This window comes from Bubalus bubalis, chromosome 7 (genome assembly GCF_019923935.1).
Source record: "Bubalus bubalis isolate 160015118507 breed Murrah chromosome 7, NDDB_SH_1, whole genome shotgun sequence".
In the NCBI taxonomy this organism is placed as follows: Eukaryota; Metazoa; Chordata; class Mammalia; order Artiodactyla; family Bovidae; genus Bubalus; species Bubalus bubalis.
Window position 1 is genome coordinate 20,526,785 of NC_059163.1, and position 288,358 is coordinate 20,815,142.

The following is a 288,358-nucleotide window of genomic DNA, read 5'->3' on the forward strand; positions in this document are numbered from 1 at the left end:
ATCATACGCTATGGTAAAGGATTTGGTTAATGTATGGTTAATACATTAATAAACAAGCTTAAAGCAGTATTAACTGCTCTAAGGAAATTATATTGGGTGAGGCAAGGGTGAAAACAGGATGACATCAGATTTTGGCTGGGATGACAAGATAAATGGTCATCCTATTAATTTAGGGGGAAAAAAAAAAAACAGAAAACAGAAGGAATAGCATGCTGGAGGTGGGGGAACTTGAGATTAGTTTTGGCTTTGTGCATTCCAGAGGACATCAATTTCACACTGTAAACTGACCTAAGCCAATTCGTTTTTGCATTAACTCTTAGGTTCTTTTTGGTTGATGATAGTAGGAACTCAAAAACTACCGTGACTGAGGGTCAGCTATTTTTCTATAGAGTGATATCAGGTTATGTTGGCGGCAAGTCTTAGATCAATTTCTGCCATACACTTGGATTTTTAAAGAATGTGTCAGCAAGCAAGCACAAAATAAGTCATATAAATTGTTGTGTAAGGTTGATGGTGTCTTAGGGCGCTGTCCTATTAACTGTCACAATGATATTTTTATAAAAGGTTCACCTGGACTTCCCTGTTGTTCCAGTGGTTTGGAGTCCATCTGCCAATGCAAGGGACACAGATTCAATCCCTGGCCTGGGAAGATTCCACATGCTGAGCCCCAAGCCCGAGAGCTGCCACTACTGGGCCTGAGTGCCTAAGAGCCTGTGCTCCCTAACAAGAGAAAGCCCGATTGCAGCAACAAAGACTCAGCACTGCCGGAAGTAAATAAATTAAAAAAAACAAATGGTTCACCTGTAGCAGGTGTATGGGGCCAGTGGAGTCCTCAGTCCCAGTGGTGGACTAAATAGAGGACTTATTTAAGTATCAAAATCTCAAGCAGTGGCCATAAAGATTCAGACTACGGGCTCTATTGTCTTCTCATTCTCTATTCTTATGAGGTAGGAGAATGTCTCAAAAGTATTTTATTCAGTAAATATCAATGAATACCATTAATTTTTCCACTGAGAGCTCATTTTTAATATCCTCTGGGCTATTCATTTACCAGTGAAAACTTGTTTTTAAACATTTATTATGCTAATTAGCAGATCTCCAGTGTTGATCAAAGATAAAGATGATAGAAGCACAGTAACAGTGGCAGCTGGAGCTGGAATTCCTGATTGGAGCACATACTGACCAACCCCTGACTTCCCTGGTAGCTCAGATGATAAAGAATATACCTGCAATGTATGAGACCCAGGTTCAATCCCTGGGTTGGGAAGATCCCCTGAAGAAGGAAATGGCTACCCATTTGAGTATTCTTGCCTGGAGAGTCCCATGAACAGAGGAGCCTGGTGGGCTACAGCCCATCGGGTCACAAAGAGTCGGACACAACTGAGCAACTGACACTTTCACTTTGACCACCCCTGGGATATAGATTCCTGGTTAGATTAACTGGTAACCCCTAAGATGCAGCTTAAACTTACTAATACAAATATACATAGAACACTGTCTATGTTGGAGCACTTTAAAGACCAATATATCACAGTCAAGTCCAACAGAAAATAGGATTATGTAAGGCCGGGGCTCAGGGAAACATCTAAATTGGAAACATTTTTGGCAATCTTATGGTATGTCATATTTATTTCTACTTTAAAAATAATACTGCTTTCCTTTTTTTATGAGCTTTTTCTTATGAACATTTATTCTTTCCCACCCAGTTTAAATAATTTTTAACTTTGGAGGTATAAATCTCAATAAATAAGACTTTCCCCCTACCAAATCACTTGCTTTAAATTTCTGCTAAGAACTGTTTCTTCTGCAACCAGCTTTTTGTTTTTTTTGAGCATATTGTGTTGCATTACTGTTTATTGGTTTTATTATTAATGTGATTTCAGACAAAATCATATTAAGGAACTCTTTTAGAATAAATATAACTTTTTTGCATTTCTTTTTAAAAAAGTATAATTGATCTACAATGTTGTATTAATTTCTGCTGAATAGCAGAGTGATTCAGTTATATGCACATTTTAAAAAACTTTTTATTTTATATTGGAGAATATAAACAATTATATTAACGATTAACAATGTCATGATAGTTTCAGGTGACCATCAAGGGGACCCAGCCATACATGTACATGTATCCATTCTCCCCCGAACTCCTCTCCCATCCAGGCTGCCGCATCACGTTGAGCAGAGTGCCCTATGCTGGACAGTGGGACCTTGTTGATTATCCATTTTAAATATATTCTGCAACTAACTTTTAAAACTATGTACAAGATATTTATTGTCTCTGCATTTTTTATCACTTTACTTAAAGTAAAATTTTAGGTCAACCTCAGATTTGGATACACACACACACTTTGGTTGTTGTTGCAAACCATGTTTATTCTGCTCCTGTTCGAAATACCTCACAATAATGAGACTGATGTACTTTGCAAAGCAGCTGAGAAAAACAAGGTTTTAATTTTTCATATTTTCAGGCAAGGACATAAACTTAATTTTTTTTTTTTTTTTTACTGATTCCTTTACATAAATTACTCTGTCCTCAACTGCTAGCCCTCAATTTAAATGTCACCACTAGCTCCGTGGTGATGATATTTTTGTATTATATACTGAAAGGAGCAATAAATATTTTGATTTAGTGATATTTTAGGGATATTTTCTTTTGTAGACTTGAAAAAAAATTGTTATTTAAAATAACAAGCATATAGAAAAGTGAACAGATTTTAAGCGTAGAGCCCAAGGAATTATCACAAAGTGAGCACACCCATATTCCCCACCCAGGTCAAAAAATAGACTATAACCAGCACTTCCAAGGCTCATCTTAGCTCCCCATCTTGCTGCAAGGATTTGTGTATGAGTTTTTTTTGTGTGAACATATGCTTTCCTTTCCCTCTGGTAAATGCCTAGGAGTAGAATGGCTGAGTTATATCTTAGGTACATGTTTAAACTTCAAGAAAATGAGAAAATGTTTTCCAAAGTGCTTGTACCATTTTACATTCTCAGCAGCAATGGGTGAGAGTTCCAGGTGCTCTACGTTTTCTCCAACACTTCTATTGGGTTCTTGGATCCAGTTTCAATGTAGGGTGAGGCATTTCCCCCACACCACCAAGAAATTGCCAGACTCCAGCTGGATGTCCTACACTTCAACTTAATTCTGATACTATTTTCCTATATATATATATAGAAATATATATATATATAGAAATAGCATAGATTTCACAGGTTTAAGGCTCAGTCTTACTGCCCCCCCACCCCCACTTCAGATGCCAGTGGAAAGCCCAGTTTGTTACTTGTGCTTCTGAGCTACCAGCTATAGATTAGGAGTTCCAATGACTCTCTCCTTGGGTTCCATTAACTTGTTAGCTTTTACATGGAACATTTAGATACTTACGTTTAATGTATTACTAATTACTGAAATGTTGTTTTAATCGCTAAGTTGTGTCCGACTCTTTTGCAACCCCACGGACTGTAGCCTGCCAGGCTCCTCTGTCCAGGTAAGAATACTGGAATGGGTTGCCATTTCCTTCTCCAGGGAATCTTCCCGACCCAGGGATTGAACTTGTGTCTCCTGCTTGGCAGGCGAATTCTTTACCACTGAGCCCCTTGGGAAGCCCAATTACCGAAATAGTTGGTGATAAACCTATGATCTTCCTACTTGTTTTCAACTTCTTATTGCCTTCTTTTGAGTTAAAATCTTTTGATTATTCATTTTTCTCTATTAGTAAGTTGATTATCAAATACTTTACTACGCTTCTAATGTTTACTCTTGATCACAGATAACAGTCTGTCCTTGACTTATTAAACTTTAATATAAAGAAGTACTTTCACCTTTTCCATGAAAATTCAAGAACCTTTCAAGAAAATTCAAGAATACTTTAGCTTCGTTTATACTCATCCTGACCTATTATTGCTGTGTATTTTATTTAATTCTACCTGTATTTTAAGTCCTGCAAGATATTAGTGTTATTGTTTTGTATAAACAGTATTTGTTTATTTTCTACTTTTTTCTCTGTTCATTCCTTTATTTCTTTTTTTTTAATTTTATTTTATTTTTTAACTTTACAAAATTGTATTAGTTTTGCCAAATATCAAAATGAATCTGCCACAGGTTCATTCCTTTATTTCTTAAATTTTTTATATTCTACCTGGGATGATTATTATTATTTTTTTTGCCTATAGGATACCTTTCTTAAAAAATTATTTTTATTTGGAGGATAATTGCTTTACAACGTTGCATTGGTTTCTGCCATACAGCAAATGAATCAGCCATAGGTATACGTATGTCCCCTCCCTCTTGAACCTCCCTCCCACCTCCCACCCCATCCCACCACTCTAGGTTGTCGCAGAGTGCTAGGTTTGAGCTCCTGCATGTAGGACACATTTTGATATTTCCTTTTGTATGGGTCTAGAAGTGGCTTTCTTGTTTGCCTGAAAATATTCTTATTTTACTAGCATTCTTTTTTTTTTTCCCGCACATAGTGTGGCTTGCAAGATCTTGTTTCCCTAACCAGAGATTGAACCTTGGCCCTTGGCAGTGAAAGCCTGCCAAGGGTCTTATAAGCATTCTTAGAAGACATTTTCACTGGGCATAGTTTGGCAGATTTTTTTTTTCCCCTTTCAAAGCACTTATGCATTTCCTCTTGGAGACATTATGCATTATTTTTTGGCCTCCGTTGTTTCTGTTGAAAAGTGATATTTTCTTTCTTGAAGGCAATATTTATTTTGGAAGAGCTGCTTTCAACATTTTTCTCTTTCTCTTTCAGCAGTTTTACTATGGTTTGCTTAAGTGTATTTTACTTTGCATTAATCTTACTTGAGGTTTATAGGGCATTTCAGAGCTTTGGCTTGATATCTTGCACCAGCTTGGGAAACCTTCTCAGCCATTAACTCTCCATTTCTTCTGTCTTTTTCCTTTTATGTTTCAATTGCCCTTTTGCTATATCCACTCTATGTCTTACTCATTTTTATACTGTCAGTCCTCCTGTTTCTTTTTCGTTCAGTTTGGACAGTTTTTAACTTACCTTGCAATTCACTAATTCTCCTTTTGACTGTGTTTTGAGTGCTGTTTGACATATATAGGAAATCTTTAATTTCAATTATTTTATTTAAAAAATTTATAATTCTCCTTTGGTTCACATTTATAATTTCTGGTTCCAAGTTGAAAATCTTGCCTTTATTATCCTTGAGCATACTAAGCATAGTTATATCAAATTTTGTGTCTGTTAACTTCATTTAAAAAAAAATCTCCAGTAAGTCTGTATTTGACTGTTACTGTTTATTTTTGTCTTCATATTGTCTTATCTCATGTTCCTTACTATTTTGATCAAATGCCAATGATTTTGAGGAACTAGAGAATATTTGTAGCTTTAGATGTTATCTTCTTCCCAGGGAAATTTTATAATTGTGTGCAGAGTACATCATGTGAAATGCCGGCCTGGGTGAAGCACAAGCTGGAATCAAGATTGCCGGGAGAAATATCAATAACCTCAGATATACAGTTGAAACCACCCTTATGGCAGAAAGCAAAGAGGAACTAAAGAGCCTCTTGATAAAAGTGAAAGGAGAGTGAAAAGCTAAAACTCAGTGTTCAGAAAATGAAGATCATGGCATCTGGTCCCATCACTTCATGACAAATAAATGGGAAACAATGGAAACAGTGACAGATGTTATTTTCTTGGGCTCCAAAACCACTGCAGATGGTGACTGCAGCCATGAGAATTAAAAGATGCTTGCTCCTTGGAAGAAAAGCTATGACCAACCTAGACAGCATATTAAATATCAGAGACATTACTTTGCTGACAAAGGTCTGTATAGTCTAAGCTATGGTTTTTCCACTAGTCATGTATGGATGTGAGAGTTGAACCATAAGGAAAGCTAAACATGGAAGAATTGATGCTTTTGAACTATGGTGTTAGAGAAGACTCTTGAGAGTGCCTTGGACTGCCAGGAGATCAAACCAGTCAATCCTAAAGGAAATCAATCCTGACTATTCACTGGAAGGACTGATGCTTAAGCTCCAATCCTTTGGCCACCTGATGTGAATAACTGACTCATTGGAGAAGACCCTGATCCTGGGAAAGATTGAAGGCCGGAGAAGGGGATGATGGAGAATGAGATGGTTGCATAGCATCACTGACTCAATGGACATGAATTTGAGTAAATTCCTGGAGATAGTAGAGGAAAGAGGAGTCTGGTATGCTGCAGTCCATGGGGCTGCAAAAATTTGGTCACAACTAGTGACTAAATAACAACAGGCCAGATACACTAGTAATCCCAGACCTTCACAATCTCATCAGTATTTGAAAGGACAGAAAGTTGAGTTTCAACTTCTTTGGGCGCTAATCTGTGTTAATTTTACCCTTAGGTCCTCAAGGATCTCAACCCTATGCCTTGGGAGATGGTGGCAGAGGGGGGGTTCTGGATTTATCAGCTGCTAACTGCTTCCCAGTAAGCCCTGAATTCCAGGTTTTGTCTCCTAGCCCTGTGAGTCTGTTAAAAACTCATCACTTTCTCAGCTTCTCAGCCACTTCTGCTGGAACATTGGCACAGTTTTGTGGTATAAAAATGGTTTCAAACTTCAGACTCACTTTTTGAATGTCCTTATTCTTCTGGACCTTGGCTATGACATTTGTCACAGCTTTATTGTCTCTCTGTGCCTTCAAATGTTTAAAAAGTGTTTGTTCAACTTTTCAAGTCATTCTCAGCAATAGGTTTGGTCTAAATCACCTACTCTTCATTAATGAAACCAAAACCTTCATTCAGTTCAGTTCAGTCGCTCAGTTGTGTCCGACTCTTTGGGACCCCATGAATTGCAGCACACCAGGCCTCCCTGTCCATTACCAACTCCCAGAGTTCACTCAAACTCACGTCCATCAAGTCGGTAATGCCATCCAGCCATCTCATCCTCTGTCGTCCCCTTCTCCTCCTGTCCCCAATCCCTCCCAGCATCAGAGTCTTTTCCAATGAGTCAACTCTTTGCATGAGGTGGCCAAAGTACTGGAGTTTCAGCTTTAGCATCATTCCTTCCAAAGAACACCCAGGGCTGATCTCCTTTAGAATGGACAGGTTGGATCTCCTTGGAGTCCAAGGGACTCTCAAGAGTCTTCTCCAACACCACAGTTCAAAAGCATCAATTCTTCAGCACTCAGCTTTCTTCACAGTCCAACTCTCACATCCATACATGACTACTGGGAAAACCATAGCCTTGACTAGACGGACCTTTATGAAACCAAAATAGGCTTTTAATACCCAAAGGACTGTATTTTTGCTACTTTAGAATTTCTGGAGGAAACTCAAGTAAATGTTTTAAATTGATGATATTATTAATTTAAATTTGCTTGAATCTGAATAAAAAGATGTACCTGTCTATAAAATAATACATTTTCATGGATTGAACTATATATGTCATCTTTTTTTTGGAACCATGTAACATGGAGAGAGGAGCCTGGCAGGCTACAGTCCATGGGGTCACAAAGAGTTGGACAGGACTGAGTGACTAACACTTTCACTCTCAATCCTTTTAAAAAGCATCTTTCCCAAAAGTGTGTCTTTATTTATAATTAGTATGTGTGTGTGCTCAGCTGTGTCCTACTCTTTGCTACCCCATGGACTGTAGCCCGCCAGGGATTTTCCTGGCAAGAATACTGGAGCAAGTTGCCATTTCCTACTCCAGGGGCTCTTCCCAACCCAGAGATGGAACCTGTGTCTCTTGTGTCTCCTGCATTGGCAGGTGGCTTCTTCACCACTGCGCCACTGGAAAAGCCCATTATTAGTAACAATATATTAAAAAAATTTTTTTTTAATTGGATACTTGCTTTACAATGTTGTGTGTGTTTCTGCTATAACAATGTGACTCAGTCGTAAGTATACCTACATCCCCTCACTCTTAGCCGTCCCTCCCACCTGCCAGCACATCTCCTCTAGTGTTACAGAGCACCAGGTGGAGCTCCCCGTGTTATACAGCAAGCCCACTAGCCTTCTGTTTTACCTGTGGTGATGTGTATGTTTCAGCACTACTCTCTCAGTTTGTCCCACCCTCTTCTCTCTCTGTGTCCACAAGTCTGTTCTTCATGTCTGCGTCTCTATTCCTGCCCTGAACATAGGTTCATCAGTACCATTTTTCTAGATTCCATACATATGCATTACTATACACATACAATCTCTTAATGTTCTAGTTCTCTTTCAAATTCATCCTAAACATAGGGAAAATAACCTGGACTACCTTTCTTTAGTTCCTTTAACACATATGAAATAGGATGTTAAACGAAACAGGGCTTATGAACTGAGTGAGCTGTGATCTGGGAACTATGTTTTGTAAATTTAAATCTTAAATTCTCTGGGTATTTTCATCTCATTTGGAAATTAACTCTAGCTCCTCTTACATGGGGACAGATGAATTGGAGTTTGGTTTGTATACACATTCGAGTCAGAATATTAGAGAGGGAAAAGCATTCCCCTCAAAGTGGGAGTGTTGGTAACAAGATGGAATTGGAGAAACTCTTTTGCAAGAGACAGATGAAACTAAAGAGGAAATAAACATGTTTCTTACATATCTACCACTCCTCACTCAGAATTTTCCTTCAAAGATGCTTTATGCTCCAACATTATAAAGGTTTGCCATTTCATGCAATTTCTCTCATTTAATAGGCAGAGCTCACTGTGGATCATAAGATCACTACTTACCATTATCTATATCATTTTATGATATCATCATCCTTATTAGTCATATTATCCTAGCTACACATTGTACTACGTGTACCACCAGATCAAGGGAAATTGAGCTGATTAATATTCTTCTTGCTTCTATGACCCTAGAACACTCAGGGTTTGATTCTTTTTTCAACTGGGGAAACAGTGAAATTTATGTAGAATGCATCAATTCTCCAGAGATGTATGAGCAAGCAGAAGTTAATTCTTTTTTTTCACATAACTAGACTGACAAATGACTGGGTAAAAGACAGGGAAATAAAATGAAATTTTCCAAGTGGACTCCAGTGGAAGAATTTTAATGCCACAGTGTATCACAGTACGGATAGATCAACTGTAATATTTGGACAAACATTGTTAGAAAGCAAACAAAATGATTTCTTATTTTATGGGGCAGGAAATGCTCTCAGTACTTTTTTATTTAGTCATATCTGTGGTCTCTTTTGTAGGAAGTGTTTCTCTATTTAGTGATATGTGTATATGCATGCAGACTTACATATTATTTCTGATTACACTGGTTACTTATGGCTTTTCATATGTGGGTGTTTACTATTTTGTAGCTTATATATGCACATTATATTGAATATTCCTTTAGTGTTGATGAGAAAATAAATCATTGGTGTGAGAAAACGCTAGCATTACAAGGTATTCATCTGGAATTATTCAACCTTTCACAAGCAAATGAGAAAGATTATAGGATTAGAGCAAATCCCGGATTCCCTTTCCTCTGTGCCCATCTGTATTCATTACAGTTGAAAGACAGACAAATGAAACTATTGGTAGCTCAGTCTTTAAAGCTTTATTACAATTTAAAAGCATTAAAATAGAGAGAAAATGGAAAAATCTTATCAAAGGCTGGAAATGATCATCATGCTGAATAGTTGAATTTTCCGGCTTAATGACAATGAAAAATGAAGAGAGGTGTTGTAAAGATATGACTTCATTATTGGTATCACTCAGTATTCTCAATTCCAAAGAATTGGGCATAGAGCTTTTAAAAGCCTCTGTCAGAATATAGAACTGACAATTGGGCACATCACTGGAGGAAATGAAGTGGGTCAGTGATTTTCAGGGCTATGTAAACTGCCTAGGACAAGCCCACAGTCTTCGCTAAAACTCATACCCGAATCCAAGACTCCTGTGGACTGTTGCTCTGGTTATTTTTTCCCTTCTTGGACCCCAGGAATGCGGACTGAGAAAAGGGAAGGGCTGGAGAGCACAAAGCTGCCACGTGAAATGCAGAGGATGTTGTTTGTTTTCTCCCAGTTCTTCTCCCCCTTTCCAAAGCACCCCTCTGTTTTAAAACTTTATTTTTAGTTGGAGGATAATTGCTTTACAATGTTGTGTTAGTTTCTGCTATACAACGCCATGAAACAGCCATAAGTTTCATGGGTTGCCGTGCCATGAAACAGATCTCCCTTATCTCTTGAAGCCTCTCTTCCCCACCATCCCACCCTCTAGGTTGTCAGAGCACTGGTTTGAGCTCCTTGTTTACATAGCAATTTCCCACTGGCTATCTCTTTTATCCATGGTACTTTTCACTTTCATGCATTGGAGAAGGAAATGGCAACCCACTCCAGTGTTCTTGCCTGGAGAATCACAGGGGTGGCAGAGCCTGGTGGGCTGCCGTCTATGGGGTTACACAGAGTTGGACACGGCTGAAACGACTTAGCAGCAGCAGCATGTATATGTTTCAATGCTACTCTCTCAATTTGTCTCACCTTCTCCTTCCCTGGTTGTGTCCACAAATCCGTTCTCTATGTCTGCACCTCTATCCCTGCCCTGCACACAGTTTCAGCAGTACCATTTTTCTAGATTCCATATATATATATGTGGGGCTTCCCAGGTGCTGCTAGGGGTAAAGAAACTGCCTGCCAATGCAGGATACATCAGAAATGTGGGTCCAATCCCTGGAGGAGGGCACGGCAACCCATTCCTGTCTTCTTGCCTAGAGAATCCCATGGACAGAGGAGCCTGATGGGCTACAGTCCATAGGGTTGCAGAGAGTCAGACACAACTGAAGTGACTTAGCATGAGCACACACACACACATGTGTATTAATATACAATGTTTTTTTCTTTTTGACTTCAACTTCACTCTGTAGAATAGCCTTTAGTTTCATCCACCTCACTAGAATGGACTCAGATTTATTCCTTTCTATGACTGAGTAATATTCCATTGTATATATGTACCACAACTTCTCTATTATTCATCTGTTGATGGATGTCTAGGTCGCTTCCCTGTCCTGGCTACTGTAAATAGTGCTGCAGTGATCGTGGAGGTACACACGTCTTTTTCAGTTACGGTTTTCTCAGGCTGTATGCCTAGTAGCAAAGCACCCCTCTTTAAATCCAGGAATCTAACCTTCACCAACACATCTTAAGGACTGCAAGGGAAACTGAGCCCATCCTCAGTTCCAGGGGCTTTCTGATTGGTTGAAGTGTAGTTCTCAGTGTCACCCCTATTGATTCTGGAATAAATGTGTCACAATAAGGTCCCCAGATACCTGCTGGGGACCTCTGGTAGAGTGTTCTTTTTGGCTTTGAGGGAGAGCCACCAGGCACCAGGATGCCTTCTCTTCCTCCGGACATATTTATGATGTTAGTCTTAAAACTACTTCAGCCAATGTGAAGCAGACACGTGGAGAGAGGAGAAAGAGAATCGAAGATAAGTGAGCCACAGCTCTGATCAAATCATATCTGATCACTGCTTTTAAGAACTGTGGATCAGTCATTTCCTTAATTAATCATACAAATTTAAGTGGGCTGTTCTTTGCAGCCGAGATAATCTCTACTGATAGAGAAAGGAGGTCTACTTCAGACCCGAATGGTTCCTAATCTAGAAGACCACCCTGAGGATGTATTTTGGGGATCTCAAGGCCAATTAGATCTTGTGGGAGAGTCACAGAGACATCCCTGCTCTGTATCTGCTTTTCAGTTTTTTGGACCTTTTATGATCATGCTCTTCAAAGTTCTCTGGTTTGTAAGCCTGGAGCATTCCTTCAAAGACTATCCCTGCTGGAATGAATCCTCTAGATGCAGTTTGGTCCAGATCCCCACTCTTGAGTCCAGAAGTGCCTGCCACGGTCACCTTCAGTCTGCAGAAAACAAATCACAGGATTCTTCCCTCTGGTCATCCATCATCTCCAACTCGATGTCTAATGAGAAGACCTTTCCGTGGGAGGAGATGCATTCTCATTCAGACTCACTGCTGACTTTTCTAATTTCCCACGCAGTTTTGCTTTTTACAATCATTTTGGTCTAAGTGCACCATCATTTTTGGGAAAGCCTATTGTATTGAGCTCTTACTAGCTTAAAGTGGAAGCCATTGTGATAGAGACAATTTGGCAATGCAAAGGCTTTGGTCAGGTGTGATAATAAAACTGCACCCTAGATGATCTCTAACTAAGCCCAGTAAGAATAGATTGGTTTCATTCCAAGGGTAAGATGCCTATTGGGAGCTAGCATATAGAAATAAACGTCTATAGTGAGAAATCTGTGGTGTGCATGGTGTATAATATTATGAGCTTGCAATCATATGGGCAAGTTTTGTACTTCTGTTTAAATAGAACTAAGTCAAGACCAGTGATTTTCATACTTGGTTAGGAGTTGAGGTGGGGTGAGGGGTAGAACATTTAGAAGTCATGGTACTTAAGATATAACACCATGAAGCAACACTTTATTTAATAGCATACTAAGTATTAGGCAGATTTTGGAGGTAGAAAATTGGATTATTTCGTTCTTACCATAGAACCTATCTGTTCATTATTCCAGGCACAGAAACACTAGTCTAACATGTAAAAATAATTGCAAAGCAATGTAAGGTTTTACTGTAATCTTTTGGACAATGTGAAGTGGAGATGACATTCATAAAACTGCAAAACTTTTTAAAAAAGTTTTTTACCCATTCATCTTCTTGAAGTCTCCCTTACTGCGATGTGGTAAGTGCCTCTAAACTCTCTTATTCTCCTCTAAATTTTCAGAAATTCAAAAACACCCTGTGCTGGCTTTTATCCTTTTGTCTCTACTCTCTTATATTCTGGTATGTTTTCTTCTCTTCTAGAGTAAATTTTGCCCTTTCCTATAAAAATCAACCAAGTCAATCTTAGATAGAGTTCTCTTATAGCTCCCTATTACACAATACTTAGATTGGCCCAGGAATTGTGCATGTAAGAAAAGAAGTCTCCCTACTATTACTTTAGAAGCTCTATTTATTATTCTTACCTTTTAGCATCGGTTTTGATCTGACCAACATCTACCAGTTCAACGTCATTTCCCATGACAGCCCCCGAGATATGGCACACTTCAGCACAAAAGGATTTTAAGCAGAGAAGTTGTGTGATCATATTTGCATTTTAGAAGGATTATTCTGAGTGCTGTTTGGAGAATGGATTGAGGTTTTGCTGAGACAGGGGGGCGGGGAGAGGTGGTAGGGCAATAAAATTAAGAATAGGATTTTCTTTCTTTTTTTTTTTATATTTTCTTTTTTTTTTTTAATTTTATTTTATTTTTAAACTTTAAACACATGTATACCTGTGGCGGATTCATTTTGATATTTGGCAAAACTAATACAGTTATGTAAAGTTTAAAAGAATAGGATTTTCTAGGAAAGAGATGTTGGCAGTTTGGACTGGGATGGTGGTAAAAGGAAATAGAAATGAGTTGAAAGGTTTGAGATGTATTTTACTAATTTCTGGCTGGAGAAGAAATGAGGTTGTTATCCAGAGTAGGGAATACAGACAGATCTATTAGTTTAGACTGGGCTGGAAGACTCACAAGCTGGAATCAAGATCGCTGGGAGAAATATCAGCAAACTCAGATATGCAGATGATACCACTCCAATGGTGAAATGCAGAAAGGAACATTGTCTCTTGATGCGGGTGAAAGAGGAGAGTGAAAAAGCTGGCTTAAAACTCAACATTCATAAAACAAAGATCATGGTATATGATCCAATCACTTCATGGCAAGTGGATGGGGAAAAAGTGGAAACAATGACAGATTTTAATTTCTTGGGCTCTGAAATCACTGTGAACAGTGACTGTAGCCGCAAAATTAAAAGATGCTTATTCCGTGGAAGGAAAGCTATGACAAACCTAGACAGAGACATCGTTTTGCCAACAAAGGTCCATATAGTCAAAGCTATGGTTTTTCCAGTAGTCATGTACATAGTAAGAGTTGGAGCGTAAAGAAGGCTGAGTCCTAAAGAGTTGATGCTTTCAAATTGTGGTGCTGGAGAAGACTATGGAGAGTCTCTTGGACAGCAAGGAGATCAAACTAGTCACTCCTAAAGGCAGTCAACCCTGAATATTCATTGGAAGGACTGATGTTGAAGCTGAAGCTCCAGTACTTTGGCCACCTGATGTGAAGGAACTGATGTTTCATTGCAAAAGACCCTGAAGCTGGGAAAGGTTGAGGGCAGAAGGAGAAGGGGGTGACAGAGGATGAGATGGTTGGATAGCATCACCAACTCAATGAGCATGAGTTGGAACAAACTCCGGGAGACAGTGAAGGACAGAGAAGCCTGGTTTGCATGGGGTCCATGTGCTACAGTCCATGGGGTCACAGAGTTGGACACGACTTAGTGACTGTACAACAATGAGTTTAGAAAGTATTAAGATTGGTTTTGGATATGTTGAGTTTGAGGACCTATGGGGTATCTACTTGAAGTGTCATTTGGCATTTGATTTGGGTAAGTCTGGGGGTCAGAACTAGAGATATGGATTTGAGAGTTGTCAGCTATAGATGGCTGTGGAACCCATGAGTTTTTCTGAGCATATTCCAGGAATTCATTTATGGGGAACATATTTGCCAAGTGGAAGGGGAATTTAGTTTTGTTTTTATGTTTCTGGAAAGAATACTGAGGAAGTTTAAAGAAACACCAGTCAATATGAAGAATTCTTTTACAAGCTGGTGAAAAATGAAATGGGCTTCCCCGGTGGCTCAGTGGTAAGGAATCCACCTACCAATGCAGGAAAGGCAGGTTCAGTCCCTGGGTTGGGAAGATCCCCTGGAGGAGGACATGGCAACCCACTCCAGTTTTCTTGCCTATGAAATCCCATGGACAGGGGGGCTTGGTGTATAGTCCATGGGGTCCCAAAAGAGTTGGACATGACTTAGCGACCAAACCACAACAACAAAAAATGAAATAGGTTGGCTCCTTTGGAGTAAGGACCCCTAGATTAGAGGTGTTTGAGCAGGAACTGGTGATCTCCCAATCAAATGGTGGAGCCAGGGATTCCTGTCTTGAGTAAGAGATTTACCTATTGAGGTCGCTTCTAATTTTAGGAGCCAGTGACTCTATGAAGTTGTCTTTCTCTCTTTCCATATTTGAGGCTTATATTGCAGATCACGGCACACATCGGGCCAGCGTGTCATGCAGTAAGCGTAGGGTGACTGTAAGGAGTGACATTTTATTCTTTGGAGGCTAAGTGAAAGCGACATGAATCCTCCCCACGTTCACATCAGTACTCAAGAAATTTTGTTGAGAATTCCTCTGAGAGAGAATGTCTTAGTATTGAGCCATTTTGTGGCCTTGAGCTGAGACAGTTGACGAGATATCTTATAATAAGAATAAGAGGGCAAGATGCCCTAAGGGTTTCACATGCATTTATATCAAAACGCTGTGAGGGAAAATCAATATTTTGCTTCTGGCAGTGAAAATCCAAACCTCACCAAATTACTAGGGACAGACACTTTATTTTCAAATGCCAGAGAGAAGAAAACACCCCAAGTTCAACAAATGCTACTTTGGCCACGTGATGTGAACAAATTGGAAAAGGCCTTGATGCTGGGAAAGATTGAGGGCAGGAGCAGAAGGGGGCAACAGAAGATCGGTGGTTAGGTGGCATCACTGACTCAATGGACATGAGTTTGAGCAAACTCCAGGAGATAGTGAAGGACAGGGAAGCCTGGAATGCTGTGGTTCATGGGGTTGCAAAGAGTCAGACACAACTTAGTGACTAAATAACGGCAGCATGGCTCGGGATATAAGATGGTGTCCTAGGCTTGGCAGTGTCCCTATTTTGGAGCTTCAGTGATGTCAATCCTTCTTCCATTTAGTCTTTCATCAAAATCACCTCAGTGAAGCCTTTATCATGCAATCTGAGATTGTACCCCACTCAATACTTCAACTCCTGTTTCTCTGCCTCATGTTTTCCTTGACACTTGTCTTGCCCAGAAGAAAGATCTTGGACACGGGTTTGAATGCAGTGGTTTATATGGGAGGTGATCCCAGGAACGCAAGTCAGGTTAGGATTAGGGTTAGTGGGAGAGAGTGGGAGGGGAAGGAAGCCAGTTCAGGGTATGGCAATCAGAGGTTACTGTTGTGGGCAACTGGGACTCAGTCCTGCTGGGGAACTCAGGGACACTGCATAGACACGCCTTAAAGTATGTCTGAGGCGTAAGGAAATGAGGGTGTTTATCCACCAATTCTCTTCAGTTCATGGTTGAGAACTGCCCTGGGGATGGGGGTGGGGTGGAGTTGGGACTTAAACTTTGCAGCATCTCCCATCACTGTGCTTGGACAAGTGTCCTTCAGCTGCTAGGGGAAAGCCTTCTGAGGTTTGCAAGGGGGAGCCCTGGGGTCAGGACAGGTGGGAACAGAGTCCAGGGAATCTGAGAAGAGCACTGATAATATCTGCGAGAGAACGTGTTCCTCGCTACAGAACTGTGTATTTTACTTACCATTTTTTTTTCCTGTCATTATCATTCTTTTTTTTTTTTTTTTTTTGTGCTCAGTTGCTCAGTCATGTCCAACTCTTTGTGACGCTATGGACTGTAGCCTACCAGTCTCCTCTGTCCATGGGATTTTTCCAGCAAGAATACTGAGGTGGGTTGCCATTTCCTCCTCCAGGGGGTGTTCCCGACTCAGGGACTGAAACCATGTCTCTTGTGTCTCCTGCATTGCAGGCCCATTCTTGACCTTCTGAGCCATCTGGGAAGCCCAAAAGGAATGTATATATGTGTATAACTGAATCACTTTGCTGTACAGCAGAAATTAACACAGTGTTATAAATCAACTACGTGTTGGTGGTTTAGTCGGTAAGTCGTGTCTGACTCTTGCAACCCCATGGACTGTAGCCTGCCAGGCTCCTCTGACCATGGGATTTTGCAGGCAAGAATACTGGAGTGGGTAGCCATTCCGTTCTCCAGGGGATCCTCCCGACCTAGGGATTGGTGTCGGGTCTCCTGCATTGCAGGTGGATTCTTTACCGTCTGAGCCACCAGGGAAGCCCCAAGAGTGAGATTGTCCCTTATTGGAAGATAATTGCTTTACAATGTTGTGTTGGTTTCTGCCATACAACAACATGACTCTGTCGTAAGTATACATATGTCCCTTCCCTGTTGAACCTCCCTCCCACCCCCACCCTATCTCATTACTTGTTTATCTTTATTGTCTGCCTCCCACTGTAAGGTAAGGTTCATGAAGACAGGGAATTTTCTCTGTTTTGTTCACCAAGTGGCATTGAAAACATGGTTTCTGAGTTATTCAATTTTTAACAGCACTAAATTAGTGCTTACCTCAACCAGGTATTGCCCTCACATTATTGGACACTATGCTCTTCAAGTTGACCTCCACCATCCTTATAGCTAGTCCTCAGCTTATATTGAGTCAAAATGAAGAATTACAAGGGAGAGGGAAGGAGCATGTTATAACCAAGGAAGATGCCAGGGACTGGGGTGGGGGAAGGTTATTCCCAGGAAAATGTAAGATAATACACTGAGTGTCTGACCCAGTGAGGCCGTCATAAGCAGGGAGAGGTGCTGGAAGATGAAAGAAGGAAGTGGTAGATGAAGAGGAGGAAGAAGACACACAGGGAAGCTGGGATCCTGGGTTCATGAGCACCAGAGAAATCTTATAAAAAAAGGTAAAGGGAGAAATATAAGGACGTCCCTGCCAGTTCAGTGGTTATGACTTCGCCTTGCAGTGCAGGGGGTGCGGGTTAGATCCCTGCTTGGGAAGCTAAGATCCCACATTTCTTTTAGTGCAGTCAAAAACCCAGAACGTAAACAACAGGAGCACTATTATAACAAATTTAATAGAGACTTTTAAAATGTTGTGCTGTGCTTAGTCGCTCAGACGTATGAGCAACTCTTTGCGACCCCATGGACTGTAGCCCACCAGGCTGCTCTGTCCATGGGGATTCTCCAGGCAAGAATACTGGAGTGGGTTGCTATGCCCTGATTCAGGGGATCTTCCCAACCCAGGGATCAAACCCAAGTCTTCCACCTTGCAGGCGGATTCTTTACGGCCTGAGCAATCAGGGAAGTCCAAGAATACTGGAGTGGGTAGCCTATCCCTTCCCCAGGGGATCTTCCCAACCCAGGAATTGAACCAGGGTCTCCTGTATTGCAGGTGAATTCTTTACCAACTGAGCTACCAGGGAAGCCCAACTTTTAAAATGGTCCACATCAAAAAAAAAAAAATCTTAAAAAAAAAAGAATTACAAGTAAAGATGATAATTGGTTATGTTAGCTGCTCTGTCAAGTCTGACTCTTTGTGATTGCAAGACTGTAGCCCACCAGGCTCCTCTGTCCTTGGAATTCTCCAGGCAAAAATACTGGAGTGGGTAGCCATTCCCTTCTTCAGGGGATCTTGCTGACCCAGGGGCTGAACCCAGGTCTTCTGCATTGTAGGCAGATTCTTTACCATTAAAGATGATAATTAGACAAAGGCTTTTGTTTTAACCAGAGCATGAATTGCTAAATCAGAGAAGGGTCAACAGGGGGTGGAAGAAAAAATGCAAATGAGAGATTAGAGTGCTTACTCTAACCCCAGCTTCCCCAGAGACTCTCCTTGCTCACTGAGTCTGCACACGGGAAACCCCAGTCAAAAGCCTACCTCTTCCTGGCAGTTGGGTTTAGGAAGAAGATGCAACCTTAGGACCATAATTGAGGAAGATACTTTTCATTTGGGCTCTATGCTTCAGTTGATGCAGACTTAGATCTGCCAAATGTCAGGGATGATTCATTGAGTAATTAACAACTGTTCCATGTATGACTGTTGAATTACTTCCCACCTGCTCTGAACTGTTTTCCTACACCTCTAAACCTAAGTTTAGCATATTTTTAGCACATGCAAATTAATGTTTAGCTCTCACTTATCTGCTCTTTTGACTCTCCATCTCATCTCCTGCCCTTTCCAACACAGCAGATACGTTTATTATTTTTGAAAACTCTGAGTCCTAGTGTTTTTAAAGAATTTTTTATCGAGAAAAATCTAAGTGAATTTGATTATACAATTATTTGTACATAGCCATACTTCTTTCTCTTATATTAATGGTGTTTATCAAGGACTGACCAGACTGAAAATTCTTTCAAGTTACATTTCTGCAATTTCTAATTTTGAATTTTTCCTCTGGGATCAAATCTACAGGCAGCCAAATGTATCAATACACAGCCCATAGATCTAGTTATTCTTGTTAAAATTTTTTAGTGTGGTTTCTAATTGGAGACTGTTTTGTACCTAACATGGGAGTATGTGCTATTTTAAAATCATTCATGAGAACCTCTAGAGTATCTCCTCAAAGTTGGGGAGGAAATTTATTTCTAAATGCAAACCCAAATATAAACGTATTTAATGATTTATTTGGTTGCAGCACACGAGATCTTTGTTGCCATGTGCAGGATTTTAGTTGCTGCATGTGGGTTCTTTAGTTGTGGCATGCAGACTCTTAGGTGCTGCGTGTTGGACCTAGTTCCCTGACCAGGGATTGAATCCAGGTCCCCTGCATTGGGAGAGCAAAGTCTTAACTACTGGACCACAAGGCAAGTCCTGCAAATCCAAATATTTTTAAAGCATAACTGCAAGGAGAGAAATTTGGACATTTGTTTTATGCAGGCACATCTGACTTATAAGTAACAACTCAGGAAGAGGTGACTTAGGGCCTTTTGGTAAATTAGGTCATCATCATCAAAGTAATATTTTTTAATATTATTTATCACTGCTATTAAATGGACATTACACAAAGTGTGCATACTGAGTTGCTGGTTGTATCTGATTCTTTGCAACCCCACAGACTGTAGCCCTCCAGGCTCCTCTGTCCGTGAAATTTTCCAGGGAAGAATATTGGAGTGGGTTGCCATTTCTTTCTCCAGGGGATCTTCCCAAACCCAGGTCTCCTGCATTGGCAGGAGGATTCTTTACCACTGCACCACCGGGGAATCAGCGTGGTCATGTGGAAGTGCCTGTAGGAGAATTAAACGTGGTTGGGAGGTCATGTAGCTCAGTGCATCAAGGTTTGCTAAGAGTGCCTGTGAGAAGAAGAATTTAGTGTTTCTAGAATCTTTCTGTCCCAAAGATGGTATTTAGACCTCAGAAAGTCAGCCAAATCATGAGGTTATGTGTGGACCCACCAAAGCCATTAATTAAGTCTTGTCTGAGACTTTGGCCTTTCCATTCCTGTAAGTTACAACAGTGGCACGAACATGCACATGGACAAACCACGTGGGTGTGCAAACAGCGAATAATAAATTGGACAAATAGAGAAAAAGCTTTTACATTATGTTAAAAAATTAAGGACAGCAAAACGTACATCTGTGAGCTGCGTGCTACCTTGGTATTCCATAAAGGTTTTCTCTCAAGTAAAACAATGAGCTTACTGGTGTGATAAATTAGCAGACACCTCCTTTGGCGTGAAGTATTCCTGTGTTGCAAATCACCAGTTTTATTAGATGGCAGCTTTAGCAGCAATCTAATGGTGCCTCATGAAAAATCTATAACAATTCAATCTAATTTTAATGGTTCTGGAAACTAATAGTACATATTTGAGAACAGCCCACTTGCTCATATTCCCACTTTCTAGTCAAGACTTTTAACGTGAATGTGATTCATGGGCTTTTGTGGCTATTTTTTTTTAAAGCAATGTGCAAACCCCATTTGGTTTATCTTTACCTGTGTGATTCACGCCTCATCTCTCCTCTCAGCATATTTTTTGCATCTTGCATATGTTTCTGGCTTATTGACTTATTCATTTGGTTTCTAAGCTCATTGGAGGAAGATCAAAACTAATTCAGTTGAACATCTGAACCTGTTCTGATCCTTGTTCATGGAAAAGATGCCCATAAAAATGGCTTACATTTTTGTTTTAGAGAATAACCCAAAATAACTGTACTGATGATTCTCTTCAGGCATAGAAGAGAACAGGAGGATTCTCTAAAATACACACAAAATTGGTGAAAGCCAGTCTAGAAGTAGACTGTGACTCTGACTTATATGCCTCCTAAACATTTTACTTATTTATTTATTTAGGCTGAGCTGGTCTTACTTGATCTTCACTGGGGCATGCTGACTCTTAGTTGCAGCGTGCAGGCTAGTTCCCTGACCAAGGATCGAACCTGAGTCTCCAGCATTGGGAGCACAGAGTCTTAACCACTGGACCACCAGTGAAGTACAAATTATATGCCTTCCAATTTCATTTGTTTACTTATGTGTAGATCTTTATTCATGTGACACCTTCATTGTGTGATAGTCATGCCATTTTCCTGTGAAAACCCTCTGGGAATACACAAGAGCCTGATGTTTATTCTCAACTAGATCACTAATTTTTTCTTTGGCTATAGTTGGAATAAGTTGTCATTTTCAGGCCCAATATTGGAAAAGAACAGGACATTACTGTATTTTTGTATGTTCTGATTCTGGTGTTAGCACTACTGTCTATCCATTGATTAAACCATACACTTCCTTCAAATATCTCAAGATGAGACCATGTTCCCTCTCAAATTCCACAGTTTTTAAAATTCATTTTCTGGATATACATAGTTATCAGAATATGTTCTTTGCATGATTTATTCTGTTAGGAGCATCATTTATCAACAGCAAATATTTAGTCTGTTAATAAAATACTAGTCTGTATCTATGTTTCTCTTACAGTTTTCTTTTCTTTATTTACATATACTTTTACTGTGATGTATTTTTATTGGCTTACAATTTCAAGATGAAGATTGTTGATGTTATTCATTGTTTTGCTACATTTTAATGGTTTTTTTTGTCTGCTGCTATCAAGAAATCTATCCTTTAATAGATATTCAGTAGTTTAAATGGCCTTTCCTGCTGGCTCAGACAGTAAAGAATCTGCCTGCCATGCTGGAGACCCAGGTTCTATCCCTGGGTTGGGAAGATCCCTTGGAGAAGGGAATAGCTACCCACTCCAGTATCCTTGCCTGGAGAATTCCATGGGCAGAGGAGCCCAGTGGGCTGCAGTCCATGGGGTCACAGAATTGGACATGACTGAGTGACTAACACTTTCACTTCACTTCACTTTGAATAAAGATTCAGATGTAGAGAGTAGACCTGTAGACATGGAAGCGAGGGAGTGAGGTGATGACTTGGGAGCTTGGGATTGACATATATACACTACCTTGTGTAAAATAGATGGCTAGTGTATAGCACCAGAGAAAGCAATGGCAACCCACTCCAGTACTCTTGCCTGGAAAATCCCATGGATGGAGGAGCCTGGTAGGCTGCAGTCCATGGGGATGCGAAGAGTCGGACATGACTGAGCGACTTCACTTTCACTTTTCACTTTCATGCATTGGAGAAGGAAATGGCAACCCACTCCAGTGTTCTTGCCTGGAGAATCCCAGGGATGGGGGAGCCTGGTGGGCTGCAGTCTATGGGGTCACACAGAGTTGGACACAACTAAAGTGACTTAGCAGCAGCAGCAGCAGCAGCAGCGTATAGCACAGGGAGCTCAGCTCAGTGCTCTGTGATGACCTAGAGTGTTGGGATTGGGGCTGGGGTGGGAGGGAGTTTCAAGAGGGAGGGGATATTTGTATACATATATCTGATTCACTTCATTGTACAGCAGAGACTAACTCAACATTGTATAGCAACTATACCCTGATTAAAAAAATTGATTGGACTGCGGGGGAAAAAAGATAAGATATTCAGTAGTTTGAACAATAGGTGGTAATAAGAATTTTGTAAAAGAAAATCAGAGTACTGAAATAACATTATTGGTCTATTTGGTTGCCTCAGCTTTGCCAGTGAGACTTAGAAGAGCTTAGTCTGGAGAGATACAAATGGAAACAAATGCCAAGTTAATCTGTGGACTTTGCTCTGCAGGTGTGCCGGCCTGTGTAAGACCATTTGCCCAACTCACTGTTCTTGGAGATTAGAGAGGTCACAGTCTTAAAATTAAATACATAATTAGTGCTTTTGAAAACATTGGTGATCATCCCTAGAGGTGCTTGCTCTTTCAGAAGTCAGATTCCATCTATTTTTCTAGTCTTGTATTCCTGAGCTTTTTTTTTTTTTAATTTTATTTTATTTTTAAACTTAACATAACTGTATTAGATTTGCCAAATATCAAAATGAATCTGCCACAGGTATACATGTGTTCCCCATCCTGAACCCTCCTCCCTCCTCCCTCCCCATTCCATCCCTCTGGGTCGTCCCAGTGCACCAGCCCCAAGCATCCAGTATCGTGCATCGAACCTGGACTGGCAACTCGTTTCATACATGATATTTTACATGTTTAAATGCCATTCTCTCAAATCTTCCCACCCTCTCCCTCTCCCACAGAGTCCATAAGACTGTTCTATACATCAGTGTCTCTTTTGCTGTCTCGTACACAGGGTTATTGTTACCATCTTTCTAAATTCCATATATATGCGTTAGTATACTGTATTGGTGTTTTTCTTTCTGGCTTACTTCACTCTGTATAATAGGCTCCAGTTTCATCCACCTCATTAGAACTGATTCAAATGTATTCTTTTTAATGGCTGAATAATACTCCATTGTGTATATGTACCACAGCTTTCTTATCCATTCATCTGCTGATGGACATCTAGGTTGCTTCCATGTCCTGGCTATTATAAACAGTGCTGCGATGAACATTGGGGTACTCGTGTCTCTTTCCCTTCTGGTTTTCTCAGTGTGTATGCCCAGCAGTGGGATTGCTGGATCATAAGGCATGTCTATTTCCAGTTTTTTAAGGAATCTCCAAACTGTTCTCCATAGTGGCTGTACTAGTTTGCATTCCCACCAACAGTGGAAGAGGGTTCCCTTTTCTCCACACCCTCTCCAGCATTTATTACTTGTAGACTTTTGGATCGCAGCCATTCTGACTGGTGTGAAATGGTACCTCATAGTGGTTTTGATTTGCATTTCTCTGATAATGAGTGATGTTGAGCATCTTTTCATGTGTTTGTTAGCCATCTGTATGTCTTCTTTGGAGAAATGTCTATTTAGTTCTTTGGCCCATTTTTTGATTGGGTCATTTATTTTTCTGGAGTTGAGCTGTAGGAGTTGCTTGTATATCCTCGAGATTAGTTGTTTGTCAGTTGCTTCATTTGCTATTATCTTCTCCCATTCTGAAGGCTGTCTTTTCACCTTGCTAATAGTTTCCTTTGATGTGCAGAAGCTTTTAAGGTTAATTAGGTCCCATTTGTTTATTTTTGCTTTTATTTCCAATATTCTGGGAGGTGGGTCATAGAGGATCCTGCTGTGATGTATGTCAGAGAGTGTTTTGCCTATGTTCTCCTCTAGGAGTTTTAGAGTTTCTGGTCTTACGTTTAGATCTTTAATCCATTTTGAGTTTATTTTTGTGTATGGTGTTAGAAAGTGTTCTAGTTTCATTCTTTTACAAGTGGTTGACCAGAGTTCCCAGCACCACTTGTTAAAGAGATTGTCTTTAATCCATTGTATATTCTTGCCTCCTTTGTCGAAGATAAGGTGTCCATATGTGCGTGGATTTATCTCTGGGCCTTCTATTTTGTTCCATTGATCTATATTTCTGTCTTTGTGCCAGTACCATACTGTCTTGATAACTGTGGCTTTGTAGTAGAGCCTGAAGTCAGGTAGGTTGATTCCTCCAGTTCCATTTTTCTTTCTCAAGATCGCTTTGGCTATTCGAGGTTTTTTGTTTTTCCATACAAATTGTGAAATTATTTGTTCTAGCTCTGTGAAGAATGCTGTTGGTAGCTTGATAGGGATTGCATTGAATCTATAGATTGCTTTGGGTAGTATACTCATTTTCACTACATTGATTCTTCCAATCCATGAACATGGTATATTTCTCCATCTGTTAGTGTCCTCTTTGATTTCTTTCACCAGTGTTTTATAGTTTTCTATATATAGGTCTTTAGATTCTTTAGGTAGATATATTCCTAAGTATTTTATTCTTTCCGTTGCAATGGTGAATGGAATTGTTTCCTTAATTTCTCTTTCTGTTTTCTCATTATTAGTGTATAGGAATGCAAGTGATTTCTGTGTGTTGATTTTATATCCTGCAACTTTACTATAGTCATTGATTAGTTCTAGTAATTTTCTGGTGGAGTCTTTAGGGTTTTCTATGTAGAGGATCATGTCATCTGCAAATAGTGAGAGCTTTACTTCTTCTTTTCCAATTTGGATTCCTTTTATTTCTTTTTCTGTTCTGATTGCTGTGGCCAAAACTTCCAAAACTATGTTGAATAGTAATGGTGAAAGTGGGCACCCTTGTCTTGTTCCTGACTTTAGAGGAAATGCTTTCAATTTTTCACCATTGAGGATAATGTTTGCTGTGGGTTTGTCATATATAGCTTTGATTATGTTGAGGTATGTTCCTTCTATTCCTGCTTTCTGGAGAGTTTTGATCATAAATGGATGTTGAATTTTGTCAAAGGCTTTCTCTGCATCTATTGAGATAATCATATGGTTTTTATTTTTCAATTTGTTAATGTGGTGTATTACATTGATTGATTTGCGGATATTGAAGAATCCTTGCATCCCTGGGATAAAGCCCACTTGGTCATGGTGTATGATCTTTTTAATGTGTTGTTGGATTCTGATTGCTAGAATTTTGTTAAGGATTTTTGCGTCTATGTTCATCAGTGATATTGGCCTGTAGTTTTCTTTTTTTGTGGGATCTTTGTCAGGTTTTGGGATTAGGGTGATGGTGGCCTCATAGAATGAGTTTGGAAGTTTACCATCCTCTGCAATTTTCTGGAAGAGTTTGAGCAGGATAGGTGTTAGCTCTTCTCTAAATTTTTGGTAGAATTCAGCTGTGAAGCCGTCTGGACCTGGGCTTTTGTTTGCTGGAAGATTTTTTATTACAGTTTCAATTTCCGTGCTTGTGATGGGTCTGTTAAGATTTTCTATTTCTTCTTGATCGAGTTTTGGAAAGTTGTACTTTTCTAAGAATTTGTCCATTTCTTCCTCGTTGTCCATTTTATTGGCATATAATTGTTGATAGTAGTCTCTTATGATCCTTTATATTTCTGTGTTGTCTGTTGTGATCTCTCCATTTTCGTTTCTGATTTTATTGATTTGATTTTTCTCCCTTTGTTTCTTGATGAGTCTGGCTAATGGTTTGTCAATTTTATTTATCCTTTCAAAGAACCAGCTTTTGGTTTTGTTGATTTTTGCTATGGTCTCTTTTGTTTCTTTTGCATTTATTTCTGCTCTAATTTTTAAGATTTCTTTCCTTCTACTAACCCTGGGGTTCTTCATTTCTTCCTTTTCTAGTTGCTTTAGGTGTAGAGTTAGGTTATTTATTTGACTTTTTTCTTGTTTCTTGAGGTGTGCCTGTATTGCTATGAACTTTCCCCTTAGGACTGCTTTTACCGTGTCCCACAGGTTTTGGGTTGTTGTGTTTTCATTTTCATTCGTTTCTATGCAAATTTTGATTTCTTTTTTGATTTCTTCTGTGATTTGTTGGTTATTCAGCAGCGTGTTGTTCAGCCTCCATATGTTGGATTTTTTAATAGTTTTTCTCCTGTAATTGAGATCTAATCTTACTGCATTGTGGTCAGAAAAGATGCTTGGAATGATTTCTATTTTTTTGAATTTACCAAGGCTAGCTTTATGGCCCAGGATGTGATCTATCCTGGAGAAGGTTCCATGTGCGCTTGAGAAGAAGGTGAAATTTATTGTTTTGGGATGAAATGTCCTATAGATATCAATTAGGTCTAACTGGTCTATTGTATCATTTAAAGTTTGTGTTTCCTTGTTAATTTTCTGTTTAGTTGATCTATCCATAGGTGTGAGTGGGGTATTAAAGTCTCCCACTATTATTGTGTTATTGTTAATTTCTTCTTTCATACTTGTTAGCATTTGTCTTACATACTGCGGTGCTCCCGTGTTGGGTGCATATATATTTATAATTGTTATATCTTCTTCTTGGATTGATCCTTTGATCATTATGTAATGACCATCTTTGTCTCTTTTCACAGCCTTTGTTTTAAAGTCTATTTTATCTGATATGAGTATTGCTACTCCTGCTTTCTTTTGGTCCCTATTCACATGGAAAATCTTTTTCCAGCCCTTCACTTTCAGTCTGTATGTGTCCCCTGTTTTGAGGTGGGTCTCTTGTAGACAACATATGCAGGGGTCTTGTTTTTGTATCCATTCAGCCAGTCTTTGTCTTTTGGTTGGGGCATTCAACCCATTTACGTTTAAGGTAATTACTGATAAGTATGACCCCGTTGCCATTTACTTTATTGTTTTGGGTTCGAATTTATACACAATTTTTGTGTTTCCTGTCTAGAGAATATCCTTTAGTATTTGTTGGAGAGTTGGTTTGGTGGTGCAGAATTCTCTCAGCTTTTGCTTGTCTGAAAAGCTTTTGATTTCTCCTTCATACTTGAATGAGATCCTTGCTGGGTACAATAATCTGGGCTGTAGGTTATTTTCTTTCATCATTTTAAGTATGTCTTGCCATTCCCTCCTGGCTTGAAGAGTTTCTATTGAAAGGTCAGCTGTTATCCTTATGGGAATTCCCTTGTGTGTTATTTGTTGTTTTTCCCTTGCTGCTTTTAATATTTGTTCTTTGTGTTTGATCTTTGTTAATTTGATTACTATGTGTCTTGGGGTGTTTCGCCTTGGGTTTATCCTGTTTGGGACTCTCTGGGTTTCTTGGACTTGGGTGATTATTTCCTTCCCCATTTTAGGGAAGTTTTCAACTATTATCTCCTCAAGTATTTTCTCATGTTCTTTCTTTTTGTCTTCTTCTTCTGGGATCCCTATGATTCGAATGTTGTAGCGTTTAATATTGTCCTGGAGGTCTCTGAGATTGTCCTCATTTCTTTTAATTCGTTTTTCTTTTGTCCTGATTCATTTATTTCTACCATTCTATCTTCTAATTCACTAATCCTATCTTCTGCCTCTGTTATTCTACTATTTGTTGCCTCCAGAGTGTTTTTAATTTCACCTATTGCATTATTCATTATATATTGACTCTTTTTTATTTCTTCTAAGTCCTTGTTAAACCTTTCTTGCATCTTCTCAATCCTTGCCTCCAGGCTATTTATCTGTGATTCCATTTTAATTTCAAGATTTTGGATCAATTTCACTATCATTATTCGGAATTCTTTATCAGGTAGATTCCCTATCTCTTCCTCTTTTGTTTGGTTTGGTGGGCATTTATCCTGTTCCTTTATCTGCTGGGTATTCCTCTGTCTCTTCATCTTGTTTAAATTGCTGAGTTTGGGGTGTCCTTTCTGTATTCTGGCAGTTTGTGGAGTTCTCTTTATTGTGGCGTTTCCTCGCTGTGTGTGGGTTTGTACAGGTGGCTTGTCAAGGTTTCCTGGTTAGGGAAGCTTGTGTCGATGTTCTGGTGGATGGAGCTGTATTTCTTCTCTCTGGAGTGTAATGAAATGTCCAGTAATGAGTTATGAGATGTCTATGGTTTTGGGGTGACTTTGGGCAGCCTGTATCTTGAAGCTCAGGGCTGTGTTCCTTTGTTGCTGGAGAATTTGCTTGTTATGTCTTTCCCTGGAACTTGTTGGCCCTTGTGTGGTGCTTGGTTTCAGTGTCGGTATGGAGGCGTTTGATGAGCTCCTGTCAATTAATGTTCCTTGGAGTCAGGAGTTCCCTGGAGTCAGGGTTTGGACTTAAGCCTCCTACTTCCAGTTATCAGTCTTAATTTTACAGTAGTTTCAAAACTTCTCCTTCTATACAGCACCACTGATAAAACATCTACGTTAAAGATGAAAAGTTTCTCTACTGTGAGGGTCACTCAGAGAGGTTCACAGCGTTACATGGAGAAGAGAAGAGGGAGGAGGGAGTTAGAGGTGACCCAAATGAGATGAGGTGGAATCAATAGTGGAGAGAGTGGGCTAGCCAGTAGTCACTTCCTTATGTGCACTCCACAACTGGACCGCTCAGAGATGTTCACGGAGTTATACAGGGAAGAGAAGAAGGAGGCAGGAGACAGAGGTGACCAGAAGGGTAAAAGGGGGAAATGAAAAGGAGGGAGACAGATCCAGCCAGTAATCAGTTCCTTAAGTGTTCTCCACCGTGTGGAACACACAGAAATTCACAGAGTTGGGTAGAGTAGAGAGGGGTTAGGGAGGAGATACAGGTGACCTGGTGGAGAAAATGGAGAGTCCAAAGGGAGAGAGAGCAGTCAAGCCAGTAATCTCGTACACTAGTGAAAAATGGGTCCTGAAGATTGGGTTCTTAAAGGTATAAAATTGGTAACAAATACATAAAAACAAAAATTAGAAATCTAGAGTGGAGTTTGGAATTTCTAAAATGCGATGTTAATGAAAAGAAGAAGGAAAAGAAAGAGAGAAAAAACGAACAAAGAAAAACAAACAAGGTCATGAAAGTAATAAAGAAACTACAGGTACAAAATTGATAACTAATACCAAAAAGCAAAAATTAAAAATCTAGAGTAGAGTTTGGAATTTCAAAAATACAACGTTAAAAAAAAAAAAAAAAAAAAAAGAAGAAGAAAAATAAAGAGAGAAAACAAACAAACCAACAAAAACAATGTCGCAAAAATTATAAAGAAAATACAGGTACAAAATTGATATCAAATACCAAAAAGCATAAATTAAAAATCTTGAGTACAGTTTGGAATTGCAGATATACCATGTTATATAAAAGAAGAAGAGAAAGAAACAGAGGGAAAAAAAAGTCACAGAAATTATGAAAAAAACTATAGGTACAAAATTGATAACATATATCAAAAGGCTAAAATTAAAAATCTAGAGTAGAGTTTGGATTTTCAAAAATACAATGTTAAAGAAAAGAAGAAAAAGAAAAAAGAAACAAACAAACAAACAAAAAAAAAACCACGGTCAAAAAATTATAAAATATATATATGAAGTTTGCTGAAGAAGAAAAAAAAAATAGGGTCTTTTTTTTTTTTTTTTTGCAAAGTAATAGTTATAAAAGTGAAAATTAAAGGACAATAGAGGACTTAAAAAATTTTTTTTTTAATTAAAAAAAAAAAAAGAAAGAAAGATTGATCGTAAAAATATATCTAGGTCTTTCTCTGGTTTTGTTGTGAGTATTGTGGGTTCAGTTCATTTTTGGCAGTTCCTTAGTCCGACTTATATTTCTCAAGATCTATAGGCCCCTTCCTATGTAATCCGTAGTAACCACAGGGTTTTAATCTATGGCCTGTAGCTTCCAAGGCGTTTCCCTCTGTTATAGCTTCTTCTGTTTGCTGGTCTCTTCAGTGTCTGGTTCCCGCCCTGACACAAAGGGGATGGTTGAGGACACTATTTTTTTTTTTTTTTAAATTTAGGCTCACTTGTTCAGCCGCGCTGTGGGGAGGGAGGGAGGGATGCTGCAAACAGATAACACTGGCGTGCGCTCGCAGTGCCTCAGCCACACTGGGTCTGCCCCTGCTCACGGCGCGTGTAGCCTTCCTGCCCACACTGCTTGGGCTCTAGGTTGTTCCGCCGGGAACAATCAGAGGCCGGCCCTGGGCTGAGCTCCCAGGTCCAAGCCGCTCAGGTTCAGGCACTCGGGTAGTCCTCAGAGGCGCAGACTCGGTTGGGCCTGCGTTTTGTGTTCTTCCCAGATCCGAGCAGCTCAGGTGATGAGGTGTTTGGCGGGCGCCAATGCTGCGACTTATCGCCTCCCCGCCACTCGGTTATCTGGGTGTAAAACCGGTGCACCTTCTCAGGCAGATGTTGACCGTCCAGACCCCCAAGAAGTTTTAGTTAGCAAAGAAGCCTGCTTACAGTTTTATAAATAGTGTCTCTCTGGGGCTGCGATTGCCCCCTTCTGGCTCTGGCTGCCTGTCACCGGAGGGGGAAGGTCTGCAGACGGCTATCTCTGTTCAGTCCTTTGTTCTGTGCGCGGGCCTGGCGGTGTCTTAGGTTAGGGCTGGCTTTTCGCGTGGTAGATATCCCACAGTCTGGTTTGCTAGCCCAAATTATTTCGCTCACATAGTGCTCAGGACATTCGGCCCGATTCTTACTCTAAGGGACACAGCCCGCGCCGCACCTCCCTGCCCAGCCCCCGCTTGCTAATGCCGTGTGCAGGCGTCTGCGCTGCTTCTCCGCTGGGGGAGTTACCGTAGGGCTCACAATCCTCGATTTTTAATTGTTTATTTTTTTTCCCCTCCCTTTTATGTTGCCCTCTGTGCTTCCAAAGCTCGGCACAGATTCGGCAGTGAGAGGGTTTCCTGGTGTTTGGAAACTTCTCTCTTTTTAAGACTCCCTTCCCGGGATGGAACTCCGTCCCTCCCTCTTTTGTCTCTTTTTTTGTCTTTTATATTTTTTCCTACCTCCTTTCGAAGAGTTGGGCTGCTTTTCTGGGTGCCTGATGTCCTCTGCCGGCATTCAGAAGTTGTTTTGTGGAATTTACTAGACGTTTAAATGCTCTTTTGATGAATTTGTGGGGGAGAAAGTGTTCTCCCCGTCCTACTCCTCCGCCATCTTGGCTCCTCCCCCCGTATTCCTGAGCTTTAAAGCCAAATATACTTGCCTTATACTGTTGCCTCTCAGGTGAGTAAAAGATTTATTACCATGCAAAAAGATAGAAAGCCTAGTCCAAATAGCCTGTATATTTGGAAAACTACTGGACCATACCATATAAAAATCTACTGTCAAAAGCCTAAAGGAGAAATAAGTAACTTAACATAAATTTTGGCTGATATTTCTTGTATCAGACAAAAATGTCAATTAACCATTCATGAATTCTGCAAAAGAATTACAGACTATTTTGTTTTTAAATAGATTTCTTAAAGTCTGAAAATATCTTATTGCAGTATTTTTTTTCTCTCCAGAAATACCTGCTACAGAGTAGGCTGTGGGATAATTGGACTTTTATCTTCTCCAGCCTGTTTCAGTATTGGTACTAATGTTCCTGTTAGAAAGAAAAGCTATGGCAAACCTCAACAGCATATTATAAAGCGAGCCATTACTTTGCTGACAAAGGTCTGTATAGTCAAAGCTCTGGTTTTCCAGCAACAATTCCCAACTGATGTCTTCAGCTTGTAGGTTCAGTGTCTCCAGTTCCTAAATCAATCCTTGATAAATCCAGAACAAGGCTCTATAAAGGTATAATGCTATTGTTGTTCAGTCCCTAAGTTGTGTCCAACTCTTTGAGATCTCATGGACTGCAGCACTCCGGGCTTCCCTGTCTTTCACCATCTCCTGGAGTTTGCTCAAATTCATGTCCCTTGAGCCGGTGATGCCATCCAATCATCTCATCCTCTGCCGCCCCCTCCTCCTTTTGCCTTCAGTCTTTTCTGGCGTCAGGATCTTTTCCAATGAGTCAGCTCTTTGCGTGAGGTGGCCAAAGTATTAGAGCTTCAGCAACAGTCCTTCCAATGAGTATGCAGGGTTGATTGCCTTTAGGATTGACTGGTTTGATCTCCTTGCTGTCCAAGGGACTCTCAAGAGTCTTCTCCAGCACCGCAATTCAAAAGCACCCTTTCTTCAGTGCTCAGCCTTCTTTATGGTCCACCTCTCACATCTGTACATGACTACTGGAAATATCATGGCTTTGACTATACAGACCTTTGTCAGCAAAGTGATGTTTCTGCTTTTGAATATGCTGTAGGTTTGTCATAGCTTTCCTTCCAAGGAGCAAGTGTCTTAATTTCAGGGCTCCAGTCACCATCCACAGTGACTTTGGAGCCCAAGAAAATAAAATCTGTCACTGTTTCCCCTTCTATTTGCATGAAGTCATGGGACCGGATGCCATGATCTTAGTTTTTTGAATGTTGAGTTTCAAGCCAGTTTTTTCACTCTCCTCTTTCACTTTTATCAAGAAACTCTAGTTCCTCTTTGCTTTCTGCCATAGGGTGGTATCATCTGCGTATCTGAGGTTATTGATATTTCTCCCGGCAATCTTGATTCCAGCTGTGCTTCATCCAGTCTGGCATTTCACATGATATACTCTGCATATCAGGGGATTTGTAGTAATAAACTTAGGCTCATGAGTTTTTTAGAGATTTTAAAGATAGGTGATTTCAAGTTAACTGCTTTTATGGTGGGCCAGGACTCATCAACTGTGGATAATTAATTTATTTTTTTCTGCTGCTGAGAACTGACCCAAACCACTTTGCTGTGCACAAGTATTAGGTTCTTTTTGGTATATCTTGGGAGTTTTAATGGTTGTCAGTAATGAGGGTTAATTACTCTCTCATAACCTTGTATCAGATTATTAGGAAAACAAATCTCAGACCAAATTCTGCTACTCATATAGACATTTCTGCAAGCAGGCACAAAACAATCATAAACCCCTTCTGCAAACATCATTTAGGGATATCACCTAGGACTCCATTCCTAAGGATAAGGATGCCAGGGCTCACTGGAGTCTTACTTCTTGTTCTTGCAAGCACAGAGTCATCTATAAAAATGTTATAGGCAATTCACATTTCTCCACTGTCACTAATTTCCCAAATGAAAGCCTCATTTTTATTAATTAATGAGCCACTAATTCCACCAATGAAAACTCACTTCTGACATTATGCTGATTAGGATGCTCTTGCGTTGAAGGCAGAACATAATGACAGAAGACCTTTTAGTCCTTACCTCTAGTGTATGACTTTTCTAATAACGCTCAGCAAATCATTCGCAGAATGTGAATTTCTGATTAGGGCAACATCGTGCCCAAAGAGTGTAATTGTAACTGACATACACTGTCTGTACTAAAAAATATGAAAATAAAGTATAGATACCATAGCATGTGCTTTAAGGAGAGCTTTGGTGGAAGAGTTCGAGACACTTTCACCAGAGTATAAGAAATTAGGACCTTGGGATTAAGCTTTGTGGATTCATTGCTTTTGGAAGCAGCAACATCTCAGTTCTCAGGTAACTTTTTCCAGAACTAAGTTTCGAGTACATAAGTTAAAATTTTATTAAAATATTTATTTGTTTTTAGTGTCTGTTTTTGAGCATACACGAAAGTAGAAGCTGCTCTTATCGCCCAGCTTCAGTGATTATCACTTGTGACCAACTGTCTCTACACCGCTCCTTAACTTCCCTCCCAGATGATTTAAACTCCAGAATTATTACTTTGGTATTTATTTCTAATACCCGGTAAGTATTTTCCTATTATCATAAGCTTAATACTATTAATATATCTAAAAAAATGAATAGTTCCTCAGTATCCAGTCAGTATTCAAATTCTTTGAATCATAAATATATAGTTGCCTTGATTCTGGGTTCAAACAAGATTCTTAGATTGCGTTTGGTTGATATGCACCTTGGGTCCTGTATTTCTTGAAGTTGGCTCAAATCTGTGTTTCCTAATCTCAGCACTATTAATAATTCGGAGAGTCATTTGCCATAGGCGGTTGTCCTGTCGTTGTAGGATGCTTGACTTCCCTGGTCTCTACTAGATGCTGATATAGCACCGGTTCCCCTTGTGAAAACCTAAAATGCCTGTGAACGTTGCCTGCTGTCCCCTAGGGACAAAATTTCCCTAGTTGAGAATAACGGATCTAGCATTCATGTTTAATATTTAGCAACATTCACAGTTGATAATTGTATTTTTTTTTTTTACTGTATCACATCCATAAGCACAAAACAATTGGTTTTTGATTAGTGAGTCTAAATATCATTTACCTGATTCATCCATGCTACAGTTTCTCATTTATCTTTTATCCAAGCATTTTAATAGCCATTGATGAAGATCACCTATATCCATTGTTTTATTAGGGATTACAGAATGGGAATTTTGTCATTTTAGCATTATTTCAACATTTATTAGCTGTAACTCTTCCATAAAGGAGAACATTTCCTCATCGACAATTTGGTTACACTGTAAATGAGGAAATACTGTGTTCCTCTCCTCGTAACACTCTAGGGCTCAGTCTCATAAGACTGGCCCCCCACCACCCCCCCACTTCAGATGCTAATTTTAAGTCCCAGGTTGTCACTTGTACTTCTGGTCAGTTCAGTTCAGTTCAGTTTAGTTGCTCAGTCGTGTCTGATTCTTTGTGACCCCATGAATTGCAGCATGCCAGGCCTCCCTGTCCATCACCAACTCCTGGAGTTCACCCAGACTCACGTGCATCGAGTCGATAATGCCATCCAGCCATCTCATCCTCTGTCGTCCCCTTCTCCTCCTGCCCCCAATCCCTCCCAATTTTGACCCATTTTCCAATGAGTCAACTCTTCGCATCAGGTGGCCAAAGTACTGGAGTTTCAGCTTTAGCATCATTCCTTCCAAAGAACACCCAGGACTGATATCCTTTAGGATGGACCAGTTGGACCTCCTTGCAGTCCAAGGGACTCTCAAGAGTCTTCTCCAACACCACAGTTCAAAAGCATCAATTCTTCAGTGCTTAGCTTTCTTCACAGTCCAACTCTCACATCCATACATGACCACTGGAAAAACCATAGCCTTGAGTAGACGGACCTTTGTTGGCAAAGTAATGTCTCTGCGTTTTAATATGCTGTCTAGGTTGGTCATAACTTTCCTTCCAAGGAGTAAGTGTCTTTTAATTTCACGGCTGCAATCACTGGCTGTAAATCGGGGTTCCCAAGATCTACTCCATGGGTTCATTCTTGAGCCTAGAATGGCTGACAGAATTCAGGGAAACACTTGACTTACTAGAGCACCATTTTTTACAAGGTGTACAACTCATGAACAGCCAAATAAGATACATAATGCAAGGCATGGGGAGGTGCTCTGAGATTGTATATACTTTCCATGTGGTCACCCTTGTCTATTTGTCATCTGCCTGGGAGCTCTCAAACTCTGTTGCTTAGGGTATTTCATAGACATGATTGGAGGTTGGGGGTTGGTGATGAAGTTCCAGTTCTTTAATCAGGTGGTTGGTTCCTCTGGCCACCAACCTTGATCCTCCAAAAGTTACCTCATGAGTATAAACTCAGATGTGGTGGAAAGGGGCTTATTAGGAATAACAAAATACTCTCCTCTCACTCCATCATTCGGGAAATTACAAGGATTTTAGGAACTCTGTGACAGGAACTGGATATGTAGACCAAATATACATTTCTTATTATATCACAACATCACACTTCACCCCCTGGTCTTTGAACACAAATGTCTTACAGTAAAATCTTGACAGAAGTCAAAAGATACTGGCACATTAGTAGAGTCAATTCTATTATTAATGATTATCCAGCCCATCATCCTATTGTATGAAGATGTCTCCCAGAGAGAGGCTACTCAGATTTGCAGGCTTTCATTCAACCTTGTCAGCTTCCAAATAAGGAATGGTCTCAGAAATATATGTTCTTCATTGCTCTTTTCACTTAATACATCTAAGAGAATACTCTATAGTAGGGATTGTCCACTGCAGCACTATGGACCACACAAATTTTGTTTTGAGCGACTGTCCTGTGTTTTGTAGGATATTTAGCCGTATCCTTGCCTCCAACCACTAGATGCCAGTGGCTCTTCTCTCTGCCATTAGGCAATAAAAAAATATCTCCAGACAGTGCCAGAAGTCATGCCTAGCTGAATTCCAGTCCCTTAACACTGAGAGCTTTCTCATCTCTTTTTATGATAGCATTGTACTCCGTTTTGTGAACGTAGTATAGTTCATTCAAGCAGTTCCCTACGGCCAAGTATACAGTCTTTCACTATTAAAAAGAGTGCTACAGAGAATGGGGTCATGCCCACACCATTTTGTATTTTTGTTAGTGTATTTTTGGCAGAATTCCTGAAGTGGGATCGCTTGGTCAATGGGTAAATGTGTATATCATCTATCTAGATATTGCCTCAAATTCTCCTCAAGGATTGTTCAGTTTTTAATTTCCTGCAGCAAGGTATGACAGTGCATGCTTTTCTTCATAGAACATGTTTTTAAATACTTGGAGTTTTGTTTGTTTTTCTTTTTCTATGAATTATATCATTTACTCATTTTTCTATAGAAATTTCCATCCTCTAGAATCGTTAAGACCTCTTTGTATATTAGAGGTATTAACACTTTATGAGTAAGTTAAGCTACATTCCCTCTGCCCCAGTTTGTGTTTATCCTTTGATTTTGTTTGTTGTTTTTTTTTATGCAAAAGTTGCTGTTTTTTGTGGTCAAATTTATTGCTTTTCCTTTATTGCTTCTGGTTTTTACATCAAAGAAAAGTTTTCCCTATTCCCAGGTTATAAAAGAATGACCCATGTTTTCTAATATGAGTGTGTGTGTGTGTGTGTGTATGTATTTTTATTTATTTATTTGCATCGGGTCAGGTCTTAGTTGCAGCACACGGGATCCTCACTGCATCATGTGGGACCTTTCACCGTGGACTCTAGTTGTGGTGTGTGAGTTCAGACACTGTGTGGTGTGTGGGATCCTGGTTTCTTAACCAGGGATGACAACTGTGTCCCCTGCATTGCAAAGCAGATTCTTGACCACTGGACCACCAGGGAAGTCCCTTTATGTGTGTATTTAACATTTAGTTCCATTGCAGAAGGAAATGGCAACCCACTCCAGTGTTCTTGCCTGGAGAATCCCAGGGACGGCGGAGCCTGGTGGGCTGCCGTCTATGGGGTCGCACAGAGTCGGACACGATTGAAGCGACTTAGCAGCAGCAGCAGCAGAATTTATTCTGCCGTACACTGTGAGAAATAGTTTCTTTGCACATTTTTCTATACAACTAAACAGCTTTCATTAGTTCCTTTTTTTCATACTGATTTGAGATTCTGCTTTTGTAATATCCTAAAACTTCCATATTTGACTTGATGTGTTTTGGATTTCCATTTCTTTTTCTATGGCTCAGTCAGTTCATGTGCCTACACCGACTGTTTTATAATAGGTTTTAATATCTAGTAAGGCCGTCCTCCCTGCTCCATTGTTTTGTTTTGTTTTTAGTGTTTCCCTGGATATTCCAGGTTGTTTGTTTTTTTTCAAATAACATTTGTGATCAACTTATCTAGCTCTGGGGAAAACACCATATATATTTTTATTGAGATTATGTTAAATTCATACAATCACTTAGGGAGAACTGACATTTTCATGATGCTGAGTTTTTTGATCTGAAAATGTGAAATGTCTTTCCATTTGTCCAAGCCCACTTCCGTGTCTTTCAGGAGTATTGTATAGTCTGTAAACACTTTAGCTGTCATACAGTGTGAAGAGTAAGGCTGTTCTCCCATTTCACAGACAACTTCCGAGCACATACATGTTTTGAGACTTATCCTCTCCCTTTTGTAGCCGTGATCATGGAAACCTGATTCTTTCTCAAAATTTGGGAGGTGGGGAGAAGAATGGCAGGTCGAATGGTCACGTACGGGCTTAGGAGTTAGATCGCTTTTGGTTTGAGTTTGGTGCTGTCATTTATCAGCTCTGTGACCACAGGCAAGTCCTTATTGGTAAAATAGAGATTTCTCACCCTTTATAGGAATAAGGACTGAAGGAGATGATATGTGGAAGGCAGCTAGCCCAGTGCCTGGCATGAGTAAGAGCTCACTTTCAGCGGTAGCTGATACTTGTGGGCACTTAGTCATCTCAGTCTGTCCTGGTCATGAACAATTTCGGGTATGGATTGAAAACCATATCACTGGCCTTCTGCATGTGTTTGAAACCTAGCTGTCTCGTACACTACACATATATTTAAAAAAATAAACCCATCCATCTTCTGTCTATGTTAATTTCATTGGTGCCTGGCAATACCATGTTCTTCTGAGCTTTTCCTTTTCCCCCATGAGTTGGCATTTTTTTTTTTCAACTTTGTGTTTTGTCTCAGTTTTACAAAATGCTGGAATAACCTGCAAGTTATGGCAGAAGCTTAGCTCGTCTGAGGAAGCCATCAATCAAGAGCCGCTAACAAGAATCTCGAGTGGGGTAGGAGTGGGAGAGGGTCTGAAGGTCACTTTACTTGGTTCACTGACTACTTGCTGTGAACGCTTGTGATTGATGTTGTGGAAATTTCTGCTGATTTTGTCCCTATGTCAGGACAGGGTTGACTTGCTTTCCCCAAGCAGATTTCTGATGTTAGTTGAGAATCAGCATTCTAAAGTTCAGAAATTTCAGGTACACAGCAACAATAATTGAGCACTCACTGTCTACTGAGCACTATGCAACAGAGTTAAAAGTAAGTAAAAGAGTGACAAAAACTGTATGGGACTAAAAATAACCACTTGCATGGGCAGATGGGCAAAATTATGGGCAAAATATACAAAGAGACCGAAAAACACAACTGCCACTTTTGAAGAGCCTGGAGCAAAAACAGAATGTTGGGAGCAAAAACAGGGTACTGTGCATGCCCCCTTCACTCAGCACCACCAGTGAAAGTGAAAGTCGCTCAGTTGTGTCCAACTCTTTGGGACCCCAGGGACTTAGTTCATGGAATTCTCCAGGCCAGAATACTGGAGTGGGTAGCCTTTCCCTTCTCCAGGGGATCTTCCGAACCCAGGGATTGAACCCAGGTTTTCCACATTGCAGGCTGATTCTTTACCAGCTGAGCCACAAGGGAAGCCCAAGAATACTGGAGTGGGGAGCCTATCCCTTCTCCAGTGGATCTCCCAACCCAGGAATCGAACCAGGGTCTCCTGCATTGCAGGCGGATTCTTTACCAACTGAGCTATGAGGGAAGCCCAAGCACCACCAGAGGGTGAGCAAAGTGCTTAAGCTACTACTCCAGCCTGACCTGGACACACGCTCACCCCGAATGAGGAACAAGCTTGTCTCCCTGAGGTGAGTGAGCGAGCAAGGGAATCTGTTGTTTGTTCTTGTTTGCCCTCTGTTGTAACAGGGGCCCCAATAAAGCCTTGGCTGGAAAAAATAAGTAGAGAGCCAGTGATGGGCTGTACCAGACTGGAGGCATGTGGGTTAGGCTTGGCCCCATTCTGGAAAGGTGGGTCTGGCTGAGTGATCAATGTGGGCTTCACAGCCCACTTTCTCCTGATTCGAGGAAGGTGGGCTAGTGAGTGCTCAGCTCCCATGACGGGTGCAGGGCTTGAAGTGCTGGTTTACCTGAAAGCTGAGGTAGGAAGCAGGAATGAAGTTAAGATCCTTTCCTGGAGAACAGGCGAAGTTTGGTGCTGTGGCCAACAGCGAGAAGAGGCAGTCTGTGGTCTGAAAGCCTTGGTTGAAAGCCATGGAAACCGAGCAGATGGTGGGGCCAGAGTCAGGCTAAGATCAGAGGCGAGTAGACAGAGTTTCTCTCGGGAGTGGGTTGTGATGACAGGGTGTGAGGGGCAGGGCCATCTTTTTCAAAGGGCAGCACAGGACATCCCTGGAGTCAAGCCAGTAAGGTGCCATCCTTCATCTTAAAGGGACCCTGTCATCAGGGTCAAGAGACTTGGGTGAACAGTCTGCATAGTCTATAAGCCAAAGTGGTACCCAGCCAGGACAGAGTCTTGTTAGTAATAATAGCATCTTCATTTATTTCATGATTTAATACTTTAATGTTTTCTCCTCTTTTAATGCACATGTATACAATGATGTCCCTTCCCTAGGAAGATGATGCCAAAGGCTTCCCACTAACCCTGTCCTTGGTTTTGTTTTGCCAGAAGTGTTTATGGACTTGAATTGATTAAACCACACTTTTCGGTCTCCTAGTGACCTCCAGGAATTAGAAGCATCAGAGTGAAACTGTGTATTGTCTATATATTCACATTGCTGTGAAATATGCATATGCACATGTATTTATTCAGCTCCAGATTCTCAGTGTGCACCTACTAGGTAGCAGGCACTGGTTTGGTGCTGTAGATGTATAAATATCTCTCTATAAAACTTGTGTCTCTGTGTTTATTATCCTGTAATATCACCTCTTATCCAGAGGTCAGACTAATGGCGGCCTCAAGCACCAAGAACATAAATTGGAAAAAAGCAGTGAGAGAGGCTTGAAGCTGCAGAATGCTGAAAACTTTATTCTGCAGGAAAGACAGAATTGCCCTCAGGCAGTTGCTCAGAACAACTGTGTGTATGAGGCAGCAGATGATTGCAGCAGGACTCACTGACCGCACAAGAAATGATAGCTGACAGCAGAAGAAAGAGAAAAACTCGTGAGACCAGCATGATTTCTTTTGAATGCTTCCTAGTTGTTCAGCACAATGATCTGAGCCATTTACTGTAGCAGAAAACAACCACAAGGGCCCCAGTAACCTTTGAGAGCAAGACTGCATTAAACAGGACCATAATTGATGATCATAATGCTACTAGCTGGAATTTCCATAGCTTTTCTTTTTTTAAAAAAATACAGTTCTTTGTATTACGTGTAACATCGCATTAAGTCAACACAAAATCCTTTTGGCAGCACACATCAGAACACATCAGAATCTTTGCATGTATAACTGAATCACTTTGCTCTACACCTGAAACTAACACAATATTGTAAATCAACTACAGTGGTCATGGTTTAGTTGCAAAGTCATATCTGACTCTTGTGACCCCATGGGCTGTAGCCCACGTGGTTCCTCTGTGCATGGGATTTCCCAGGCAAGAATACTGGAGTGGGTTGCCATTTCCTTCTCTAGGGGATCTTCCTGACCCAGGGATTGAACCTGTGTCTTCTGCGGCTCCTACATTGGCAGGCGGACTCTTTACCACTGAGCCACCTGGGAAGCCTCTATCTCTATCTCTATCATCTATATATCTCCATTTATTTCCTTTATACATATAAAGGAAATATTTAGTCATGAGAAGGACATACTGCCTTTTGTGACAACATGAAATTTTGAGGGCATTATGCTGAAGTGAAATAAATTAGAGAAAAACAAGCACTATGTGATCTTACGTATATGCGGAACTGATAGAGTAGACCTGTGGTTGTCAAGGGCTTGGAGGTTGGAGAAATAGGGAGGTCAGAGGGTACAAACTTCCAGTTATAAGCTAAATAACTTCTGGAGTTCTAATATAGAGAATAGTGACTGTAGTTAATGCTACTGTATTATATACTTTAAACTTGCTAACAGAAGAGATCTTAAATGTTCTCATCATAAACACACACACACACATATATACACAAAGATAGCTATGAGGTGATGGATGTGTTCACTAACCTTACTGTGATAATCATTTCAAATTTATACTTATATCAAATTATCACATGTATACCTTAAACCTACATGTTTATTATATCTCAATAAACCTGGAAAAATTGCCACCCTAGTTTATTAGAACATTATGTGTATGGCATATGTTCTTTTTTCACAGTGCTGGATGGGGTTTTTGGTATGTGCATTTTTAAAAGATTTTTAAAGCTTCTGGAAAGATTAGGACACTTTAAATCTCTTACCACTTATAAATAAGAATTCCCAGTTCCCTGAACTCTCACCAACACTGGTCTTACCATATTTAAAAAAGCTTTGCTAATTTAATAATTAAACATGGTATTTGTCTTAATTTGATTTTCCTTGATTGTTAGAGAGGTTAAACATTTGTTTGTATGTTATTGCCTATTTATATTTATTTTCCTAATGAAATTATATTTTTAGCTTATTTTTTTCTATTGGCTTGTTAGACCTCTTTAAAAATTGACTGAAGTAGCTTTTCATGTATTGAGAATAAAATCACGTACCTCTTGTACATGTTGGAAATATTTTTCTCAAATTGCTGTTTGCCTTTTTGCATTTCACATTATACTTTCTAAAGAGTTTACAATTTTTATTTAATCAAAATTTCAATCCTTTTAGAAATGGTATCTGCTCTTGAGGCCATGCTTTGAAAGTCTTTCATTCAATATTATGTAAATATTCAAGTATATATTTCCATGCTTTTAGAGTTTGATTTAAAATTTTTACACTTTAATTCCATTAGGAATTTCTTTCATTATCATAGAGAGATGAAGCCAGGGATGATGTTCAAAATATTTAACAACCAGTATGCCCTGAGTGCTGACCAGTCAGAATGAATGTCAGTCATGGAAACTGGTCAGACTGGTAGTTTTTTTGCTGAATATCAGCCCTGGATAAAATTGATTCTTTTCCCCAAATGATCAGCTGTTAGCCCAACACATATTACATCTTTTCCTCATTGATTTAAAATGCCTTATTTATCCTATGTTAAATATTTAAAAAATTAGAATCCCTTTCTGAAGTTTACTATTGACTTTCCATTACATGGCTGCCTGCTCGATCTGTTCATAGTAAGGCAGTCAATTCAACACTGTTTTTGGTTAGTGTAGCTTCAGAAAACATTTGACTATCTGGTAGAACAATTTATTAACCTCTTTTCAAATCACTGTGGCGAGCAGGTAAGAAAGGGTGTCACCACCTTGACATCTGATCTTCAGGAGATAATACAGTTGCTCTTACACAATGGGAGCAAGAAAGAATATTTTGCTCTTAAGTGTTCCATTGGGACATCTTCTGAGGCTCCCATCCCAGTTTCAAAGGTATATGGACAACACCTATAGCAGTTATATATATATTAATACACACACACATATATATACATTCTTTTTCATATTTTTTTCCATTATGGTTTATCACAGGGTATTGAATATAGCTCCCTGTACTCTATAGGAGGACCTTGTTTATCCATTCTATGTTTAGAATAGTTTGCATCTATTAACCCCAAAGTCTGAATCCTTCCCACCCCCATGATGTTTTCCATAGTGGCTACACCAGTTTACCTTCCCATCAACAGCTTAAGAGGAGGGTTCCCTTCTCTCCACATCCTCTCAAGCATTTATTATTTGTTGACTTATTAGTAATGGCTATTCTGATTAATGTGAGGTGGTATCTCACTATAGTTTTGATTTGCATTTCTTTAATAATTAGTGATGTTGAACATCTTTTCATGTGCCTGTTGGCCATCTGTATGTCTTCTTTGGAGAAATATGTATTTAGGTCTTCTGCCCATTTTTTAATTGGGCTATTTGTTTTTCTTTGTTGTTGAGTTGTATGGACTCTGTATATTTTGGAAATTAAGCCCTTGAATCATTTGCAAATATTTTCTCCCTGTCTGATGATTGTCTTTTCTTTTTGTTTATGATTCCCTTTGCTGTGCAAATGCTTATAAGTTTGATTAGGTTCCAGATGTTTATTTTTGCTTTTATTTCTATTGCTTTGGGAAATTGACCTACAGAAACATTGGTATAATTTATGTTAGATAATGTTTTGGCTATTCTCTCTTCTAGGAGTTTTATGGTGTAATGTCTTATAATTTATAATTAAGTCCATAGAGCTTTTATGGACTTAATTATAAATTAGCTTTGATTATATGAAGTCTCCCTGTGTATTAGAGATATAGATTAACTACAAAAAAGGATTTTCTTGAATTTTGAGTTAAATGAAAATGAGTTATTTAAAACTGTCCCACCCCCATCATTTCCTGAAGTTTTCCCGCATATACAATGTAGCCTGTGTAGATAACACACTTTTACAATAGGAACCTTCAATTTCATGAAACTCATAGTTTTCTATGAAGGCTCTGCCCAAGTAATGACAAAATTAGGGATGGAGCTACAGGCAAAGGCAAGTTTGGCAACTGGAGTCTATGATAGGCCACATGTGAAGCATTTGGAAATAACTGATCAAATGCCAGGAAATGTTCCTTACCTTTGGGACGTTAATAAGATTAACTTGATGTAGATTTTTTACTTATAAAAATTATGCTTGTTTTTGGTAAAAAATTAAAACTACAGAGAAAACCTTCCCACACTGCAATCTCACTTCCAGAGTTTTCTACTCTTAACAAATGTCTTGTGTATCCTTCAGAAAGTTTCTGTATATACAGAAAAATATAGAATATCCCTTAAAATACCTTCCCAATACCACCTTTCACATGGGATTATCCTGAATGTGATGGTCTCCATCTTGCTCTGTCAATTAAGAAATTGACAAATCAAACCTTAGACCTCTTTTTACATAGCTGTGTACATACCTGTTACTCTATTGTACCCAGTAGTATGGTATGTACCTATGCCATCATTTATTTACTAATTGCTTTTGATGCTCATTTGGTTGTTTCCAAGGTTTTGTTCTAAGAAAAAATACTGCAGTCTGCATTCTTGTATTTATGTTTATGTGGATTGTTCAAGATATTTGTGGATAAAATCTCAGAATAAATTCTTGCAGTGGAAGGTATGTGCATTTAAAATTTTGGTAGATATTTCCAGGAACCAATTTATTTCCTTATGAATAGAGTATAAAAATGTATGGGCCGAGTAGAGTGTAAAAATGTATGGGCCCAGATGCGTGACCTGAATCTAATCATGAGGAAACATTGGGCAAAGCAAATTAAGGCACATTCTTAAGACGAAACAAAACAAACATTTATCTTTAAAAGTGTCAAGTTCTTGTTAAAATAAAAATGGAAAAAAGGAAATACAAAAGCAACATTTTAATAATAAATGAGGTCGGTTGGCATGGACAAAAACAGGAAAAGAAAGTCTTTCAGCCTTTCACTGTGGACTGTGGATGTTGGTTGTGGACTTGTCATGTGGGGCCTTTGTTGTGTTGAGGTATGTTCACTCAATGCCCTTTGTTGAGCATTTTTGTCGTGAATGGATGTTGAATTTTGCCAAGTGCTTTTTGGGCATCTATTTAGATGATCATATTTCTATCTTTCATTTTGTTCATGTGGCATGTTGCATTGATTGATTTGTGGATGTTGATCCATTCTTGAGTCTCTGGAATAAATCCTACTCACTCATACCAAAAAATAAAATGAAAAAAGTGTCAAGGTCTTGAAAATGACAGAAAGACGGCATCATTTCAGATTGCTAGAAACTAAAGAGGCATGGCAAATTAAATGCAGCATATGGTTCCAGACTGGATCCTCTTGCTATAAATGACTTATTGGGAGAATTGGTTAAACTTGAAAGGGATTTGTGGATTAGATAATTGTGATGTATTAATGTTAATTTCCTGATTTTGATAGGCATTTTGGGGCTGCATAGGCTAATTATCTTGTTTGGTGGCTCAGACAGTTCAGAATCCACCTGCAATGCCAGAGACCTGGGCTCGATCCCTGGGTTGGGAACATTCCCTGGAGGAGGGCATGGCAGCCGATTCCAGTATTTTGGCCTGGAGAATCCCCATGGACAGAGGGGCCTGGCGGGCTACAGTCTATGGGGTTGCAAAGAGTTGGACATGACTGAGAGACTAAACACAATGCAGCACATCTTATTTGTAGGAAATATACACTAAGGTATTCAGAGGTGATGGGTATAATTTTGGCAGTTTCTAAAACAGTTCAGAAAAAAGTTCTTTTACTGTATTTGCAACTTTTCTATAGATGTGAAATGGTTCAAAATAAAAATCTGAAAAATATACAAAAGAAAAAATTTATAGGGTAATTTAAAATGCATATTTCATTAAAAATTTGCTTACCAAAGAGATCAGATTGATGCAATTTCAAACTAGAGTGCTATACTAAGCTTTTAGAAGCAGAATTATATGAGGGAATAATTTTAAAATGACTGAAAAAATAGAATTATTTCACAAATTGCATTAGTAGACAATAATTCTATATGATTTCCATTTTTGAGTTGTAGCTCTTTCATAGTTTTCCTTAGGAAATTGTTTCTAATATTTCAATCAGTATTAATATTGGGACATTTTGTTAGTTATTCATTTCTCTTGCTCTAATTTACCTGTTTTTCCTGATTTAATTTCATTTAATCATATTAAATAATATTTCCCATTTCCTTTTAAAAGTTGTTTTGTTTTGTCCATTTCTTACATACTCCTTAATTATTCCTTGCATGAATGTCCCTTCATGCCTATATTTTTTCATATGTGCCCACATTAGTAAAATGATAGTGTTATTTGGTATTGAAAAGCTTCAGTATTCTTGTTGGTTAGTAAAGCTTTATGCATGTATGAGTTATTGAAATAATTATTTACAAGACCTAATGTGATTTTGTTATTTTTATCATGAATGTAAATGGTAATATATTTCAATTTAGATATGATTTAATGTAACTCTTTTGTTTGATAAAATATAATCTCTGTAAATAATTATTGCTTACATTCTTCACTGATGACCATTCATCAGTAATTTTTCAAAATAATTCTGACAGTTTTACATGTCACATATTATTGAGTAATCTGTAAAATGAACTTGTTTATTTGGAGAAGACAACATGATTTCATAGTTGCATGGAAACTATTATGATGAGATCTAGCAGCAATAAAAATATTAACAGTTGTTATGTCTGGGTTGTAGGAAGTTCTATTTTTCTCCTTTTGCTTACCTCTATTTACAAATTTACTTATAATAACCACATATTGATTTGTTTAAAAAATAAATAACATTTCAAACACAGTGTGTTTATCAACAGGGGCTTCCTTGGTGGCTCAGTGATAAAGAATCCGTCTGCCCATGTAGGAGATGCAGGAGATGTGGGTTCAACCCCTGGGCTGGGAAGATCCCTTGGAAAAGGAAACGGCAACCCTCTCCAGTATTCTTGCCTGGGAAATCCCATGGACAGAGAAACCTGGTGGGCTACAGCCCAAGGGGTCACAAAAAGTTGGACAGGACTGAGCATGCGTGTACACATGCATGTGTTTCTCAATAGAATTCAGAGGAGACCCCTGAAAAGAGAGGTGAAGGGAGTGTGGGAGTGTGGCCAACAGTTCGCAGTTCTGTTCCTTCCCTGGTTCTTAAGGATGCTGAGCAAAAATAATTCTTATGTTCTTCACTCTTTCCAAGAATGCATTATTTAAGTAGATGAACACATTTAATTTTTCTATATGAAAAAGAAACACAAACTCTGGAAACTTTCTGCTTGCAAATAGTCTTTTGGTTTTTTTTCCTGACCATAAGAATATGCACTCTGAAGTGAATACACTAAGCATCTGTATTAGTTTGCTAGGGCTACCGTAAGTATACACAGACTGGGGGGTTTAAACAACAAATTTGGTTTCTCACAATTCTGGAGGCTAGAACTCTGAGATCATGCTGTTGGCATAGTTGTTTCCCTCTAATAGCTCTCTTTGCCATGTGTGTTCACACAGTCTTTCCTCTGTTGGTGTCCACATCCAAATTTCTGCTTCTTATAAGGATTAAGGATGCTAGTCATGTTGTATTAGGGCCCATCCTAATGATCTTATTTTACCTTAATTGTCTCTGTAAAGATCCTATCTCAATGTGCAATCACATTTTGAGATACTGGGGTTTAAGACTTCAGCATACGAATATTTGTTGTTGTTGTTCAGTTGCTAAGTTCTGTCTGACTCTTTGTGACCCCATGGACTGCAGCACGCCAGGCTTCCCTGTCCTTCACCATCTCCTGGAGTTTGCTCAAACTCATGCCCATTGAGTTGATGATGCCATCCAACCATCTCATCCTCTGTTGCTCCCTTCTCCTTCTGCCTTCAGTCTTTCCCAGTGTCAGGGTCTTTGCTAGCGACTCAGCTCTTTGCATCAGGTGGCCAAAGTATTAGAGCAATAGCTTCAGCATTAGTCCTCCTAATGAATATTCGAGGTTGATTTCCTTTAGGATTGACTGCTTTGATCTCCTTTCTTTCCACGGGACTCCCAAGAGTTTTCTCCAGCACCAAAGTTTGAAAGCATCAATTCTTTGGCACTCAGACTTCTTTATATATTTAAATATTTATGAATATTTGGAGGGGCATAATTCAGTGAGATGGTTAGATAGCATCACTGACTCAATGGACATGAATTTGAGGAAACTTGGCAAGACAGTGGAGGACAGAGGAAAGCCTGGTGTGCTGTAGTCCATTGGGTTGCAAAGATTCAGATATGACTTACTGATTGCACAACAACCATTCAGTCTATAAAAGCATCTGAAAAACATGCCTATCAATTCAGATACTCTTTGGTTCCATAACCATACATGGCTCATATAGAGTGAGTTAGGGACTCTTCAGAATGAAAAGTTGGGAACTTCTACCCAGAGAAATGCACATACACAGTGAATTTCACATCAGGGAGTTTACAGACGTGCCCTGGCCCCTGCCACCTCACCCTGTCTATGCATCTCTAGGGTCCGGATCACTTGGTGCCTGCGTGCTAAGTTGCTTCAGTCACGTGTGACTCCTTCCAACTCTATGGACTGTAGCCCAGCAGATTACTCTGTCCATGGGATTCTCCAGGCAAGAATATTGGAGTGGGTAGCCCTGCCCTCCTCCAGGGGATCTTCCTGACCCAAGAATTGAACCTGCATCTGTTATGTCTCCTGCCTTGGCAGGTGGGTCCTTCACTACCAGCACCACCTGGGAAGCCTCAGGTACTGATGCTATTAAAACCACAAAGTCAGGGAATTCACTGATCAAATCCATCAGGCTGGTTGTTTGGTTAAGTCACAAAACTTCACAAGGTTAGCCAGTAGTAAATTACAGTTTTAGATCTTTCGCCTAAATGTTTAAAGTCCATTGGCTATAAGCTTGATAACTCAAGGATTTGAAAGCAGTTCTCACGCTACCAAAATCAAACTCCAAGTGCCTGCCAGCAACTCTCCTGCATGACTGGAGCTCTCTTGGTTTCCAAAGATGTCTCTCGATACCAGATTTTAAGGATACATCGATAGTGAGGGAGGCCAGGCCTGCTCTCAGGTGGTCCTGGGTTTGGACCTCTTAAGAATGAAAGGAGGTGGCTGCACCAGATTACATCTGGAGCTTCCTTGGAGATGTAGTCGGTCGGGCTTTGACTAATTAGTGGATAGGGAGGTCATAGGCTAATTAGGTTGATTTCCATTTCAGACCTTCTTCCACCTAAAACCTGAAGTCCTTTGCTGCTTGAAGCTCAAAATGAACTTAATATTACTTGAGGCTGAGTCAGATTTCCGAGGGCTGGGCCTCTAGTCCTGTGAAGTGAGCAGGATATACTTTTAGGATTTTTAAAAATATTTATTTATGTATTTGGCTGCGCCTGGTGTTAGTTGTGGCATGTGGGATATTCGATCTTTGTTGTGGCATGTGGGGTCTTTAGTTGTGGGATTCTTAGTTACAGCATGTGAACGCTTATTGTAGCATGTGAGATCTAGTTCTCCTACCAGGGATCGAACCGGGACCACATGTATTGAGAGCACAGAATCTTCGCCACTGGACCACCAGGGAAGTCTCCTTTAGCACTGTTTTTGCTTATAAAGACAAGGGAAAAATCTGTTTCAGCCTTTATAGAAGTGAGCTCAAGGTGGGCCCTATACCAAGTATAAGTAGCTTCCCATAGAATGTATGGACTTGAATGAATGTTTGGACCCGGTGCAGAGAATATGTTGATGACCCTGTTTTTTTCTGGTACGTTAGGTAAATGTGTCCATCTGAGTCCAGTTACTGCTTTTTGTGTTGTTAGCACAACACTTTGGCAGGGTTTGTGAGTCAGGAAAAATTTGATATTTGGGTTCAGTTTGTTTCGGCCTTCTGAAACATCATGTGATTCTTTCCAGCTTTTGTTTTAAAGTTCATTTAGATTTGATTTAAGTCCATTGTCAAAACAAAATTGAAAATGCTTATTCAATAATACAGGGCCACTGGAAATCAGCTAATTCCACATTATATGGTTACATCAAAATTCTGTACATAAGCCAAAAATATCATGAAGGAAAAAGCTTGCTAATCTACCAGAAATTCTTTAATTAAATTATAAATTTTTAATGTAATCTTTAGTTTTGTGTGAGTGTATTTTATTTTCTTTGTCCTTTTTTAATTGCAGTGTGGTTGATTTATGATATTGTGTTAGTTTCAGGTGTACAGCATAGTGATTCAAAAACTTTATCGATTATACTCCATTTAAAGTTGTTAAAATATATAAGCTGTATTTCCTGTGCTGCACATTATGTCCTTGTGGCTTATTTACTTTATGCATGGTAGTTTGTACATTTTAATCCTCTATCCCATCTTGTCTCTCCCCTCTTCCTTCTCAGTGGTAACCACCAGTTTGTTCTCTATATCTGTGAGTCTGTTTCTGTTTTATTATATTCATTTATTAGTTCTCATATAAAAAAAAGAAAAAAAAGTGACCATAGACTCCATAATCAAAACCACTATACAGTCTCTTTCTCCTTATACATTTGTCTTTTTCACATGATATATGTGTAAACTTCCCTGGGAAAATTACGTTATTCCATTGATGACTGAATACATGAAAGAATAAAAATGGTTCAAAAAAACCCCCAAAACGAATATGTGGTACACACACACCCACACACACACACATCAGAATATTACTCAGCCATAAAAAAGAATGAAACTTTGCCATTTGCAACAGCATGGCTGGACCTGGAGGGTGTCATGCTTGCTGAAATAAGTCAGGCAGAGAAAGACAAATACTGTATGATATCACTTTTATATGGAATCTAAAAAATAGATTTTTCCCTTGTCTTTGTTTATAAGCAAAAATAATGCTAAAGGCACCAGTGGCTAAGGTTTTGTGCTCCCAATACAGGGGTCCCCAGTTCAGTCCCTGGTTGAAGAACTAGATCGCATGTGCTGCAACCAAGACTCCCACAACTAAAGATCCTGCGTGCCATTACCAAGACTTGGTGCAGCCAAATAAATAAATAAATATTAAAAACAAATACTAAAGGTATCATCTAATGCTGCTCACTTTGTGGGACTCGTTAGAGACCCAGACCTCAGAAATCTGGCTCGGCCTCTAGTATCTTCAGTTTTGGGTACAGATGTCAAGAGTTCCTTAGAAGTGGTTTTTTTTGTTTTTTTTCTTTAAAGAAAACCACTCAAATTTTATTCAGATTTCATCAGTTTTTCCACTAATGTCTTTTTTCTGTTCCAAGAACCAATACAAGATAACCACATTTTCTTTAGAATGCATTTTCTTTTATAAAGTAATTTTTGTTATTCCCATATTTTATAATAATTGCTGACTAGTAGAAATCCTGACCATGCTTGTGTGTATGTTTATGGATTTCGCCCCCCTCTTCTTTGGGAGAATAGCAAAAATAATCCTATGGGATCCAGAGTCACACTGGCCTGAGTTTTAATTCTTAATTTTCTACTTAATTTTTTGGGGTACCAGTCAGGTCATCTAAACTCTCTAAACTTCAGTTTCATCAGTAATATGGTATTAATAATGATAAAAAAATAATACCTACCTCACTGAGTTATAAGGACTAAATGTGAGTATACAGTGAACTATGATGATTCTTGGTGTTACTATTACTTACCATCTAATGACAATATTAAAGAAAAGAGAATTATCTAGAGAGCAGATGGTCAAAGATGATTTTAAAAATTGGGGGAGGAGAAATGGGATGGAAAAGCCACAAACTGGAAAAACTCACTCAAAAACAAGCCACATTTGATTACTGAGTAAAATTAAGAAGATTTCCTATTTCTTGCCAGCATATTTAGATGAAAATGTGTAACATGGGGCCAGTTTTGTTACTTGGCATGTTTCTGGCCATTTGTAAAAAAAAAAAAATGTTCAGCAGCTGTTGTTCTGGGAGGCATATGGATGGATGACATTCTGAATTGTATTTTTCAGATGGAGAAACTGAGGCACCCTGTGTTTTTAATTATTTTTCCACATCCATGAATTATTGCATTTGAAATGATAGCACCCAAGTATCTTCTGCCTTCCAGCTACATGCTGCAGAAAGGAATTGTCAGTGGATGAGCTGGTAAAAACGGGGAGCTTCCTGTGAGGGAGGCCAGCTGAAGAGTCGTGCTTTTGTGTCTGGTACAGATGGCCAACTGGTAGTGCTGGGCTCCCCTCCCCTGCAGCCACCCACCCTCAAGTGACAGCTTTTTGCATTTCCTTGTCTAATTAAACCACCAACAGAGAATGCCAGTTATAGGCTTGCATGACACCTCTGAATATTAAGTAGGTTTTGTAATTAATTATTTTTTGAAAGGCTTGATCCTCCATAATTAAAAAAGAATCTTTGAGAATTAATAATAGGTGAATACGATACATGGACTAAAAACACCACGAGCAAAACCTTGGCAGGGAGGGAACAACTTTGCATCCAAGATAGTGTCTCTATTGATCAGCCTTGGATGGTCTGAATGCTCCCAATACTAACATCACGATGTGTTTCTTCTCTTTTCTATATTCCTGTGCACCCAAGTGGAACCAATTGTTCCTGCACAGGATAAGATATAAAAATGCAGATAACTTAAATAACTTACTGCCCAACAAGGCGGCCTGTGTCTCACATGAGAATACATAGCAAGCAGCTGTCTGCCTCGCTGTCCTCTGGGTTAGTTATGACCGAAGCGCTGTTTAGTAACTTTTTCGCCTTTTTGTGCTGGTAGCGACATTAAGGCCAGATGATGGTGCTGGTGAGACCTTGAAATCAGAGGCATGGAAAGAGTGCCTTTGATCAGGTGTTGTTATTCTCCTATGGCGAGCTTGTGGGGTGTGGCATAGCTGGCCCACCCCAGACCACAGCCCGATATACCACCGCTGTTTAGATGCAGGGTCTGCTGTTTTGCCCTTGAGGAGGTGGGCAGCTGGGGAAGCAGGAACTTGCTGCTGGGGGATATTCTGCCTCTGGGCCTGGTGTTGTGTAATTTTGCCTTTTTTGGTGAGGGCTTTTTATTTTTATTGTTTAGTTTTGGCTGCGTAGTAGAGTCTTAGTTGCAGCCTGCAGGCTCAGTTGCCCCACTGCATGAAGCATCTTAGTTCCCTGACCAGGGATCAAACCCGCGACCCCTGCATTGGAAGGTTGATTCTTAACCACTGGCCCACTAGGGAAGCCCGGGTGGAGGCTTTTTAAGCTAAGTCTGTTCAGTCTAGATTGTTGACTGCCAAAACTAGATAGTATAGGCATGCTATAATTCATGGGGTCACAAAGAGTCGGAGATGAATTATCAACTGAACAACCACCACCACAACAGATGTTTAGCCATAAACAGCTGGGGAAGGGATGATGGAGTTAGGTGAGCGAAAATGGGAGAGGGATCATACTCACATTTTTATTTAAAGGAAACTTCCTGCCCTTTCCTTTCGCCACGTCTCATTCTCCTCCCATCTTCAATTGAAATTCTCAGGACAAGGACTGGCCACTTATCCTGATTTTCCGTTTTTGTTTTAGTGGTTTGCACCAGTATTGTTTTGATTAGATTTCAGCTTTGAGAACAGCAGGATCATGCCTCAGCAGAGTAGAGTTTTAGATCTGGAAGGTATCTTGGGAGTTCTGGACCAGCCATGGAAAGTCTTGAATCTTCAAGATTCTGAGATGATTCCAAGGTACCTTCCAGGGGTTTTGCTATCTGGCTGAGAAATTTAGACATAAGGGTAATGTCTGAAGATGGTTATCATCCTAATAATTAACCTGTATTGACTGATGCACACTCTATAAGCTTTGTCTTTTGACATTTTAGTTAATTTTTTAACAGGTAATAATCTGCATGTATTTTAATAGGTAACACATCACAATGCATAACTATGAGGTATTTGATAAAAATTTTCCTTCTCCCCTCCACTGAGTTACCGCCTCCCAAAGACATAAATAATAACTGCTTCCCACGTGGCACTACTGCTTAAGAACACTCCTGTCAATGCAGGAGATGTAAGAGATGTGGGCTCGGTCAGGAAGATCCCCTGGAGGAGGGCATGGCAACCCACTCCAGTATTCTTGCCTGGAGAATCCCATGGACAGAGAGGCCTGGAAGGCTACAGTCCATGAGATCACAAAGAGTCAGACATGACTGAAGCAACTTAGCACGGATGTTCAGTTCAGTTCAGTTCAGTTGCTCAGTTGTGTCCAACTCTTTGGGACTTCCATCACCAACTCCTGGAGTTTACCCAAACTCATGTCCATTGAGTCGGTGATGCCATCTAACCATCTCATCCTCTGTTGTCCCCTTCTCCTCCTGCCCCCGATCCCTCCCAGCATCAGGGTCTTTTCAAATGAGTCAGCTCTTCCCATCAGGTGGCCAAGGTATTGGAATTTCAGCTTCAGCATCAGTCCTTCCAGTGAACACTCAGGACTGATCTCCTTTAGGATGGACTGGTTGGATCTCCTTGCAGTCCAAGGGACTCTCAAGAGTCTTCTCCAACACCACAGTTCAAAAGCATCAATCTTTCTGCACTCAGCTTTCTGTAAAGTCCAACTCTCACATCCATACATGACCACAAGAAAAACCATAGCTTTGACTAGACAGACCTTTGTTGACAAAGTAATGTCTCTGCTTTTTAATATGCTGTCTACGTTGGTCATAACTTTCCTTCCAAGGAGTAAGAGTCTTTTAATTTCATGGCTGCAGTCACCATCTGCAGTGATTTTGGAGCCCCCAAAAATAAAGTCTCTCACTGTTTCCACTGTTTCCCCATCTATTTGCCATGAAATGATGGGACCGGATGCCATGATCTTAGTTTTCTGAATGTTGAGCTTTAAGCCAACTTTTTCACTCTCGTCTTTCACTTTCATCAAGAGGCTTTTTAGTTCCTCTTCACTTTCTGCCATAAGGGTGGTGTCGTCTGCATATCTGAGGTTGTTATTTCTCCCGGCAATCTTGATTCCAGCTTGTGTTTCTTCCAGTCCAGCGTTTCTCATGATGTACTCTGCATAGAAGTTAAATAAGCAGGGTGACAATATACAGGTTGACGTACTCCTTTTCCTATTTGGAACCAGTCTGTTGTTCCATGTCTAGTTCTAACTTTTGCTTCCTGACCTGCATACAGGTTTCTCAAGAGGCAGGTCAGGTGGTCTGGTATTCCCATCTCTCAGAATTTTCCACAGTTTATTGTGATCCACACAGTCAAAGGCTTTGGCATAGTCAATGTACACTATCCATTTATTGTATATCCTCTCAGATTTTTGGAGAAAAAAATCCTTGGACTACAAGGATTTCAAACCAGTCAATCCTAAAGGAAATCAGTCGTGAAGATTCATTGGAAGGACTGATGCTGAAGCTGAAGCTCCAGTACTTTGGCCATCTGATGTGAGGAACTGACTCATTAGTTCCCCTGATACTGGGGAAGATTGAAGGCCAGAGGAGAAGGGGATGACAGAGGATGAGATGGTTGGATAGCATCACCGACTCTATGGATATTAGTTTGAGCAGGCTCTGGGAGTTGGTAATGGACAGGGAAGCCTGGCGTGCTGCAGCCCATGGGATCGAAAAGAGTTGGACATGACTGAGTGACTGAACTGAACTAACTGAACTCAGATTTTTATGCATAAATAAGAAAATCTGAATATAAACATATGTATTTTCCATTCCCTGGCCAAGTGGTAACACATTACACATTGTTCTTTGTTTCATGTGTTGTTTTTACTTAATTCTCACAGCAGTCTTATGTGGAATGAGCCATTATTACCCCATTTTACAATTAGAATTAAGCTCTAGCTGAGTAACTTGCCCAGGGCAATGTAGCAGAGTGGAGGCGCTGGGATAACCGCTGATTGTCTAACTTGATCAGCCGTAATCTCAATCACTAGGCTGTCCTGCCTGGCTGGGACTGGTATGGACTCCCAGGAGTGCCTGCTGATTTGCACAAATTCCCTGGTGGCTCAGCTCAATGCTGGCTTCTAACCACAGACTCCAGCCAACAATGTGGGAAGGTGGCAAAACTTCGTTCTGAATCAGTTGGCATTTCTTTCTTTCTTTTCAATGAAGTAATGATTAAAAAAAAATTATGGCCAAAGACATATAAAAGAATTGGTCATCTTAACCATTCCATGGACAGTGGAGCCTGGCAGGCTACAGTCCATGGGGTTGCTGGAGTCAGACACAACTTAGTGACTAAACAACAACAAACCATTTTAAAGTGTACAGTTTAGTGGCATTAAGTTTACATAATTCTGAAACCAGTCTCCAAAACTCATTTCATCTTCCTACGCTGAAGTTCTGTATCCTTTAGACAACAACTCGGCATGTTTGTCCCCACAGTGCCCCGGCCCCTGGTAACCTTGGTCCTGAGTTTGACTTTGTGTCTCTGAGTTTGACTGCTCTTAGGGACCTCATGTAAGCGGGATGATATTGTATTTGTCTTTTTGTGATAGACTTATTTTGCTTAGCATAGTGTCCTCAAGTTTTGTTCATGTTGTAGTATGTGCTTTTGTTTTTAAGGCAGGATAACATTCCATTGTTTGTAAGCACAGCATTTTGTTTATTCATCCACCCCTTGGTGGGCACTTGAATTGCTTCCACTTTTTCGCTGTGGTGAATAATGCTGCTGTGAACATAAATGTACTCATCTGTTGCGTTTCTGCTTTCAGCTCTTTTGGATACAAAGTGAAATTGTTGGATCATATAGTAGTTCTAGAGGAGGAAATGGCAACCCCCTCCAGTGTTCTTGCCTGGAGAATCCCATGGACAGAGGAGCCTAGAGGGCTATACCATGGGGTTGCAAAGAGTCGGACACGACTAAAGTGACTTAGCGTGTAGTAGTTCTGGGCTTCCCTGTGGCTCAGATGCTAAAGAATCCACCTGCAATGTGGGAGACCTGGGTTTGGTCCTTGAGTTGGGAAGATCCCCTGGAGGAGGGCAGGGCAACCCACTCCAGTATTCTTGCCTGGATAATTCCACGGACAGAGGAGCCTGGCGGGCTGCAGTCCATGGGATTGCAGAGTCGGACACGACTGAAGTGACTAAGCACACATACACACACACAGTAGTTCTACTTTTAATATTTTGCAGAAATGCCACACTATTTTCAATTTTGCCATTTCCAATAGTGCACAAGGATTCAGTCTCTCCACATCCTTGCCAGCATTTGTTATTTTCTTCTTCTTCTTTTTTTTTTTTTTTTGCTAGTAATCATCCTAATGGACATGAGATGGCATTTCTTTGATAACACGTTAATTCTTGTATTGGTCCACCTGCCAAAGAATTCAGAGTTCTCACTTACTGTCCCTCTTGCAGGAGGCGGGGAGAAGGCTATGAAAGAACAATCAGCCTGGAGGCCAAATGAGGCTGATGCTCAGCTCAGTAGACCTGACCCTCCTCCCACCTGAGTCCTTGGTGACCTCACTGAGCTTCATTGTGGCTGCATCCATACTCAGCTCAGTATACCTGGTCAGACCCCTCCACCCACCTGGGTCCTTGGTGACCTCACTGTGCTTCACTATGGCTGCATCTTCATGCTGGTTATTCCTCAGCAGGTTTTCTTAACCTTTGCCAAAAAGACCAGAGTGGGCTCCCAGAATGCAGAGGAAACCTTCCCATCTCATAGATAACTCACATTACTTATCCCTTCTTCCTGGGTGGTTGCTTGCTTTGTTCAAGTGGGAGGCTTTTTAAATCTCATAACACTTTCATTCAATAAGCCAAGTCACTGTTAGGTGTCGTGTCCACCCTCCAGTTTACATTGTCCTTTGTTTTATCCTCTCCAGGAAGAAGATGGGGATGTACTTGTCCCACAGTATAATATGCAAGATGTATCACGTCTCATACAGACTCCCCAGATAAGTGACTCAGTCTGACATGTTAGGTGAGCCTTTTTTTTTTCCCTCCAGCTCCCAGCCCTGGGCTCTCTGGAAGTTTTCTTGGAATAATTAGTTAGCTTAATTACTCACGGTTCAGGTATGGCCTCAGAACAGTGAGGTGTTTGTGTTCCCAGCCGTGTTCCCCATATCTAATTCAAGGCTTAGCTGCCACTAGAGAGGAGCAGTGCGCCTTCATTTGCGGTGTAATCCATTCTTCAGCCATCGTCCATATGCCCTTAAATTCTGTGTGTGCTCAGTCATGTCCAGCTCTTTGTGATCTTATGGACTGTAGCCCACCAGGTTCTTCTGTCCATAGAGTTTTCCAGGCAAGAATACTGAAGTGGGTTGCCATACCCTCCGCCAGGGAATCTTCTCGACCCAGGGACAGATCCTGTCTCTCTTGTGTCTCCTGCTTTAGCGGGCATTTTCTTTACCATTAGTGCCACCTGGGAAGCCCTGAAGGCTGTATAACCATCTTAAAAAGTAAATGCTTTTTCCAAATACAAAAGCAAGCACATGTTTAAAGCAGAAAACTTGGAAAAGGAAGAAAAACACACTGCTATAAATGTTGTAGTGCATAGGATCATAACACAGGTACTATTTTATAGTCTGCTTCTTTGCTTAAAAGATAGTGTAATCTTTCTACAATAACAAATATTTCTTTACCATATGAATTTTAATGATAATCTTCAATGCATAATATGGATATTCTATACTTGATTTGAAAAGGTCTTTATTGTTGGATTTTTAGACAGTATCCTCTTGACTGTTAGAAGCTTTCATGAACATATTGGTGCATATACATATGAAACATATTATTTTTAAATGCTCTTTTTTGGAAAGATATATAGGAAGATCTATTTTATTACTGGTGACCCTGACTCCACAGGGAAGTGGGTTGACTGTATGGACAAATACTACACAGTGTAGGAACAAATACTATTAACAGGAAGTGGAAGAGGGTGCCTTCCCTTGGAATTAGGACAAAGAGTGTCTGGGCAGTGACAGCAACTCCAGAGAACTCAGAACAAAAACATCATTATTGTTTTGCCAATTTCATTTGACACCAGTGTTCTAAGATGTTCAGGATGCTCTGTTTAATCCTGCCCTGCTGTTTATGGTCCCAATTAGTGGAATCTTTGGAAATACGTCTCTAGCAAATCAAGCCAATAGCCTCACCCTCAAAATGTAGATCTCTCCCTTTGTTTGACTGTTTGTTTTGTGAGATTTTAGATGATCATCTCAGTTCGTTTCTGTTTCTGAAGTAGCCTCTATTTCCCCAGGACATTTCTTTAGTTCTTACTGCAAGCACAAAGAGTATTGTATCATTGTTATTCTCATTGTTATTCTGGGTGTCTCCTGTCCCTTGGTGATTTACCGCAGACAGTCCTGGCTTTTTTTTTTTTTTTTTTTTTTTTTTTTGCCCTAACACATTCCTGAAGACTATGTCCTCAAGCAGATTTTTAAAAATCATATTTTCTAATGAGAATAACGTAATTGAAAACCTGCATGTTCATCCAAATAACTTAGAATCAAATAAAACATAGGTATGGCAAATTATCTGTCATTAAAACAAAGAAACATCTTTCTATATTTTTTTCTAAATCTTATTCAGAGCTATCAGAGGCATTCAAAGTACTTGCACTAATTCAGGTCATACAAAGTAAGCATAAATATACAGCGTATATTGTGTATTCAGTTCAGTTCAGTCGCTCAGTCATGTCCGACTCTTTGTGATCCCATGAATTGCAGCACGCGAGGCCTTCCTGTCCATCACCAACTCCCAGAGTTCACTCAGACTCACGTCCATCGAGTCGGTGATGCCATCTAGCCATCTCATCCTCTGTCATCCCCTCTTCCTCCTGCCCCCAATCCCTCCCAGCATCAGAGTCTTTTCCAATGAGTCAACTCTTCGCATGAGGTGGCCAAAGTACTGGAGTTTCAGCTTTAGCATCATTCCTTCCAAAGAACACCCAGGATGATCTCCTTTAGAATGGACTGGTTGGATCTCCTTGCAGTCCAAGGGACTCTCAAGAGTCTTCTCCAACACCACAGTTCAAAAGCATCAATTCTTCAAAGGGCCCCAAATGTACATAGAAAGTACAGATAGAGACTATAAGAACATAATTCCACAACGTGATCAGTTTAGCCCACGTCTAGATCTTTTGGGCTGAAGAAACTTGAGAAAGTTCTATTCTGCCTCACTTGATGGTTAAGGAAAGTGGGTCCCACAGCATTAAGTGACCTGCTAATGGTCTCCATGCTGACATTAATTCAACATGTAATTAATGACAGTTTTGCCTCCTTTCTGAGACTTAACTTAGGTTGTGTGGGGGTGCTTATCAGCATTTCCCTTCAGGAGGACTGAAGACCTATTACCCCAACCACTAGGAGAACAGGCAGTGGACAGTTACCAGCTGAGTTTCTCTCCTGGGCTTGCACTGGGCTGGGAAAAGCCTCTTTATCCAAAGGCAGCTCCCATCTGATGGCTGGGCTGCCTGGTTGATATAGAGATATAAAGGCCTGGCCCCCCAGCCCCAACTGAGACAACCCTGAAGGGCCAGTAGATCAGCTGAAGCCTGTGTTGTCCTGCATGTGGTCCAGTTTTTCCCTCTGCCAGTGGTCCTTCCTTCCCTTTGGATACTGATCCTGAGAGCACTTTCTAATAAATACCCTGAAGGCAAACTCTATTTCAGAGTGCGCTTCTCAGGGAGCTGAACTGTGAGGTTAAGCAAACCTTTTGGGGATATTTGGGATCAACAAGTCTTTCAAAAAATGTGTAGCATGAAGTTTAAACTGATGCCTTACTGATGCCTTATTTTTTATATACTGTTTGTAAATTTTCTCAAAGAGTAAATAGAGATAGCTCTGTTAAGTTGGAATATATGTATACACGTATATTGTATTAATCAGTTCAGTTGCTCAGTCATGCCCGACTCTTTGTGACCCCATCGACTGCAACATGCCAGGCCTTGCTGTCCATCACCAACTCCCAGAGTTTACTCAAACTCATGTCCATTGAGTTGGTGATGTCATCCAACCATCTCATCCTCTGTCACCCCCTTCTCCTCCTGCCCTCAATCTTTCCCAGCATCAGGGTCTTTTTAAATGAGTCAGTTCTTCACATCAGGTGGCCAAAGTATTAGAGTTTCAGCTTCAGTACCAGTGCTTTCAATAATATTCAGGACTGATTTCCTTTAGGATGGACTGGTTGGATCTCCTTGGAGTTCAAGGGACTCTCAAGAGTCTTCTCCAACACCACAGTTGAAAAGCATCAATTCTTTGGCACTCAGCTTTCTTTAGAGTCCAACTCTCACATCCATACATGACTACTGGACAAACCATAGCTTTGACTAGATGGACCTTTGTTGGCAAAGTAATGTTTCTGCTTTTTAATATGCTGTCTAGGTTGGTCATAGCTTTTCTTCTAAGGAGCAAGCATCTTTTAATTTCATGGCTGCAGTTGCCATCTGCAGTGATTTTGGAGCCCCCCCCAAAATACAGTCTGACACCATTTCCACTGTTTCCCCATCTATTTCCCATGAAGTGATGGGACCAGATGCCATAATCTTGGTTTTCTGAATGCTGAGCTTTAAGCCAACTTTTTCACTCTTCTCTTTCACTTTCATCAAGAGGATCTTTAGTTCTTCACTTTCTGTCATAAGGGTGGTGTCGTCTGCATATCTGAGGTTATTGATATTTCTCCTGGAAATCTTGATTCCAGCTTGTGCTTCCTCCAGCCCAGCATTTCTCATGATGTACTCTTCATATAAGTTAAATAAGCAGGGTGACAATATATAGCCTTGACATACTCCTTCCCGATTTGGAACCAGTCTGTTGTTCCATGTCCAGTTCTAACTGTTGCTTCCTGACCTGCATACAGATTTCTCAGGAGGCAGGTCAGGTGGTCTGGTATTCCCAACTAATACATATATTTCTGAAAACTTTGCAGCATTTTAATAAAGACTTTAGTTTGGAAAGGACGTATCTTTTTCTTTATTGAAGTATAGTTGATTTACAGTATTGTGTTAGTTTCAGGTGTACAGCAAAGTGATTTAGTTATACATATATATATATATTCAGATTATTTTCCACTATAGATTATTACAAGATACTCAATAGTTTCCTGTGCTATCCATAAGCCTTGTTGTGTATCTATTTTATGTGTAATAGTTTGTATCTCTTAATCACATACTACTAATTTATCTCTTCCTCCTCTCTTTCTCCTTTGGTAACCATAACTTTGTTTTCTATGTCTGCGAATCTGCTTCTACCTTGTATATAGGTTCATTTGTATTGTTTGTATTATTTTTTAGACTTCATATATAAATAATATCATATAATACTTGTCTTTGACTTACTTCACTGAGTATATTATTCTTTAGGTCTATCCATGTTTCTGCAAATGGCATTATTTCATTATTTTTCATGGCTGAGTAATATTCCACTGTGTGTGTGTGTGTGTGTGTGTGTGTGTGTGTGCATTGCTGCTGTGAACATTGTGGGTACATGTATCTTTTTGAATTATGGTTTTCATTTTTTTTATGGATATATACCCTGGAGTGGTAGTGGATATATAACCTAGATCATATATGGTGGCTATATTTTTAGTTTTTTAGGAGACTTGATACTATTCTTCATAGTGGCTACAGCAGTTTACATTCCCACCAACAGTGTACGAGGGTTCGATTTTCTCCAAACCCTCTCTAGCATTTGTTATTAATATTTGCAGACTTTTTGATGATGGTTATTTTGAGCAGTGGGAAGTTAGTCACTCAGTCATTTCTGACTCTTTGCAACCCAATGGACTGTAGCCTGCCAGATTCCTCTGTCCATGGAATTCTCCAGGCAAGAAACGATACCTCAGTGTAGTTTTGATTTGCATTTCTCTAATAATTAGTGTTTTGAATATACTTTCATTTATTTGTTGGCCATCTGTGTGTTTTCTTTTGAGAAATGTCTAGTTAGGCCTTCTGCCCGTTTTTTTATTGGGTTGTTTGTCTCTTTGATATTGAATTGTATGAGCTATTTGTATATTTTGGATATTAACCCCTTGCTGGTCTCATGGTTTGCAACTATTTTCTCCCATTCAGTAGGCTGTCTTAGAAAAGACATATCTTGCCTATTTTTTTATTCTTCCCTTTCTCTCCCAACAAATTCACAGCCTAATTAAAGGGAGATGAAAATTCCCCAAGTTTTGTGTTTGAGAAGGAGAGAGGGGTGACTGGTGAGAATAAGGAGATGAAAGAGAATAAAGAGGTGATTTTATGGAAATTAAATCTGAGGATTAAAGAAATATAAAACAGAATGATGTATTAATCACAAATAGTCATATATTTATTACACAAAATTAATATGTTGTAAATTGTCATGATTTGATCTTTTTAAAAAATAAACAATAGAAATTTATTTCTCACTGTTCTGGGGGCTGAAAATTCCAAGATCAAGGTGCTGGTAGGTTCGGTATCTGATGACAGTCCGTTTCCTGGTTCGTAGATGGTTGTCTTTTTGCTGTGTCCTCACTTGGCAGAAGGGCCAAGGGAGTTCTCTGAGGTCTCTCTCTCATTTTTTTTCCTTTTGAACTTTTTAGCTGATTAACAATGTTATGATAGTTTCAGGTGAACTGTGAAGGGACTCAGCCGTACATAAACATGTAACCCATTCTCCCCGAAACTCCTCATCTGATCCAGGGTGCCACGTAACACTGAGCAGAGTTCCATGTGCTATACAATAGGTCCTTGTTGGTTATCTATTTTAAATGTAGCACTGTATACATGTGGAGAAGGCAATGGCACTCCACTCCAGTGTTCTTGCCTGGAGAATCCCAGGGACGGGGGAGCCTGGTGGGTTGCCATTTATGGGATCGCCACAGAGCAGGACACGATTGAAGTGACTTAGCAGCAGCAGCAGTGTGTACATGACTACCCCAAACTCCCTAACTATCCCCTCCCCCTGGTAACCATAAGTTTGTTTAGAAGTCTGTGAGTCTCTTTCTGATTTGTAAGTCAGTTCGTTTATGTAATTTCTTTTTAGATTCCACATATAAAGGATGTCATACGATATTTCTCCTTCTCTGTCTGCCTTACTTAATTCAGAATGACACTCTCTAGGTCCATCCAAATATGAAAGACAGACAGAGCCCTTAGGATATTCTCTTACCAACACTGCAGATCTCATCCTGTGTGCGCTCAGTGTTTGGCTGAGTCACTAGCCACACAGCAGCTGGTTTTTGACATCAGAAACACCAAAGGCGTAAACGTGGACAGGATAGCATCCAATGAACAGGGTGATGAAATAAGTGTTGAAAGCAGAACACATCTTCCTGGTATGTGGACATTTATTGTAATGGAGTCGGGAAGGTACAAATTGAAATCTAGATGGTGCAACTGCAGAGAACAAACCCTTGGGGAGTATAGCTCTCTCTCTCATTTTTAAATAATGTAGACAGTAGCATTTTAAAAGTCTTCTGAATCTGTGGATGTTGAATGGCTTGTGTAAAGGGATTTGGAATTCATGATGAAATTTACCAGTAACTCCTCATTTCCCAAACAAGATTTCCTCTTCCTTCCCTGCTTCAGTAAGCTTATTGCCAAATCACCTGAGTCAGAGACCTGGAAATCTCCCCAGAATTCTCCTGACACCCATTTCAGAATCGTTCAGATCCATCCCTTCCTCTTCATGCTGGCTTCTCCAGTCCTTATCTGGAATCTCATCGGGTCTGGGTTGGACTGTTACAGAAGTCTCCTGAGTGGTCTTGATATGTTTCACCTTGGTGCCCTACCATCAGCCCCGACCCAGCTCAGAAGCAAGAGTCACACCACCACAAATGAGGTCTTCCTAAAAGATGATTCTGGCATATCATTCTCAAAAAGGAGAATCCTTAGCCATTTCCCATTGCTCAATAAATTAACTCAAGATACTCCGTGAGGCATTCTCGCTCTCCACATCCTGGCCTCTGACCTTCAGCTTCATGCAGCACCCTTCCCTCCCTGCCATGCTTCACACTTCATGATTTAGTAATGCTCAACTGCTTGGGTACCCCCACACCAACTATGTCACGCTTTCTTGTCTTTGTTCATGCCTCTTTCTTGTCTTGAACTAAATCCCTCCTTGCTCTTATTTCTTCAGCTGGCAAACTCCTGCTCAGACTTTTAAAAAAATAGCCCTGGTGGTTGAGCTAAATTAATAATAATAAATAATACAATTTTACATTTATTTTATTTAAATTTTTATTTTTAAATATTTACAACATTTTTATTTATTTTTTAAATTTAAATTTATTTGTCTTTGGCGGCATCGGGTCTTCCTCGCCACACATGAGCTTCTTCTTAGTTGTGGAGTGGGGGCTCGGTAGTTGTGGGCATGGGCTTAGTCACCCTGCAGCACGTAGGAGTGCAGTTCCCCGACCAGGGATCAAACCTGCCTCCCCTGCATTGGAAGACAGATTCTTAACCACTGGACCACCAGCGAAGTCCCTCCAACTCAAACTTTGAGGCTCAACATTGCATATTCTCCTTGAGGAAATCTTCCACAATTTCTTCCAGCAGGTTTGACTGTCTCTTTTTCTGTCCGCCCCTTATAATCTGATGTGAACTCCAAAGTGAAGTGAAGTGAAAGTGAAAGTCGCTAAGTTGTGTCCAACTCTTTGCGACCCCATGAACTATTCAGTCCATGGAATTCTCCAGGGCAGAATCCTGCAGTGGGTAGCTGTTCCCATCTCCAGGGGATCTTCCCAACCCAGGGATCAAACCCAGGTCTCCTGTGTTGCAGGTGGATTCTTTACTGTCTGAGCCACAAGGAAAGCCCAAGAATACTGGAGTGAGTAGTCTATCCCTTCTCCGGTGGATCTTCCCAACTCAGGAGTCGAACCAGTGTCTCCTGCATTGCAGGTGGATTCTTTACCAGCTCTACCAGGAAAGCGATGTGAACTCTAAATCCTATTAAACCCTGCATCCCAGCATTGAACACAGTACCCGGCTTCATAAATGCTACTCTTCTTAAGTGCTTCTGAGTATTTGTTGAGTGCTGGCTCATTGCATCTGGGAAAGGGGTTGAATGCAGAACACTGCGTGGGTGGTGAGACCTTGCTGTGTGTGGCCTGCAGGTTGCTGGATGGAGCGTGAGTGGAATGAGCTGGGGCATCTCCAGCACAGTTGTGTCACCTGCAGGGGTCTCTTCTCTAAGAAGGAGGCAGAAGGTTGGGCGCTAGCTAGGTTTTGCGTCTTTACTGAATCTCTGAGAGCCTCCAGGGCTCACACAGGCTGGATCACTGGAGTTGGGAGAGAATGTGGGAACTATGTCATTGGGTGAGTGGAAGGGAACGGTAAGGTGGTAACTGGAACAAGAGATGGTTGAACGCTGCAGAAGTGCCCAAGAACAGTAGCACGTTTTGCTTGGAAGGGACCGATGGGGAGTCATTTTTTTCCTCCCTCTCTTCATCTTCCTCTCCCACGCTTTCCCTTACTTCCCTTTTCATTTCTCTTTTTTTCAATGTCCTCTGCCTCTTTCCTTCAGTTTTGGCAGACATGTGACATTTTATGTCCCAAAGAGCCATTTACTAATAGTGGCATAGAGAAAGAAAGGTAGAGAAAAATCTGGAGAAGTGCAAAATAAATTTGGGCTTAAGAGGAGGGTTGAAATTAAAGAGATGACAAGTAAAAGTGGTTCATTCATTAAGTTGGGCAGCACGAGCCTTAAAATCAATTGTAAATCAAGCACTCGCATTATGTGAGGCATGTTGCCTTGGTGCATAAATCAAGTCACATTATCGCCGCCGAAATAGAGTACAAGTTCAAGATGCTGGGTTATGAACCCAAATAGGGAGATATATAGTGTTGGGTGATACAGCGCGATGCTGAGTGTCTCCCTCAACCCTGTCAGTGATGCATAAGATATTGAGTTTCTTTGGTCACTGGTGGATCAAAATTTGCATAAGGTATTTATGGCTTCTTGTGAATAGTTTGCAAGCTAAAGACTAATACTGAACTTTAGGGCATCTGTATTATCGGTAAAACTGCCAGTGCTGGAATTAAACCCCAGCAGAATTTTCATGCCGTTGAATTTACAGTGTCTTTGAAGGAGCTATTTTCTGTGTTTGGTTTAAAATATGTTCACAGGCCAGGCTGTCATTTCAGCCTCTTTTACTCATGCTTTCTCACAACACAGACCTTTGACCTACATTAGAAAAACCTGAGGTACTTGCTTTGGTCTGGATTCTTGGGCCTCCCCACTCAGATCTAGACGAGCAGGATGCCAGGGAGTGGGTGCTGGGACTCTGCAGTTTGCTTTAAGGCCACCAGGGTTTTCTGCAGGAGGTCCACACACAGAGCCTGTTGACTGTGCGTTATGAAAGGGATACTTAGTGTCTGGTTCGCATGGACCAAAGTGATGAAACATCACGTGAGCTCCAGATCACATTGGCTGGAAGATGTGGTGTGCTATCAGCAGTTCGATGATACCATTCATGTCACACAGATGGGAAACCCGGTGACCCGGAGATGGGCAGGGGCGCCTAGGTAGCCATGGGAACCCTTCCCTGCTGAGATGACAAAGCAGTGGCTTGAACAGTGTCCATGACCCTGGAGGGGCCCCTGGCAGAGGATCTTAATTGCAATTGTATTTGTCTGCCTGACTCACACTTGGGAAGTTTTTTTTAGAGTGTAATCCCGACCTTGAACAAAATTGCACAGGGAAGCAGTCTGTTTTGTAGGCTGTGAACTGCATCCAGACCACAGCCAAATTTATCTGCGGCTCTGTACAGTTCCTGAGCCTTCAGCTAGCCAGCTTTTCTGCCACTGCAGGGAAGCAGATCAGCAGGAAAGCTTTGGGCCCAAAAGCACCGGTAGCTGTTCTGCCATATCGGTGCATGGAATACAAATTCATATTATGATACCCCTTCATGTCATTCAGACCATTTGATGGTATCACAGAAATATTTAAACATATTTTCCTGGTCTGAGCCACTCTCCTTCTGATAACTTAGGACATCCCTATATCTTTCCGTGTGTGTGTGTGTGTGTGTGTGTGTGTGTGTGTGTGCGCGCGCGCTTAATTGCTTCAGTCATGTCTGACTCTTTGCAACCCTGGACTACAGCCCGCCAGGCTTCTCTGTCCATGGGGATTCTCCAGGCAAGAATACTGGAGTGGTTGGTTTGCCGTGCCCTCCTCTAGGGGTTCTTCCCCACCCAGGGATCAAACCCATGTCTCTATGTCTCCTGCATTGGCAGGCAGTTCTTTACCACTAATATCATGTGGGAAGCCCCATCTTTCTGTCTGCTGCTGCTGCTAAGTCGCTTCAGTCATATCTGACTCTGTGCCACCCCAGAGGCGGCAGCCCACCAGGCTCCCTCGTCCCTGGGATTCTCCAGGCAAGAACACTGGAGTGGGTTGCCATTTCCTTCTCCAATGCATGAAAGTGAAAAGTGAAAGTGAAGCCACTCAGTCGTGTCCGACTCCTAGCGACCCCATGGACTGCAGCCTACCAGGCTCATCCATCCATGGGATTTTCCAGGCAAGAGTACTGGAGTGGGGTGCCATTGCCTTCTCCATCTTTCTGTCTACATCAATATAATTCTTAATACAGTATGCCATTGAAGATGCACCCCCACCCCCACTGATTTGAATTGATAGACGCATAACTGTCTGTGATACACTCACATGATGTCTTGGAAAAGCATACTGGATTTGTTCCAAGAAGTCTTCAGGTTACTTGAACTTTGAGCTTCTGGGAGTATGTGAAGATTTACTGCTGATTCTGAAAGTGGTTGTTTATCTATTGTACCCCTCCCCTCTAGATTCATCATTGTTGGACTGCTTGTTTGGACTCTGGGTGTTCCTATCTGACTACCAAGTAATGCGCGTTGGTGGTGCCCTTGAGGACTTGAACATGTTGCCATGCTGACCTCAATGAGCCCAGCAGCTCTGCCCCTGCACCTGTCTGGTTAGAACCTTCCTGCAGACTCAGGATTGTCATGCTTGTAACACACTTTTGTGGCCCCAGCAGGGTGCCCAAACTTAGCTGGATGGGAGGATATAGGAAGGCAGAGAGTAAAAGGCCTCTAAACAGGGGATCTGATGGTCTTGCCTATTGGTTCTGGGTTCTTGCTTTTATCTCTAACCCTCCAGATTCAGGACCTCATCTGTCCAGAGCTGTGGCACCTACCAGTGCCTCCCAGCCTTAACTGAATTCCCTGGGATGCACCGCTGATTATAAGACTGATTCTTGCAGCCTCATTCCCTTGACCTGCATCTTGTACCTCTAGTATCTATCAGATCCCCACCTGACAAAGCAGGCCTCTAGTACTGACTCCTCCTGGCTCGCTGGGTCCAGTTTCCACCAGAACCCAGAGCGTATCTAAACCTTGACTTAAGCTGTATATGGGCGGGCATTATGTTGATTTGCTATTTCCTGTAACAGTTGCTCAATAAATGCCAGCCACATGTTGAATGAAGCTCTGTAAAGACTTCTACTTTTAAAAAGTAAGTATAAATTGTAGGAGTGGGAACTTGGAAAGAAATTTATTTGAATGAAGAACATGAAAGTTGTGATTCTCTTTCTCCTGTTCATAGTAATTTCTGGTGTCCCTGCTGTTATCAAGAAATTTTCCCCATTTTTTTTTTTTTTAGCTCTTTTAGGAATAACAGGTAATATTGCTTTGCTGATCTAAGATACTGATTTTCTTCTTTTAATATGAATTGTGCATAGAAGAAGGACAAACAGCTTCTCCAAATCAGGGACTTAAACTGAACAGTTCTGGAATCTAAAATTTACAAGAGGCCATTATAATGAATACTCCTGACTCCAGGGACTTTCCTGGTGGTCCAGTGGTTAAGACTTTGGCTTCCAATGCAGAAGTGCAGGCTCAATCCCTGTTTGGGGAGCTAGGATCCCACATTCTCTGTGGCCAAAAAGCCAAGATGTTAAACAGAAGCAGTATTGTAACAAATTCAATAAAGACTTTAAAAATGGTCCACATGAAAGAAAAATACTTCTGACTCTGGAACACTTTTTTTTTAATCCTCGGCCACCCCTCCTCCTTTAAACTCACATTATCATAGCCAACTTTTCCACAAAAATTCTTGATACATGTTATCGAACCAGAATGAAGTCAGTAAGGACACGTTTTTTTCCTCAAGTCTTGTTTGTTGTAAAAGAATAAGAAAAATCACTTATGATCTTACTGCCTTAACTAAATCAACTACTTGCCTCTATGTTTCCTCAGATTGGAATATTTGTCTTATTTGAATGAAAGCCCAGGCTGAACTAGGGTAGTGCCATTTTGTCTTTATGTATTTTAAACTCTGATTTGGCTTGCCTTCTTAGTAGTCACTTCAGCTTGTCAAATGACTTCCTGAGGCTGATATCACTATGAAAACTTTGCATAGACTGTTCTATTTTTCCTAAATAGAAGGAGCTAGATAAAGCATGTGGACAGTTGAGACGAAGCCAAACTCTGGATAAGAGCACATATTTTGACATAGATTTTAAAAAAAATGTATTTATTTTTAATTGAAGGATAATTACTTTACAATACTGTGTTGGTTTCTGCCATGCATCAACATGAATCAGCCATAGGTATATGTCCCCTCCCTCTTGGACCTCCATCCCCCCTCCCACCTCTTCCCACCCCTCTAGATTGTTATTGAGCCCTAGTCTGAGTCATACAGCAACTTCCCACTTGCTATCTATTTTACATATGGTAGTGTATATGTTTCCATGCCACTCCATGATTTTTAAAAAATCAGGTTGACTCTTTTTTATTTTAAAATTTATTATCTGTTGCTCTGGATCTTCATTGCTGCGTGCATGTTCCTCTGGTTGTGATGAGCGGGGGCTACTCTTCGTTGCAGTGCGTGGGCTTCTCATTGCAGGGGCTCCTCTTATTGTGGAGCACGGGCCCTAGGTGCCCGGGCTTCAGTAGTTGTGGCACACGGGCCCAGCTGCTCTGCGGCATTTACGTAGGTTTTTGAAAGAACAGACTATACTTTGAGATGGGAAGAGGCTAATGAACTCTCAGTTGGTCTCTGCTGTGTGTTCATGAGGAGGAAAGACGGCTGGAAGAGGGATTCTCATATCTGACCTTAGGACAGCTCTACAGGGCCAGCAGCATGGTAGCGGTTCCGTTTCCCATGTTTCCTTCTTTGAGTCTCTTGGCAGTCTTGTGATGTAGATGGATAGGTAAGATGGGTCACTAAACTTGTCTTCTATATGGGAAATTGATGCTCTGAATGTTGCTAAGTCTCATTCAGCAAATAAGTGTCAGAGTTGAAAATCAGACTTAGATCTTTTGATTATAAATTTTGCTCCTTTCCACACACCAGCTCCTGGAATAGTGCCTGTTATATGTTCTTTCTGGAGCTATGAGCAGGCCAGCTAATCTCCTTTATTGTGGATTGCCTGAAGATGGGGGCTGGTGTGAGGTATTTGCCTTTTCCTCGGTTTTGTTTTTGGTTTCTTCTCTTAATATTTTTTCAAGATGATTTCCCTAGCATACTGTTACTTATGAGGTCAAAATTTGTGAATAAATATTAGAGCTTTACCTGCCTGGAATTAATTCAAATAAAGTCATATCTTTGATATAAACATAAGTCAAAGTAGAGAGAAATCTGAAGCATGTTCAAGGGGTTTGGTTTTCATTCTTTGGCTACTTTAGATCTGGGATGTCTCTGACAGGAAGTAGGATGGAGGCCTCATGGAACTGCCAAAATATATAGTTTTTCTTTAAATTCCTCAAGGAGTATGACTTGTGTTTGTTTTCTGTGGGAGGAAAAGACATTAAAGCAGATTTATTCTAAAGCTCCTTGGAAGGAAAGCTATTTCAAACCTAGACAGCGTATTAAAAAGCAGAGACATCACTTTGCCGTCAAAGGTGTGTGCAGTCACAGCTATAGTTTTTCCAGTACCAGGTACAGACGTGAGAGCTGGACAACAAAGAAGGCAGAGCACTGAAGAACTGATGCTTTCAACTTGTGATGCTGGGGAAGACTCTTGAGAGTCCCTGGGACAGCAAGGTGATCAAAACAGTCAGTCCTAAAGGAAATCAACCCTGGATAGTCATTGGAATCTCCAATACTTTGGCCACCTGATGTGAAGAGCTGACTCATTGGAAAAGACCCTGATGCTGGGAAAGATTGAGGGTAGGAGGAGAAAGAGGCAACAGAGGAAGAAATGGTTGGATGGCACCACCGACTTGATGGACGTGAGTTTGAGCAAGCTCCAGGAGATGGTGAAGGACAGGGAATCCTGGCGTGCTGCAGTCCATGGAATTGCAAAGAGTTAGACACCACCTGGAGAAGGCAATGGCACCCCACTCCAGTACTCTTGCCTGGAAAATCCCATGGACGGAGGAGCCTGGTGGGCTGCAGTCCATGGGGTCGGGAAGAGTCAGACATGACTGAGTGACTTCACTCTCACTTTTCACTTTCATGCATTGGAGAAGGAAATGGCAACCCACTCCAGTGTTCTTGCCTGGAGAATTCCAGGGACGGGAGAGCCTGGTGGGCTGCCGTCTCTGGGGTCGCACAGAGTCAGACACGACTGAAGCGACTTAGCAGCAGCAGCAGCAGACACCACCTAGCAACTGAACAACAACAATTTTTTAGGTAATACTTTTTAAAAAAATTCTTGTTTGTACTTGTTCACTACCATTACCTGCAATTATGAATTCCAAAAAGCTTTGAAAATTCTATTTTTTTCCCCTTAAGTTCAGTGCAGACTTATTTGGTAGAAATACAAGGTCTACACTGAAATGTGACTATTTATAGTCTTTATTTATCCCATTTAATGTGGATATTTATGTGTTTTGCTGCAGAAGTATTAATACAAGTTGCTGCCAAGGTCCTGTTTAGTGTATTACCTAAAGTATGGTTACACCATAACATATGAAAAATTCAGATCCTGAAACGCATTTAATCTCAAGGGGTTCAGAGAAGGGACTGTCAACCTCTTCTTAAGAAGACAGGGGAGGTGTATGACTAACGCAGAATAAGGAAGAAACACAAGCAGTTGGCTACAGGACCTTTCGTGCACATTGATGTCCCCCTGATACAGGATGATGCATCTTCGTCTCCATCCCCTTGAACTCATGCACTCCCATGTGATCGATTTTATCCAAAAAACAAAATGTGAGCAGAAGAGAAGAGGTGAGTCATTTCTAGGCAAAGCTTTAAGAGCCAACATGTAGCTCTTCATTCTTTTTCTTCTTCTGCCAAAGCTCAGTAGGGCTCTGTGTGAAGGCTGGGCTCTATCAGCTTGGACTTCCCATGAAGCCTGGCACGGAGCTGTGACTGCTCAGTGCTGGAGATGTCATGTGAATGAGAAAGAAACCTTTGTTTTGAAGTCTCTACAGTCTGTTTTGAAGTCTCACTTAGTCTGTCTTCACTGACGCATGTAAAATCGATGCTCTTTGGGATGGAGCCATCCATTAATGTAACATCTGTGGGCACCGACACAGCTAATGACCAACAGTCCAGTGTCCTCCAGGGGTCTGCGGTCCAGCTTATACAGATAAATAGTTAAGAAGTCAGGTCTGGGCTGCCGCACTGCCATGCCCTCTCCTCCACCCCAGTGTTGGTTTCCATGTTTCTACCCAAAGCTAGATGTCTCCTGACTTTATGTATCCAAACACATGCTTTGATATTACTGCACACTTTTGGTACTTTATTGGATTTAACAAATTACATAATTCCTGCTTATTATTACAAATTAAGCAACATGAAAATATATAAAGAAAAAATTATTCTTTCTTCCTCTCTCTCCTTCCAGTGGTGTGTATCCTTGTACAGATGTTCTAGGCAAATACATGTATGTTTGTTTTCAACATCCATCTATTTGTTTATTTATTTGGCTGTGTCGGGTCTTAGTTGTGGCACGCAGGATCTTCAGTTATGGCAGGTGAACTCTGGTTGCGGCATGTGGGACCCAGTTCCCTGGCTAGGGATTGAACCTGGGCCCCCTGCATTGGGAGCATGGAGTCCTAGCCACTGGACCATCAGGAAGTCCCTAGGAAAATATATTTAGATAAATAGGGTCATTTTTAAGTATTATCTTCCCATGAGTATTACTCTGCGAAGGCGTGAATTCTAAGTCACTTCAGTCCTGTCTGACTCTGTGACCCCATGGACTGTAGCCCGCCAGGCTGCTCTGTCCATGGGGATTCTCCAGGCAAGAATACTGGAGTGGGTTGTCGTGCCCTCCTCTAGGGGATCTTCCCAAACCAGGGACTGAACCCAGGTCTCCTGCATTGCAAGTGGATTCTTTACTCTGCGAGCCATCAGGGAAGCCCCAATGTCCAAATCACTCTCGTTAATACTTCATTAAATCCTTTTTGTGAACCCTGTGAGGTAGGTACTGTTATCATCAACCTATGCCATTTGAGAAAATTGAAGCCTTGAAACATTGAGTCATTTGTGAATGTCACTCACATAGATTAGGACGTGGTGGAGTGAGAAACCCAGGCAGCCTGACTTCACACTCCATGCTTTGAACCTCCAAGTTATATCGCTTCTGTGGTTGCATAATAGTCTGTGAATGAATGGACTGTAATTTATTCAAGCATTTCCCTGTTGATGGAGGTCTAGGTGGTTTCCTGTTTTCCTCTTTTGATATTGTTCCCACAAACAGTGTTGAAATAAACAACATGTGGATGCTCTTTTTTCCTGTTGAAAGAGCCCCACGTCAGTTTCTTCCTGGGCCTCGTTTGGGACATCACTACCAGCTCTGGCAGTTGGGTTCTAGTGAGGCAGGGGTTATCATAATTCCTATTCCAGTGACCAGTTAGGAATTCTTGCTTCACCAGTTCCTCTGAATCCCCTACGTGTCTCTCTAGTCCTGGGCAGAGAGGAGAGAGGTCTGTTTAAGTCAATGCAGCTTCCATGTAGAAACAGGAGGAAGTGAACTGTAAGGGATTGTGTGCTCCAAGATGTGTCAGATGCAATCACACAGCATAGATTTATGAAGCGGAGTGAAATATTTGTTTTGATTGCTCGCTGATTAAGAATACACTCTAATGCACAATCTTGACAGACATCGAGGGCAACTACCCTTACTTGAGAATCTGGGTCAGAGGTGCCCAACTTTTTCTAATTCAGCAGTCTCATTTCATTAAAGGATTATGCAAAGAAACCTCAGCTGGGTCTGTGCAATTGGCTGCTTCATCTTCAGTATTTAATATTGCAGGAGCCCCAGCGGTTGCCAGCGTTATTGTCTGTCGGTTTGTAACGTCTTCTTCGTCGCTGTTCAGTATAGAGTTTGGAAAAGCAGTCAGCTGGGGATCTTATGAAAAATGAACGTACCCTGTGAAAAGTGGACGTGTAATTTGATCCTAGAATACTTTGTGAAGATATTCGGGGTAAGGTGTGAGACAGAACCCCACATGTTGGAGATGCTTTAAAGTGGGGTTTTGCAAAAACCTGAACATTATTTAAAAGGAAATGGTTAAAAGTCTTGAGTGGTTTGTTTTAAAAATTTAATCTAGAAGCACTGCAGGGTAGGTATTTATCAATAGATTGCTATAATGTGTTACTACATGAAAATTGGGCAGTAAAGAGCATTTGGCTATTTTAAGTTAAATTATCCAGTGAAATGCATTGGTGAAAGTCATAGCATAAATTGGGAGATCCAGTGTTTGTGCCTGAATAGTGTATTTTTGTGTGAGGTAGAAGGTAGGGGTAGATAATCATGTGTGCATGTTAAGTTGCTTCAGTTGTGTCCAACTCTTTGTGACCCCATGGACTATAGCCCTCCAGGCGCCTCTGTCCATGGGATTCTCCAGGCAAGAATACTGGAGTGGGTTGCCATGTCCTCCTTCAGGGGATCTTCCCAACCCAGGGATCGAGCCTGAGTCTCTTAGGTCTCCTGCTTTGGCAAGTGGGTTCTTTAATGGCACCCCACTCCAGTACTCTTGCCTGGAAAATCCCATGGACAGAGCAGCCTGGAAGGCTGCAGTCCATGGGGTCACTGAGGGTCAGACACGACTTCACTTTCACTTGTCACTTTCATGCATTGGAGAAGGAAATGGCAACCCACTCCAGTGTTCTTGCCTGGAGAATCCCAGGGACGGGGGAGCCTGGTGGGCTGCCGTCTATAGGGTTGCACAGAGTCGGACACGACTAAAGTGACTTAGCAGCAGCAGCAGCAGGCTAACTTTGTTGGATCTCTGAACAAAGTGGACTTATGAATGCGCTTGGAAGTTGTTTGCGTGTGGGGGACTTACTCTTCACCAGCGAGAGCCTGTTTCTACAACCATGGTGCTAAGATCCTGCTGATTTCACCAAAGGAATTCCATTTCTGAAATTCTTTATACTCATGAGAAAAGTACAGATAAGGACCAAGAAATGAACACCTGGAGTTCAAGTAGCTGCAGTACCTCTGGTGTGTGGTCTTCCACGCCCTGATCATGGGGTCCTTATTAGGACAACGGCTGCCCCTTGAGTAAAGCTGAAACCGGCTAACACTTTCTTGGGTCCCGTTGTCTACACTGAAGATTTTAAAGTTAAGTTGTGGACATTTATCTGTGATGGACCTATGTAAGCCCTTGCACTCAGCTGCTCTCCATCTGTTCCTTTCTGTAATATATTCATTCAGATTTGCCTTTGGCCATATGCTTATTCCCCTTTCTAGCTCAGCTCCTGCCCCCTTCATGCATGATGACAGTCCGTCCTTTATACATAAGTATATGAAAAAGCATGGTTACTTTTTTGAGTGATCATTTAGGTTACTTTATTTACTACTGCCATTGTGCTAAATGAAATGTTTTCACTTGGATGATTTAAAGCTTTGCCAAAACAGGGCAAAAAAATGACAAGTTTCCTCTTGGTGTGAAATGAGTGTCTTCCACCTTTGTCCTTTGGGCCTCTGCTTCCTTTCACCTGTAAAGTGAGGAATTTGGACCAGAATAGCTACTCTTTCCCTGGGAGCTCTGATAATCTGAGATGTCTGTCTCAGCAATTACAAACCTTAGTCGCGGACTGCAGCACCCTGTGAGGCAAGTCCATGAACAGGGCTTGGGTGGGGTGTGGGTCTTTCTCCTTATGGAGATGAATCAGAGTTCTCCAGGCATCACTGTTTGATAATCCAGCCAGCTCTGTTCCTGACATGACTAACAGATGTGTATGGTGATGGTGCAGAAGCTCTACCATAAATGAGTCATCCTTTAGATCAGGAAGTACATCATGAGGAGAATCCATGGTAATCAACTGCCTGGCTTTAATTTTGATGTAGTCATTGATCAAATAAGCATGTAGAGTGTAGCACACTTTCCCGTCTTTGCCTTTAAATATAGTTCTGCTCCCTAGGCAGGTAGTATAATTTTTTCCAAGGCAGCAACGTTTTGATTCCTAGGTCCAGAAGATCCCCTGGAGTGGGGCATGGCAACCCATGTCAGTATTCTTGCTTGGGAAACCCCATGGATAGAGGAGCCTGGCAGGCTACACTCCGTGAGGTCGCAAAGAGTCTTACATGACTTAGAGACTAAACAGCAGCAACAAAAGACCCTTTGCCTCTGAATATCCAGTGTTGTCTTTGAAGGAATAATGGGCTGGTGTTGATGTCTGTGTTTAATTTCACTTTAAATATTATTTTCAGAGAAGGCGATGGCACCCCACTCCAGTACTCTTGCCTGGAAAATCCCATGGATGGAAGAGCCTGGTAGGCTGCAGTCCATGGGGTCACTAAGAGTCAGACATGACTGGGTGACTTCATTTTGACTTTTCACTTTCATGCATTGGAAAAGGAAATGGCAACTCACTCCAGTGTTCTTGCCTGGAGAATCCCAGGAATAGGGGAGCCTGGTGGGCTGCCATCTATGGGGTTGCACAGAGTCGGACACGACTGAAGCGACTAAGCAGCAGCAGCAAATATTATTTTATAATAGGCTTTTGTTTCAATGTCCATTTAGTGTTTAATGGTGGAGTTATTTGTCCTCACAGACAAATTCAGTAGACGGAAACTTGAAAGCAGATTTTATAGATATCAGTATTTATTCAATATATGGTGCCTGTTGACTGAATTCAACAAACGTACAGCTCCCTTGGCTGATATTCTGGTAAAACGACTCCTATTTTGTTCATTTGTGGCTGTTTCTATCTGTTGTTTTTCTCTCATCTTCAATTCTCATGCCTTTGCTCATCTCCAAAAGGGAACAGTTTAGCTCATGGGCTTGCTATCCTCTAGGAAATATGGGGCAAGAGGATTGGCAGAAATTGCTGCTTTCTCAGCTAAGTTTTTTTCCCTGGATAGTTTAGTTCAACTCTTTGCCTTTTCTTTCTCTCATTGAGCCATCAGGTCAAGCAGAGAAAAAAACAAGCACACTTACCGTCATATTTTGATTATTCTTAATTAACCAGAGGGCTTCCCTGGTGGTTCAGATGGTTAAAGAATCTGTCTGCAATGCGGGAGACCTGGGTTCGATCCCTGGGATAGGAAGATCCCCTGGAGGAGGGCATGGCTACCCACTTTAGTATTCTTGCCTGGAGAATCCCCATGGACAGAGGGTCCTGACAGGCTATGGTCCATGGAGTCGAAAAGAGTTGGACACGACTAAGTGACTAAGCAATCAGAAGGTAAAAATTTAAGGATAAAATATTATTTTTAACAGTCTTACCAAATGTGATTTATATTATGTTTGAAGCCAAACTTTATCTACCTCTAATCCCTAACCTCATCCTTAGGACTAATATATCGTCCTTTGCATTTCATGTACTGACCCTGGAGAAATCGCATGACACCATGATCCTCATTTAAATCCATGTTTGGCCCATCTGTTTCTTTTTTTAAGGTTTACTTCTCGACTTTGTTCTGTGCCCTGGGAGTTGGATATCTTCATCACCATACCTTAACTCTCTAGCTCAAAGTTGGCTCGGCCAATGGGAGCCTTGGCAGGTATGAGGGAGAAAGGAGGCTGAGTCCTGTGTGTTCATCACCCTTCCTGTCTCTTTGTATGGGCTTATTCTGACAGTCTTATACTTTCTCTAAAATGTCCCTCCCCACACAGCCTCTGTGTTTCCAAATTCCAAAGCCACATTGCCCCTTCAGGCTTACGGGTGCTAACAGGGACCACTGACACCAGCTCTGCATTGTCCCTTGGGGTTCACTGTCCCCTGCATGCCCCATTGTGGACAAGACCCTTATGAAAGCTTCCTCGTGGTATTAAGTTGGAATGTGCCATCTGTTTTTATGCTGGAGCCCTGGTGGATAGAATAATTCAATGAGTGCTTGTATTACTGGCAGGTAGTGTGGTATAATGGTTGTCTTCCTGGTGGCATCAGACAGAGCGAGGCTTGAACACATCCCCCATCACTTGTTAACTCAGAGAAGAGATTATTTAACCACTCTAAGACTTCGTCTCCTCTAATTGATTTACTTAATTTATTTGGGCTGTGCTGGGTCTTAGTTGTGGCATGGGGGATCTAGTTCCCTGACCAGGGATTGAACCCAGGCCCCCTGCACTGGAAGAGTGGAGGCTTAGCCACTGAGCTACCAGGGAAGTCCCAGTCTTCTCTAATTTAAAGTGAGGATGATATTATCTACTTCACAGAATTGTTATAAGGATATGTATGAATCCTCAAAAATATCAACCATTATATATCATTATATGCAGTAACAGAGTAATATACAGTACTATATATTATGCCATAATATATAATAACATAAAATAATATTTTATGTAATAGCATTATATATAATATTTTGGTTTCCCCTCAACTTATACTGCTTCATTTCCTCACAGATAAGGTGTGAACAATTACACATTAGTCATTTTTCATTCCTCTTCACCTTATGCTGTTGATCTTTGTGATTCAAATTACGTGGACTGCCTCTTCCCTCGTGCCCCACGAACTCCAGCTTATCTAAATGGTGGTTTGCTTCCCGCAGAGGGTCCTGACTGCTCAGCTAATCTTCCTTCAAGTCTGTGGAATTTTCACATGATTTTTCTTCAGAGGTAAGTGCTAAACACGGGGGTCCCTGGTGAAGTGCGAGTCTTTGCTTATGTGTTAACCCTAAGCACGGGCTGCTTTTCTGCACAGGAGCCAGGCCTCACTGGGTAATCCCAAGCTTTACAGGATGGCTGTTTTTTGTTTCTACCTTCTTTAAGCAATATCTCTAAAATGTTCTGAGAGCACTGGCTAAGCCCAGAGAGGTGTTGCAAGGATTAGCTAATTGATTATTTTAAATGCTTTGAAACTGGCAGAGAGTTTAGCAAGAAGGACAGGCTAAATAATGTTTGAAGACTTGATAGGAGTACAAAATGTACCAAATGGCCCTTCCCATTTGATTTGTTATCTAGTAGAACTTGCCTATTGTATAACATGTCCCATTAAAATGAGTTATATATATTATTGCATTTAAAACCTGACCTGGAGGGATGCTTTAGGATAAAGAGAAGTGTTCGGAAGGATATACAAACCTTTTGTCAAATGGAGTTGCAGTTACTGAAACCACTTGTGTTTTTCTGACTTGAGGGAAGTCCTAGGAAGCACAACTCAGTTGCATTTGTTTTCTCAGGGCCTGTCATGTGTCAGGTCTGAATTGGTCACCATGGTTATGAGCCTTGAAGGCCCATAGACTAGAAGAGGAGCCGGTATACACATAGTCGGAACCCTTTGATAGTATGTGATAGGGGCTAAGATAGATGAATATACAAGGTACAGTGACAACAAAAATCAAGTGGTAATTAGCTCAACCTGGGGAAAATCAGCAAAGATGCATCATGGAAGAGAGGTTTGACTTGGTCTTTAAGGGTAAGAGAAGTTTGCCAAGTGATAAAGGGATGAAGGACATTTCAAACACAGGGGACCGATATGAAGAGCCTCTCCTCCTCTCTCCCTGTTTCATTCAAACATCTTTAAGAGTCCCTGCTTCCTCAGTATCCTGCTTTATCTTATTCTTTGCTCATAGTAGATATTCAGTTAATTCTTATAAATGAATATAATGGGTGGTAGGATTATAGGCAGTGATTTCAATTTTATTCATTAGGTTTTTCCTTATTTTCTAAATTTTCTAGAACAAATATGTCTTTATTTTGTAGTCAGAATATTCTAGAATATTTGGAGAATGGTTATCAGAGTCCATGGCTGCACTGGACTTGGAGATGAATGGAGTCAAAGAGGTCAATGTGCTTTTGGCCAGTTGTTAACCTGGTGGGGCAGAGGCTTGAGAAGGTGGGAGGTATCACTGGAAATGAAGCTGAAATGGGAGGTTGGGGCTCAGAACTTTGGACTTTCTGTTGTAGACCATGAGAAGCCATGGAGATTTTATCAGGCAGGAAGTCTGTGTTGAGTCTCTGGCGATGCTGTAGAGCACAAACTGGCTGCAGGAAGGACTGGAGAGAAAGGACCGTTGTGACATTTTTATAATCCAGGTAGAAAAGTATTGAAGGTTCTCATGTTTGGGGAGTTGAGGAAAAGATAATGCATTTCGTTTTAGACATAAGGATACACGTGTAGTGTCCATGTGGTAGTCTGTAGGAAGGCCGGTACGTGTTTGGAACTGCCTGGGGAAAGGAATCAGTGCCTAAAACATGACTGACACCGAGACCTTGGACAGCATGGTCACAAAAGCCAGAGAAAAACGAAAGCAAATGGTGTTGGGAAAATCATGAGAGAAAGGAGAGGTAGTTCTGAAATGAGCAAATTATCTCGTCAGGAAGTAGAGTGTTTTCCTTTCTCCAGACATTCCTCTTCCCTGCCTTCCGGTTTCTGCTCAAAAGAAACCTTTTGAGGTTTCTTCAGAGATGCCTTCCCACACCACCTAAATAAAACAGCACCCTTCATCACTCCCAGCCACCTTCCGTGAGCACTGTTTCACAATGCAGCCTTTATTATTGTTCAAGTATAATGAGGATCGGGAAGTGAGTGCCTCTGAAAAGGTGATTTGTTACCCATAGTTTCCTGAGGCGGGGCGGGGCATGCCACGCCTTGCCCGCATGGTGAAACATTGGGGCCAGTCAGGACTTGGAGGGCAAGTCTTTTCACTTTTTTTAAAAATTTTGTATTGGGGTTTAGCCGATTAACAATGTTGTGATAGTTTCAGGTGAACAGCGAAGGGATTCAGCCATACACATATATGTATCCATTCTCCCCCAAACTCCCGTCCCATCCAGGCTGCCACATAACATTGAACAGAGTTCCAGGTGCTATATAGTAGGTCCTTGTTGGTTTTCCATTTTAAATATGTTAGGCAAAAGTCTTTATAGTGCTTTCCATGCAACGGAATAGGTGAGGCAGGATAAGCAGGTTTAGGATTGGCTGGGTTTTTTTTTTTTTTGGCTTTGATAGGTCTTTGTTGCTGTGTGTGGGCTTTCTCTAATTGCCTCGTGTGGGCTTAGTTGTCCAGGGATCAAACCTGCACCCTCCGGATTGAGAGCTCAGAGCCTTAGCCACTGGACCACCTGGGAAGTCCCCTGGGATTGGAGAGTGTGAGTAGTTCCTGTGGACTCTTGGGAAGAAGGGCTGTGCCTTATGGTCTGGTACCTGCCCCAAGGTGGTTAGGGCAGGAGCTAGTGACCTGAGTGAAGTGGTTGGGATGGGCTTGGATTGGTTGGTTCCCATAGGAAAGACTTGCTGGAGAGGTGAGTTGTTTACTATCTCTAGGAGTTACGCTCAAAGAAGAACAGCCCTGGGAGGGCAATGAAAGCCTCAGAATAAAAAGCCATGTTCAATAGGAGCACCACTTGACGTTATGTTCATGTGTTTGCAGGGCAGCTCCAGGCCTGGGACTAGGGTGTGGTGCACAAGGCTTTTACCTCAGGCACAAAGTATAAGGGGGTGGGTGCCAAAAAATTCATTAATCAAGTTGAATAATATGTTAATGTGAAGAAAGTAAAAATGGACACAAAAATATACCTGATGAATAAAAATACCAAGGTTGTAAATAAAGACAGGATTAGTCGGTGCTGAGTCATTCTGGAGCCAGAAACAAAAGAAAAAGGAATCAGTAATATGGATCCTCTCTGTTTGATTTTTTAAGCTGTTGCATTAAAATGATCAAGCCTTAATAAGGAAGGTAATTCTGACACATGTTACAACATGAATGAACCTTGAGGTGAAGTCACAAAAAGACATACTGTATGATTCACTTGCATAAAACACTTAGAGCAGTAAAAATCATAGAGACATGAAGTAGAATGGTGGCCACCAGGGGCTGGGGGTGAGAGGATTGGGGAGTTAGTGTTTAATGGGTATAGAGCTTCAGTTTGGGAAGATGAGAAGAGTTTCAGAGATGGATGCTGGTGATGGTTGTACAATATTATGAATGTATTTGATGCCACTGAACCATGCACTTAAAAATGGTTAGTTTCAGTTTCAGTTCAGTCACTCAGTTGTGTCCGACTCTTTGCAACCCCATGAACCGCAGCACCCCAGGCCTCCCTGTCCGTCACCAATTCCCAGAGTCCACCCAAACCCATGTCCACTGTGTTGGTGATGCCATCCAACCATCTCATCCTCTGTCATCCCCTTCTCCTCCTGCCCTCAATTTTTCCCAGCATCAGGGTCTTTTCAAATGAGTCAGCCAAAGTATTGGAGTTTCAGCTTCAACATCAGTCCCCCCACTGGACACCCAGGACTGCTCTCCTTTAGGATGGACTGGTTGGATCTCCTTGCAGTCCAAGGGACTCTCAAGAGTCTCCTCCAACACCACAGTTCAAAAGCATCAATTCCTCAGCACAGTTCAAAAGCATCAATTCTTGGGCATCAATTCTATAGTCCAACTCTCATATCCATACATGACTACTGGAAAAACCATAGCCTTGACTAGACAGACTTTGTTGGCAAATTAATGTGTCTGCTTTTTAATATGCTGTCTAGGTTGGTCATAGCTTTCCTTCGAAGGAGCAAGCATCTTTTAATTTCATGGCTGCAATCACCATCCACAGTGATTTTGGAGCCCAGAAAAATAAAGTCAGCCACTGTTTCCACTGTTTCCCCATCTATTTGCTATGAAGTGATGGGACCAGATGCCATGATCTTAGTTTTCTGATTGTTGAGCTTTAAGCCAACTTTTTCACTCTCCTCTTCACTTTCATCAAGAGGCTCTTTAGTTCTTCTTCACTTTCTGCCGTAAGGGTGGTGTCATCTGCATATCTGAGGTTATTGATATGTCTCCTGGCAATCTTGATTCCAGCTTCTGCTTCCTCCAGCCCAGTGTTTCTCATGATGTACTCTGCATATCAGTTAAATAAGCAGGGTGACAATATACAGCCTTGATGTACTCCTTTTCCTATTTGGAACCAATCTGTTGTTCTATTTCCTGTTCTAACTGTTGCTTCCTGGCCTGTATACAGGTTTCTCAAGAGGCAGGTCAGGTGGTCTGGTATGCCTATCTCTTTCAGAATTTTCCACAGTTTCTTGTGATCCACACAGTCAAAGGCTTTGGCATAGTCAATAAAGTAGAAATAGATGTTTTTCTGGAACTCTCTTGCTTTTTCAATGATCCAGCGGATGTTGGCAACTTGATCTCTGGTTCCTCTGTCTTTTCTAAAACCAGCTTGAACAGCTGGAAGTTTACAGTTCACGTATTGCTGAAGCCTGGCTTGGAGAATTTTGAGCATCACTTTACTAGTGTGTGCGATGAGTGCAATTGTGCGGTAGTTTGAGCATTCTTTGGCATTACCTTTCTTTGGGATTAAAATGAAAACTGATCTTTTCCAGTCCTGTGGCCACTGCTGAATTTTCCAAATTTGCTGCCATATTGAGTGCAGCACTTTCACAGCATCATCTTTTAGGGTTTGAAATAGTTCAACTGGAATTCCATCACCTCCACTAGCTTTGTTCGTAGTGATGCTTCCTAAGGCCCACCTGACTTCACATTCCAGGATGTCCGGCTCTAGGTGAGTGGGAGTGATCACATCTTTGTGATTATTTGGGTTGTGAAGATCTTTTTTGTATGTTTCTTCTGTGTATTCTTGCCACCTCTTCTTAATATCTTCTGCTTCTGTTAGGTCCTTACCATTTCTGTCCTTTATTGAGCCCATCTTTGCATGAAATGTTCCCTTGGTATCTCTAATTTTATTGAAGAGATCTCTAGTCTTTCCCATTCTATTGTTTTCCTCTATTTCTTTGCATTGATAACTGAGGAAGGCTTTCTTATCTCTCCTTGCTATTCTTTGGAACTCTGCATTCAAATGGGTATATCTTTCCTTTTCTCCTTTGCTTTTCACTTCTCTTCTTTTTATAGCTATTTGTAAGGCCTCCTCAGACAGCCATTTTGCTTTTTTGCATTTCTTTTCTTGGAGATGGTTTTGATCCCTGTCTCCTGTACAATGTCACGAACCTCTGTCCATAGTTCATCAGGTTCTCTGTCTATCAGATCTAGTCCCTTAAATCTATTTGCCACTTCCATTGTATAGTCATACGGGATTTGATTTAGGTCATCTCTTAATGGTCTAATTCAAAAATGGTTAAGATGGTAGATTTTATGTTGCTGCTGCTGCTGCTAAGTCGCTTCAGCATGTCTGACTCTGTGCGACCCCATAGATGGCAGCCCACCAGGCTCCCCCGTCCCTGGGATTCTCCAGGCAAGAACACTGGAGTGGGTTGCCATTTCCTTCTCCAATGCATGAAAGTGAAAAGTGAAAGTGAAGTTGCTCAGTCGTATCCGACTCTTAGCGACTCCATGGACTGCAGCCTACCAGGCTCCTCCACCCATGGGATTTTCCAGGCAAGAGTACTGGAGTGGATTGCCATTGCCTTCTCCAAGATTTTATGTTACTGTATATATATTTTGGAGTGTGACAAAAATAAACCATTATTTGCTTAAGCCACTGAATTCTGTGGTTTGCAGCCAAACATATCTTCATTGATACAGTTCTTATCGTTAAACAGAATGGTCCCAAACCAATGATAAATGGAAAAATCACACTTAATCTGAAGAAGAACAGCCAAAGCTCAGAAAAGCTTTGCACTCAATATGTCAGCAAAGCTCAGAAGCCAAAGCTTCTGATCCACATCCCCCCCACCTTCCCTCTGTCTCCCAGCTCCTCCCACAGTGCTCCCCAGGCTCGAGAGGATGGTGAGGCCAGTGCAAAATGTAAAGGGGTGCCAACAAACTCAGTAATCAACATAGGCACTATTTTAATGCAATAGTGATTTTTCACATTTTTTTTTTTTTTACCATGGTAAGATCCACATGTTGTTGTTTAGTTGCTAAGTAGTATCCGACTGTTTTGTGACTGCATGGACAGTAGCCCGCCAGGCTCCTCTGTCCATGGGATCCTCCAGGCAAGGATACTGGAGTGGGTTGCCATTCCTTTCTCCAGGGAATCTTTCTGACCCAGGGATCTGAACCCGTGTCTCTTGCATTGCAGGTGGATTCTTTATCCCTGAGCCACCAGGAAAGCTCCAAAATATACACACAGTAATATAAAATCTACCATCTTAACCATTTTTAGTAATCCTTGGTGGCTCAGTGGTAAAGAATCTGCCTGCAATGCAGGAGACTGGGGTTTGATCCTGGGTTGGGAAGATCCCCTGGAGAAGGAAATGTCAACCCTCTCCAGTATTCTTGCATAGAGAATCCCATGGACAGAGGAGTCTGGCAGACTACAGTTAATAGGGTCACAAAGAGTCAGACACGACTGAGTGACTAATGTGTGAGCATGTGTGCACGCACACACACACACTTAACACACACAGACAGCTTAAGAAAACAATTCAGAAGTTGTGTGCTACTCTCTATTACTCTAGTAATTCAATAAAATTAAAATCATACTTAAAAATAAAACTCAAAATTAAAGCTTGCTTACATTATCATAAGGGCATTTCTATGTATATAAAATAAATGTATCATTTGAGGGTCTGGAAGATGGTTGTGGATGAGGGTGAAATTCACATCCAGCCTGGAACTGATTTGAGAGTGTGATTGCGTGGTTTTGAATGTCCTGGCTTTTCTTGGTTGTGGCACCTGCTTCCACAGATTCTCCCTGGTGTCTGCAAGGAAGCTTCTTCCAGAATCTCTTCAGTATAGTTTAATAATTCTTGGCATAAATGTTTGTTGGATAATCAAAAGCCTGAGTGGCAAGTTTCTCTAATCTTACAGAGGACTCTCAACATTTCTGAAGATCGTCACTGGAGATATTCAAGAATCCCAAATTTGCAAACAACTCTGTAGCATATAATTCCCCCGTAAAATGGATATTTTCCCCACTGGTTGGAGCAGCCACTGAAATAGTGTCTGGACACCCCCTCCTCCCATTTTCATATAGAGCAAACTCTCTTTCATGTCCTAGATCCAAGTTCATTTCCAAATTTAACATTCTACTATTTTCTGTTTGTTTGTTGTTGTTTTTCAGTCATTAAGTTATGTCTGACTCTTTGCAACCCCATGGACTGCAGCATGTCCTTCACCATCTCCTGGAGTTTGCTCAAACTCATGTCCACTGAGTCGGTGATGCCATCCAACTGTTTCATCGTCTGCTGTCCCCTTCTCCTTTTGTCTTCAATGTTTCCCAGCATCAGGGTCTTCTCCAATTAGTTGGTTCTTTGTATCAGGTGGCCAAAGTATTAGAGCTTCTGCTTCAGAAACAACATATCCAAAACTCCCTTTTGGAATCCAAAACATCCAAAATTTCCATGGAAATTCAAGCTTCATTCCAGTTCCTCTAAGGAATCTCCAGGGAATTACAAATCATGCTCCAAGTGGTCTCTCATTCAGCCTGCAGAATTTACTCTGATGCTACAGATGGCACCTTGTCTATCTTGAGTCGGCTGCACTGGCCACTGTGGCTGTTCCTTTGGTTGCTCATCCTGAGTGGCTCCTACATGGCTGATGTACATCAAAGGCACGGCAGATGCTAGGACCTGTGTTGTCGATGTCAGCCAGCACCTGTGCCCAGGATGTCCCGATGCCATGCCTGATGGTGGGGCTCTGCAGTCTGCACCAGGGATGCTGGCTCCTAGACCACAGAGCTGCCCGTACCCACACCCAGATGCCTTGTCTCAGAGATTATGATTGTGTTGCTTTTCTTCCCCCAGGCACCCTTCTTTCCTTCCTTAACCAAGCTGAAGTACAAAATAACAGAAACCCTTGTAGCATAACAGTGTACAAGAGAAATGTTAAGAAGTGGTTGGTTTAGACAATGAGAAAGGTCTGGTAGTCTTTATAATGATTGTATTTGTAATATACCAGACATGGGGAGTTTATTGCTTCTTCAATTTTAGGGAGTAATTGTATTCTATACTGTGGCTAAATTCTAAAGCCAGCGTGTGAAAAGAAAAGGAAAGTGGACAAAGTCATTCTTGAAATCCCCTTCAGTTGCTCATAGACCAAATATCCACGGCCATATTTGTATGCCACAGTGAAGACTGACGGGCCATTTTTTGATGAACCTAACACAGCTGGTTTCCGTACTGGCTATTGAAACAAACCATTGTTTGACTGACTACTCAAAATAGTTGACGGGTAGAGGGGCCATATTGTATCGGAAATTCAGATCTCTAGCTGTCATGGTGTTGTGGAATCCAGTAAAATGTTCACACTATGAGAGGCATAAAAACCGAAGCCACGTAAGGGAAGATGTGTGTTGTATTCACTCCTTTCACAGAATAACAATGGTAAACCAACATTTATTGGAGACATGCTGCCAGGCACTCTTAAAATTTTTTTTTTATTGGAGTATAGTTGATTTACAATGCTGTGTTTCCGGTGTACAGCAGTGTGAATCAGTGATACATATATCTGCTTTTTCTCAGATTCTTTTCCCATATAGTGTCAGGCACTCTATTAAGCACTTTAATTGTTATTAACTCATTTAATTCTTACAACAACCCCAGAAAGTGTTTGTTATTATTATATCCATTTTTTTTTAAAGCATAACTCCAATACTTTCGCTACCTGATGTGAAGAGCTGGCTCATTGGAAAAGACCCTGATGCTGGGTAAGATTGAAGGCAAAAAGAAAAGGGGGCAGCAGAGGATGAGATGGTTGGATGGCATCACCGATTCCATGGACATGAACTTGGGCAAACTCTGGGAGATAGTGGAGGACAGGGAAGCCTGGTGTGCTGCAGTCCATGGGGTTGCAAAGAGTTGGATATGACTTAGCAACTGAACAACAACATAACTGAGGCAGAGGGAGGTCAAGTGGCTTGCCCAGTTAGAAAGTGGCAGGGCTTGAATTTGAACCCCAGCAGTCTGGCTCTGGTGCTCTTGTTCTTACCTGCTTTGCTCTACACTTTCGACCATGGCTCCACCATTTAAATGTCTTTTCCTCTCCTTTCCACGTGGAATGGAGTGGAATTTACCAACTTAATGTTTTTAATGGTGTGACTCCATTGTGCTTTCTTGCTGTGGCAAAAATTCAATCATACTGAAAGGCATAAAATACTCAAAGGGGTAATGTCCTATGTTCTCACCTTTAGCTGGAACAAATGTTAATGGCTTGTGCATCTTCCCCACCCCCAGGATTTCTTTTATGCATGCATTCACACACATATTTTGTTTTTGTTTGACATATACTTCAATTTCCTTTTTCACTTATCAGTGTCACAGACCTCTTTTTATTAATATGTCAGAATATGGACTTTCACCTCCTCTGTTTTTAAGAGGACTATTTTTAATTGGAGAATAATTTCTTTACAATGTTGTATTGTTTTCTGCTGTAAAACAACATGAATCTGCTATAAATATACGTGTATCCCCTCCCTCTTGAGAGCTCCAGCCCCCAACCCCTCATCCCACCCATCTAGATCACCACAGAGCAACGAGCTGAGTTCCCTGTGCTACACAGCTGCTTCCCACTAGCTAGGTATTTTACACATTCACCTCCTTTTCAAGAGCTATTTTAGTAAGTGCAGATTATTCTGCTGCACAAGTAAATCATAATTTAACTTTGCATAATCCCTTACTGATATATAGTCAGGTTTAAAAAAATTTTTTTTGCCAAGTTTTTATTGTTATCGACTCTGTGGCAGACAGGCTTATTTGCTCTCCTAGTATTTTACAGATTTAGATTTTAGTTTTAAATCTTTAATCCACATGGAATTTGTTTTGTGCAGGAAGTGAGGTGGGAATTAGAGCCATTTCTTGACTTGCCTCATCCAAATGATTACCCACCTGAAGAGATTCTGTCTCCAGGCACCCCAGTAATCACGCTGCATCTATTAGGGGAATACTTGGGAAATTGTAATAAGGAGAATCTCTGTGGTGGAAAATATTTGATAGTGTGTGTTGGGGAGAGGAAGCAGAAACAGCAGGCTCTGCCAATGTGGACGAGAGGCCGGAGCTTCGCTTTCAGGTTGGAATGCTGCATTTTAATTAGCAATATTACTCCCAAATGTTTAGCTGCAACAGTAGGGGATTAGAGACCCCTGCTTGCTCATCATAATTCAGAACCTGCGCATCAGAGTGTCTAATTAGATCTGCTCACTTTTAAAAGGTCAGCCAATAAAATTGTCATGTGTCATTCAAGGTCTAGAAGTTACTCTGCTATAAACTTGAAGGATTTTTTTTTTTAAGTTAAAAATTGCCTATTCATGTCTGGTATCTTTAAGTGAGCTTTGCTGGCTGAAGATTTTGGCAGGCCATCACGCAAAGGATCTGTGAAGTCTTTCAGCCACTTAGAACAATTCGTATCCTTTGTAATTTTTTTTCGTTATCACTTTGGACACTGCTAGAAGGAGCCACTGTATCTTAAGCCGTTGGTTTTATCTTCCTACTCACAAGGAAAACAGCATTCACTTTGGTCTTCGTTTTGAATCTTAAACTCTGAATTGAATATTACTATCAATTAATTTCCATGGGAAAAACAGTTCCCCAAAGAGCTGTGCTCCTCTGGAAAAATCATCATCATACTGAAATGAATGGAGCTAGGTTTTCTTAATTTTATTCCTTGGCTATAAGTGAAGGAAGTTAGGGAGCGATCTTAATTCTTTTAAAGCCACTAGAATCTTAATTAGAATTCTGGATGGGGTGGCAAGTTCAGAGGAAAACAAATGTGAATTATGGGCAACTCTTCCATATGACAGTTGTTGTCTCGCTTGGCTTCCTTAGCCCCCACGAGAGGGACTGCCTCCTGGGTCCATCGGGCCTCACACCAGTTTTCTGCATGCTCAGAGCTGTTGGATGTTTAGCCTAAAGGATCTGAGATGAGGGGGAGAGGGCATTCAAAGCTGAAAGTGATCATTACTCCTATTTCAATTATATTATGGATTAAATTAGCTTTTGTGGGGGTAGGAAAAAAAAATCTTATCGCTCCTCCCAATATTTTCCAAAGTGTGGTTGCATCATAATCAAAATGTTGCTCACTGGAGTCCATTCCAGAATGGGAATCTCTGGCAGCAGAACCCAGGGATGTATTTTTAAAAAGCCTCTTACGCTATTCATTTGTGCATTAGGGTTTGAGAACATTTGATTTATAACATTACTTGTGTGGGAGAAATGAACTCCTGCTTCCAACCAGTTGGCTTCAAAGTGTACCCTTGGAATCTAGTGTGTGGGTATGTTGAGGCTTGCCTGTGTGTGAAATCCATGGTCTGGATGGCAATCACATTTTAAAAGTGTAAAGCTAACAACTGGTGAGCAGATTATGGCTCTGGGTATTGAGGTTAATTAAATTCTAAGGTATGGAGCTGAGGAATTAAAGCGTACAATGGATATTCAGCTGGAAGGTGAAGCTCCAATAGTAGTTTAAATATCTGTACCCTGATGTCAACTGATTACCCTGATACTGAGCTTTAGATAAGATGGCTCGAATCCTTTCCTGCATCCATTAGAATGTCTAGTGTTCTTTCCAAGATTTCTGCAAATCCTGGAGGACTTACCTTCCCAGGATTACTTTAGGGGGATCACTTTTTTTTCTGCTTTGCATCTTTTGTTTAATTATTTGACTGCTCTGAGTCTTCGTTGCTTTGTGCTGCTGGATTTTTCTAGCTGTGGTGAGCAGGATCTATTCTTCGCTTTGGTGCTTGGGCTTCTCATTGAGGTGGCTTCTCTTGTTGCAGAGCACAGGCTGTAGGCACACGGGCTTCAGCAGTTGTGGCACATGGGCTTAGTAGCTCCACAGCATGTGAAATTTTCCTGGATCAGGGATTGAACCCCTGTCCCCTGCATTGGAAGGTAGATTCTTATCCACTGTACCACCAGGGAAGTCTGCTGTGCATCTTATGATGATTCTTCATCTCTGTATAGTATAGAAGGCTCCTTCTTTTTGATTCCTCCAGCAACAAAGAGTTTTTTCATTAAATAGAATCTTCGCAGAAGATGGTGGAATGAAAGGGCAGAAGTCATGCTGCCACATCACTCATCACAGATTACAGCTTACACTCCTGTGTGAAACACCCTTGTTTTTAAACGTATTTCTGACCACACTGTCACAGGGTATGTCTCACTGGCCCAGACACTTCATATTGTGTCCTGGCCTCTTCCCATCTTGCTGGCTTCTCTGTCTCCTTTGTCTCAGCTAGCTGTCCTGACTTGCTTTCAGAATTCCAAACTCTTCTCACTCTTTTACTCGGAAACCATCAATCCTCTCATTGCCCCGCCCCACCAACTCCCAGACTCATCCCCAGGCCCACCTTTGCATATCCAACACCAGCCAAGCTGCTTGACTGAGCAAAGGGGCCACCCATTCTCTTCTTTAATAGAATGCATCCTCCTTAGAACACAGGTTGGGGATTAAATAGAATTTTCCTAAGATCTATTATGTATTTCTTCTGTGGAAGGATTAATTCTGTCCAGTCTCTCCTGAATGCTTAAGAGCTGAGAAAGACTCTGTTCATCCTACATCATTGAAGAATCCTTTTTGTTGGGAGAATTGCATCTGGAAAGAGATAAGCAGGACTTTTGTAAGGTTTTAACAGGCAGGTGCACATCAGTGCACTCCCATTAGTTACCCTCATCAGTCTTTACAGCGCTTCTGCTAACATGTTTAGGAGTAGAGCATCTCTGTTTGTATCCAAATAAACACAAACAGAATTACTTCCCATATACCAGCAAAAAGAGTGCTACTGACGCCAGGTGAGTGGCATCTGTAAGACTGTTCAGGGCACCCTGTGTCATAAATCATATCTTGAGAAGAAAGCAACTGAGTTAAATTGTTTTCAGAAGTGTTTGCTTTCTGGCTCTGTTATCTTTTGTATATCTGAGAGCTTTCTGCTTTGCTTGAAATGGAAAGTCATTTCCCAGGCGAGAGATCATTTTATTTAGTGCTCTTATTTTCTTGGTAAGGATTCTGAATTTTTTCCCTATTAATTTCTATTTTTATGCACAGTGATTCTCAATTGGTGAGAAAATTATGATCTCATAATCTCTTTTCCTTGTACTTGCTGAATGATTAGTCTCATTTGCTGTGTGAGTTCCACTTCATGGTTGTGAAATGACGATTCTCCCTGACTCTGGCTGAGCATGTCGGCTTGATGGCTTTGACCTTTTCCACGAAAACAAGGGAGATGAAAAGATGTGACATGTGTGTAAATTGTCACTCAAATGGGGTTATTTTGGCTAACGGCTTGGAATACATGCTTTGCTAAACTCCCCGAAGGCACCAGTGGAATGTTTTGTGTTTGGGGTTTTCTAAGACATTTGACAGTCTTGTTATTTTTAAGCAACGAGAAAAATCCTGATTGGCCATTAAATACAAACAATACATTTATATCCTGAGTCACAAGCTCTGTGAATAAATGCATTACAGATTCCCAAGAAAAACCCTGTTCTCAAGTGGTGCAGTTAAATTCACTTCATCTATGCTGTGATGGATATTACTTCCACTGCACTTAATTGGGATAACTGACAAATTTAGATTCAGAACATTTCAGTGACTCCAAGGGATGTATAAATATCTCACCAAATCCATTTAAATGGTATTCTGGATTTGGTCAGGGGTCTCACTGTAGTAATTTGCAGGTGTGACTGATATTAACTTATAAATTTCCCATGACTGGTCCTTTGTTGATTTCAGGCTTCCTCCCTGTTCAGTAATGATGGCTCAGCAAGCATATTTTACCTTCCTTCTCTGCAGGCCCTTTATTGCTTTGAGATGTGTCTCTGTGTGTGTGTGGGTGTGTGTGCATGCATGCACACATTTTTAATAGTAATGCATGAGACAGTATTTCCCACTAGAGCATATTCATAAGAGCTTGTGGAACTGTTTCTTACTGGACATATTTCTCTCTTTATTTGTCTGTGCTTTTAGTTAAGGGGATGGAGATGATATTTAACTGGATAAACAGTGACAAAACAATAGGGATGTGTAGAAGTATACACATGCTCTAATAATCTGGACATATCACACTTGGCTAATGATCCTATGATAGGATTTTTAGTAATAACCATCAGGGTCAACATAATAACCCTAATGTGTTGCCATAATGGAGCTGATAAATTTACATGTGAGTAGAAATGATTCATTTTGAAGTCTTTTTTCTTTTTCATGACTGAAAATGAGGTTCGCATTCCCTGACATGATCTTTTTGTCATTTGCTTTTTTTTTACTGTCACTAGAATTTTAAAAAATACTTACTCACTTCTTTGACTGTGCTGGGTCTAGTTGCAGCATGCGGGATGCTCGATCTTTGTTGGAGCACGCAAACTTTTAGTTGTGCCATGGAGATCTAGTTCCCTGAGCAGGGACTGAACCCTGGTTCCCTGCATTGGGAACTCAGAGTCTTAGCCACCAGACCACCAGGGAGGTCCCACTGGAAAGCTTTAAACAGTGACATGATCAGATATGTGTTTAAAAAGTAGCTCTAGCAGCAAAGAGGCTGATAGAATGGAGAGGCATCCATCCATGGGACCCATCCATGCGTCATTCATTTGGAAAAGACAGCTATAGCTTGGAGATTTAGGTGAGTCATGCAGGTGAGTTTGCTCAGGAAGGTGTGCAGAACAAGGAGAGAGGAGGGTGATGATCACATCCTGGGGAACACTGACATTTGATTTGGGAGCAGAATGAGAGAAGCCAGAAAAAGAGAATAAGAAATGGTAGCAGAATGTAAGGAGAAGCAGGAAAGAGCAAGCACTGAGGGACCTATTTGCAGGGCAGCAGTGGAGACGCAGACAAAGTGAACAGACTTGTGGACACAGTGGGGGAAGGAGAGAGTGGGATGAATTGAGAGAATAACATGGCAATATATACATTCCATATGCAAAACAGATAACCTGGGAGAATTTGCTCTGTAAAACAGGGAGCTCAATCCAGGGCTCTGTGACAACCTAGAGGGGTGGAAGTGGGAGAGGGATTCAGGAGGGACTGGACATATGTATACCTGTGGCTGATTCCTGCAGACGTGCGGCAGAGGCCAACACAGTATCGTAGAGCAGTTGTCCTTAATAATTGTATTTTGTTCTGTACTTCTCAATATCATACAATTATAATCTTTGATAATGAAAAGAACTTATTAATTAAAAAAAAGAGGCACTGGGTAGATCATCATCACTGGGTAGATGATGTCAAATAGTACGTGGACAGAGACGATGGCATTGGACTGGACACCCGGGCCTTTTTAATTTTTTGATCAAGATAGCTTAAATTTAATTTCACTTGCTTCAAGGAGTTTATCATCTTTTGAGTTACCTTACAACCTTGTGCTTCTGTGAGATATAGGACATACTGCAGGAAAGATGCTGTAGCTCTCTAAAGGACATCTGAATCATATTCTAAAGATAACATTTTGATGATTATTGTTGTTTTCAGTTGCTAATTCATGTCTGACTCTTTGCAGACAAAGAGTCCCATTTTGATGATGAGAATGATAATTTTTAAGTGTTCTGGATAAGAGGATCTGAGTGTGACTAGAATAAGCAATAGGAAGTCTGATCTAGGTAGTGAGGGTCAAGTAAAAATGGTCCCACTGCCATCTTTAAATTTTTTTTTTTTGGCTGTGCAGGGTTGTCTTTCTGAGCTTCTCTAGTTGCATTGTGCAAGCTTAGTCACCTGGTGGCAGATGGGATCTTAGTTCCCTGACTAGGGATTGAACCTGTGTTCCCCACCAGGGAAGTCCCCCACTGCCATCTTAAATGCAGGTGGGGCTTGAAGACATACAGTGTCCACACCTACATGCTCTCCTCAGTGCCTCATTACACCCCTCCTGGTGGAAACGGAAGTAGAAGCTGTGTATCTGGGTCCCAGAGTTAAGTGTGCTCAATAATCCAAGTCTCCTACCTTTTACTTTTATGATAGATTGTCCCCTCTTCTCTCTGGAATTCTACAACTCTAAAGTGAAAGTGTGCAAGCAAGTTGAGAGAGAATGAACACAAAAAGCCTGGGGTCTGCTGTAGTCAGTCTTAAAATTTCATGACTTGCTGCTGGTGAGAAAGGGTTAATTTGGCCACAAAGCCACGATGAGGTTATATTCATCTCAGAACCGAGTTGCTGGAATCCAACCCAGCATTGTAATTAACAGATACAGCAGGCTCCCTGCCTGGAGCCTTGGATCAGAGGCTAGATGTAGAATTCAGAGAAGGAAGGCTCATTGACCTCCAGTGTCTCTCCCTAGCTGGTACTCTTAATACTTTTTGCCGTCAATTCAGCTATATTTGTGTTTGACAAAGTGTCTCTTTAAATGCTTCAAATGATCAGACCTTTATTTTTGACCTTTCAGGGGAAATCTGTAAACAAATAGAACTGCAATACCCAAATGAATGATGGTGCTCAATTGTAAAATTTAATGCAATGAAACTAACAGTTACAGCAACACCGCTACCCAGCTCAAGTAAATCAATAGCTTCCTAGTTGCATCTGTAGCTGAGAATCACTGTGGCTGTGGCAGATTTTCTGCTGCAAACTTGAACTGTGAAGAATTAATACCAATGGCATAGAATCCTGTTGATGTGGCTCTGGTCGCCCAGCTGGAGCAGGGAAGGATGCTCTGGTGCACTTTTTATGGTGAATGCAAATTAGCAGATAGTTGTGGGAATAAAGTTCTCTTCTTAATCTATGGCAGGAGAGAGCTAGTCTGCAAGAGTTCTTTGCAGACTGTAATTAGTTTATTCATTAAGGTTGGGGAATTCAATGACACAGCTGCATGAGGTAGCATGGAAAGCTACCTGAACATATGGCAGAAGGATAATGCAAATATAGTTCCTGAAAGAAAAAGGCAAATGGTACAACTTTGTGCTTTTATTTTACATCCTGCAGTGATTTTCTGAAGGGAGGTGGTGAGTTGATTACACTCCAAACCTTGTAATATACATTGATTTTGGATTGTGGGGCATATTTGTTTTCCTTGTATGTTGCATATAACATATCAGTTCAGTTCAGTCGCTCAGTTGTGTCCGACTTTGCGACCCCATGGACTGCAGCACGCTAGGCTTCCCTGTCCATCACCAACTCCTGGAGCTTGCTCAAACTCATGTCCATCGAGTCGGTGATGCCATTCAACCATCTCATTTATGTAAAAATATAAATGTATATAACATATCTGCGCACACATCGCTAGGCATCTTGATACATACACAAAAGACTGAATGCTGTTCTTTGGTCTCTAGCAAGAAAGACTAACACTTATATCCATTTATGGTGTTTCAATCTCCCCTTTTGTTTTTAGTATTACTTATTAATTTAACAAGGTTTTAAGTCTTATTAGAGGTGCATATGTGTGCGTGTGTGTGTGCGTGCACGCACTCAGTTGATCTGTCCGACTTTTTGCGATGCCATAGACTGTAGCCTGCCAGGCTCCTCTTGTCCATGGAATTTTTCAGGCAAGAATACTGGAGTGGATTGCCATTTTCCTCCTCCAGGGGATCTTCTCAATCCAGGAATCGGACTCAAGTCTCTTGTATCTTTTGCATTGGCAGGCAGGTTCTTTACCACTAGTACCACCTGGAAAGCCACAGAAGTGAAATAAAACTATTGGTTGTATCCAACTTCTGAAAAACTTATGGGTATTCATACATGTAAAATTCAACCTTGCTTGTGGAATGCAAGCACTTTCATAGCAGAGGTTCTCTTAAATCTATTTTTTTTTTGTACTGTAAAGACTAATCTGACTTCACATGTAGCCATAGTTATGCAAAATTTAAAATCCATATAGTATTTGACTTAAAGAAAAAAACCAGACCTGAATTCAAGCAGGTTATAGAAAGAATTAAATCTGCATTGTTAGTAAGGAAGCCCAGTAGGTTGAAAAAAATTAGAGCAAAGCAAAACTCGATTTGAACTGTTATACAAAACCATTCTTGTGTCTCTCCTTATAATCTTCACGTGTCACCTGTAAACATTCTCAGTGAAAATGTTATTGAAGTCAAAGCATTCAACCAGGGACACAAGCACGTGTGGAAAAGCAACAGAGCCTGAATACTTTTGTTCTTGGCAATTGATTTACTCTATTTTAACGCCAAAAGCTATTTATTGACTATCATCTGCTCATATGGTTTCTTCTTCTTGTAACTCTCAATCCAAATTGGTGGCTAACACAGATGAAACAAGATTCTTCTGCCAAAACTAAGATGTTAAATTAGGAAGGAACTCACAATGCACAGTAAGATGTACTCGTGATTGTTCCTTGGTATCTGATTACAAAGAAGCTTTGCATCTTATTTCATGGTTTTCTGTGCTGTATACATTTTCTTAAAATGTGTATGTGTGTGTTGCTTCCATAGTAATTCAAAGTCTTTCAAATTCAGAAATGTAAATTTACTTCTGTTCAGAACCTGATGTTGGTGGCTGTGCCTCCGACAGGTGGTTGTGGGAAGCAGATAGTTGTCGGTAAATGGACAGGAAGGGGCACCCACAGCTGTACATGGTAGGTCAGGGAGATGATAGGGAATGAGAGAGAGAATGGGATCTGAAACTAATATGCCTGTTAGAGAAGTGTTAGTCACTCAGTCGTGTCCGACTCTTTGCAACCCTGGACTGTAGCCTGCCAGACTCCTCTGTCCATGGGCTTTTCCAGGCAAAAATACTATAGTATGCTGCCATTTCCTCCTCCAGGAAATGGAGTTGAGTTAAGTGAACATATTAAGAATCAAGTGATGATCAAAAATCAAGGAGTCAGACCAATACCATAATCCAGGATCTAGTCTGATGGTGGTTGATGAGAGCTGAAACGAAGCCAATCAGGAGTCAGATGGTACAGATCCAGCTGGGACAGGAGACCCTCCTAGACGGAGCAGGTTTTTACAGCATTCTCCAAAACTTTCATATATTTAGATAAAATAACTCCTATGACAGGGAGAATTATCAATAACCCCAGATATGCAGATGACACCACCCTCATGGCAGAAAGTGAAGAAGAACTAAAGAGCCTCTTGATGAAAGTGAAAGAGGAGAGTGAAAAAGTTGGCTTAAAGCTCAGCATTCAGAAAACTAAGATCATGACATCCGGTCCCATCACTTCATGGCAAATAGACGGGGAAACAGTGGAAACAGTGGCTGACTTTATTTTTGGGGGGCTTCCAAATCACTGCAGATGGTGATTGCAGCCATGAAATTAAAAGACACTTACTCCTTGGAAGGAAGGTTATGACCAACCTAGCTGCTGCTGTTGCTGCTAAGTCACATCAGTCGTGTCCAACTCTGTGTGATCCCATAGACGGCAGCCCACCAGGCTCCTCCATCCCTGGGATTCTCCAGGCAAGAACACTGGAGTGGGTTGCCATTTCCTTCTCCAGTGCATGAAAGTGAAAGTGAAGGCGCTCAGTTGTGTCCGACTCTTAGCGACCCCATGGACTGTAGCCTACCAGGCTCCTCCATCCATGGGATTCTCCAGGCAAGAGTACTGGACTGGGGTGCCATTGCCTTCTCCTACCTAGACAACATATTAAAAAGCAGAGACATTACTTTGCCAACAAAGGTCTGTCTAGTCAAGGCTATCGTTTTTCCAGTAGTCATGTATGGATGTGAGAGTTGGACTATAAAGAAAGCTGAGTGCAGAAGAATTGATGCTTTTGAACTGTGGTGTTGGAGAAGACTCTTGAAGAGTCCCTTGGACTGCAAGAAGATCCAACCAGTCCATCCTAAAGGAGATCAGTCCTGGGTATTCATTGGAAGGACTGATGTTGAAGCTGAAACTCCAATACTTTGGCCACCTGATGTGAAGAGCTGACTCATTTGAAAGGACCCTGATGCTGGGGAAGATTGAGGGCAGGAAGAGAAGGGGACAACAGAGGATGAGATGGTTGGATGACATCACCGACTCGATGGACATGGGTTTAGGTAAACTCCGGGAGTTGGTGATGGACAGGGAGGCCTGGCGTGCTGCGGTTCATGAGTCGGACGTGACTGAGTGACTGAACTGAACTGAACTGATGACAGGGAGAAACCTACTCCAATGTACAGAGGAAGAGGCAGGTGAAAACACCTGGGTGGATTAGAGAGGACAGAGCTTGACTCCAGTTGCATTTATAGTCCATGGTGTTAATTAATTCCATGAAGATATTACCATAGAGAATAACAAGGCATTTTTATGATAGTCAATGGATCATCCTGCAATTTTCATTAAAAAAATTTTTTTATTGAAGCATAGTGGATTTGCAATGTTTTGTTAGTTTCAGGTGTACAGCAAAGTGATTCAGTTATACATATACACGTATATATATTTTCAGATTCTTTTCCATATAGGTTATTGCAGAGTATTGAGTGGAGTTCCTTGTGCTATACAGTAGGTACTTGAAATTTATTTTATATATAGTAGTATATACATAGAGAAGGCAATGGCACCCCACTCTGGTGCTCTTGCCTGGAAAATCCCATGGACGGAGGAGCCTGGTGGGCTGCAGTCCATGGGGTCGCTAAGAGTCGAACACGACTGAGTGACTTCACTTTCACTTTTCACTTTCATGCATTGGAGAAGGAAATGGCAACCCACTCCAGTGTTCTTGCCTGGAGAATCCCAGGGATGGGGGAGCCTGGTGGGCTGACGTCTATGGGGTTGCCCAGAGTCGGACATGACTGAAGCGACTGAAGCGACTTAGCAGCAGTATATACATGGTAGGGCTTCCCAGGTGACTCAGTGATAAAGAATCTGCCTGCCAATACAGGAGACACAGGAGACTTGGCTTTGATCCCTGGGTTGGGAAAATCCACTGGAGGAGGAAATGGCAACCTACTCCAGTATTCTTGTGTGGAAAATCCCATGGACAGAGGAGCCTGGCGGGCTACAGTCCATAGGGCTTTCAAAGAGTTGGACAGGACTGAGTGGCTAAAGAGCAGCTGTGTATATATGTTAATTCAAAATTCTTAGTTTATCCCTCCCCCGCTTTCCCCTTTGGTAACCCTAAGAGAACAATAAGACATTTCTCTGACAGTCAATGAACAGTTCTGCAATTTTTTAAAAAGCTTTTTTCTCTGGGAGTAAGGGGAGAAGCAGCAGAGTTCTGTGTCTCTTTTGCCAGCATTAATTTAGCTGGGTTGTTTGTGGGTTTAAAGTCTAGACTGTTTGGTTCTTTGCATTTGGGGGGCTGTTCCTCCTTAGAAAATGTGTGTGGTAAGGAGTTATCTATTGATTGATTCCTAAGTCCTCCATCCTCTACTGACATTTTATGTATGAAGAAGAAATAAAATTTACAATCCTTGCCTTTGGGAATTTTATAGCCCTTTTGAGGAGGCTGGATACAATTGTGCCTTCAATTTTACATTCATTCACTCCCTTGTACTAGATGCCTTGTCTGTAATAATATATTTGGTAGATCCATCCTTGTCTTCAGGGAGGTTATAGTCAAATGAGTTACTTAAGTGATGCAAAACTTCTCTTCTACTTGCCTGCTGCAAATGCCCTACCTCTTTGCTTAAGGCACTTTGTATTTTGCAAATATGGAATAGAATGAAATAAAACAAGGCTTTGTAGTCTTAGGGCTTTATTAATTTTACAAGATGGTTTCAGCACATTTACTAGTGTCTGGTGAAGAATTGTGATAATTAAAATTCAGCTGTACTAATTAAAACAAATGAATAAAGTCTTTAATGTTCTTTTCCTCACAATTTTTAATTTCCTTTTTGCTTACTCCTGACTTTGCAGAATTCTGTAATAGTCATTGGGGTTTTTACTGTCATTAGGGAAATTTATGAAGTTATATAGCTCAGGAAGCCTGAAGAAATCCTATAACAGTAATATTTGAATAAATTTAGTTTCCTTTGGGTCCGCTTTTTAAAATCAATAAATTTAAACTGATCTGTATTCTGAAAGTCAAACTTTCTTAAGAAATTCTGACCAGTGTTTATTATTTTAATGTGCTAGGGTTAAAACTGAGTCCATGTAGGCTTTCTCAAGTCTCAGGAATTAAAAGCTATATTTGTGATACGAAATCAGCTAAATAAAAACTGCATAGAAAACAGAAGGAAGTTATACAAAATGCTAATATTGGTTGTCTCTGCTTGCTGAGATAATTTTGTGTTTTTGTTTATTTGTTTACATTTTTCTACATTCCTAAATTTTAAATTTAGCATATAGGCAACTTAGAAAATTACAATAATAGCAAGTGGGACTGATGCTGAGGCTGAAACTCCAATACTTTGGCCGCCTAATGTGAAGAACTGACTCATTGGAAAGCACCCTGATGCTGGGAAAGACTGAAGGCAGGAGGAGAAGGGGACGACAGAGAATGAGATGGTTGGATGGCATCACCGACTCCATGGACATGAGTTTGAGTAAACTCTGGGAGTTGGTGATGGACAGGGAAGCCTGGTGTGCTTCAGTCTATGGGGTCACAAAGAGTCGGACACGACTGAGTGACTGAACTGAACTGAACTGAAATGCCTTTAATGGACTTCCCTCGTGGCTCAGATGGTAAAGAATCTGCCTGCAATGCTGGAAACCCAGGTTTAATCCCTGGGTTGGGAAGATCCCCTGGAGAAGGGAATAGCAATGCACTCCAGTATTCTTGCCTGAGAATTCCATGGACAAAGGAGCCTTATGGGCTACAGTCCCTGAGGTCCCGAAGAGTTGGACATGACTGAGCGAGTATCTAATGGTTGAGATTTCCGCCATAGATGGGATTTATCTTTCAAAGGCAGGTGTCAACTTCCTTTTGAACAATCCTTTCACATTTACAATGGAGGCATCCTTTGGAATATTTTGTTTTATGAATTGATATTTCATTTCTTTCTTTCTTTAGAAAGAAATTTGCCATCTATTTCTTTAGAACACTAACTCATCAGGTCCTTTCTGAATTAGTTTGATAATTTGATATTGCCATTGGATAATGGAGTGTTTGGCTTCATGTTTTTAATTTAGTCCAGCCTTGAAAATGTAGTGCTTCCTTGTGATTTATTAATAGTATAATATCAGTAATAATAAGTAATGCTTTTACAAAGTGCTGAATCATGTAAATGGGGGAGTTTTGAGGGAAATCAGATTTCCACCTGTCAATATATTGGGTTGGCCAAATTAACATCTTATGAAAACCCTGAATGAACATTTTAGCCAACCCAATAATTCCTAACTCCTCTCTCTACTCCAATAATAGTAGGAACTTGGTAAGTGGTTTCAAATGAAATGAGAGAAAGAGTTTGGCTTCCCTGGTGGCTCAGAGGTTGAAGTGTCTGGCTGCAAGGCGGGAGACCTGGGTTCAATCCCTGGGTCGGGAAGATCCCCTGGAGGAGGGCATGGCAACCCACTCCAGTATTCTTGCCTGGAGAATCCCATGGATGGACGGAGGAGCCTGGTAGGTTATAGTCCATGGGGTAACTTTTTAAAGTCTATTTTTTTCTTATGGAAACCCTGAATGAAATTTTTGGCCAACCCAATAATTCCTAACTCCTCTCCCTACTCCAATAATAGTAGGAACTTGGTAAGTGGTTTCAAATGAAATGAGAGAAAGAGTTTACTCCTGACTTCATGAGTATGTGATGAAGTTGAAGTCATGAGTTGTGTACCCAATAAGGATATGGGCTTTTGAATCTGAGAGCTGATTTCAGTTTCTTTCACTAGCTGTGCGATCTTTGACAAATTATTTTACCTCTCAGAGTTTCCTAATCCGTGAAATATGGAAGGTAATTTTTACCTTTCAAAGTTACTTTGACTAGGTAATATGCACAAAACGTTTACCATGATACTTGGCACACATGGCCATTGTTGGAATAGGAGAAAGATACCTATGGGTGGAAAAAGCCTCATATAATATTCTTGACTACTGAATTTAGGAAAGTCAACCTTTCTCCAGAATAATAATCAACTCTGACAGGAAGTTATGAACTTTTGTAATAGAGGATGTATTACAAAGCACTGTTGGGGTTTCGAGTCTTGTTAATGACACCAAGTGATCCTCTAAGCATGGAGTGAGTACCATTGCCCACACAGCAATTAACTTCACCCTTCATTAGTAATGTGCCTACAGACATGATTTCTTTTGCTCTTATCTTATCTCACTAGGATGCCATCCAAGAGAACACTTAAATAAAAATCCAGTTGTCATGTCTTGCTGTTAGCTGAGCAAATGTAGGGTAAACACCATTAAGGTTAAATGTGTTACACTAACCTCTGTTGAATGAGTAACAAGAAGGCCAAGAACTCCATCTAAGCTAAGGAACAGCTAATTTTGAATGACAAAATGGAATCTTCTAAATTTAGACCTGGGTTTAATGAGGGGTTTCAGGCATTCTTACCTGAAAGCACAAGAGAAAAACTGAAGTCGTTCCTTCATTTGGGGTCTGCTTATTACTTATAATTATGCTCCCTGTTCAGGATCACAATCGAGGATTTTAAAATATTTTTTTATTCCCCCTTTTCCTCTTTCATTCTCATCAGGAATTATTTGCTAAGTCACTTCAGTAGTGTCCAACTCATTGCGACCCTATGGATCATATAGCCCACTGGGCTCCCCTGTCCATGGGATTCTCCAGGCAAGAATACTGGAGTGGGTTGCCATGCCCTCTTCCAGAGAAGGAATTATTTACTGAGCATCTATTATGGCCAAAATACTAAGCTAAAATTTGAAAGCCAAAGGTATAACAGAATTGCTGCTCTTCATACCTATTTCAACAGTTCAGGTGGCTCAGACATTATAGAATCTGCCTTTAAAAATGAGGGAGACCCAGGTTCAATCCCTCGGTTGGGAAGATCCCCTGGAGAAGGGAATGGCAACCCACTCCAGTATTCTTGCCTGGAGAACTTCATGGACAGAGGAGCCTGTCAAGCTACAGTCCATGGGGTTGCAAAGAGTCATACACCACTGAGCAACTAACACAGAGAGGACAGAATAGCCATAGGAGGAGGTAGGTTTTGATGATGAATATCAGATAAATTTCTATATAAAATATTCTGAGTTGGCAGTTTAGTAGAGACTGAGCCTGTCTTTCTCTCAGACTCTAATAGATCAAAACACTTTATTTATCTTCAATTTTCCCAAATCAAAGCTGGCACTGCTACCTTAATCTACTTTTTTTTTTTTAACAGGCATTAAAATTCTAAGGTGTCATCTGGAATTTGAGAGCCATGCTCCATTAACACTAATGAGTGACTTTTGGTTAAATCTTCATGGATCAGGCTGAACATTTCCCTGTGGGTATTGATTCACCTTTCATTTCAGTGGGCATCACACCAACCGACACTAAAATTGTTTGCATCATTTAACCTGTAAGGGTGTCCAACAAATCTATGATTTATGATTTGGAACGTATCCAACTTGGTCCAGATTGTTACTGAAAATTTCCTGATTTCTTCCTTTCTATTCAGGTCAAATAGAGGCCTGTAAATTTCCAGGCACTCCTTGTTTCCTGTAGGGCTCAGGTCAAAATACTTTATAAATGGGCTAATATGACTTCTAAAATGACTGTTCTAACAATAATGAAATAATGTAAATTTACTTCTGAAAGTTGGAGGTTCAAGTTAAACATCCATGACAGACTGTATATTTTTGTCTGTATATTTCGAAATAACTTTCAGATTCACAGCTATGTGGGTGGGAAATTGTTAAAAATTCCTGAAAAATGTAAGGAACCTCCAAAAAATCATATTTTTACTTCCTACATAATTCTGAATAGTGTTTATATTAACTGTATCTACCTTGAGTGCAAACTTGATGTCAGGAACTATTGTTGAGATGTGTAATTAATTCAAGGTGAATAAAAAGGTGTTAGGCTTCCCTGGTGGCTCAGATGGTAAAGCGTCTGCCTGCAATGTGGGAGACCAGGGTTTGATCCCTGGGTTGGGAAGATCCCCTAGAGAAGGAAATGGCAACCCACTCCAGTACTCTTGCCTGAAAAATTCCATGGATGGAGGAGCCTGGTGGGCTACAGTCCATGGGGTTGCAAAGAGTTGGACATAACTGAGCAACTTCGCTTTCTTTCTAAGAAGGTGTTAGGTTCTATGCTTTTGTCATGAACCATAACTTTGAGGCCTCAGCCTCCCACCACTAATGAATTTTCCTCTAACGCTCTAAGATTTTGACACTTTGAACTGCTGGTGGTCAAGTGTGGATCTTTGTGTCCGTGTCTCAGCCCTTTGGTTTGGGGACCTGGTCCTTGCCAGCGTTTCTTAACAATTTGTGTCCCTGTTATAGTCTGACTGTTAGATTGGGAGCCATTAATACTTGGCAATTTTTTGCTGTCATAATGATGCTGAGGACTTTCCAGCTGGCTTTTCCCGTTCTCTCTAGAAGAACTATGACTTACTTATTCCCTTTGATGGGGTTTTGATCAAGCAGACATTCGTCATGACCTTGATCCAGAGTAGGGACAAGACTTGGTTGGTTCATCTCTAGTCTGGGGATGACATATACGGTACTCTGTCTTGTATTCCCTAGGACAGGCTCACATGCTTGTCAGAGGTTTGGCTTTCTGATAAAAGGATGAGGCTTTAGGAAGGTGGGAGTCATGTATATTAGGATTGGAGTGTTGCCAGGATACATTTTGAGGAAAAACAGAGAAAGAAATATCCAATTGAATTTTTGAAATAACTAAACCAGTTGTGAAGGGAACAGGAAGTAGACAGATGAGGGTGTTCTGTTTTCTTTGGGCCTGTCTCTGTAGTACTCTCAAAAGTGAAAAGTGAAAGCTAAAGTCAGTTGTGTCTGACTCTTTGCGATCCCATGGACTATACAGTCCATGGAATTCTGTAGGCCAGAATACTGGAGTGGTCTTTCCAACCCAAGGATCGAACCCAGGTCTCCTGCATTACAGGCAGCTTCTTTATCAGCTGAGCCACAAGGGAAGCCCAAGAATACTGGAGTAGGTAGCCTGTCCCTTTTCCAGAAGAGCTTCCCGACCCAGGAATCAAACCTGAGTCTCCTGCATTGCAGGTGGATTCTTTACCAACTGAGCTACCAGGGAAGCTCCTGTAGTACTCTCAGGGTAGGCACTTAATGTAAGTTTAGATTAGGAACAAAATGAGACTTTTCTGCTATTAAGTTTAAAGGCAAATAATTGTCTCACATCCAACTTTGTTCCCCATCTTTTTCTACTGCACCTCCCACTCAACCTTAAAGAGAAAAAAAAAAGGAATTTCCTATAGTGTTTTATAGTTAATGTTACCTCAGCAGTATTCGCCTTCAGAATAAGGGTAGCAGTAGTTGGGAAATCTCTCTCCTGTGGGAGTGATGAAGGTTCTGTGTCAAGCTTCTTTCCACCTTACAGTTCTTGTGTTTGGGCTGCTCTTTGACTAAAATCCTTCTCTTTGCCTTTGCTGAAGTTTCTGCTTAGACATGCCTCCCTCTTTCATGTTCTCCCTGACCTGCCTCATCTGAGCTGGGGTCTCCCTCACTGTCCCTCAGTCTCCTCAGACTCTGCCCACTGTTTTCTGCTCCATTGCACTCATCACTCCTGGGAAACTGCCTCTCCCACAAGAGAGTAAGCTCTCTGAGGGCAGACATTTCTTACTGCTGTACCCTCAAGGTCCGCTACTGGTAGAGCTTCAAAATATATCTAAAGAAATATTTATTTTTTTTTTATTTGGCTGTGGTGGCAAGTCTCAGGTAAGGCACCCAGGATCTTTTGTTGCCACACATGGGCTTCTCTCTAGTTGTGACTCTGGGGGGCTCAGTAGTTGGGGTGGGTGGGTTTCGTTGCCCCAAGGCATGTGGGATCTTAGTTTCTTGACCAGGGATGGAACCCACGTCCACTGCCTTGGAAGCTGGATTCTTAATCACTGAACCACCAGGGAAGTCTCTCAAAAAATCTTTATGGAATCAATGTACTCATTTCTCGCCTTAGGCTCTGTGTGTAGCCTCTGAGCCTCTATAAACATGCAGCTCTGCTCGGCCTATTGCCCTATTCTGAGACGTGCAGTTTTTTGCATTTCTGAAATCACGATATGTGTCAAAAATAAAGATTTAATAGGTGGTGGTTATCACCATAAAAGCTGAAAGTAAATCGATATACATCTTATAAGTCATTGTCTCTTAGAATCAAGGACATTGTGGTAGACAGAATGTACATGTGTGCTAAGTCGCTCGGTCGTGTGCAACTCCTTGCGATCCTATGAATTGTAGCTCACCAGGCTCCTCTGTCCATGGGATTCTCCAGGCACGAATACTGGAGTGGGTTGTCATGCCCTCCTTCAGGGGATCTTCCCCACCCAGGGATCGAACCCATGTCTCTTAAGTCTCCTGCATTGGCAGACAGGTTCTTTATCACTAGTGCCACCTAGGAAGCCCCGGTAGACAGAATGCCCCCCACCAAAGGTATCTGTGTCCCTGATACTTGTAAATATATGTCACCTTACATAGCAAAAGGGACTATGCAGATGTGATTCAGTTAAGGATTTTAGGATGGCAAGGTTTTCCTGGGCTTTTCAGACTGCATGCCTGAGTGCTTTTTGTGACCCAATGGACTGTAGCCTGCAGATTGGCCAATGTAATTACGAGCCTCTTTATTAGAGAGAAGTAGGAAATTCAGAGTCAGAGAGGCAGATTGTGTGATGGAAGCAGAAGTTGGAGTGATGCCACAGGATAAGGAAGGTGTCCTCTAGAAGCTGGAATTCAAGGACATGGGATTCTTCCCTAGAGATTCTGGAAGAATCATGACTCTGCCAGTCATTTTAGACGTCCACCTCCGGAACCATATGATAATACATTTGTATTGTTTTAAACCATTAAACTTGGTTGATTGGGTACAGCCATATTATTACAAGCAAGAGCATGGATTACGTTCTGGAAATTTAAAGTTTTATTTAATCTTTCCAACAAGGAAGGGTGAGAGTCAGTGGGTACATGTCTGGCATCCCTGCCCCTCAGTGGGAACATTTGGAGGTATGTTTCATGCAGCCCCCCCAGGGGATCCCCTTCAAGACTGAGCCCTAATTGCCCTCAGTACTCATTAGTGACCCTCATACTGACTTGCCTTGCTACCTTGCCTTCAAGCTTCCTGGATTACTTCCAAGATAAACCTTTGGCATCCTAATCCTCACCTCAGGTTCTGCTTTTGGATGAGCCCAAACTGGGATGTCACCCTAGGTCAAGAGACTTGGCCCCAACCATCTTCCCCTCTGTCTTCCTCCTTGCTACCCTCTCTCTTGCCCACCAACAGCCAACTAGAGCAGCCATTACTCAGCATCGAATCTGTTCTGAATTCCTGCCTCCCATAGGATGTTTGCACTTCCTCCAACTTCGTGAGTGCTCCTAAACTGGGTTCATCCTGTAGGTTCCCAATCAATGTCCCTTCATTATGGAATTTCCCTGGTCCTCCAGACTATGAATGTTTTCCCCTACTCCTTCTGCACTTTTCATGGCACTGACCACACATGAAATGAGTTAATTATTTTATGGGAGGATGATTATCTGTTAGTATCGCATGATGTGGGTGTCAGGTAAGATTTATGGGAGACTCACAGGCAGAAGGGACAATGTGGTGCATATGCCCCATCCTCTCAGTGGCTAGCTGAGATGCAGGCTGGGCTAGGCACAGCTGGACAAATCATGGGGAGTGCTGCAAGAGGAGGACCCTGCTGTGTACCATGTATGGATTCATAAGGTAACTGGGAGGAGACAGGGTCAGCTAATGAACATACAATAGTGGAAGCTTCCTGGACAGAGATATGTACCAGATCTACCTTATTGTGCCAGAGCTTAGCTGGAAGTCTCATCCTAATTTTCTTCCTTCCTTCCTCCCTTCCTTTTTCTTTCTTTCTTTATTGTTGAAGTATAGTTGTTTTACAATGTTGCATTAGTTTTAGGTGTACAGCAAAGTGATTCATATATATAAATATAAAATCTATTCTTTTTTGATTCTTTCCCCTTATAGGTTATTACAAGATGTTGAGTATAGTTCCCTGTGCTATACAGTAGGTCCTTATCATTTATCTATTTTATATATGGTAATGTACTGACTTGATGGACATGAGTTTGAGTAAGCTCCGGGGGTTGGTGATGGACAGGGAAGCCTGGCGTGCTGTGGTCCACGGGGTTGCAGAGTTGGACACGACTGAGCAACTGAACTGACTGACTGAATGTACATATGTTAATTCCACACTCCTAATTTTACCTTAAGTTTTAAGTGGAGAGCCCCAACAGTTGAAAAAAAAGTTGAGTTCAGACTTCTAATATACATATATATATTTATGTTTATACATGTTTCACTGTCACATTAAATGTCAAATAGTAGCGAAGCTGAATTTCTTTATCGAGATAAGCATACACAAAATAAAAACAGACAAAAACAGAAATGAAATTTTAAAAATAGGAAATTGCAAAATGTCTTTGCACGTCATAATAGGTCATTTCATGTGTTTCCTGAGTGCACACACCGCGAGGTGATTACTGAGCTAGAGCAGTGCTTTCCTGAGCAACAGACCCTCTGGGAGCTGGTTAACATGCAGACTCTGATTCATTGGGCCTGGGAGGGGCCTGGAATTCTGCATGTCCCAGGTGATGCCAATGGAATTGTTTTGGGAAAAATACTTTGTGTGGCCAGCATCTTGCTATCCAAAATATTCATAAGCCACTGAGATTTAGATGCTTGGGTTGAACAGATTGATACGGCATCTTCTGTCATTTTGGAATGATTTACTCTGTCTCACGTTTTGCTGTTTCCAGGTGGACTCAATGGGATGTGTATGACCTTCACTGCATCGTTGAATGATTGCCCATCAGAAAAAAACAAAAAGTGAAGGGCAACTGGGCAAGGTAAAAGTTTGTTGACTCTTCATTTCTCTTGGCCTTTAAGATCCAATTATCTGTTTTTCTTCCTCTGAAGGGATAGCAGAAACCCAGTGAGCCCTGTGAGCAGGCTCTGTGCTGGGTGCTTTCCACGTGCTGTTTCATTTCAGATCTGACTCTAATGGCAGAAACCAGTCTGAATACAAAGAGATCTGCTGTGTGCGTGTGTGTGTGTGTGTGTATGTGTGTGTGTGTGAAGGGGGAGGGCTCAGCTTTCTCTTCTGACCCTCTCTCTGATCTGTCGTGATGGATGGACCAAACCATTCAAACTCCCTCTGCTCAGGGATGCAGCTGAGGGTTTCCCAGTTAGTGACAGAATCTGAGTGATTTGTAGGCATTTGTGTGCTGATTGTCTTGCCCTCTAGGCATGAACTGTGTTGTATCAGGAGGGCAAGAGGGTTCCAAATAGATTTAATATGCCTTGTATGAGCTTCAACCATCTGCCCGCCAGCTCTCAGTGTGAGCATAATATATGTTTCCAGAATCAAACACAAAGAGTCTGTTTTTTTCCCTCTTTCTTTTTCCTTTTTTTCAGAGGCTTTTAGTTCAGATCATTTGTCTTTTCCTTGTCTTTTGGGGGTACGCTACCAGGGTCACCCTTTCTACAATTATATTGGCTTTCATTTTGTTTTCTGATTCCTCTGGCATATTTAATTAAATGAGTTCCCTTTCCTGCTTGCCATGTACCCCCAACAGAAACATATCCTTGAAATTGGTACATATCCATGAAATCTTGTGATGCATCTATGAAGTGGTTGGAATTGAACTGCAGGCATTCCCCGTGAGTACAGATTAGACCCTGGACATCTGAAAATTCTTCCCAGGCTAAATCCGAATGCTGTTCTTCTGAATAATGCAACTTGAACCTCTTCTCTTCTCTCAGTGGAAATCGTGTGACTGTTGATGGGCCTGTTCTAGTAGGACTCAAGTTATTCCGGTGTTGAGTGTCCTTGCCCTGGAACCCTTGTGTCATTATAGGGATCTTAAGCTCTGAAAGAGATGAAAGTAAGTTAAGCCAATCATAGAGTTCTTAACTTCAATTCTCACCTAAGTTACAGGAATTTAGCAGAAGATTCAGGAAGCTCTTTACATGAAAGTTGGGTGGGAACACGATCAGAACTCTCCTAGCATCACTCAGAAAGCGAGGACTGGGCAGGAAGGGACTAGTGGAAAGTGAACTTTCAATATTCTCTTATAAAGGCTCTAGGGCATAGGGTTCCAAATTCTTCAGTTCTGCTTATTTTTATTTAGTCTGCAAAACGGGCATTGTTTGGTATTAGACAGTGTATGTTTAAAAACTGCTTCCTCTTGAAATACATTTCACATTCAATTCTCCCTACACGGGAGGCTAAAAGAGCTCCACTCCTTGTTGCTCTTCTCGTCTAATGACGATGGGGTTTAGGGAAAGCACATAGGCTCTGGAGGACTGCCTGCATGCTGGCCAGGCTCCATCTCTTTCTAGCTGTGTGACCTTGGGAAGGTAATAAACATCTCCGTGCCGTATTTTTTTCTCAGTTGTAAAGTAGGGATTATGATAGTGTTTCATTATGAGTTGATGAAATGATCAAATATAATAATGCATAATAATATATGTAAAGTACCGAGCAAGTGCCTGCCACATAGCACCGTGTTGGCTACTGTTTCTGTCATTACCATGGAGATGAAGGATGGAGAAGATTGAAAGCGTGGATTCCCCATAACGACTTGTACTGTTCAGCTGTGGAAGATGTTGTCTGGACACATCTCTGCTCCTGGAGAACTAAGAAGTCAGGGCTTGATGGCAAGGAATGAAGGAAATAGAAATAGTATTTTTTTTAAAGCTTTGGTTTAAGTGTGTGGCTGCCATAGGTGTGTGGTTGGATGGGAACCATTCCTTCCTTCCTTTCAGGCAGGATTAGCCTTGCCCTCTCCTCCTTCTTTTAACCCCCAGGTGTTCAGACTTGATCTGAACTTGAGTCATTTTTTGTTTTGTTTGTGATGCTGATGGAGCCTTAAGGGGACCTTGTCCAGAACTCACTGAGTGTCTGATGCAAAGCAGATCTGGGCCTCTGTGGGTAGTTAGAACTAAACAACCTTCAGGGGATGGCATGCTTTGGGCCAGAGCCCAGAACCTGTCCATTCACTGTCCCAGCTATCTTTCCTGTGGACTTTTTAAGGACTGTGGCCACACCAATTAGAATGGACCAGTTGAAGGAGGGATATGAAGCAATGAAATGCAGAGATGGTGCTTGCCTCAAGCCCCTTCTGCTCCTTCCCCCTACCCCATCTTTTGGATCTTTAGCTTTCTGGCTCCCATGGGATCTCTTCTCACATGTTCAGCTCTGCTTTTTCCTGATGGTTCCCTATCTCTGCTCCATTGTCTGTAGCCTCTATGGCCACCATTGTTCAAGGGGCGGGGGTGCCATGGTCATGACTCTGATGTTCCTTTGCCTGGTCTTAGCCACATTCCCGACTGCCGCTGCCTATCGGTGCACTTGGCTTCCCAAGGATTTCATATCGATGCCCCATTGGCTTCCCAAGTGCACTCTGGTTCTCCACCCTTGAGCTGTGGTACTTCAGGGTATGGCATAGCCTTGATACCACTGAGGGTTTGTTTGTTATGCAGTATTAACTGGTTGGATAGCATCAGCGACTCAATGGACACAAACCGGGGCAAACTCCGGGGGATAGTGAGGGACAGGGAGGCCTGGTGTGCTGCAGTCCATGGGGTCTCAGAGTCAGACATGACTTAGCAACTGAACAACAACAACATACAGTATCAGTCCTGCCACTGTCATTGACGCTGACCTTGGCACTTCTCCCATAACCATGACGAACCAAACCCTTTCCCACAAGCATAGTGAGCCTTGTATTAAGCCCCAAACAGACGTATAACTTACTTAGTCTCTTATCACACGTGTAATGCTGGAACTTTTCCATTTATTTATTTGGCATCTTCAGATTGTATGTTTCTCCGTGAGTCAAAATACAAGTTCCTTCCAGGGTTGGGTTGGAAGAGGATTGATATCACACTGAATGACTTAACCCCTTACACAGCCCAACTTCCTTTTGTGCTGACCATTGGCCAATTATATTGGCCTAAGCCTTGAATCTTTCCTATACTACTATATGTCTCCTTCCCATCCCAGACAGCCAGAGCAGGACTTTCTTCCAGGGAGCCCCTTTACCGCTTTTCAAATAAATAAACCTTGGCAGCTCTGAAGTACAGGACTGAAACCCCAAGTTACTGCATCAGAGGAATAAGCTTGGCTGGGATGTGGGAGTGGTATCTAAAGGCTGTGATGCTGAGTCCTTCTCTGTCCCTCCACCCCCCCCCCTCCCTTTCTCACTCTCTCCCTCCCTCCCTCTTCCTTTCTCTTTCGCTTTCTCCCTTTTCTCATTTTTTTCTTTTGTTTTGCACCTAGCTCAAAGTAAAGCTTTGTGGGGCATGATTTAGTGAAGATGTACAGGGGCACTGAGAAAATGACTCAGTGGAAAGAGCATGGGCTATCAGGCGATTTAGAATCTGAGTCCCACTCTGCCCGTCTGCTAGCTGTGTAAACTTAGGCAAAAACCTTAACCTCTCTGTGCCTCTCATTCTGTAAGGTTCTCTTGTTCTGTTGGGGGTTGGGGAAGGAGGAAGTCGTAGGTTGGACTAAATTCTCAAAAACCTTTTCTGATGGAAATGGGCTGTTCGCAGTTAGTATTGGAAAAGTCCCAGTGTGTATTAGACTTCCCCACCTACCTTCTTGGTAAGGCAGACAGGGGTGCCCAGACAGAAGCCACATGCTTGCTCATTGTACCAAGAAAGAAGTGAGGCAGATACTAAGTTTAAATTAATAGTATTCCTGGAGCACTGAAGATGGAACTGTTTTCCCCCAAATTGTTTTGATTGCTGCCAGTAGCTGCTATTTGGTATGAAATCCATTCAGATCATCAAAACCCAAAGAACATAGAGTGCATGAAAAGATGCTGTAATTGGCACCATTGTAACTCTATACGGTGTGTGATCTTAGCTGGGAGGAAGGGAGGGTTGTTAGATAACTTGTAATCTAATTTTCTTTGTTGTAAAATAGAATGTTACCATTGTATTCCTGTGGAATTATAATTATACCATCTCAGCCAAGTAGAGCTGCCTTTCTCAGGAGGTGCTTAAAGAGCTCAATAGACATCCATTCAGCCTTGTAAACATAGTAAAACCCGGCTTGCTTGCATTTCTCTCGACTGAACACTCCTATTAGCCAGCCTCTCTCCTCATCCTTCCTATGGGGAAAAATGATTTTAATGCCGGTGAACCCGACATCCCAAGAGACACTGAAGTGCCTTCTGAATCATCAAAGAATAATGAAACCTTCCGTAGAGTTTCAGTGTTAATTGCAATTTATGACAGCCTAATTTTTTGAAAAGTGGTAATTCACGTGTTGCGTAAGTGATAATTAGTTGGAATAGTTGATTAATCAGACTGCTCTGTTTTCTGACCACATTGAGGTACAGTATTTACAGTAACTGCAATACCGGCTCTTTCTCAGTGCCATGAAGGAGGCAGGGTAAATGAAAGTAGTAGTCTCTATTTTATCATCATTATTATTATTTTAAAAAATTTATTTATTTTTTAATTGGTGGGAAATTGCTTTAAATTTTGTGTTGGTTTCTGTTGTAGAACTGAAGTCACTCATATAATTAAATATATATATATTCCTTCCCTCTTGAGCCCCCTTCCCCTACCCCAGTTCCGCCCCTCTCGGTCATCACAGAGCACCAGGCTGGGCTCCTTGTGTTATTTAGCAACTTCCCACTAGCTATCTATTTACACATGATAGTGTATATATGTCAGTGTTACTTTCTCAGTTCATCCCACCCTCACCTTCCCCCGCTGTGTCCACAAGTCTGTTCTATGCTAGTTTCATACCTTTCTTCTATATTCCATATGTATATGTATTAATATTTGATACTTATTTTTCTCTTACTGACTTACTTCACTCTGTATAAGAGGTTCTATGTTCATCTACCTCACTAGAACTGCCTCAAATTCGCTTTTTATTGCTGAATAATATTCCATTGTATATACAATATCCTTTATCCATTCATCTGTTGATGGACATTGAGGTTGCTTCCTGACCTGGCTATTGTAAATAGTGCTGCATTAAGCATTGGGATACATGTGTTTTTTAGAATTGTGATTTTCTTGGTGTAAAAGCCCAGTAGTGGAATTGCTGGGTTTTATGGTAGATTTACTCCTAGTTTTTTTTTTAAGGAATCTCCATACTGTTTTCCATAATGGCTGTATCAGTTTGCTTTTCCAGCCAACAACACAGGAGGCTTCCCTTTTCTCCACAACCTCTTCAGCACTTATTGTTTGTATATTTTTTTGTGATGGCCATTCTGACTAGTGTGAGGTGATACCTCATTGTAGTTCTGGTTTGCATTTCCCTAACAATGAACATCATTTCATGTATGCATTATTATTTTTTATTAAGGTATAATTGACATACAATACTACATTAATTTCAGATGTGATATGGTCACTACTTACTGTAGTGTTCTATACTGTTCTATAGTGTTCTACACTGTTCTATAACTAAACATAGTTATAGAATTTCTTTACTGCAATAAGAAATTTTAAGATTTACTCTTAGCAACTCTCAAATACACAGTACAGTATTTTTAACTATAGTTATCATGCTACACATTACATCCTCATGAGTTATTTATTACTTTATAGCTGGGAGATTGTACCTTTTGATCCTCTTCACCCATTTCAGACCCCCCACCCTACCCCTAGTCCCTGCCTCTGGCAACCACCCATCTGTTCTCTGTATCTATGAACTTGGTTGGTTTTTGTTTTTAAGATGTGAGAACCCAGCACAACCAAAATAAATAAATATTCAAAAACTTAAAAAAAAAAAAGATGTGAGATTGTATGGTACTTGTCTTTCTCTATTGGACTTATTTTACTTAGCATAATGTCCTCAAGGTCCATTCATGCTGTCAAAAATAGCACAATTTTATTCTTTTTATGGTTAAATAATATTCCATTATATTTATGTGTGATATTTTCTTTATTCATTCATCTGTTGATGGAGACAGTAGTATTCCGTATAGCCTGGCAGGTGTACATTATTACTCATTATGGGCAAATGGTCATTTCCAGAACTTATTCTTCAGCTTTTGCATTAACTTTTAAAATAAATGAGAAGAGAAAACTGGTAAATTATGCAAACATATTATGTTTGCTTCTTATGGCTTTGCAATCCCCAGGGTCATTGCTGATAACTAGACTATTAGCTGTTACAGTAAAGGTGAGTAAAGTTGAATTTTGTATGATATTTAGCAGAGCCTCTTCACAAACAGAGGTTTCTTAAGGGGAGTATCAGTGCAGTAGACTTAGTTGTGTTAATTGGTCCATTCTAAATGTGTTACGAAAGGGATAAGCTCTTAAGTCAGTTAAGATTAACTTGATAACTTTTTAAAATGCTCAAGTACTTAATAATGGGATCTTTAAACAGTATTAGAATTGGGGGTATAGTCAGGTTCACTGCAAAGGAATAGAAAAATTCAGGAATATGTAAGAAGAAAAAAAAATCCATTATTCTATCACCCAGAGAGAACTATGATTGCCTTTGGTATATAGCTTTCCATTTTCTTCTTATGTATACATGCAAACATTTTACAAAGGTAGCATATACTGCATGTACTATATGCTGCCGCCATACAACGCTACATAAAGGACATTTTCTAGGTTAGTAAATATATTCTTTAAAAACATACTTAATGCTGACTGTATTCATGAATCATAATTTATCAATACAGTCTTCTATCATCAGACTTCAAGTGGTTTACAAATTTTGGCTTTATACTGCTTCAACAATTTATCTTTGCTCATTCATTTGCCGATCCATCCATCCGATGAGTTTTTACTGAGTACAGTGTGCCAGGCTCTGGGTCAGTAATTAAGGACATATCATTAATCATAATCCTCCTAATAGTTAACATTTATTACCATTTCTAACTATGGACCAGGAACTTTATGAGTATCTTAATTATATGAATAGGTATTAGTATAATAATCATTCTAATAAGTTAGTATAATAATATTAACTAATTAAATCCTTATGAGGTAGATAAGGAAAACAAATAAGGAAACAGAGGTTTATCTAACTGAAGTGACTTGGCCTAGATCCCTTCAAGTTAGTACTTGCAAGAACCAGAATTCAAATCCAGGCAACCTGACTCCAGTCCTGCTTTTATAACCACAGTGGCTACTATGTCAGTAAAAAGCACACTCTCTTGCCCCTATGAAACAATTTTAATTGTAATGCTCTTTGAATCATTTTTTTTTTTAATTTGATTTCTGAATATTTTCTTAGGATAAAGTCTAAAAACAGAAATGCTGAGTCAGGGCTTCCCTGCTGGCTTAGTGGTAAAGAATCCAGTTGCCAATGCAGAAGACACAGGGTTCGATGAAGATCCCACACGCTAAAGAACAATTAAGCCCATGCATCACGGCTATTGAGCCTGTGCTTTAGAGCCTGGGAGCCACAACTTCTGAAGCCCGTGTGCCCTGAAGCCCGTGCTCTGCAACAAGAGAAGCCACTGCTGTGAGAGGCCCTTACATCACAACTAGAGAGCAGCCCCTGCTCACTGCAACTAGAGAAAGCCCATGCGCAGCAACAAAGACCCAGTGCAGCCAAAAGTAAATACATAAAATTATGTAAAAAATCTAAATTACATTATAAAAAAAGAAATGCTGGGTCAGATATTATGAATAATCCTAGTGAATAATACTGTGGTCAAGGTCCTAAATGAGGGAGGACCAGGGATGAGAAGACTGTCTTTCGATGTCTCTATCTATCCATCCATCCATCTCTCCATTCATACATCCATCTTGGGTCTCTGTTGTTGCTCTACCATCAGGGGAGACAGCAGGAGATAGATGAAGTAGTGATTCAGACCTGGGCAGGCTTGGAGGTGGTGTGGGCAATCCTCTTCCCATCAAGGCAGAGTCAGGGGGTGGCTGCCCTTCAGGAATGTTTCTCGTGACACTATATGATGCAGGATGGCAGAGGGGACGCAGCAGCGATATGAAGAGCTCTTCAAAGGAATGAGTCTAGATCACAAGTGTGAGTGTACAGCCCCTTAAGATGACTGTCATTGCAAGAAAATGCCTCTACCTCACACCAGTCAGAATGGCCATAATCAAAAATATCGACAAATAATAAATGCTGGAGGGGATGTGGAGAGAATGTAAATTGTTACAGGCATCATGGAGCACTGGACTGCACTGTTGGTGGGAATGTAAACTGATACAGACATCATGGAGAACATATGAAGACTTATTGAAAAACTAGGAATAAATCTACCATATGACCCAGAAATCCCACCACTGGGCATATGCCCTGAGAAAACCATAATTAAAACATGTACCCCAGTGTTCATAGCAGCATTTACTATAGGCAGGACATGGAAGCAACCTAGATGTCCATAGATAGAGGAATGGAATAAGAAGTTGTGACACACACACACACACACACACACACACACACACACACAGTGGAATATTACTCAGCCATAAAAAGGAACAAATTTGAGAAAATTCTAGGGAGGCGGATGAACCTAGAGCCTGTTTTACACAGAGTGAAGTAAGTCAGAAAGAGAAAAACAAGTATCGTATATTAACACATATATATGGAATCTAGAAAAATGGTACTGATGATATTTGTAGGGCAGGAATAGGAACTGAGACATAGAGAATGGACTCATGGACACAGCAGGGGAAGGAGAGGATGGGATGAACTGAGAGAGTGGCATTGAAATAAATACAGAACAGTCTTATGGACTCTGTGAGAGAGGGAGAGGGTGGGAAGATTTGGGAGAATGGCATTGAAACATGTAAAATATCATGTATGAAACGAGTTGCCAGTCCAGGTTCGAAGCACGATACTGGATGCTTGGGGCTGGTGCACTGGGACGACCCAGAGGGATGGAATGGGGAGGGAGGAGGGTTCAGGATGGGGAACACATGTATACCTGTGGCGGATTCATTTTGATATTTGGCAAAACTAATACAGTTATGTAAAGTTTAAAAATAAAATAAAATTAAAAAAAATAAATAAAAAACAAAAACAAAAAGAAATAAATACATTAAAAAGGGGAGGAGGCTCAGATGGTAAAGAATCTGTCTGCAAAGTAGGACACCTGGGTTTGATCCCTGGGTCAGGAAGATCCCCTGGAGAAGGGAGTGCATTGAAATATATACATTACCATGTGTAAAATAGATAGCTAATGGGAAGTTGCTGTGTGGTGAAGGGAGCTCAGCCTGGTGCTTTGTAACAGCCTAGAGGGGTGGGTTGGGGTGGGAAGTGGGAGGGAAGTTCATGAGGGAAGGGACATATGTATCCCTATGGCTTATTCATGTTGATGTATGGTGAAAACCAAGACAGCATTGTAAAGCAATTATCCTTCAATTAAAAATAATAAAAAAGAAAATGCCTCTATTCACTAAAAATCGCTAGTTCAGTTAAAGATTTTATTTCAGTTAGCATTTAATATAGCCTTCCTTGTTCCTAAACCATAAATTACTCATACATGGCAAGTGACTCTCTATAAATATTCTTTCTGTTCCTTAAATTTCATATTTTTTCTTAAGTTCTACTCCCCAAATGAACATTACCTGCTCTTTGCCAACTTTCTGTCATGTAGTATCACGTAATAGCAAAAACACAGACCTGACTGGCAGTTGAACTCGGTTTAATTCCTGTCTCTGCCACGAACCTGCTGTATGGTGTTGGCCAGTCTTTTTAATTCTTGATTTCTTACCTTTAAAGCAATACAGAGTTGTAACGACAATCACATGAAGTGCTATGAGCAGAAAAAAAATAACAGTTAACCTATATTGAGTTCTTATTTTACATAGCACAAAATAAGACACTGTTCTCAGTGTTTAAAATGCAAACATGTCCTTATTCCTCAGAATAATCACATGGTAAGCTGGATTCCAGGGACAGGGGAGCCTGGTGGGCTGCCGTCTATGGGGTCGCACAGAGTCGGACACGACTGAAGCGACTTAGCAGCAGCAGCAGCAAGCTGGATTCCAAATAGCTCTATGGCTTTCACCCCTGGTTTTCCTTCTGTGATTATGTTACATTATGTGGGACTTTGAAGATGTGATTACGTTGACTAATCAGTTGACCTTAGGACAGAAAGATGATCTAGGTGGGCCTGGATATTATAATTGTGTAATCCCATGAGCCTCTTTAAAGTGAAAAGTCTTCTCTGGTTGTTTGCAGAAAAAGAAGTTAGAGAGATATGAAGCATGAGAAGGACTCAAGACGATTGTTGTTTAGAGATGGAAGAGGTCACGAGAAGGAATCTGGGCAACCTCTCTGAGCGGAGGGTGGGCACTCTGCTGACAACTAACAAGGAAACAAGGACTACAGACCTATAGCTGCAGGGAATTAGAGTCTGTCAACCTATTTGTTTTAAAAAATAATTATTTTTTTTGGTTGCACTGGGTCCTTGTTGCTGCACACTGGCTTTCTTTAGTTGCAGTGAGCAGCTGTGGTTCATGGGCTTCTCATTTTGGTGGCTTCTCTTGCTGTGGGGCACACGGGGTTCAGTAGTTGTGGTGTGTGGGCTCAGTGGTTGCAGCTCGTGGGCTCTAGAGCTTGGGCTTCAGTAGTTGTGGGGCACAGGCTTAGTTGCCCTGTGACATGTGTAATCTTCCCACAGCAGGGATCAAACCTGTGTCTCCTGCATTGGCAGGTGGATTCTTAACCACTGGACCACTAGGGAAGTCCAAACCTGAATATTTATAGCTAGAATACAAAAGACAAAACCAGAGATGTCAAAGAAACTTTGTTTCTGATGATCTCTTTACTGCAAAAAGACTTGAATGAAAAAAGTTTGAGAAGCACTGAGCTGATATATTCAAAGTAATTTACACATTCCCTTCATATTCTATTCCCTAAATTTACAGTGAGTTTGTTGTACCAGGCAGAATTCTGGAATGAGAATCAGGAAATGGACCCAGCTATTCATCACCATCCATCCAACCACCCATCTTCTACTCATGGTGTCCAACAAGCATTTGTAGGGTGCTCCTAAGACATTGTGATTTGATGAAGTAACACAGGCTCTGCTAGTTCTGTTTCCTTGCATTTAAAACTAACTAGGTGATGCAACAAACCTCTCTCTATTACCAATGGGATGCTATGTTCTTGTATGTGCTGACCTCTGGGTTTGACAAGGTAGGGCAGTGTTTCTCCAAGGCCAGCCTGGGTACCTACCACTTGCAGCAGAATCTCCTGGATGCTTAATAAAAAAGCAGATCCTGAGGTTGCCCCAAACCTTCTGAATCTGAAACACTGGAGGTTGGAGCCCAGTACTTCTGGTTTTAAACAAGCTCTCCGAATTATTCTCATGTACACACTTCAAGTTCCAGATGTATAGCTGTGTTGTTGTTCAATTAGCAAGTCCTGTCGGACTCTTTGCGACCCCATGGACTGGAGCTCGCTAGGCTTTCCTGTCCCTCACCACCTCCCAGTTTGTCCAAGTTCATGTTCATTGAATCTGTGATGCCATCCAACCATCTCATCTCTGTTGCCCTCTTCTTTCTGCCTTCAGTCTTTCCCAGCATCAGGGTCTTTTCTGGCTGCAAAATAAATATGTAAGGTAGGTTCCCGTGTCCTAAAATTATCTCCCTTATTAGAAGACAAGCCTCACAGGTTTGGAAAGAAAACAGGACCATACCTGTGTGCATCAACCTCCTGGCCATGTCCATCCGTCTCCCGCCCCACCCCCACCCCAGCCAAGGTTGTGATTATGGAGCATATTTGTGCCCAGATAGCTCCCTATCTGTGCCCTGTACCTGCAAAGTCACCTTTCCCCTTATGGGGCAGTGCCTGTCCCATGCATGATGAGGGGTTACAGGGAGAATGTGAGCGGGAGTCCCCCTCCCAGGCTTTGGGAGCCTTTTCCCTTCCCCGAGGGAGGGTGGGGCCGGCGCCGGCCGCCGAGGGAGCCCCTGCGGGCAGCGCGCGCCTGGCAGCCGTCACCCGGCGGGTCAGCCGCGGCCGGAGGCAGCCTTTCCCACCTCCCTCGGCGCGGAGAGGGGAAACCGGAGAAGTGGGTCATCCCGGCCGGCCTCGTCCGCCCACCCTCCCCGGCCTCGCCTCCCGCTCTCCGGCCGAGCCTCAGGCCTGGGCCGCGGCCGAAGCGGTGTGGCTGGAGCGGCGGCGCCCAGGGCCGGGCCTCCGGTGCCCGCGCCTCGGCGCTCTGCCCGCCAGTGCCCTTGCCCGCGCTCGGCGCCAGTCCTGCGGCGCGTTGGCCCTCCCGCCCCGCCCTTGGCGGGGCCCTTCCCGGTACTCGGGCGAGAGTGACATTCAGCGGGAAAGGCTAGCGCAGACGGCGGCGCCCGGCTCCCGGGCGGACCCGGCCGCGCGCACTCGCACCCCGCACGCCGGGCGGCGGTGGCGGCCGGGCGGCAGGCGCGCTCCCCCCGGGCCCGGCCCCGCCGCGGGCCGCCCCCAGCCCCGGGCCGCGCTGGCTGGCCGGCTGCGGGCGAGACCCGGGCGCTCGGGCCCCCGCGCAGCCGAAGGACGGATCCGGCGCGTCGGGAGAGCCCCTGCCTCATATGGCAAAGTTTCTCGCCAAGCTCCTGGGCTGCACGTTGCCGAGCAAGGGCGCCTCTCCCATGTTTGAGGTAGGTGGAGGGCGTGTCCCCGCGGCGCGGCCGTCGGCGCGGGCGGCGACCCCTGGCCAGGGCCCTGGACCGTCTCTCTTGCTGGTTTCCACCTGCAGGTCTGGGGTGGGGCGCGAGGATGGCCGGGGGTGGGGGTCGGGGGGGAACCGGACCCCAGGGAGCCTGAAATCCAGCTCCTCTGAATCTCGGTGAAAATTTTGTTTTCCTTCCCTAGTAGGCAAACACGTTTTCTGTTAATCGAGTTTTGCGAGTTGCTCTTTCCCTAAAAGGCCAGGAACGTCTGAAAATGAGCGGGTACCCTGCAGTCCCTCTCTGCTGCCTACTTTGTTTCTGGGTTTTTCCTTTTCATCTGAAAAAACCCCAAACCCAGACAAACCAGAACGTGCAATCTTTGGGTCGGAAGGTTTCCACCTTGCCGCCCTCCTCCGCTCCCCTCCCCCAGCCTCCCGCACGGCGTCAACTCCATTGAAGTTACTCCTTTCTTCTTTCGGGAGTAAGATCCCTTGGGGATGAGAAGGGTTAAAAACGGGATTTGCCACATTAGGTGTACGAATCGCAGTGCTGAAGGCAGGTACATCTAATTGCTCCCACCTGTCTGAGGCGGCAGCGATGCTGCGGTGAGCATCTCTGCAAGGAGGCGTGTAAAAGGAGGGTGGCGGGCTTCTCTGCCTGGGGCGAAGGGTGGCACCGACTGTTTTATAGGAAACCCATGGGGGCCACTCAGTAGGGACAATGTCACAGCTCCCCCAACCCCACCTCTAGAACCCTGTGTGTCCATTGTCTCTGTCTACTCCACCTGCTGACTGCCTGACTGCTAGGCCTGGACCAGAGGATGGTGGCGGTGGCCAGGTTAGCCTGCACTGCTGTGCGTGCCTGTGTGGTCCTAGGCCCCTGCCAGCCTCAGGCTGCCTCTGGAGTACCTCCGCCCTCAGTCCTCAGTTTCCTGACTGGCCAGAGAGAAGCCGAATTTGGTCTCTCTTCTCAGGATGCAGGAACTCATCCTTCAATAAGCCACCTCTTCAGGATTCCGACTTTTGAGTCTCCTCCCTGACTCCCGCTGACAGCTATAGGTCTTCCTACCTTCTGAGGCCCTGTGGTCCCATCCCTTTGATTTTGGAGCTCAGACTGTTCAACCCAGAATCTCTGCTGCGTGATAAAACCGTCTTGAAGCAGGGAGATCCCAACAGTAGGTGATGGAGAGGAGCAGAGAAAATAAGAGCAGATGGGGAGAAACCAGACTGAAATGCCTGGGTACATGGTAGCCTGAAATCTAAGATATAATGAAGAGGCTGGAAAAGTCAAGTTTTCCAGGTCTGCAGCTAACATGAACTGTCTCCTTTGACACGCAGCATCTCTGCCCATTTGCTTCTCTGTAAGGGCTTTCCAGGTGGCACTAGCGGTAAAGAACCTGCCTGCCAATGCAGGAGATTAAGAGATGTGGGTTCAATTCCTGGGTCAGGAAGATCCCCTGGAGGAGAAAATAGCAGCTCACTCCAGTATTCTTGCCTAGAGAATCCCACAGACAGGGGAGCCTGGCGGGCTATAGTCTGTGAGGTCACAAAGAATCGGATATGACTGAAGCAACTTAGCATATTAGCACGACCTAAAGGTTAGGCATCATTTGAGGGTTGTTCTGGACACCCGAGGTACTTCTTGAAAATGACTTTTCTCTTTGGCTTTCTCTTCACTTGTGTTTGGATTTTTGTTCTGAAGTTACCAGAACCCATGCCAAGCAATTTCAGTTGTACATGCTGCCTTTTAATGGTATATTCCTGCCTGTTTTATCTTCAAGCCAATAGATGCCTCACTTTAATTTCTTAAAATAATTGCCTCTCAATCATGGCTGGGAGGACGGGGCCTCAGAAACTAGTCAGAGACCTATACATTTATTTTCCATACTTTTATTTACTTATTTTCGGCTGTGCTAGGTCTTCGTTGCTGTTCCGGCTTTTTCTCTGGCTGCGGTGAATGGGGGCCACTCTGTAGCTGTGGTGTGTGGGCTTCTCACTGTGGAGGCTCCTCTTGATGCAGAGCACAGGCTCTAGGTGCGCGGGCTTCTCACTGTGGAGGCTCCTCTTGATGCAGAGCACAGGCTCTAGGTGCGCGGGCTTCTCACTGTGGAGGCTCCTCTTGAGGCAGAGCACAGGCTCTAGGTGCGCGGGCTCAGTAGTTGCAGCACGTGGGCTCAGGAGTTGCGGCTCCTGGGCTCAAGAGCCCAGGATCAATAGTTGTGGCATGTAGGCTTGTTTGCTCCATGACATGTGGGATCTTCCCAGATCGGGGATCAAACCCGTGTCTCCTGCCTTGGAAGGTAGATTCTTTGCCACTGAGCCACCAGGGAAGCCCCCAGAGACCTATTTAGACAGTTAAGAGGCTGTTTGGTCTTTGAAGAGCTCTGGGGAGAGGGAATGCCCTCAGTCCTTGGTGTCTCCTTGTGTCTTGCTCTGGGTTATTTTTAAGCACCCAGAGGCAGGAGCTGCCGTGGCATCTGCTCTCTCCTTTCTACAACCGATGGATGCAGTGTTGGCTGAATCAACCCCAAACACTTCACCCAGGTGTCACTTTTAATCAGTGCTGCTGGAGCAGTTAAGTGATCATCCGTTTCCTCCCTGTGGGGGAAAATCTGTGCCCTCAGACAGATGAATAACTGAGTCAGGAATGTGTTTCAAGGATGCTTTCTTCTCAGGCAGCAACCCCTTCAACGCGCTCAGTCATAAACCAAGAGGTAGTTGTTGAGAGCTCTCGACGTCTGGGAGGGAGAGAAGTGTTGTAAGAAAGAGATTCTTAAATCTTTCTAAATATTCCTTTTCTAAAAGTGGAAAGAGTGCTAGGATCTGAGAACATTTTAGGCAGCTTTTCATTTCCACCACACGCTCTCTTCCTAACTGTGGAGGGTACCTTCAGTTTCAGGGAAATCAAGAGCAGAGATGGGTGTTTACATGATGCATGGCCTTTGGTTTCATTTTGGTTTGGAGCTGACCAGGAATGTAGTTGCTTCCTCTGTGTGTGTGTGTGTGTGTGTGTGTGTGTGTGTTAGTTGCTCAGTCGTGTCTGACTCTTTGAGCCCCCATAGACTGTGGCCCTCCAGGCTCTTCTGTCCATGGATTCTCCAGGCAAGAATACTGGAGTGGGTTGCCATTCCCTTCTCCAGGGGATCTTCCTGACCCAGGGATTGAACCCAGGTCTCCCGCATTGCAGGTGGATTCTTTACCATCTGAGCCACAAGGGAAGCCCTAGTTGCTTCCTACACAGGCCAAATAGGTTTACACAGAAGAGATTCTACCTGAAAGAGCACTGAGTCCCGAGAGGCCCTCTCGTGCGCTTGCCGTTGTCTGACCAGGGAGAACGGGTGCCAGGCTGCGGAGGACACGGGAGCCAGAAGTCACTGTGGTTGAAAAACAAAGCCAGTGCGTGTCCGGCTGCATCATCTTCAGAGGCTAAGGACAGATGGTGTATGTTTGAAACAGAATGTCTTCGTGATCTTTTTGTTTCATATTTTTCTTAGTATTTAAGTTAACAAGCCAAGTCTTTGAGAAACGGGTTTAAAGTTTCCATGGAAAAATAAAGCAAAGGACCATAAGTTCACTCCAGCCACAGTGGCACAGTGAGCATTGGGCTAGATGTTTGGAATGCGGTTTGCAGTACATGAAGGCAGAGGTCCTGCAAAAAGAGTGGGTGTCCTGAGCATTCTGATATCTAAGCACAGGTTCTACTTCTCTGTGTCCTGTGTGCTTGGATGGCTGAATGTCGGGTCCTGGCATCAATTTCTTCCCCTTCAAGCTCTAACATATTAAGAACCTGTCCCCACCTCCACCCACAGTATTGCTTTGCTTTCTTTGTGCCTCAGGGCTGGTCAGTGATGAGGTCTGGCTCCAGGACAGGAAGTGGCAGGAGAATCATGTAGACAGAGGCGGTTGCCTTTTCTCCCCCCAGAGCCCTCTATCTTCAGTCTGCAAAGCTGCATCTTTCATCCTGCCATCCTCCATCGTGTAACCTCGTGGGGCACCTTTCAGAGGCCACATCCATTGGGCAGAACACATCTGGCTCTACAGAAGAGGGCTGTCAGTTCCCCACCACGGTCATGGGTGTTCTCCAGAATTGTCACACCTCATGTGCATTCTACTTACTTCCACGTTCTGTTTTCTGTCTCCCCCAGGAGTACTGCCTAACAGCAGCTGTTGTTGTTCAGTCGCTGTTGTGTCCAACTCGTTGTGACCCCATGGACTGCAGCATGCCAGGCTTCCCTGTCTTTCACTGTCTCCCGGAGTTTGCTCAAACTCATGTCCATTGAGTTGGTGATGCCATCCAACCATCCTCATCCTTCTCCTCCCGCCTTCAATCTTTCCCAGCATGAGGGTCTTTCCCAATGAGTTGGCTCTTGGCATCAGGTGACCAGAGTATTGGAGTTTCAGCTTTAGCATCAGTCCTTGCAGTGAATATTCAGGGTTGATTTTCTTTAGGATTGACTGGTTGGATCTCCTTGCAGTCCAAGGGACCCTCAAGAGTATTCTCCAGCACCACAATTCTCAGCCTTCTTTGTGGTCCAACTCTCACATCTGTACACAACTGTAACTATAGTTTCATTTAAATTTATGCAAAACACAAAATATCATTTATTGCCTACGCTGGGCCAGGCATTGTTATAAGGGTATAATATACATGATATCAGCTGTCCTCTCAATGGCTTCTTAATTTTGGTGTTAACAACCATGTTTTACAGACAGGAAAAATTGAGTTTTAGAGAGTTTATTTGCTTAAGATTGTTCTATTAATGTGTGTTAGAGTGAAGATCTCAAGATTCACCTCCCTCCCTTGACTATAGTTACTTGGTATTTAGTTTTTTGCTTTGTTTTACTTTTTGTTTTCTACATCAGCTTCATTTCTAAATATACTCTTCGAAGTAGGAAAGGCAAATCCCATTCTCTCCTATTCTTTCTCTCACTGTGTTACCATTGGGATGGCGCGAGTACTTTACTTCTGGAAATGGTCAATCCAAGGTTGATTAAACTCAGAGGAATTGTTAAAGGAAAGATTCAAGTTCCAGGTCTGTGACCCTTTACAAATAGCCTCCATTTGTGGGGTGTTTCCTGTATGTTGTCCTGTCTTATTTCCATGTAACATTATGAGAGAATTGATCTTGTCTTCCCTGTTTCAGAAGTGAGGAAGCCAAGGCTCAGAGTCATTACACGAATTGTCCAAGGTCACTTACCCACTCCAGGTCTAATCTGGGAGGTAAATGCTGGATTCTGATTCCACATGCTTTGCCAGCCAGCTGCACTGAGTTACCTGAATCTTTTCCTGGCCTCTGATCTCTGTCTTATCCACTTGGTCTCTTGCACTGTTGCCAAAGTCATTTTCCTTAATAGCCCAACTGAGCACAGTACTCATTTATATACCCCCAGTTTTTGGTGATTCACCTCTGCACACAGATTCAGCAGGATATGTAGTTCCCCTCAACAGTGTGTTCCTACCTAATTTTCGTATTCAGTCTTATCTTCTTCCTGTTATCTTTCCAGTGTTCTTGTGACTTTTTGGTCTCTTCCCATTTCTTAACCATATCCTCTCACCTCCAAGCTCTTCCTCTGCCTGGAATATTCTCCCACTAACATTTTCTTATTGGTATTTCCCCTTTCTTCAAATTTCAGCTCAAATCTCACCTCCAGATCCACTTGCTGGACAACACCCAGCCCTCTCCATGGGCCCACCGAGTTTGTTATTTATGTTTGTTCCTCTATGAGACCTTGAACAAATTTCTCTTGTAACTCCTCTGCATTTCACGTTTCTAGCTTCGGTGGGAGTAATAGCACTGCTGATTGCAGGGTGGTGAAGGTCGAATGAGTTAGTGCCTGGAAAAGTGTTGCGTGGACAAAAAATTTTGTTTGGGTTTTTCCATTAGATGGTATGGAAAACCCAAATGAACTTTTTTGGCCAACCCAGTACTTAGACTAGTGCTCAGTACATGCTCGTTAACTGAGATCTCTCTGACCTCGTGAGCCTTTACAACTAAGTCCTTTTTCCTTCCACAAGACCTAACAGAAGATTTTGCACCTAGCTTTGCATCAGATAAATGTCTGATGTGTTCAACCTTGAAGATTCATGGTTTTCTTTGCCATTAAATTATTTGTTTATCTGAAATTCAAATTTAACCGGCATCCTGTATTTTTATTTGCTAAATCTGGCAACCCTCGCTTCCCTTCTTCCTCCTCCCCTCAGAACCCAGCTGCTAGAGTCCAATCCCACTTAACCATGGGAAGCTTTTCCCCATCCTTCCCTCTTTAAAGCCCCTTCTGTGTCAGAGATCCTGTCCCAGGCCGACAGTGGCACTGTAGGGAATGCTAGCCGGGCAGCTGCCTGTCCCCTCCGCCTCACTAGTACGGCAGTGCTGGAGTGAGCAGGCTTTCCACCGCAGTGCCAGGGCGGTGACTGAGAGTGGTGTATTCCTGGCATGCTGTGTGTTCATTCTTCATGTGTTCACCAGTTCAGTCACTCATTCATTCATTTACCAACTGTTGTGAGAGGCCAGCTTTGTGCTGGATGCCCTGTGGAAGCCTTGCTAAGAGACAGTCAAACTGTTTTAACTGTGACTCACTGTCAGAAATATATATTTACATAACAATCCTTAAGGCACATAGCTATTTATATCTGTAACACTGAAGTTAAGTTTCAAGAATAATACTTCTCCTTACAGCTGGGATGTACTTGATCTTTGCAATTTTGTTCTTTCCTTTCCTTTCCATTTATTGCATTCTATTAAGCATTAACCTGGGAAGGACTCATTGAATCGATTTCATGATTTGTGACTCATAATTTGAAAATCACTGCTATGTAGGATGGCAAGATTCTATTTTTACAGAACAGTTTGTATTACTTCATTATCCCAGTACTCTACTTACACCTTATTATACTATACATTAGATTTTTGTGGCCTGTCTTGGGAAGCCATTCACCATGCATAACACTATGTTTTGAGGGGGTGGATATTTTCAGTTTCAAACAACTCACTTACCAAATGACTTTTGATGAATATCCTGCCTCTAAATTGGGTAAAAGGTTTGACATGTTACCTGATAATATTTTATGACACAGTTTTTAATCTTGAATACTGTACTCAAATGTCAATTTATTTCTTTTTTTGCATCCACTAATAACAAATGCGCTCCACTGGTTGGATGGCCTCCCCAGGCTACATTTAATGGATCTTTCTGGCTATATATTTTAATTGACTCCATCCCTTTTCCCTTGAAGAAAGTTGTACTTTGAAGCAGTGTTTTTTCCCCTTCTAATTTGCCTGGGGAAGATCTTGATTTTATCCACTACAATGAGCTCCTTTGTCTGCTTAAATGAATCTTGCATACTCTCATCCACTTGGTCCTTCTGACCGCTGCAAGCATCTAAAGGAAGAACCATGTGGTCTGGCTGTTTTGAAAGCAAATAACTTGGATGAGTGTGGCCATTGCCTCAGTGATTGGATGTTGGTAGATGATCATAAAGGAGAAGTTTACTTTGAGAATAATAGCTCCCATTGCCACAGCTGGGCTTTCTATGAGGGCCATTTGAATTTTAAGCTAATGGATACTGAGTTTGTCTTGTAAATTCCCCATTCAGTTGGTTTGAGGGCCAATTGGATGGCTCTACCACATCTGAGCCATTGTATACACACAGGCAACTCTACTTACCTTTTGTGTTGGCTGCTTTTAAACTCCGCATGTGGTCCTAAATGCTCGCGTTTCAGTTATAGGAATATGTGGTCCCATTATGATTACATCTGTCTAATGGCTTCTTGCTGAGAAACCGTTACATGATTCCCCCCCCCTTTTTTTGTATTTTGATAAGGAAACGCTAGTGTTTCACATCTGTCAAATCGCCAGTGCTGGCTGCATGTCATGGGGAGCATGGATGGGAGCTTAACTCTTTGATTTTTTTTCTTTTTGCTTAGGTCTTTTCAATTCGTAATGATGTTCTTGTATATTATGAATTTCTTACTTTGTGAATCTTTGAAAAGATACAATAGATCTAAGGGGATGTTTATATTAGGAAAGTTCTGCCTACTTAGATTTGCCTATTGAAGTGGCCAGTAAATAAAAACACAACTTTAATTTGAAATTTGTGATGAATAAGGACTGTGCTTCCCACTCTTAGAGAGTCTTAAATGTACTCTAGGCCTATTTCTCCAAGTATCTATAATATATTAACAGTATTCTGATGTCCCTTTCAAAGTTTACATTTTCAAGCCAAAATCATCATTCTCTCTGCTCCCCACCTGAAACCCACTTTTCCTTTCCAACACCATCATCAGCCCGAAGCTCCCTGTGTCTTCTTTTCACCTAGAATAGCACTTTGGTGCCAACTTTGCTTACTCTCTTGTCTTCTTTCTTCATGAACACTGTCAGTGATTCTTGCATATTTTGTCTTGGATTTGTACCATTCTTTTTATTGCATCTAGTCATCATCTACTGATCTGACAAATATTTATTGAGTATATGCTATGACCGAGGACTAGTGGGGTCTGTAGGGGATTTCATGATAAGCTACTAAAATTGACTTGCCCCCCTGATGTCTTCCCTCCTCTCCACTTTTCCTGAATATGCTGCTGGGACACCACAGTGCCTTTTCATTATCACTTTCCTATAGACGAGTCTATATGACTTTCTATTCCCAAAGGGTCAAGTCTTTAAATTCCACCTAGTTTATTTGTAAGGTATTCAGTTAAGTGTCTCACTCTGCATACCCAACTTTAGTGCTTGTCATTGATTTCCTTCAGGGATCCTCATGTGTTAGATATAAATCTTTGCCCTGCGTATTTGTTTATGCTCTTTGTCTATCCTGCAATATAATGACCTATCCTCATTCTTCCCATTCTTCCTACCTAAACGCTATTTGATCTTCAGAGCCATAATAAAGACCCAGTTGTTTATGAAGGCTTACCCAAATACAGCAAAGAGGTTAAGAATGCATGTGCTCATAAATCAAACACTTGGCTTCCAATTCTGGCTCCCTTACTTAACTATGTGACCTTAAAAAGATTTTTTTTTTAATTGAAATATAGCTGATTTACAATGTTGTGGTAGTTTCAGGTGTACAGCAAAATGATTCAGTTTTATATATATATATATATATATATATATATATATACACACACACATATACACATACATACACACACACACAATTTTTAAGATTCTTTTCCATTACAGGTTATTACATGATACTGAGTATCATTTCCAATGCTGTACCATTGGTCCTTGGTGGTTGCCTTTTTTATATACAGTAGTCTGTATTTTGGGCTTTCCCCAGTGGCTCAGCAGTAAAGAGTCTGCCTGCAATGCAAGAGATGTGCAGGAGACGCGGGTTCAATCCCTGGGTCAGGAAGATCCCCTGGAGTAGGAAATGGCAACCCACTCCAATATTCTTGCCTGGGAAATCCCATGGATAGAGGAGTCTGGCAGGCTATAGTTCATGGGGTCCCAAAGAGTTGGACATGACTTTGAGACTAAAGAACAACAGCAACAGTCTAATATTTTAATCCCAATCTCCTAATATATCCCTCCACTCCTTTCCCCTTTGGTAACCATAAGTTTGTTTTCTATGTCTGTGAATCTATTTCGATTTTGTAAATTAATTCATTTGTATCATTATTTTAGATTCCACATATATGCAGTATCTTATGATATTTGTCTTTGTCTGACCTACTTCACTTAGTATGATAACCTCTAGGTCCAGCTATTTTGTTGTAAATGACATTTTCATTCTTTTTTATGACTGAGTAATATTGTGTATATGACCTTAATTAAGTAAATTACTTCCTTGTATCTCACATTTATTTCCTGTAATATTAAAATAATAATAGTGGCTATCTTATTGCACTATTATGAGAATTAAATAATTCAAATAAAATACTTAGCATAGTATCTGGTAATAGTACTTACTATAACATGTATTTTCACCTTGATCTCCATACCCTGAGTATTCCCTCTTCTTTGACTAATCTTACAAATAATATCTTATTGTTGTTGCTGTTGTTCAGTTGCTAAGTTGTGTCTGAATTTTTGCAACCCTATGAAATGCAGCATGCCAGGCTTCCCTGTCCTTCACTGTCTCCCAAAGTTTGCTCAAACTCATGTCCATGGAGTCGGTGATGCCATTCAACTGTTTCATCCTCTCTTGTCCCCTTCTCCTTCCACCTTCAATCTTTCCCAGCATCAGAGTCTTTTCCAATGAGTCGGCTGGCTGTTCACATCAGGTGGCCAGAGTATTGGAGTTTCAGCTACCAGTAGCATCAGTTCTACTAATGAATGTTCAGTGTTGATTTCTTTTAGGATGCACTGGTTGGATTTCCTTGCCATCCAAGGGACTCTCAAGAGTCTTCTGCAGCACCACAATCCAAAAGCATCAGTTCTTCGGCACTCAGTCTTCTTTATAGTCTAACTCTCACATCCATACATGACTACTGGAAAAACCATAGCTTTAACTAGACTGACCTTTGTTGGCAAAGTCATGTCTTTGCCTTTTAATATGCTGTCTAGGTTTGTCATTGCTTTCCTTCCAAGGAGCAATTGTCTTTTAATTTCATGGCTGCAGGCATTGTCAGCAGTGATTTTGGAACCCCAAAGAAGAAAATCTGTCACTGCTTCCACTTTTCCCCTTCTATTTGCCATGAAGTGATGAGACCGGATGCCATGATCTTAGTTTTCTGAATGTTGAGTTTCAAGCCAGCTTTTTCACTCTCCTTTTTCATGTTCATCAAGAGGCTCTTTAGTTCTTCACTTTCTGCCATAAGGGTGGTGTCATCTGCGTATCTGAGGTTATTGATATTTCTCCAGCAATCTTGATTCCAGTTTGTGCTTCATCCAGCCCAGCATTTCTCATGATGCACTCTACATAAAAGTTAAATAAGCAGGGTGACAATATAGAGCCTTGATGTACACCTTTCCCAATTTGGAACCAGTCAATTGTTCCATGTGTAGTTCTGACTGTTGCCTCTTGTCCTGCATACAGGTTTCTCAGGAGGCAGGTAAGGTGGTCTGATATTCTCATCTCTGTAAAATTTTTCCACAGTTTGTTGTGATTCACATAGTTAAAGGCTTTAGTGTAGTCAATGAAGCAGAAGTGGGTGTTTTCCTGGAATTCTCTTATGTTCTCTGTGATCCAATGGATATTAGCAATTTGATCTCTGGTTCCTCTGCCTTTTCTAAATCCAGATTGTACAACTGAAATTTTCCAGTTCACGAACTGTTGAAGCCTAGCTTGAAGGATTTTGAGCAAAACCTTACTAGCATGAGAAATGAATACACTTGCATGGTAGTTTGAACATTCTTTGGGACTGCCATTCTTTGGGATTGGAATGAAAACTGATCTTTTCTAGTCCTGTGGGCACTGCTAAGTTTTCCAAATTTTCTGGCATATTGAGTCCAGCACTTTAATAGCCTCATCTTTTAGGATTTTAAATAGCTCAGCTGGTATACTTGTATGAATTCTCCACAGTGCTGAGCGCAACATAGGTGCTCAATCAGTGCTCATCAATTTTGAAAACATGCTGCTTTATCAAAATCTGGGTACCAGTTTATTTCTGGATGCATTTAATTGTAGTTAATGGAAATGTGACAGCCATTGTCCTTTAGTGACTTGTCCTCAATCTTTGGGATGTGTGTTAGTTCTAACTTAGGCTGCTGTTGTACAAATGGTGATAATATACTTTTATATGCAACTGTGACAGAAGCAGTTCTTGAAAAATGTACCAATTATAAATGTCATTTAAATGAAATTCAACCATAGATTGCAATATAATTAAACACAGGGTATTTTTTGTTTTTCAGTTGGTTTGCAAAATATGTATCCTCAAAATAGGTCAAGTGAAGCAAATCCATGCCATAAGTCAAGGTTTTATTCATCAGACTTTTGTGTTCCATGCTGTTAGTGGAGAATTCTGGCTTAAAGTCAGGTTGGATTATTCCAAAGTTAATTTATTCCGAAGGACCCTTACTCAGTAGGCTTCCTTATCATATTTCCAGTGAGACAGAGGGAGTAATGATGCCCTGCTTCCCTGGAAAACTCTGTTGGATGATCTGAAAGCATGGGAATTTACTTTCATGGAGATTATTTGAATTTGGTTGAAAGAGAAGTGGGGGTACCTACAGAGAGGCATATGGGGCTGAAAACTAAAGAGTAGCAGCCTTATGAATTGCAAAGAATGCAACTGGGGGAAATCTCCTTACCCCTCTGAGTGTCAGTTTTCATAGCTCTGAAATGCAGGTATCCATATTCGATTTGCATCATTCACAGAAATGATGTGAGGCTCTGGTGTAATAAATGTGAAAATCCTTTATAAAATACCAAGCATTCTACAAACATGAACTGCCATCACCAGTACTGTAACAAAGAGGACGGAAATATAAGGTAACTACTTGGTGTCCTGGGCATGTAGGAACCTGCTGACAAGTGGACTGTTGGGATGGTATGAATGACAAAGAATAGAAATGTTTCTGTTTGAAGGTAGAGAAAGAATATGAAGCAGTCATAATTTACAACTAGAGCTTTAACGCTTGCGTAATAACCCCTGGAATCTCTGTATGCAGAGATTTACTTCAGGAATAATGCACTTAAAAAAAAAATATTGGAGGATAATTGCTTTACACTATTGGACTGATGCTGAAGCTGAAACTCCAATATTTTGGCCACCTGATGAGAAGAACTGACTCATTGGAAAAGACCCTGATGCTGGGAAAGATTGAAGGCGGGAGGAGAAGGGGACGACAGAGGATGAGATGGTTGGATGGCATCACCGACTCAATGGACATGAGTTTGGGTAAACTCCGGGAGTTGGTGATGGACAGGGAGGCCTGCCGTGCTGCAGTCTCCATGGGGTCGCAGAGAGTCAGACACAACTGAACTGAACTCTCGTGTTAGTTTCTGCAGTACAGCAAAGTGAATCAGCTATATGTATACACATATACCCTCACTCTAGAGCCTCCCACCCTCCCACCCCACCCCTCTAGGTCATCACAGAGCACCGAGCTGAACTCCCTGTGCTGTAGAGCAGGTTCCCACTAGCCCTCTGTTTTGTACATGGCGGTGTATGTATTTCAGCTACTCTTTCAATTTTTCCCACCCTCACCTTCCTCCACTATGTCCACAAGTTCATTTGTTACATTAGCATCTCTATTCCTGCCCTGCAAATAGGTTCATCATCATAGGTTTTCTAGATTCCACACGTGTAGGTTAATATACACTATTTGCTTTTCTCTTTCTGACTTACTTTACTTTGTATAACTGGCTCTAAGTTTGTCCATCTCAGTTCACCTGAGTCAAATTTGAGGAAGAATGCACTTTTTGAGAAGTAAACTTGAACCAGATTTATGAATGAAATTCTATCAGAGTGGGAGGAGGAATGCAGATATCAGTGAAAGAAGGAAAACTGCAAGGTGGGACTGCTGGAGCAGACTCAGAAATAGGGTGTGAGGATATAGGACCGTAGATGGAAGAGACAGACAGTGGTTCCAACTCTTTTTGTCCCCTGAATCTAGCTACCTTGTGCCAGCAAAAAAGAGCTTGACATATGATGACGCAAATAACCTTGCTGTGGGGCCATTTCAGAGAGTAGAGCTCAGACAGGGGAGCCTGTTCAATGCAGGGGGAGCACTGTGGGTCTGGCAAGGGGGCAGTGAGTAGTTTCCAGCAGGAGCTGTCCAGACATACAGGCAGCCTGGAGCCAGCAAGGTCCAGTGGCTGCCTGGACTGGTTCGAGAGTTTATAGGATGTAATCTCCCCCAGAGAACACCTACTGATAACAGAGGAGGAACAGATCCTTGGAAGAGAACCTGAAATCCTCAGTGTGTGGGTAGGGCTATGTGGCTAGCAAAATTTGGGTGTGAGTGATATGAAGACTTCATCTGTAACCACATTTGGGTACCTAAAACTGGCTGGTATTATCTAGTCAATTTCCTTCTTTCCTATTCCAGTCTTGAACCACTGTAGGCCTTTTGTGAAATCTAACCCCCAAGGCAATTTTTTTTTTTTAGCCTAACAAGCTTATTCTTGATGTTTATTTTAACCAAATTTCATGTGTTAACATGTATTGTGTATCTATTTGAGAAAGGGGGGTGGTGTGGGAGAGGTCAGGCTCACATAACAGAGCCACACATAGACAGAAAGACACACAGACACACCTTGATTTGCTCCAGGAGTGGTCATGATGATTGAACCACACCATGACCAGTGGTTAAAATAAATCCAGAAATCTCACTGATTTTATTTACCAGCTTTGCTCTAAAACCTCAGATGTGTTTATGCACATGAGGCCAAGCTGATGGTACACTTCTCAAGCATTAGCAAATGGAACTGCCTTTCCTTCAGAGTTTCTCTTTTGCCTTCTTCCTCTCCTTTAGCTTAGGGAGGCCGTTTCTAAGAATCTGTGGCATCACTGTGTGCAATTTTCATTTTTTTTCTCATCTCACTCTGCAAATAGAAACTGATTTCATTTTTCATCATATGTAAAGAAATAGTGCATCTGATTTCATAGGCCAGAAAGAAATGATTGGAAAGCATCCAGCCAGGCCCTGGGGAAGCCCCTAAAATTATCCTCTGCCTTATGGACTGTCCAGATTGTTTGTACGTGTGGCTGGGGAAGATGGGGGTAGAGAAGAGGGATTTGGGAAATAGACTTTTCTTGTGCCCAGATGCTGTGAGTGAGTCAGATGGCTGAGTGAATACCCCGATGCCTACTGTGATTTTTAGGAGTCCATTTGCTCAGTGCCAGGTTTGGACATCCAGGCAGCTGGGTGGATCCTCTGGGGTTCCTAGCTGATGCAGCACCCTCTCTCTGCTCATTGTGTGGACTTCCCTTTTGCGTGAATACTTCCCGGATAAATAGACGTCTTTTGGCTTACTTTGAGTTCTTTCTTTGATTTGGAATTGCTGCCGGTTAGAATGACTAAGAAGTATGCCCTCACTTAACAGAGTTGATGCATCATAGATAATAATAACATTTCTTTGTTGTGTTTAGAATTCACCAGAACACCTCATATACATAATCTTATTAGAAATGGAGAAACAGTAGGGGGTTCTTTTACTCTATTTACAGATGGAAAAATGAAGGAAGAAGGAATTGAGAAATATTAACCTTTGGAAAACAGCTTGGGTTTAAAATTGTCCCACAGCCTTGCAGATAATAATTTCTCATTTTTTTCTGTGTTTGTCTTCCTCAATAGAGTTAAGATAGCATTAGAGAAACACCATCAATTGAAATCATTAATATGAAAGTCTTTGAAACTCATAAAGTAGTGCAAAAAAATTGGCTTCCCAGATGGCTTAGTGATAAAGAATTCACCTGCACTGCAGGAGATGCAGGAGACCCAGGTTTGATCCCTCAGTTGGGAAGATGCCTTGGAGGAGGAAATGGCAACCCCACTCCAATATTCTTGCCTGGAAAATTCCATGGATAGAGAAGCCTGATGGGCTACAGTCCATGGTGTTTCAAAGAGTTGAACACACGACTAAGTGACTAACGCAGTCTGGAATATTGCAAGATATACCTAAATACTGTAAAATATTATTATTATTATTTGCATGAAATATTTAAATGAAAAATTTCCCATTTTCTGGCCTTGCAGATGGACATGGTAACAGAGGAGACCATCTTTTTTTTTTTTTAATTTATTTATTTTACTTGGAGGCTAATTACTTTACAGTATTATAGTGTTTTTTGCCATACATTGACATGAATCAGCCATGGGGGTACATCTGTTCCCCATCCTGAACCCCCCTCCCACCTCCCTCTCCATCCCATCCCTCAGGGTCATACCCTTGAACCAGCCCTAAGCACCCTGTCTCATGCATTGAACCTGGACTGGCAATCTATTTCACATATGATAATATACGTTTCAATGCTGTTCTCTGAAATCATCCCACCCTCGCCTTCTCCCACCGAATCCAAAAGTCTGTTCTTTACATCTGTGTCTCTTTTGCTGTCTCGCATATAGGGTCATCATTACCATCTTTCTAAATTCCATGTATACGCGTTAATATACTGTATTGGTGTTTTTCTTTCTGACTTACTTCACTCTGTATAATAGGCTCCAGTTTCATCCACCTCATTAGAACTGATTCAAATGCATTCTTCTTAATAGCTGAGTAATACTCCATTGTGTATATGTTCCACAGCTTTCTTATCCATTCGTCTGCTGATGGACATCTAGGTTGCTTCCATGTCCTGGTTACTGTAAACAGTGCTGAGATGAACATTGGGGTACACGTGTCTCTTTCAGTTCTGGTTTCCTTAGTGTGTATGCCCAGTAGTGGGATTTCTGGCTTGTATGGCAGTTCTATTTCCAGTTTTTTAAGGAATCTCCACACTGTTCTCCATAGTGGCTGTACTAGTTTGCATTTCCACCAACAGTTTCAGGGGGTTCCCTTTTCTCTGCACCCTCTCTAGCATTTATTGTTTGTAGACTTTTTGATAGCAGTCATTCTGACTGGTGTGAGATGGTACCTCATTGTGGTTTTGATTTGCATTTCTCTGATAATGAGGGATGTTGAGCATCTTTTCATGTGTTTGTTAGCCATCTATATGTCTTCTTTGGAGAAATGTCTATTTAGTTCTTTGGCCCATTTTTTGATTGGGTTGTTTATTTTTCTGGAATTGAGCTTCAGGAGCTGCTTGTGTATTTTTGAGATTAATTCTTTGTCAGTTGCTTCGTTTGCTATTATTTTCTCCCATTCTGAAGGCTGTCTTTTCACCTTGCTAATAGTTCCCTTTGTTGTGCAGAAGCTTTTACGTTTAATTAGGTCCCATTTGTTTATTTTTGCTTTTATTTTCATTACTCTAGGAGGTGGGTTATAGAGGATCCTGCTGTGATTTATGTCAGAGAGTGTTTTGCCTATGTTTTCCTCTAGGAGGTTTATAGTTTCTGGTCTTATATTTAGATATTTAATCCATTTTATTTTTGAGTATGGTGTTAGAAAGTGTTCTAGTTTCATTCTTTTACAAGTAGTTGACCAGTTTTCCCAGCACCACTTGTTAAAGAGATTGTCTTTTCTCCATTGTACATTCTTGCCTCCTTTGTCAAACATAAGGTGTCCATAGGTCTGTGGATTTATCTCTCGGCTTTCTATTTTGTTCCATTGATCTATGTTTCTGTCTTTGTGCCAGTACCATACTGTCTTGATGACTGTAGCTTTGTAGTATAGCCTGAAGTCAGGCAGGTTGATTCCTCCAGTTCCATTCTTCTTTCTCAAGATTACTTTGGCTATTTGAGGTTTTTTTGTATTTCCATACAAATTGTGAAATTATTTATTCTAGCTCTGTGAAAAATACCATTGGTAGTTTGATAGGGATTGCGTTGAATCTATAGATTGCTTTGGGTAGTTTACTCATTTTCACTATATTGATTCTTCTGATCCATGAACATGGTATATTTTTCCATCTATTTGTGTCATGTTTGATTTCTTTCATCAGTGTTTTATAGTTTTCTATATACAGGTCTTTTGTTTCTTTAGGTAGATTTATTCCTAAGTATTTTATTCTTTTCATTGCAATGGTGAATGGAATTGTTTCCTTAATTTTTCTTTCTGTTCTCTCATTGTTAGTGTATAGGAATGCAAGGGATTTCTGTGTGTTAATTTTATATCCTGAAACTTTACTATATTCATTAATTAGCTCTAGTAATTTTCTGGTGGAGTCTTTAGGGTTTTCTATGTAGAGGATCATGTCATCTGCAAACAGTGAGAGTTTTACTTCTTGTTTTCCAATTTGGATTCCTTTTATTTCTTTTTCTTCTCTGATTGCTGTGGCTAAAACTTCCAAAACTATGTTGAATAGTAGTGGTGAGAGTAGTTACCCTTGTCTTGTTCCTAACTTTAGAGGAAATGCTTTCAATTTTTCACCATTGAGGATAATGTTTGCTGTGGGTTTATCATATATGGCTTTTATTATGTTGAGGTACGTTCCTTCTATACCTGCTTTCTGGAGGGTTTTTTTTTTTTTTATCATAAATGGATGTTGAATTTTGTCAAAGGCTTTCTCTGCATCTATTGAGATAATCATATGGTTTTTATCTTTCAATTTGTTAATGTGGTGTATCACATTGATTGATTTGTGAATGTTGAAGAATCCTTACATCCCTGGGATAAAGTGAGGGGACCATCTTTGATAATCTGTTTCTAAAATCTTTTCCAAGCCCTTCTTTGTCCCACAAAATTAGCATAAATTCCACCTGCCATCTCTAACCAGCCCCATCAGCCCCATCTCTTCGAGTTTCCTGTATCACTGAATTAAGAGCTCCTAAGCCAAGGCTTGTTGAGAACCAATCAATTTTTGTCTCGAGACAAACCCTTCCTAAGGTATGGCATGTGTGCTAGTTGAAAGATTCAGAAGCTGAGGTTCATCGAGATAAAGCAGACATCCCGAGATAACCACAGCCAGGAGGAGAGCTGGGACTTTGGCTTTTGTTCTCAAGTTCCCCTGCTCTTCCCAGGGCAAGCTGAGTGTTAAGTGTGATGCCTCCCCTCACCTGCCACCAGTATAAGGAGACAACTGAGTTTCAGATATGATAGTTCTCTTCGTTCCCAAGTCCCCCACTCTTACCAGAGAAAGGTGGGTGTTAACTGTGATGCTCCCTGCCCTCCCCCCCACCCCCCACTAGTGTTAGGAAGCAACCAAGTCTCAGATATGTTAGTTTTCCCTATAATGACTCCATCACCAAGGCAAAGGCGTGACCCTTCCCACTCCCTGTATCTTTATTGGTACCAAAGTCTGCTCTTTAATGATTATCTTCTAGAGTTTAAGCCAAATCTCTACTCTGTCACTCATCACTTATTACTGTGTGAAATAGGCAAGTTAACTTCTCTAAGCTTCAGGATCTCTTTATCCATAAACTGAGGATGGTGATTACCATGAGGATTAAATAAGAAAATAGGTATAAAGTGTTAAGCACTGTACCTGGTGCATATTAATGTTAGGTGTTACCTTTCTTCTGCTGCTTATTTTAAAAATATTTCCACCTCATGGTTGGGCTTGATTTACATTTTAGCCTGGTTCTTCTCCTGTTAATTTTTTGAAAGTGAGGTGGACATTGAATGGACATGCGATGGGAATGAGAAATGCCCAAGAGAAAGCACTTCTGTATATACTTTTTCCTGGTATATGAAAACTGTATTAGATGCCATACTCTAATGGTGATAAAAGATTGGTTTTTTAAATTTTTTTTCTGGGTAAATAAACTAATGTTTACTTTTCTTTCTGAAGTCTCTTGCCCATCACATACTGTGCTATGCTGATTACTCAATGAACAAGTATTAATTTAATCCCAATTATATGCCCTATTCATGTGCTTGGTGCTGTAAGAATTACAAAAGGAATAACGCATAAGCTCTTCCTCAAGTTTACTTGAAGAGATTTGATCTCTAAGTGCAAAAACAGGGGACAGTTCTGAGCTGAGGTCTGGTAGGAAATCACCATGCCTATTCTAGGGACAAGATTTCACAGGTTCTTTCCCAAGAATGCTACCAAGTGCTGTGGCAACGATTTAAAATCTTTTCCAAAAGAAGGAGTTGATTTCAGAAGAGAATCTGTTTTTCTAGATTGATATGATAAATAGGCAAAATAAATTATCATTTGTGTTTTACAACTTGCCAAGACACCAGAAATAATTTAAAATGGTAAAAGGTGGAATTATGTCTGAGGTCACATCAGACATAAAACCTTTTTAAAACCAAGCCTCTTTATTGGATTTTCTAATTTATTTTACAGTACCTTTAGCATATTACTTTCCTCATATGTATAATGTTCTTAAAAAATCTCACTCGTCTTCCTTGTAGATTTTATGAGTTATGACATGGAAACACTCAGTATAGGCCCTAGCACATGGTATCAAAGTATCCAATTAGTAATATTTTTCTTTCTACGCTGATGAATATGCTCTTTGTCTCTTCTAGACCAGAGGTTTAAATTAACTCCTCCCTTTGAAGTCCCTCCTCCTGTTATCCACTTTTATTCTGCTATCTCCTGGAACATTTCAATATTGTCTACAGCTCAGCATGGCTTTTCCTACCCCATCAAAGAGTTAATAATGCCGTGTTCCAGCCTTTCTAGTTTGCTGGAACTACTTCATCAGAGAAATCGTTGTGGCTCTTTTTGTGCAACTCATTGATGTCCAGAACAACTAATTAGAGAGGGGGAATATAGAAAATCAATCTTTACTAACATTGATGTTTCTTCCAGTTTAAGCAATTGGTTTGCTTACATTCTTTGTGAAAACCTGTTGAGATCTAAAATTACCCCAGATGACTACGTTAGAGAGTTCTAATAGGCTCTTGGTGTTAGAATAAAGATTGCCTGAACATTAAATACACTGTCCGGATTTGGAAGGGATCCAGCACATTACGTGAACTCACTGGACAGTGGTTTGTACTCATGATACCATGTAAGAAGCTTCAGGCGAAGATGGGATTAGTGTAACTTCATGAGAATCTAGCCTACTTAGAGAAAGAGGATGGATTTAGATCTGTTTCCCTTTGCACCTTTATTTCTTGATCTTTCCCCACAGTGGACTCCCGGAAATCAACCTGTATGAAATACATCTACAGAATTTTCTTGGCCTCAGCATCTAATTATTGGCTTTAGCCAGTGGAGAGCATTAGCTAGAGATTGGAGGGAGGGGAGATTGTGAGGGCAAGATGTTTATTACCCTGACTCACAGTTTTCTAGGTTACCTTGAGCTGGTTGGCTCCTGCTACCTAAGATCACAGCTCCTGTAAGATGGTCCTCTCCACATAGCCTGTCTGTCTCTAGCTTCCTGCAACTCTCCCCTTTTCTTGCTACTTTAAGTGGGGTGCTGTGCTGTGTTTAGTTGCTCAGTTGTGTCCAACTCTTTGTGACCCCATGGATTATAGCCCGCCAGGCTCCTCTGTCCATGGGGATTCTCCAGGTAAGAATACTGGAGTGAGTTGCCATGCTTGGGCATGTTACTAGTCCCAAGACATTGTACCATGCCTTGTGTTTTTTCTTATACGTTTCTTGCATCTTTGTAAAATTTTACTGAACTTCTCTCAAATTACCCAATTTGAGTGTGCCATCTGTTTCCTATGAGGACCCTGAATGATAGAGGAACATTAGCAACATCCTCTTTAAAGATCAAAGTGGCCATCTGAATTACTGGCTTGTAAAAAAATTCTGCCAGTTCATAAAAATGCTGTGTACCTTGCTACCTATTCAAGTCAAAGTGGGAAATCACAAGAATGACGTGTAAAGATGTGGCTTGTGTTGGTTGTGATTGTGGTTACATGGAATGTTGTTTGGGTCGAATGATGTATTTCTAGAACTTCAGTAAATGCCAGAATCTTAACAGTGGAGCATTTAGAGATAGAGTGGGAAGTTGAATGCATTGCATCTCAACTTCTCAGCTTGCAGGTGAGGAATCTGAATTGTCAAGAGAGTTAGGTGAGTTGCCCAAGGTCAGCTGCTTAGCAAGTATGTGGCAAAATTGGGTCTTGAACCATGTCTTGTGACTCTGACATGGTTCATAGTGCTCCCGATTGTGGAAAGGTGTCAAATTTAGTTTCCATTAAGCAGAATACATGGATTTGACTTTAACTGGTCAGCTTGCAATGAACTAGAAATATACCTAAACACAGTGTTGTGGGTTTTGATTTATTTTAAACAGGAAATTAAGTGCAAGTGAAGAATTTCAGTTTATGATAATTCATTCATCTGTCGCATCAGTTAGCTACATAGAACAATGTTTTGGAGATGTTAACACTGTTTTGGAAATGGCCTATTCATAAGGAGGTTTTTTTTTTTTTTTTCTGTATAGTACTTTTAGTTTCAGAAAATGTAATTTATATTTGTGCTGAGTGGTGGATTATAAACATATTCAGAAAGCAATCCTAATCTCTGAATGTGTTTCATTTAAAAAGAGTTTTGGGGGAACTGAAATCTCCTCACTGTTTCATATGAGAAAAATGTTAGATTTTCTATTGTGTCTGTGGTGTGTGTTCCCTATGAACTGGTGTAGTTGTTATATGGAGAATGTAAATGTTTCTACCCTTAAGATAACAGCAGCCTAATGCTGTTATATTGGATAAAGATTATGTTCCAATTGGAACACCAACAGGATAAAATTTCCTGCTTTAGTCAACCGTTAGGAAGACCTGCAAGATAACCTCTTCAATTAAAGTGTAAACTTCTGACTTCAAGGGTGAAAATTTACATTTCTTTCATAGTCTCTTCTACCTCTTTGCATAGTGGATGGGGAAAATGATAATTGCTTAGTAAAGATTTGGCCAATAAATAAATGAAATAATGATAGATGTTCATGTAGTATTTCAGGAATAGGAATGGGAATTCACTCCTGTTGTTGTTTTATCCAGTTCATAGTTGCTGGGCTTGATGGGTCACATGGCGGAAACATTACTTTGCTGTACATTGTATGTGAGCATAGTGACAGCTTGTTTTTTTTTTCTATTTAGGTTTGCATACAGAAAAATTGAATTGTTAATTCAATATTATCTTTTTAATAAAGACTAAAACTGTTTAGGTAAGCAAATTAGTAGTAGTAATTTGATTTAAATCAAATTTTACTATGAAACATCATCAATTTTCATATATATAAGCCTTGAAGGTTAATAAATATAAGCGGTTTGTTGGCTTCAGTTTTTGTGCTTTGATCCATAAAAATGGTGACTCACATCAACCTGATGTGTTCTTTTTCTTGTACCTTTGCAGGGTGCTGGGAGGGCCTTTTCTTCAATCCTGCTTTCCTGGATAATGCTGCACATTATTATATTACATGCATTGTTTAGAATTTTGAGCTATCAGTTTTGCCCCTGTATAATGCAAAGCTGCAAATACATACCATTCCTTTTAAAACATCATAAATGGGTCCTTTTTAAAGCAAATGCCAAGACTGGCTTAATTATCTTCTGAATGGGGGAGCTTTCAGAGAAAAAGTCCTGTTGAAAAGATAATAGTCATCTTCATGCTGACCCTTATGTAAAAATTGTACTTTGATAATGATATTTCCTCCAGAAAGAAAGTTAAATAGAAAGCTATGCCATAGTCCTCTGGGGTGAGTACTGAATGTTAACTTATTACTCATCCTATCAAATTACTCCTCTGCCTCATTTGACCCCAAGATGGAGGCCCGTGACTCCTAGAGGTTACAGGCCTCAGATTAGGCCATACCTGTGAGTGAGGGGAATTGCTCTCTACATATATCTGCCACTTTTTCCTTTTTTTCTTCCTTCTAAAATGGTAAGAATTCCCACTTGTGAAAATGCACAGCCAACTCCCTGCTTTTTTCCTCTTTTTCTCTCTCTTTTTTATTATTTTCTCTTTTTCCTCTTTTTTTTTTTAATTGGAGGATAATTGCTTTGCAATATTGTGTTGGTCTCTGCCATCCATCAGCGTGAATCAGCCACAGGTATGCATATGTCCCCTCCCTCGTGAACCCCCCTCCGCATATTCATACCCCGGCCCACACCTCTAGGTTGTCACAAGACTACTGGGTTGAGCTCCCTGTGTCACACAGCACATTCCCACCTGCTATCTGTTTATATATGATAATGTATATGTGTCCATGCTATTCTCTCAATTAGTTCCACCCTCTCCTTCCCCCAGGGTGTCCACAAGTCTGTTTTCTATGTCCACATCTCCATTTTCTATATTGTGAGAGTAGAAAGCTGTGCCTTTGAAGAGGTGCAGCAGGCGTTCTTGCTGTCTCTGAATTCACTGTCTTCATTCCACACTTCTGCAAATGTGGAGTGACTGTCCTACCAAGAAGCTTAATATTAGACAGTGAGAAGAACTGTGTATTTCTTCAGTATTGTATCCCCAGCACATTACAGTGTTTCCCAAATAGCAGGCTTACAGAACTAATAAAGTGATTAAAGTCATAAAGCCACACCATACCTTTTCCACAGATCTTCCTCTTTCCCCATCACCAAGAAAACTTGAAAAACATTGGTCTCTGTGAATGTACATACTTAAAGATAGAAGATACTTTTTTTTGATGAACTCCTTTCCCCATTCTCTTTGGTCTTGAAGGCTTACCAAATTGACTTTCTTTTAACCTGACTTCCGATTGCTTTTAAATATTGAAGTGGATAGAAAGAGATGTTAGAATGGGATTTTGCCCATCTTTAGGGAAGGCATTGGACCCTAAAATATTTTAGGATGACTTTGATTGTAAATTCTAAGACATGATAACAACTTTAACATTGTTTAAGTTGATTAATAATATTTATATGAGTCTGATATTTTTCATTGATACAGTTGAAACTGTTCATTATTTTCAAATTACTAGTATTCAACTGAAGAACATAAAATTTAATGTATTTTTAATTCACTTTTTAAAATTACTTTTTGTGTATATATTTACATCTTTTGAGGAACTTTCTGTATAAATTTTCAGTTCCTATTAATTGGAACACAGTAAATACAGAAATTTTCCTCACAAATTGTGTTATATTCCAAAATGTTCATAATTTTGAAAGGTAGTTACAAAAAATGAAATTGGAAAAATTTCCTTATTATCATAAACACTATATTAACTTGAAATTTTGCCTCTATGATATCTAAAACAACCCTTGTTTTTCTGCTTGAGTCAGTGACCTTTTCAGTCTTGTTATAACTGTCCATGGTGCTGAAAGCATACTGTCTTAATAGACATAGTCACAAATGATGATAGTGTGAGAAATTTCCAGACTAATGTCCCAATTTTCAGTGAAGAATTATAGAGAAGTAAACTCATTAACCTAATTTGATGTAGTTTGTAATGGCTGATCAAGACCAGAATTCATGTATTTTTTTCTTTTATGCCAGGCTGGCAAACCTGGCTTCAAACCTAGAGGACCCTTAGTAGCTCACCAGGCTCCTCTGTCCATGGAATTCTCCAGGCAGGAATACTGGACTGGGTAACCATTCCCTTCCACAGGGGATTTTCCCAACCCCGGGATCAAACCCAAGTCTCCTGCTTTGCAGGAAGATTCTTTACTGTCTGAGCCACCATTGAAGCCCTTAGTAGAATTAAATGCACAAAACTCTAGGGTTCAATTTGAAAAAGCAGCTTCTGCATTATGAGTCTTCATAAACCCTTTGGACACTGGATAGTATATGGAGATTCTTTTTCTTTGTTGGGTACAGTGATGAGATTTCATTAGCTCAGAACAACTACTGGTGAGGGCTCTGAAACCTTTGGGAAAAAGCAACTAAAAAAAATTCAGAGTCTTTTCTCACATTTGAGTCTTTTGAAAGCCTTCTTAAAATTCACTCTGACTTGTGAGTACTTTCCAAATATGCACAACTACCTCATTATTTTAAGATTTACTATTAAAATTTAGTGTCTACCCATGATTTTAAAAGTATTTGGAAAAGGTAACAAAATGTAGAATAATAAACCTCGAGATTTCTGGGTAAAAATTCTGAGATAAAGTATGAGCCACCCCTTATAAATAATGCATAAAAGAATTTTCTCTGGTGAAGATTTTCTTTTCCTTCCTAATAGTTTGAGAAGCTACCTACTTAGTTTGTTCTTGCACTTTGGATTGATAATTTTATTTTTCTCATTATTTTTGTGTTGGTTTGACTATCTTATAGGAACATTTGAAATTTATTTTGGTTCCTTCTTTGAAAGATTATTAAGATTACTTGTATTTTACTTAGAATATGGGGTATTTTTAGAAAAGGTCAGACATTTTGTCTTCCAAATGTATGTATAGGAAAAATAGAAAAACCTATCCTTTAAGTTAAATCTATGTATTCAGAAAACTAAGATCATGGCATCCGGTCCCATGACTTCATGGCAAGTAGATGGAGAAAAAGTTGAAACAGTGGCTGACTTTATTTTCTGGGCTCCAAAATCACTGAAGATGCTGACTGCAGCCATGAAATTAAAAGACGTTTACTCCTTGGAAGGAAAGCTATGACCAACCTAGCCAGCATATTAAAAAGCAGAGACATTACTTTGCCAACAAAGGTCCATCTAGTCAAGACTATGGTTTTTCCAGTGGTCATGTATGGATGTTAGAGTTGGACTATAAAGAAAGCTCTAGGTGACTGATCACACCATCGTGATTATCTTGGTCATGAAGATCTTTTTTGTACAGTTCTTCTGTGTATTCTTGCCACCTCTTCTTAATATGTTCTGCTTCTGTTAGTTAGGTCCATAACATTTCTGTCCTTTATCGAGCCCATCTTTGCATGAAATGTTCCTTTGATATCTCTAATTTTATTGAAGATCACTCACCTAGAGCCAGACATCCTGGAATGTGAAGTCAAGTGGGCTTTAGGAAGCATCACAAGGAACAAAGCTAGTGGAGGTGATGGAATTCCAGATGAGCTATTTCAAATCCTGAAAGATGATGCTGTGAAAGTGCTGCACTCAATATGCCAGCAAATTTGGAAAACTCAGCAGTGGCCACAGGACTGGAAAAGGTCAGTTTTCATTCCAATCCCAAAGAAAGGCAATGCCAAAGAATGCTCAAACTACCGCAAAATTGCACTCATTTCACATGCTAGTAAAGTAATGCTCAAAATTCTCCAAGCCAGGCTTCAGCAATATGTGAACTGTGAACTTCCTGATGTTCAAGCTGGTTTTAGAAAAGGCAGAGGAACCAGAGATCAAATTGCCAACATTCGATGGATCATCAAAAAAGCAAGAGAGTTCCAGAAAAATATCTATTTCTGCTTTATTGACTATGCCAAAGCCTTTGACTGTGTGGATCACAATAAACTGTGGGAAATTCTGAAAGAGATGGGAATACCAGACCACTTGATCTGCCTCTCGAAAAATCCGGATGCAGGTCAGGAAGCAACAGTTCAAACTGGACATGGAACAACAGACTGGTTCCAAATAGGAAAAGGAGTACGTCAAGGCTGTATATTGTCACCCTGCTTATTTAACTTATATGCAGAGAACATCATGAGAAACGCTGGACTGGAAGAAGCACAAGCTGGAATCAAGATTGCCAGGAGAAATATCAATAACCTCAGATATGCAGATGATACCACCCTTATGGCAGAAAGTGAAGAGGAACTAAAAAGCCTCTTGATGAAAGTGAAAGAGGAGAGTGAAAAAGTTGGCTTAAAGCTCAACATTTAGAAAACTAAGATCATGGCATCTGGTCCCATCACTTCATGGGAAATAGATGGGGAAACAGTGGAAACAGTGTCAGACTTTATTTTTCTGGGCTCCAAAATCACTGCAGATGGTGACTGCAGCCATGAAGTTAAAAGACGCTTACTCCTTGGAAGGAAAGTTATGACCAACCTAGATAGCATATTCAAAAGCAGAGACATTACTTTGCCAACAAAGGTCTGTCTAGTCAAGGCTATGGTTTTTCCAGTGGTCATGTATGGATGTGAGAGTTGGATTGTGAAGAAAGCTGAGCGCCGAAGAATTGATGCTTTTGAACTGTGGTGTTGGAGAAGACTCTTGAGAGTCCCTTGGACTGCAAGGAGATCCATCCAGTCCATTCTGAAGGAGATCAGCCCTGGGATTTCTTTGGAAGGAATGATGCTAAAGCTGAAAGTCCAGTACTTTGGCCACTTCATGCGAAGTGTTGACTCACTGGAAAAGACTCTGATGCTGGGAGGGATTGGGGGCAGGAGGAGAAGGGGACGACAGAGGATGAGATGGCTGGATGGCATCACTGACTCAATGGATGTGAGTCTCAGTGAACTCTGGGAGTTGGCGATGGACAGGGAGGCCTGGCGTGCTGCAATTCTTGGGGTCGCAAAGAGTTGGACATGACTGGGCAACTGAACTGAACTGAATAAAGAAAGCTGAGTGCCAAAGAATTGATGCTTTTGAACTGTGGTGTTGGAGAAGACTCTTGAGAGTCCCTTGGACTGCAAGGAGATCCAACCAGTCCATCCTAAAGGAGATCAGTCCTGGGTGTTCTTTGGAAGGACTGATGTTGAAGCTGAAACTCTAATACTTTGGCCACCTGATGTGAAGAGCTGACTCATTTGAAAAGACCCTGATGCTGGGAAAGACTGAGGGCAGGAGGAGAAGGGGACGACATAGGATGAGATGGTTGGATGGCATCACTGACTCGATGGACATGGGTTTGGGTGGACTCCAGAAGTTGGTGATGGACAGGGAGGCCTGGCATGCTACAGTTCATGGGGTCGCAAAGAGTCAGACATGACTGAGTGACTGAACTGAACTGATGGTTATTATAAAATATTAGTTATATTCTTGTACAGTATATCCATGTAGCTCATTTTAAACATAATAGTTTATACCTCTTAATCCTCTACCCTTAAATCCCCCTCCCATCTTCTCTCTCCCCATTGGTAGATCTACTCTAAAAATAGTCTATTAAAAAAGATTGAAGTGGAAAAAGGCAAATGAGTCAATTGTTCATGCCATATAAATTTATTTCTGAACTCTTTACTGTGTTCTGTTGATTTATTTGTATATCTTTGTGCCAACACCAGACTGTCTTGAATACAATTGCTTTATGATAAATCTTAAAATTAAGTCCTCTCATTTGCCTCTTCTTTCTCAAAGTTGTTTTGGCTATTCCAGGTTCCTTGAATTGCCATATAAATTTTAGGGTTAACTTACCAATTTTTACAAAAAAGTGTTGTGGAATATTTTGGGGGTATTTATAGATCAATTTGGGATAATTGACCTCACCACAATACTGTATATTCTAACCTATAAGCATGATGTATCTCTTCATTCATTTAGGTCTTTAAACATTTTTGTTGGCAATGTTTTATAGTTTCCAGTGTATAGGTTTTGCATCATTTGCATCTTTGTATTATATATATTTTTTCAGATTCATCCCTAGGTATTTTGTATTTTTAATGCTGTTATAAATTGCATTTTTTGTTGAATTTTAATTAAAATTTAATTAAATGTAATTTAAAATTAGAATTTTAATTTCTAATTACTCATTGATTGTATATAGAGATACAATTGGTTTTTGTGTATTGATCCTGCAAAATTGAAAGCCTCACTTGTTAGTTCTAGTTGCTTTTATGTAGATTCCATTATATTTTCTATTAATACAAAGGCAATCATATTGGCATATTTTTCTGTTATTACTTTGAAGACATTGCTCCATGTTTTTTCCTGTACCCTGTTTCCAATGAGAAGTCTGCTGTCATCCTTATATTTGCTCTTGTGTATATAATGTGTTTTTTTCCCTGACTGCCTTAAGTTTTTTTTTATCACAGATTTGAGTAATTTTTATTATGTGGTGCTTTGGTGTCATTTTCTCAGGTTTCTTGTGCTTAAGAAGAAGAGCTTCTTGGTTTTAATTAAATTTGAAATATATTCATCAGTTCTTCATTAAAATTTTTTCACTCCCTATGTCTTCTTCTTCGGGACTCCAGCGCACACACGCTAGATCTATTAAAGTTGTCCCACCACTCACTCAGTCTCTAGTTTTAAAACGCTTTTTTCCTCCATGTTTCATTTTAGAAAGTTCCTATTAATATGCCTTCAGTGTAATATTTTCTTCTATAATATCTAACTTGCCACATATCCCTTCCAGTGTATTTTTCCTTCTAGACATTGTCTTTTCATCTCTAGCAGTTTGATTTGCATTTTTGTATGTCTTCCATGTCTCTATTAAGATTTTGCAGGTATGAAATATAGTTATCACAGCTATCCTAATGTCCTTGTCTTTTCATTCTAACAGTTATGTCAGTTCTGTGTCACTTTTAGTTGAATTCTTTCCTTATTAAAATTTATGCTTTTCTGCTTATTTTTATGCTGGATAATTTTTAATTGGATGACAGACATTTTGTGTTCCTGTAATTTTGTGCTTTATTTTGGAATGCAGTTATTTGGAAACAGTTTATTCTCTACCAGGTTTTATTTTAAAGATTTTCAGCTCACCTACAAGTGTGTTGTTGTTTAGTCACTAAGTTGTGTTTGACTCTTGAGACCCCATGGACTGTAGCCCACCAGGCTCCTCTCTCCATAGGATTTCCTGGGCAAGAATACTGGAGTGGGTAACCATTTCCTTCTCCAGGGGATCTTCCTGGCTCAGAGATCAAACCCGCATCTCCTGTATTGGCAGGTGGATTCTTTACCACTGAGCCACATGAGAGAACCCAGGAGGTGTGTTAGTCTAGGGTAATTATCCCCCACTTCTAAGGCAACACTCTGGTGAGTATCCTGTCCAATGACCTCTGCATGGTGATGTTTCCTTGTCTGCCTTGAAGAAAGAGGCACTATTCTCAGCCTTAGTGAACTCTACATATTGCTCATTCTAATCCTTTCAAGTGGTTCTTTCTCTAGCTTCAGATCCTTTCCTCACTTTTATGTGCAAATCAGTACCTTGCTTACTGTTTTTAGAGAAATTTGCAGATCTCTGGAGTTCTCTCTTTGTGAAATCTCTCCTTTTTGGTATTCTGTTGTGTGTACTATGTGCTAAGTCGCTTCTGTTGTGTCCGACTCTTTGATATCCCGTGGACCATAGCCTGTCAGACTCCTCTGTCCATGGTATTTTCCAAGCAAGAATACTGGAGTGGGTAGCCATTACCTACTCCAGGGGATCTTCCAGGGGATGGAACCCATGTCTCTTATGTCTCCTGCATTGGCGGGTGGGTTCTTTACCACTAGCGCCACCTGGGAAGCACCCTGTGTATACTCTGGCTGCCTTGGTCTCCCCAGACTTTCACTCTGTCTTTTCAACCCGTTTAGTCAGCTGACTTCCCCCTGGCTTTCCTCTCCTGGGGCTGCAGCCTAGAAACTCTGTCAATATACCAGCACAAATGTAGGGTTCTTCTTGTTCGTTTCTTATGTTCAGGGAGTGTTGTTCTTCATTGCCTGCTATCCAGTGTCTTAAAGACCATTGTTTCATACATTCTGTTAGTTTTACAGGGTAGTTTTGGTCAGGAGAATAAATCTGGTCTCTGTTACTTCAGATGCTCTCATTATTGGGACAATAAATATATGCTAAACCATGTGCTAGATGTGGAAAGTTCTTCAAGAGATGGGAATACCAGACCCCTTTACCTGCCTTCCAAGAAATCTGTATACAGGTCAAGAAGCAACAGTTCGAACTGGACATGGAACAACAGACTGGTTCCAAATTGGGAAGAGTACGTCAAGGCTGTATATTGTCACCCTGCTTATTTAACTTATATGTAAAGTACATCATGTGAAATGCCGGACTGGATGACGCACAAGCTGAAATCAAGATTGCCGGGAGAAATATCAATAACCTCAGATATGCAGATGACACCACCCTTATGGCAGAAAGTGAAGAGGAACTAAAAAGCCTCTTGATGAAAGTGAAAGAAGAGAGTGAAAAAGTTGGCTTAAAGCTCAACATTCAGAAAACTCAGATCATGGCGTTTGGTCCCATCACATCATGGCAAATAGGGAAACAATGGAAACAATGAGAGACTTTATTTTGGGGGGCTCCACAATCACTACAGATGGTAACTGCAGCCATGAAATTAAAAGACACTTGCTTCTTGGAAGAAAAGCTATGACCAACCTAAACAGCATATTAAAAAGCAGAGACATTACTTTGGTGACAAAGGTCCATCTAGTCAAGGGTATGGTTTTTCCAGTGGTCATATATGGATGTGAGAGTTGGACTCTAAAGAAAGCTGAGCATTAAAGAATTGATGCTTTTGAACTGTGGTATTGGAGAAGACTCTTGAGAGTCCCTTGGACTGCAAGGAGATCCAACCAGTCCATCCTAAAGGAGATCAGTCCTGAATATTCATTGGAAGGACTGATGCTGAAGCTGAAACTTCAATCCTTTGGCCACCTGATGTGAAGAACTGACTCATTGGAAAAGACCCTGATGCTGGGAGGGACTTGGAGCAGGAAGAGAAGGGGGTGACAGAGGATGAGATGGTTGGATGGCATCACCGACTCGATGGACATGAGTTTGAGCAAGCTCTGGGAGTTGGTGATGGACAGGGAGGCCTGGCATGCCTCCATGCCTCCATGGCATGGAGTCCATGGGGTCGCAAAGAGTTGGACAGGACTGAGTGACTGAACTGAACTGAATTGATGTGCTAGATACATAAGTATAGTTGTAGGAATTAAGTAGAAATAGAAGAGATTTCCAGAGGGACAGGAGACAGTCATATGGAAGAAGAGAATGAGATCATATTTGAAGGTTAAGTAGAATTGGGAGATCTGCAGTGGATATGTCACATCCTTGTAGTCTGAAGTAGCCCTCTTGTCACAGATAACTACAGAGACATGAATGAGCAAAACTTTGATTGTTGGTTATTTAAGGGACCAGTCTACATATTTGCCTTTTTTCATTTGCTCATCCACGTCTTTTTGATGGAAACTATTAAGAGATACAGTGAATGTAAGGTCTGGTCATTTGGGAATGTGTTATTTGTTAATACTAGGTTTTAATTTTCAACCTCAAAGCATAGAACATTATGAGTTTTTATTATAAATAATAAATGTTAAATAAATGAATTTTGGAATCAAGCAGATCTGTATTGGAACTGGCTTTGTCATTTATTAACTGTGTTTCCTTGGACTAATCACTTCTCCTAGTTTCAGGTTCCTTGTCTTTAAAATGAGAGTAGTGATGGTTGTTATCAGGATTTAGTGAGGTCCTTCCTATAAATACTTATAATGGAGCCTGGAACAGATTGAACCCTCCATAAATGTTGGTTACCCTTATATGTTATATCATGAAGGTGGAATGGCAGTTGCATTAAAATATTTTGTGTATTTAGCTTTCTGACATAAAATTGTTCATTTGTTTTTCTCACAGATTCTTATAACTGAAAAAAGCTGCATTCAAGTGTGAAAAGTGAAAGTGTAAGTGTTAGTCACTCAGTCGTGTCCAACTCTTTGTGACCCCATGACTATAGCCTGCCAAGCTCCTCTGTCCATGGAATTCTCCAGGCAAGAGTACTGGAGTGGATTGCCATTCCATTCTCCAGGGGATCTTCCTGACCCCGGGGTTGAACTTGGGTATCTTGCATTGCAGGCAGATTCTTTACTGTCTATTCATTCATAATATTGTCCTGTATTCATTACTTAAGCATCATTTTATTTAGTCGTTGCCCACATGATGGCAAACATCTGGATAAAAATTAAACAAGTATTAAATGTGGATAATTGACTTTATCTTAATGGCCATGCTGGATCGATTGGATGACCCTGCCTGACTTAACTATATTTATGTCTGTTTCCTTCCTCAACTTTTTAATCTGGATCTTTTCTTTTTTTGTCTCCATTATCCCTGTCCTGCTGAAGTTGGCATCTTCTCCCAGTGGTTTATCTTATGTGGGTTTTGTTCTCGAAGGGAGCTTTGCCTGATTAGTTTTGAGGCTTTGTAGAAACCAAGCTCCTACAGTCCCTTTAGATGTTGCTGAGAAGCTCTTGCAGTACAAATGGAAATGTACTGAATTCATCTGATTTTCAGCCACTGTCTTCACATCAGCCCATTGTGTTTTCCAGTGACTAACGTTGTTTAGTTGCAAAGTTGTGTCTGACTCTTTTACAGCCCAATGGACTATAGCTTGCCAGGCTCCTCTGTCCATGAGATTTCCCAGTACAAGATATAAAGCTGTGACCAACCTAGATAGCATATTAAAAAGCGGAGACATTACTTTGCTGACGAAGGTCTGTGTAGTCAAAGCTATGGTTTTCCAGTAGTCATGTATGGATGTGAGAGTTGGATCATAAAGAAAGCTGAGCACTGAAGAATTGATGCTTTTGAACTGTGGTGTTGGAAAAGACTCTTGAGAGTCCCTTGGACTGCAAGAAGATCAAACCAGTCAATCCTAAAGGTAATCAACTCTGAATATTCACTTGAAGGACTGATGCTGAAGCTGAAGCTCCAATACTTTAGCCACTTGATGTGAAGAACTGACTCATTTGAAAAGACCTTGATTCTGGGAATGATTGAAGGCAGGAGGAGAAGGGGACGACAGAGGATGAGATGGTTGGATGGCATCACCGACTTGATGGACTTGAATTTGAGCAACCTCTGGGAGTTGGTGATGGACAGGGAAGCCTGGTGTGCTATAGTCCATGGGGTCACAAAGAGCCAGACACGACTGAGCGACTAAACTGAACTGAACTGAGAAACCCATTACTGGAGTGGGTTGCCATTTCCTTCTCCACGGGATCTTCCTGACCCAGGGATCGAACCCATGTCTCCTGCATTGGCAGGCGGATTCTTTACCACTGAGTATTTGTTGGCAAGTTTTGGATTTTCCTGTTCTCAGATCCATCAGATACTCTTTGCTTCTTTCTCTTTCCTCCTGCGTTGCAGGGGATTCTACATGAGACTTGTGACTGCTGGCGGCTTATTCCTACCTGCTGGTATTTTCAGATTCCTGGGGAAATCTCATCACTTAATTGTCACTGTTTAATGTAAATATTGTTTGTAAGTTTTTGGAGTTGTTATCCTAGTTGCTCTGTTTTTATGGAGGATTTGGGGGAGATTTAAAAATGATATTTTGGCTGCTATTGTGTCCTCAGGATTCTTCCCTGATCAGAATTTTTTCACATTTATCTCTCCATTTGAGACATAGCCAACAGTTTTCTGGAAGCTCTGACCCAAAGGTTAATGAAATGGAAACTGGATTGTGATAAAGGAAACTATCCTAGCTGGAGGTGGCTTCCTAGCGGAGTTATTTTAATGGAACCATTTAATTTTTCTGGATGTGTCTGTGGCTTAGGATATGTTACTTCCTTATTATTTAATTTGCAATTTTGGCTGTGTCTATATCATTTTTATGCATTTCAGGTATGCCAAGAGTCAATGTCTGCTCTTCTGTACAATAAACATGAGAATTACTCAAAATTTTTTGATGCAGCTGTATTAGCTTAGAGTTCAGGTATAACAGAATTGTAAAGGGATTTTACTTTTTTCCTTGTTGAGCATGTTTTTCTGATCTGTTGAGCTGTGATTACCTTCTTTCCTTTTCCTGATCTCTTGTTTTTCTTGGTCTTTAAAATCATTGAAGTTGGAGATGGAGGAGGTGAAAAGCTTTTTAGAGTTTTCATTGCCTTCAAACCTAGAAAGTGTCAATTAAACCAATCTATTATCTTTTGGAATTTTTCCTCTTTTTCTGAGGAAATTAATCACGGTAGAAATAAACATGTCATCTGGTCATTTGAAACCTTATAGATTTTTGTTGAAGTTTAAAATTGATTAGAAGTAGTGCCAGTAGTGGTCTGGGGTGAGTGAGAGAGGAAAGGAGCAGAATTAATTATCTCCTGAAATCTATCCTTCTCCAAGGGCATCCTCTTCAGCATCATTATTTTGAGTGTATTGTTAGACCTCACCACGGAAGACAAGTGTATTAGCAACTTTACCTGATTCACAGGAGAGTAAAATAGGAATCTGAGAAATTCTTAAAAGTCTAGGAATATATATTATAATTAGTTCCCCAAAGTCTTCCTTGTGTTCAGTGTTCTGCCATAGAAATAGCTGAACTTTTATCAGCAGTCATCATTAATGACCTACAATCTCTCTTACAATAACAGTTTTCACTTAATTTTCAGAGAGAGATTCTGAAAGCTCTCATCTTGGAAACCAGAGAAATGACTACTGACCACACACAGTTTTGTGCACCAGTGGCCTTTGATGCACTTGGATGATTTAAAGCAAAGAGAGGTTTTTCTCCTTATTTGACTTCACTGTTTTGTCCCGTTACAGCCCCTGTGCTCCTCTCTAGAGTCTTGCTGTGTGTGGCATGCAGTTCATGGCTGCTTAATTCCTTGTTCCCCGCCCTTGCCAAGCTCTTGTCCACAGACTGAAAAGTCTCCTAGCATCAGTTTTGTTAGTAGGAGTTCGTTTCTCCATTTTTATCTAGCTCAAACCTCAATTCTTGCACAAAGTCCTCTGTTGAATGCTCTTTATGCCCTCTGAGATGCCATTGGGACAGCATCACTTTGCACATATATTTTTGATTCGAATAATAATGCTTCTCGCTGCATTTAGTATACCTTTTAGTCCAAACTGAGCTCTTAATATATGATGCTTAACCAACTAACCTATTACCTTTCCTTGTAGGAACATCAGTAAGTAAGCCTCATGTATCAAACATCTATATTTATTAACATTTTGAGGGTTTGAGGGTAAAACAAATGCTTTATGAAAACAAAAGATGAATGAGTTCAGGTGAATTGAGTTTTATACTGTAATTTGGTTGTATGCATACCAACACTAATAAAACATATAGTAATAACTCTTTAAGTGCCTTTTGGACGATAAAATAGCTGCTGTGTGTTGTTGTGTGCCACGTGTTCTGCTTAGGAACCTGGATTATCTTATCTTTCCCATACTTGGAAGTATGTGGCTTAGTGGTAAAGAGTGATCCCTGGGTTGGGAAGAGCCTCTGAAGGAGGGCATAGCAATCCACTGCAGTAATCTTGCCTGGAGAATCCCATGGACAGAGGAGCCTGGCAGACTACAGCCCATAGGGTCTCAAAGAGTTGGACACGACTGAAGTGACCTAGTACACACATGCACCATTAATATACTCATTTTACATGCAGGTGATGACCTTGGTGCTTAAAGAAGCTAGGTAACTTGCCAAAGATCACCCAGATAATAAATGGCACAGTTGTGGTTCAGTAGTTGCAGCACATGGGCTTAATTATCCCTCAGCATGTGTGCTCTTAGTTCCCTGACCAGTGATCGAACCTGGGTCCCCTGCATTGGAAGTAGGATTCTCAACCACTGCACCACCGGAAAGTCACCAGAACAACACTTCTTAAAAGGGACATTTTTGGAGTTAATTTTAATAAGGGTGTGGTGGACATAATAATGGCTCATGAAAAGTGTCCATGTCCTAATCCGTGGAATCCGTGAAGTTGTTAGGTTGCATGGCAAAGAGGAATTACGGTTGTATATGAAATTAAGTTGCTAATCAGATGACCTTGAGATGTTGAGATTATCCTGGAACATCAGAGAGGGAGTCAGTTCAGTCGCTCAGTTGTGTCTGACTCTTTGCGACACCATGGAATGCAGCACGCCAGGCTTCCCTGTCCATCACCAACTCCCAGAGCTTGCTCAAACTCATGTCCATCAAGTTGGTGATGCCATCCAACCATCTCATCCTCTGTCATCCCCTTCTCCTCCTGCCTTCAATATTGCCCAGCATCAGGATCTTTTCCAATGAGTCAGTTTTTTCCCATCAGGTGGCCAAAGTATTGGAATTTCAGCTTCAGCATAAATCCTTCCAATAAATATTCAGGACTGTTTTCCTTTAGGATTGACTGATTTGATCTCTTTGCAGTCCAAGGGACCCTCAAAAGTCTTCTCCAACAGCACAGTTCAAAAGCATCAGTTTTTTGGTGCTCAGCTTTCTTTAGAGTCCAACTCTCACATCCATACATGACTACTGGAAAAACCATAACTTTGACTAGATCGACTTTTGTTTGCAAAGTAATGTCTCTGCTTTTTATTATCCTGTTTATGTTGGTCATAGATTTTCTTCCAAGGAACAAGTGTCTTAATTTCATGTCACCATCTGCAGTGATTTGGGAGCCCCCCCCCCCAAAAAAGTCTGTCACTGTTTCCATTATTTCTCCATCTATTTGCCTTGAAGTGATGGGACAGGATGCTATGATCTTAGTTTTCTGAATGTTGAATTTTAAGCCAACTTTTTCACTCTCCTCTTTCACTTTCATCAAGAGGCTCTTTAGTCCTTCTTCGCTTTCTGCCATAAGGGTGGTGTCATCTGCATATCTGAGATTATTGATATTTCTCCCGACAATCTTGATTCCAACTTGTGCTTCCTCCAGCCCAGCATTTCTAATGATGTACTCTGCATAGAAGTTAAACAAGCAGGGTGACAATATACAGCCTTGACGTACTCCTTTCCCAGTTTGGAAACAGTCTGTTGTTCCATGTCCATTTCTAACTGTTGCATCTTGACCTGCATACAGATTTCTCAGGAGGCAGGTCAGGTGGTCTGGTATTCATATCTCTTGAAGAATTTTCCACAGTTCGTTGTGATCCACACAGTCAAAGGCTTTGGTATAGTCAATAAAGCAGAAGTAGATGTTTTTTGGGAACTGTCTTTTTCAGTGAGCCAAGGGGTGTTGGCAATTTGATCTCTGATTCCTCTGCGTTTTCTAAATCCAGCTTGAACATCTGAAAGTTCATGGTTCACATACTGTTGAACCCTGGCTTGGAGAATTTTGAGCATTACTTTACTAGTGTGTGAGACGAATGCAATTTTGTGGTAATTTGAGCATCCTTTGGCATTGCCTTTCTTTGGGATTGGAATGAAAACCGACCTTTTCCAGTCCTGTGGCCACTGCTGAGTTTTCCAAATTTGCAGGCATATTCAGTGCAGCACTTTCACAGCATCATCTTTTAGGATTTGAAATAGCTCAAGTGGAATTCCATCACCTCCACTAGCTTTGTTCATAGTGATGTTTCCTAAGGCCCATTTGACTTCGCATTCCAAGATGTCTGGCTCTGGGTCAGTGATCACACCATTGTGATTATCTGGGTCATGAAGATCTTTTTAGTATAGTTCTTCTGTGTATTCTTGCCAAGTCTTCTTAATATCTTCTGCTTCTGTTAGGTCCATACCAGTTCTGTCCTTTATTGTGCCCATCTTTGCATGACATGTTCTCTTGGTATCACTAATTTTCTTGAAGGAATCTCTAGTCTTTCTCCTTCTATTGTTTTCCTCTATTTCTTTGCATCGATCACTGAGGAAGGCTGTCTTATCTCTCCTTGCTATTCTTTGGAACTCTGCATTCAAATGGGTGTATCTTTCCTTTCCTCCTTTGCTTTTCACTGAGAACCCCATGAACAGTATGAAAAGGCAAAAAGAGAGGAAGAGACTCATTGTCATCACAATAGCAGAAGAGGGAAACCAAAGTCTGCACCATTGTGATCTGAGAAGGACTAGATCTGTTGTTGGCTTTGAGGGTGGAAAGGGATCATAAGAGCAGGCATGAAGACTCCCTCCAGAAGCTGGAAAAGACAAGGAAATATGTTCTCCTCTAAAGCTTCTGTGAAGGAACACAGCCCCGCTGACATTTTAATTTAGCCCAGTGAGGCCTTGTGGGACTTCTGACATACAGATATGTAAGATAATAAATTCATATTATTTTATGCCATTGAGTTGCCGGTAATTTGTTACAGCCACAATAGAAAACTAATACATGAAGTTAAAAGAAATGAGGGGAGGGCGATTTCAAATAATAAATTAATACTTTAATTTACCCTGGGATCGTTTACCCTGCAAACCTTGAAGTACATGAAGGCTGTAATTGTCGTGTCTGAATGTTTGAAAATTTAATTCTTTCCTTTGGAGCTTTGGTGGGTGCCATCATGACTTTTTGATATTGTAATTATGGGGTTGACGCGGAAGCACATTATACACAGAGAGTGAGTATGGGGAATGTGTGGCGTGCTATTGGTACCCATTCGGAGCCAGGTCTTGATGGCCTAGAATGTATCTGAACTTCAGTGAGTGGCGTGCCAGCCCTGGGATGCATGGTATGTCCGTAGAGACCCTGTTCCTTTGTGTCTCTGGGAACTTATCAGGCTATCACTATGCTGGTTATGGAGGCTTGGCAAGAAGCAGGAGTACCTATCTGATTGGTTTGTGTGTCTTATCCATTTTCTATAGTATTTTTTGTTTTACTTATCTCCCAGTTCTCATATTAAAACCTTTACATTTGCTATCCTATTTTTAATTCCCTAGAACTAACTTTGGATTTCTGAATGATGACAAAGTTCCACTGAGCCCCTTTTTTGGCTATTCCTCCCTGTGGGCTCCCAGCCCAATTTTAGCAAGAATCCTGCTAAGCTAGTTTAGGGAGAATCCCCCCATCCTTGGTATCCAGTCAAATTCCTCATCTCCCCAACCTTTGATGCCTAACAGATTTCTTCTTAGTGATTCTGCATCTACCGACTCCCTCATCTTGCCTGTGCTATAAATCCTCAATTGCTTCCCAGCTGAGAGAAGTGGGTGCTCAGTTGTGTCTGACTCTTTGTGATTCCATGGACTGTAACCCACCAGGCTCCTCTGTCTATGGGATTATCCTAGCAAGAATACTGGAGTGGGTTGCTATTTCCTCTTCCTGGTCAGTGACTCAGTAGTAAAGAATCTGCCTGCCAATTTGGGAGACACAGGAGATGCAGGTTTGATCCCTGGGTCGGGAAGATGCCCTGGAGGAGCAAATGGCAGCCCACTCCAGTATTCTTGCCTGGGAAATCCCATGGACAGAGGAGCCTGGAGGGCTACAGTCCGTTTGGGGTCATGAAGAGTTGGACACAACTTAGCAACTGAGCACACACATACTTCCCTGTTGTATTTGGAGTTCAGTTCTTTCTTCCCTACTGCAAATAGTCTTGATCCTTGTTGCAGTAATCCTGAATAAAGTCTTCCTCGTCTGTTTAACTATCCAGTGCAATTTCTCTTTGACAGTGCTTCTTTCATATAGACTTTGCCCCTTTCTTCTCTTATTAATCAGAGAACATTAATGATAGGCTTTTTTATTTTTTAAAGTTTTTTTCCCCTCTGCATTAAAAACAAATTATTTATTTGGCTGCACCAGGTCTTACTTGCACCATGTGAGATCTTTAGTTGCAGCATGTGGGATCTAGTTTCCTGAGCAGGAGTTGAACCTGGGCACCCTGCATTGAGAGCCCGAAGTCTTAGTCACTGGACCACCAGGGAAGTCCCTCTGCAGTTGTAAAAGTACACTTAGGTTTATTTGAGAACATTTTCCCCTGTTTTTCATATTTAAGAAGGGGACACAAAAGTTCTTTTTGGAAGTTCCACATGTGACTTGTCAACTTCAGGGATTTAGTGTAGGATGATAGGTGAGGTCATTTCCATCACCTCTGCCTCTTTTTACAGTCCCCGGTCAATACCCATGGCTCTATTCTCTGGGGCTGGTGTGTTTTTCCAGAGAGAAATTTCTCAAATTCTTGCCTGTTGGGAAAGATATAAAAGATTAGTTATGTGAGTTCTGGATGCAAGGGTGAATGAGAAACTGCAACTCTCACCTTTCAATATGTGGCTTTTATGTCATCACCCTATCTAAAGTGTGATGTCCATTTTCCTCTGTGTCCCAGGTGTCCCTTAGCCATCCTCCCTTCCATTCCCCATCACCGGAAAGTGAAACTAGAGTCCTCTGTAGGTTAGGGAGGATCTCGAGCAGTCTTATGTAGACTCCCAGTCAATCTTCCTGTTTTTAACCCTGCCTGATTTCCCATTCTTTTGGAGGTCCATTACTACTCTACTGAGTCTTTTAATCATTCTGAGGGAGTAATTGGTTGGCTTCTTGGTTTCTTTCAATGCTGTTTTAGGATTAAAATTTCTCAGGTCTGCTAAGTCAGGATGGTGTGTCTATCTGCTCTCCATCCTCCAATATTTTGTTTCTGTCTTCCCCCCAACTGTTTTTTGATCTTTCCTAAAAGTAAAGTATCAGAAAGTGTTCAATGCATCATGTTTAACTGGAAGTAAATGTACATTTTAGAAAGGTTTGAAGATAATAGCTAATTATCTTCTGATTTCCTCTCAGTCAATAAGAAATTCAATTTACCTTAATGTCCCAGTTCCTCCCAACAAACATAGAATTAGTAAATGGTGATGGAATGATTGATTTATTATGCAAATAGACACACTGTATTTCCTTGACTCTTTTTAAAGGACATAAAGGAGTACTATATTAAATAAATCCAATTGAAGGCAAAGTATTCACAACAGAGTATAAATTACATAAATAGGAACTGCCTCACCCAGCATATTGCATTAGAGCTGAGGATTATCTCAGTAATCACCTAACAATAGGGGTCCATATTGATTTTAGCTACTAATTATGTCGGGGATATGCCCCTGAGTTAGAATTTTAAATCTAATTCTGTTTAATCTGAAAGCACTTCATGAACTCTGAGTTGTAATTTAAACAGAAAGGATTACAAGCCCTGGCAAAACAGCAGATCTGAGTAGTTTATCCCACAAGAACTGATTAAGAATGTTTTCATCATCTTTTATGATGACAGAGTCTGGCTTTGTATTTTGGACCAAGGAGTCACAAACTGGAGTACTGAAGGCTAACCCAAGTGGAATAAAGCCTCCAACAAAATGAGAATTAGTAAATGATGATGGAACTATTCAGTCATTAATATTGGATATTTCCCTTGTTTTTCAAGGACATTTGATTATAATTTAAGAAGTAAAGTAAAAAAAAGAACCAAGAGTAAACATGGAGGAATATAATGAATTCCTGTTTGGTAAAATCCAGGACTCATCATCTTTCTCTGGAATAATGCCTCAAATCTCTGCCTTCTTGTCAAAGGATACAGAAGTAAACACTGATGGCAGCTTTTTCTCAAAGCCAAGCATGATTCTTGGATCAATCTTATCATGTTCTTCATTTACATAAATTTGATAGTGGCTGAGATTTTTGAGATGTATTTTAGGTCATTATTGATCAGCTCAGCCACCTAAAGGACCTTGTTTAAAATAGGGTCCTGAGACGGCATTTGAACATTTCATTTTCTTGGGTGTTTAGATCTAAAACAGGGCTTAAAATATCTTGTTGGTAGATAGATATGAATTTTTGGCTGTCAAGGAGATGTAGAAGATTTGTTGAATTGACTATTGCTTCACTCCATTCTGAATACATGTTTTAATGTTCCAGAACGTTTCCAAATTTTAAGAAATGCTTCTTATTGAAAACAGAGTTCCGTAAGTTGATGCCAGGTGGCGAGGAGCATGAATTTCTAAAGCATCCTGTGGTACATATCTGTTTTGATGAGGAATATAAGCTTTAAAAATATTCTTTTGATAAGCTGCTTTTACCTGTAAAATAAAATTTATGTTCAGATACTCTTTCAACAAAGCCAAGTAGTTTTCCATACAACGAAAGGTATACTATTAACTGACATGTTCATTCTGCGTCTTAAGTTTCAATACAATGAAACAGACTTAAAAGTTTTTTGAACTACCTTTATCAAATATACAGTTAGACTATTGCATTGTCAATATTTCAGTCTGCAAGTATGTATCAGTCAAGTGTTTAACATTCATGGGTTACAGAAAAACATGTTTTCTTGTTTACTTTTATAAAAACACCTCACATAGTGCCTGTCACACGATAGATGCCTATTTAACATTTTTCTGGACTTCCATACCTGTTCAATTTTGAAAAATAAAAAGTCTTCAGAAATTAATTATTAAGCAAAACTTAAACCTTTTAGGCAAGTGAAGATGAAGCTATGTTCAAACCATAATCTTAAAGTAAATACATTGTCACTTACTCTTAGGCACAGTTGATAGTTAGTACTGGATGTAAAATATCAGCAATACCAGTTGGTGTATACCAGCCACTGTTCTGAATACTCACCCCTCTCTCTGTCTTTAGCATCCTGGGCCTACCTGCAACCCATCAATTAAAGAATTACAGCCTGGCACAACAGGCAGTTTTCATGGCCTGGAGTCTGTTCTGATTGACAGATGTCTGGGATATTCTGTTAGTATCTTGATTATCACCCTCTTCACTTACCAGGTGATATTTGCTTAGGGAATGCAAATAAATTTCCATAGTAGCTGGGTGCAGCTTTTATTAGTATGCAAATCATTTTTTGGGGGGAGGGTGGATGAATGGAATAGAATGTAGCATTTCCCAAGGTCTTTTTTCATGGAAATATTGTTAGTTGACTTGAAAAATGCTAGATTGAGCAAAGTTACACCTATTGTTTTGGTGTGTGTGTGTTAGTCTCTCAGTTGTGTCTGATTCTTTGTGACCGGATGGACTGTAGCCCTCAAGCTCCTCTGTCCATGGGATTTCCCAAGCAAGAATACTGGAGTGGGTTGTTATTTCCTTCTCCAGGGGAAATCTTCCCGACCCAGAGATTGAACCTGGGTCTCCTTGCATTGCAGGCAGATTCTTTACCATCTGAGCCATATTTTTGGTGTAGAACCTAAAATATATGACTTTATATTTTAAATCCCTAGGAATGGATATCTCTTATTTCCCAAACTTACTTTACTCTAAAACACTTTTTTCCCCTCATGGGACACCAATTAATATCAATTGATATAGTGTATATTAAAACTCTAAATATTTAGGATAGCCCTTGGTGCTTCTCACATATGTATGTATGTATATATATACATACACACACACATATATATATACACACACATATATATATACACACACACATATATGTATGTTAGCTTTATTCACTCTTTTTGAATTATCAGTTTTATGGCAAGGCAGAAGAAAAATTAATGTTGATCAAGGCAAAGAAAAATTAGAGCTGACTCTTGTAGTCAGAGTAGGCTAGGTCAAACTGTTGTTGTTCAGTTGCTCAATCATGTCCATCTCTTTGCAACCCTATGGACTGGAGCACGCCAGGCTTCCCTGTCCTTCACTGTCTCCCCGAGTTTGTTCAAATGCATGTCCGTTGAGTCGGTGGGAACACCCAATACCCAAACCCTAGTTGGTTTGATAGAGCAGTGACTTGCTCATGCAAAAGCTGCTGTGTTCCAGACACTGTCCTTCAAGTAGTGACCCAGAAATGTGGCTACTTTTTTCTTACTTGGAGGAGTTGATGGTCTGTTTGGTGAGCCTTGATGTCTCTGCTGAAACTATATTGCAAAAATCAGTATTATGTAGTTTAGTATGTTGATTGCCCTTCATTTTGGTAAATAAATAACAAGCTATTTACCTTCCTCCAAAAGTACTTTTTCCATTCTGCACATTAGCCATGGGAAAGTATCAACTGGCTTTGCTTAACTCACTCTTAGAGTATCTGTCATTTTACCATTACATGTTTAGGTGTTTAGTTCAGGCTTTTAAGTATCCAGTCAATGCTGTAGACACACAGAGTTGAGAATTTGGTTATCTGATTTCTTGTTTACATATCAGTATTGTTCATTTTAACGTTACTTATTCTTTGTGACTGGTTAATTTATTTGTAGATACGTAAACAAAAACTCTACGTTTTTTCCCCTGCACATGAGAAGTGCTTTCTCTTACCATAATTATTTTCTAAAAGACTTGCCAAGTGAGAAATCTTCCCTGATTTTGTCAAAACTGACAGTCTGGTTTGAAGAAAGAGACTTTTGTTATCAAGGGGATAGTACAAAGGGCGTGAACACCAACAGAACTTCACAAGAGCAGCACGTGGTATCCTGTGGTGCCTCTAAATCAATTGTTATTAATTTTTCAGTTTAGTGAGTAGCACATCCACCCACAGTTGTTCAGATGTTAAGAAAGCCTCCAGTATTACCAGTATTACCTCCTGCCTCTTCAACACTTTATTGGAAGGAAAGGGGCTAACCTTAAACTGGTCTGAACTGAGACTCAGAAATGCTGTGGTGAGGCATGAGATGAGTCCCTTCCACTCATTACTTAAATATCTTTCCAAAATGATTTGAACTTAACATAGTACACTCATATAGTTTTTCTTTATGGTGCTGTAAGGGATGAAAAATATCTTTTCCTTCTGCCCTTCTAAGTTCTTGGTTGGGTCCCCTATAACAAGACAGATGAACAAGAAAAAAGCATACAGATGTATTTTTTTTCCCAACTTTTTATTTTGTATTGGAGTATAGCCAGTTAACAATATTGTGGTAGTTTTAGGTGGACAGCAAAGGGACTCAGCCATACATATGTATGTATCCGTTCTTCCCCAAACTCCCCTCCCATCCAGGCTGCCACACAACATTCAACAGAGTTCTCTGTGCTGTACTGTAGGCCCTTGTTGTTATCCATTTAAAATATAGCAGTGTGTACAAGTCGATCCCATACTCCCTAAGTTTCCCTTTCCCCCATCCTTCCCCCTCAACCGTAAGTTTGTTCTTTAGGTCTGTGAGTCTGTTTCTGTTTTATAAATAAGTTCATTTGTATCATTTCTTTTTAGATTCTGCATATAAGGGGTGTCATATGATATTTCTCCTCTGCTGGACTTCTCTCAGCCTTCAGATGTATTTAATATAACATTTACATGACATGAGAACCTTGATAAAAAAATAAAGACTTGAAAAAGCAGTTATCATACTAGGTTTGATAAAGAATAGAAAGTCATGGAAAAATGTTGTAGGATAACAGAATATGAGCTAAGGGTGGTGCATGGGGAAAGATGCGATTTCAGTATCCTTCCACCTTGGAAATAAGGAGGTTTCTTTCCTCCCAGCATGGGGAAGGCCCCTCTGCATGTGATATTTCTGGAGTTTTTTCAGCTTAAAATACTCAGTATACCAAGGTGTCATATCTTGATGCAGGTTGTCCTGAACAACCATCAGTGTTGTGAGTTAAACACCCAGAGAAACTTATTAGCTTCAATTATGCTTGATACTCTCTGTTATGGGTTTCCTTACTCATTCTTCCCAAGTTCTCCCAGCAGAGATGGCCTTTTCCAGTTTAAGAAATTCATAATGTACAAGTGCTGGGTAGCAGATATACTAAGCCCCAGATGATAATATTTGCTCCTACCCTTGTGTATTCAATGCTTTGAAATAATAATTTTCCCTGCAAAAATGTTGGAGACAGGTTTAGAGTCTTTAGCCTCTTGGATCTTTAAAATTAAAGATTTTTTTTTGGAAAATTAAATTCAAAAGCAATATATTTCATTGTAAAAATATTAGAAATGACAGATAAAGAGAATAAGAAAAAAAATCCAGGGATTTCCCTGGTGGTTCAGTGGTTAGGACTCTGCTTTCATTGCCAAGGGCCTTGGGATTTGGGGGAACTAAAATCCTACAAGCCTTGCCATGTAGCCGGAAAAAAAGAAAAAAAAATCACCTTTGACTGCCCCCAGTCTCCTACACAAAAATAATTACTATCATCCTATCTGTATACTGTTTATGACTTTTTAATGACCTTTTCTATATAGGTATAAATAATTTTATCTATATAAGTGATTTCTCAAGATTGTAGTAATAGTATAAACACAATTCCATGTTTTCTTTTGTTTTTCCTTTTTATAAACTCTTTTCCATGCTTTTTGTATAATCTTCATAGTTACCGTTTTAGTGGCTAACACCATTATTTGAAAATGAGTCATTGTTGGAAGAAACAGTTTCTCAGAGAAACACTTTCCCTTCTATTCTATTAGTTTGAACAAAGTTCTGGAGTATAGGGGCTACCCAAGTGGTGCAGTGGTAAAGATCTGCCTGCCAATGCAGGAGACACAGGTTCGATCGCTGGGTTGAGAAGATCCCCTGGAGTAGGAAATGGCAACCCTCTCCAGTAATCTTGCTTGGGAAATCCCATGGATAGAGGAGCCTGGCAGGCGCAGTCTTTGGGGCTGCAAAGGGTCAGACAAGACTGAGCACACAGCAGCAGCAGCTGGAGCATGGAGGACACTTCCCTCTCCACCTTGGGCATGTGTTCACCCATTTCCTCTTCCCCTGTTTTCCCCTTCATACTAGAAATATTTTTTCATCCAGGCAGATGAATAATATTAGAAATTTTTGTCGAAAGAAATAACAAGTGAAAGAAGTATTCTCTGAGGAGGATCTTTTTCGATAGGGTAGAAGACAGGGTTTTTCATGCGATCTGACATTGGCTTTCAAATGAAAGTGGAAGGAATGGCAGCTGTATTTTAAGTGCAGAATTGTGCATATCTGTGTGTCTGAGCAACTTGATGAAACAGCTTAGAAAATGATCATCAGTGCCTTGAACAGATCCATCACCAGGTGTGTACTTATTGAAAGCACATTCTTGGGTCCTCTGCATTCACATGGCCTGATTTGTAATATATGCCTTTTTTTCCCCTGAGTTTGCATATCAGAGAGGATGTCTTTTTCTCTGCCTCCCGGTATGCACTGCTGCTGCCTCTACCTGGGATTATGCAGATTCTGGTTTAAACCTCTTTATTCTTTTCTGCAAGTGCACGGCATGATGGGCTTCATTTCTGGGAGTAAATGATAATGGATTTCAGCTCTCAACCAGTGACATTTGGAAACTACATGTCTTCAATAATATGTACGCCACGCAATAAAAACAGTCACCCTGTTCCAAGGATGGGAAAGTGTAAATAAAATAGCCGTGCTGTAAATATGGAGAGGCTAAATCTTCCAATGAAGGTAGGGGGTCCTCATTATTTTAATGGAGCCAATTTTATGATTTTTCAAGCTGGATGTAGAGGACAATCTTATCGATAGTGGGTACTTGGGATAATCAGGGGAAGGCTCTTAGAAAGGGTTTAATTTATTCTGTCAGATAGTCAAGGCTATAAAACATTTCAACAAATCAAAGCCAATCATTTTGAGAAATAATAAAGATTAAAAGCCAGCATCGGACACCACAAATTTGGGTCCTTCCTGCCCTTGAGCCTGAGTACCAGTTTTATATGAAATAAAGCATACTTATCATTGATTAGCATTTGTTTCTATCTCCCTTGGTGTGCGGTGCTTTTTGATGGTCTGGATGTAAAGGGACCCAATTTCTTGTCTGAAACAACTGAGCATCTATCTTTTGTTTATAATGATAAACTCCCTGCGTGAAGGTCAGGAAGAGAGAGTTTTGATAAATTTGTGAGACCTGGGCTTCCTGGCTACAGTCCGCAGGGGAAGGAGAGGACTGCTTTGAAAAGAGCAGGGAGATTTCTCTAAAGGCTGTGACCTCAAGAGGTAAGATTACTGAAATCTCAAATATCAGTTTTGGTTCTCGAGGCAAAGGAGCCTCTGCCTCATCCCAAAATTCCCATCTTAGCAGAGTCTGGGCATCGGTTTCCTACCTTTATGAAATCAGAATTTATTGGGCTTCTCATTCCCACATTCTCTCTTCTGTAAGAGAAAGAGGAGGCTTTTCTGCTCGAAATGCCTGGGGAGGACCATCCTCATTTCCTATTCCTGATTCATCTGGGCCCTCGCACTTGGAGTATTGACTGGTGGCAGCGACACCTCCACCTTGGGGTAATATGTCTTTCAAGCGAGAAGGCTTTCCTGGTCAATACTGAATCAATTTGCTCTGGCAGCCTAATTGAATGCCTCCCTCAGACAAATGGGTCACTGGGGGAAAGGGCAGAGCCTTGATATGCAGATCTGAGTCGAAGCCCCAGAGAAGGCAGTTTTAAAAATATATATTCCTCTTGAGAAGTAGCCTGTGTAACAAAAGCAGTGCTAGTTATTTGCTCAGCAAAGTGGACATAAATCAATCTGTTTACATCCTTCTTTTTATTGGACTGCAATTTTACTTTAACTTGATCCCTGTATAGCAAGAGAGAAAGAGAGACAGACAGACAGACAGAAAAAGCGAGAGGAAAGAGAGAGATCAAAGCTCTAGCATGACCTCTATGATGAGAAATTTCTTGCCTTCAAATTTTGGGTATGTCGATCTCTTTTTTAGATTGCACACCATTTCCATTTAATTTGATGCTTAAATTCATTGATATCCTTAATATTCATAAAATACAGCTTGTCCTAAGATGATTATGTTTTTTTCTCAGTGTTTCCTTGGGGGTTTATGAGAAGAAAGTGGTGGTTGAATGCCCAGCATTGTGTTAGCTTCTTTCTAAAAATTCTCTTTTAAACTAAAAAACTAAAATAGAACTACCATATGACCCAGGAATCCCACTATTGGGCATATACATACCCAGAGAAAACCATAATTCAAAAAGATACATGCATCCCTATTTTCATCGCAGCAATGTTTACAATAACCAAGACATGGAAGCAACCTAAATGTCATCAACAGAGGAATAGATAAAGAAGATGTGGTACATATCTACAATGTACTGTTACTCAGCTATAACAAGAATGAAATTGTATCTTTTGCAGAGACATGGATGGACCTAGATACTGTCATACAGAATGAGAGAATAGCAAATGTTGATTATTAATCTATATATGTGAAATCTAGAAAATGGTATGTGAAGTGAAGTTGGTCAGTCGTGTCCGACTCTCTGCGACCCCATAGACAGCAGCCCACCAGGCTCCCCCATCCCTGGGATTCTCCAGGCAAGAATACTGGAGTGGGTTGCCATTTTCTTCTCCAGAAAATGGTATAGAGGATCTTATTTGCAAAACAGAAATAGAGGCATAGATATAGAGAACAAATGTATGGATACCAAGATGGGAAGGGAGAGTGGTGGGATATATTGGGAGATTGAAATTGACATACACTCACTACTGATACTATGTATAATTAGCTAATGAGAACCTACTGTATAGCTCAGGGAGCTCTACTCAGTGCTCTGTGGTGACCTAAATGGGAAGGAAATCCAGAAAAGAGGGATATATGTATGTGTTTAGCTGGCTCACTTTGCTGTACACTAGAAGCTAGCACAGTGTTGTAAAGCAGCCATGTGTGTTAGTCGCTCAGTCGTGTCCGACTCTCGTGTGATCACATGAACTGGACTGTAGCCCACCAGGCTCCTCCATCCATGAAACTCTCCAGGCAAGACTACTGGAGTGGGCTGCTGTTTCCTTCTCCAGGGAATCTTCCCGACCCAGAGATTGAACCTGGGTCTCCTGCATAGCAGGCAGATTTTTTTTTACCATCTGAGCTACCAGCGAAGCCCCTATACTCCGAAAAGATTAAAACTCCTTTTTAGTCCTTACTCCAGCCCTATGAGAAGAATAATGCCTGATTTACAGAGCAGGAAACTCAGAGCATGGTAACTTGCCCTAGGTCATTTAGTTACTTAGGGGTGGCTCCGTGGTAAAGAATCTGCCTGCCAATGCAGGAGACACAAGAAATGTGGGTTTGATCCCTGGGTCAGGAAGATCCCCTGGAGTAGGAAATGGCAACCCACTCTAATACTTTTGCCTGGAAATTTACGTGGAAAGAGGAACGTGGTGGACTATAGTCCGGGGGTATGCGAAGAGTTGGACATGACTGAGCACACACACACACCAGACTTTGGTGTCTTCAAGGCCAGTGCTTCTTTTCCCATAGCACTGAATTTTCAATCACTTTTAAAAATAGTATCATGGGGTGCCTTGGTATCTTATTCATCTTTTTGCCTAAATGGTATAAAAATGTATACACATTTAATATATTGTTCTCCAATTGTGGCTGCTGTAACTAATTGCCACAAACTTAGTGGCTTTAAACAAAACAAATTTATTATTTTTCAGTTCAGGAAGTCAGAGTCCCCAGAATGGGTCTTACTGAGTTAAAATCAAGGTGCTGGCAGGCGTGTGTTCCTCCCTGGAGGCTGCAGGGGAGAATCTTCTTTCTCACCTTCTCCAGCTTCTGGAAGCTGCTCTCACTTCTTGTCTCGTTGTCCCTTCCTTCCTCTCCAAGTGATTACATGGCTCCATTTGAATAATCCAGGAAAATCCTCACATCTCAAGGTCAACTAACTAACAACATTGATGCCATCAGCAACCTTAATTCCCCTTTGCCATGTAAGCTGACATAGTCACAGTCAGGGGGGTAGGACTTGAACATCTTTTGTGGTTTAGTTGCTAAGTCATGTCTGACTCTGTGATCCCATAGACGGACCCCATGGAAGCCCCATTGGTCTTCCCTGATAGTTCAGTTGGTAAAGAATCTGCCTGCAATGCAGGAGACTCCGGTTGGATTCCTGGGTTAGGAAGATCTGGAGAAGGGATAAGCTACCCACTCCAGTATTCTTGGACTTCCCTTGTGGCTCAGCTGGTTAAGAATCCACCTGCAATGTGGGAGACCTGGTTTTGATCCCTGGGTTGGGAAGACCCCCTGGAGAAGAGAAAAGCTACCCACTCCAGTATTCTGGCCTGGAGAATTCCATGGACTGTATAGTCTATGGGGTCGCAAAGAGTTGGACACGACTGAGCGACTTTCACTTTCACTTGGGCTTTCCTGGTGGCTCAGACAGTAAAGAATCCTCCTGCAATGCAGGAGACCTGGGTTTGATCCCTGGGTTGGGAAGATCCCCTGAAGAAGGGAATGGCTACCCAGTCCAGTATTCTGGCCTGGAGAATTCCATGGACAGAGGAGCCTGCCAGGCTACAGTCAATGGGGTCGCAAAGAGTCGCACATGACTGAGTGACTTTCACTTTCAATGTCAACTACTTTCATGGACTGTAGTCTGCCAAGCTCCTCTGTCCGTGGGATTTCCCAGGCAAGAATATTGGAGTGGGTTGCCATTTCCTTCTCACTGGGTTCGAACCCACGTCTCCTGCGTTGGCAGGTGGCTTCTTTACCACTGAACCACCAGGGACATCTTTGGGGGATCCGTTATTCTGCCTGCCAAATATTATGAAATCTTTTAACAGAAGAACACAGAAATGAGAAACCAGCATTTGAAGTCAGAGTGCCTGAGTTCAAGTCCTAGCCCACTGCTTTCTCACTGTGTGGTGTGGGGCATATCAGTTACATTCTCTGTGTCTTGGCATTCTCATCTATAAAATGGGATTAATTTCTGGTGGAGATCAAGATAATGTATACAGACTGCTCAGCATGTGGCATATAGTAGATGTCCAATAATTCTTGGCTCTTATTGTTTACAAAGCATTGCATGAGTGTGCAGTGTATTGTACTGCACAAAAATTTTCACAGATATAAATTTTTAATTGCTATGACATTTATTGTTAACACATTTTTAGTTTATTGTGAAGTTATTTTTAATCCAAGTTGAAGTTATAAAAAAATGGCTTAAAATTAAGGAGAATTTGTGGGAAATCCACCATTTAATTTTTAATACTTCATTTTAATCTTTTAATACTTCTAAGTCTTTACCTGCATATGTTCTATAGTTATATATGAGCTTCTAGAAAGTAGAGATGGTGTTTTTGTTCATTCTGTAGGCACTGGCTTGAACATAATTAGCATGTAATGAATGCAAATAAATGCTTGAAGGGATCCAAAGAGGCTGAAATGACCAGAGGTGAAGGCATAGGCTAGGAAGTGGTGAGGCTTTTACATTCTCTCACTTTTTCTGCTGCTTTGACAGTCGCCTAGTGGGCCTCTTGACCTTGATGTGTTCAAACTTTTCAATTCATTGAGGACGTAGTGACTTACTAGGAGCTGCCTTGATCAGTTCAATGAATTGTCTTTAGCCATGTGCAGGTAACAGAAACCTGGTCTCAGATTGGCTAAAACAGTGAGGCATTTATCAGCTCATATAACTGAGAAGTCACAGATGTAGATCAGGCTTCAGGTCAGGCTGGAGCCAGTGGTTCGCTGATGCCATCGTTTTGTCTCCTCCTTCTTCTCTTGTTTTCATGACACCTTGTGTATCACGGGGTGGCTGGCAGCAGCTTCTCAGGGCTCTACACTTCCTTGTTTATGTCTTGTAAGGAGAGGAGCGCAGCTTTCAATAGCAGTCACAGACGAGCCAAGAACAAAATACTCAAGCTGCAGAGGGAAGAGATGGTTTCTGAGCAGCCAAACCCAACAGAAACGAAAACAGCTCAGGACATCTGGGAGTGTACAAGAAGAAATTCTTCTAGGTAAGGAAATCTGTCTGAGTTGTGTCCTAGTCTATTATACCTTTAGAAGCTGGTCTCTTGAGTCAGTCTTCTTGCTCATTATCTTGTTGATTTATGGAACATTTCCTAAAGGTTTTGCTATTTCCTGTTAGAGTACAAACACTTCATTTATTCATTTGCAAGGATTTATCCAACATCTACTCACGAGAGCTGGTCTTCTAAGCACTGGGGGATCCTAGTGAATAAAACAGGGTCCCAAACTTGACCACCAATCTTACCACCAATGAGATAGAATAGAGCCCCCGAGCTTCAGAATCCTTGGTTAGTTTCAAGGGTAAATCCTTGTCAGAGTCTCAACCTGACTGCAATTGGGTCAAGAAAGCTGAATCTTCAAACTTGTACATAAGCTTGAAGAACCTACTCACTTATCTTAGAGGAAACGATTTGGGGAAGGACATAAGTAGTGTGGTTGAAAGGTGTACAGTCAGCAACAGAGATTGACACAGTTTAAATTTCTCGTATTAGAGTCATAAACGGTAGGGTGGCTGGCACAAGATGGGGTGATTGAGATGGGATGCAGAGAGAGATGGAAGCCTGAAATGTATTCCATGGGGCCCTGGTGTGAATTGAATGGAAAGTGGCTTGAAACTGTGCAGTTACTTCACAGTTCACGACCTCTATTGGAGGAACCTAGGATCGAATCTGTCAATTAAAATCGTATTTTCTCTCCAGGAAGTAGGCCCTCTGGGTCATCCTGTGAGTTTCCACTGATGATGAACTTCACATTTTAACTGCTTTTACTCTAAGTAACTACCTCCCTAGGGTGGAAGGCGCAGATCCCTCAGTGCATACAAAACTTACTTAAGCAATGAATCGACTTTCTGTAGGTCGGCTCAGGAAAGCTCACAGGGCAGAGGCTAGTTGGGGGCAAGGACTAGGGTTAAGTCGGGTTACTTAGACTGTATCCACTCATGTGGTTGCCATTTTTTCTGTTTTGTAATGGTTGAGTGCTAGGAGCACAGAAGCTTAAGTATATTGAAACATATTTATTAAATTTCACACATTATGTTTCAAAGAAAAATAAGATGACCCACCTTAATGGTATTTTTAGTAGTTATTATACATATAGCAATTCATCATGGTGTAATTTTCTACCAGTTATTCTAATTAGTATGACTTTGACATAGCCAGACCAGTTTTGAGTGTTCCCTTTGCTTTGTTAGTTTTCCAGTATCCATGAATAGTATTAAGGCTTGTTGGGATCCTTGGAGGGAACCCATTAAATAAAACCCTTTGTTTTGCTTGAGCACTAAGAAAAGTAAGAATTAAGACAACACTGTAAAACATGAGAATTCAAAACACCACTGTGTGTGTTAGTCACTCAGAATTGTGTTTGACCCTTTGCAACTCCATGGACTGTAACCTGCCAGGCTCCTCTGTCTATGGAATTCTCCAGGCAAGAATACTGGAGTGGATAGCCGTTCCCTTCTCCAGGGGATCTTCCCAACCCAGGGACTGAACTCAGGTCTCTTGCACTGCAGGCAGATTCTTTACCATCTGAGCCACCAGGGAAGCCTGAAAATACTACCTTAGTTACTCTTAAAGACTCAGCAGAAGGATATATTTTACTCTACTTTCCCACTTGGTCGTTGGCTGTGCTGAAGTACTACTGACTGTCCGTGGCTGGGGCAGGAATGGAGAAGGGATGTCAGGGTGTGGCTTGGGGCTGCCCTGGAGGGACACAAAAGAGCAAAAGAGGTATAAAGGAAGGGCTGAGTGAGCATGTTTATTCAGTTCATTCCTTCAAATTTATCAAATCGGTCACTTCAGAGAGGTTATGGGTGTTACACGGAGTGAATTCCCTTCATCCGGAGTATTGTTTTTAACTTTGTAAATAGTTTTTCTAGATGTTTGTACAGTTTAATCCTCCCTTTATCTACTGACTTGACCATTTACTGTTGTTCAGTTGCTAAGTCATGTCTGACTCTTTGTGATCCCATGGACTGCAGCACTCCAGGCTTCCCTGTCCTTCACTATCTCCTGGAGTTTGCTCAGACTCATGTCCATTGAGTCAGTGATGCCATCCAACCATATTATCCTGTCTCCCCTTGTCCTTCTGCCTTCAATCTTTCCCAGCATCAGGGTCTTTTCCAGTGAATCACCTTTTCATATCAGGTGGATAAAGTATTGAAGCCTCAGCATCAGTCCTTCCAATGAATATTCAGATTGATTTAGGATTGACTGGATTGATCTCCTGGCTGTCCAAGGAAGTCTCAGACCCTGTCATCCCAAAAACAAGATCTTGGATTCAAAATAGTCATTGTATTTCCTTTGTCCTTCATCATCCCTGTTTCCACCCCATTCCTCCTCCTTTTACAGTAATTCTGGCCCCTGGGCTCAGACTCTGCGAGATCCTCTTCTCTATTGATTTAAATTATTTAGATTATAGCCCACATTTAGTCCCATTTGGGAGTGTCAAAGCTTGTCATGGGCCAGTCACTTGATATATATTATCCCATTTAATCCACAACAAACCTGGGCAATAGGATTTATTCTCATTTCCAGACTCAGAAACGATCTCTCAGAGATGGTGATTCATCCAAGGTTAAAGAGACAGTAAATGGTGAAAATAGGATTCCTGTCCCTTCACTCCAAAGCCTGAAAGAGGCTGATAACCCCAAGCACTCCGTCTTCCCGTCCCTGCAGTAGGGAAGAATGGGAATGAGTCAGAGATGAAAGACATCTGCCTTGACCCATGGAGTGAGCAAGGCCACATGGTTTTTGGCAGAAGTAGGTGCAGGACAGAGCACGGTTGAATCTGGAGCTCGCTGAAAAGGCAGAAGGAAGTTAAGAGAAAAGAGGCTTGCATCTTTAACACAAGCCTCTGTCCTGCTAACCCTATTCTACGTGGAGAGAAGTTAGAAGCTGCCCAGGCATCAGAGTTAACTTTTCTGGCTTTGCTGTGACCACAGGACAAGGACTTGGCAAAGGCTTAGCTTGCCTTTGGGTGGCAGCCCTGGGGCTTCCCAGATGGCTCAGTGGCAGAACAAACTACCTGCCAATGCAGGAGACTCAGGAGATGCAGTTTCTATCCCCTGGAGTAGGAAATGGAAACCCACTCCTATATTCTTGCCTGTAAAATTCCATGGACAGAGGAGCCTGGTGGGCTACAGTCCATGGGGTTGCAGAGAATCAGACATGACTCAGCACTTATTCCCATTACTCCTAGGGCAGAGAGATGTTCAGGTCTGTGAATAGTTGCTTTGAATCATTTCTTGACCTTCTTTTCTCAGATGAGGATCTGTTCTCCACTGTTGACCCCTGAGGCCTCTTCTCTGCTGGGACCCCGCTTGCCTTCCCTCCCACCTCTCCACAGGCCGGCAAGGTGGTGGGAGTGGAGTGCATGCAGCTTACACTGTTGAGGACTGTTCTTGGTTCAAGGTTAATAAGGCTTCTCTGTTGCTGATGGAGGAGAGAGAAAAGAAAGTGTGTCTTTTTTTTAAAATGAGGACCATTTTTAAAGTCTTTATTGACTTTGTTACAGCACTGCTTCTGTTTTATGTTTTGATTTTTGGGCCAAGAGGCATGTGGGATCTTAGTTCCTCGACCAGGGATTGAACCCCGAATTTCCTGCCCTGGAAGGCAGAGTCTTAACCACTGGACCGCTGGGGAAGTCCCCAAAGTATGTCTTCTGTTTTTCTTTATTGTAGAGTGGATATCTGTGTCCTTGTATGACTGTTTCTGAGGATTTGTGGTTTCCTGACCATCTTTGCCTCTGGAACAGAATGTTTTCCTTGACTTACTGCTGGGTTGATGATGCCACAGACCTTGCCTTCCTGTTTTCTCTGGGAGTATTCTGCGTGCTTCACCAGCCCCACCACCACCAATCTAAATATTGACAACACTCACATCCCATGTGCCTAAACTGTGAGCTCGGAATAGTCACATGGTTGACTGTACCATGTACATAGAACTTGCTTTTCCTAAAAAAATATTTGAATGCATATTTATTTTATTTTTGTCTGAAAAGTATCATTTCTTTTTTTTTTGTATTATTTTTAAATTGGAGGATCATTGCTTTATAATGTTGTGCTAGTTTCTGCTGTACAAGAGTGTGAATCAGCTGTGTGTATACACATATCCCCTCCCTCTTGAGCCTCCTTTCCACCTCCATCTCCATCTCACTCCTCTAGATTTTGTTTTTCAATTCAACAGGAATTGCAAGTGTTATAGCCCGGGGATAATGTGCTGGTATATTCATAATAAGTCTTTCCAGGTGGCGCTAGTGGTAAAGAACCCACCTGCCAAATCAGGAAATGTAAGAACCTCGGGTTCGATTTCTGGGTTGGGAAAGATTCCCTTGAGGAGGGCATTGCAGGCCCCTCCAGTATTCTTGCCTGGAGAAGCCTATGGACAGAGGAACCTGGCAGACTACAGACTGTGGGGTCACCAAGAGTAGGACACGACTGAAGTGATTTAGCATGCATGCACACGTATTCATAGTACCTAATGTTCTTTCCATGTATTTGGTTACCTGATAAGAGTAATAAACATCTCACTTAATTATGGGCAAGATTCTAAGCCTGTTGTGGAAGAATGACTAAATATTGGACTGAGACTTGTGAAATATAGCGGTCATTTATTGGTCTGTTCTGGGCTGCCGTCTGTGGGGTTGCACAGAGTTGGACATGACTGAAGCGACTTAGCAGCAGCATGCTAAGGGCTTGAGTTACATCATGAAATTCTTAATTGTACAGTAGTAGCAAAAGGAGATTTTAGAATATTGTTGATAGTGTTTCTGAAACACTGAGGATTTCCCAAAACAGAATGTCTTGTTCCTCAATCTCTGCTCCATTGGTAATTCTTTTTTTTTTTTTTTTTTTTTTACAGTTTGTAGACTTTTTATTTATTTAATAGCTATAGGCATTATAATCAATGCATAACAGTAGCAAAGATTTCCATGAATTGTTCAGGAGAAAAAAGATCTATACAAATTCTTGCTTTATGGAGTAGACCCAAAACTGAAAAGTTCTTTTTAAACTAATTTAAGAAAAATTTCCCTTTCCTCACCTACACTTTCCAATGAATTGTAGCTTTGTTGTATCTTTAATCAATTGTATATTACCTCATAGAATATAAATAATTATAATGTAGTGACTGATACTGTAGACACAGAATTGCCAGAATTGTAATTGCAACTTAGGGAAGATTTCTAAACATGCCTTACATGTCTGTTTCCTCAACTGCTAAAAAGAAAAATTTAGCTACTCTCCCATAGGGTTGCTGTGAGAACTAAATGATTTAATACACAATAAGCACTTAGTACCTGACACCTAGCAGATGTCTGGTTAGTGTCAACTACTATGATTAAACAGGATAGACAGTGGGCATACTGAATGTTCATGAAAACATGGCATGTATGAAACTACCCATGTTTATACTCGAGAAAACTTTGAAGGTGAGGTGTTAGTTGTCCTTAAATGGCTGAAAATGAAAGTCACTCAGTCCTAACCGACTCCCTGCGACCCCATGGACTATACAGTCCATGGAATTCTCCAGGCCAGAACACTGGAGTGGGTAGTCCTTCCCCTCTCCAGGGGATCTTCCTTATGCAGGAATTGAACCCAGGATTTCCGCACTGCAGGTGGATTCTTCACCAGCTGAGCCACAATGGCCGAGGTATTGTTGAATGGTTAAGACTTTAAACTTAACATAGTGGCCCCTGGTCATCTGCAGTTCTGATTTCTGCAGTTTCAGAAAATATTAAATGGAAAATTCCAGAAACAAACAGTTAATACCATTTGATTTTCACTCTGTTCTAAGTAGCTTAATGAAATCTTGCACAGTCCCAGTCTATAGACTGGGACTGTGCAAGATTCCATTGGTAATTCTAATTGGCCTTTGTAGATATGTTTATTTCTCCAGTTTATACCAAAAAAGTAAGCAAAAGAAAACACTGAAAATCAATTTTCTTCATTTCTACACTGCCCAAGGAGACTACAGAGGAAGTACACTAGGAAACTTAACTTGATTTTAAATTCTGTTGGTACATGTGAAAAAGAAAAAGAAAATCATTTTTGATTGATTTCTTTCACTCTGCATCCATCTCCTTTACAAACAAACTGGAAACTCTGACAAGATTCTATTCCATTGATTTCTTTCTTGGTTGGCGTGATGAGGGAGTCCATCAGTCATTTCTATAAAATTGTATCTTTGAGGTATCTGTGTTGTTCATGAAGTACTTATGAGTTTTGTTGTTGAACTGATTCCCAAGCAGGTTCTCATTTACAGACTTCAGTAGAAATATGTAACCCATGTGTACCTGAGTTTGGCAGAATGACTGAAAAAGTGCTCACATGTTATATACAATATGTTTTTTTTTTTAAGACGCCTTAGTGCTGTATCATAGATCGAAATGGGCAAGATGGTCCTAGTCAGGAACATACAGATTGTTAAAGCTAGCTAGGGTTGGAGGCTTTGGGCTTATGTTTAGCCTGAAGTTTCTCTCTCACCAAAGAATAGCGTGACTCAGTTTTCTTTGTGTAATTGAGAACGTGAGGGAAAGTGAGGAAAATTCTTTAACTTTCCAGAAGGTCCTCTCATCATCTCTTCTATTAATAATAGCTCTTATTTCTTTTTCTTTTTTAAAATTTATTTTTATTGGAGTATAGTTGCTTTACAATATTGTGGTAGTTTCTGCTGTACAGCAAAGTGAATCAGCTGTACGTATACATATATCCTGTCTTTTTTTGGATTTCCTTCGCATTTAGGTCACCACAGAGTACTGAGTAGGGTTTCCTGATTAGCTGCTCTTTCTTGAGAGCTAACAATGGGCTAGCTCTTGTGCTAAATGCATGGGTATGTACTGGCAAATGTTAAACAATTTGCTCTCAATAAAAGTTATAGTCTGTAGCATCTGCTAGTTTCTGTGGTGTAAATACTCCCACCAAGACCAGTGTCATGCCATGTGTGTGATGTCACTAAAGGGAGCCTTGGGAACAGATGCCATCCATAGGCTCTTGTCAGCTAAAAGGAGTCAGGTCCAGCCCATGTGTGAATGCATGCTAAGTCGCTTCAGTCATGTCTGACTCTTTGTGACCACATGGACTGTAGTCTGCCAGGCTTCTCTGTCCATGGGATTCTCCAGGCAATAAGAGTGGGTTGCCACAAGTTCAGTACACCCCTGGCAAAATGTTTTACTAAATTTGCTGACTCTCACAACAACTCTATGACTTGGGTACTGTTAACAGCCTCATTTCAAAGGTGAGAGCACTGATGCCCTGAGAGGTGAATTAACTTACACCTGGTCACACTGCTAGCAAAGAGCGCAGCCAAGATGTGCACACAGCAGTATGGCTCCAGAACCTGGGCTCTTAACCACCGTGTTGTATCACTTGCAGCCTTATAGTGCTTTCATCTCCAGTTCAGGGTTTCCCGGGTGGCACTAGTAGTAAAGACTATGCCTGCCAATGCAGGATATGCCGGAGATTTGGGTTTGATCCCTGGGGTCAGGAAGATCCCCTGGAGTAGGAAATGGCAACCCACTCCAGTATTTTTGCCTGGAAAATTCTATGGACAGAGGAGCCTGATGGGCAGCAGTCTGTTGGATCACAGAGTTGGAAATGACTGAGCATCCACACACACATCTCCAGTTCAGGAGTTTAATGAAAATGCTGTTTAGGAATATGAAGTAATTGAGCATGAAAACTTTCACTTGATGAAAGAAAGAGGAGAGTGAAAATGCTGGCTTACAACTCAACATTCAAAAAACTAAGATCATGGCATCCAGTCCCATCACTTCATGGTAAATAGATGGGGAAACAGTGACAGGCTTTATTTTCTTGGGCTTCCAAATCACTGCAGATGGTGACTGCAGCCATGAAATTAAAAGATGCTTGCTTCTTGGAAGAAAAGCTATGACCAACCTAGACAGCATATTAAAAAACAGAGACATTACTTTACTGATGAAGGTCTGTCTAGTCAAAGCTCTGGTTTTTCCATAGTCATGAATGGATGTGAGAGTTGGACTATAAAGAAAGCTCAGCACTGAAGAATTGGTGCTTTTGAACTGTGGTGTTGGAGAAGACTCTTGAGAGTTGCTTGGACTGCAAGGAGATCCAACCAGTCCATCCTCAAGGAAATCAGTCTGAATATTCATTGGAAAGACTGATGTTGAAGCTGAAACTCCAATCTTTTGGCCACCTGATGCAAAGAACTGACTCATTGGAAAAGACCCTGATGCTGGGCAAGATTGAAGGCAGGAGGAGAAGGGGATGATGGAGGATGAGATAGTTGGATGGCCTCACTGACTCTGTGGACTTGAGTTTGAGCAAGCTCTGGGAGTTGGTGATAGACAGGGAAGCCTGGTGTGCTGTAGTCCATGAGGTCACAAAGAGCTGGACACAACTGAGCCACTGAACTGAACTACTTCCATTTGTATCCATGGAAGATCATCTCTGTAAAATAACTTTAGGTAATGGTAGTGAGGGGCCATCATCTGGAGGCTAAGATAGAGCTCACATGGGGATATATATCTAAAAGTAACAACCGTCTGAAGACAGAGTGTATGAGCAGACAGCTGGAGGGTGGAAGAGCCTCTGGATGAGTAGTGATGACAGGAGGTGAGGCTCTGGGAGCAGACAGTCCAGGTGCCTGTGAGGCAGATCCACTGAAATGAAACAGCTTCATGGAACACTAGCACCTGGATTTCCTGGAGGAATGCTTCTGCTTGTCTGCTCATCTGCCAGTGAACTCCAGAGAGCCCCTGGGACTCAATACACCATAAGTAAGGGTGTCTCCATTAATTGAACCCTGAACTCCAAGAGAAAAAAGCTGATATACTCCCTTAGTAGCCCTTCTGTGGCTCTTTGATGTTCCTGTTTTCCTCTCTGGGTGTAGTTATGTATGTAGTATCTTTTTTTTTTTTCTTTAAGGAGGCTAAAACTTTGTTTCTGTACTCAAAACACTTTTGACATCAGATATGCATTTTTTCCCATCATGCAATTCTCTAGTTCTCAGCAGACACCAACTGGGTAACCTATAGTCTCACTCGATTTTGACACTAACTGGCTGGAATTAGCAGACTCCAAAGGGCAGGACTGTGTCCCTCTGGACTGTCCTCCACTTTGAATGCCAGTCACAAATCCCAGGTTATGACTGAAAGTGAAAGTGTTAGTCACTCAGTTGTGTCTGACTTTTCAACCTTGTGGACTGTAGCCCTCCAGTCTCCTCTGTGCATGGGATTCTCCAGGCCAGAATACCGAAGAGGGTAGCCATTCTCTTCTCCAGGGGATCTTCCCAACCCAGGAATCAAACCCAAGTCTCCTGCATTGCAAGTAGATTCTTTATCGTCTGAGCCACCAGGGAAACCTGCTGGCTTAAATGAGAGTCCTCATGATCCCCTCCTCAGGTTTGATAATTTGCTAGAGCAGCTCATGGAACTCATGAAAGTGTTTGACTTACTATTACTGGCTTATTTGGAGGCTACAGCTCATGAGCAGCCAGATGGAATAGATGCATTGTGGCATCTGGTGGGGGTGCCTGGAGGTTCCACATCCTCTCTGGATGCACGACCCTCCCAGCACCTGTGTGTGTTCAGCAACCTGGAAGCACTCCAGGCTCCTTCCATTAGGGTTTTTATGTAGGTTCATTTGCACATTTTTCATATGTACATATTTTTGTAGGCACAATTGATTTAATCAGTGGTCATTGGTGATTAACTTAATCTCTGGTCCTTCTCCCCTCCCTGGAGGTTCAGGGGTTCCCTGGAAGCTGAAAATCCAAACCCTTGAATCTCCTGGTTGGTTCCATCCTCCACGAGTCACTTCATCAGCAGAAACTCAGGTTTGGCTGAAAAGAGCTTGCTGTGAATCACAAAATACACTCCTTTCACCGCTGTCTCTCAGGACATTCCAAGGGTGTTAGGAAGTCTGTGCCAGGAATGGGGAATGAAGACCAAGCAGCATTTCTTATTATATCACAATATCCCTTTCCTCTGATTTAAGCAAAAGGGTGTGTAACAAAGAAAATTATTGCTAATCATAATTACTGTTTTTAACATTCAAAATCAATATGCCCATGCTGGTATAACCCAGATGTCCCTTAAGGGAGGCTGTTTCCTGGTCACCTCTGGCTTCTAATCCTGTTTATAAGTCAGCTCACTGCTGCACACATGCTGTCCCAGTATTGCAGAGTCAGCACAAACGGAGATCAAAATCAAAAATACCTTTTTTTTTTTGACAGTTCCTCATCCCATATCCAATCCATATCCCATATGCCAAAAGAATGACCAAAGCCAATCTCCTAAGATCTTTGAGTATGAGGAAGACCTTATGCAGAGTCAGAGGGGGGTTCCATTTTGCAATAACATTAATAAGTTGATATTAAATTTTGATATTTCCCTTAAAAATTTTTTTTTGATGTGGACCACCTTTAAAGTATTTACTGAATTTGTTATAATATTGCTTCTGTTTTATGTTTTGGTTTTTTTGGCCATGAGGCATGTGGGATTTTAGCTCCCACAGGGATCAGACCCAAACCCCCTGTGTTGGAAGGGAACTCCTAATCACTGGACTGCCATGGAAGTACCAGAATTATGATATTTGCATTCACAGAAAGTTTCCTGGCCATTTCCTCCAACCTGAACTCCAGTTTCCCTCCGTTTTCTTGGTTTTCTATTTCTCAGGTTTTTTTTTTTTTTTTTTTTTTTTTTTTAACTGTCTCTAGATACTCTTCAAAGTTGTTGTATCTCATTGTCTACTTTTCTCTACCTACTGCCTTCAAAGTCAGCTCCAGGCCTCTCTCTGTAAACTAAAGACCCATTCTAGTCCAGTCCAGTTCAGTCATTCAGTCGTGTCCGACTCTTTGTGACCCCATGAACCGAAGCACACCAGGCCTGCCTGTCCATCACCAACTCCCGGAGTCCACCCAAACTCATGTCCATTGATTTGGTGATGCCATCCAACCATCTAATCCTCTGTCGTCCTTCTCCTCTTGCCCTCAATCTTTCCCAGCATCAGAGTCTTGTCAAATGAGTCAGCTCTTCGCATCAGGTAGCCAAAGACACATTAGTAAACTCTGAAACACCTGGACCTTTCTTCCTTCTCTATGCATCTTTTATAGAGGAAGAGATAGTGCAGAATAGATCCTCAATGATATGAAATATGCACCCATGCACACTCTACCCGCCCCACCCTGCCCCGAGTAGAATGGGCTCACTCACTTTGGTTCTGGTAACATTTGATTTGATTTTCCATTTTCATCTAGAACAAATATAATTCTAGAATTTGCTCAAATGAAGTTTGGTTGTAGAATAAGTAGGCATGATATAGGGGGGGAGAGCATTGCATGACATGATTGTCTAACTCCACAATCTGTTGTGTCCCTTGGGGGCGCAATCTCATTTGTGTTTTCTTATGTCAATGTTGCTTTTATCCTTTAAATCCATTCATTAGCATAAGGATAGATTTGACAGAATAGAGATTGTAGAGTTGTCTGGCAGCTTAATAAATTTTGAAAACCCTTATCAAAATTTATTAAGCAGTATGTCCAGGTGTGTTTGGAGGGTTGGATGCCCTTTGTGAACAGACCTAAGCCCACTTGGATATACTTTTGGGTAGATCTCAGCAGTCCCTACTAGTTAGAAGGGCATGATGGTTTGCCACCCCTTCTCCCTTCTGCTCAAGTTACACATACTCTTTTTTAAAAAAATATTTATTTATATTATTTAACTGCACTGGGTCTTAGTTGTGGCATATAGAATCTTTAGTTGTGGCATGTGAATTCTTAGCTGTGGCACGTGAGATCTAGTTCCCTGACCAGAGATCGAACCTGGGCCCCCTGTATTGGGAGCACAGAGTCTTAGCCACTGGACCACCAGGGAAGTCCCCTCACACATAGTCTTGATACCAGGTTATAATGAATTATACTGAATTTTTTTCCCTCATGAAGATGCTTACTAGCCAGCACAGTCATCGAGCTTGTTCTGTGGGTAGATGAAGCTCCAGCTCTGTCCTTTTTGGTCACCTGAAAACATCTTACAGGAAAGGTTTACCTGTAGTTATTGTAGCGCTATTCCAGTGTCAGGATTCAGTGAACTGCTGGGAAACCAAAAATCTTCTGATGCACTGACTGGGCACAGGATGTCTATAAATTAGGCTACAACTGCAGGATTTACTATAGGGCTTCCCAGGTGGCTCAGTGGTGAAGAATTCACCTGTCTATGCAGGGGATGCAAGAGACACCAGTTTGACCCTTGGATCAGGAAGATCCTCTGGAGAAGGAAATATCAACTCACTTGATTGTTCTTGCCTGGAGAATCCCATGGACAGAGGAGCCTGATGGGCTACAGTTCATGGGGTCAGAAAGATTTGGGCACAACTGAATACGTACCACTGCAGGACTTACTATATTATATTGGTTTTCATGTGTATCTGAGTGAGTGTCCCAGATCATCTGTTCTGAATATTTCTAATTTCACCAATGAAAACCCTCACCAAAATTTGTTAAGCCAATTGCCAAAACCTCTGGTCTTGATCAAAGATAAGGATAGCTGAAGAATTGATGCTTTTGAACTGTGGTGTTGGAGAAGACTTTTGAGAGTCCCTCAGACTGCAAGAAGATCCAACCGGTCCATCCTAAAGGAAATCAGTCCTGAATATTCATTGGAAGGACTGATGCTGAAGCTGAAACTCCAATCCTTTGGCCACCTAATGTGAAGAAGTGACTCATTGGAAAAGACCCTGATGCTGGGAAAGATTGAAGGCAGGAGAAGGAGACGACAGAGGATGAGATGGTTGGATGGCATCACTGACTTGATGGACATGAGTTTGAGCGAGCTCTGGGAGTTGGTGATAGACAGGGAAGCTTGGAGTACTGCAGTCCACGGGTTGCAAAGAGTTAGACATGACTGAGCGACTGGACTGAACTGAACTGAAGGATAACTGAAGGCTTGTAGTACTTACCTCTGATTAAATGGTGACTGACTACCCCTGGAGTATGATTTTCTAATTAAGGCAACTGTAGTTAGATTGTAGTTTAGACTAACAATGATATAATACCATGCTGCAAACAAATAGAAGCCATGGCAGGAATATTTCTTGTCCCAAGATGTTCAAGTATTTTGAATGTTCTTTCTAATTACTGAGCATCCTTACTCCTCCCTTCCAAAGAATGTCTCCTAGGTTGCAGAGAAAACTGACCACTTTCTTTTCTTTGTGGTACAAACAGGAGCAGAATGCGCTGTTGTAAATAGACATGATTGGAGACAGTCTGGTTTGATAGAAATACATTTGCAGCCATTGTAAGATGGATTAAATTGTAGAACCTTCTACAGGGTTAGATATCTACTTTTCTGGCAATAAACTTGGTTTCCTTAAAGTATGTACTGAAAGAAATACTAGAAAAATGCAGAAAACAAATCTTCAGACACCTTGATATGGCTCCTTGTTTTCCGTTTTTGTGTCTGTGTGTATGGTAAATATCACTCACAATTTGCAGATCAAATGCATAGCAACCTGAAGCTCTGACTACCATTAAGTCTGTTTTTTTTTTTTCTTGGTAATTTTGTGTGCCATTTCAGACACATTGATAGCTTGTTCCATTAAGGAGAAAAAGACAAATAATGGGAATAGACGATTAACCTTCCTAACCAACCTACAAAATAAAATATTCATGGAAACCAAGGTTCTTAATTAGCCAAGGGCCATGGACAGACAAGTTTATGAAAGGCTGCTTAAAAATTGGGATTGGAAACACATCTGAATTTTTATATTGTTCAAGATAGATAGCAAATTTATTTCCCTAATTAGAATCTCAAAAAACGCAATGATAAAAAATTTATGTCAAGTTCTTTGGTTTTGTTCAATCAAATCAAGTTCAATGATTTTGTTGAAACTTGTGTCCCAGAGAACAAGGTTCAGATCATGATGTGCTTTATTTTAAAGACAGATGTGAATGAATGGGTTCCTGTCAATGCGTGTACTGCTTATGCTTGAAATAATTCTGAACTTTCTGGCCACCACATCTTTGAATATATTTCCCCTACTTGGCACTGTTTTATCCTTGCTCTCACCCTGACCTCTCCAATCTCAGGTTTGTTGTTTTTACTGTGCTAAGTCTAAGTCTAGGATTCTTTCAACAACAGGGTAATAAAACCAGGGAGGAGACTTGGATTTGGATTGGGGTCAGTTCTGTGTTTTGGAAGTAGGGTCAGAGGGACTAATCCAGCTGCAAGTGCTGAGAAGTAGGTGAGTGTGGTAAGTTAAATATGGCACTGAGTGAGGAAGGTAATGAAAAGATAATAGTCTGCGAAACAGAATTAGGAAGGATACAGCCCTTGTACCCACCTGCCCTACCCTGCCATGCCATGGACAGCCATCACAAATGGATCATGACATATTTCCTTATAGAACCTAGACAAGGCCTTGGACTTTTTCCAACAAAGTATTCTTAGCAGCCAGTCCAGTGAAATGAATTGATATTTGTGGTTTAATTGGGTGACCTGTGTGGGGCATAAGAACCCATGGAGCAGACAGTATCTGGAACAGGCATGGAGCCCTCAGCTATGAAGAATCTGGGACATGGGCAGATAACCAAACTTGGGAAAAGGACAACATTCTCAAACTGGACTATTAAGTGGGGCCAATGGTTTGAGGAGATACAAGAGACGCAGGTTCGATCCCTGGGTTGGGAAGATCCCCTGGGGTAGGAAATGGCAACACACTCCAGTATTCTTGCCAGGAAAATTCCATGGACAAAGGAGCCTGGCGGGCTACAGTCCATGGGGTCACAAAAAGTCAGACACAACTGAGTGTACACACACACACACACACACACACACCCCTTCACGTACACATACACACATACAGCAAGGGGTCGAGAAGAAAGAGAAGTCCTGTTATCAGGACTGGGGAGCAATGATGAATCTGGGTGGACTGTAAGGAGAGTTTGGTACCATTCCCTGGAGTAACGAGAGAGAAAGCAGAGAGAGAAAAAGCCATCTTCACTGGGTACCTGCTCTGTGCCAGGGACTGTTTGGTATTTTATGAGCATGAGCAGATAATGCAGGCAGTTCCTGCAGTTCCTTCTGCCCAAGAGTCACTTGATTCCTGGGCCAGATGCCAGCCAGGCTGCAGAGGCCGAGCACCAGGCCAGAACCATCACTTGCCACCTACTCTCATCACTTGTCTTTTAAAAATCTCTAACTGGATTTCTTTTGTTTTGGCCACATGATGCAGCTTGCATGTGGGGATCTTACTTCCCAAATCAGGGATGGAACCCGAGCCCTGGCAGTGAGAGCGCCGAGTCCTAACCACTGGACCTCCAGGGTAGCCCCAGCCCGGACTGGATTTTAAGCATTTGAGGGACGAGACTGAGCCTCCTGCTTCTTTGTATTCTCGTGTCCTACTTGCCTTAGACGCTCCGTAAATATTTGTTCATTGATTGCTGCCTCCTGGTACACATGGTGTCTGTTTTAGGAGAAACCTCTTTCTGGGGATTGTGTCTTCAAGCTGATCTCTGTAGACCAGATCCCAATTGTCCTTGAACCGCTCTCCTGTGGAGTCACTGAATGAGCAGGTAGCGAGGGGAAAGCGTGAAGTCCAGATGTGAATGTGTTTTAAGTAACAGGGCAGAGTCCTCCCAATGGATGCTTTCAACCCGGAGTTTCTATACAAGGAAGAGTTTGGGCTGAAAACTACAAAAGCCATGAAAGGAAACAGTATAGAATTCTTGGTGGGGTTTCATGAGTCCCAGGATGTGTCCTCCCCATCCCCCTTTCACCTCAATGTGCCTTTTGTGTTGTCTGAAATTCCCATAGTACTTAAAGTACTTACCTGTTGTTCAGTCACTAAGTTGTGTCCAACTCTTTTCTACCTCATGGACTGCAGCATGCAAGGCTCCTCTGTCCTCCACTATCTCCTGGGGTTTGCTCAAATTCATGTCCATTGAATTGGTGATGTTATCTAACCGTCTCATTCTCTGCCCCCCTCTTCTCCTTTTGCCTTCAATCTTTCCCAGCATCAGGGTCTTTTCCAATGAGTTGACACTTCCCGTCATGTGGCCAAAGTATTGGAGCTTCAGCATCAGGCCTTCCAATGAATGTTCAGGGTTGATTTCCTTTAGGATTGACTGGTTTGATCTCCTTGCAGTCCAAGGGACTCTCAAGTGTCTTCTCCAGCACCACACTTGAAAGCATCAGTTCTTCAGGGCTTAGCCTTCTTTAAGGTCCAACTCTCACATCCATACATGACCACTGGAAAAACCGTAGAGTATACAACATGCTGAGAAACTGCTTACCTGTATGTGTAGGCAAATCCTTGCGAGTATATGTTAAAATGTGTGTTAAGTCTTATGTTACAAATATCATTAAAACAAATATCAGTCCTTTGTTTTGCAAAATCAAGATTATGATACTGTTAAAGTAAGTTAGATAAAAATATCATACATTAGTGTTTATATGTGGAATCTAGAAAAATGGTCCAGACGAATCTATTTGCAGGGCAGGAATAGAAACACAGGCATAGAGAAGAGACGTATGGATGTGGCGGGGATAGGAGAGGAGTGGGATGAACTGGGAGACTAGGTTTGACATAGACACACCACCATGCGTAACGTAGATAGCAAGTGTGAACCTGCTGAATAGCACCAGGAGGAATCAACTCTGTGCTCTGAGATGGGAGGGGGAGGGCAGCTCCAGGAGAGAGGGAGTATATGTATACATATAGCTGGCTCATCTCATTGTACAGCAGAAACTAGCGTGACATTGTAAAGCAATTATATTTCAATAAAAAAGGTTATGATACTCTTCTCTGTTAGGGCTGTCAGGTTAAGTCTGGTACAGCAAAATGATTGGAGAGGAAACGTGTGTAAATGAAAAATAACCCTAAAAGACAGGTCCAATCATCATTTCTCAATCTGGGCTGTCTTCTTTTAGATATTATTGGTGGGTGCTGAGACATGCAGGTGAAATAACAAGGCTTTGATCTTAGATGGTATTTTTACTTTGTCGCTTACTTAGCTAGGCAAGGTAATTAACCTCTCTGATTCTCGGTTTCTTTATCTCTAAAATGAGGATAACAATGCCTGTGTGCACAATTTTTATAAGGATTTAAGAGAATGCTACAAACTGTGTAGCATGTAGTGGATGTCCAATAAAATGTGGGTGTTAATTAAACTTCTGATTTGTTTTTGAAATGAGGAGACAACCCTATTCTTATCTGTTTTTATTCTTTTCTGACTTTTTGTTTATCTAAAAATCAAATCAATAAACCAAGAAAGTACAAAGTCATTCTGATGCATTTTTTTGGCCTCTTTATTCATTGGATGTGGAGGTTTTGTCATTTCTTCTTTTATCCCTCAGGCAACATGTACCACAATGTATGTGCAAATGCAAACGTTGAAGTTCATACTTAGAGCATTTTGTGCAAACCATTAGGGAATTCACAGTAGAGAGACAAGGGCGAGATGAATCTTTGACCTATAGAAGCTACTGAAATAAGCATGCATGAATTCCAAGATGCAGATATTGAGGCTGTTTGCCCAACATCATCTCTGCCATATTCTTCTTTAACGTTATAGTTTTGAGTATATATTCTAGCTTTCGGCCATCTTTCAATCATAAGTGATCTTCTTATTGAGGAGCCGTCTCCCATATCTCTTAGGCAACCATGACAAATTGAGTGAGATGTACTAAGGAAATTCTAACCCAACAGTATCTTGGCACACTTTTTTCACTTAAAGAAAAATATAAACTCATGATGAAAGAGAACCTGCTATGCTGTATGTATATGTGTGTGGCCCCAGTCACTACAGAGCTGTTTAATATTCTGTGAAAATATTTTTACAAGCTTAGTTCCAGTTACTACAATCATGATAATAAATTTTCACACCCTGGCACCTATTAAATTAGCAACCAAGTTCTTTTCTTGAGCCATTATTCAAATGGATTCTGTCTGCATTCAAATTAATCTCAAGATCATAGAAATTAACAATGGGAAAAGTACATTAAATCACCTACTCTATTTCTTTGCTAGGGGAGAATTGATCTTTATATCATAATCTCTAGTGCTTTGTCCAGTCTGTTTTAAACATCTTGAATAAGTGTTATTCTGATTCTGGGTGGTCATCTCATCAAATTCCAGGGGAAATTCTTTTTCACAGCCTACTATAATATATATAGATTTTCTGATGCTATGCAATTTACCAGTGTTAGAGCTGCCAGAAATGGGGCAATGAATTTTCCAGAGAAGTATGAGTGTGCGTGAGTGTGCATTGAAGGGGGTTGGACAGGCCTTGTTGGGGATGGGAGACAAAGACAAAAAGAAGGCATCCTGAGAAGGATGGTACCTTTGATTATATTTGAGATTTGACTGTTGTTTGTTTTCATTTTGTAATATCCTGAGTGGCTTGGGGAATTCAAGGGAGAAGTAGATGTAATCACAAAGCCAAGAGAGGGGCAGTGAAAAATGTGGGTGAGTCTGATGTCAATTTGAATAGTAATTATGAAATTCTTATAAGGTCAATATCTAGAAGCCAGAGAAAAATTTCTTTACCTTAAGGTTATATTTTATTAATCTTACATATGGAACCTTTAAGATATAGACTCTAAAGTAGAAAGTCAGAGTGTAGGCATTTTACTGTTAGTTATTTTTCTCTCTTTATAATTCAGTTGCAGCATTCTAATTAAACAGCTAGAAAGGTAGATAGACAGACTATACAGAGATAGATGAAATAGGCTTCTATATTCACCATCCAGCTCAAGAAACAGAATACTGATAGTACAACAAATCCTTCCTTGATTGTTGTCTTATTGAACTCAAATGGCCTCTGTTTTCTTATTTTTAAAATGAGATAAACATAAGGGATGAATCAGACACTTTATAAATGTTAGGGCACAGCAAAAATAAAGCTGATTTTGTGATTTTCTTGTAACACATTCGTTGTTCAAATTTAACAATTATAACAGGGAAGGAGTTGGTGCCCCAGAACTGACATTAAAAGCATAAGGATCTTTTCTTTCAGAATCTCATGGAATATGAAGATCAGAAACTCCCCCACCCCCCTTTTTTTTCCCTGCCATGGTGCAAGCATGTGGGATCTTAGTTCTCTGACCAGGGATGAACCTCCACAAACCCACGCCCCCTGCATTGGAATCTCTGATTCTTAACCACTGGACAACCAGGCAAGTCCCCAGAAAGCACTTTAAATCCATTTACCCTCTGTTATGCTGCTTGAATTCCCACTTTAGCATCCAAGACAAGTAGTTATTCAACTCCTAGTTGAATACCTTCTGTGGTGAAAAAATCATTAGTACTTAAGACTTCAGTAAAAATGGTTTGAAGATTCTTATTTCCAGTGAGACCCAAACTCTGCCTCCTTGACAGATTTATCCATGGATCCAACACTTAAGGGCTGAACACAACTAATCTAATTTCTTATAACAGCTCTTCACATGTTTGAACACAGTTGTCATTGCCCCTTCCTTAACCCACCCCGGTTCTTTAAGCTAATTCACTGTTGCCCAGAAAAGGTCATCGCTTGGTTTGCACCAGTCTTAAGTGGTGGCTCCAGGCAAACTCATTCTTCACTGTCTTCCTGAAATACATTCCTTCAGAGACATAACAAGGGCTTAATGTATAATTGCTAAATGGATAAGCTTTGTCTAGCCAATCACAAAGCATATTTATCTATATTGTAAACCTTAGTTTTGAAAAACTTGTTTTCTTTAATATCTCCCACATCATTCTCTTTCCAAGTCTCTGTCCCCAGAAAAGATGAAAATGCTGCCTTTGGTTCCAGTGGTTTCAGTCTTTCAGTAACTGATCCAGCCTTTCTTATTTTAAATTTTTGTTTATTTACTTATATTTGTTTGTTTACTTATATTTGTTTATTTACTAATATTTATTTACTTATATTTTTGGCTGCACTGGGTCTTCGTCGATGCTTGCAGGATTTCTCTAGTTGCGGTGTGAGGGGCTTCTCTTGCTGTGGAGCATGGGCTCCAGGGCACTCGGGCTTCAGTAATTATGGCCCACGAGCATACCTGCTCCGTGGCGTGTGGGATCCTCCTGGACCAGGGATCGAACCCATGTCTCCTGCGTTGGCGGGCGGATTCCCGACCACTGGACCACCAGGGAAATCCCAATTCATCCTTTCTGATAAGCCCAAAACACAGCAAGCATTATTTCAAGACTTCCTGTTCTCCCCACCTACTCTTTAAAAAAGGAAGAGTCTGCACTGAACATAGAACATTGAACAGTGGCCAGCTGAACTGTACCAGGTCTGAGTTGTACACTCACTACAGAGCCCTTCTACAACCTCCAGAGCCGGATGTGGCCTGGATTTTACAGCAATGGCTGGTGTTACTCAGGCTACTGCTGACGCTGGGGAGGGAGGTCTTTTGTGCAAAGCAGGAAAAGGGGCCCCTCTGGTGCCTCTGACAAAAGCCCCCTGCCCCTAGTCTTCTGGTGGCCCCACCCCCTTCTCCATCAGACACCTCTGGCTCCACTCTCAGATAAGCCAGTAAATCAGATGACTGATAATAGAGAAAACTCTTGGAAACATTTGTTGGTTAAGGGGTGATGTTATGAAAAGAAACAGACCAAATGCCAGTAATCGCTTTAAGGAAAATGAACCATATGAATATGCTTACATTTGGCCATGCCTGCAAATGCAGTCTGCTTGGATCAAGACGTGTGCACTTTTTCACAAAAAAGTATTAACAGAGCCCTGAAGGAGAAGGTTTGTCATCTGAAAGGGGACTTGCTGTGCTTCCCAATGCTATGGAGCCCGCTGACAACAGGATCACCAGTTTAGTTAAGTATTGCTGCACAGGCAGAGGGCTTCCCAGGTGGCGCTAGTGGTAAAGAACCTGCCTGCCAATGCAGGAGTTTGGTCCCAGGGTCAGGAAGCTCCCCTGGAGGAGGGCCTGGCAACACATTCCACTATTCTTGCCTGGAGAATACCATGGACAGAGGAGCCTGGTGGGCTGCAGTCCACGGGGTCGCACAGAGTCGGCCATCACTGAAGCGCCTTGCCACGCACAGACAGGAGCTGGAGGAACCACCCCAGGAGGTTGCCTGCTGCCTGATGGTCCCAAGGCTCAAGCCCAGATTTTGTGTGGTGATGAAAAGCTGAGCTCAGAAGGAAATGGAGATGCTGGAAGAAAGCATGAGCACCTCTCTCGTAGGGAGGCCAAATATTAGGTCAGTCCTGTCTTCCTGCCACTGAAGTGACTGCAGGGGAATGAGATGTTAATTTTTGCACCTCGCTGTCAGCAGCCTGGAAGTGAGTTCTGTCATCTGATTCTCAGGCCCGAGTAGCTGCTACTCTGTAACCTTTGGGCTCCAGTCAGGGACACACCCTCCCACTGCCATTGTTACCGCTGGGATGAGCAGACCAGGCTCTACTTCCTTACTTCTTTGTCCCTCTCCACACTCCACGAGTTCTTTCTTCCTTTGTTGTTGTTGAGTCGCTAAGATGTGTGTAACTCTTTGCAACCCTATGGTCTACAGCACTCCAGGCTTCCCTGTCCTTCACTGTCTCCTGGAGTTTGCTTAGATTCATGAACATTGAGTTGATGATGCCATCCAACCATCTCATCTTCTGCTGCCTCTTCCCCCTTTGCTTTCAGTCTTTCCCAGCATCAGGATCTTTACCAGTGAATCGGCTCTTCATATCAGGTGGCCCAACTACTGCAGCTTCAGCATCAGTCCCTCCAGTGAATATTCAGAGTTGATTTCCTTTAGGATTGACTGGTTTGATCTCTTTGCAGTCCAAGGGACTCTCAAGAGTCTTCCCTTCTTCCCCCTGTACAAATCTGAGATGCCCTTGTAGTAGGACCATAAAGAAAACTTTGCATCCACATAGAACAATTAGTGACTGACTGAAAATGCTTTTCTACAACCCATGGGGAAACAATAATGTGTGTGAAAATGAAATAGGTTTATTGCATGTAGTTTTAAGAGACCATTTGGAACCACAGAAAATAGCACCCAGCTTTAAAGTACTGGAAGGTTGATCCTGCAGTTTGTTTAGGATATTTTTCTCCAAGAAAAGCCTGTAATTTGTCTTTTGGCGGGAGGGGAATGGAGAAGTAATGGAATGATCAGCAAGAAAACCAGAATTTACCCCCTAGCAATATGAATAATTGCAAGTTCTTAAATGGGGTTGGCAAGGTTACAGATGACATAACATTTGTTGGTATAAAATGGGGTGTCCCCAGAGGCATAGCTTTAATTGTTCTTGAGAGCTTTTATGAACCCAGGAGTAGCTGTAATTTTATAGTATCTTTGTGGCAGGTGCCCTGGATAGCAGCAGAGATATGTTTAATAAAGTTCTCTTTGTAGGCAGAGCCCAAGGACTCTCAGGCTGTGCGCTGCCTTGGGAGTGTAAGAAGCCAAAGCTAATTTCCGTTTGCTTTTTGTTTGTGTTCTGTCACATATAGGGTGCGCAGTAGAGTTTAGCCATGTGCTTGACCTCAGTGAAATTCTCTGTTCATGTCCTCATCTCTGCAAGTGTTTCTTCCTCGGAGGTGCTGGGAGGACAGGTGACATGATTGGAGTTTTAGGGAGGAGGATGGGAGGTGTTTGTTCTTAGCCAGGCATGTAGGAAGGTCAGACTGAGCTGACTGAGTGAGGGACTTCTTCTGGGAGACCTCTTATGCGGATAGCTCCTGTCCCCCTCTAAGCGCTTGGGAAAACATTACGGCTGTAGGTCATGGAGGACCGCTTTGTGCCATTATTTCCAAGGCTCGTTGGTTCTTGATGTCAACTTCCCACTGTTCATAGATTATTCACAGAATCACAAGTGAAGAAGCAGACACCTCAGGCCGGGGAGGCAGGGGTGGAATCTCCGCAGTGTGTCCAAATTCATACTCACTAATTTCTTTTTAAAATTAATTATTTTATTTTAGCTGGAGGATGATCACTTTACAGTGCTGTGATGGTTTTGCCATACATCAACAGGAATTGGCCACCAGTATACATGTGTCCCCCCATCCTGCAACCCTTACCACCTCCCTCCCCACCCCATCCCTCTGGGTTGTCCCAGAGCACGGGCTTTGGGTGCCCTGCTTCATGCATCAAACTCGCACTGGTCATCTATTTTACATATGTTAATGCATGTGTTTCAGTGCTATTCATTAATGTCTAAGCCTTTATAGACCATGTCTCGGTATAACTCATCTTTGAGCATACTGTATCCACTTAATGTGCGCTTGTCTTCTCTGTGTTCTGGTATCGCAGTGAAGAGACTCCTGGACTGTGAGGAGTCCACTTCCACGGCTCCACCAGGGGAGGACAGGCTTTAACAAGTACTGGTCCGTGTCGGAGGCCTGGACACTGCACTTGCCACTTTTATACACTCTCTTTGTGTTGCTGTAAATCTAACATACTGGCTCTTTGATCCCTCTGAGATGGCTACACTCTAGACTTACCTCCTGAACTTGTCAGCACTCTGATCTCTACCTCTTGCTCTATCCAGGCTACATTTCATGGCTGTCTCTTCATTCAACACTGTTCTAATAGCAGGCAAATGAATCTCTGTCCATAGGGAGCTTATATTCTAATTGGGAGAGAGAAAAACAAGCAATATATATATGAATGCATATGGGTGGGAAGGTGTCAGGGTTAGATCCTGTGATCATGGGCTGCCCTTTGTCCCACACTGAAGAACTCAAGCCTGAGTACCTACCACCTTCTTTCTGGGTAGCCAGAGAACTAGCCTGCCTCATCCTTATTAGAGTTCTAACTCCTATAGAAACTGAATCAATGGAGAAATTTTGCTGAAGATGGAGATCTCTCCCAGTACTGGCACAGAAAGAGACACAGTATGGCCATCTGAAAATATGCAGCTTTGTCTTCATCCACATCCAAGTGTTTGATGTGGATTGATTGACTTAATTAATTGTAGCACTGAAATATTGTGCTCACTTCTGCTCATGTCCAAACGAAATGGATAGACATATTAAAAATAATACAGATGGGGTTTTGCCATCTAAATAAAATATTCTTACGAACACAGTCTCATTTTAGCCTTGCAAGAGTCCAAGAGGAAGACAGAGTAGATAGCATCTTCCACATGACAGTTTCATACCTGTAAATCTAGTCCTACTGTGTTTTGCTGGGCGGGTTCCTTAAATCCGTCTAGTCAAGGCTATGGTTTTTCCTGTGGTCATGTATGGATGTGAGAGTTGGACTGTGAAGAAAGCTGAGCGCTGAAGAACTGATGCTTTTGAACTGTGGTGTTGGAGAAGACTCTTGAGAGTCCCTTGGACTGCAAGGAGATCCAACCAGTCCATTCTGAAGGAGATCAGCCCTGGGTGTTCACTGGAAGGACTGATGCTAAAGCTGAAACTCCAGTACTTTGGCCGCCTCATGCGAAGGGTTGACTCATTGGAAAAGACTCTGATGCTGGGAGGGATTGGGGGCAGGAGGAGAAGGGGACAACAGAGGATGAGATGGCTGGATGGCATCACCGACTCGATGGACGTGAGTTTGAGTGAACTCCGGGAGTTGGTGATGGACGGGGAGGCCTGGCGTGCTGCAATTCATGGGGTCGCAAAGAGTCGGACACGACTGAGCGACTGAACTGAACTGAACTGAACTGAACTGTGTTTTCCTGGGTAAATTCCTTAAATTCAGTCTTTCTTCATCTCTAAAATGGGAATAATAATGATACTTACTCTTCAGAATTCTGGAGAGGGTTTAATGAAAAAAAGTAGGTAAGTTTCCTAGATCTTGCCTGACGTGTTATTGGAATGCTGAATGCCAGCTATTGTTGCCATTATTACTGTTTATAGCGGAGAAAATTGAGGCTCACAGAGGAAAGCCACTGGGCTAAGGCTGTTAATGATGGGCTGGAACCCAGATTCAGAGGCTGTCATTTTCCCCCTTAACACCAAATGTCTGTGAGTCTGTCATGTGCTGGTTACGAATCTCTGTGCACCATCCCCATTCAGTTTCAGACACGTGGTCTTTTATGCTCCCCAAATAATTAGTGATGTTGATCTTGTGGAATGATGCTTGTTTCAGGGCAGATGACATCTGTAGTCAAAGATACTGAGTTTTTAGGCCTAGGTGCTCTGTTTAGGTCCTAAAGCATCCTCATGGACTCAGGTGAAGAAAGCACCAGGAAAGACTAAGAGAGTGAGAAAGCGCCTGCTGCTTTGGGAGGTCAAGAAGGGGACCCCTTTTCTTTCCAACTCATTGGAGAGCTTCATTTGCCTGTTCCCAGAGGATATTTTCTAAGGAAGAGCATCTCCCATCTGAGGCATGTAAATGAATTGATTTCCTAAGTGTGAATGATTGAGATAACTTACCCTGGGCTCCTGTCTAAAAAGAAATGATCAGGATAGACATACTGCTTGACGGAAATTGGCATGAGGAAGCATTGAAAAACTGCTGCACCTGCTAGATTTTATCTGTTTTCACTGTTTTCTGCAATGGACATTGTATGCATGTCTGGTCAGTTGCTCAGTTGTATCTGATTCTTTGTGACCCCATGGACTGGAACCTGCCAGACTCCGCTGTCCATGGAATTTTCTAGGCAAAAATACTGGAGTGGGTTGCCATTTCCTACTCTAGGAGATCTTTCTAACCCAGGGATCAAACCTGTGTCTCTTGCATCTCCTACACTGGCAGGCAGATTCTTTACCACTAGCACTACCTGGGAAGCCCAGGCACAGTATAAATGAGTACTTTTTTTTTAAAGGCCTAAAATTCTGAGTTTCAAATAATCGGTCCCATTTTATAGCTTTATGATGTATGAAGTACCTTTAGCAAACTTGATCTCAGTTGAGCAACAGTTTTGCCACATAGAAGGGCAGGTGGTGTTCTGCCCACTTTAGTGGTGGGGGATGTGACCCCTGGAGGGTGACCAGGGTTGCAAACTCAAACCCCATCAGTTGTGGAAACAACAAGGCGTGGGTGGCAATTGAAGACTGCCTGGTCCAAAAGTGTTTACATCTAAAAATTAAAACAGGGACTTCCCTGGTGGTCCAGTGGTTAAGAATCCACCTTCTAACATAGGAGACTTGGGTTTGATCCCTGGTCAGGGAACTAAGATCCCACATGCCGTGAGGCAGCTAAGCCAGGGTGCCACAGCTCGAGAGCCTGCGTGCCACAGCGAAAGATTTCGCGTGCTGCAATTAACATCTGGTGCAGCCAATAAATAAATATTTAAAAAAATAAAAATGGAAACAAATGAGCCCTGTGTTGGCCTAATTAAAACATATCTGGGGCTCATCTCATTAAAACAATGTGGCTCATCTCTTTATATCGTTATTGATAAAGTCATAAAACTTGTCAGTGGTAGAGGTAGGTCTGTATCCTAGATCTCTGTTTCTGCATTCAGTGCTCTTTCTGTGGAACCTCATCCCCTTATGTGATTGATCCCTTGGGTTTCTGTGAATAAGAGCAATATAAAATTTATTGAGCATTTTACAGTTGCTGGGTGTTTTTCTCCTTCCTCCGGTGCATTCATTCATGTAAATCTCACGACAGCCCTATGGGGTTGGTGCCTTATTGCACCCATGTTGCAGATGAGGACAATGAATCCCTGTGAGGAGGAACAAGCTGCCTACCAGCCTCATGTAGTTCAGAAGCAGAGGAGCCAGCACTGGAAGGCAGGCAGTCCTGGTTCCAGATCATATGTGTGTGTGCATGTGCTCAGGCATGTTTGACTCTTTGCAACCCCATGGACTGTAGCTCACCAGGCTCCTCTGTCCGTGGGACTCTCTAGGCAAGAATACTGGAGTGGGTTGTCATTGCCTTCTCCAGGGGATCTTCTTGACCCAGGGATCCAACCCACATCTCCTGTGCCTCCTGCACCGCAGGCAGATTCCTTACTGCCTGAGCCATTTGGGAAGCCCTTTGGATCATATGTTGCATGCTTTTAATCATTGAGTAGTATTAGAGCGCTAAGTCTTTCTCTGAAAATTGAAAGACAAAAACAACCAAAATATTTGTTAACCTGAGTCACAGCACACTGTCTTCTTCATAAAAGTATACTGTTTTTGAGAAACCTCTTTGTGATCTAAAACGCAAGGTAATGATTGAGCATCTTTCTCAGGGCTCTGGCTGGCCCACCCAGCATAGGAAAGGCTGGCATCTGTAAGTCAGGACCCGCTGGCCTTCAGGTAGCAGGAATGGAAAGGGGCGTGAGAGCCCTGAGAGTACATGCTTTGGTTTGGTAGGAGATATGATCGCAAGTATAATGGATATATGTCCTCAAATTGACTTACATATTTTTCATATCTTTCCCCTTTTAATCAAATGTTCCACTTTACATTAAAAAAAAATATGTGGCTGCACTGGGTCTTAGTTGTGGCACACGAGACCTTTTGTTGTGCACATGGACTCTCTAGTTGTGACTCTAGGGCTTCAGTAGTTGCAGCAGGCACACTCTAGTTGCAGTGTGAAGGCTCAGTTGCTCTGCCATATGTGGGATCTTAGTTCCCCAGCAAGGGATTGAACCCGCATCCCCTGCATTGCAAGGCAGATTCTTAACCCCTGGACTACCAGGGGAAGCCCCGCCACTTTGCTTTTTAAATAAATTTTAAAAAATGGTTCCATCACTTATTTGCTATAATTGGAGATATGGCCTAATCTCCATGTGGGAGACTGTGCCCATTTCCCTCTCTGTAGTGATATACTTATATCAGGAATAATGTGAGGAATAAATGAGTGTATGCAAAGCTCTTTGTGTAGTTCCTGGCATATCCATTATAAATGCTCAATAAGTGTTGTCATCTTCATTGCTGAAGCTGAAGTGCCAATGCTTTGGCCACCTGGTGCGAAGACCCAACTCATTGGAAAAGATCCTGATGCTGGGAAAGATTGAAGGCAGGAGGAGAAAGGGATGACAGAAGATGAGATGGTTGCATGGCATCACTGACTCAATGGACATTAGTTTTAGCAAGCTCCAGGAGATGGTGAAGGACAGGGAGGCCTGGCGTGCTGCAGTCCATGGGGTTGCAAAGAGTCAGGCATGACTGAGCGACTGAACTACAACATCATCATCATCATTTTTATTCTTTTAAAAAGTGCTGGTAAACTCTTATGACTGATATATTTCAACTCTAACCAAGTTAGAAACATATAAGCCGATCACTTGGGTTGGAGATTTATTTCCTTCAAATTAAAAATAGTAAACAAAACATTTGTTGAGCCTCACTATACCTCAGGCCCTCTGCTGGGAGTTGACATCTTGTTTAGTGACTTGATCCTAGTCCATGAGCTAGCTAAGCAGAGACACATGTTATTCCCATTTGACATATGTGAAAACTGAAGCTCAGAAAAAAATAAGTGATTCTCAAAGTCATTCATCTAATAAAAGGCAAATCCAGACTAAAATTCATGTTTTTGGACTTAAAACCTGATGCTTTCTCCATAGTACCACCCTGTCACTTTCCCCTGACCTGCATCTACCCATCTCTATGGATTGATTATCATGCTTTCCCCAAATTCTGGCTTGGTGTAATGACAAGCTCAATTCCTTTGCCTGCGGTCTTCAGGATCTTCAGACAGGTCTTCAGGCATGAAATGAAATGCTCTCATTTCAAAGATTTTTGAAATCCTTACTTTACAAAGATTTTTAATGCTTAAAAAAGTTTTTTTCTTTGGCATGTGAAATTTCTTGCTTTCATTTCAGTTCAGGTCAGTCGCTCAGTCATGTCCAACTCTTTGTGACCTCATGGATTGTAGCACTCCAGGCTTCCCTGTCCATCACCAACTCCCTCCCAGAGCTTGCTCAAACTCGTGTCCATATAGTCAGTGATGCCATCCAACCATCTCATCTTCTGTTGTTCCCTTCTCCTCCTGTCCTCAATCTTTCCCAGCATCAGGTTCTTTTCCAGTGACTCAGTTCTTTGCATCAGGCGCACTTCTTGCTTTGCAGTTGCCCAAATCTATAAGTTCAATGTCTTATATCTTATATCTCATTAAAGAATTGGATGATAGCTGTATTGAGTGATCTGCAGGGCTTATGCTGAGTAACTTGAAAACAATCATATTAAGATGAAGGTAAATTCAGAGCTGGTGACTGTGTGATCTATGAGAAAGACTCAGAATACCACAGTGCCCAGTTGGGTGTTTTAGGTAATGAATGAAAATTTTCCCAGTTGTTCAGTTGATTGTAGCAAAAGAGTAAATGGGAGAATGTTTCTTTACAAAGTGAAAATTTCGCTTTGCAAAACTCAGTTTTGTTTGATTTTTGGCCTGGTTTTCATTCTTGCCTTTCTTTTTCTCTGGGCACGGCTCCATCCATTGTAATTCTCAGTGTCTCAGTCTGCCTGACATTCCACTTGGATTAATCGTGCAGAGCTCTGAATGGGTTCAGCACAGTCAGGTTGCTGCTGCGTGCTGCATGGTTACACTGGCTGCAGAAATGCAGCAGCTTGAAGGGGATACACGTGAATCGGGTCCTGAGTGGGATGAGGTAACCCCCTCAAATCTCTTTGTCATAGGCTGATGTCAGAGAATTATTTAGTAATCTGGACAGTTTCTAGGCTGTTTTTGTGGGGAGAAAATGCTAAGGATTTGTATATAAGCGAGTCATTTGTAGATTCATCCATTCATCAAAACATTTTCTTTTTAACTTTAAAAAATTTATTTATTTATTTTAATTGGTGGACAATCACTTCACAGCACTGTGGTGGCCCCTGCCACACATCACCACCAATCAGCCATGGGGGCACATGCGGCCCCCAATCCTGAATCCCCCTCCACCTCCCTCCCCACCCCATCTCTCTAGGTTGTCCCAGAGCACCGGTTTTGAGTTGCCCTGCTTCATGCATTGAACTTGCATTGGTCATCTGTTATACATATGGTAATATACATGTTTCAATGCTCTTCTCTCATATCATCCCACCCTCGCTTTCTCCCACATAGTTCAGCAGTCTGTTTTTCACATCTGTGTCTCTTTTGCTGCCTTGCATATAGGGTTGTCATTACCATCTTTCTAAACTCCATATATATGCATTAATATACTGTTTTGGTGTTTCTCTTTCTGACTTACTTCACTCTGAATAATAGGCTCCAGTTTCATCCACCTCATTAGAACTGACTCAAATGCATTCTTTTTTTAATAGCTGAGTAATATTCCATTGTTTATATGTACCTCAACTTCCTTATCCATTTGTCTGCTGATGGGCATCTAAGTTGCATCAAAACATTTTCAAGGGGCTTTCTAGTTGTTTCCCTTTAGGCTTCCACTACTCAGCATAGATGACTCATTGGAAAAGACCCTGATGCTGGGAAAGATCAAGTGCAGAAGAAGAGGGCATCAGAGAATGAGATGGCTGGATGGCATCACCGATGCAATGAACATGAACTTGGGCAAACTCCGGGAGACAGTGAGGGACAGGGAGGCCTGGTGTGCTTCAGTCCACCGCACCGTGTCGACACAGACACAACTGGGCTAATGAACAATGGCAACTCAGCACGGTGCCTAACACGATCGTTTCTCTTGACTCAGTGAATGAATGAATGAATGAGTGGAGAAAAGACACTGTGCTGTGGGAGCATGTAAAAAGGAGGCTTCATTCCTCAGAGATGACTCCAGGAGGAAGAGATATGTAAGAGGAGCCTTGAAGGACGAGTAGGTGTTAGTCATGAAATAAGGAAATGTTTGTTTGCAAATCTGTATCTGCTGGAATCCTCATCACAAGAAAGGACAGAAAGTGGCAAGGAGGGGCACAGCCAACTACAGAGACAGTCCAGAGTGAGAGCAGCTGGTCACAGGAAAAGCCCTGGACACAGGGCAGGAGGTAGCTAGATTTATTTTTCTTTGTTTAACGAATACTTATTAACATAAGTAATAAGTAAGCCCAATGTAACAATATGAGTTGGGCGCTCTTGGGCTCCAAAATCACTTTGATTTATTTGACTGTGTTGGGTCTTACTGCAGCGTGCAGGTTCTTCAGTTTTGGCTCGCAGGCTCTTTGTTGCAGCATATGGGGTCTAGTTCCCTGATGAGGGATCAAACCTGGGCCCCCTGCCTTGGGAGAACAGAGTCTCAGCCGCTGGAGCACCAGGGAAGTCCCTGGCCAGACTCCGTTCATTCCCAGAAAGTGATTCGTACCAAGATGCTCCTGTGTGCCCACATCTGCTTGTTACTAAGTCTGGGCTGTCCCTTCTGCTCTACGTTGCTTCAGGCACAATCGGAATTTCCAGAAGATGATTTTTTAAAAATTGTATTGTGGTAAGAACACTTAACATGAAATTCACCCCTCTTAATGAATTTTCAGTTGGATAGTACAGTATGGTTAGGGCTTCCCTGGTAGTTTAGCATTAAAGAATCTGCCTGCAATGCAAGAGACATGGGTTTCATCCCTGGGTTGGGAAGTACCCTGGAGAAGAAAATGGCAGCTCACTCCAGTATACAGGCCTGGGAAGCCCATGCACAAAGGAGCCTGGCGGGCTACAGTCTATAGGGTTGCAAAGAGTCGACAACTGAAGTGACTGAGCAGGCACGCTCCTTGATGCCTATGATGGAATCAAGAGGCATGGCTGAAAGGCCAGTGTGGATAAAATTCATATGAGCCCACTGAAGGAGCCTTGGTGATGCAGATTTGCTAGGCTGGATTGACAGATATGACTTTGGATGAAAACAGCGTGTGACTATTGTTTCTAATAGATTGTGCTTCTAACCTGTATTTAGTGAGTAGTCCCTGCAGCCAATGGGCTGTTGGCTTCTGGACCCAGGAGCTCAAGCTCATTTTTCTCTCCCTAAAAGCACGATCATTTCCAGAGGGCAGCACATGCTAGAAACCTGTTCCTGAGGGCTGCTTTGTCAGGAGAGGGAGATACAGTAAGAGTCTGTCGGGAACAAACAAAGACATCCTTGACAATGGCGATTTATCTTGCTACCTGCAACATGCCCTTTGGTGTGATAGCTGCCTGGGCTGGCTGGGATTATTTATCTTGAGCACACACTGATATATGGAAGTGAGCTCTTGGCAGGCTTCCTTCCTTTCTTCTTTCTCTGCCTGGCCAGTCTTCTCCATTCACCCTTCCATATCAGAGGGCTGTCAGCCAGCATGTTCTTGGGGAATAAGAGGGGAGGGCAAGTACCTTGAAATATCTTAGGAGAAATTATCTTCTTTGTAAGCAGGACTTGATCTGGTTTCTTCTTTCCTGTTGGTTCAGCCCTGGGAAATCAGAAATGCCGAGGAGAGGGTCTGGCAGGTGTAAGGAATGCAGAAGTGGGCTGCTCCCCAGCAGTGATCTCCTTTCAGCAGACCCTCCCCTCTCTTCTGGCTTTTCAAAGAACATCTTCCTTCTGCTGCTTGGGCTCACCTTGTTAGCTCAGGTGATGCTAACATCACAGTGACAATCGCAGGAGAACCCCTGGCAGCAGTTTTCCCCCATTTTGTGCCTTGGAAAATGCTACTCCCTCTGTTAAGAGTCTTGCTTTCTCCCTAACTTCCCCTGGCCGACTCCTGCTGGATATTATACATTCAGCTCAGGCGTGACCTTTTTTCTCAGCATCACTTGTCCGGTTTCCCATCTCAAACTGTGCCGAAGATTTTTCAGGGCCATCTAGAGAAAGAGTTACTATTCAGGGGCCCTGGTATTTTTTTCCGCACTTCCAACACAGGTGTGCAGTGGAGGCAGATGCACTCACGTGCACGCGTGTGCACACACACACATATGCACGTCTGTACTATGCCACCCAGTAGAATGAGGTCATAGCCTTAATGGCTTAGTCTACAAATCGTGAACTCAGTGTGTGTAAATGTTATCAGGATGGCAAGAAATGGAAATTGTTCTCTAAAGACTTAAGCTGAGCAAAGTTTAATGAAGGGACTTTTTAGCAATGTGGGTGAGCCAATAAGGGGTAAAATACTCAGGAACTGGTGATAGGAGGAAGGGGCAAGGCTTAGGAGTCTAAGGTGCTTCCATGTCCTGGCTATTGTAAATAGTGCTGCAATGAACATTGGGGTGCATATATCTTTTTGAATTATGATTTTCTCCAGGTCTATTCCCAGGAGTGGGATTGCCGGGTCACATGGGTTCCTAGTTTTTTAGGAAACCTCCTTGCTGTTCTCCACAGTGGCTGTGCCAGTTTACATTCCCACCAACAGTGTAGGAGGGTTCCCTTTTCTCCACATCCTCTTCCGCATTTACTGTTTGTAGATTTTTTGATGATGGCCATTCTGATCCATGTGAGGTGATATACTCATTGTAGTTTTAATTTGCATTTCTCTAATAGTTAGTGATGTTGAGCCTCTTTTCATGTGTCTGTTGACCATCTGTATGCCTTCTTTGAAGAAGGGTCTATTTAGGTCTTCTGCCCATTGTTTGATTGGGTTGTTTGATTTTTTGATATTGAGCTGCATGAGCTATTTGTATATTTTGGAGATTAATCCCTTGTCATTTGCTTAATTTGCGAATATTTTCTTCCATTCTCTTTATCTTGTTTATGGTTTCCCTTGCCATGCGAAAGCTTTTAAGTTTGACTGGGGTCCATTTGGTTTTGTTTGTTTTTGGCTGTTCTGGCACGTAGGGTCTTAGTGAGGTATGTGGGTCTTAGTGAGGCATGTGGGGTCTTAGTGAGACACGTGAGGTCTTAGTGAGGAATGTGGGATTTCAGTTCCCCAACCAGAGATGGAACCGGTGCCCCCTGAAGTGGAAGCACTGGACCACCAGGGAAGTCCCTACTTTTTTTTTTTCTGAACCACTTTGGCAATCTGGAAAGCTAATAGACCCTTTTTCAAAATAATATTTCTAAATGCAAAAGTAGAATACATAGGATTACAAAAAAAGCCGGTTATTTTAAAATACAGTTACCAAAATGCTAAAAATACAAAATTGTGGTATAGTCATATATTTACTTATTAACACATGTACTACAAAATCTAGTGGCAGAATGAACAATTGCCAAACTTTCTGCATAATGATAAGTGTAAATGATGTTTCAAGATACCTGTAACAGCTGAAATGAATATAAAAGTGTCTGATGTTTTTTGTTGGTGATAAAGTCTCAGGCACTTTTAATCCTGGTGTTTCCCTGGTGGCTCAGTGGTTAAGTATCTGCCTGCTGGTGCAGGAGACACAGGTTCAATCCTTGGGTCAGGAAGATCCCCTGGAGGAGGAAATGGCTACCCACTGTATATTCTTGCCTGGGAAATCCCAGGGACAGAGGAGCCTGGTGGGCTACAGTCCATGAGGTTTCCAAGAGTTGGACACGACTTAGTGACTAAACAACAACAATACTACCATACTGCGCTTTGTTGCCTACCTTCATAGTTGAGGAAAATGTGAAATTTCAGATGAGTAGAATTTATTGATAAAGATCAATATATTAATTTTTTTCCATCCAACTTCACTGACCCCTGAATTCTGTCCAAGTGCTCCTTAGGGTTCTGAATGTCCTAGGTTGTGACAATTTGCCTTAACTGTAAGTGTAGGGATGTTAAGTTCTGGTGCCTGGTGATGTAAGCTAGAGCACGAGAGGTCAGCAGTGTAGATAGAATCCAGCTTCTCAACAGGACCAGAATCCTCCCTGTACAGTGTCCCAGGGCCCTCGAAAATCCATGCTAAGAAATGATGCATCTGCTCAACTCCTTGGTCGTCACCTGCATCTGTTAAATACTATTAATGCATCCTTGGCTCTGCTAGAATGTAAAACTTCATGAGGACATAAAATGCTAAAAACTTGTTATTGAAATATTATATAAATATAAATGTATATTTCATCCACTGCATGGCTTGGTGAATTTTCATGAACTGAATGCACTGGTCTAGGTGGAACCTGGATCATTATCTGCATCCCAGAAGCCTCCCTGAGGTTGCCTTCCTGACACGCCATCTCCCCTAAGGATAATTGCTCTTCTGATTTCTAACAACCTAGAGTAATTTTGCCTGTTTTTTTTTATTTCTGTAAGTAGAATAATACACAGTCTACTTTTTTGGTGTCTGGCTTCTTTCTCTCAATGTCATACTTGCGAGATTCACCCATATCCTTCCATGTAATTGTAGATAATTCATTCTCATCTCTCTGTAGCATCCCATTGTGTGAGGATGCCATAATTTATCCATTCTGCTGTGAATGAAGATATGGATAGTTTTGAGGTTTTGGCTATTATGGATGATGTGTGTATGTGCAATTGTGTCCAACTCTTTGTGACCCCATGGACTGTAGCCCACCAGGCTCCTCTGCCCATGGAATTTTCCAGGCAAGAATACTGGAGTGGGTAGCCATTTCCTTCTCCAATTATGGATAATACTTGTTATAAATATTCTAGCATGTGCCTTTTGGTGAGAATATTGAAGTACTTCTGTTAAGTATATACTTAGGAGTGAAACTGCAAGGTCTTGGGTCTGAGTTAAACTTCAGTAGGTATTGTCAGTTTTCTTTGGAAGGAATGATGCTAAAGCTGGAACTCCAGTACTTTGGCCACCTCATGCAAAAAGTTGACTCATTGGAAAAGACTCTGATGCTGGGAGGGATTGGGGGCAAGAGGAGAAGGGGACGACAGAGGATGAGATGGCTGGATGGCATCACTGACTCGATGGACGTGAGTCTGAGTGAGCTCCGGGAGTTAGTGATGGACAGGGAGGCCTGGCGTGCTGCGATTCATGGGGTCGAAAAGAGTCGGACACAACTGAGCGACTGATCTGATCCGATCTGATCTGATTGATTTATATACTTCTACTGGTTCCAGTTGCTTCAGATCCTCACCATCACCCCCCATTCTCTGTCTTTTTCATTGTGGCCATTCTGAGGGTTTTTGTACTGGTAACTCTTTGTGGTTTTAGTTGGCTTTTTTCCTGGTGATAAAAAACTTTTCTTAATGCAGGGTGTCCTCATTTATGAAGCGTTTGAGTTTTTTGTCTATCTTCCTATGGCCTGTACTTAGATATCTTGAGCAAGTTATTTAATTATTCTCAGTCTCCTCATTTTTTAATGTAAAGACAATTTTATTTATTTATTCTTTAAATATTTATTTGTTTAGTTGGCTGCACCAAGTCTTAGAGGCACTTGTGGGATCTTTAGTTGCAGCATACAAACTCTGTAGTTGTGGCACATGGGATCCAGTTCCCTGACCAGGGATAGGATCTGGGCCCCCTGCACTGGGACTGCAGAGTCTTGGCCACTGGACCACCAGGGAAGTCCCAGTTTCCTCATTGTTAAATTAGGACATTAATAGAATCAATGAAAAAGGTTATTGTGAAGATTAAGAGAAATAGCCTATAAAATGTTTAGCCTGCTGCCTGGCTCCTGGCCTGTGGTAAGTGCTCAATAATTTCTAACAGTTATGATTAATCACTGAAGCAGAGCATATCATGGATGCTCCATCTATGCTTCCTGCATAACTGAATTTAAAAGTATTAGTGTAACAGCATTATAAATAGAACCTGCTAATCTTGCCTATAGCTGGGTGGGGAGCTCAGTGGCTTTGGGATGGGATGAGGGAGAATTTCTTATTTTTTATTCTCTTTAGTATTTTTGAAATTTGTACGATGGAATGAATTTCCTATTAAAACACGTGAAACTAAAATCCAAAAAGAATAGCTGAAATAGGGATGGAAATAATCTAGAGTTCCACTGTACCATGAGCTGTAATCCCTCTACTGCCATGAATATCCAGGATGTACCTGGAGAAGGGGCATGTTTAACTGTGGTGAAGAGGAAACTCTTTGAAGAAATAGATTTAATCAGGAAGGTATGATGTCCGTGTATTATGTAAAAGTTATGATAATGGAAGGAGAAATAAATTATGACATATGATTAATGCTTGAGTGTTCCCACACCTCCGGGAGATGGGATGTGAACTTAACGTCGGGAGACAAAAAAATATCAGGGGACCAAAGTGAATGGAATGCCTTAGTCATGTTCAGTCCAGCCTCTAAGGGTTCCAAGAAGTTTGAAAAGACATATTTTGGTCCAGAGTTCTTGAGGATGAAGGCACATATTTTCGTGTCTCTTGAAACTTTGTTATGCATCATAAGGCATTAGCCTTTCTTAGTGAATTTTATGTTGCACTTATCCAAGATGAGTCACTTTTGAGTGACCCAGGAGACAGAACTCTCTCAGGGTGTGTTTCTAAATTATTATTTTTGATGACAGTACTGAAATTAATGTCAGAGTGGACTAGAAAGAAGGCTGAGCGTCGAAGAATGGATGCTTTTGAACTGTGGTGTTGGAGAAGACTCTTGAGAGTCCCTTGGACTGCAAGGAGATCCAACCAGTCCATCCTAAAGGAGATCAGTTCTGGGGTTCATTGGAAGGACTGATGTTAAAGGTGAACTCCAATACTTTGGCCACCTGATGCGAAGAGCTGACTCATTTGAAAAGACCCTGATGCTGGGAAAGATTGAAGGCGGGAGGAGAAGGGGACGACAGAAGATGAGATGGTTGGATGGCATCACCGACTTGATGGACGCGAGTTTGAGTGAACTCCGGGAGTTGGTGATGAACAGGGAGGCCTGGCATGCTGCAGTCCATGGGGTCGTAAAGAGTTGGACACGACTGAGCGACTGAACGGAACGGAGTTTGCATAATGTTTTCCACAACATATCAAGTATTGTTAAAATCCGTGCTCTTATTTGCTTTTCATACTAACTCCTAAAAAGGATAGCTGTTGTTATCTCCATTTTACAGGTGGAAGAACTAAGGCTCAGAGGGGTACAGGAAATGAGGGAGCCAGGACCAAAAGCTAGGTTAGTGCTGGAAAAAGTCCAAAGTACAATTCTTAAGGTGACTGTTGTGCCTGTCACAGGCGTGAGGGTTGAGATGAGACGTTTGAGTAGAGAATGATGACTGGAGAATTTGGAGAATAGTGAAGGCAGATGTTTGAAATGGAGAGGTCAGCAACTGCCACCACCCAGAGGGGTGGTTATGGGGCCGTGTTGTGTGGTCCGCCTCTAGATCTTGTCAGTTCTGAGCTTAGGTGGTGTCCCAGACAGCGATTCTGCACCAACATTCAATTTTGTGACTTCTGAAATGTTGTACTTTTATGTTTATATGGTATTTTTGTGTGTGATTGTTCTTACAATGTAAAGAATCTGCTTACAATGCAGGAGACCTGGGTTCGATCCCTGGGTTGGGAAGATCCCCTGGAGAAGGAAATAGCTACCGACTCCTGTATCTTGCCTGGAGAATTTCATGGACAGAGGAGCCTGGGGTCAGAAAGAGTCAGACAGGACTGAGCGATTAACACACTTTAATTCTTACAATGTATCATTCACACCATCAATTTCCTAATTTTTTTTTCCTTCTGGATTCCTTCAGTTGCAACATCTCCCCTTAAAAGATAATAACATTTGATTCTACCTGATTCCCCAGGCAATTTAATGGGCGACAGGTTCAAGATCACTTGCGACAGCCTCCTTAAAATTTTACAAATGAGGGAACTAAGACCCAGAGAGGCGAAGTGACTTGTCCACCATCACAAAGCTAGTTAATGTCGAGGATGGAATGAAATGAGTGGGAGGAGAGTAAGAGGGCAGAGTTGACTGTCAACAAGGGAGATTTTCTGTAGAAGTTGATTACAGTGAGTTTTCAGGAAGGCGAAAGTTCTGGTAGTTCTATGGAAAGAGAAAGATTGCTTTCCAGACCAGCAGGAATTTTACTCCCCTAGCTGCCAGGTGATGATGGCAGATGGTTGCCCTAGGGTTATTGTAGATATGGATAAAGAAGGTCTTTAGTCACCGCACTCGCTGATACCCTGTCAGCTCAGCACTTTGATCCTGAACCAGTGCTGAAAATAGAAACCCCTTCCGAAAGGACATGGCAGGATACTGAGATGGCTCCAGAGATTATTGCCCTTTTTGCACACACTCTTTATAACGGTTTTCCCCTTGAGGATGGACAGGTCTGTGTATACGACTGATTTCACTCCCACAGTGAAGCTATATTACATGACAAAGATGAAGGAATTTTGCAGATATGATCTCAGATCAGTTGGTTTTGAGTGAGGTCAGAAGGGAGGTAATCCAGGATGGATTTGAGATTTATTCAAAAGGGACTGAGATTCAAAGGGAGAGCAATTCTCCTGCTGGCTTTAAAGAAGTAAGCCTCTATGTTGTGAGAGACTTCTACAGCTAAGACCTGAGATAGCTCTGCTTGGAGCTGAGGTAAGTTCTAGGAGCTGAGGTAATCTCTGGGTGACAGCTGGGTCCTTGGGTCAGGAAGATCCCCGGAGAAGGGGCTGGCCACCCACTCCAGTATTCGTGCCTGGAGAATCCCCATGGAGAGAGGGGCCTGGCGGGCTATAGTCCATGGGGTCACAAAGAATCCGACTCGACTGAAGCGACTTAGTACATACTGGGTGACAGCCAGCAAGAAACCAGGCTCAGTTCTACAACCAAAAGGAAGTGTATTCCACTAACAACTTGTATAAACCTGAAGAAGATCCCCAACTCTGGACTTCCCTGGTGGTCCAGTGGTAAAGGATTCGCCTGCAAATGCAGGGGTCATGGGATTGATCCCTGGTCTGGGAAGATTCTACATGCTGTGGAGCAACTAAGCCCATGTTCCCCCACTATTGAGCCCTCGAACTTAGAGCCTGTGCTCTGCAACAAGAGAAGCCACCACCGTGAGAAGCCCGAGGACTACAACCAAGAGTAGCTCCTGCTTGCTGCAATTGGAGAAAACCCATGAGCAGCGATGAAGACCCACTGCAGTCAAAAATCTGTAAACAAATTAATGAAAAAGAAGATCACAGCTGCTGATAAGATCATAGCCTTAGCTGACACCTTGAGACCTGGTGAGATCCAGGTGAGACCTGGGCAGAGGACCTAGTTAGACTGTGTCCAGTAGTGATGTATGGATGTGAGAGTTGGACTATTAAGAAAGAATTCATGCTTTTGAACTGTGGTGTTTCAGAAGACTCTTGAGAGTCCCTTGGACAGCAAGGAGATCCAACCAGTCCATCCTAAAGGAAATCAGTCCTGAATATTCATTGAAAGCACTGATGCTGAAGCTGAAACTCCAATCCTTTGGCCATCAGATGCGAAGAACTGACTCATTTGAAAAGACCCTGATGCTGGGAAAGGTTGAAGACGGGAGGAGAAGGGGACAACAGAGGATGAGATGATTGGACGGCATCACCAATTCAATGGACATGAGTCTGAGTGAACTCCGGGAGTTGGTAATGGACAGGGAGGCCTGGAGTGCTGCAGACCATGGGGTCACAAAGAGTCGAACACGACTGAATGACTGAACTGAACTGAGACTTCTCATGTACAGAGGTTGTGAGATAGTAAATTTCTGTTGTTTGGGGAAAAAAGAAAAGAATTTTCCTGTCTAAGTACCACTTCCCTGGAACGTCCAAGTTCAGAAGCATAAATTCAGGCAAGAGAAGCCCCTTGGGGGACACCTTGTTTCTACTTGGGGTCAAGGCTGATGTTTTCCTTCATAGTATAACCTGTGAGCTAATAATGGCCAGTAGTAGCAGATTATCAGAGAGTTGGCTCATCACAGTTTCTGTGAATCATTTTTCACAAATCAAACTTTGTTAGAAGCTTTAGGGAAGATAATATCCCTGGAAACCTATCAAAGATTCAAAGTAGATCCCCCTCTCTTGGAGACAGCATTCTTTCAATTTATCCAAAATCTTCACTTGCTTAAAGGAGAAAAAAAAGTCTTTCTGATGTATGAGAGAGCTCACTTCTGTTTTTCTGCCCTGTTACCTTGTTTTCTAGAATACTTCTGAATTTTCCCTCTACTTACTGAACGTGCTGTGTGCTCAGTCATTGTCTTGTCTGACTCTTTTCGACCACATGGACTGTAGCCCACTGGGCTCCTCCATGGGATTTCCCAGGTGAGAGTACTGGAGTGGGTTGCCATTTCCTACTCCAGGGGATCTTCCCAACCTAGGGATCGAAGCAGTGTCTCCTGCATCTCCTACATTGCTGGCAGATTCTTTTACCACTGAGCCACCTGGGAAGCATTTACTAAACAGAAAATAATAAACAATATTTGTTTTTACTTGGTGCATGGCGTACTGGGGAGAGGAGGACTGAGATGTTTGAGAGGGACTGGCCTGTTTATTTTTTTCTTTTTTTCCTTGCTTTTAAAAAGTTTTCTTGGGGTGTAGTTGGTTTACAATGTTGTGTTATTTTCTGCTGCTGCTGCTAAGTTGCTTCAGTTGTGTCCGACTCTGTGTGACCCCATAGCCGGCGGCCCACTAGGCTCCTCTGTCCCTGGGATTCTCCAGGCAAGAATACTGGAGTGGGTTGTCATTTCCTTCTCCAGTGCATGAAAGTGAAAAGTGAAAAGTGAAAGTGAAGTCGTTCAGTCGTGCCTGACTCTTAGCGACCCCATGGACTGGAGCCTACCAGGCTCCTCCGTCCATGGGATTTTCCACTGTACGTCAAAGTGAATCAACCTAGTGTGGTAGTCACTCAGTGGTGTCTGGCTCTTTGTGACTCCAGGGATGGGAGCCCCCAGGCTCCTCTATTCACGGGATTATTCAAGCAAGAATACTGGAGTGGCTTGCCATTTCTTCTAGGGGATCTTCCTGACCCAGGGATCAAACCCAGATCTCCTGCATTGTAGGCAGATTCTTTACCATCTGAGCCACCAGGGAAGCCCAATATGTGTATATATCCCCTCTTTTTTGGATTTCCTCTCCTTTTAGGTCACCACAGAGTACTGAGTAGAGTTCCCTGTGAGAAACAGGTTCTCCTTAGTTACATATTTTGTACATAGTAGTGGATATATGTCAATCCCAAGCTCCCAATTCATCCATCCCACCTCCTTTCCCCGCTTTGGTGTCTATACAGTTGTTCTCTACATCTGTGTCTCTATTTCTGCCTTGCAAATAGGTTCATCTGCATGATATTTCTAGATTCCACATACATGCGTTAATATAAAGTGTTTCCCAAGCCCTTTGTTGAATGGGGCTCTCGTAGTCAACTGCGTTTCTGGTCATCTGCCTTCTGCATCATCTCTGCTCCACAGCCCTCTCTGCTGTGAGGGCAAAACAGGGGAGTTGGCAAGATTCTTGCTCAGGAAGACCCACTTGGGGGGACTTATTTGTGACATTTCTAGTAAACACATTTAGAAACATAATGCTTTATTTCAACTCTGTCATGGCTGAACACCTGCATAGAAAAGATTGTTGTAGTCATGTTCAGTTGTATCTTCCAGATTCTCTTAGACATGGTGAATATCAGTCCAAATCAAAGCTAAAGACAAGCTTTCTAGTTTGTGGGTCTCACAAAAGGGGACTTTGAGGAATCATGTCTGTAATCAGGGGCTTTCCTAGTGGCTCAGTGGCAAAGAATTCGCCTGTAATGCAGGAGACATAGGAGATGCAGGTTCAATCCCTGGGTCGGGAAGATCGGAGGAGGGCATGGCAACCCACTCCACTATTCTTCCTGGAGAATCCCATGGACAGAGGAGCCTGGCAGCCTACAGTCCATGGGGTTGCAAAGAGTCAGACACAATTGAGCATGCTCATAGGCATATCTGTAATCAAGGGGGCGCTGAGATGTGGGGTGCTGCATGTCCCTACAGGGCAGTGTCCAGGCTCTTTTGTGAGATGCAAGTGATGAGGGCAAAGGGGTGAAGTGAGGACATTGCCTCCGAGGAAGCATGCCAGATTAATTCAAGCTCATTTGACAGTCAGAAATAAATCTCTAAGGATCCTTGTGAGTGATTCCATTCAGGAGAGCAGGAAGAACACTTAACTTTTGCCAGTTCATAGAACCATTCAGAGCCTCAGTGTCCTTGGGCGTAAGTGTGGGTATTTCTGTAGCAGTCTTTCTCTCTAAGGAGCAGAAGGTAGCTACTCCCAACACCTGTAAAGGCTTGAGACCCTGGGTGGGAAAGGGCAGGAAGCAGAGCGCGCCTGAGTTCTACAGAGTGGCAGCATCTGCCATGGTAACGATGATGCTCAGCCTTGGGCTCTTGGTGGGAGACGTACTTCTTTCCCATGTGAATATAGACAGTCCAGTGCTAGAATGGAGGCTTCACAATCACTGAGGATCCTCCTGGCTGAGTCCCTTGTTTTTGGCTTCCTAGTACAGAACTTCAAATTCATGATGTGTGCTTGCTAAGTCGCTTCAGTCATGTCTGACTCTGGGCGACCCTATGAACTGTAGCCCTCCAGGCTCCTCTGTCCATGGGCTTCTCCAGGGAGGATGCTGGAGTGGGTTGTTGCGCCCTCCTCCAGGGGATCTTCCCAACTCAGAGACTGAACCCACCTCTCTTTTGTCTCTTGGCACACAGGTTCTTTACCATTAGTGCCACCTGGGAAACCCTCAGATTCATGATATGAATATGCAATTTATATGAAAAAAAGATGGACATTTCCAGTCTTTCTTTTCTGGAACAGTTTCTCTTCTGGAATATATGCATTTGTTCAGCAAAGTTTTGATTTGATTGAAGTTAGTACCAGACCACCTGACCTGCCTTTTGAGAAACCTATCTGCAGGTCAGGAAGCAACAGTTAGAACTGGACATGGAACAACAGACTGGTTCCAAATAGGAAAAGGAGTACGTCAAGGCTGTATATTGTCACCGTGCTTATTTAACTTATATGCAGAGTACATCATGAAAAACGCTGGGCTGGAAGAAGCACAAGCTGGAATCAAGATTGCCGGGAGAAATACCAATAACCTCAGATATGCAGATGACACCACCCTTATGGCAGAAAGTGAAGAGGAACTAAAAAGCCTCTTGATGAAAGTAAAAGAGGAGAGTGAAAAAGTTGGCTTAAATCTCAACATTCAGAAAATGAAGATCATGGCATCTGGTCCCATCGCTTCATGGGAAATAGATGGGGAAACAGTGGAAACAGTGTCAGACTGTATTTTTTGGGGCTCCAAAATCACTGCAGATGGTGACTATAGCCATGAAATTTAAAGACACTTACTCCTTGGAATGAAAGTTATGACCAACCTAGATAGCATATTAAAAAGCAGAGATATTACTTTGCCAACAAAGGTCCGTCTAGTCAAGGCTATGGTTTTTCCTATGGTCATGTATGATGTGAGAGTTGGACTGTGAAGAAAGCTGAGTGCTGAAGAATTGATGCTTTTGGACTGTGGTGTTGAGAAGACTCTTGAGAGTCCCTTGGACTGCAAGGAGATCCAACCAGTCCATTCTAAAAGAGATCAGCCCTGGGTGTTCTTTGGAAGGAATGATGCTAAAAATGAAACTCCGGTACTTTGGCCACCTCATGCGAAGAGTTGACTCATTGGAAAAGACTCTGATGCTGGGAGGGATCGGGGGCAGGAGGAGAAGGGGACGACAGAGGATGAGATGGCTGGATGGCATCACCGACTTGATGGACATGAGTTTAAGTGAACTCCGGGAGATGGTGATGGACAGGGAGGCCTGGCGTGCTGTGATTCATGGGGTTGCAAAGAGTCAAACACAACTGAGTGACTGAACTGAACCTCAAGCTTGAAACATTTAATACAGCTCTAATTTTGTTATTAAATGCTATAAAGAAGGCAGAGACAGCTCTAGGCTTGACATCCTTGACATTTAAATCTAACTTTGCAAAACAATCTACTGGGCAAGAGAAGTATTTCCTAGGCTTCTCAGGTCTGCCTGAATATGTTGTTATAAAATGGTAATGAGGTTCTCTAGAAGGGGCTACGTGCACATTTGAAGTTGCATTTTTATTTTCTATTTTATTGAAATAGATTCTCTAGATCTAGATTAGAATTATGACTTGGGAAATATTTTTAAGGAAATACACTGGCATTGAATACATCAGACCCTTCTCTCTGCTATTCTGAAAGCCGGTTGGAACTCAGCTGAGAGAAGTGCTGGTTTTAAGGAGCTCAGATTCATGCCATTCATTCAGTTTAACTGCATAGTAATCACTTACTTGGGAGTTTAACCATTTTAGATCATTTTCTTCATCTAAAAATGACAGAATATTTGTGTGCTGACACCAGAAATATTTTTCATCAGCATAATCAGATGTCTTAATCAGCAGGTATTCAGTTCAGTTCAGTTCAGTCGCTCAGTTGTGTCCGACTCTTTGAGACCCCGTGAATCGCAGTACGCCAGGCCTCCCTGTCCATCACCAACTCCTGGAGTTCACTCAAACTCACATCCATTGAGTCCGTGATGCCATCCAGCCATCTCATCCTCTGTCGTCCCCTTCTCCTCCTGCCCCCAATCCCTCCCAGCATCATAGTCTTTTCCAATGAGTCAACTCTTTGCATGAGGTGGCCAAAGTACTGGAGTTTCAGCTTTAGCATCATTCCTTCCAATGAACACCCAGGACTGATCTCCTTTAGAATGGACTGGTTGGATCTCCTTGCAGTCCAAGGTATTAAGTAAACTCAAAATATTGACTGCACATTTTTTTTAATACTAAGAGATGGGCGAGGATTATAAGAGCCTCAGTCTTGGCTTTACAGTCAGGTTTAGGAGATGATGGTTTATCTCCATATTTAGTACTCTCAAGCAGCATTGCCCTCTCAGCTGTTAGTGCCTGGGATGTGCTGTAGAAACAGGGCTTTTGTTTTCCAATCAGCTTCCTCAGGGAGCATCTCTCAGAGGCATATCATGTATGTCTGAGTGATGGAGAGCCCACTGGATACCCATGGGAAGAATGTGGCAGAGGGGGCTAGCTGTACCCCCAGATTCATGCTCCTCTTTCTGTAGTACAGAGTTGTCCCTGCTAAGTAGCTATCCATCTGAGGCTAAATTTCCCAGCCCTTTTTGCACCTAAGCATGGCCACGTAGCTATTTCTAACTAATGGAATGTGAACGGGAGTGATGTGTCAGTTCCTGGTCATAGCGTGTAAGAGGAAGTATGCTTCTTCCATGTTTCTACTTTTTTCTACTGACTGGATGCAGATAACACCCCTTCCCTTACCTCCTCCCCCCACCCCCAACTACCTCAGGCTTGGTGGAATCACAGGATGGAGCCACTGTGAAGAGCAGCTCCACCTATCAGCTGGGAACATCCACCTTGTATTCTTTACTTTTGAAAAAAATTCATTATTTATTTACATTATTTTTGGCTGTGCTGAGTCTTTGCTGCTGCACAGGCTTTTCTCTAGCTGCACCCAGCAGGGGTCGCTCTCTAGTTACTGCACACAGGCTTCTCGTTGCAGAGGCTTCTCCGGAGCATGGGCTCTAGAACACAGGCTGAATAGTTGTGGTGCACAGGCTTGGTTACTCTGCAGCATGTGGGATTTTCCCAGATCAGGAATTGAACCCATCCCTGTCTCCTACATTGGTAGGCAGATTCTTTACCACGGTAGCCACCGGGGAAGCCTCACCTTGTATTCTTACTTTAACAAGAAATAAATTTTTATTGTGTTTGAGCTTTCGTACTTGTGTAGGCTTAATTGGTATATGTACTAACTTTACCCTATTATAGGAAATAGATTCCCTTGGGTCACCCCTGATCTTGCTACTCTATATTGAGTGTATCTTTGAAATCCTTTGCCATTTTGAACTTACAGTGGAAAGAAAAGACTAGTCTACGTCTTCGGTGCTTATCCAATCTACAGACGTGTGAGTGAAAGGAAGGAAAGAGTGGGAAAATAACATGGAAACTTACATTCAGTTCAGTTTGGTCGCTCAGTCATGTCCGACTCTTTGCGACCCCACGAACAGCAGCACGCCAGGCCTCCCTGTCCATCACCAACTCCGAGAGTCCACCCAAACCCATGTCCATTGAGTCGGTGACGCCATCCAACCATCTCATCCTCTGCCGTCCCCTTCTCCTCCTGCAAATACATAGCCAATGGGAACTTGCTGTATGACTCAGGGAACTCAAACTTGGAGCTCTGTAACAACATAGAGGGGTGGCATGGGGAGGGAGGTGGGAGGGAGGTTCAAGAGAAAGGGGCCTTAGGTATACCTATGGCTGATTCATGTTGATGTTTGGGAGAAACCAACACAATACTGTAAGGCAATTATTCTTCAATTAAAAATAAATAAATTTAATTTAAAAATTGTCACTTCTCAGATTTATCAGTCATCTTCCTGAATTCTTCTCCTGAAATTTTAGCCTATTGAGAGACAGTGTGACCTGGTGGTTACATGTGTAGGCTATGGAGCTAGCACGCCTGGTTATAAATATCACCTCTGCTGCTTACTGTCTCTGTGAACCTGAGTAAGTTGCTTAACTTTTCTATGTCTCTGTCTCTTCATCTGCAAAGTGAGGATAACAGCATTGCCTTCCTCAAATGATGGGATTAAGAGAATTAGTGCAGCTTCATGCTTATGGTGGTTTCTGACTTAAAGTAGGCACACAATAAATGTCATTTCTAGTGATTACTGAGGGTCTTTGTTGCTGTGGTTTTGCCTAGGATTTCTAAGGACCTTTGCATTTATATGTGGTTCTTTCGTCTTAGGAGAATCCTGGAAGCTTCTGTATGAAGGGTGATGCCTTTGTTAACAGCACAGAGGGAAATCTAATATTAAATAAAATGATCTGCAAACACTAGCTACCTTGTGGATTGTGCTGTGCTTAGTCGCTTAGTAGTGTCAGACTCTTTGCAAACCCATGGACTGTAGGCTGCCAGGCTCCTCTGTCCATGGGATTCTCCAGGCAAGAATACTGGAGTGGGTTGCCATGTCCTCCTCCAGGGGATCTTCCCAACCCAGGGATCGAACGCAGGTCTCCCACATTGCAGGTGGATTCTTTACTGTCTGAGCCACCAGAGAAGCCACCTTGTGGAGTAAAAGATCTAAAAACACAATGATGATGATGATGATAGTTTAGGTTAGTGCATAGTAAGTGTCAGGCATTATTTTAACTTTGCATATATTAGCTTATATAATTATCACAGGGCCTCTGTGGTGCACAATGCCCTTTTGAGGTGGGTATTATAATTTCCCCTATTTTACAGATAGGGAAATTGAGGCACGGTGAGGTTAAATTACTCACCTTAGGTCACAAAACTGGTAAGTGGTAGAGTTACTCCTTCAAATCCAGGCAGTGTGACTGCAGAGGCCATGCATAAGAAACTCCTGTTCACCTTTAACATTTAGTCAAGGGGCCCCTCTTCTGTGAAGGTTTCTGTGAATTCTTTCCTGGTCTGTTTGAGCTTCCCAGGTAGCATTAGTGGTAAAGAACCTGCCTGCCAATGCAGGAGACATAAGAGTTGCAGGTTCAATCCCTAGGTTGGGAAGATCCCCTGGAGGATCCCCAGAATCCAGGTGTGATGGTTAATTTTAGGTTTCAACTTGACTGAGTTCCCAGGTGTATGATCAAACATTATTAAATAGAGTCAAGCAGATGGCCCTCTCTAATGCAGATGGGCCTCATCCAATCAGTTGAAGGCCTGAATAGAACAAAAAGGCTGACTCTTCCCCAAGGAAGTGAAAATTCCTCCTGTTTGATTGCTTTTGAAGTTGGACAAAGGTGTCTTCCTGCCTTTGGACTCCAATTAATTCATCAGGTCTTCCTGGATCTCAAGTCTGTCAGCTTTGAACTCGAGCTACACCATTGGCCGTCCTGTGTCTCCAGCTTGCCAAGTCACCCTGTGGATCTTGGGACTTGTCAGCCTCCGTAACCGTGTGAGCTGGTTCCTTATAATAAATCTCTTTCCTCCTGCCTCCCTCTCTGTCTCTCTGCTGGTTCTGTTTCTCTGAAGAACTCTGACTACCACCGTGGATCTGAGTGAGGTCTGAGATTCTGCCTTTCTAGCAGGTTTCCAGGAGACACCAAAGCTCCCAGGCCATGGTCCATATTTTGAGAAGCAAAGACAAGATGGTCTCATTCACCTTTTTATCCTTGGTCTCTAACACACAGAGGACACCCAGTAAATTTCTTTTGAATGTTTTGGATGAAGTGTCTTACCAGGTGAAAGATTCTCTAAAAGAAAAGTGAAGGAAATAGTGATTGGATGAAGTAATTTTGAAAACTCTGACTTCAAGTTTAATATAGTCCAAATATGACCTAAATAAAGAGGAGAAAAGAGAAGGGAGAAATCAGGAAAATTACAGATTGTAAGAGCTAAACATCTAGGAAGTGGAAAGTAAGATTAATGAGGCTGATTGGGACTGACTGACTGCGTCAGCATAGAGCATAGAGAAGATGAAATTACTTTTAGCACTTGTGGTTTTAATAGCAGGGATTTGAAACTATGCACTGCCTGTGTATCTTAACGTTATAGAAAATTTACTTCTGCGCATTCATGCATCGAAAGTCATTTTAATCATTTGTAAGTATGATAATGTATCCATGAAGTCTGAGCCTGATAACCTTCAGTTAGTTTCATGGGTCATTATTTTCTGATGTGGAGATGGTGTGGTTCATTGGCTGTGTTTTCTCTTGGAACTCTGTTCCCAAAGTTTGGTTACACTGTAATCAGCTCAAGAAATGCAGGGCTTGATTTCTGTATGGTAAGCGTTGACAACATGTTTCATCATTGCCTTCATTTGTTTTCTCCTAGTAATCAAGGTTTATTTACCAGATTTATAGACCTCTAAGATTGAAAGATGACACCACCCTTATGGCAGAAAGTGAAGAAGAACTAAAAAGCCTCTTGATGAAAAACTGGAAGAGAAGAGTGAAAAAGTTGAGTTAAAGCTCAACATTCAGAAAACGAAGATCATGGCATCTGGTCCCATCACTTCATGGCAAATAGATGGGGAAACAGTGGCTGACTTTATTTTTCTGGGCTCCAAAATCACTGTGGATGGTGATTGCAGCCATGAAATTAAAAGACGCTTACTCCTTGGAAGGAAAGTTATGACCAACCTAGACAGCGTATTAAAAAGCAGAGATATTACTCTGCCAACAAAGGTCCATCTAGTCAAGGCTATGGTTTTTCCTGTGGTCATGTATGGATGTGAGAGTTAGACTGTGAAGAAAGCTGAGCACCGAAGAATTGATGCTTTTGAACTGTGGTGTTGAAGAAGACTCTTGAGAGTCCCTTGGACTGCAAGGAGATCCAACCAGTCCATCCTAAAGGAGACCAGCCCTGGGTGTTCATTGGAAGGACTGATGTTGAAGCTGAAACTCCAATACTTTGGCCACCTGATGTGAAGAGCTGATTCCTTTGAAAAGACCCTGATGCTGGGAAAGATTGAGGGCAGGAGGAGAAAGGGACGATGGAGGATGAGATGGTTGGATGGCATCACTGACTCGGTGGACATGGGTTTGGGTGGACTCCGGGAGTTGGTGATGGACAGGGAGGCATGGTGTGCTTCGGTTCATGGGGTCACAAGGAGTCGGACACGACTGAGCGACTGAACTGAACTGAACTGAAGATTGATATTATCCCAGGAAGCACATAGTGCTAAAACAATAACAAAAGAAGACAGTAGGAGTAAGATACACACAGAAACATATATATTCAATTTAAGATCCTGTTGATTGTAAGATGCATAATTACAATATGTACTGTTAAAACTGAAAAAAATGCTGCACTATAATAATTGTTATAATACAATAATATATTATAATATAAAATACATAATACAGTATATTATAATATATAATGTACTATAATAATATGATTAATATATAATATAATGTATTATTATGTTATAAAATGTCACATTATTATAAGATGCAGTTTCAGAGATGTTAACATAGAAAATATGTGCATTTTAGAATTTATGGTATGCATTATATTTTTTTAATACATGTGCATATGTGTGGCTATATAAATAAATATGTATTTATTAATATTTATACATACCCACTTAGGTGTATCAGTTCAGTTCAGTCGCTGAGTCGTGTCTGACTCTTCGTGACCCCATGAATCTCAGCACGCCAGGCCTCCCTGTCCATAACCAACTCCCAGAGTTCACTGAGACTCACGTCCATCGAGTCAGTGATGCCATCCAGCCATCTCATCCTCTGTCGTCCCCCTCTTCTCCTGCCCCCAATCCCTCCCAGCATCAGGGTCTTTTCCAATGAGTCAAGTCTTCGCATGAGGTGGCCAAAATATTGGAGTTTCAGCTTCAACATCAGTCCCTCCAATGAACACCCAGGGCTGATCTCCTTTAGGATGGACTGGTTGGATCTCCTTGCAGTCCAAGGGACTCTCAAGAGTCTTCTCCAACACCACAGTTCAAAAGCATCAATTCTTTGGTGTCAGCCTCTTTATGGTCCAACTCTCACACCCATACATGACTACTGGAAAAACCATAGCTTTGACTATACTTTGCTGACCTTGGTCAGCAAAGTGGTGTCTCTCCTTTTAATATGCAGCCTAGGTTTGTCAGCTTTCCTTTTAAGGAGCAAGTGTCTTTTAATTTTGTGGCTGCAGTACCATCAGCAGTGATTCTGGAGCCCAAGAAAATAAAATCTGTCACTGTTTCCACTTTTCCCCATCTTTTTGCCTTGAAGTGATGAGACTGGATGCCATGATCTTAGTTTTTTAAATGTTGAGTTTTAATCCAGCTTTTTCACTCTCTTCTTTCACCTTCATCAAGAGGCTCTTTAGTTCCTCTTCATTTTCTGCCTTTAGAGTGGTATCATCTGCACATCTGAAGTTGTTGATATTTGTCCTGGAAATCTTGATTCCAGCTTGTGCTTCATCCAGCCTGGCATTTTGCATGATGTACTCTGCATATAAGTTAAATAATCAGAGTGACAGTACTTTTGTGCCTTGTGGTACTCCTTTCCCAATTTTGAACCAGTCAGTTGTTCCCATGTCTGGTTTTAACTGTTTCTTCTTTACCCACATACAGGTTTCTTAGGAGACAAGTAAGGTAGTCTGGTATTCCCATCTCTTTAAGAATATTCCATAGTTTGTTGTGATCCACACAGTCAAAGGCTTTAACGTAGTTGATGAAGCAGAAGTAGATGTTTTTCTAGAATTCCCTAACTTTCTCCATGATCCAAAGAATGTTGGTAATTTGATCCATGGTTCCTCTGCCTCTTCTAAACCTAGCTTGTATATCTGAAAGTTCTTGGTTCACATACTGTTGAAGATTGGCTTAGAGAATTTTGAGCATAACTTTACTAGTGTGTGAGATGAGTGCAATTGTGTGGTAGTTTGAAAATTCTTTGGCATTGCCTTTCTTTGGGATTGAAATGAAAACTGACCTTTTCCAGTCTTGTGGCCACTGCTTAGTATTCCAAATTTGCTGGCATATTGAGTACAGCGCTTTCACAGCATCATCTTTTAGGATTTGAAATAGCTATTTCAAATGAAGTTCCATCACCTCCACTATCTTTGTTCATAGCAATGCTTCCTAAGGCCCACTTCCATGTCTAGCTCTAGGTCAGTGATCACACTGTCATGGTTATCTGGGTCGTGAAGATCTTTTTTGTACAGTTCTTCTGTGTATTCTTGCCACCTCTTCTTAATATCTTCTGCTTCTGTTAGGTCCTTACTGTTTCTGTCATTTATCATGCCCATCTTTGCCTGAAATTTTCTCTTGGTATCTCCAATTTTCTTGAAGAGATCTCCAATCTTTCCCATTCTATTGTTTTCCTCTGTTTCTTTGCATTGATCTCTTAGGAAAGCTTTCTTATCTCTCTTTGCTATTCTTTGGAACTCTGCATTCAGATGGGAATATCTTTCCTTTTCTCGTTTGCCTTTCACTGCTCCTCTTTTCTCAGCTATTTGTAAGGCCTCCTCAGACAACCACTTTGCCTTCTTGCATTTCTTTTTCTTGGGGATGGTTTTGGTCACTGCCTCCTGTACAATGTTACAAACCTCTGTCCATAGTTCTTCAGGCACTCTACCAGATATAATCCCTTGAATCTATTCACCATCTCTACTGTATAATCATAACAGATTTGATTTGGGTCATATCTGAGTAGTCTGGTGGTTTTCCCTACTTTCTTCATTTAAGCCTGAATTTTACAGTAAGGAGCTCATCACCTGAGCCACAGTCAGCTCCAGGTCTTGTTTTTGCTGACTGTATAGAGCTTCTCCATCTTTGGCTGCAAAGAATATAATCAATCTGATGTTAGTATTAACCATCTGTTGATGTCCATGTGTAGAGTCATCTCATGTATTGTTGGAAGAGGGTGTTTGCTATGACCAGTGTGTTCTCTAGACAAAACTCTGTTAGCCTTTGTCCTGCTTCATTTAGTACTCCAAGGCCAATCTTTTCTGTTACTCCAGGTATCCCTTGACTTCCTACTTTTGCATTCCAATTCCCTATGATGAAAATGTCATCTTTTTTGTGTGTGTGATAGTTCTAGAAGGTCTTGTAGATCTTCATAGAACTGTTCAGCTTCAGCTTCTTCAGCATCAGTGGTTGGGACATAGACTTGGATTATTGTGATGTTGAATGGTTTGTCTTGGCAACAAACCGAGATCATCCTTTGTTTTTGAGACTGCACCCAAGTATTGCATTTTGGACTCTTTTGTTGACTATGAGGGCTGCTCCATTTCTTCTAAGGGATTCTTGCCCACAGTAGTAGATACAATGGTCATCCGAATTAAATTCACTCATTCTTGTCTATTTTAGTTCACTGATTCCTAAAGATATCAGTGTTCAATCTTGCCATGTGCTGCTTGACTATGTCCAATTTATCTTGATTAATGGGCCTAGCATTCCTAACAGTATGCAATATTGTTCTTTATAGCATTGGAGTTTACTTTCACCACCAGACACATCCACAACTGAGTGTCATTTCTGCTTTGGGCCAGCCTCTTCATTCTTTCTGGAGCTAGTAACAAGTGCCCTCTGCTCTTCCCTGGTTGCATATTGGACACTTTCTGACCTGCGGAGCTCGTCTTCTGGTGCCATATCATTTTGCCTTTTCATGCTCTCATGAGGCTTCTGCAGCAAGGATACTGGAGTGGGTTGCCGTTTCCTCCTCCAGTGGGTCACGTTTTGTCCAATCTCTTCACTGTGACGCATCTGTGTTGGGTGGCCCTGCATGGCATGGCTCATAACTTCACTGAGTTATGCAAGCCCCTTCACCACTACAAGGGTGTGATCCATGAAGGGGTTAAACTGTTTTAGGCTTCAAAAATAATGTTTATTTTGACCTACAAAATTGAGGATCTCTGATTAACAAAGGAAATTATAATTCAGATAAAAGCTATTTGGTTATTCATATGAAAAATATGCACTGTGATGTCTTCATGCTATCTTGATTTTTTTTCCAGACATTTTAGTACAAATCTTCCACTTTGTAAAATTGTATTTGATCTTAGGTGTCACTCAGATGGACCCTGTTAATCAAATCAAATTGCCAGGGCTTTCTCTCTGTGACCTTGGTTAAAATTTCAGAGCAAGTTGAGAATTGCTTCAAGCATATAGAGCTCCCCAAAGTTCAATAATGATCTTTAGGGTATGTGGATTTAGTGACAAGTAGCCATGGACTTTATGTGAGAAACAATTAAAATAACATCAATACCCACTAATGTCTTGCACCTAGGGATCAGATTTGTGAAAAAGCTATGAACCCAGGAACATGATGAATATCGTGGGCAAGCCACAGTTGTCATGGAAAAGCTAATGATCTTTATTTTTCATGGATGAAACTTTCACACTGCCAATAAAACCTTTCGAATGGCAGACACGGGTCCCCCAGGAAACATGTTTAGGCATCGCTAGAATCTGTTTTCTTTCTTCTGTCTCCCTAAAGTCCCTTTAAGAGATTGATTATTTAATGTTGAGCCTTGTTTTATTTCATGTTGCTTTCTGTTGATATCTTGTATTTGAATTAAGAAGGCTATCTTATTCACTACTCAAGCAGGAAATAGAAGAGGGACCTTTAGGGGCTACCAGGACTATAGGGGTCAGTGACAATAAAACTTCATTTTAGAGGACAGAAGTCCATGTGAATTTTGTAAACTATTATTATATCAAGTAAAGAGTATTTTTTGTTTTGGAAAAAGAATCCACACTATTTGAATACTGGAGTGGGTGGCCAGTGCCTTCCTCAGGGGATCTTCTTGACCCAGGGATCAAATCCAGGTCTCCTGCATTGCAAGCAAACTCTTTACCGTCTGAGCCACCAGGGAAGCCCCACTGAATAGCAATAGGAGATGCAATGGACTTGCAGTTAATAAGAATTGAGTTTCCTATAAGCAGATACTCTTACTAGACTGTGTTACAGACAGACACTGGAGCACAGAAGTGTTAGATAACTTACCTAAGTGTGTCAGTTAAGGCCCTGACAAGAAACACCTTCAAGTTGGGTAATCAGAGGAGAGTTTATTAAAAGGATTATTTACAAGACTTTTAGGGAATTATCTGGTGGCTCAGCGGTTAAGAATCTACCTGCATTACAGGAGACTCCAGTTTGATCCCTGGGTCAGATCCCCTGGAGAAGGAAATGGCAGCCCATTTCAGTATTCTTGCCTAGGAAATCTCATGGACAGAGGAGCCTGGTGAGCTCCAGTCCAGGAGTTCACAAAGAGTCAGACACAGTTGAGCAACTAAAGAAGAACAAGAGTATTCTAGGGTTTAGGGAAACCAACACAAAATTAGCAACATCAGGGGTCATTTCTACTCCTGGGATTGAGGGGTAGGGAAATGGAAAGTTCCTTGGTCCACAGCTATGTATGAGGACTGGCAGGATCTGTGGATTTGGGGTGGAAGGAAGGAAGGTGGGGCAATAAATAGCAATCCCCACTCTGCTTCTGCACTTGGATATCCTGCTGGTGCCTTCCATTGACTGAATCCCACTGGAGCCAGAGGGCAGGAGAGCCCATGGATGCAATTGGTCCCTAAGGCTCAGCCTCCCAGAACATGGAGTGGGATGAGTGTGGTCTAATTCCAGCACCAGTGCTCCTAGCCCCTGACTCGTGGTAGATGCCTTTAGTTCACCTTCAGAATGAATCTAGGATTGAAAAAAAATCCCATAGAAATGTCTTAACCAGCCCAAACGTCATTAATTTGTTCTTTATTATTCACTTGAAATTTCACTTAACTTCCACTTCTAGTTAAGTTTCACTTAACTTCCATGTTCTAGCTCTACAAAGAACACATCTGTCTTTCCCCAGGTTGCATGAAATTCAGACTTATCTTTTTTTTTTATCAAATGTCCTTTAATTTCCTACACAACAATATGATACATATTGTATAAGAAGCGCACAATAGTTTTGCAGTACAATTTCAAAGTGTATACAAATTGGAATACAGAGGTTGAACACTGGTGTGCTGACAACATTTCTGAACCTTGGATAAACTGCATACAAACCTTACAATCCAAATATCAGCCAATCTGGAAACTTTGCTTCCCATAATATAAAAATGGTACTTTGAGATGCAAAATATTTTTTTACTAACAAACTATATAAACATTTAAAATAATCATTAAAAACTTAACTTTGGAATTTATAAAGATTAGCTATAAAAATATATTGGCAGTCACTTTTCTTATAAATGTACCATTCACTACATTACAAAATAGTCTCTAACATAAAATTGCCGTAGTAACTGTATTTAGAATCTGATAAACCTTACATTAAACTGATTATAAAATCCTCTTGGAAAACTTTGGTATGCATCTTCAGGAGGTTTTCAAAATACTCTATCTTAAGGGCCTGTAAACATTCCATTCTATTAAAGCACAACAGAGTAAGTAATGTATATTCAACTGCATACAGAATATAGAATCAAAAAACAATTTATTAAATATTTGTAGAAAATCACCATTCCCAGAGTAACCAAAAAACTATTTTAAAAGTATCAAACTTTTAAACAATTCTTTTTCCATTCTGATAAAAAATGTTACAAAATCACCATACTCCATTCATGTACCTTAGATGTCTTCTAGGACAAGGCGTCAAAAATTGTTAACCCAGTCTCAAAGCCCCTCCTGGGTCCAACAAACAGACTTTTAAAAACCCATTTGAGACCTGACAACAGAACAAGTATATATAATCAAGATACATAATTTATATATTTAGTTATGTATTAGCTTTTCTTTTCTATTTGCAATGTAGAATTTATTGGCAGAAACAGAACACACACACACAGTTGAAGAAAGATAAATTTCAGGAAACAAATGCAAACCTGTAAGGGTAAAATGATTTATTTTTAAAGATTTGATTTACCAAATTTCATCTTATCTACCATTTTTGGAATATTGGCAACTATTGTTATTTAGAAAATTCGAATTGGTGAAAGTTCATTTCAAATGTTTCTTGAGTATGTTTAATTTTTACAGAGCTTCCAGTTGTGCCAGTAACTTTCTTGAGGTCTTTTTCCACTTTATCCTCTGTCACCAGATCTCTCGTGTAAGGTATTTCTCTTTGAGTTGTAAAAACCTAAATAAAAAGCTTCATTTTTGACCTTTTAATTCATAAAACTCCACTAAAAAGAAATCCATCTAATTTTTAGGCAAGTCCACAAAAATATTTTCTTCTTAAGAATCAAACACTTTTATTAGAATAAAGATCCTTCAAAGTTTTTAACTCTTCTATTAGAGTTTTGTTTTGATTTTCCAGAACTGCGACTCGATTTTCCAGGCATTTCACATATTCTTTCTTCTTTCTGCGACATTCTCGAGCAGCTTCTCTGTTTTTCATCAACCTTATTTCTCTTTTCAGTTGGGGGTCATCTGTCTTGGATGTCTGAGATGTAAGGGTCACGGGAGATGTCATCACCACAGTTTGTGGTAGTGAAGTAGCTGAAGGTGTAGTACGGATCTGATATGTCTGCATATCTCCTGACGCAGTTTGTACAACAACCTGGTTGCTGGGCACAAGTATTTGTTGTCCATCAGAAGTCTGTGCATACTAGAGAATTGTTGTACCTTGCTGAGTACTGTCTGAATTTGTCACGGTTAATGTCTGAAGGCCCTGTACTCCATCTGTGCCTGGACTGGCCAGCTGTAAGGCTCCATTTGGGGCAATGGCAATGTAGTGTCCGGTGCTGGTCTGATAGATGGGAGTTGGAACAGACATAGACGTTAACAGCAGAGACTCCAGGGTTTTCTCCGTCTCCTTTTCTGCCCTGTGTATCTTCAGAAGATAGGTCTTTCAAAATCTTTCTGTAAGATGGGTGCCATGCTAGGATCCCGTGGGTTTTCTGTGAGGAGCCTATGCTGTCAGATGAGTCCTGAGACTCCTCACTCTCTGATAAAGATGATACCTGTTGAGCAATATGAGAAATATGAGCTGCCTGAACTGTGGAACCAGATTGAGGTGCTGTCTCTGAAGTGTTACTCTTGTGAGAATCTTCCATAATCAGCTTCCCATGACTGCTTCGTGTATGATTATTCTACCGTATGTCTCCCCACTCGACTGGAAGCTCCCGGATGGTAAGGGTTGGCTCTGCCCCAACAGCGAGCGGTCCGGGCCCTGCACCCCGAGGGCGCCGGGCACGCTCTACGGTCTTCGGCGAAGATAACCGCTCTCTGGCGGCGCTCGGCTGACTATGTGCAGAGGCCAAGGCCATGCTGCCCTCCCCATGGCTCCCGTCCCCCAGACTTATCTTTTGACTCTCACTATGTGTTTCATTGCTTCTTCATCCCTTTGTGCAGAAGTTCATCCCTAATAATTGTTTTATTGTTGTTTAGTTGCTCAGTCATGCTGACTCTTTGGGACCCCGTGGACTGTAACCTGCCAGGCACCTCTTCTCAATGGGATTTCTCAGGCAAGAATAGTGGAGTGAGTTGCCATTTCCTTCTCCAGGGGATCTTCCCAACCCAGGGATTGAATCTGCATCTCCTGCAATGCAGGTGGATTCTTTACTGTTGAGCCACCCACGAAGCCCTGATAATTGTTTTATTTGAAAAGAAATAAGTTCTTAAAGTGATCTTGAAGTCTGTTAGATTTGAGAGTATTTTGAAGTATCAAGAAAGTATCTATTTCTAAGAAAGTGGAGAAATTGCCTTTTAGTGTATGTGTCAAAAAGCTGAATCATCTTGAGAAAAATAATCCAGATAAATGAATAAATGATTATCTATTTTTGTATTGAAGTGTAGTTATTTCCATAGATACCAATTCATAAGGATTACTTATACAGTTGTGTTTTCCAAAGTCTGTTTGAATTATATTTGGCAATGGTATAATAAACTTCTAATTTCCTACTCTAATACTTCATGTTTTTCTTTCAAAAATTAAGAAAGATTAGTTTAATAGATTCAGCTTTCCATTTTTATATTCACTTGCTACAGGATACGTTTTAGAAGTATGGGCGTGTGTGCTTAGTCATGTCTAACTCTTTGCAACTCCATAGACTGTAACCCCTCAGACTCCTCTGTCCATGGAATTCTCCAGGCAAGAGTACTGGAGTGGGTTGCCATGCCTTCCTCCAGGGGATCTTCCCAACTCAGGGATTGAATTCGTGTCTCTTGCATCTCCTTCATTTTCAGGCAGATTCTTTACCACTAATGCTACCTGGGAAGCCCTGGGAAGCATTTTATAAATATTAGTTACAATAATCTTATTTTTTTATTGTTGAAAAAAAGTGTAATGAAGGTTTTATATGTTGAAATGGAGTGGTATTATGATGATGTTTTGACCAGAGCAAGCTATTCTTTGTATCGACTACAGAGCCCCAGTTTAGCCGGGAATCTACATCTGGTCTTAGAGTGTACAATAGTCAAGGAGCTTAACATGGCTTCTGGTAGCCCTGGTGGACTGCCAGTTTGGTGGATGTCCTGGTTAATAATAGTTGTAACTAATATTCCTATATAGATTTAAAACTTACTATACTTTTACTTCTATATGTTATTTGATACTTATTGAAGAAGTGATGGTCCTTTGGAAATACTTGTGGTGTAGTCAAGGTACTTGCTTCAGCAGGTGTCCCCTGAGATAGTAAGTCATGCTAATAAGGACAATCCTACTGTCCTTACATTAAAAAAAAAAATTACATAAATGTAGATAGCTTTCTGCGCTTGTGTGTGTTTTTGTGTGTCTGTGTGCAAAGATAGGTAATTCCAAGGTAGTTCCTCGATGTCTAAATGGTGCATTGGAGGTACAGTGGTTCCCTCTTATCTGTGGGAGATATGGTCCAAAACCCACAGTCAAAGCTTGAAACTGTGAGTGGTACTGAATGCTGTATTATACTATGTTTTTTCCTATATATACATACCTATGATAAAATCTAATTTATAAATTAGATAGAGTCAGAGATTAGCAACAATATCTAGTAGTAAGATAGAATAATTATATACTATAATAAAAATTGTGTGAATATGGTCTTTCTCAAAATACCTTTTCCATCCTAACTACTTATCATATGTTATGGCCTTAGTCTTTTTTTTTTTTTTTTTTTAATTTTGGGGTATAGTTGCTTGAGAAGGAAATGGCAACCCACTCCAGTATTCTTGCCTGGAGAATCTCCATGGACAGGGGAGCCTGGCGGGCTACAGTCCTTGGGGTCGCATAGAGTCAGACATGACTGAGCGACTAAGCACAGCACAGGTTACAGGGAGGTTAAGATTCCCAGAAAATCCTGTTTACATAAATACTATGTATATTTGCATGGGCTTTAAATTAAGCTGCATTTATGAAAACACTGTGAGCTCTTTGGATTAAATGCTACATTTCAGTCCTAAGAATTATGCCTGTGCCTAGAGTGTACCCAGAGGAATACTCTTTTTCTGATTGCTTATGCAACCTCCCCGTCCTAGCTCAGCCCAGTTTCATTAAAATCTCTATTAGTGCAACACAGTTATGATTAAATATTCTCCTACTTTTTCAAGAAGGAAAAAAATGCAGCTAACTCTTGATCGCCTGTGTCATCTGGGGACATGGCTCACAGGGATAAATTAAATCCATAAATAATCCAGAACCTTCATTTAAGCCAACAGCTTCAATCTCCATCCTCAACAAACCTTTTCCAAGAGCTGCTAACAAAGAATTCAGACTGCCTTCAGCGAGACTCCTTTGTGCAGGGTCAGCTCCAGGTAACACTGGGAGGTGACTGCCTGCTACGGTCTAGCCCCCAGAACCCCCGCTGCCTCTGTGCTCTGTGTCTCACTCATAATGGACCTTCTAAATGCCAAATTGCTGTCTTCATCTTATCGGACCTTTCTGTAGCTCCTGACACTGCTGACTACTCCTATCCTATTTTCCTGAATCTCTTCCTAGAGCCTTTATCTCTTCTCTCCACTGGTTCTCCTCCTACTTTGTCAATATGCTGTTTCGGGATATCTTTTATGTCAATGTTTCCTCTACCACCACACCCAGTTCATTTTTAAAAATACTTTTTAAAATTTATTTATTTTTGGCTGTGCTGGGTCTTCGTTGCTCCGTGGGCTTTTCGCCAGCTGTGGTGAGGGGGGCTGCTCCCTAGTTGTGATGCGCAAGCATCTCATTGCTGGGGCTTCTCTAGTTGTGGAGCACGGGCTCTAGGGCATGCGGGCTATGATAATTGCAACACGTGCGCTCAGTAGTTGCGGCTCCCGGACTGTAGAGTACAGTCTCAGTAGTTGTGGGGCATGGGCTTAGCTGCTCTGCAGCCTGTGGGATTTTCCCAAACCAGGGATCAAACCCATGTCTCCTTCATTGGCAGGTAGATTCTATACCACTGAGCCACCAGAGAATCCCCACAGTTCAGTTGTTCTTTGTTTGGTTTTTCTGGAAGATATCTTTCGTATCTATGAGTTTAACTATGATGTCATATAAATGTAACTCTCATCTGAGCTCTTTTTGGCACATATTAGATGTTTAATAGACACCTATTGTTAGTTTAATAAACACCTATTGTTGCTTATTGACCAGAAGTTGGGTTCTACCCTACTTTTCCAGCCCATTTCTTAGTAGAACCCCTCCTCCATGTACTTCACACATGAGACCAAGCAGTTGCCTAACAGACTATGACTTACAGCTTTATGGCTTTGCTAATAACTTCATCCCCTTCTCAACTCCAACTCAACTTTCAAAACCCACTACAATGAGGTATCACCTCACACCAGTCAGAATGGCCATCATCAAAAATGTCTACAAGCAATAAATGCTGGGGAGGATATGGAGAACCCTCTTGCACTGTTGGTAGGAATGTAAAGTGATACAACCACTATGGAGAACAGTATGGAGTCTCCTTAAGAAACTAGGAATAAAACTACCATATGACCCAGTAATCCCACTACTAGGTGTATGTACTGAGAAAATCATAAATGAAAAAGGCACATGTACCCCAGTGTTCATTGCAGCACTATTTACAACAGCCAAGGCATGGAATCAACCTAAATGTCCATTGACAGATGAATGGATAAAGAAGATGTGGTACATATATATATAATGGAATATTACTCAGCCATAAAAAGGAATGAAATGGAGTCATTTGTAGTGATGTGGATGAACCTAGAGCCTGTCATACAGAGTGAAGTAAGTCAGGAAGAGAAAAACAAATATGTATTAATGCATATATGTGGAATCTAAGAAAATGGTACTGATAAACCTATTGCAGGACAGCAATAGAGACATATATGTAGAGAATGGACTTGTAGACACAGTGTGGGAAAGAGAGGGTGGGATGAACTGAGGCAGTAGCATTGACATAGATACAGCACCACGTGTAAGCTAGATGGCTAGTGGGAAGCTGCCGTATAGTGCAGGGAGCTCAGCTTGGTGCTCTGTGATGGCCTGGAGGGGTGGGATGGGGGAGGTTGTGGGAAGGACGCTCAAGAGGGGATGATATATGTATGCATATGGCTGATTCACATTGTTGTACAGCAGAAACTAATACAACATTGTAAAGCAATCATCCTTCAATTTAAAACCCCTCTTTTTAAAGTCCACTTGCAGTGTCAGGTCTTCTGTGAATTTTTATCCAGCTCTTTCTTTCTATTCCTGAAGAATTAATAACCTTGATGACTGGACTCTGAAGACACACTTCAGTTATACCAATCTGTAATGGCATGGAGCGCACTAAAAAATACTGATGGAATACTGGACCATCTCCTTAACTGTACTGAAAACTTCTTGAAAGTAGGGACCATATTTTATTCAATCTTGTTTCTCAAGTGACAAGTACAGTGCCTGTCATGTAGGGACCATATCCACTCTATCTAGGTAAAGGCCTTTGACTGAATGCAAAGGATGGATCCTTATGGATCAGGCTGGGCAGGTTTCAGGTTGAGGACTTGGAGTGGATGTTTGGGCCAGAGGAAGGGAGCTGGTAGTTGGAGAAAGGATGTTATGAACTGAGACAAGGTATTGGAGCTGTAGATCTTTTCCTGCATGTGCAGATTCCTTTCTAAGGGAATATGAACAACTCATGGCACCTGCTGCCTCCATGACAGAGTTCCCATCACATGACCTCACGCCTCACCTCAGGCACAGATGATTGGCCCAAGGATGGACAGGTGACCCAATGGGAAGCCAACAAACAGGCTGGAAAGTAGTCTAAAGCCTGACTCAGAAAGATGAGGATGACCAATAAGATGTCTTTCTCCCTCTGTCTGCCTCCCTGCCCATCCCTCCAGAAGGCAGTCTGAAGCATTTAGTAATGGACTAAAGCTTAACAGTTACGGTATAAAAGGATCCTAGAAACTGTTGGTCATGACAACTTTTTAAAAACATGGGTTGTAAGTCAACAGAGTAAACAAGGCAACAGAGAATAGCACATATAACAGAGAATAGCTGGGACCCCAAGAGAGGGGGAGAGGGAGAGAGAGAGAAAGAAACTGAGACTTTTCTCAGCAGCTTCCCAGTTCGTATTTCTGTGAGATGTAGTTCCTTCCGTGGTTGCCCATTTTAAAATCTCCTTTTTCTTGGCCTTTCTTGAATAAACCTCTGTCCCTTACAACAGTCAATATAAAATAAAGAAAGCTACAGGAAAGGAATTATGAAAATGCTGAAGACAAACTTCAGCAGTTTTATACTTTGCCTACTGCTAAATCTGTATGTAAGAAAGTGAAAGTGGACCCTACCTTATACCATACACAAAAATTAACTCAAAATGGTTAAAAAAATTAAATGTAAGACCTAAAACTATAAAAATCCTAGAAGAATGTGAGCTTCTTGACTCAAACTTAGTGATGATTTTTTTGGATTTAACACCAAATGTAAAGGAAACAAAAATAAACAACTATTAACAGGATTACATCAAACTAAAAAGCTTCTCCATAGTGAAAGAGACCCATCAACAAAGTGAAAAAGCAGCCTACTGAATAAAAGAACATATTTGCAAATGATCCAAAATACATAGGCATCTCCTGCAACTCCAGAACAAAAAAATCCAATTTAAAAATGTGCAGTGGACATTTTCCCAAAGAAGACATGCAAATGACCAATGGGTCCATGAAAAGGTGCTCAATATCATGAATTACCAGGGAGATGCAAATCAAAACCACAATGAATTGTCACCTCATACCTGTTAAAATGGATATCATCAAAAAGAAGAGATAACAAGTGCTAGCAAGGATATGGAAAAAAGGGAACACTTGAACACCGTTGGTGAGAGTGTAAACTGGTGCCGTCACTATGGAAGACAGTATGGAGGTTCTTCAAAAACTAAAAACAGAACTGCCATGTGATCCAGCAGTTCCACTCCTAGATATATATTGGAAGGAAATGAAAACACTAACTCAAAAAGATACATGCACCCCTAAATTTGGTGCATTATTTACAATAGCCAAGATATGGGAACAACCTAGATATCCATTGATAACAGAAGGGATAAAGAAAGTGTGGTGTGTGTGTGTGTGTGTGTACATATATATGTATATATGATATAATACTATTTGACTGTAAAAAAGAAAGAAATCCTGCCATGTGCAACAACATAGGTGGACCTTGAAGGCCTTCTGCGAAGTGAAATAAGTCAGACAGAGAAAGACAGATAGTGTATGATCTCACTTATATGTGGCATCTGAAAAAAAAGCAGGAACTAAAAAAGAAAATGAACTTATAAGTACAAAGAACAGATGGGTGGTTACCAGAGGCAGGGATAGGGGAAGTATATGAAATGGTTGAAGGAGGTTAAAAAATACAAACCTCCAGTTGTAAAATAAGTAAGTCAGGTAGGCGTAATATATATCATGATGGCTGTACCTAGTAATATGCATTGTATATTTGAAAGTTGCTAAGAGGGTAAATCTTAAAAGGTTTTCATCACAAGAAAAAGGGAAAAAAAGAAAATAAGAGTAAATTATCCTTCTCCTTTTTTGAACCCCACTTCATAGTCCCAGCCCTCAGAACCCATAACTCAAGCCACTAGTCCTAGAGCCATGGATAAATTATGTCTTGAAATAAATAGGCTTTTATGGAGTGCCTGAGAAATCAACTGTTATTTCTGACACTTCTGTGGGACAGTGAATTCCAAGATGATTCACTCAGCAGATATTTACTGATCACCTGCTGTGTGCAAGCCACTAAGCAAGGAACTTGTTCCATGGGAATGGACTTTGTTCTTGTGGAATTTACTTACTGGTTAGGAAGAGAGAAATACATAAGCAGGCAGTCAAAAGAGGTAATTACAAACCCATGTGTTATAAATGAAACTACAAGAAACTGAGAAAGAGAAGAACAAGAGAAAACTGTAAGGCAAGGCCTCTCTGAAGGGCTAACATTTGAGCCAAGACAGGAGGGAGAGCAGTGAGCCGAGTGTACACATGTGATGTGGGAACAACAGCAGAACCTAAGGCAGGACGCCCACTATGTGTTCAAATCACTGGACAGTGTTGGCTGAAGACTGGAAAGTGAGTGGGTGACCAGAGGCAAGAGCCGTATCATCTAAGAATTTGTAGCCCCTTAAAAGGATTTATTTTATTTATTCAATTTTTTCCAAGTACAATGAGAAGTTACTAATGAATTATAGCCAGGGGGATAAAATGGGTTGATAAATATCTTAGGAAAATCATTCCTGTCGGTGGATAACTGACGAGGGGGAACCCAAGGTTGGGAGAAGGGAAGCCAGTTAGTACACTGTCATAGTACAGGTGAACAATAAGAATGTATTAGACTAAGAAGACGGCAGTGTCCACAGGGCAAGTGTATGGAGCCAAGATATTTCAGAAGCAGCAGGACTTGCTTACAGATTGTATGTGAGTTATATCAGAAACGGTTACATCAACAGTTGGGTGGATATGGGTGCCATCTGTAGAAACGGGGGAGACTGGAGACAAGGGGATATGTTTGGAGGAGAAAATAGAGCTTCATTTAGGATATGCCACTTTTGAGATGTTTGTGAGGAATCTCAGGGGAGAAGTCAAACAGATTACCTTTTGAATATAATGTTTGCTAAATCAATGGCTGCCTGCCTTAACATTTAGCTATTTCACTGTTATTTTTCAAAGCTATTTCAGCCTTCATTTTTCACATCTTTCTTTGTGACAGTAAACAAAGAGAGTACAAAAATGGGACTAATTCCATTTCTCTTTCAAATACATATTATAATGGTGTAAGTAGGGATCACGGTAATAAAAAAAATAAAGTCATGAATAGCCTCTGTATTATTTATGTGACTAATTATCACCTTCTGTATTATTTATAAATGACTTAAATGTAGGAAATACAAAGTTCCAGCCACAACACTGAACTCATCTATAGAGAAATCTACATAGAAACTCCCTAATTATAGATTATAGCTAACTAGGGCACCATGATTTTCGTACTCTGCAGGTTGTCAATATGGCATGCTGACTGGAAATTATAAAAACATATGATAGATCTATGATTATCTTAGTGGCAGTCTCCTTCCCCAAGAAGGGGTTCATTGTAGTACTAACTGTTATTGAAAGCTAACTTCTCATTCCTGACTACAATAATAGCTTGTGGGATCAACCACATAAAAACACCAAGACAGCATTACGTAAAATCAGCACAAGGGACTTTCCTGGTGATCCAGTGGTTAAGAGTCTGTGCTACCAATGCACAGGATGTGGGTTCAATCCCTGGTTGGGAAACTAAGATCCCACATGCTGTGCAGTGTGGACAGAAGATTAAAAAAGTTTTTTTAAAGCATAAAAAAAAACCCAGCACAAGTATGCTTGATCAGCTACGTCTGTGAGTAGAATTTTTGTAAATCAAATCTGGTTTTCATTTTGACTCACGTTTTGCCTTGAGAGAAGCTTATCTTTGTTTCTAACTGATCTCTAATTGATAGTGGCTCCTACTTGACATTTATGTTCTTTTTCTCCTTAGTCACTTTGAATTCACTAATGCTATACAAATATGTACCTGAATGCCCAAGGAATAGCTTTGTGTGCAAATAATCCTACAGTGAGTCTTTTCTTTAAAACATAGGATCCTTTGAAATGTAGATATCGATCTTCTGATTTTCTTGTTTAATTACTTGGAGAATTTAATGTGAGTACCCAATCAAAACACCTGTGTTTTCTTAAAAGAGTAGGTGAGAACATGCTGTGGCCTGTATTTCCATCCTCTCACTACTGCGACTCCCCTTTTTCAACTCCCAAGATGATGGAAAGAAATACACACCAAGGCTGGATTCTGAAAGCATCCGCTGGAAGCTTCATGCTCTTCACAAGAGGTTCTTTTCCTCCATCTGAATAGTCCCTGGGAATTCTACAAGAAGGGCTCAGTTCAATTCAGTTCAGTCGCTCAGTCGGGTCCGACTCTTTGCGACCCCATGAATCGCAGCACGCCAGGCCTCCCTGTCCATCACCAACTCCCGGAGCTCACTCAGACTCATGTCCATCAAGTCAGTGATGCCATCCAGCCATCTCATCCTCCATTGTCCCCTTCTCCTCCTGCCCCCAATCCCTCCCAGCATCAGAGTCTTTTCCAGTGAGTCAACTCTTTGCATGAGGTGGCCAAAGTACTAGAGTTTCAGCTTTAGCATCATTCCTTCCACAGAAATCCCAGGGCTGATCTCCTTCAGAATGGACTGGTTGGATCTCCTTGCAGTCCAAGGGACTCTCAAGAGTCTTCTCCAACACCACAGTTCAAAAGCATCAATTCTTTGGCGCTCAGCCTTCTTCATAGTCCAACTCTCACATCCATACATGACCACTGGAAAAACCATAGCCTTGACTAGACGAACCTTTGTTGGCAAAGTAATGTCTCTGCTTTTGAATATGCTATCTAGTTTGGTCATAACTTTCCTTCCAAGGATTAAGCGTCTTTTAATTTCATGGCTGCAGTCACCATCTGCAGTGATTTTGGAGCCCCAAAAAACTAAAGTCTGACACTGTTTCCCCATCTATTTCCCATGAAGTGATGGGACCGGATGCCATGATCTTCGTTTTCTGAATGTTGAGCTTTAAGCCAACTTTTTCACTCTCCACTTTCACTTTCATCAAGAGGCTTTTTAGTTCCTCTTCACTTTCTGCCATAAGGGTGGTGTCATCTAAGAAGGGCTCAGAGACCCCCAAAGTAGAATAAATTCCTGGTAGTCTGAAGTATATGCCCTCCTCTGCTGCCTACCCTGTAATAAAACTTCAATTTGGATTTCTCCAATCGTAAGTCTCAGCATCAGACCTCTACTCCTACTTGCATGGCAGTTTCTTAGGGCTGATATATGTCCACCACTTCCTACAAATTCTGCTTGTTGGTCTATTCCAAGACATAAAAGATGATTCTACTTTTTCTGGCAGAGAAGGAAATGGCAACCCACTCCAGTACTCTTGCCTGGAGAATCCCATGAACAGAGGAGCCTGGTAGGCTGCAGTCTATGGGGCTGCAAAGAGTTGGACACGACTGACTTCATTCTTCAAACACAAATTCTCCAATTATATATTGAAAACCTCCTTTTTGCCAGAAAGACCATCTGGTACTTCAGTGACACTACTGTAGACATGCTATGACTTTAGGGGATCCTGCTCACCATGTCAAGTTATTGAGATTCCCTTCCAGGTCTCATAGGGGCTGCTCCCGCATGCAGTCACTTGGATGCTCAAATTGGAATTTTTAGAATTTATTTTTAACTGGACGATAATTGCTTTACAGTGTTGTGTTGGTTTCTGCCATACAAAATGTGAATCAGCTGTAAAGTATACATATATCTGGGCTTCCTTGGTGGCTCAGGGAAAGAATCTGCCTGCCAGTGCAGGAGACAGATTTGATTCCTGGGTTGGGAAGATCCCCTGAAGAAGGAAATGACAACCCATTACAGTATTCTTGCCTGGGAAATCCCATGGATAGAGGAACCTGGCAGACTACAGTCCATGGATGAAAGAGTTGTACACAACTTAGCAACTGAACGAATGAATGATGCATATATCCCCCTTGCTCTTGAGCCTCCCTCCCACCCCTCTAGATCATCACAGAGCACTGAGCTGAGCTCCCTGTGCTGTGCAGCAGCTCCCCACTATCTATTTTGCACATGGTAGTAGTGTATTTATGTCAGTCTAATCTCTCAATTCATCCCACCCTCCTATTTCCCCACTTGTGTCCACAAGTTCATTCTCTACGTCTCTCTATTCCTGCCCTACAAGTAGGTTCAACAGTACCATCAAATTGGAATTGTTTTTTTTTAACACCTTTTGCTGAGTCAGAGAGATTTGTCCTCAAACATGAACTTTACCATATTTCTGTTGGTACTTTCTTGACTCTATTTCTTAAGCTTTCTGAGCCTTGATTTCTATATCTGCAAAATGACAGTGCTAATAATAGCTACTTCATAGGGCTGTTAAAGCGTTAAAGGAGGAAATGGCAAAAGTCACTGAGCACCTGGCCTAGAGTAAGCGGACAAGAAGTAATAGTTGTTGAGGCCGTGGTGCTGATAGTGGTGTTATTTTAGGTAAGAGGTAATGTGCATGTGCCTTTGTGTTACTTCTTCAGTCAACTCTTGAATACACAAGTTTTCTAGCAGTAACTCAGCCCAAGGTATTTTCCTCTAAGAACACATCAAAATATAGCCAGATACTCTGATGTGACTCACTAGATTGCCTTACATGGGTTATGTCCTAAAGGACAGGAGTGATGTTCCAAGATCTCAGTGTCTTTCTGTGATTCAGTGTTCCATTGTGACAGCATCTTCTACCTTTCTGTGTTCCGCATTTGATCTCTTTTTCCCCTCCCCAAGGGTCAATTCCATTTCTTAAACAGTTATCAACATATATATGAATTGGAAAAGACCCTGATGCTGGAAAAGATAGAAGGTGGGAGGAGAAGGAGAAGACAGGGGATGAAATGGTTGGATGGCATCACCGAATCAATGGACATGAGTTTGAACAAGCTCTGGGAGTTGGTTATGGACAAGGAAGCCTGGCATGCTTCAGTCCACGGGGTTGCAAAGAGTCGGACATGACTGAGTGACTGAACTGAACTGATATGAAAACCCATGCAGTTGCACAGAGCACAGAGGCGCATAGGTGTGCTCCAGGATTCTGATGCACTTGGGCAGCCGTGGGAACACGAAGGGGGTCAGGAGAGATGCATCTACCAGGGTCAAGACAGCAGTAGACGTGACCACAAGGGAACTTGTTCTAGATGTGGGGTTCACTAGCTGTGCTATTTATTTCCAATATAATAAAAAAGGAAAAAGAAGTTATTAATTATTTTTGCAATGTATACATTGCCTGACATATTTCAAAAAGCCCAGAATTAATTGAAACTGGAGCCTATTATACAGAGTGAAGTAAGCCAGAAAGAAAAACACCAATACAGTATACTAACGCATATATATGGAATTTAGAAAGATGGTAACAATAACCCTGTATACGAGACAGCAAAAGAGACACTGATGTATAGAACAGTCTTTTGGACTCTGTGGGAGAGGGAGAGGGTGGGATGATTTGGGGGAATGGCATTGAAATATGTATAATATCATATATGAAACGAGTTGCCAGTCCAGGTTCAATGCACGATACTGGATGCTTGGGGCTGGAGCACTGGGATGACCCAGAGGGATGGTATGGGGAGGGAGGAGGGAAGAGGGTTCAGGATGGGGAACACATGTATACCTGTGGCAGATTCATTTTGATATATGGCAAAACCAGTACAATATTGTAAAGTTAAATAAAATAAAATTAAAAAAAAGAAAAAAGAAAACTAAAAAAAAAAAAAAAGAAATCTAAGTGAATTCTCAAGGGGAAAATTACTTCATTTTCTGAAAAATATTCACTACTTGGACAGGTAGTTGTGGTTTATTAAATTGGTATACATTTGGAAGCTGTCTTCCTTTCACAGATTTTACAAGTATGACAGTTTTCTTTTTTTTTTTTTTGCTTTGGACATACCTAATGATCTGAATATCACAAATTTTATCATGGGATGCCAAACTCTACCCGAGTGGCATCAAAATATTACAATTGTTGTTGTTGTTTAGTCACTGAGTCTTGTCCAACTCTTGCAACCCTGGGGACTGTAGCCCTCCAGGCTCCTCTGTCCATAGGATTTCCCACAAGAATACTGGAGTGGGTTGCCATTTCCTTCTCCAGGGAATCTTTCTGATTCAGGGATCGAACCCAGGTCTCCTGCATTGCAGGCAGATGCTTTAACCTCTGAGCCACCAGGGAAGCCCTTGAACCACCTTGGAAGCCCCCAAATGTTACAGTACTGTTTGATAACTCTATAGTGTTTTGGCCAAAAGAACACTGTGTAGCCACTAATGAGCGGTCTCATATTTGTGGAAGATATGTCTACTGATTACTACCTACAAGTGAGCAGGCACTTCTTACTTTTGTAAATCCTGTCTGCTTGCAGGATTGTCCCTAATGTTACTGCAAGCCCATTCTGACATAGCAGTTTCTATTCCAAGAGAAAGGACAAAACTGAGCCCCAAGAGGAGAACTAAGATCATAATTTCTCAGGGAAATTTTTGTTTGCTTTCTCCTTTTCTCAGACCTCTTCACTGATATACAAAAAGTCCAGGAAAGTAAGAATCCTAGATGCCATGGTTCAGAGACTTGTATGTGAGTTAGACAATGGGACCAAGAGGAAAGAACAGACTGGACATACAGTGGTTCAGAACAGGGCTGCCTGAGATATACTGTTGGCCTTTTGAGGGGGACATATGCTATTACAGAGGAAGAATGTTGTATTTACCACCTTACAGACTTCTCTTGGGTCTTTAATAGCACAAAATGATCCAGGAAGCAAAGGAAATTTTGGAGCTAATTAGCCTCATATCTGGTTCTGTGGGCTCTTCACTTTTGGGACGTAATGTCTTTGTTTAATCTGGGCACTCTGGGCTTCTGATTGAGAAGCAGACTGCAAACTGCGATCACAGTCCTTCTTTTAGCATTTGTGTCACGTTGTTCGGATGAGCGATCTCGGTGGGCTCTGTGTCAACAAATGATCTAACGGGATCACTGAGCAAAAACAGTGGGAAAACTTGATACTTACAGAGGTAGAAACAACCACCCGATGCTTGATATGCAGATGCGATACCTCAAACACTGGTGAAGACCTGGATTGATCACACCCTCAGATATAAATGACCAATCCTTCTGTTCAGGCTGAAGAATGGCTACAAGGGGGACATAGGGACCCCAAGGCATCTACAGTAGTCCTCACTTATCTGCAGTTTCAGTTACCCATGGTCATCCACAGTCCAAAAATATTCAATGGAAAATTCCAGAAATAAGCAACTCTTAAGTTTTAAATTACATGCAGTTCTAAGCATGATGAAATCTCACGTGTTGTGCCTGGGCTATGACTCCTCCTTTTGTTCAAAATATCCTGCACCTTAGTACTTGGTGGCCATCTGAGCAATCAGATAAACAGTATCACAGTATGTGTGTCCCAGTAACCCATATTTTACTTAATATGGTTCCAAAGAGCAAGAGTAGTGATGCAGGCAATTTGGTTATACCAAAGAAAAGCCAAAAAGGAGATTGGAAAAGCCAGCTTTAAACTCAATATTAAAAAAACTAAAACCATGGCATCTAGTCTCATCACTTTATGGCAAATAGAAGGGGAAAAGGTGGAAGCAGAGATCGATTTTCTTTTCTTGGGCTCTGAACCCATTGAGGATGGTGACTGCAGCCATGAAATTAGAAGATGTTTGCTTCTTAGAAGGAAAGCTATGACAAACCTAGACAAGCGTGTTAAAAAGCAAAGACATCACTTTGCCAACAACAGTCCATATAGTCAAGCTATGGTATTTCCAGTAGTCATGTATGGATGTGAGAGTTAGACCATAAAGAAGGCTGAGCGCCGAAGAATTGATGCTTTCAAACTGTGGTGCTGGAGATGGCTCCTGATAATCCCCTGGACTGCAAGGAGATCCAACCAGTCAGTCCTAAAGGAAATCAACTCTGAATATTCATTGGAAGGACCGATGCTGAGGCTGAAGCTCCAATACTTCAGCCACCTGATGCGAAGAGCAGACTCCTTGAAAAAGACCCTGATGATGGGAAAGATTGAGGGCAGGAGAAGGGGCAATAGAGGATGAGATGGTTGGATGGCATCATCAACTCGATGGACATGAGTTTGAGCAAATTCTGGGAGGTAGTAAGTAGGGACAGGAGAGGCTGGTGTGCTGCAGTCCATAGCGTCACAAAGACACGACTCAGTGACTGAACAACAACAACTTAGATAAAACATAAAAAGAAGATCTTAGATAAGTTTGATAGCATAGGGATTTCCTGGTTGTCCAGTGGCTAGGCCTCGGTGCTCTCACTGCTGAGGGCTTAGGTTCAATCCCTGGGTGGGAACTAAGATCCCATAAGCTGCACAGTGGCATAGAAAAAAGAAAAAAGAAGTCTCACCAAACAAAGAATGTCGATAAAAACTATTTTTAAAAAATTGATAGCTTGATCATTTAAATTCATTTACCTTCCATGGAAATCAAGGTAAAGACTGTTGATTGAAACTCCACCCTCCTGTTCTATGTGCTCAGCCTTTCCTTGAGGATAAGTGAGAGGGTCTGAAGAATTGTCACCATCTAGAGCTTAGGGATCATTTCAGACAACTTCTCCATTTTGCAGCCAGAAACGGAGGACCACAGAGGAGAAAGAAATGATATGTCGGAAGTGCTTATCTGTTTTGTGCCTGAGCTGGGAAAAGAACTGAGATTAGGGTACTCATGTTATACTCATAGCTCAGATGGTAAAGAATCTGTCTGGAGTGCAGGGGACCTGGGTTTGATCCCTGGGTCAGGGAGATCCCCTGGAGAAGGAAATGGTAACCCACTCCAGTACTCTGGCCTGGAGATTTCCATGGACAGAGGAGCCTGGCGGGATATAGTCCATGGGGCTGCAAAGAGTTGGACACGACTGAGCGACTAACGCTTTCACTTTTACCTTAGGGTACTTACTATAGAATGAAACCTCCATTACTAATGCTAGCAATAAAAAAGCGACATGCAGACGTCCCTGGTCTAGTGGTTAAGAATCCACCTGCCAATGTGGGGGAGACAAGTTTGATCCCCAGTCCAGGAAGATTCCACATGCCACAGGGTAGCCAAGCCCCTGTGCCAAAACTACTGAGCCTGCACACTTAGAGCCCGTGCTCTGTGACAAGAGACGCCACTGCAGCGAGAAGCCTGCGCATCACAACTTGGGAGTGGCCCCTGCTCACTGCAATTAGAGAAAGCCTGCCTGTAGCCACAGAGACCCAGTGTGGCCAAAAGTAAACAAAAACAAACAAACAAAAGCAACATGGGTACAATCCAACCAACTCTCTTAAGTCCTCTCTGGGCCTCTTTAATCCTGCCAGACTTTTCTGTCCAAAACAAACCCAGCTGTGTTATTCCTTCCATATAAAAGTCTTCAATGACTATACTGCATATGGGGTGAAGTCCAGATTCCTTTGGATAATAAACACATGCCTATTTCTCTGGTCCTGCCTGCCTGCTTCCTGCCCCTTGAGATCTGCCTTTTAGACACACTTACCCGTGTATGTCTCACACTCACATTCTCACACCTTTTTTCCGTCACATTCTGGAATCCCTGTCTCGCCTTCCAGTACTTACCCATCAGTGGCAGTTCATCATCTGAACTCAGCCCAAGCACCACCACCTCCCTCCCTCTCACACCTTCTCCCTTCGTGTTTTCTTTCTCAGTTCAGTTCAGTCACTCAGTCCTGTCTGCCTCTTTGCAACCCCATGGACTGCAGCATGCCAGTCCTCCCTGTCCATCACCAACTCCCGGAGCCTGCTCAAACTAATGTCCATCGAGTCAGTGATGCCATCCAGCCATCTCATCCTCTGTCGTCTCCTTCTCCTCCCACCTTCAATCTTCCCCAGCATCAGGGTCTTTTCTAGTGAGTCAGTTCTTCACATCAGGTGGCCAAAGTATTGGTGTTTCAGCTTCAGCATCAGCCCTTCTGATGAATATTCAGGACTGATCTCCTTTAGGATTGACTGGTTGGATCTCCTTGCAGTCCAAGGGACTCTCAGAGTCTTCTCCAACACCACAGTTCAAAAGCATCAATTCTTCGGCTCTCAGCCTTCTTTAGGGTCCAACTCTCACATCCGTATGTGACTACAGGGAAAACCATAGCTTTGACTAGACGGACCTTTGTTGGCAAAGTAATGTCTCTGCTTTCTGTCCTCTTTCTAGGAGGTTGCATTTCTCTGTATAATACCTGCCACATTGATTGGAAGTCATTTGCTTATGTGTTTGACTATTTGCCTAGGAGATCCTTGAGTTTAGAGAGAAAGTCTTACTTATTTTTACTTTTGAGTGCACAATGCCTGTGATGTCTCGGTGCTCAGTATATGATTGTGGAATTGAATTGTAACAATAACCGCAAATCCCGCAGTTCTGAACCCCTAACAGAAAATTTAGATGAGATTGTCCCAGGAGCTCTTTACAGTTTGAAACTGCCCTATCCTTCCCACCTCTTCTTCACAACCTTATGGAGAAGTTGGCCAGCTCACTATTCTCCAGGGACACCATATACATTAATTCCTCCCCCTGTGCTCTTGTCCATGGCGTTATCCCTGCCTAGCAAGCCCATCCCCTTTGTTTATCTAGAAGTTGTTGAAGCTGCCAGTGTGTCTTTCCTGGCGCTGGACTCTGAAGTTTCCCTGTCTAAATAGGACCCTGCCACTCCAGATCCCCTACTCCTGTTCTCACTTGCCTCTTCTAACTAATGGGCTCAGCCCTCTTTGTCACTTTACCACTTCATGTAGGTACTGCATATTTGATATTTAATATTAACTACTCATTTATGCTTAATTTTCATTCTGGGACTGTTCACATGCCTAGTCAACTACATTATAAGACTCTTGAGGGCAGGAACTGTACTGTATATTAACTGTATATTAGGAAGTGCCTTAATAAATGTTGACTAATGATTGGGAACACTCAGGGGACTTTCTCATGGTGAGGCTCTGTGTTCTAGCTCCTGGATTCAGCTGAGTGTGTTATTCATGGAGGCAGGTCAGCCTGGCAGTGATCAGGGGTTGTGGAATTGAAGGGTGACTTTCTGAAGCATGGCTCAGATGGTAATCTGCCTACAATGTGGGAGACCTGGGTTCTATCCCTGGGTCAGGAAGATCCTCTGGAGAAGGGAATGGCTATCTACTCCAATATTGCCTGGAAAATTCTATGGACTGAAAGTCTGGCAGGCTACAGTCCATAGGGTTGCAAAGAGTCTGATACAACTGAGTGACTAACACTTTTACTTTCAGAAGCATAATCGCCCACGATATTAAAAGTAAATATCTCCCGGATGGAAAAACTAGATCATGTAAAGATTTCCCCAATTTGCAGTGATTTATAGACTTACTACAGTAACAATTAAAATCTGATTGGGATGGAAAGAAGAGTTTATCTGAAAGAATAGTCAGAATTTACAAAGGAAATTCTGAAAAAGTACCTTTTGAAAGGCTATCCCTATCAGATCTTAAAGCACAAAAATTATAGTAGTTAAAATATTTTTGTACTCATCCTGGTGTCTCAGATGGTAAAGAATCTTCCTATAATGCAGGAGACCGGGTTCAATTCCTGGATTGGGAAGATCCCGTGGAGAAGGGAATAGCAACCCACTCCAGTAATCTTCCCTGGAGAATTCCATGGACAGAGGAACCTGGCAGGCTATATCGTTCACAGAGTCTCAAAGAATTGGACACGACTGAGCAACTAACTACCATACAATTGCACTCATCTCACACGCTAGTAAAGTGATGCTTAAAATTCTCCAAGCCAGGCTTCAGTAGTACGTGAAACATGAACTTCCAGTTGTTCAAGCTGGTTTTAGAAAAGGCAGAGGAACCAGAGATCAAATTGCCAACATCTGCTGGATCATCGAAAAAGCAAGAGAGTTCCAGAAAAACATCTATTTCTGCTTTATTGACTATGCCAAAGCCTTTGACTGTGTGGATCACAATAAACTGTGGAAAATTCTGAAAGAGATGGGCATACCAGACCCCCTGACCTGCCTCTTGAGAAACCTGTATGCAGGTCAGTTAGAACTGGACATGGAACAACAGACTGGTTCCAAATGGGAAAAGGAGTACGTTAAGGCTGTATATTGTCACCCTGCTTATTTAACTTATATGCAGAGTACACCATGAGAAACGCTGGACTGGAAGAAGCACAAGCTGGAGTCAAGATTGCTGGGAGAAATATCAATAACCTCAGATATGCAGATGACCACCCTCATGGCAGAAAGTGAAGAAGAACTAAAAAGCCTCTTGATGAAAGTGAAAAAGGAGAGTGAAAAAGTTGGCTTAAAGCTCAACATTCAGAAAACGAAGAGATCATGGCATCCAGTCCCATCACTTCATGGCTAAGAGATGGGGAAACAGTGGAAACAGTGGCTGACTTTATTTTTCTGGGCTCCACAATCACTGCAGATGGTGACTGCAGCCATGAAATTAAAAGACACTTACTCCCTGGAAGGAAAGTTATGACCAACCTAGATAACATATTAAAAAGCAGAGACATTACTTTGTCAACAAAGGTCCATCTAGTCAAGGCTATGGTTTTTCCAGTGGTATAGACATAGACATAGTGGTTTTTCCAGTGGTATAGACATAGAATGCAGTATTATTCAGCCTTAAAAAGGAGAGCAGTCCTGACATATGCTACAGTATGGATGGACCTTGAGGACATTATAGTGAGTGAAATAAACCAGTCTCACATGTATGGATGTGAGAGCTGGACTATAAATAAAGCTGAGCACTGAAGAATTGATGCTTTTGAACTGTGGTGAGAGTGCCTTGGACTGCAAGGAGATCCAACCAGTCCATCCTAAAGGAGATCAGCCCTGGGTATTCATTGTAAGGACTGATGTTGATGCTGAAAGTCCAATATTTGGCCACCTGATGTGAAGAGCTGACTCATTTGAAAAGCCCCGGATGCTGGGAAAGATTGAGGGCAGGAGGAGAAGGGGATGACGGAGGATGAGATGGCTGGATGGCATCACCGACTCAATGGATATGGGTTTGGGTGAACTCCGGGAGTTGGTGATGGACAGGGAGGCCTGGCGTGCTGCAGTTCATGGGGTCGCAAAGAATAGGACACAACTGAGCGACTGAACTGAACTAAACTGGTGATGACTTTGTGGCACATAGAGATGTCTAGTTATTGTCTTGACTGTCCAGCTCTGTGTCCCCAAGAGCATCTGCCACAAAGTGGGTTCAGTAACTACTTGTAGAATGTAGGGATACTTGGATGTCTGTGTGAACGTGTAGACCTTCACTGTGATGAGCTATGAGAGTTCTCTGTGTGTCTGTTTTGACTGTCTTTGAAGCTTGGAGAGAGGAGGGGAAAAAACATCGGGCCATCAGGCATCACTTCTGACATTTCATCTGTGCTAGTCTTCATGCTCTATGGGAAAGGGGTGCAGGGGAGGATGAGACCTCGAAATCAAAAAGATAAAGCTCTTTCAAGGATGAAGGATGACCAGGAAACATATTGATGGATGAGGTAAATTTCTAAATGTTCTTTGCATGTGTCCTCAGTCGTGTCCAACTCTTTGTGACCCCATGGACCGAAGCCCACCAGGCTTTTCTGCCCATGGAATTTTCCAGGCCACAATACTGGACTGGGTTTCCATTTCCTCCTCCAGGAGATCTTCCTGACCCAGGGATCCAACCCAAATCTCCTGCATTGGCAAACAGATTCTTTACTACTATGCCACCTGGGACACTTCTTAATGCTCTTTAAGTGATCTTCATTTAAATGTTATTTACACTTTCACTGCACTTAGTTTCTTTTATTCTCTAAACGCTTTCTTCTTTTCTCCCTCTTCCTTGCAAATTTATAAGTGAAGATACTTTTATATTTTTAGGAATTTCCCCATAATCTTTAAGTGATCTTAATCCTCGTCTGTTTTTTTGTTGTGTTAAATAAAATGGTGGCCTTTCCGGCTCGTGTCCCCTTTTCTGACTAAAATAGCTAATAGAGAGCTGCAAGCTGAAAAAGGCAGTCCTTCATCTGGATTTTTGTCAGTTTCATGAATAACTGCTTGCTTTGTGCCTTCAGAGAGCAAGAGAGAAGAAGACAGACATAACCCTTGCTTTGGAGTTTATTGTGTGAAAATAACTGGTCTTTATTAGTATTTTCTTTGTGGCATTGTGTTTTCAGAGAATGCTCAATATTAGACTTCAGCACATTAATTAGCTTATGAAACAAATGAATCCAGAATACATTATAGTCATTTGTCTTGGTCTTGTTTGTGCACTGCGTTCACCATTGTTTTATTTTTGAGCACGGCTTCTTCTTTCCTTCTTGTCTGTGGAGTTATTAATAGTAATAGGAGCTTCCCGGATTCAATGAGTGGTGTGCCTGAGAGGAATGTTTGAAAGAGATAGGAAGGACTCATGTCCCAAGTAATTTGTATGCCAGCCAGTGCCACTCCTTAGAAACCCTGCCGTTTGTAGCTGACGAGGTTCCTGTTAAGGCTGGCATGGAGGGAGAACCATGGCAACCAGGGGAGAAACCGGCCCCTTAGAACTAAAGCCCGGCCCCCCACCCCTCCCACTACCATCCTCCATCCCAGGGCCAGACAGTTGCCAACAGTGAGCCAGGTGAATCACCAGCTGCAGTGGGGAGAAAGAACAGGCAGGTAGGCACACCATGGTGCCCAGGCAGTCATGGGGCAATCGTGGAAGAAGGTGTGAATGCAGAGAGCAGACAGCAGGGCACTTGGGATGTGACCGCATGTCATGCTTAGGAAGGGCAGCCATTAGAAGCAACACAAACGTCCATTAACAGATGAGTGTATAGGCGAAACGTGGTATAGACATAGAATGCAGTATTATTCAGCCTTAAAAAGGAGAGCAATCCTGACATACGCTACACTATGGATGGGACTTAAGGACATTATACTGAGTGAAATAAACCAGTCACACACACACACACAAATCAGCACATGTACGATTCCACTTACGTTCCCTAGATTAGTCAAATTCATAGAGAAAGGAGAATAGTAGTGGTTTCCAGGGGCTGGGGAATTGGGGAAGGAGGAGTTATTTACCAGGGGTAGCGCTTCAGTTTTGCAAGATGAGAAAGTTCAGGAGATCAGATGCACAGCAGTGTGGAGGCACTTAGCATTACTGAACTGTACACTTATAAATGGCTACTATGGCAAATTTTGTGATGCATATTTTGTGTTTTATTTTATGTTGTGTTACTCAGTTTACAAATTGAGAAGAAATCAGAGATGATATAAAGGGAAAAAAGGAAGGCAGCTTTGAAGACAAGCCACCTGAGTTCAAATCCTGCCACAGACACTGACTAGATGCGTGCGTGCGTGTGTGCTACGTCTCTCAGTTGTGTCTGACTCTTGGACTGTAGCCCCCCCACCCCCCAGGATCCCCTGTCCATGGGATTCTCCAGGCAAGAATACTGGAGTGTGTTGCCATGCACTCTTCCAGGGGATCTTCCTGACTGAGGGATCAAACCCGCGTCTCTTGCATTACTGCAGATTCTTTACTGCTGAACCTCCGGGGAAGTCTGACTAGATGGGTGCCTTTGTCTGAATCAGGTAATCTCTCTGAGCTTTTTTTTTTCCCTATGGGACTGACAAGAATAGTACCTGTACCATAGGATTTGTTGTGAGAATTAAGTGACATACTGTATGAAAAGCCCATGGCACTTAGAAGAATACAACGGTGTTACTTTTCACCATGATTATCAGAATAGTATGCGACAGTTTAAGTGTACAGGCAGGCAGCTTTCTTTAGGATGTCCATGAGCATTCTGAGGGAATAGGGGCCAAGATACTAGTTTCAGGTTGAGGGCTATGACTTCGGTTCATAATAGGCCCTAAGGAACAAGGTATGACCCCAGAGTTAGCAAGTATTCGTGGAGTACACGCTAGGGGCTGGGTTCTGCTCAAAGTTAGAAAGACAGTAATATAATATCATTCACAGTATGGTGGGTATATTGTCAAATTATTAAGGGGAAAATCCAGTTATATGAATGAACTATGATACCTAATAAACTTAGTATTAGATATATTCAGAACTCCAGTCAGTTATTATAGAATTATACCACAATACAAAAAATAGATTAAAAATGAAGGTAATGCTATTTATTAAGACTTTGCCAATTGCTAGTGACATAAATCCCAATTGAAACTAGCTTGAACACATAATTTAATTATTATTGCTTTACATAGTGAAAATCTGGTCGTATATCTGGCTTCAGGCATGGCTGGACCCAGATGTTCCCATGATATTGGAAATCTGTCTCTTGGCAGCCCTTGTATCCTATCCCTGTATTGGCATTTTTCTTAGGCAGTTCTTTGTGATGGGATAACATGGCCACGAATGCCCTTTGGCTTATATTCTATCAAGTTAATAATCGAGTTCTTCCTCTTTCTGTTTCTTTTCTTCTTCCCGTCTTTTCCTTTCCGTTGCTGAGCCATTCCACTCAAAAACCATTAATTGAGATCGAGTAAGCAGGAGACTTCACTGCGGGCAGGGGTGGGAAGCCAAGGTGGCACAGATTAGGGTGTTGTACCCAGTGGGGGTGAGGAGGGCATCGCAGAGGGAGAGTGGTCTGTGCAGGGTGTTAGAGTCCAAGGGGGTTAACGAGAGCATCCAGCAGGAGGTCTGATCAGTGTGTTGTGTCAAAGCCTCTGTGGGGTGAGGCGGTGTCCACCCCGTGCAGGTGCTGGAGGTCAGGTGGGGTGAGGAGGATGTCCAGATGGAGAATGGTCAGGCCTGGAGTGTTGGGGCCCAGGTGGGTGAGGAGGGTGTCTGTGGGTGCAGGTGGCCCAGAGTGAGGTGTCAGCCCCTGAGGAGGCTCTCCCTGTGGGGGACAGTCAGCACCAGGAGGGGGTCCGGGCCCAGGCAGGGCAAGAGAGAAATGTGTTACAAATATGGAAAGAGAAAAAAGTAAAATCAACTCTATGGCAGTGGATTTGGAGATATTGGTGGGAATTCGTGATTTTCTTGCTGTGGATGGACAGGTAGATGGATGGATTGATAGATGGAAAGAGATGTAAAGTATAAATATAAATGTGTGTCTCTGCAGTAGGTATTGCTTTTTAAATGTATATATTCTATGGCTTCTAAATACCATTCTCCACTGAAAGGAGCCAGGGGTCTTGGAGAAATGGCTGATTGAAGAATGGGGGCAAGGAAGGCGCAAGCTGAGCCTGCAGCATTTTGTACATGAAAGTGAGAAAGTGCTCAGAGCATGAGAAGGGTGTGTCCAAAGGACTCAGAAGCAGTTTGAAGGGCCCCGCTGGCCGCCTCTGGGACCATTTGAGCTTTAATATAAATAGCATGCATGCTCAGTCGCTCAGTTGTGTCTGACTCTTTGTGATCCCATGGACTGTAGCCCGCCAGGCTCCTCTGTCCATGGGATTCTCCAGGCAGGAATACTGGAGTGGGTTGCCATTTCCTCCTCCAGGGGTTTTTTCCCAACCGCAGGATGGAACCTGTGTCTCCTGCATTGGTAGGTGGATTTTTTTTTTTTTTTACCACTGAGCTACTTGGGAACCCGCTGGAGGCTGATAACCACTGACTAAAACAGGCAACCATGAGTTCAAACTGACGCACACTGAACGTTGATGCAGAACTTTGAAGAATGGACACATGTGTAGTCTCACGACTAAATACTTACTTATGACCAAGGGAAAAGGCACGGGAAGGTGGCATTTCCTAAAGAAGGGCTGAAGTGCTGATGCTCAAGATTTTAAGGGGAGGCTAACCTCTACAGATGCTGAGTCCCCTGTCCTCTGGCTTCCACCTGGTTTTGTGACAGGTGCTGGGAGGGAGGTGGGCTTCTCTGCCTTTTTGCCAGCTGGGTTGCCCTGTGGAAGCCGCAGTGCTCCCTGTGGTGACCTCCTGTAGGATACAGCTCGCCCTGCGGCCAGTGGTGATAATTACTAACCACTGATGTTAGCCGAGGTGCGTCCCCACTCTTATTACTGGTTTCCCTTGATCCTATCTACATCTCTGTGCAACTTTCTTTAGGGTGCCCTCTGTCTCCTGCTGGGAGCCCCATCGCTACGGTGATAAGGCACTGTTATCACAGAGACAGACAGACAGATGTCCAGCAGCAACTGATGCTGACTCACCACTACAGGGGTGAGGTCCACAGGTGGGGCTGAGTCCACAGCTGTCCAGTGACCCAAAGTGTGGGAAGAGAATCAAATCAGAGACAGGGACTCTAGAAGGACCTGACAGCAGCTCAGTGACCAGAGAGGAATTTTGTCCCAGTTATTTATACCAGAAAGGAAAGATGCCTCAGTTTTCTGTTGAAGAGTCAGAAATTTCCCCTCTCCCTGAGTTAAGGAGGTGGTGGTCCCACGTTATGAAGAACTGTAGTTCGGAACGTCATAGGCCTTTTGAATTCAGCTGTCTGCCTGATTTCTTCCAAAGATAACTAGATTAAAAGACAATGTACAGGGCAAGGCAATATCTTCTTTCAGTACTGTGTAGTCTTGACTGCATGGTTATCACCTGACAAATCAGCAAGTGCCAGATGCTCTTATGTCTCCAACCTTTCCGTTTCAGCCATCTCTTCTTTTGTATTCTGGAAGGCAGGCACAGACAAGGACATGAAGTGGAAGGCTTTCTTATGTCACATCAGCTCAGAGGTGTCCCTTGTTCCAGCCTCTGAACATGGGGTGACACTTCTGGGTACAGCCTGCTAAGAGAGTCAGCTAGTACTCACGTGACTTATTGAGTTGCTAATCACCCCATTTGCAGATCGAGCCTGTAAAATTAGTCTGCAGCTCCAATTAAGGGAACTCAGACCAGAGCCCATGTTCAAGAATCCTCCCTTGTCAGTTTCTTCCTGGGGTTTAAATTGAATTCTTCATGTTGGTAGAGAAAACTGAAACATGTCCTAATTCTGCTAAAAGTAGCAGAGAAAAGAGGCCCTTTTCTGAGGCGTACAGGATCACTGGTGGGCCACGGGGGTGGTATGTACTGGGAGGTCACTTCAATTCCCTTCTGGTTTCTAATCAAGCCCTGCGTGTTATATACTCGATCACAGCTGCAGACTTAGATGTCAGAATGCCCATTTTCCTAAGCAGGTCTGGAAAACACAATCAGATTCACCTCTTGCTATTTTCAACTTTGGAGTAACTTACAGAACCCACGGGTTTAATGAACACTGACTTATAAGAGTTCAAGTCAGAATCCCAGGACAGCTTGGTGTCATTTAACTATAGAAGAAAATCATGGGTTTCTTTTATGTTTTATTCACCTGCTGCTGCTGCTAAGTCGCTTCAGTCATATCCGACTCTGTGCGACCCCATAGACGGCAGCCCACCAGGCTCCCCCTTCCCTGGGATTCTCCAGGCAAGAACACTGGAGTGGGCTGCCATTTCCTTCTCCAGTGCATGAAAGTGAAAAGTGAAAGTGAAGTCGCTCAGTCATGTCCGACTCTTCACCACCCCCTGGACTGCAGCCTACCAGGCTCCTCCGTCCTTGGGATTTTCAAGGCAAGAGTACTGGAATGGGTTGCCATTGCCTTCTCCCATGGGTAGGCTACTTTTATTTAAATGTCTTGAAGACTATAATTAAATACCATGCAGGCGTCCCCTGAGTCCGCACACCTGATTTGTGTGTGTTTGTTGCAGATGTGTTGCCAGTTAGGTAATAACCTTCCTCATCCTGCCTCACCACAAAACTGCTCTGCTCTCCTCCCTTTTTACTATTTGGTGCCTCTAGAGAAGGCAGTGGCACCCCACTCCAGTACTCTTGCCTGGAAAATCCCATGGATGGAGGAGCCTTGTAGACTGCAGTCCATGGGATCGCTACGAGTCGGACACAACTGAGCAACTTCATTTTCACTTTTCACTTTCATGCATTGGAGGAGGAAATGGCAACCCACTCCAGTGTTCTTGCCTGGAGAATCCCAGGAACGGGGGAGCCTGGTGGGCTGCCATCTATGGGGTCGCACAGAGTCGGACACTACTGAAGTGACTTAGCAGCAGTAGCAGCAGAGAACATCTTGGGTTTCTTGGTCACAGATGCTAGCTGAAGTGTGACTTGGATGAATTTCTGATCTATTACCTTTTCCCTACAACTTCCCTTCTTTCTCTTGAAGCAATTATTTGTCAACACAGTTTCTGGGTATTCTCTGATTTTACCCTAGACAGTTCTAAATTCTTCCTTCGGCATTTATTCTCATATAAATAATACAGTGCCTGCATGTGCTAAATCGCTTTAATCATGTCCATATCTGCGACCCTATGGACTTTAGCCCACCAGGCTCCTCTCTTCATGGGATTTTCCAAGCAAGAATACTGGCGTGGATTGCTATTTTCTACTCTAGGGGATCTTCCTGACCCACAGTATATAATTTTTTTTTATTGTACTTGCAGAGCATTTCGATTATATCAGAGGTTAAACAGGCCTTTGTGTTATAGCCTATAAAATTACTTCTAAGGGGAAAATAAGCTCCAAGTCCTCAACACCTAACTAAAGAAAGAAAATTTTTAGAAGGTCAGAAGTTTTTAAGTGGGGACTGAATGTGTAGCATGCTGGTGATACTTTATCAGGCCCAACCTCCATTCTGCCTAGATAAGACATTTACCAAGAGAGATCAAAGAACTCGTTAATGTCAAATGAAAATGTTATTTCTCTGGAATTGGATTGGCTTTTGTATTAGTCAGTGTTCTCCAGACAAACAGAACCAGTAAGAAATACATATGTATATATTAAAAATTATATCTGTATATATAGATATATGTATCTACATATACTGCTAAGTCACTTCAGTCGTGTCCAACTCTATGCGACCCCATAGACGGCCTCCCACCAGGCTCCCCCGTCCCTCGGATTCTCCAGGCAAAAACATTGGAGTGGGTTGCCATTTCCTTCTCCAATGCATGAAAGTGAAAAGTGAAAGTGAAGTTGCTCAGTCATGTCTGACTCTTAGCAACCTCATGAACTGCAGCCTACCAGGCTCCTCCGTCCATGGGATTTTCCAGGCAAGAGTACTGGAGTGGGGTGCCATTGCCTTCTCCGATCTACATATACACACATACCTAATTCCTGAAGAGCAGGAGGAGATGAGCATCCAAACTCAAGAAGACAGGGAATTTGCTTTTCCTTAGACTTTGGTCCCATTTGAGGCCCCAGTGGGTAGGATGGTGCCCACCCATACTGATGAGAATGGATCTCGTTTCTTAGTCTGTTGAATCAAGTAATCTCTTCCAGAAACATTCTCATAGACATACCCAAACAGGATGTTTTACCAGTTATCTGGGCATCCCTTGGCCCAGTCAAATTGACATAAAATTAACTATCATAGCTCTTTATCCCTTTTATAAATGGAAGTCTTATGCTTTGGGTCATGTTTGCTATTATGACTTTGAGTTCAGTACAAAGGCCACGTTCAAGGATGTTTATGGCATTTACGATAATACGGAAACCCAACCACATTTCTAAAAATATAAATAAACACAGATTTTTTTGTGCTTATGTTTATAAACTGGAGAGGTTAAAGAATTGTTGTAGATCTGCTTTTGGACTAGTTTGAATAATTTACCAACATTCAACCTGTTTCAATTATCCTGGCTCACCCACTGGTTCAATCAAATTAAGAATTTTAACATCAGACATTTAAAAGAGAAAGGGAAAGAGGTTCATTTATTTGTATTCTTCAAAGAGAAAGAGAAAGGGAGAGGGATTTAACACCATTTTCCATATTTTCCTACTTCTCACCCCAAGTTACCACCATCCTTGGCAGGCAAGTGGTCCATGTATCTATTTGAATTTCCTTAGCTGCTTGTTAACATGCACATTACTGGGAGCCACTCCAGACCTCCTGACCTGAAATTTCTGGAGTTGGGTTTCAGCAAATTGCATAGTTAAGAGCCCCCTCAATGATCTTTGTGAACTCTAAAGTTTGAGAACCACTGGTCCAGACATTCTTCCTTAGGGTGTTTGTGGTTGACTAGGATAGCATATTCAAAAGCAGAGACATTACTTTGCCAACAAAGGTCCGTCTAGTCAAGGCTATGGTTTTTCCAGTGGTCATGTGAGAGTTGGACTATGAAGAAGGCTGAGAGCCGAAGAATTGATGCTTTTGAACTGTGGTGTTGGAGAGACTCTTGAGAGTCCCTTGGACTGCAAGGAGATCCAACCAGTCCATTCTGAAGGAGACCAGCCCTGGGATTTCTTTGGAAGGAATGATGCTAAAGCTGAAACTCCAGTACTTTGGCCACCTCATGCGAAGAGTTGACTCATTGGAAAAGACTCTGATGCTGGGAGGGATTGGGGGCAAGAGGAGAAGGGGATGATAGAGGATGAGATGGCTGGATGGCATCACTGACTCGATGGACATGAGTCTGAGTGAACTCTGGGAGTTGGTGATGGACAGGGAGGCCTGGCGTGCTGCGATTCATGGGGTGGCAAACAGTTGGACACGACTGAGCAACTGAACTGAACTGAACTGAACTGAGGAATGTGTTGATAACGATAACGATCCCTTTTGATTCAGGACTTGGTTTTGCTGAACTTCCATTTTTGGATTCTTGACTTTCTTGGGCTAGATTTGTTAGGGTCTATGTAATATCAGTTTGCTAGGGTTACAAAGCAAAATACCACAGGCTGGGTGGTTTAGACAACAGAAATTTATTTTCTTACATCTCTGGAGGCTGGAAACCCAAGAACAAGGTGTCAGCAGATCTCTTTCTTTGGCTTACAGATGGTGTCTTCTTTGTCTCCACTTTGTTTATCCTCTATGCATGTGTGTTGTCTGTGTCTTAATCTCTTCATCTTATAAGAGTGCCAGGCATATTGGGTTGTTTTTCACTCTTAGTCGCTAAGTTGTGTCTGACTCCTTGCAACCCTGTGAACTGCAGCACTCCAGGCTCCTCTGTCCTTCACCATCTCCCGGAGTTTGCTTAAGCTTATGTCCATTGAGTCGGTGATGCCATCCAACCATTTCATCCTCTGTTGCCCCCTTCTCCTCCTGCCCTCTGTCTTTCCCAGCATCAGGGTCTTTTCCAGTGAGTCGGCTCTTCACATCAGATGGCCAAAGTATTGGAGCTTCAGCTTCAGCATCATCCTTCTGATGAATATTCAGGGTTGGTTACCTTTAGGATTGACTGGTTTGATCTCCTTGCTGTCTTTGGACTTGACCTTCACCACCAGACACATCCACAGCTGAGCATCATTTCCACATTGGCCCAACTCTCTTTCTGGAGCTATTTCTCTGCTCTTCCCTGGTAGCATATTGGACACATACCAACCTGGGGGGCTCGATCTTCTGGTGTCATATCTTTTTTGCGTTTTCATACTATTATTGGGTTAGACCTACTCATAGAACTTTGTTTTACCTTATATACCTCTTCATAGGACCTACCTCGAAATATGGTCACATTCTAAGGTGTTGGGAGTTAGGAATTCAGCATATTAATTCTGGGGGGAAACAATCCAGCTTGTAACAGAAGGAGGTATACTCCTGATTGGCCTCTTGGTCCCTCTTCTAAGGCAGCAGGAAGGAGGTAGGGACAATGATCCCTTGCTCTTCATTGGTTTTGTTCCTGCTAAGTTCCATTTTTTTGAATGTCTAGTTACTTTGAGAGTCTAATTACCACTGGCTTAAGTGCTTTAAATGACCAAGAGTGGCAGATCTCAAAGGAAATCTGAGAAGCCAAAACTCTTTGCTTCTTTTTTACTGAGTAACATCTGCACTGATTGTGCAAGAGCCATGGTAGCTAAAGCTGTTGATACTTTAGCGTGGGTTAAGGCAGTAGCACCAAGCTGTATGGGTAGTCATTATAATTTCACCATTGTGCATCTGTATTGCAGGAAATAAAATACCAGTTTCACTTAAAAATACCCTTGATGAAGTAGGAAAAATTATTAGGTTGACTAAATTTCAACCTTTGAAATTTTAGTATCATCTTCTTAGTATTTTATGTGACATAATGGGATGCGTGCATAAAGCATTTCTACTGCATATAAACATTCAGTGACTGTTTGGAAGAAAAGCACGTCTGTGATTGAATTGTGAGCCAAACTCGCCTCTGTTTTCATAAAACACCATTTTAACTTCAAAGGATAAGTGATAGGTGAACTATGCTTATTCAGACTCACGCAGCTGGCAGACATGTTCACAAAAATAAGTCAAGTGAGCCTGTCACTTAAAAGAAAAGCAACTGACAGGATTTGTTGCTCATAATAAAATTCAAAGCTTTCAAGTGAAAATTAGAATTTTGGAAAACTTGTATCTGTTACTGTGAGCTCGATAGCTTACCAAGAGTTTATGATTTTTCTGGTGAGGCTGTGTGTGTGTATGTGTGTGTGTGTGTGTGTGCACTCAGTTGTGTCCGACTGTTTACAACCCCATGGACTGTAGCCCGCCAGGCTCCTCTGTCCATGGGATTCTCCAGGAAGATTACTGGAGTGGGTTGTCATTTCCTACTCAAGGGGATCTTCCCCACCCAGGGATGTAACCTGAGTCTCATGTCTCCTGCATTGGCAGGTGGGTTCTTTACCACTAATGCCACCTGAGAAGTCCAATGTATTCATTATCTGAATGCTAAATACAGTAAGCTTGAAAAATTCTCTACCAAAATATTCTTGATCAATGGTTGTTTTACCTTTCTAATTGCAAATAAGATTAGATAATCATGAACAAGCTGGAAAATTAAAAGAACTAATTTTTTTGAGAGCTTTGTTTCCGTCTACTTAGAATTCATTTAAATTAGCAGAGATTAGAATCTCTCCTATTGAAATGCTCTTGGAAATCTTGCCATAAATGTCCCCTTCTCTTCATTCTGCCTGTTTTATCTTTTTCTAATATTTATAGAGCCCTTTCCCCTCTTTTCTCCTTCATTCTTCCTTTCCTCCTCTTTTATTCATTTCCCCTCCTTTTGCTTTGCCTTATTATACCTGGAAGTATTTCCTCATATGCTGCAGCCTTCAGTTTCTGCCCACGTCCTCTAGGAGAGTTGCAGAGTTGGTACATATGAGGCGGGCATTGACAAAGTGTGGGTGCATCTTTGCCATCTCAGCTCCAGTACTTAAACAATCTTCCGTTCAATATGCGAAACTCCACACTGGAATCGTTGCTTGGCTTCTATTCTTAGATTTCTAGAGGCTGTGAAGGAAGGTCAGGGGAGAGGATTTTAACTGAAAATGTATACCTTCTAGAAGTGACTTCAGAATCAGTTCTACCATTATATTGTGTTCTTTATAAATTTCGTTCTCTTTTTTCCTCTAGTCCACAAGTCACTCCCGAGTTGGCCTGAAAGCAAGCACCAAGCAAAAGGTATGTTTTGTCCTCTGCATTGTTCCTTTCAAAAATGATTATTTTGGTGAGCGCTTATATATATTTTTCCTGAAAAGAGTGACTTGATTTTGGAAGGCAGGGGTATACCCAGAAACAAAGTGTTTTTGATTTTCATTTACTTTGCCTCCAAAATAGCAAAACTGAAAGTGGAGAGAGATCCTTGAAATGAAATGGCATGAGAGGTAATCTAGATACCCAGTGACAGAAGCTCAGAATTTTCCATGGCTTACAAACAATTCTGAAACAATTCTGAAAGCAAGGTCAGAAGGTACACTCCCAGGTTCAGCTCTTATATTTTCTTAGCCCTTCACAGTGAAGGAATTTGTTCCTGTCTCCATCCATATTTTTACTAAACTTCGTTCCCTCAGCATCTGCTATGCAGAATGACCCTCGCCTATGACCTGTGTTGAATTGGCTAAATCATGAGCTCAGAGTCAGAAAGAATTGGGTTCAGTTCCTGAGTCTGTCCCTTTACTACTTATGTGACCTTGGACATATTTGTGTGAAGATGATTGTACCTCATAACATAGTATATTTTAACAATAAAATGAGATAATATATGTGAAAATACTGATAACCCAGTGCCTAGCACAGAGTAGGTTCACTATGATTTTTTAAACTATACAATATATCATTGATGTTTTCAATGTACAAAACAATAGAAAATTTGAAATTCCAAAATTTTAATCCTTGAATGCACACACATTGTGTTTAAATTATGCTCACTGCCAGTGACACACAGGGCAATGATGTAAATAGGTGCATTAGGATTTGGAGAAGTTTGTGCTAAAAAATTTTTCTTCTAGTGTAGACATTTGCACTGTTTGGATAACTTGCCAAACCTCTCAGGATAATGGATATCTTAGCTCAGAGGACCTTTAAGCATATTAAAAGAGGTGACTTCTAGGAAAGCACTAAGGCCAGTGCCTGAGCAGATTGTAGCTTTATTTAGTAGAGAAACATCATGTTGACTGGAAAGAAGATGGGCAGACCTGGGCTCTAACCCAGGTTCAACACTTTCCAGAAAGTGATAGCTGACCTCGATATGGCCAGTCCTGTGCTCCAGATAGGTATGAGCACTTTACAAGGACCAATTTGTTTAATACGCTAGGTAGGTGTTCTTGTGTCCCTCAGGGTTGGTCAGGAGAGTAAATCACACCAATAATTTGAACAGAGAGAATTTGATGTGAAGAACTGTTAATCTGTTATAAAGTTGTCAACTAGGTAATGGGAAGAATGAAAAGAGAACTCTAAGGCAGTTGTCCCTCAACCTTTTTGACACTAGGGACTGGTTTCATGGAAGACAGTTTTTCTGTGGGTTGAGGTGAGGGGGATGGTTTCGGGATGATTCAAGGGCATTACATTCATTGTGTATGTTATGTACATATTATTATTACATTGTGATATATAAGGAAATAATTGTATAACTCGCCATAATGCACAATCAGTGGGAGTCCCAAGCTTGTTTTCCTGTGACTCGATGGTCCCATCTGGGGGTGATGGGAGTCAGTGACACCCGAGGTGCCCAGATCCTTCGCATGCACAGTTCACAGTAGGGCTCACGCTCCAATGAGAATCTAATGCCATCACTGCTCAGGTGGTAATGTGAGTGATGGAGAGCAGGTGTAAATACACATGAGCTTCACTCACTTGCCCGCTGCTCACCTCCTGCTCTGCAGCCTGGCTTCTAACAGACCACAGAGCAGTACCAGTCCCTGGTCCAGGACTTGGGGACTCCTGCTCTAAGGTATAGGAAGCAGCTACCACCCCCAGGGCTGAGGGAACAAAGGAGAGAGTGGGGATTACTAATACTTCTCACGTGCTTAGAGGAAGGCCCACACAGAGCTGAAATGCAGGCCTCTGAGGAGAGGGTGCTGGCAGCAGGCTCTGAGCCTGATTCTACAAGAACCCTACAAACGGGTTTCAGTGGTTCCGCAGTCAGGAGAAAAGGGTGAGTTCCTTCTTGCTCCTCCATCTCTGTAGCCTTTGCTAGCGCCCCCTACCGATAGAGCTAAAAAAGAAACCAGCTGACTGAGCAGGGATGTGGACTGCAGAGCCCCAGCTTAACATCATAAACTGGTTACAGAAAGATGCATTTGGCCATGAGAGACTGGCACACTTACTAGCTCCGTTTTGTAGATGAGGAACCTGAGACACAAGTGTGTTACGCTGTGTTTCCCCAGGGCTATAGTCTGAATGTCTGCCTCCTCCCTCCAAATTGAAATCCTAGCCTCCAAAGGGGATGTTATTAGGAGGTGGGGCCTTTGGGAGGTGCTCAAGTCCCTGGGGGCGGGGCTCTCATGGGTGGAATTAATGCTTTTTAAAAAGAGACCCTTCTACCATGTAAAGACAAAGTGGGAAGTCTGTAGCCCTCACCTGAGCACACTGGTACCCTGATCTCGGGCTTCCAGCCTCCAGAAATGTGAGAAAAAAATGTCTGCTGTTTAGAAGCCACCCAGTCTATGGCATTTTGTTATAGCAGCTTGAATGGACTAAGACACCCATCTAGGAATTTAAACCTAGACAGCCTGGCTCCAAAATGCATGCTTTTTAACCTCTTGAATAAGTGAGTCAACGCTTATTCTAAACATGGGTCAAAACACTTCTCTGGCGGATTCATTTTGATATTTAGCAAAACTAATACAATTATGTAAAGTTTAAAAATAAAATAAAATTAAAAAAAATAAAATCTGTAAAGTGAGGATGACAATTTCTAACATGTAAAGTTAAATAAACTTTGAAAATGATGTGCCTGTCCTATTTCCTGGCACATGGTGGATTCCTAACAATACCAGCTCTTACTATGTGTAGTATTTTTCTTGCTTCGATTCTAAAGGACTATTCATTTGACCTCAATGAATTTGTATGTAGTTTTGAAAGTATTGCCTTTGCCTTGGTTGATCCCATCTCAAATGGGTTGTTTATCTCTCTGGCTCAGCACAGTTGGGTGTTTACATTGGGAAATGAGCACCAGAGAGAATTTAGTGCTGGAGCTTGATCAGTGGAGGCTTTATTGATGATGTCCTTAAAATCAGAGTTTATCAGGGGCTGCATCAGAGCACCGAGTTGGTCTTTCACTTTGAATTTTAAGTAATGGGGGAAATCACTGAGTACATTCATTCATTCTTTAAAGCAACAATTATTTATTGGGTGCTAAATTGCAGCAGATGCTGTGCTATGCATGGGGGTGTTAGAAACAGATGGATGGACCCTGATCTGAAGATTGTTTCTTCCAGTCCAGTGGGGGTTGTGGTGTAAAAACTCAACAGCTCATTTTCCCTCACTCCTCCAGGTGTGCATGTTTTTTTTTTTTTTTTTTTTTTTTTTTAAAACATAGATTTAAAGCCATTGGGCTTCTCTGGTGCCCCAGATGGTAAAGAATCTGCCTGCAATGTGGGAGACCCAGGTTCAATCCCTGGGTTGGAAAGATCCCCTGGAGAAGGGAATGTCTACCCACTCCAGTATTCTTGCCTGGAGAATCCCATGGACAGAGGAGCCTGGCAGGCTTTAGTCCATAGGGTCAGACACGACTGAGCGACTAAGTACTTAATGCCGTCATGTGGGGAAAATCTCTATTGGACCTACTATGGAGTTAACCAGTATCTAAAGGAGATTGTATAGGGGTAGACATGTGAGGGGAAAGCCTGTCCTGAAGGATGGGATCACTCATTAACCAGGGAAGAGGCAAGTCTCAGACTAGACTCAGGGAATGAATGGGCAGGGCTGGGAGGCAGCAGCCCTGGGGAGCTCCGGGATTCCTGGTGGTGGATCACAAGATGTTATGTGCAGGGGGATGAGAGTTTATAGCTCTGACGTGCATACTGTGATACTCTTAGGGCCTCTAGAGTGTTCTATAGAGTGGAAAAGAGAGTCTGGGAGCAGCAGGGCCTTGTTGTGTTGTTATTTAGTCACTCAGTCTTGTCTGACTCTTTGAGACCCCATGGACTATAGCACACAAGTCTCCTCTCTCCTTCATCATCTCCCAGGGCTTGCTCAAACTCATGTCCATTGAGTCAGTGATGCTATCCAACCATCTCATCCTCTGTCTTCTCCTTCTCCTCCTGCCTTCAATCTTGCCCAGCATCAGGGTTTTTTGCAATGAATCAGCTCTTCGAGTTAGGTGGCCCAAGTATTGGAGCTTCAGCTGCAACATCAGTCCTTCCAGCGAATATTCAGAGTTGATTTCTTTTAGGATTGACTGGTTTGATCTGGCAACCTGCTGCAGTATTCTTGCCTGGAGAACGCCATGGACAGTGTGAAAAGGCAGGGCTTTAGAGCCCTGGAAGTAGCTGGCTGGTGGGATCGGGATCCTCTGCTGTACAAATCAGGCTGTTTTTATCCTTTATTTCCCCTCTGTGTTTTATTTTCTTTTTGCTTCAAAGTGCCAAATATCTTGGTATCCCTAAGAGAACTAAGGGCAGAGCTTTATCTGTGTTCTTTGGCCAGAACTTGAAGGGAAAGCTGGCCTTGGAGACTAGCATGGCAGTTGTGTCATTCAGGATGCTCACGAGAGAACCCCAAGGTTGAAGCCTTGTATTTAAGGTCGTACTACGTCTTGTTGCCCTTTCTAGAAATTCTGGTGAGAACTAAGGAGGTTAGTTTATATTGAGATATATTCTGTAGGACATGGGAATATCCAAACCTCTTGTTGACCCCCTCAGCTCAAGGGAATTTATTTTAGAGGAAAATAAATATATAGAGGGAATAGCCAGGGAGATGAATATTCTGTCACCCCAATGTAGAACCTCAGTGAGCTATGCTGGAATAAATAGAAGACTCTTTTGTCTCCTTCCCACAAGACTTTCTGCTCCCCCAGTATATTTTCAAGATTATTAACAGTATTAATGGTAAAAATAAGATGTAATCAGTGTTCTGGTTGCCTTGCAAACATTCAGTGGTAGCACTGTTTTCCTTCGATTTTAATCAAAAAGAAAATTGAATTGCCAGAGCCTACTGTTAACAGTGTGTTTTAAATATTCTCAGTCTCCGGCCCAAACATTTCTATGACATTCAGTGATCTCGAGTTTACTATATCCTTGCTTTTATCAAAGCCATCTTTTCAGATCTTAAAAATAAATTCACAGTAAGTTACATTTGAATTATATGGCTTAAAGTGTAATCTCTCCTAAGGGTATTTGCATTTTAATAGATGACAGAGCTAATGAAATCGAGTCGAAGGGGTGGAATTTCTGGCATTAGCAAACAGGGAACAATTTTTAGTTGGTAGAAAGATCTTATCCTTGTTCCTAGAATTATATTGTTTACATACAACATTGATTCAGAAGGAAACGTTAACTGGTTAGATGACCTAGGTCACAGATGTTTATAGTTGGTAGGGAGTCAGTATTCCAGTTGGGAGCACGGAGGCCAGGTGGGGCATGTCTGTTCAGCCCATGATTATCTCTTCCTTCCACATCATCCCCTACCAACTCCCTTCTTTTTAAAATTAATTAATTAGTTCATTTGGCTGCACCAGGTCTTAGCTGCAGCACTGGGGATCTTTGATCTTTAGTTCTGGCATGTAGAATCTAGTTCCCTGACCAGGGATTGAACCCAGGCACCCTGCATTAGGAGCACAGACCATTAGGAGCACTTAGCCACTGGACCACCCAGGGAAGTCCTCAGCCTCCTTCTTAATGAGTGTAATTTCCCTCTTTTCCACAGAACCGTAAGCTTTCCTCCAAGCACAAACAGGTTTTCTTAATATTTGTGCCTTTTTTCTCTATCCCCCTCTCTTTGGCACCAAGTATCTGAGAGCTTCCTAAATGTTGATATGCATGTTGAAAAACACCCAGGCCCCATTTATACCTGAGCAATCCATGGGGGCTTCCTTAATGACTCAGATGGTAAAGAATCTGCCTGCAATGCAGGAGACCTGGGTTTGATCCCTGAGTTGGGAAGATCTCCTGGAGACGGGAATGGCTACCCTCTCCAGTATTCTTGCCTGGAGAATTCCATGGACAGAGGAGCCTGGCGGGCTACAGTTCATGGGCTTGCAAAGAGTCGGACACGACTGAGTGACTTTCATATACACACATTGTAGATGTTCATTCTCTGGGTTTGGACAAATAACTGACATGTATGCACCATTGCAGTTTCACATAGAACAGTTTCACTGCCCCCAAAGCCCTCTGCTTTACCTGTTCATGTCTCCACCCCCAACCTCTGGCAGCCACTGATCTTTTTCGTCTCCATTGTTTTACTTTTCCAGAATAAAATATAGTTGGAATAATAGAACCTTTCCACGTTGGCTTCTTTCACTTAGTAATTTAACGTTCTTCTGTCTTTTCATGGTGTGATAGCTCATTTCCTTTTAGCACTGAACAATATTTCATTGTCTGAATGAACCACAGTTTGTTTATCCATTCACCTACTGAATGGATAAAACTTGATTGCTTCCAAGTTTTGGCAATTGTGAATAAAGCTGCTATAAACATCCATGTGCACATTTTTGGGTGGACAGAAGGTTTCATCTCCTTTGGATAAATACCAAGGGGTACAATTGCTGCATCAATTTTTCTTTATAATTTTCTTCTCACAAATGACTGTGAGCCTTTGCTCGATTGTCCTCCAGTGTCTGCTCCAGCTTGTGTATTTTCCCCAGGCATGTTTCCTCTTCTTGGCTGGGTCTTTCCTGTACTGAGGCTCTGCCATCCCCAGGAATGAATGATCTGTGCCCCACTTGGAGGAATGTAAGGAAAGAGAGAAACCTTAGGCAGCAATAGTACAGGAAAGTTTTTAGTTGTAGCAGCTAGATTTGGGCAAGTTAGGAAGAAGAGGCCATAAGCTGAGTTTATGGCACCCAAGAGTTAAATTCTGTCTGCCCATGCAATTCTTACTGGCGTCGCAAAGAGTCATTTAGGCCTTTTACATTGCTGTGAGCATCTGAACGCTGAATCTAGCTTAAGGGAAATTAAAAGCCCCACTGCTTTCTGCTAGTGACAATTCCCCTTGAAGTTCCTGACAGGAGATGGAAGGGAAATCAGGCTCCCTGAAGTGGAGTCCATATTATCCTGCATCCATGTTAAGTTTCTGTGGTCGTGCGAGATGCCCAGTGGCTTTCTGAAAGACGCAGCCAGAATAGAGAATGACAAGACCAGCAAGATGAATTTAAAAGAGATGGAGGTCATCCCCACAGACTCAGAACAATAGAGATTTTAGGTGAGCCTACTATTTTTTTTCCCCCAGAAAAACAAACTACACCAAATTAGCATTTTTATATTTCTGTTGTTTAAAAATACTATTTTATTTTTCTGGAAAGAGGGAAGTTTTTGAGACAAATACTGTTCAAAGGACCAAAGGCTATGTATCAGATTCACTGACACTAAGTTTTACAGTCATCTCGTTTCTGAATTTTAGTCATAAAAGACACAGAAGGACACAGTGGGCATTTCAGCAATGTAGGTCAAATTCTGTTGCCATGCGCTCCAGGGGACTGGCTGTCCAGTGCCTTTTCTCCTCTTGGACTTGTATTATATTGAATAGTATTTGGCAAATACGAGCTTTGGGCTGAGGCTTTGGGAGAATATCATGGATTTTTAATGTGATGGTGTTTGTGAAGTGGGTGCTGGAGTCATTTCGCTTTTCACTTAATCCTTTTCTTTCCCCTCCCCGTGGTGGAGAGTAGCCTGTCTTATCAAACCTGTGGTCCTCCGTGTCTCATGCCCCTACAGCCCAGGTCAAGGGTCCCCTTCAGTCTTCTCTTCTTTCCTCTAACTTTCCAGTATCTTGAGACATTCCCAAGATAGAAAGAATGCTCAGACCTGCTTTGGTTACAGCCTAGCATCTCAAACTCAAAAGAGTCAGCTTCAAGGAGGGTGTAGGCCAGTGGTTTTAAGAATCCCTTTCATCAAAGAGCAAATGTATTCTTATAAATCCTGTGGGAGGTGAGGCCTGAGCAGGATTGCTCAAAGCCCATCAGCCGTATATTTCTGGAGCAAAGGAAAAATAATAATGCCTCCGAGTGTAGCTCTCCTTGTTAAATATTAAATGTGGTCACGGCCCAACTGCCCCGTGTTTCTCTGAGTTCTGGTAGGTCTCTTCAAGCTGGTCCTTTAATGGGCTTTTCTGGCCTGTGAGATACACCCAGTGTTTGGAATGGCAGTCATTCTGCAAGGAGAACCAATGAACTTAAGTCTAATAAGATAGAGTTCCATGGGTTATACAATAGGTCTTTGTTGGTTATCCATTTTAAATGTAGCAGTGTGTATATGACCTTCCCAAAGACCCTAACTATCCCTTCCCCCTGGCAACCATGAGTTCCTTTTCTAAGTCTGTGAGTCTCTTTCTGTTTTGTAAATAAGTTCATTTGTATCATTTCTTTTTAGATTCCATTTGTGCCAGCCTGGATGGGAAGAGGGTTTAGTGGGAGAATGGATACATGTATATGTATGACTGAGTCCCTTCACTGTTCACATGAAACTATCACAACTTTGTTAATTGGCTATACCCCAATACAAAATGATTTTGGTATTACAAAAAATAAAAATTAAATGAAAAAAAGAGATAGAGACTAGGGGAGGTTTTTCTGGAACAGGACATGAAGGATCCGTAAAGCAATCTGAATGCAATGCAGTTGCTTCTTTTCACTGAAACAAATATTAGCTCTGAAAAATTCGTGACACTTCAACTCAGAAAAGTTGGTTAAATACCCTTGTGTCAGGTTGTTCTGAAGTCAAAACTTTGATTTCTGTGTCCACCGCTTCCTCTCTAAGTGGCCTTTTCATTTAGCCTCACTGAAATGAAGAAGGTGTTTTAATTTGCATAAAATAAAATCTTCCATGCTTCAGAAAAGCTCTAGATAGGATTTCAGAAGGAAAGAATGAAAATGTATCTTTTTTCTCCCTTTTCTTTTTTTTTAATTGGAGTATGGTTGATTGACAATGTTGTATTAGTGTCAGGTGTACAGCAAAGTGAATCAATTAACTTATATATTCGTGTATATCCACTCTTTTTTAGATTCTTTTCCCATGTAGGCCATCACAGAGTATTGAGTAGAGTTTCCTGTGCTATATACTAGGTCCTTATTAGTTCATTGGAGAAGGAAATGGCACCCCACTCCAGTGTTCTTGCCTGGAGAATCCCAGGGACGGGGGAGCCTGGTGGGCTGCCGTCTATGGGGTCGCACAGAGTCGGACACGACTGACGCGACTCAGCAGCAGCAGCAGCAGGGTGTATGTGTCACTCTCAGTCTTCCAATTTATCCCTCCCGGGTGACCATAAGTTTGTGTTCTACCTCTGTGGCTGTCCTTCTGTCTTCTAAGTAAGTCATCTCCCTTTTCTTATAACCAAGATGATTCTCTCTGCAGAGATTGGGAACTCACAACTCAGTCATGTTTTGCTTTGCCCATTTGAGTGATTTTTATCACATACTGTGCCAGTATTGTAACATGTGAGTATTTTCACATCAATATCTGGATTTGTGCTTGTCCTGAAAAATTGAAATATCTAGCACCTTAATGTCGATACCCAAATGACAATGATCTACCACAGCTTAGGGACTGCTGCCTGCTTCGAACAAGGCAAGGCATCTTAAGTTCAGCATGCGCCTCACCCCACCCCACCTCCGTCTTCCTAACACCCTCCAACGACGCCTTTCACAGCTTTCCTGGCCTCGCGAGGCATTTGAGGTTTTGACCTCTGTTCTAGGAGATATTATGCTACTTCTTTCTTGAGGAGTTCTCAATCCTTCTATAGATATTTTAGCTGAGATCAATCCTGGACTGTCTTGCAAACACATTCTGTTTAGCAGATTCATTATTAGGGTTCAAGTTTTCTTAGCAACATGTTAGGCTTCAGTGAAGAGTTACTTAAAACATTCTTTGGTTTAAACTTATTTTCTTTTAACTTATTAATGATATTTAAGACTTTTTTGGTTAAAGATAATTCTGTTTCATAACTCTTCCATTTCCTGTCAGACACTTGATGTACAAAACAGAAGTTCTGCATTCTATTTAAGCTTAAAATAATTTTCCTTGAAAATGAAACTAAGGACAGGATTCTAAAACATGAATATGCTAGCTTCCTATGTAATGACATTACTCCAAGTCTAGACATTATTCCAGACACAAATTTGGCAAACAGAAATATTCTTAGACCTTGATAACCCGATCACAAAATAGCCAAGATAGGGATAAAACAATAAAGAGAAACAGGATGGTCCACAAAAGGAGGGAGTAGCGAGGAAAACCTGAGCATTAAAATGCAGATGACGGGATTCTGGAAGGTTGCTGCCTGAACCAGTGGATCCAGAAACACAGCGTCACTGTCATGATCTGGTCCAGATCTGGAATGAAGTGAGTGAGGCACAATATTTAAGAGAGTAAGAGAGAAACTTAGTAATTATAACAGGCACTAACATTTTTAAATGGTGATGCACTATTTTAGAAATCAAAATGAGTGCACAGAAAGCCATGGTGGATAAAATGGTCTTGTTGGCCAATAGGCTGACATTTGGCCAGCATGTGGGAGTTACTTACCCAATGCCAGGTATGGTACTAAGTACTCTTCATACTTTAAAAATAGTTAATACGTTAGGAGTTATTTACCCAATGCCAGGTATGGTGCTCATCACTTTCATGCTTTAAAAAAATTTTAACATACAGAACAGCTTCATGAAATAAGTTCTCTTATTTCCTATCTTTCTCCACATTTTATAGCCAAGAAAACTGAGGCTTAAAGATATTGAACAACTTGCTTAGGTTAGAGCTAATAACTGACAGGGCCGGGATACAGGCTGCTTGAGTGTCTCAACTGCTCCTGTTCGTGGTACTGTCCACCTCTGCGGAGATGGCTCAGCCCCTGGGTCATCAAGTTCTGTGATGCTAATATGCTTCCACTATCCTGGTGTTCCTCCTGGGTCAAGGATAGGTTCACGACCTCAGAGAAGTCATGTGTATATGTAGAGAGAATCTGGAAACACACACACACAGAATCCTAAAGACCATGAGGACAAGACAATGAATAGATACCTGCTATTGGTAGAGGCAAGGACACAGAGGAAGAGGCAGCTTCTCTATAAGGTTCAAGCCCAGAATGGAGAGCAAGGGAACCCTGCAGCCAAAGGGAACCCACATAACTCACCCTAGCGCCATAATGGAATGATGCTCTAATCTCTGGGAGTAGGTCTGAGTTCCCTCAGACCTGTTTTATGGCTTCTTTATTGTGTGTTCCTTCCCGTCCTTCTCTACACATCCTCACCTTAATAGACAGCTTGAAGAAGTCACTACAACCCGGAACAGCCCAGTGGGCCCTCATTCCAAATTTCATAGTCTTCACCTCCAGTCTAAATTGTCTGGTCTTCCTATCCTTCCACATTGAGAAGGATGGAATTTTAACAACCTTTTACTCATTAGTAATTACTTATTGGGCTTCCCTGGTGGCTCAGCAGTAAAGAATCTGCTGGCCAAGCCAGAGACACGGGTTTGATCCTTGGGTCGGGAAGATCCCCTGAAGAAGGAAATGGAGAATACTGGAGTATTCTCCAGTATTCATGCCTGGGAAATCCCATGGACAGAGGAGCCTGATGGTCTCCAGTCCATGGGGTCACAAAGAGTTGGACATGACTTAGTAACTAACCATCACCACCACCACCAACAATCATTTATTATGCTTTATGTACGTAGAGAAAATTTGCAACTATGCCTCAGATGCTTTAGGATGTCTGTTTTTAGAGTAGGTGAGTGGTTTACTTTACACATTTGCATCATTTGAACTTTTTGCAGTGGTCAATCAGTGAAGTCAAATTTATTTGACTTTCATGAATAAATTCTAAATAAAAAATCTTTAAAACAGGTTTCCTTTATGGTAGTTTAAACCTTCTCTAGGCCAGCTACTTGTTTTTCTATATAATTTTGCATGTGTTTTCATGTGTTTCATGAATTTTTAGTTCATTCACATATTGATTTATTCCATACTTGCTTGTTGAGTCTTACTCTGAACCAGGTCTTTTCTAGGCACCGAGATAGGCAGTGAACAAGAAAGACCGTGGAGCCCACATTCTAGTGGGGAATAGCGTCAGTAATACATCAAGTACCGTATACTAAGAAGAGAAAGAGAGCAGGATACAGAGATGGAAAATGTTAGGAAGTTCTGATTTTATAGTCAAAGAGGGACTCTTTGAAGGGCTGTTGTGTGAGCATCTGCCTGAATGAAATAAGGGAGAGGACCTTGTAAATATCTGGTGAAATGCATTCCAGAATGTAATTCATAATGTTTATGCAGTAGTTTGGGTTTTAGTTTAAGATCAGGGTCAATCATATCAGCAGTACTTATTGAGCATGTACTAGTTGCTTGGTGAGTAAGGTGGGCTATTGGATAACAGGGAAATATGAGATCTCACCTTGGTCACCTCATTTACGACTTCCATGGGAGTTGAGCACAGCACACATAAAAATATCAAGTGGTAAAACAGTACAGTTATTTGATGCTAAACTGTGTGATGACACAGAGTCTAGGTTTTGGGAGTCTCTTTTGGGTCTTACATATTCAGAAGTGAAAGTCTAATTCTGCTAGATTCTAACATTTTTGAGGACAAGGAAGTAGACTGAAACCAGAGGGAGGAAAAAGTTCTCTGTGGGACCTTAGTTCTCACTCCTGTGGGGATTTCCTTCTCTTGGAGGTTATTTATATATTTAGACAAGTGAAAGTATTAGTCACTCAGTCGTGTCTGACTCTGTGCAACCCCATGGACTGTAGCCACCAATCTCCTCTGTCCACAGGATTTCCCAGGCAAGAATACTGGAGTGGGTTGCTCTTCCCTTCTCCAGGGGATCTTCCTGACCCAGGGATCAAACCTGGGTCTCTTGCATGGTAGGAAGATTCTTTACCATCTGAGCCACCAGGGAAAAGGCAATATATTTAGAAACACAGTTCTAATTGGGGATAGCAAACTGTTGAGAATCCAGACAATGGATTTACTTTCTATGGGATGCCAAGCAGTTAGCATCCTTTGAACTGTGTTGCTATAGGATGGTGGCAAGGGTAGCAAACGCATTCTTTTCCTGCTTCTCCTTCCCATCGCTCCCCTGTGCTATAAAGTGGGAGTTGCCATTGTGGTTTAGACTTGTAATCAAATTGAGACTCTCCATTTCCTAGCACAGAACTCTCAATAATGGTTCCTATTTTGGTCTTTCAGTAAATGGTTTGTGACTGAAATACCAACACGCTAACAGTATTTGGGCTAGTGGAATTATGACATTTTGGGTATTTTCTGTTTTCCGCAAATCTTAATTGCTCATAACACAGTTTCTGATTGTTCTTTAGTTTTAGATTCTATTACCATTGAAATTTTTAAAAAGGAAAAATTACTGTAATGATTCAAACACATCATTGGATTCATTACGTTAATGAGTGCTTGTTCAGCTTGCACAATAGACTTTTCTCTGCTAAATTTAAACTTTTTGCTTCAAAGACTCATGCTTCAACAAACTTTTTATTTTATTTTGATCATGATTATCCTTGCAAGCATTAATTATAATACCTAGTGTTCACACTATGATTTTCACCCAAAGTGATAGAAACACATTTTTAAATTCAGTAACCCCTTATTACAGCTCAAGCCTAGACAGTAGATACTTACATTTTATAGAAAAGCCTGGAGATCAGGTGAGGACAACAGCAACAAACCAGATACATTTTTCTTTGATCTGATTGGAAATAAGCTTTTTTTTTTTCTGCAAAGCTGCCTAGTCCCTTCCCAAAGCTGTTTCTAAGGATGCTAGTGAGAAGCTTTTCTGAAATAACATTTAAGTGCTGCTACAAACCTGAGTCGGAAGGCTCTCCCCGTGGTTTTGATTTATAATTTCATTAGCTGCACAGTCAAAGACTAGATTCCCCCTCGTTTTGTTCTCCGGTGTTAGAATTCCAGGCAGTGATCTCGACGTGCCGCTTCTCACGTAGAGAGCCTTTGATCGTCTCGGATCTTTGTTGCGGTGTTTAGTATGCCGTGTGCTCTGTCCCTTTGCCTGCCTGCGCCTTCCTTGCCCTTCCTCTCTCTGCTCCTGGTGACGGGGATGAACCTGGGGGACTAGATCGATTCCCTGGCTCCTTCTGGTCATTTGGTCTCTGGTGGCTCAGATGGTAAGAATCTACCTGCAATGCAGGAGACCTGGGTTCCATCCCTGGGTCAGGAAGATCCCCTGGAGAAGGGAATGGCAACCCACTCCAGTATTCTTGCCTGGACAATCCCATGGACAGAGGAGCCTGGTGGGCTACAGTCCATGGGGTCTCAAAGAGTCAAACACAACTGAGTGAGTAACACTCTCACTTTCACACAGGGCTCTGCCAGTGGGTGTAAGTGGAGGTTGGAAGAGGGCAGGGCACCAGCTCCTCCAGGTCACCCCAGCTGCAGCCTTCTTCCTTGGCCCCTCTTGCCTCGGGCTGGTCCTGGCTTTCTGCTGCTGGCCATCTCTGGGCTGCCTCACTTTCTTCTTTGGTTTCTCAACAGCTCTTCTGTCACCTGTGCCACCTCTTCTCTGTTACTGAAGTCCCTGTTCCGGGTTTGTAAAGTGGTTTCTGATTTTCTAGTTTAACCTGGATTGATACAGATAACAGTTCTCAGGGATGATTGCCAACAGGATGAACTGTTACTGTCTTTGTGACAATTCTCAGAAAATAAAAGTTTATAAAATGTACTTCACTTTGGACCTCCAAGAGCAAGATAAGAGGGGAAAACTGAGAAAATAGCTTTATCAGTTTTGTAGGCATGTACTTCTGAGCTGATGAATTATTGTACATACTGCTGTCAAATGAGACAAGTTAATTACATCGACCTGTGAGTTTCTTTGTTGTCCCCCTGTATTTGTAACACTTTGTAGTTATTGAAGAGTATAGAGTATTCTGGGGTTTCCCAGGTGGCTCAGTGGTAAAGAACCTGCCTGCTAAAGCAGCAGATGCAGGAAACGTGGGTTCAATCCCTGGGTCGGGAAGGTCCCTCCTGGAGAAAAGAAATGGTAACCCACTCCATTATTCTTTCCTGGAAAATCCCGTGGACAGAGGAGCCTGGCAGGCTATAGTCCAGGAGGTCACAAAGAGTCGGACACAACTGAATGACTAAGCATGAATGCACACATGCATAAAGTATGCTGCTAAAATATGTTAATTGAAATATTTAAAAGTTTGTACCTATTGTACAACATGGGGAATATAGTCAGTATTTTGTAGTAACTGTAAATGGAAAGTAATCTTTAAAACTGTATAGAAATTTGAAAAATTTAGAAGAAATTTATAAAAGCCCAGTATCTTTGTCCTTACTTGAGACAGACACACTTCTTAGCAGTATTACTTTAAGAAACTCTGAGAAATAAGTTTCTGTGATTTTTCTGAGACAGGAAAATTGTTCATCTGGATGAGTGACCAGTGTTAATGTTAATAGGTAAGGGGCTAGTATGTAGTGTCTTCTAGATCTCTTTAACCACATGATCTTCATCAGTGGGGAAACCACCAGCCTGGGAATCATAAAACATAGATCTTATCTTAGGTTGGGTTCCTGAGAGACAGGGGTGTGCAAATAATTTACTGAGTGGAGTATAAGTAGGAGGTGAGAAGACAGAACAGCGCAGGGAAGAAGATAAGCAAAGAGGTGTTTGGGCTGAAATCTAATCTGATCACGTGGGGAAGTTGGGAGCATGAATGGCACCAAAGATAAGTCCCACCTTTTTTTTAAAAAGTTTGTGTTTTATATTGGAGTAGAGCCGATTAACAATGTTGTAAGAGTCTCAGGTGTACAGCAGAGCTACTTAGCTATACATATACATGTATCCATTCTCCCCCAGTCTCCCCTCCCATCCAGGCAGCCACGTGACGTTGGTCATAGTTCCCTGTGCTATACAGTAGGTCCTTGTTGGTTATTCATTTTTAAATACAGGGGTGTGTACACGTCCATCTCAAACTCCTGAGAAGTCCCATCTTGACACAGGAAAGCTGGGCTCCAATCACCCTTCATCAGTCAGTTATTCACTGCAGGAGCCTGAGAATGGGGTGGAGGTACATACCCTTCCAGGCATTTATGTCGGAGGAGGGCAATCTCTGGACAAAGATGTAGCTATGAGCTCTTAGCAGCAACACCTACAGCAGCTGAGAGATGGAGAGACTGACCTGATAAAGGAGGTGTGTGTGTGTGAGGAGGCGCCCACAGCATCTGCCATCAATACCAGTATACAGAGTACCCTCTCCTCTTCCTTGTACAAGCCCTTTAGCACTGGACAAGACACATAACCTCTCCAAGCTGCAGCCTCCTTGCCCGTCTAAAATGAAAAAGACCTGGAATAGGTAATAACGACTACCCTGTCGCTTTCCTTATTACTCATACGTGTGCTCTTTCTTTATTTGACAGAAATCAAGTGCTGTAGAAGTGTGTTATTTCCCCGGGTAGCTGGTCTATAAGGGGAGGGGGCAGTGCAAGGTTTGTAAAGTTAACTTGAAAACTTCAGCTTAAACATGATCATGGTCTTCCCTTCAATTCCCGAAAACATAGTCTGAAACAGGGAGGTTCTTTATTTTGGAGGTGACCCTAGCAGTCAGGACTGGAGGAGTGGAGGGTGAGACAGGGACGAAGGAACAGCCAGTAGACAGCTTTGCTGCTGGAGTCCCTGCAAGGCCTCGGGATGGGCTCAGTTCCATGCTGGAGCAAGCTGCCATCCGCAGGAATCCAATCAAGCCCTGTGTGTCACTGCTCACACCCAGTGCCAGAAGTGTCCTGTCTGGTGTGCAGGTTCTTGGCACTACTCAGACCCACCGATGTTCCTCATCAATTCCATTGTCACTGTTCTTCAAAGACTAGGATGACCCCTGCCTTGAAGAAAAGATTTCACAGTGTAGCGAGCCACAGTCCTTACTGCGGTGGGCTCTGCACTCACAGTTGCTACCCTTCCTCTCTCTTCTCTGCTATGCCCTGCAGGCTTCCCTCACCCTCAGCCAGGAGGTTGTTGAATCAGGTGACCCAGCCTCTCGGGGTCTGAGACTGGGTGGGTTGACTTCCTGCCTGTTCCCTGTGATCAGTGGGTACCAAACACCAAGAGACACCTCAGAGGATTGCCCAAGATCCAGACTTTTTCCTCATTTGCTTTTCCACTGTGTAGCAGTTACCCTGTCTCCTCAGATTATCAGTAGTTTCTCTGCCAGCACATTGAGAGATGTTCCATCCTTTGACCGCGGTCCATGGCATGAAGAGCCTGAGTGGTTAAGTCGAGTTGCAGCTTCAGCCTAAGTGTCCTATGAGAAATGCCCTCTAAGAACCGTGACCTCTATTCTAGCAAAGCTTAAAGTTGTGGAAACAAGCAATCTGAGTCAAGCAATAGTGATGATGAGAGGAGCCAACCAATGCATGCACCCCTTGTGCCCAGACTTTGGATTTCTGGCTTTGGGGGTCCCAGCGCCACGTAGTGGTTATTGCTTCAATGCACACAATGCATCTTAGAGGACAGCCTCCTGACTCTGTAGGTTGTAGGCATGAGTGGTGCCACGTGCTGTGCTGTGCTCAGTCCCTCAGTCAGGTCCGACTCTTTGTCACCCATTGGACTGTAGCCTACCAGGCTCATCTCTGCCCATGAGATTTTTCAGGCAAGAATGCTGCAGTGGTTACCATTTCCTTCTCCAGAGGATCTTCCCGACCCAGAGAACAAACCCGTGTCTCCTGTGTCTCCTGCACTGCAGGCAGATTTTTTATCTGCTGAGCCACTGGGGACACCCGCAGCTGAGCTGGTGTGGTGGTGTTGTTTAGCCGCTAAGCAACATCCAACTCTTTGCGATCCCATGGACTGCACACCAAGCTCCTATGTCCTGGAGTTTGCTGAAACTCATTCCATTGAGTCAGTGATGCCATCCAACCATCTCATCTGCTGTCATCCCCTTCTCCTGCCTTTAATCTTTCCCAGCATTAGGATCTTTTCCAATGAGTCAGCTCTTTGCATCAGAGGGCCAAAGTATTAAAGCTTCAGCTTCAGCATCCTTCCATTGAATATTCAGGGTTTATTTCCTTTGGGATTGACTGGTTTGATCTTCTTGCAGTCCAAGGGACTCTCAAAAGTCTTCTCCAACACCACAGTTCAAAACCTTCAATTCTTTGATGCTCAGCCTTCTTTATGGTCCAACTCTCACATCCATACATGACTACTGGGAAAACCATAACTTTGACTATACGGACCTTTGTCTGCAAAGTGATGTCTCTGCTTTTTAACATGCTGTCTAGGTTTGTCACAGCTTTCTTTCTAAGGAGCAAGATTCTTTTAATTTCATGGCTGCAGCTGATATGAGGCCATTCGATTATCCTATTAGGCCGGGTCCTTCTGGGTGATGCGATATGTGATAGGAGCAGTAGATCCTGGGGTTGCTCATCTATGATTGCATCTTCTCTGGAAGAGGTGGTTACTATAAGGTGTGTTTAACTCACATCAATGTCCACGTCACCCATGGCTGAAATCATAGGCAAGCCCCAAAGAATGTCATTCGGCGCCTTGTGTGTCTACTGAAGTTGCTCTCACAGATCTTTGGTGGGATTCCTTGTTGTGTGTGGTGCTGGACTAAGGACTTGTACCCAGGAAATGCTTAGACACTGGGTCTGCCTTCTTTGATCTTCTATCCCATTTACATATCAAGAAAATAGCAGATAACTCTCATGTGCCAACAGGTAACTTTCAAATATGAAAAACAGCAGGTAACTCTTTATGTTGGAGAGGCAAATATGAGTCAAGTTTCTGTTCTTTGGGAACTTACCACCTGGCCCAAGGAATATGTATATAAAGAGTGAACTATATTTTGTGATAGATGTTTTAAATATAGGGAGCACCTAAAAGAGAATAATCCTTTCTGGAAAGGCTTCATTGAGGAGATGATATTTGAGTGAACCATTAAATGGTAATATAAGTTTTTAAAATAGAACTTGGGGGACTTCCCTTGTGGTCCAGTGGTAAAGAATCCACCTTGCAATGCAGGGGACCGTGGGTTCAATCCCTGGTCAGGGAACTAAGATCCCCCATGCCGGGGAGCAACTCAGCCCGCACACCACAACTAGAGAATGTGTGTGCCACAATGACAGATCTCACATGTCGTGTGATTACCCCATGTGCCACAACTAAGACACGACGCAGGCAAATAAATAAAGATTAAAAAAAAAAAAACCAGCAAAAAATAGCCCTTGATAGAGAGAGGGCAGGCTGGGTAGAGAAAACAACATCAGCAGAGGCACTGAGATGTGAAGGAACATGACAAGTCTAGGGATGGTGGGAGGTTTAGGGTCCAAGCAAAGTGTGTGTTTTGCTGGGTAGGGTGGAGAATGAGAAAGGATAGAATTTGAGGAGGAAGAGAAGGCTGAAGCAGGTCACATTGAAAGGCCCTTTATTGTATTTAAGGAATCTGGACAGGATATGTACCTCCAATATATACATGTGTATAGACTATGTTGTCAGCATCCTGGAAATGGTACATGCGTGCATGCTAAGTCGCTTCAGTCCTGTCTGACCTTTGATTCTCAAACTAGTTATCTCTGTTGGGTGAGAGGAGCCGAGTGGGGAGGGAAAGAGAGAGGAGGGAACACGCCTGTGAGTGGAGGTGGGGTGGAGCAGGACATAGGGGCCTGGAAGAATTACCTAGGGATTTCCTCACACCACCCACGGCTCTTATGCCAGGAGCAGAAATGCTAATGACGCCCCCTAGTGGAAGAGGTTAGCTGATCGCGAACCTAAGTCACGACAGACTGTCGCGTCTTCTGGAAGTGGTGTAGAGAAACGAGCTTCAGAATCCCTGATTCAACCTTTGCTTTTGCCTTATCTTTCTGATAAATTCTAGGAGAATTCTTTTCAATTTCATTTTCTTCGTGATATCAGAAAATTGCTAGTTCCTGTATTTGTATATTGTAGCCGTTAGCATTTATAATGAATTCTAATGAATGATAACATGATCAAAATGATGAATTTGACTGCTGAAAGTCTTAGGCTCAGATGGTAGACAGTTCAGGACAAATGTCCCCTCTTTCATGTTTTAACAATTGAGAAGGGGTGAGCGGGAGGAGGTTTCATGTATGTTTATTGTGATGCTCTGTCATGAAGGCTTCCCCAGTGCTCTGAGTCACTTTTAAACACCTCCAGTTATGGGTGAATAATAATGACATGAAAAAGAAAGATGACTGCAGAGGGCTTTGTATTTTGGCAATTTGTGATCCATAATGGTGGTTTAGGGGGAGAGATTATTTACTACCAAATCTTTTAAATAACATGTTTAGTACAAATGTATAGCTTAGTTCCAGTAATGAGAAAGGCTTTTATTTCCCCCTGGTATTTTAGAAATATTTAAGTTGTAAAAATAAAGGGTACAGTGTTCGCTATATTGTAATTTCATCCAATTTTTTAAACTTTGTTGTTTACTTGCTCAGTTGTGTCTGACTCTTTTCGACCCCATGGACTGCAGCACGGCAGGCTTCCCTGTCCTTCACCAACTCCTGGAGCTTGCTCAAACTCATGTCCATCCAGCTGATGATGTCATCCAATCATCTCATCCTCTGTTGTCCCGGTCTCCTCCTGCCTTCAATCTTTCCAAGCATCAGAGTCTTTTCCAGTGAGTCAGTTCTTCACATTAGGTGGCCAAAGTATTGGAGCTTCAGGTTCAGCATCAGCCCTTCCAATGAATATTCAGGACTGATTTCCTTTAGGATGGACTGGTTATATCTCCTTGCAGTCCAAGGGACTCTCAAGAGTCTTCTCGAACACCACAGTTCAAAAGCATCATTTCTTCGGTGCTCAGCTTTCTTCATAGTCCAACTCGCACATCCATACATGACTACTAGAAAAACCATAGCTTTGACTAGATGGACTTTTGTTGACAAACTGATGTCTCTGCTTTTTAATATGCTGTGTAGGTTGGTCATAGCTTTTCTTCCAAGAAGCAAGTGTCTTTTAATTTCATGGCTGCAGTCACCATCTGCAGTGATTTTGGAGCCCAAGAAAAAAAAGTTTCTCACTGTTTCCATTGTTTCCCCATCTATTTGCCATGAAGTGATGGGATGGGATGCCATGATCTTTTTTTGAATGTTGAGTTTTAAGCCAGCGTTTTCACTCTCCTCTTTGACTTTCATCAAGGGTCTCTTTAGTTCCTCGTCACTTTCTGCCATAAGGGTGATATCATCTGCGTATCTGAGATTATTGATATTTCTCCCAGCAATCTTGATTCCAGCTTGTGCTTCATCCAGT

At 41.7% G+C, this 288,358-nt stretch overlaps 1 protein-coding gene across 1 annotated transcript; it reads right to left on the reverse strand.

Moving 5' to 3' along the window:
* Positions 1 to 233,770: 233,770 nt before the first annotated feature.
* Positions 233,771 to 235,098, reverse strand: LOC102405337 (cyclic AMP-dependent transcription factor ATF-1-like). The gene is made up of 2 exons (XM_045166272.1): positions 234,981 to 235,098; positions 233,771 to 234,946 (listed from the first exon to the last, which is right to left on the reverse strand). Exon 2 carries the CDS (start codon positions 234,415 to 234,417, stop codon positions 234,127 to 234,129), a length of 291 nt encoding a protein of 96 aa, XP_045022207.1. The 5' UTR covers positions 234,418 to 234,946; positions 234,981 to 235,098; the 3' UTR covers positions 233,771 to 234,126.
* Positions 235,099 to 288,358: the final 53,260 nt, after the last annotated feature.

Bases quoted from the DNA above. Each gene is read 5' to 3' on its own strand.
- LOC102405337 (XM_045166272.1), bottom strand. From the start codon at position 234,417: ATGCAGACATATCAGATCCGTACTACACCTTCAGCTACTTCACTACCA.